This window comes from Haliotis cracherodii, unplaced genomic scaffold (assembly GCF_022045235.1).
Source record: "Haliotis cracherodii isolate W230 unplaced genomic scaffold, xgHalCrac1.p SCAF_1, whole genome shotgun sequence".
Lineage (NCBI taxonomy): Eukaryota > Metazoa > Mollusca > Gastropoda > Lepetellida > Haliotidae > Haliotis > Haliotis cracherodii.
In genome coordinates this window covers 87,030,885-87,319,242 of record NW_027266264.1, presented here as the reverse complement: position 1 = coordinate 87,319,242, position 288,358 = coordinate 87,030,885, and the positions used below count along the sequence as shown (strand labels likewise).

Here is a 288,358-nt window from a genome sequence, read left to right as displayed (position 1 = left end):
TTTTCTCCTTAGTTAAAGTTAAAGTGCAAACAATTTCAATACAGATTCAAATATCAGATTAAGTTTTTGAAATCGGCTAGGCTCTTACTCTATTATGGACAGGCAGACAGAGATATATTTCATTTTCGTCTCACCGCTTTACATCATAAAAAAGCATGCATAAAATAGTCGTTTATGCATAAAATTGATAATACAGCGCCACTCATATCAAGCAATGAGAGACAATACACAGAACCCGATGGTATATACAGATACAAACGTTTTACCCATATAGCAATAGTTTTCTGCGTAGTAATATTAAAAAGCAGGTGTTGGCAGTGACATATGTCTCATGTTTAACAAGGAAACACAATTTCTCATTGTTTGACAGATTTAAAAGGTTCGACATTTTAGCCGTCACACTCGTAAATAATGTAGATCTTGGATCATCGTATAGTGGACATTCGAATGAAACATGTTTTTCATCATCAAGATGATCATTACAATTAAAGCACACTCTGCCTTCAACCCTTAAAGATTATTACATGTCCTACACCCCACGCTTATACGCATCTAGTGCAGATCCACGATATCTGCGGGTTCCCAGTCGTCCCAAACAAATCAAACTCCCGGTTTCAAGGATTTCACTTTACTTTGTAGCCCCATAACTATTACCTCCCATAGACAATTGCTTTCAAAACATGATACATTACCCTACAATTTCCTGCTTTTATCTTCAATTATTACTTGTTGAGTATGTAAGCACTGAAATTATAAAATTCTGTATTCATTGTGAAAAATGATGAAATGGTTCCACGTAGTAACAGCGGTTGTAGAGGTATAAAAATTTAGGGAGCCTCGTTGCGGACGAAGATTATTCAGTGGAGACTGTATACGGTCTGTTTCCTACTTCTTCCTTATGACAACGTGATGTTGTGCTAAATTATTACACCGGCGAAAAATATGTATCTTCGTGCGATCAACCATTGATGGTCTCTGGCACACAAAATACGATTCGTTCAAATATCTTCAAGCCAATTTCACATGATTGAATTTTACAATACATTCAAGTTGAGTCTTTTGAAGTCGGTTAGGTTTTGCAAACACATTTTACTTTTTAGGGCAGATCACATCCCACATCTGCTAGTCGGGGCTATAAGGGACATGGAGTCTGTTTTTTAATATTTTTGATATTTCACTTACTGTTATAGTAACCTTTTAGAAATTAAACGATTTGTCATACTAATAATTATGTATATCTACATTTAGAAATTATCGCGTCTTACTTCAGGCGTAATAAGCAATGCGTATTTATATTGACTTACAATTGCAGTCACAGGTCATAATGTTGGTGTCGTGATGTAATGCTCTCTCTAGACATGAAAGTGGGCCTACCCCCTCAAGTATCATAACGGTTGCTTATTGGATCGTATGATCATTATTCGATATATTTAATGTATTGATTACATTATCATTCTATATGCCATGCATTGCTATTTTATCTCTTGTATTCTGACCATAACCACAACAACACTGATAGTAAATATGCTTGATTGTAAACGTTCCTCTTCTTCTTATTAGGTATAAACAAGTTCCCAAACATGGGTCAAAAGCATGATTATACTCAACATACAGAGGCACTTGTGATATAGTTCGGGTTCCTTTTGGTGGAGATTCCACTCCCTGCTCGCCCTGCTTATTGTTCTAAGTTTGGCAAAACCACAACACCATACCCTTGCTCGTGGGATGCACCAAGGTTGTAACGCACAAGGACTGCATCCCTTTGCGTTTTCCTCCCACGTCAAGCTGATACGCCGTGATGTAACTTACAAACACTCCACACACTCCATCATGTTACACTAGTATTTGGACAAGACTGAGTCTTCCAGAATGGTGTTGCTCTGCGGACCTATTCCATATCCATTTAGGCTTTTTAATCCTGACATCAACGGTTTGTTGTGACTGCATATTGGAGTCAGTATATCGACCATATCTACACGAGACTCCAAATGCGCAGCACACGCATACACACACTCATTCTCTCATTACCTGAATCTCGTTATGTACATTTCCACCATATTACCCGAATCTCGTTATGTACATTCCCACAATATTACCTTAATCTCGCTATGCACATTCCCATAATATTACCCGAATCTCGCTATGCACACTCCCACAATATTACCCGAATCTCGTTATGCACATTTCCACAATATTACCCGAATCTTGTTATGTACATTTCTGCAATATTACCTTAATCTCGCTATGCACATTTCCACAATATTACCTTAATCTCGCTATGCACACTCCCACAATATTACCTTAATCTCGTTATGTACATTCCCACAATATTACCTTAATCTCGTTATGTACATTCCCACAATATTACCTTAATCTCGTTATGTACATTCCCACAATATTACCCGAATCTCGTTATGTACATTCCCACAATATTACCCGAATCTCGCTATGTACATTCCCACAATATTACCCGAATCTCGTTATGTACATTCCCACAATGTTACCTGAATCTCGTTATGTACATTCCCACAATATTACCCGAATCTTGTTATTTACATTCACACAATGTTACCTTAATCTAGCAATGAACATTCCTACAATATTACCCGAATCTCGCTATGCACACCCCCACAATATTACCCGAATCTCGCTATGCACATTCCCACAATATTACCCGAGTCTCGTTATGCACATTTCCACAATATTACCCGAATCTCGCTATGCACATTCCCACAATATTACCCGAATCTCGTTATGCACATTTCCACAATATTACCCGAAACTCGTTATGTACATTTCCACAATATTACCTGAATCTCGTTATGTACATTTCCACAAAATTATCGAATCTCGCTATGTACATTTCCACAAAATTATCGAATCTCGCTATGTACATTTCCACAATATTACCCGATTCTCGCAATGTACATTCCCACAATGTTACCTGAATCTCGTTATGTACATTCCCACGATATTCCCCGAATCTGGTTATGTACATTCCCACAATATTACTTGAATCTCGATATGTACATTCCCGCAATATAACCCGAATCTCGTTATGTACATTCCCACAATATTACCCGATTCTACGCGTTTATATACCTGCACATATCCCTGTTTGACCAAAGCAGCCTTAAAACTGTACGTGTTTATAATCAAAATATGCATATTATTAAGAACCAAGACAAAGACTGCGTCCTGATGTGGTCAATATAACATTACAACTGGGAAGCGTTAAGTGGGTCCATCTGAGATGAACTATGATAAACTAATATATCTCTAATGCCCATGGCTCCAATAAGTGGATCTTTACTACCCGTGGTTCGAGCATCGCTTTGCAATCAGTGATCCATGTACTCTGCTGTATTATTTAAAGCAAAATGAAACAATATTTCAAATATACGAAAAATATTGGAAGATAATATAATAAAGTGATAACTGTAGTGTAGTGTGTAGTGTCGTGTGTATCGGGCTTTTTTCTATCTTTCAATATTTGATTGATAATTTAGAGACAGTTTTAGGTGTGTACTTGAAGTCACTATCACTCACTCACTCCCTCACCCACTCACACACCGGTACTTTAATTGCAAATACCAGTTGATGCGCAGTACTTTACCTCCTGTTGACTGACCGAAGGAAAACAAGGTTTGCCATTATTAAGTATGTTGTTCACACAAACGTGCTTATATCCTCAATGTTTGAATGTAAACACAATCAATTCACAACAGAATTTTGGCATATTTAAGTCTACATGCCTAGATTTATGTAATTTTTATAATGAAGAGGATCCTAACACACTGTTAGGGGTTTAGATCTTAAACTCTTCCCCGTTTACGGTTTAAACACAATATGCGTTGAGGCCTGAACGTGTCTGGCAAGTGTCTAAATACATCTTACAGTGTAATCATCTATAAATGATCTGAAAATGAAGAAAGTCTCTGGGCTCCTTTTTATTATATTTTATGACTATAAGTTAACAACTGTTTTTTTCTTTAAGATATGTTCATTTCAGAGACTAGATGTAAGTCTAGATATCAGTAGACGTTGGGGCTACAGTGAAGACATCAAAACTGCATCCGTGTGGTCGAGTCCACTTCTTCGTGATAATTGAAAGCTGACTACGCCGCTATTAATTGACCACCTTCTACAACATGAATAATTAGGACAATATGTTTGATCAATGCCGCCTATATCGTTATCTCATTCTCAAGGTTTCCAGACAATGGAGCCGAATGTCAACAACGTGCTCATCACATATAGAGTGTCAACTAGCAGCAACACGATTGTTGCAGGTATTTACAACCCCTGGAAATGGCAATACTTCTCAACAAGCAACGAAAGGCAAAATGACTTCTTTAGCAGTTGTTTGAAATAGGATATTTGTTTTGTTTAGCTTCTTCCGGTTTTGTAACGTAGGTGTTGGTGTCACATTAGCTAACGGAGTCACGATGGTCGTCGCTGTGCTGCATTTACAGACTGTGCTGCGCCTCTGTACAATTGCTCCCAGTGTGTAACAGCCAGACCATTATACCAGATACGGGGAGGCATTATAGCTCTAATGCAATACGTATCACGCATTCCCCATTGACAGACGGTCATGCCATTATACCAGATACGTCTTCAAGGGGAAGGTATTATCGCTGTTGAACCATACGTATAACCGCATTGATTTTTTCAGGAAAATGTAGCAGTATTACTCTAATGCAAATGAGGGCACGGCTGGCCCAGTCGTCTAAGGCGCCGGGATTCACTGTGCAGAGTTGCGTCCCTTGGGCACGCCAGAAACCCATGATTTGTGGGTTCGAATCCCGGTTCCCCCCAATTATGTTTCTAGGTTTGTCAGCAACATACCCGTGATCATGGGTTTCACCGAAGTGGTAAACGTCTAAGACCTGCATCACTTCGGGCTTTCCTCCCACATTAAGCTGACACGCCGTGACATGACTGGAATACTGTTAAAAGCGGCTTTAAACACAACTCACTCACTCACCCACTCTCATGCCAATGTGACTCCTAGTTGTTTGTACGCTGCATATCAACTCTTGTACATATTTGTATCACATTGTATATGGTTCGTATCTATATTCAGTATTAAACCATGACAGAAAATTAAAATATGTTCGGCTCAGGGACTGTCATACGAGTGTGAAAGGTAGAAAACATCTTTGATCAAAAGATATTAATCTATGATATTGAGGAGCATTTTCTTTTAATATCCTGACGTGTGTGGTTACTCACAAATACTGCATGTGTACACACAGGGCGGATGTCCGGGGGCTGTGTATTCCCAGTGGTATAATAAATTTATTCCATGACTCCCGCTATCCAGCACCAACTCATCATTGACCCTGCCGTCAAGCTCTGCGATAAACTGTCTTCAATACAGATAAAAGTCTTGGCTTCAAGCAACCAGAATAATTACGAATGAGCCCATGGCCGTTTCGGATGATAACATACACCTCTTAAAGCAGATAACTAATAAGCACTGGTCACTAATGTCTGCTTGATAGCCACCAGCGAGAAGACCATCCATAGCAAAGCGAACAACACGTACGCTGACCGAAGAAAAGATTAAAAGAGCCATAAGCGTGACAGTTTCTAAGGAGCATTGGTTTGCGTGAGATTGGCATAGATTAGCGAGCTGGATCCTAGTGGTAGATTGGCCGTGTGGATTCCGATAAGCAGTGGCTGTGATTGGAATTGGATTGACATAAGTCTGCAATCTGTGGGTGTTATCGCGAGGCGACTCGAGCACTGCTAAGAGGTCCTGTGACAAGAGAGTATAACGACCGGTGTATGTGCAGTCGGTTGTCACGTTATTGGACTACAAGCAGATACATGAGATGGAGATATGATTAAACCGTCCAGCAAATATGCACGATATGCTGGGGGAGGACCACGGTCACATCTAATCAAACAGACATCGTGCAAGTTACATGATATACAGTAACGACCATTTAATACCAGAATACTGTCTGTCTGTATAAGGAGCCCGATTTTCTTTTCCATATTTGTAAATGAATTAGCTTATGTTGTTCGCATGGTATACAGTCTGTCTCAGTACAGCTGTTTCTCTGACTCGTTCCTGGCGATGTTATACGTATTTCTGACTTACAAGATAAAGACACCAGAACAGTTTTGTATTGATTATCATTGAACTGGAATCCTCAAAATCAAACCCTGTTACTTTCATCATACGTGCATTGTATCTAAACAAGAAGAGTGTTCTTCAGAAGATAAAAACTTGAAATGTTCCATGCTACAAATATCTTGGAGATACCTTTTTGAGAGTATTGTCATGGCCGAATCGTATTGCAAGTTATTCACTTCAAATCAGTGAAGAAATGTATAGTATTTCTAAGTCACTGTAAATTCGAAAACCTATTGCAATAGATATATTTCAAAAAATGAAAAATGATAAAATTATTTGAGGTTTCAAAAATAAATTATATACAATTGCGTGTTTGACTTTGGGAGCAACAATTTGTAAACACAAACATCATTATTTTATCGGATAACTTGTATTTTGTGTGGAGACAATGTATGTGAAGGCCAATAGTTATACTCTTGATAAATTAACCTTTTTCTGGGATAGCCAATTACATGGAAATACTATTCGACAACCAAGAGAGCTGCGTGTGTGTGAATGATGTAGCAGCAACACTGCACCCTATGACTTGCAAAGCCATATGCCATTCGGTCAAACTATATTTGCTAAACCTTTATGTTTTCTGTCTTGCTCTGAGCCATGTACAAGTATACATCTTACAACTTACGTTTCTCATGCAATTTTTTGAGACAATATTAACTGATGTTTTTATGTATTACTCTATCACCAATATTATATATGTTCAACCCATTTGTGTCATGCTTCGAGGGCGTCCTCAAACGTCTTGAATAAACTCCTTGGAGAATACTGCTAAAGTTTAATTAAACGATTTCAGTCTCATAATTGTCATTCTTTTAGAATGAATTAGTTCAAATTTAACTTCGCATTTTGAAGGCGAAGGGAGGTTGTGTGAGGTGATAAAGTACAACCCTATTATATAATCGAGTGTATCGGTTATAAATGGGAATATAGGCGACAAAACCCGTTCGATATTCGTAAAAATATTTCTGACAAAAGCAGAGTCGATCGTATCATTCCGACCATATCATGAGCATATGCTTATGAATAACTTTCTCATGGTTACACAGCCAGACCGGTGGCATCCGACTCAAACACTTTGTCGGTAGTTTCCGCTGTTTCTTGACGGGCATGACAGCGGGTTGTTTCCATGAACTCCATGTTTTCTCCCCTAGTTGTCTCCCTTGGTTGTCTGCACTTAGCTCGCGATGGTAACTATTGTCGTGAGTCACTGGAAACAACCTCCACATGTTGAAGCGATCCGCTGAATGAAAGCGACAAATGCAAGAATAAATCGTTATAATGATAATTACAGAGCTTAAATGTCGAAACATTTATACGCCTTGGTTTAAAGGTAGTCATCGACCGCTCACTCCAGATTCTGCTTAATCTTCAAAAAGGCTCACATTGTCTCGTATGTTTAGTGTCCCTGAGTGTGTTTTGGTAGTTATGAATCAAGTGTATTGTGCAGAAAGGGCATGTTACTAGCATATATTAAGGTCACGTGCTACCTGAGACCTTATACAGCACAATGCCTTCCTTAAACAACGTATACCCTTGTCGATTCGTGAAGATCTGGGTTAGAATAGGTCTTAAGTATCCCATGCTTGCCGTAAAAGGTGTTTATGCTTGTCGAAAGAGGCGACCAAAGGGATCGGATGGACAGGCCCGCTGGCCTGGTTGATGCATATCATCGTTTCCCAATTGTGTGGATCTATGCTCATGCTGTCAATAATCACCCGATTATTTAAAGCGCGCAGTCGTATAGCTGGAATATTGCAGAGTGCGGCGTTAAACAACATACAACAAAACCTGTCAACAGATCACCATGCGTGTATAACGAGATAAAAAGTACGTATTAACACGTTAATCATTAGTTTGTCATATGGTGTACCCTTTTGTTTAGCAGACTAACATGCATTGCTTTTGAATATATATCGCCAACGATCTGCATAGAGAGAAAACACCGCCCGCTTCGTATACAGCCGGATTCAGGAGTTTATAAGTCCTTGTCAGAGAATGCCATCATGACTCATTGACACGCTCTTCTCGCCTGTAACGAAGTTGTCGATAGGATTTCCAAAATGGACATCCTAATTTTTCGGACAATGTAGAAAATTACGAGGCTGTCATAGGTCATTTGACTCTATTACATCGGAGGGAAATCAAATTTGTTGTCAATATTATTAACGACGTGGACAACGCCACATGTCGTGCCCCAGTCATGACTTCGGATGTGACGACAATTAAGGGTCACGGAGGGTCATCTAACTGAGAACATCTCAAGCACGGAAAACCCATACTAAAAGTGAGAGGTCAATCTCAAAGCATTGCAGTTCTTGTCAGTTTGTAAGATGAAAAGTGAATTTGCATTAGAGTGACGGATTAAAGTACGTGATGTAATTAAGTGTTATTCATATTTATTAAATGTTGATAGACCGCCACTGGGGCTTGTGTTATGTGATTTGCTTGTGATAAAAGGTGTCACAATCAATTACGTCTTCCATACTTTACATTGCACTGACATGAAGACAATTTTTTATTTGATATATTTAGCATTTAAATGGACTTTTGAAAACAAAATCATTTCCACTGTAAAGCATCAATTGCGTGTTGAATTTTGTGAAAAATTCATGCGATATGAAGAGATGGACGAAGACGAATGTCAAGAGAAAAATTAAAGAAGATACCCATAACATTAACGCGCATTGTCATAGGGCCGGCCTGACACCAACATAAGTTGTATCTCCGCCTAACGTTAAAGCTCCTGGTGATGACGCCCACCTGACGCCAACATAAGTTGTATCTCCGCCTAACATTAACGCCCATTGTCATGACGCCCGCCTGACGCCACATAAGTTGTAGCTCCGCCTAACGTTAACGCCCATTGTCATGACGCCCGCTTGACGCCACATAAATTGTATCTCTGCCTAACGTTAACGCCCTTTGTCATGAAGCCCGCCTGACACCAACTCAAGTTGTACCTCCGCCAATCTATTCACTTCTTACATTGAGCCACGGAGCGCTGGAAACAATGTGCATCCTTTCAAATTATCTGTTCTGTTCATCGCAAAGAAACAAGCTGCTCAAAGAGAAACACAGTACTTCTTTTAAAAGTCCTGAACTAGTACTTAAATGTACGTGTCATGTGAATTTTACTGGTATTGATGTAGTTTATGCTTTGTATTTTATTATCTCTGCATAATACAACATCGTTATTATTCCTAAATTATCCCTGCGTCTTCTGACAAAACGAGTGTTCAGTGACGCTTGGGGAAGTCAAGCGGGTAAACCTTCCTAAGATCGTCATTATGGATACAATACACCTGTCACATTCTTTGTGTCCAAAATCATTATATAACTGCAGTGATACTAATTGTGAAACCTCCCTTCTGTATTGCGCTGAGATCTTTTGTCACAGGAGCAAGTATCCCACACGCAGTTTTTAACAACCCTGAATTGAAACCAGTAGCAATGCTTTTGTTGCCCCAGGCAGAACGCTCGGTGCTTGAAACTTTCTAACGTCTTCAATTTACTCTGAACCCGTGTAAGGAGCCTCTCTCCTCAGCACGCGTCAAAGTGGGGTTTCCGAGACTTGTAAAGCCAACTTATGCACAATAAAAACGGAAATTTTGAGGCAAAAAGGATGAAATGCAGAGGTTGCGTCTGTGACTAATTTTGTTTTAATTGCACGAAAAAGGCTTCTAACTGCTGGGGAAGAGTAGCGTCTAATCGTAAGCATTTCGGAAATTAATGAGGGTTGCGTGCATGTGCGTTGGCCAACTACAGACACGAAGCGTATGCGCACCCCGGGTTTCCGCTTCCGGTTTGAGATTTCAGCATGTGGAGATTCTTGTTCATGTTCAAGGCTTGATCAATCATTGATGAATCACAAACAGTGCCACAGTGTGTGGACAACGTCCATTTCTCATCAGGTGGCAATTTCACTATTGACGTGCAGATGACTCTAACAGAGTAATTGGATTGGCTTTTGAAGAAAAGATCAGTTACACAAAGGCACGTGGAAAGGACAGGCGTCCGCTTCAACTGGCACACGTGGCTGTAGATTACACCAATTAAATACACAGCGCATGGGCGGTTTCATGTCGGGATAATGTAGCGGTTAGATTTATTACATAATTCTATCTGCCTCAATACTAAATTGCCAGATTCTAAACATTCAGCACATTTTTATTGATTCAAGTGGAGACGACTGCCCTCGTTGGGTCCCCCTTAGCAAGGATTAACGAGTGATGTACAAGGGAGAAGACATGAGAACAGTCTTCTTGTCTTGGTGAACACAAATGTTCTTTTATCAACCCAGTATATTGCGTGAGTTTACAAAGTGGTGTGGTGTATTTCAAATCATACTTTGTAAATGCTCTTGATGAACCCATTTTTATGCATTTAGTTTCAAGTTTATTCAGAGTAACTTCTAGCTAAGCTGCCTATCATTCTTAAAATAGTATAAGATATATTGAGAGAGGAATGACAATTTAGCTTTAGAGCATGTTCATTTGTATTAAATTATTTAACCTCAGCGTACAAACATATTCGGTAGTTTACGATATTATAGTGTTAAGCTGCTTTTAATAATATCCCTTTAATATCAAAGTAGTGGACAGTGAAAATGCAAATCTCCTGATCGAACGATTGAACAGCTGGATTATCCGCTCGCCTGTTGCTGCCGTAATGTACTTCGTTTGTTTGTTTGTTTGTTTGTTTGTTGTTTGTTGTTTAATGCCACACTCAGCAATATGACGGTGGTCTCTAAATAATCGAGTCGGAAGAGACAATCCAGTGATTAATATCATGAGCATCGATCCACACAATTGGGAAACGATGACGTGCATCAACCAAGTCAGTGAGCCTGACGAAATCCCATTCGTCGCCTCTTACGACAAACATTGTCGCCTTTTATTGCAAGAGTGGGTTGCTGAAGACCTATTTTATCCCGATTCTTCACGGGTCGAACATTGGAAAAAAACGGAATTTGAGCTGGTCGTAATGTACTTCGACTGTGTTCTAGGTTGTATATTCAGATTCTTCCTATCGGCAATTGAACACTACATAGCGTAAATAGTCTTTACGCACGGATTTTGTGAAATGTTTAAGAGGCTATTCTCTCTGTAAGGTAGTGGTATTCATCAAGTGGAGTAGTATATTTTCATGACCTTTGCGGACTGGAATTCCAGTGTCTAACTTTAGTCCTACACGACCCTAGATAAACATGTTGGTCAGCGAGACAGGAATAATGCAATTCGTGTTATTTATCACGTACTTGTCGTACAAGTGACGGAAACATGTTACTTTTAGTTCCGCGTACTAAACTGCCGGTGTGACGCAGTCCGAGGTCTCTTCACTCGATTTGACAAGTAGCGACCTCTCAGTTTAGCATCAATTTGCACAGATTGCATCTTTATTGGCTACTCACGTTGTCAGCTTCATGTCTTTCAGTGCAACCTGATACAGGATACCTTTTGACTGTAACATCCCCGTGAGAAAAACAAGTGTAAGGGTTTGGTATAGATTGTACGAACGCTTCAAGCGATATAGCGATCATACTGCTCAAGTCGAGTTTTTACATAATCCATTATATTTAGGGTCAGTAAGTTTTGTTCTTCAACGCTGCACTCAGCAATATTCCAGCTGTTTGACGATGGGCTTTAAACAAATCGAGCCTGGACCAGACACATATGTCCCTGAGATAAGATGACATGCATCAACCAAGTCAGCGAGCCTTACCACCCGATCCCGTTAGTCGCCTCTTACGACAAGCATAGTCGCCTTTTACGGCAAGCATGGGTTGCTGAAGACCTATTCGTCCCCGGATCTTCACGGTTTAGTGTCCATAAGTGAAGACACGAAGGACAAGTGATGAATTAACTTAGCCAATGTTAATAAAAAGCGCCAAATCTCCAACGATCCGACCACTGGATCCTGGCAATGACAATTTGACCAGTAGATCTTGGCAGTGACGACCCGACCAGTAGATCCAGACAGTGACGATTTGACCAGTAGATCTTGGCAGTGACGATCCTACCAGTGGGTCCAGTGGCTATCTGACCATGGGTTCCACTGGCGATCCGACCAGTGGATCCTGGCAGTGAAGATTTGATCAGTGCTTGGCAGTGACGATGCGACCGATGGATCTGGCAGTGACGATCATTCCAGTGGATCCAGACAGTGACGATTTGTCCAGTGGATCTTGGCAGTGACGATCCGATCATGGGTTCCAGTGGCGATCCGACCAGAGCATCCTGGCAGCGACGATTGGATCAGTGGATCTTGGCAGTGACGATGCGACCATTAGATCCTGGCATTGACGATTTGACCAGTAGATCTTGGCAGTGGCGATTCAACCAGAGGATCCTGTCACTGACGATTTGACCAGAGGATCCTGTCACTGACGATTTGACCAGTGGATTCTGGCAGTTACGATCCGTCCAGTGGATCCTGGCATTGACGATTCGACCAGTAGATCCTGGCAGTGACGATTCTACCAGTGGATCCTGGCAGTGGCGATTCAACCAGAGGATCCTGTCACTGACGATTTGACCAGAGGATCCTGTCACTGACGATTTGACCAGTGGATTCTGGCAGTTACGATCCGTCCAGTGGATCCTGGCATTGACGATTCGACCAGTAGATCCTGGCAGTGACGATTCTACCAGTGGATCCTGGCAGTGGCGATTCAACCAGAGGATCCTGTCACTGACGATTTGACCAGAGGATCCTGTCACTGACGATTTGACCAGTGGATTCTGGCAGTTACGATCCGTCCAGTGGATCCTGGCATTGACGATTCGACCAGTAGATCCTGACAGTGACGATTCGACCAGTGGATCCTGGCAGTGGCGATTCGACCAGTGGATCCTGGCAGTGACGATTCGACAAGTGGATCCTGGCAGTGACGATCCGACCAGTGGATCCTGGCAGTGACGATGCGACCAGTAGATCCTGGTAGTGACGATCCGACCAGTGGATCCTGGCAGTGACGATGCGACCATTAGATCCTGGCAGTGATGATTTATTTTTTTATTTTTAACAAATTAAACTTAAACTAGGAAATTCTAAAATTCGAAAGTCGCTGGACCAGTATTTCTCGTTTTTATCGCCACTGATCCATCATGCTGGCCGTTCCTTGGCAAGCTCATTCACGCAAACAGTTAATTACGTAACTATAGATAAAGTCGGCGCGTACGTCCGCCCTAGCCCTTGTTCTATTGATAATGTTTTGTTACCAGCTGGCGCAGGTTTTGACCATCATTTAAAACCTTAATTAAAATATACTCTTGTTAGGCAATACTGATACTATTCTATTACCACCTGCTTTTGTGTAGTCAACATTGCCAGCCCAGGGCAGATAACAGAGACCGAAATTACAAATTCCAAGTAATTGTTAATGTGATACGAGTAGAGATGTGGGGGTATATAACTCCTTGGGTGTTGGTCCTTGGCACACTTGCTTGAATAAACCCTAAGAACCTCACAGCTCTCTTCTCTCTTGTTTCAAGGTAAGAAACATTTAAATATTCCTATTTTATGACATAACTTCTTATTTCATTGTTATTATTGTCTAGAAAATGTTATAGTTAAGTTGAATCAGTACTGCCATATTGAAACTCTCAATCTACTGTGTACAAGTTCTAAATAACTGCTCAATGGATATTATTTACCATTTAAAACTCAGGCACTTTCCAGTGTTGTTTGAAGTGTTATGCTTCGTGGGCTCCTCCAGTTTATGTGTCATTAATATGCGGCACCAATAGTTCTCTCCTATATTTCGACATCCATAATTAAATTCCCCTTCTATGTCTAACATCGTCTGTTCAAAATGCAAGATGCATATACAGTTTATATTTCCGTGCAGTATAGCGTAGCGTACATGTAGGTTAGTCACAAAACGGTTCCTAGAGTTAACACAACTGTTTCAAGCAAGAATTATTTGATACATAGGTCGGTTATTCCATATGTTCAGACAGTCCATGGATCAAAGGTTATATGAGCAGCTTTACCTCCCGTGTGCGCTCACAGATTAGGCTATGACAACGCATTCCATATTTCTTAGGTTTTCATTAAGTAAGTATTTGCATATATTGTAAAGAGTCCCGTCCCTCATATAGTTGCATACGCTACAACACAGCCTATACCACGATTTCATTACCGTAGTCATTTAAATACAGTTATAGTCCTCCTTTATACTTCATAACAACGTACATTCAAACGCGCACCGTTTAAGTATACAATTACCGTATTCACCCCATTAGCTGTTATCGTCTAGCTCCGTATATATTTAGGAAATGCGCGTAGCCAATAGCAACACAGTCGCCGGGATTCATTACCGTAGTCACTAAAGTAATCACTACTCAAACGAATAATTACACTAACTAAAACCGAGCTATATCTTCTACTGCGTACATTCGTATCTTTATTTGGATCAAGTATTTACTTTACGTATTTGCCGAAATCATTATGTTGTGATAATTATTACTGAAACTACAAATATTAATGTTTACCGCCTTTTCACAAGTAAATGTCATGTTCCTCATCTGTAATGGTCAAAATGTTTAATTCTATTTTCTATCAATTATGATAGCTTAATTGGTTAAGGACGTATCAAATCTGGTTTTTAGAATTTCCACAAATTATGTATTATATATAACAACAGCAATATACAATATTAAATAATTGTTATGGTTAGGATGTTTATTTAATTTCCTGGGTTTGAATGTTATGTTTCATTTTTTGATGATGTGCCAATTTTACATCAATCTTAATAAGAAGGGAGATAACCACAGATTGGTGTGGTCATATCACCCTGTGCTTTAAGCAGCATGCATGATGAAGTCATGCTAGGAGCCAGTGAAGTCTAAAGTAATGGTAAGGCACATTTAGTCACTCATTTGAAAATTCATAAATAGGAATTTGTTTATAAATGCATCTTCTTAATTTCTACCATACACAGTATCTTAATTTTTCATAATTGAGGGTTTGTGGCTGGTTTAGACTTGGCTCATGGAAATACACCCTAGACTTCAACTTTGTTCATAAATATTCTCATTCCCTAAAGTTATAAAAGGTATATGAAATATTAAGCTTCCTGTTTATTTAGGGCAGTTAAGGCATTGTTTCTGTACATTTTATTGGACTATTATGTACTTATGTAGTGCAATTTCCAGGTTTGTGTTGTACACCTTATTGTTAAATGTTCATGCCTTTGTAAAGTAAACAAGCCCAACCTAGTATAATACTGCTGTATTATGATGTTAATGTGTAAATTTAGGAAATTCAAAAGCCATATACTCAATGAAATCCTTTCTATTTGTTACAGTTAATCTAATGTTTGTACATGAGAGTTGAGACACAAGAATAAGAAAGAATAAAGAATTGTTTGGAACTTCATGTTGTAATCAACATAGCATTAACATTACTAGACTTTGGAAATGGATCAGGAAAATAAGACAGAAGATAACGAAAAAGTAGGAAAAGAAACCAGACGAAAAAAGTTAACTGATAAGGGCATGTCTTATGCAATTGAAACAAAAGGTAAACAGCTACAAGGCATTTTCCGGCAACTTGAAAGAGACTTTGACCACATCAACCTAGTAATTGCTACGGGGGTTGTGACTAAAAGCACAATTAAGGATGTACGTCGAGAGTATGCATCTTGACTTTTCCTCTACAACACTCTATTTGATGTTAGAGAAGACTATAGACAACTGTTAAAAGAGCCTGAAATATACCACTTTGAAGAGGAGTGCATATCTCAAGATAAGGTTCTTTCAAATATTAAAACAGCAATTGAGCAGTTTTTTGTGAAGCATGCATCGGTCCAAAGCCAGAGTGAAGCTTCTTTACACCCCAGTCGTTCTAGTAAAAGGTCAGGATCATGTAGAACTGGCCTGTCACCAGGACGATAGGAACTCAGCTAGAAAATATATGACATTTAACGAGGGTAGTATTGATCAAAGCCTGAAGTCTGAAATGCATAGAGATCATGTCATAAGAGAGCACATACCACATATGCAAAAGTCTGAAGGGGCAAATCGTAATCCCAGAGCATCTCTATTTCCTTCCTATGCATATGAACAGCCATCTGACAACATGATTATATCAATAGTTCAACAACTTCGTAAACCAGTGCCAGACATCCAAAAGTTTAATGGAAATCCCTTAGAGTTTGAGTTCTGAAGATGAGCTTATGTGTTACCTTGAGCAGTTCACTGAGGGAGAGGCACATCAAGTTGTTACAAGTTTTAGCTATCTGGATGCAAGTAGTGGCTACAAAGCTGCTATGGTCGAGCTTGAAGATAGGTATGGCAATCAAGAGACAATTGCAAATGCCCTAATTAAAAGGGCTATGTGCTGGCCCAACATTAAAGCAGATAATGCGAAATCTTTGGACGAATATGCTGTGTTCCTGAATGAATGCCAGAATGCTGTGAAGAGTTTGTACTCGGTTAAGCTACTTGAGTACCCTGACAACATATGGAAGCTTGTAATGAAGTTACCATTTCACTGCCAGGAGAAGTGGAGAGGTATTGTTTTACAAATTCGTCTCTCTAGATCAACTGTAGAATTTTCTGACCTTGTTCAGTTTGTCCGAAAAAAAGCCCAAAAGGCTATGGATCCAATGCATGGAAAAGAAGCCATGCGACCAGATGACAAAAAACAGGTTAAAAAAAGAGTATGGGCTAATCCCAGCACTGTAAAGGTTCCAACCAAACTAACATTTGGTACTGATCTGGTAAAGGCAAACAAGATAGGAAAGTATTACAATAATCAACAGCCATCTAGGTTTGATACTAATGTCCAAAGGCCATGTGACTACTGTGGAAATGAGGGACATTTAATAGACTCGTGCAGGAAGTTAGCTTCAAAACCCCACATTGATCGTTTGAACTTTCTCAAATCCAAGGATCTATGTTTTCGTTGCATTGAGCAGGGTCATCGTAGCAAGGAATGTCATAAAATTGTCATATGTCAGTGCTGCAAAGGTAATCACTCGACAATGTTGCATATTGACTCCCAGACAAACCTGAAATGTTTAAGTGCATGTACAGGCCCAGCTAGTGAAGATATGGAGACCAGTGACAGCAGCGGTGAATGTACACTTGCTGTAATCCCTGTGAAAGTAACATTCAAAGATACATTGAAAGTGATATCGACATATGCATTCTTGGACCCCGGAAGTACCATCTCTTTCTGTTCAGAATCCCTGATGAATAAGCTAGGATGCAGTGGAAAGTCAAAGAAGGTTGAAATAACTATAGATACACTAGAGGAGCCTCATACATCCTTTGTGCATGCCATCTCTGGTCTGAAGGGTCATGATATGGATATGAAGAATACTGTTGTCCTTCCTACAGTATATTCTAGGAGCCATATCCCAGTAACAAACAGGCACATTCCAAATGATTCTGATGTCGCAGAGTGGTCTCACCTTGGTGGAATTCATTTACCTTCACTTGAATCTGGTGTCGATCTACTGATAGGTGCTAATGCCCCTGATGCTTACTCTCCATTTGAGGTCAAAGTTGGTCCATGGGGAAGCCCTCATGCAACCAGAACTCGATAAGGATGGATCCTATGGAACGTTGTCAGACCTTCAGGGGAAGAAGGAAAACAACATTTTCCATCTATGAGAGCAGACATTGTAAGTGTCAGAAATGTTGAGAAAATCAGTGAATTGAATAGTTTGGTTAGGAAGAGCATAAACTTTGACTTCCCTGAAAGCTCCATTGACGACAAAGCAGAAATGTCCCAAGAGGACAAGAAGTTTCTTGACAAGGTTAATGAGTCTGTCTCCTTACAAGAAGGTCATTATCATATTAGTCTACCTTTTAAGTGCTCCAATGTGCAGATGCCCAACAATAGTGTGCAAGCTCTAAAACGCCTGGACAGCTTGAAACGGAAGTTTATTAAGGAGCAAAAGTTTAGTGATGACTACAAAACATTCATGGACGACATACTGGCCAAGGGATATGCTGAGAAGGTACCTATTGAGGAGCTTGAGGGCCAAACATGAAAGGTATGGTACATTCCTCATCATGGGATATACCACCGAAGAAAGGCTTCGAAAATAAGAGTTGTGTTTGATTGTACAGCTAGTTATCAAGGAGTGTCCTTGAACAATATGCTCATACAAAGCCCAAACTTGACAAACAACTTACTTCGTATTCTTCTCAGGTTCCGCCAAGACTCTGTTGCGATAATGGGAGACAATGAGTCGATGTTTTATCGTGTCAAAGTGCCCAAAGAAGATCGTAATTACCTTCGCTTCTACTGGTGTATACAGAATGTGCGTCCATTTATTTGGGGCCATTTCTTCATCTAGTTGTGCCACATTCGCCTTACAACAAACTGCTGAGGACAACAAAGAAAGATATATTTCTGAAGTTGTTAGCATGGTTAAAGACAGCTTCTATGTTGATGACTGTTTAGCTTCTGTAGAAGATGAAGAAAGGGCAGTTTACCTAATCAATGAAGTATCAAAACTCTGCATGGATGGAGGGTTTCATCTGACAAAATGGGTCTCCAACAGCAAATCTGTAATGAAAGCTATACCTACTGAGGAGAGGGCCAAGGAGGTGAAAGAACTGAATCCGGAATGTGAATCTCTTCCCAGTGAGAGAGCTCTCGGCGTCTTTTGATTTGTTGATTCAGATACGCTAGGTTTCAAGATTTAAGGCAAGGAAAAGACAATCACCAGAAGAGGCATATTGTCTGTTGTATGTAGTGTATACGATCCACTGGGGTTTGTGTCACCTTACGTGTTGATCGCCAAGCCTCTTCTCCAATAATTATGTAAGAAAGATCTTGGATTGGATGAAGAAATAGATGAAGCTTCCTTGACAATTTGGCTTCAGTGGCTAAAGGACTTGCCAAGGTTGGATGAGATAGAAGTGGAACGGTGTTACAAACCACAAGGTTTTGGCAAAATTGCATCTTGTCAGATGCATCTGTTTTCTGATGCCAGTGAAGTTGGCTATGGCGTTGTAGCCTACCTTCGTCTAACAAATGAAGATAATGGTGTACACTGTGTCTTAGTAATAGCTAAGTCAAGAGTGGCACCTTTGAAGAAAATGACAATACCTCGCATGGAGCTAACAGCAGCTACTGTTGCAGTTCGCCTGGGTAAGCTATTGACCAGAGAGTTACAATACCAAATTGATGAGACTTTCTTTTGGACAGACAGTATGTCTGTGCTCAGGTATATCTCTAACAGCACATCAAGATTCAAAACCTTTGTAGCAAATCGGCTCACCACTATCCATGAAGGTTCTGGGGTCAAGCAGTGGAATTATGTCAACACAAAGTTCAACCCAGCAGACTTAGCATCAAGGGGAATGACCTACGACAAGTTCAAACATGCACATCAGTGGTTTGAAGGACCAGATTTTCTGTGGAGACTAAGAGTCAAATGGCCCATTTCTCCTTACTTATCTGTCACTGATGAGGACCCAGAGGTCAAGAACTCTGTAAGTTGTCTAGTAACTTGCCAGTACCAAAATATATTGGACAGACTATTGAATCACTATTCAAGCTGGCTACGGCTCCGAAAAGCAGTTGGTTGGATCATCTTGACTATCAGAGAGCTAAAAAGAAAGATGAAAGCAAGGCAATTGGAGTTAGAAGCAGTGGAGGACAGATCTGAAAAATTATCCCGGGCAAAACCTAAGCTGACAGTTTCAGTATTAAAGGATGCAGAAGTTGCACTTACTCCTTATGTGCAGGGTCAACACTTCATGAAAGAGATTGAATTTTTTAAAGGAAAAGAAAGCCAGATTAAGAAAGGAAGAGGGGTTAGTAAATCTAGTCCTTTGTACAAGTTAGATCCCTTCATTGAAGATGGAATCATACGAGTTGGTGGACGTCTCCAAAGAGCAGAGATTCCGCATGATTCAAAACATCCAGTTGTATTGCCTAAAACTTCTCCCTTGTCAAAGCTGCTGATCAAAGATGCTCACACGTCTGTAGGTCATATGGGTAAAAATGCTATACTTACCTACTTGAGGCAATGTTATTGGATCTTAGGAGCTGGAGCTGTCATCAAAAGTCTTGTTTCCAAGTGTGTCTTTTGTAAGAAGTATCAGTCACCAACTGGACAACAGCAGATGGCAGACCTTCCTGATGATCGTCTTCAACCTGATAAGCCACCTTTTTCACATGTAGGCATGGACTTTTTTTGGCCTTTTCTAGTTAGACGAGGTCGCGCAACTGTGAAAAGGTATGGCGTGGTCTTCTCATGTTTCACCATGCGAGCAGTGCATTTAGAACTAGCTTGTTCTCTTGATGCTGACAGTTGTATCAATGCCATACGGAGATTTATATGAAGACGAGGTCAACCAGAAGTGATCAGGTCAGACAATGGGACCAATCTCTCAAGCAGCGAACGTGAACTTAAAGAGGAAATCTTGAAGTTGAACCAGTCCAAGTTGCACTCATCACTGCTTGAGAAGGGAATTGATTGGCATTTTAACCCTCCAAAAGCATCTCATCATGGTGGGATTCGGGAGCGTATGACCCGTTCAATAAGGAAAGTTCTTAATGCTGTTGTCCAAGAACAAGCAATTAAGCTTGACGATTAAGGTCTGAGTACTCTCTTTTGTGAAGTTAAAATAATTCTCAATGGTAGACCTATCACTGATGTACCATATCATCCTCATGATCTAAACCCCCTCACGCCAAATCATCTTTTGCTTCTGCGATCGGGTCAAAAGATGCCACCAGGAATATTGTGTAAAGATGACATCTACTCTCGCAGACGATGGAAGCAAGTTCAGTATTTAGCTGATATCTTTTGGAAGCGGTGGATAAAGGAATACCTTACACTGCAGCAAGAAAGACAAAAATGGGTTACAAAGAAGCCCAACCTTGAAGTTGGAGACATTGTTCTTCTGGCAGACAGTTCTCCTCGTAATTCATGGTCACTAGGGCGTGTCATTGAGATCATGATGGACAAAAAAGGATCTGTACGTATCGTGCGTGTGAGGACAGCTTTTTACAGAGCTTGTCCGTCCTATAAACACATTGTGTGTCATTGTGCGTTGATCAAAATGAACACTTCTGAAAGTCTGAACTCTTATAAGGTTTATGTTATTTTCGACCCATGGGAAACCGGGTTGGAATTGGTCTTCAGCAACCCATGCTTGCCGTGGGATGCGACTATGCTTGTTGTAAGAGGCGACTGATGAGATCGGGTGGTCAGTCTCGCTGACTTGATTGATGCATGTCATCGTTTCACGATTGCGTGGATCAATGTTCATGATGTCAATCTCTGGATTGTCTGGACCAGACTCGATTTTTACAGACCTTATTGTTAAATGTTCATGCCCTTGTAAAGTAAACAAGCCCAACCTAGTATAATACTGCTGTATTATGAAGTTAATGTGTAAATTTAGGAAATTCAAAAGCCATATACTCAATGAAATCCTTTCTATTTGTTACAGTTAATCTAATGTTTGTACATGAGAGTTGAGACACAAGAATAAGGAAAAAAGAATAAAGAATCAAGATTGTTTGGAACTTCATGTTGTAATCAACATCATCTATGCAGTTTGCGCAGTCTACCGTACATGCTCCAATATTAAATACATTGCCTTTATTATGATGCCTTTATAAGATGGACACTGTGTTAGCATATTATTATCATTATTGTCATTGTACGTCACTGTTATATATCAACTGATGTAATTTGAATGATATGCCACTTGCTTGAATAAACCCTAAGGACCTCACATCTCTCCTCTCTCTTGTTTCAAGGCTAGCTCCCAATAGCTAATTCCCCAAATCGGCCAGTTATTTGAATCCCCCAACTGTCTTAATTTGACCAGTAGATCTTGGCAGTGGCGATCCAACCAGAGGACCTGGCAGTGGCGATGCGACCAGTGGATCTTTGTATCGCATCTACGCGTATTTGGAAACGTCAGACTGGAGTGAGAAAGTGGGTATGGTTCCATTCCGCTTTTAGCAATATTCCGGCAATATCACGGCAGAGGAAACCAGAAATGGGCTTCACACATTGTACCCATGTCTGAATCGAACCTTAATCTTAGGCGTAACCAGCAGACGCTTAATCCAGTAGGCTACCTGACCGCCCCACATCAGACTAGAAGCGAAGGAAGCATGGGTGTGTCTCTGCGTCACTGGTTCGGGTTTTTGTTACCCAAAGGTTTAACTACAACTATTATTTACAAGAGTAATAACCATGATTGATTCACATTTGTGTATTAAAAAAACAAAAGGTAGTTTATTTTCAAAAAAATGGACAGCATGAAATCTATATGCTATAAAAGTAGGGGTTCATGAAATATAAAGAACAAAGAAAAGTGTTGACGACAAACATTCTATGAAAGATCGTTTATTTCAGTGAAACGTAACACCAAACCATGGCCAAATCCCATTTTTTGCACGTGCCTACCGTGATTTTGACACTTTCAAGGAAGGTCGATTATTCTCTGTGGACAATTATTTCTGTCAATCTTGTTGGTTCTGCTTATAACGACACACATGTTATTTACTTGATTTCACGTGCGCGGAGCGTGTCTGGGCTATTGACATGCTGGAAACTGGCAGAAACTGGCCAATACGTTCAATGGTTTACGGTCTGTGATAAGCAGACTATGGAACTGGTACCAACAACACCAAAATGTTGACGATCGACACCGTTTAGTGTGTCCCAGGTCAACAAGAGTACAGGTTCGATTGATCCAAAACCAGGCTCCCGAAATAACCCCACTCCACATTGTGCAAGGAACGGGGGTCACTGGACAATACCCTGACACCCTTTGTTGTCCCGTTTGCCAGGTATGTGGGTCGACGTTTTGTCTTTCAGGACGACAACGCCAGTGGTTACCGCTCACGAATCGTCAATCTCCACCTCCAGCAGCACAACATCCATAGAATGCCATGGCCAGCAATGAGTGAGTTGGGTTTAACGCCGCTTTTAACAGTATTTCACGGCGTGTCAACTTAATGTGAGAGGGAAGCCCCAGGTTTCAGACGTTAACCACTTTGGTGAAAACCACGAGCACGGGTTTGGTGCGGACAAACCTAGAAACATAATTTGGGCGAACCGGGATTCGAACCCACAATCATAGGTTTCTGGCGTAGCCAAGGGACGCAACTCTGCACAGTGAATCGCGGCGCCTAAGACGACTGGGCCACCCGTGCCCGCTGGCCAGCAATGAATCCAAACCGTTCCCCAAATGAACACGTAACATGATCAGGAGACGTTTGCGTCAACGTATTAATACGCCAGACACGTTCCCTGAACTTGGCCAGGCTCTGCAAGAGGAGTGGGACAGACTCCCTCAGATCAGCATTGGAGTGAGTGAGTGAGTGAGTTGGGTTTAACGCCGCTTTTAACAGTATTCCAGTCATATCACGGCGTGTCAGCTTAATGTGGGAGGAAAGCCCCAAGTGATGCAGGTCTCAGACGTTTACCACTTCGGTGAAACCCACGAGCACGGGTATGGTGCTGACAAACCTAGAAACATAATCGGGGCGAACCGGGATTCGAACCCACAATCATAGGTTTCTGGCGTGCCAAGGGACGCAACTCTGCACAGCGAATCGCGGCGCCTCAGACGACTGGGCCACCCGTGCCCCCATCAGCATTGGAAGACTCATACGCAGCATGCCTCGTCGAGTGAATGAATGTTTGACAAGTAATGTCGTTATCACGCACTACTGATACCAAAACGTCCATTTTAACCTTTCCCAAATTACCCCTATCGTCCTTGAAGATCATTGGCGGTCATAACAACTGCCGATTGTAATGTGTTCCCAATTCGTTCACTGTTATCGTACAACTATTTTTAGAGATTAATATCTCATACAGTTTTGGAAATGTTACGTTATTTCCAAGTATCCCCCATTGTGTTAAAAGTATACATCAAAGTGTGTTAAACATATCTGGCGTCGTGGGATGACCTTCATTTATTTATACTATATCACGTGATTACCTCTGTCCATTATTGCGTCATCATGCATATATTTCAATTCTCAATCCCATAAAATGTCGCCAACTCCAAGACTGATCAGCCCGAAAGAGAAAAAAAATGTTTTTAAAGTGAAATCGTTCGTCGTAGAAATTGCTTGAAGACAAAGAGGTATAAAAAGACTTCAATCAGCTGAGCAAATGGTCTCGCTAAAAGAAGTCAGTAAAATAAGCCGGAATCTGTGACCTTTGGAGAAGTGACGAACTTGAGGAATGCGTAGTGGGCAAGTGACAGCATAAAAAGGGCTAACTCAAAATGCCATCTATGCGTATAACATAACAGAAAGATGCCCCGCCCGATGCCCCCCTAAGAAGGAGGGCAGACGACTTTAAGCGTGGCAGGGCGAGCACTGATGACACCTACCCTACCCCACCCCCAAAAGACAAAGATGAAGATATCTCTGAAATATATTGTATTATATATTGAAAGACCAATCAGAGTGCAATATTGCTATTCGATAGACATAATATTAGTCATTATAAGTCTGCATTTACTATTTTTCATCACCACGTGCACATGGTTAAAATCACAACATGGTTTGTTTTTTTAAAAGCAGAGATTCTCCAATTGTCAATAAACCAGGTATTACTTTGGTATACTGGGAGGGACATTCTCGCTTGAACACGAGAATGTCCTTTACAGTATTCCATACATCAAGTGCAGGAGGGAATTCGGGCCATGAGAACACGTACCAATATTTTACGAACGTTTTAATTGCTTTCACTGTAGCCCGAGTGTTCTCCCCTGGATTAATCAACGGCGTTGAGGACATGGTGACGGCTGTGGAGTGGATTGACGTTCCCTGCAGGAGACCGGACATCCACCGTGGTAATCTTCATGTTCAGTGAATGCATGACGAGATACGTGTTCAAACAGTTTAATGCTTTGTCTTCTATCACATTAACCACCAATACGGTTCGCGAAGCGTCTTTAACGAAGATTGATTGAGTTATTGAGTGTATACATACAAAATTAACACATATGGCGTGGTCGCAGCTTTTGTGGTTTACTCATGCATTTAAATTAAATTTATCTAAGTCAACAAGAGGGTAGTACGCGACCAGGCGGTGGAGATGGGATTGCCACAGCAATCTGCCGCTGATCCTTACCGGTTACAGTAAGTATGTCTAAGCAAGAGATACTAAATGTATGTCCTTACAACGTCGTCACAAGTTTGTTTGTGTTTCGACAATTCCAGCCGGAGAAAATGTAATTCTGTTCGCCGTTCTCTCTATAATTTCATTACACTTGATGACGCTAATTCATGTACAATCAATTGGTTTGGGTCAAATACAAGTAATTAGCTTCTTTCTCAAGAACTGCAACAAATTAATTTAGTTTCTGTAATAAAACACATCAAACACAGTGAATCGAGGAAAGCTATTTGTGATACACTGATTCGTCAGCTAATGATATTAAAAGGAATAAAAATGTGATGCGCGCAAATCAAACATGATAAAGAAGGCTAAGTGTATTGGCGCTCCTTCTTATACTTACCGCACTGCATAATTACATCGGGCCGTTTCTAGTGATCTACTTTGATCTAGAAATATCTCGCGTTTTGATCATACTGTACTGGGCAGTGTACTCGTGGAGGTACAGCTGTATCAAGCGTCAGACATCATACTGTACTGGGCAGAGTACTCGTGGAGGTACAGCTGTACCACGCGTCAGACATCATACTGTACTGGGCAGTGAACTCGATGATGTACAGCTGTACCAAGCGTCAGACTTCAGTCTGTACTTAGTGTACTCGTGGACATACAGCTGTATCAAGCGTCAGACATCATACTGTACTTAGTGTACTCGTGGAGGTACAGCTGCATCACGCGTCAGACATCATAATGTACTTAGTGTACTCGTGGACGTACAGCTGTATCACGCGTCAGACATCATACTGTACTTAGTATACTCATGGACGTACAGCTGTATCACGCGTCAGACATCATTCTGTACTTAGTGTACTCGTGAAGGTACAGCTGTATCACGCGTCAGACATCATAATGTACTTAGTGTACTCGTGTAGGTACAGCTGTATCACGCATCAGACATCATACTGTACTTAGTGTACTCGTGGAGGTACAGCTGCATCACGCGTCAGACATCATAATGTACTTAGTGTACTCGTGGACGTACAGCTGTATCACGCGTCAGACATCATACTGTACTTAGTATACTCATGGACGTACAGCTGTATCACGCGTCAGACATCATACTGTACTTAGTGTACTCGTGAAGGTACAGCTGTATCAAGCGTCAGGCTTCATTCTGTAATTAGTGTACTCGTGGACATACAGCTGTATCAAGCGTCAGACATCATACTGTACTTAGTGTACTCGTGGAGGTACAGCTGTATCACGCGTCAGACATCAAACTGTACTTAGTGTACTCGTGGACGTACAGCTGTATCACGCGTCAGACATCAAACTGTACTTAGTGTACTCGTGGACGTACAGCTGTATCACGCGTCAGACAGCAAACTGTACTTAGTACACTCATGGACGTACAGCTGTATCACGCGTCAGACATCATACTGTACTTAGTATACTCATGGACGTACAGCTGTATCATGCGTCAGACATCATACTGTACTTAGTATACTCATGGACGTACAGCTGTATCACGCGTCAGACATCATACTGTACTTAGTGTACTCGTGAAGGTACAGCTGTATCAAGCGTCAGGCTTCATTCTGTAATTAGTGTACTCGTGGACATACAGCTGTATCAAGCGTCAGACATCATACTGTACTTAGTGTACTCGTGGAGGTACAGCTGTATCACGCGTCAGACATCAAACTGTACTTAGTATACTCATGGACGTACAGCTGTATCACGCGTCAGACATCATTCTGTACTTAGTGTACTCGTGGACGTACAGCTGTACCAAGCGTCAGAAATTATACTGTACTTAGTGCACTCGTGTAGGTACAGCTGTATCACGCGTCACACATCATACTGTAATTAGTTTACTCGTGTAGGTACAGCTGTATCACGCGTCAGACATCATACTGTACTTAGTGTACTCGTGGAGGTACAGCTGCATCAAGCGTCAGACATCATAATGTACTTAGTGTACTCATGGACGTACAGCTGTATCAAGCGTCAGACATCAAACTGTACTTAGTATACTCATGGACGTACAGCTGTACCAAGCGTCAGAAATGATACTGTACTTAGTGCACTCGTGTAGGTACAGCTGTATCACGCGTCAGACATCATACTGTAATTAGTTTACTCCTGGAGGTACAGCTGTATCAAGCGTTAGACATCATACTGTACTTAGTGTACTCGTGAAGGTACAGCTGTATCACGCGTCAGACATCATACTGTAATTAGTTTACTCCTGGAGGTACAGCTGTATCAAGCGTTAGACATCATACTGTACTTAGTGTACACGTGGAGGTACAGCTGTATCAAGCGTCAGGCTTCATTCTGTACTTAGTGTACTCGTGGAGGTACAGCTGTATCAAGTGTCAGACATCATACTATGCTGGGCAGTGTAATCGTGTATGTACGGCTGTACCAAGCGTCAGAAATCATACTGTAATTAGTGTACTCGTGTAGGTACAGCTGTATCAAGCGTCAGAAATGATACTGTAATTAGTGTACTCGTGGAGGTACAGCTGTACCAAGCGTCAGACTTCATTCCGTACTTAGTGTACTCGTGGAGGTACAGCTGAATCAAGCGTCAGACATCACACTGTACTGGGCAGTGTACTCGTGTAGGTACAGCTGTACCAAGTGTCAGACATTATACTGTACTTAGTGCACTCGTGGGGGTACAGCTGTATCAAGTGTCAGACATCACACTGTACTGGGCAGTGTATTCGTGTAGGTACAGCTGTATCAAGCGTCAGACATTATATTGTAATTAGTGCACTCGTGGGGGTACAGCTGTATCAAGTGTCAGACATCATACTGTGCTGGGCAGTGTACTCGTGGAGGTACAGCTGTATCAAGCGTCAGACATCATACTGTACTTAGTGCACTCGTGGAGGTACAGCTGTACCAAGCGTCAGACATCATACTGTGCTGGGCAGTGTACTCGTGTTGGTACAGCTGTATCAAGCGTCATACATCATTCTGTACTGGGCAGTGTACTCGTGGGGGTACAGCTGTATCAAGCGCCAGACATCATACTGTACTGGGCAGTGTACTCGTGTAGATACAGCTGTATCAAGCGTCAGACATCATACCGTAGTTAATGTACTCGTGGAGGTACAGTATCTATTTTACAGTACGAGCTGATGTACCCGTGGTGATCTGGCAATATCAAGTGTTATACATATACTGAACTAGGTGATGTACTCCTGGTGATCTGGCAATATCAAGTGTTATACATATACTGAACTAGGTGATGTACTCGTGGTGATCTGTCAATATAAAATTTTATCCTTATGCAGTACTAAGTGGTGTAGTCGTGGTGATCTGGCAATATCAAGTGTTATCCATTATGCATGACCAGGTGATATACTAGTGGTGATCTGGCAATATCAAGTGATATACATATACTGAACTAGGTGGTGTACTCGTGGTGATCTGGCAATATCAAGTGTTATCTATTATTCTGAACTAGGTGATGTACTCGTGGTGATCTGGCAATATCAAGTGTTATCCATTATTCTGAACTAGGTAATGTACTCGTGGTGATCTGGCAATATCAAGTGTTATCCATTATTCTGAACTAGGTGATGTACTCGTGGTGATCTGGCAATATCAAGTGTTATACATATACTGAACTAGGTGATGTACTCCTGGTGATCTGGCAATATCAAGTGTTATATATATATACTGAACTAGGTAATGTACTCGTGGTGATCTGGCAATATCAAGTGTTATCCATTATTCTGAACTAGGTGATGTACTCGCGGTGATCTAGGATTATCAGTTGTTGTCAATTATATTGAACTTGGTGATGTACTCGTGGTGATCCGGCAATATTAAATGTTAACTATGCACTGAACTAGGTGGTGTACTCGTGGTGATCTGGCAATATTAAATGTTATCCATGCACTGAACTAGACGGTGTACTCGTGGTGATCTGGCAATGTTAAATGTTATCCATGCACTGAACTAGGTGATGTACTCGTGGTGATCTGGCAATATTAAATGTTATCCATGCACTGAACTAGGTGGTGTACTCGTGGTGATCTGTCAATGTTAAATGTTATCCATGCACTGAACTAGGTGATGTACTCGTGGTGATCTGGCAATGTTAAATGTTATCCTTGCACAGAACTAGGTGGTGTATCGTGGTGATCTGGCAATATTAAATGTTATCCATGCACTGAACTAGGTGGTGTATCGTGGTGATCTGGCAATATTAAATGTTATCCATGCACTGAACTAGGTGGTGTATCGTGGTGATCTGGCAATATTAAATTTTATCCATGCACTGAACTAGGTGGTGTATCGTGGTGATCTGGCAATATTAAATTTTATCCATGCACTGAACTAGGTGGTGTACTCGTGGTCCGGCAATATTAAATGTTATCCATGCACTGAACTAGGTGGTGTACTCGTGGTCCGGCAATATTAAATGTTATCCATGCACTGAACTAGGTGGTGTACTCGTGGTGATCTGGCAATATCAAGTGTTATCCATTATACCGGACTAGGTGATGTACTCCGAAAGACGTGTCAACCATCAACTACACAAGTCCTTTTCTCTTCAGTGCGTTTGTATGTTGTTGTTGTATTATTCACACCATGTCAAGGTCCATAATCACAGTGGATTAAAACTAATTGGGTTTGACAATGACAGGATGAGAGTGTGATTCCGTATTTCCGTCACACGCTGATGCATTGGAACAAAACGTGTGCTGTTTGCAACGACAAGCTGTAGTAGGAAGAACAATATCCACATTCCAGTTGAGAGTGGTTTATGTGTCATCGCGAGTTGTCATCAATGTTATATGTACACCAGCAGATACCGAGGACACCAGTGGAGGTGAGATAATTAGCCCTGCAGCAAGCTGAATACTTTGCAGCTTCTCAAACATCAAGTTCAAAACTCAGCAAGCTCAAAATAACTTCTGTAATTATCTTTCAGAATCCTGTCTCAAGCCAAGTGGCAGATATATTTTCTGATGGATCAGTTAGATACTTTTATACATAAAATAAATTTTATTGGACAAAATAATGCCTTTTGTTAACATTGTTACACATGAATATAAAAGTTATAAATATGTATCTGTCAATGCAAACACATTTGTTTGTATTCATTTAGAAATTTTCGTAATTTTACCAGACATTTGTAATAATAATGATAAAAATAATAAAAATAATAATATGCAGACCTCGCTTTCGAAATGTCACGCTTGCATCCCAAGTACCAAGTTGTCCGACTCCCCATTAGGTTTGGTACCTACCAATCTGTTGACTGACATCAGGAGAGTACCCGGATTTGCTACCAGGAATACAGTGCTTCTGACAATCTGGGTAATGCAGAAGGCTGCAGTGTTGGGGAGTCTTCACATTCTCCGAAAAGTTCTGGCTGTGCCAGGATCACACAAACCCTCTTTGCTGCATCCTTTATTTTACTCTGTAAATGATAACAACAACATGTCAATATATACGATTTTGTAAAAACCCACCGATCATTGATTACAATGATATGCCCATTGTGTTTAGTTTGTGTTTACCGTCCCATATTTGAAGCCATGATGTACGTGAAACGGGAGGAATTTGATATCCGAACAAATGCTCCCTGCCTCAAAGTAGTTGTGTTATGAGGATATTGATGTTTCGTATTCCTGTTTCATTTACTTTTAATGCGAATCCATTTCAGTTGAATGCACTCAAAATGATGAGATTTTAGTTTATGTTTCTGCATGATCACACTGTCTAGACCCTTTAATCATGAACATGGAAAGCCGAATCAGTCATTCATTGATAATTCATACGAGATACATTATGTGCATTCTCGGTAGGCAAGCCATGTAGCTGCACTGCTGCCAATTATACTCCGACATACACCAGCAGACCAAAACCACTTCACAGACCACGCGTCCACGGGTATGCAACCATAGTCTGTGTGCACAGCATTAAACCCATGGACAGTATGCACAGAGCATTACAGTCGTATCGTGTGTGTACACAGCATTACATACATAATCAGTGTTGACACTGCTTTACAACCACAGTCTGTATGTAATGTCATATGATAGTGCATTTGGTTGTTTGGCAGTGATTGTAGCAGTGTTGCATTGCTTCTGTTGGGATTAGGTAGAAGCTCATTGCGTTGTGTTTGGACAGTGATCAGTTACTATATCTAGATGATAGTCTGGTGTGTAAACTTCCGGTCCGGTACACCGCGGACGGTGATAGGATGTTATGGAAACTTCTTTAATGTTCTAGTACCGATGGACTGGTAAGGGCGCTGTGTGGAACTTTCCATTTGATGGGTAGTGTGTATTTAAGGGGACAATAGTGTGTTCCCATTTCTCTCACGCATTCCATGGCTTCGGAACCAGCTTTCGTGTGAGGATCAATCATGAGCCCTGATTCCCCGCCTAGCCAATCTCGGAAGCCACTGACTGAACATATATTATCATCACTGACTGTTGCTATCATTACTGTATTTGTGTATTTGATACTGACTACTGCAATCATATCATATACTGCCATGCAATATTGTACTACCACTCTATTGTGTACTGCCAGTATAATTGCTGTGCAGTAAATTGTATTGATTTTGTGAACATAGTTATTTTTTGTAATACATTTGTTGATTGTATACCTCATGTAGGTTGTTCTTTGGTTTCACACTAGATTCTTTTTTTACGTACATAATATTTCTGGGTTAACTTATTGTTTCAATTTAGGAATCAACACATTAGAACAACCATTTTCAGTATCAACACATCATTACAACCGTACTCAGCGTTTACACACCATTACAACCACCGCCAATGTGAACACACCACTACAACCACCGCCAGAGTGAACACACCATTACAACCACCGCCAGGTTGAACACACTATTACAACTACCGCCAGTGTGAACACACCATTACAACCACCGCAATGGTGAACACACCATTACAACCACCGCCAGTGTGAACACACCATTACAACCACTGCCAGTGTGAACACACCATTACAACCACCGCCAGGGTGAACACAGCTTTACAACCACCGCCAGTGTGAACACAGCTTTACAACCACCGCCAGTGTGAACACACCATTACAACCACAGCCAGTGTGTACACACCATTACAATTGAACTCAGCGTTTACACGATATGACAACCACAATGTGTGTACGCACCATTGCAATCACAGCCAGTCTGTACACACCATTACAACAACAACCGGTGTGTACACACCCTTATAATCACAGCCAGTGTGTACACACCATTACAACCAAAGCCAGTGTGTACAAACCCTTACAATCACAGCCAGTGTCTACACACCATTACAACCACAACCGGTGTGTACACACCATTTCAACCACAGCCAGTGTGTACACACCATTACAACCATAACCAGTGTGTACACACCATTACATCCACAGCCAGTGTGTACACACCATTACAACCACAGCCAGTGTGTACACACCAATGCAGCCAAAGCCAGTGTTAACACACCATTACAACTACAGCCAGTGGGAACACACCATTACATCCACAGCCAGTGTGTACACACCATTACAATTACAGCCAGTGTGAATACACCATTACATCCACAGCCAGTGTGTACACACCATTACAACCACAGTCAGTGTGAACACACCATTACAACCACGGACAGTGTGTACACACCATTACTACAATAGCAAGTGTCTACACACCTTTACAATTACAGTCAGTGTGAACACGCCATTACATCAACAATCAGTGGGTACACACCATTACAACCACAGCCAGTATGCACATGCCATTACAACCACAATTAGTGTGTACGTACCATCACAGAGATAGCCAGTGTGTACACACCACTGCAACCAAGACAGTGTGTACACACCATCACCACCACGGACAGTGTGTACACGCCATTACAACCATGGACAGTATTAAAACACTATTACAACCACAGCAAGGGTGTACACGTCATTACAACCACGGACAGTGTGTACACGCCATTACAACCACAGTCAGTGTGTACACGCCATTACAACCGTGTTCAGCGTTTATACACCATTACAACCACAGCCAGTGGGTACACACCATTACGACCACAGCAAGTGTGAACACCCGATTATAACCACAGACGGTATGTACACGCCATTACAACCACAGTCAGTTGGTACACACCATTACAACCATAGCAAGTGTGAACGAACACCCGATTACAACCACAGCCAGTATGCACACGCTATTACTTAGCGTTTGCACACCATTACAACCACAGCCAGTGTGAACACACCATTACAACAACAGCTTGTGTGTACACACCTTTACAATCACAGCCAGTGTGTACACGCCATTACAACCACAGCTTGTGTGTACACGCCATTACAACCACAGTCAGTGTGTACACGCCATTACAACTATAGCCAGTGTGTCCACGCCATTACAACCACAGCCAGTATGCACACAGCCTTACAACCACAGCCAGTGTGTACACACAATCACAACCACATCAAGTGTGTGACGCCATTACAACCGTCCTAAGCGTTTACACACCATTACACCCACAGCCAGTGTGTGCACGCCATTACCACCTTCTTAAGCGTTTACACACCATTACAACCACAGCCAGTGTGTACACACCATCACAACCACAGCCAGTGTGAACACACCATTACAACCTTCCTAAGCGTTTACACACCATTACAACTACAACCAGTGTGTACACGCCATTACACCCACAGCCAGAGTGAAAAACACCATTACAACCATTGCAAGTGTGAACAAACCATTACAACCATTCTCAGTGTGTACACACCATTTCAACCACATCCAGTGTGAACACACCATTACAACTACAGCCATTGTGTACACACCATTACAACCACAACCAGTGTGTACATACCATCACAACCACAACCAGTGTGTACACACCATTACAACCACAACCGGTGTGTACACACCATTTCAGCTATAGCCAGTGTGAACACACCATAACAACCACAGCCAATGTGAACACACAATTAGAACCACAACCAGTGCGTACACACCATTTCAACCATAGCCAGTGTGTACACACCATTACAACCACAGCCAGTGTGTATACGCCATTACAACCACAGCCAGTGTGAACACACCATTACATCCACAGCCAATGTGTACACACCATTACAACCACAGTCAGTGTGAACACACCATTACAACCACAGCCAGTGTGTACACACCATTATAACCACAGTCAGTGTTTATACACCATTACAACCACAGCCAGTGTGTACACACCATTACAACCACGGTCGGTGTTTACACACCATTACAACACAGCATCGAACACTGACAGCAGCTGAACACCTCAAACGGAAGATAAACGCAGTGTTTATTGGCAATCCATTTGTTCACATGTAAACACTGGTTTACAAACTGGGCATTTTGTTAGTGATCTGTGTTCGATCTCCTCTTTACCTCGATCAGACTGCACAACTAATCACAGTTGGTTAACGTTCACCCACATGAAGGACGCCTGCATACCTGGACGCTCATACCTTGTTGGTTTTGTCTGGATAACTATGGTTACAACACAGGAGCTATACACAGCCCTTATATTTGTTCACCCACATGTATTGTTTTGTTTGGCTGCAGCAAACAGCGAGGTACAATCCCGCATTCATCAACATATTTAGACAAACTTGATTTGTATCTTTCATCAACATCGCATTCCTCTCTGTTTCAGTGTACGGGATGTTGTGTGTTTAGAGAATGAAGACGTTGAGAAATATGTATCAATAACGACTATGGCTAGACAACGTATTACATATTTTCAGTTTTGAAGACTTATCTCAAGATTAATGAGGACACATTCAACTCCCCGTCGCAGGATGTGTTCATATAGCTGAAGGCAAATTTCATTCTGTCGTGTAATGAATAGCCTATATCGATTTAGAACAAACGATTGGCTAAACATTAACAACATTATTTAAGACTGTCAACACGCTATGAACAAAAGACCTTATTGTCGCAGACCCGTATTGAAAACCCTGTCTCTTTTACGTTTAATGCACTTCTCAAGACTCACCCCTTCTCTGGAAACTTGCCAGTCAGTGATTCGAGCACGCCGTAGTGCATGGAGACAAGCACTAGTCACATCGAGCACTTGTCACATCTAGCACTAGTCACATCTAGTCACATCTGGCACTAGTCATATCTAGTCACATCTAGCACTTGCCACATCTAGTCACATCTAGCACTAGTCACATCTGGCACTATTTAGATCTAGCACTTGCCACATCTAGCACTGGTCACATCTGGCACTATTCCTGTCTCTCATTCGTCCTGTCTATCACAAGTCACATCTAGCTATAATCACATCTATCACTAGTCACATCTATCACAAGTCACATCTAGCATTATTTACATCTAGCACTTGTCACACCATTTCAAATCGAGCACAAGTCACATCTAGCACATGTCAAACCTAGCACAGGTCACATCTAGTACCAATCACATTGAGCACTAGTCGCAACTAGCACTTTTCGCATCTTGCACTTATCACATCTAGCTCTCGTCACAATTAGCACTAAAGACAACCAGCCCAAAACTGGAAATGTCATCCACATGTTTGCCATAAATTGTTCAAACCTTTTTACATTACTAAGGCATTGAATGCAACAACCTTTAAGTTGCACGACCATCTTCGACATCTTCCAATAAAGGACATGCTCTAGTATACGTCAAAAGTTCTGAAATGTAAACCCTAGAGGCTGGAGCTGCTATTCTCTCTGACACATATATTCTTGTGGAGAATTTATGGTCACTTCATGTTCAGATATTATTTTGATGAGTTGGTTTGATAAGATCTGATTTAAAAGGTGAACGAATCTGAATTGTCAAATATCAATATCCTTGATGATCAGCGATGTTCGTAATAGGGTATATCTCATATATAAACGATTTAATCATTCAGCAATACAGGAAGTTGTCAGCGCAATAGATAATGTTATAGGGTATATCTAATATATAAACGATTTAATCATTCAGCAATACAGAAAGTTGTCAGCGCAATAGATAATGACCTAATAAAGGCTTAAAAGAGACATCAATATACTGCCTCTATAAAAGATTACATATCAGTCAATATGAGCAAACTGAAATAGTTCTGGACAGAACTAAAGGAATACACAACAAACATGTCGCAAAAGAAAAAAAGAAATATTTGAACAGAATATCAATTTTAATATTGAATTTTAGTTTGATGATATGAATATCCAAGATTTATTTATTAACATTAGATGCATAGGAGCGGTAGAGTAGCCTAGTGGTTAAAGCGTTCTCTCGTTACGCCGATTCCCGACATGGGTACTATGGGTACAATGGGTACATTTCTGTTATCCTCTGCCGTGTTATTGCTGGAATATTGCTAAAAGCGGCGTAAAACTATACAAACTCACTCACTCAAACTGTTATTCTTTATCTGCCTGTGCACTGTTTGTAGACTTAACAACATTTCATTTCGTTGTTAGAACTGCATTGAGGCATATTCATAAATATGTGGGTACTGCACCAAAGATGATAGTAGTGCTTGAGTATATTTATAGTGGCGTGAAGGAATAAGTTAAGGCTAGTACGAATTATTCGGAATGTTATGATTGTCGACATGGTTGCGTGATGTGTTCCAATTCTCAGTGTTTATCAATAAACTTGCAACACAAATAGAATCATCTACGTAAGCTACACTCTAATATCATACAGGAGGTTTTTTTTGTTTTTTGTTGTTGTTTTTTTGCAGATGCGATAGTCCTTGCCGATCCTCTCTATTGGCTGCAAACACGTATTGATATCTTAAAATCTTTTTCTGATAACTCCCTTTTATCAGTTTATCTAGACAAGACTAAAATTCAAAAAGGATCGTAATTGAGAAAGAGTAGACAAGTGGTATTTTAACGAACACAATTTTGTATCATTTTTTTTAAATATCTTGAAATATTTTGTACAAAATCGTTCTCATGGTCTAATCATGTTAATAACGCATCCGTTCAGGCAACAGATGTCTCTGTGGAATTGTAAAACCGTTAAACATGATGCAGCCTGTTCTTCATGATCTGTTGTTTTAAATATTTGATTCCAAAAACAACACAATTTTACTTATGGCGCTGAGAGATGGGGTGTTGATAAATAAGGGGAAACAGAAGTTGTACACATGTTTGCGTGCAAGAGATATATATTTTTGCAGTCGTCCTCAAATCATGTTGTTAGAGGAGAATGCGGACCAGACAATACTTTTCATTACCTAAAAAATACACGGGAACTGGAAACAGTCGACATTAATGCCACTAATTCAATAAAAGCGACTGAACTCTTTCCATATTCATCCGAAACCTTTTCCAAAAGCAGAGTCGATTGTATAATTGCGATTATATCACAATTGTGTTTATGAATCACTATCAAGTTGTGATGATGCCAGGTGTTCGCAAAGAGGTCAGTGCATCCTGCCCCATCGGTGGAACCTGTCACAAACACATGCAAAGGCAAGTCTCACCTGAAAAAACACACAAGGGAAAGTTTTGAATTGCACTGGACATCATTTTTGTCACCGATACGTCAAAAGTGGAAGTGTCCTCCACATGTCTATCAATAAAACCTTTAAACAGCTTTGCTCAGACTTGAAAAAAAGGTGACAGATTTTACGCGCGGCTAATTACTCATGTCACTTGTATCATGCCTATGGAAAATATTTGAAATACTAGTTTTTAGAAGAATGCGCCATAATTAATCAGTGGAAAATCCTTCACTTTCCAGTTGGTTGGAATATATCACCAAAAATGGAAATGTGGCGTCAATGGAAGCTTGTTATCTTGGTCCAGAATCTATATAAACCAAAATGGTGTCTTTGGATAATTTTTATCTAGATCCCGAAGCTACTTAACAGAAAGGGTGCAGAATGGACTACATATATATATATGCGCATGTGTGTGATGAGCCAAGGCTAGCCTTCTGTCCTGAAGGTCATTGTGTCAGTAAGCCAGTTCCACCGACGGCAACTGCCCTTATCTTCACATGCAGTTCGTCAACAACAGTGATGTGTTAGACACCACTTATTGAACTCATGTTTCATCAGTTCGCACACGCAATCCATTTAGTCTTAATATCAAATTAGTAAGCAAGTTCACTGTGTAGGACTACGAGGATATATCATCAATCGAAGTGTCTAGATCCGTTACGATAGACACATTTACAAGTACAGCATAGCGAAATAGCATAGCAATATTGATCTGTTAATGAAATTAAGATGTTCTTTTGATGGTATGTGGCTGCTGTTATTGTTTGCCAGACAAAGAAAATATTCAGCAGAATCAGTGTCAGCATGATGTCACATATTAATGTGCACATTACGATAACAGAAAGAAATGGCCATTTGAAATATGAAATGTCACCGGCACAGAATAACCAGTCTCAATTATTCGCCAATACATATTCCATTGGGCGTAAAGGCAGAATAGTAGTTAACATTATGTGAATTAATGGATCAATGTAAATCAGTGATCACACCGTGTGCACGTGAAAATGTTAATCTTGGTGACACCTCTCAGTTGTTAAACTTTTATCACGTTATATAGTTGTATCATGGGGGAATCAGCAGCAGCTAAAGGCGTTTTTTAAGGATTTCTTTTGCGGTGGATCAGATTTAGGCCGTGAACAACATACCAGCATCTTCACTCGATAGGTTCGTCAAGTCAGTCGCGGGTTACTACAGAAAATTTGTTGAAGGATTTGCCCATCCCTTGCACCTCCTACAGAAGGAAGTCCCCTTTCAAGTAGGCTGAGTCGTGCAATGCATCGTGCTGGAGATGAACGCTGCTCTCACCTTGCACCTCTTCTCGTCCCTTTAGTCTAACAGCTGACGCCAGTCGTACATGTATTAGCCTTTTATAGCCAAGCTGATGAATCTGGGCGAGAACAAGTCATGTGCTATGGTGGCCGTTCTCTTCACTGAGAGGAACGGAAATGGACTGTCGCTGACAAGGAATGCTTGGCAGCAGTTGAGGGTATTCGTGTTGGGAGGTCAGGAACCAGGGGTCTGTCACAGATAATGATTTAAGCAAGCATTGTTTTATTCAATATTGTAAATGTATATACATGTACACTGTAGACATGATATAACAAGTACAGATTCTAGTTTTTTGGATTGAGTCCCATCCGGGATTCGAACCAACACTCCCAGAACGTGGCACCTAATCGCCAGCTCACACGGTCAGCGATCTAACCCACTCAGACACCGAGGCTTCCCAAATATTGAAACTACGACAACTTGTCGTCTAGATCACGTACTTTGTGTACTCCTCTGACAAGTGTAAACTGAGGGGTGAAACAGGTGTCTTAGTCCAGCCAAGGTATTCTCGCTACTGGCAACCTCGTATGTGACATTATATTTGCTGTGCATTAAGACTAGGGAGAAAGGTCTGGCTTTCTGACCAGCATAAAACCTCTTTAAATGTTTCCTGCACTTGCCATTAACGCCAGATTCCAGCTTGCTCACCTTCTCAGTTTAAGTCCTACTTTTAGCTGCTGCTAATTCTGCCAATACTCAACTACCCGGCGAATATCAATTGTCCCATACATACGAAGTCAATTACCAAGGGGGTAAAATCATAACATTAATAAAAAGCATTTAAATGTCCCAGTGAACGTGCTGAAATCAAACACTCCGTAATTGGTTTCCAAAATAAACATATTTGGGGACGTAGATTAAAAGTACGGTGCAGTCGCTGCCTGACAACGGTTTTCATTGGTCTGATGTGCGATTCTCAGCAGCCATACATATACTGTTTCTGCAAATTCTGTTAATCCTACAAAAAACAACAACATTGTATACATTGTTGAATTTGTGAAACGACCATTGACCTTTGGTGAATAATTAGAATAACCATTAACAAACTGTAACTAACACTTTATCACTAACATCCAGTTGGATACCATTGAAGGCAACTTTTTACTTGTTCAGCAGCTGACCAAAGCTGTGTGTGTAGTGGACACATTTCTCCGTCACATCTCAATTACATGATTCACAGTCTAAAGTTGACACAGCATTGTGAACAATCGTTAAGTGATTCGCTTAAAGTTGTCTCTACTCAGACTCCATCTCATGGGGTGAGAATGAGAGTTTGTTTATTTATGTCTCACCTTTAGTACATACAATACACAACATTAGGTTATGAAAGACTGTGAAACATAATTAATATAAAAACTATATAGATAATATACATTCCTTACATATAGCATTCATCAATCACTTACATACTTTCAAAAAACACTATGTAACAATTTCAGCCAATTGAAAATTAAATATTAAAAAATGACACGTGGTAAAAATTCAAGATGATACTGATATCCTTAATGAAAGTTCTACACATAATAGAAGTAAACCCAGAGTTTATTATACATGATGATAGTTATCATATCGAATAGTATTTTAGGAGCAGTATCATTTATATCACCTATTGTACCCTTTTAGCACAGCAAATCACCCGCCGTGATATTGCTGGAATATTGCTAAAAGCGGCGTTAAACCAAACTCACTCACTCACTCACAGCAGATCAAAACAACAAACAAAACAAATTATTAAAAAGAAGATTAAAACAACATTAGTATTATTTATAATGAAACCGACAAAGCCCTTTTCATTTCCATGAAGAATCTCTGCCAAATACAGTCTATTAAAGAAACTCATCAGACAATACAGCACTGGTGGTTCTAACACTGCATGAGGAATACTAACTTTCCATTTGAAGATCATTTTGTAAAGTCATTTACATTTTCAATATTGTTTATAGGTTTCACCGAATGTCCTCACACATAGGTAGGTCTGTTTGGATGTGTATTTCATCTTATATTTCATTACAGACACTGCACTTCCTATCTGAAAGTGGTGCGACAGGTTTGGTGTAACGGACACTCAGAATTACTGATTGTAACGTTGCACATTGTCAAGATATGTACGCTTGTTTCTGGCCATGGTCTAGGTTTCGAAACTTCTTCTTGGAGGGCATCAATCTAACTGGATTGTGACCGCATGATTATCCTGCTCAAATAAGAGAACATCAAGGATTTGGTACAGACTAGGATGCCAACCACGCGAGATGATTTGTTGGTGTCGAGCTTCTGCTCAGTGACATATGTTTGTGCTTCATGACAAAGTCATCTTTGGTATTAAGGGTGGTCGGGCATCCTCTTTGGGATAATTTCCAATGAAAGGACATTTGACGTCCGGTTTTAATATTGAACTTGAACCCGTCAAAGAAACAAGTGACGACCCCCTCTTAGAAATGGGAATAAACTGTCTTTCATCCTGCACATTTGCCACAGTGGAATACTGTTTAATGTCTGTAATTCCATTTACTGCCCAAATCATACTAAATGACTGATTTGTTCACTCACTCGTTTATCTATATTTGTAAAGTTTTAACTCAGTACAGTGAATGTGAAAATAGAGACCAGTTGGTTGTGCCATTATATTGTTTTAGGTATATACCAAATAGTTGTGTCATGTGAGAGTTGTTGCTGTATTTCTTTTCTTGGTTTCTGTATGATATGTATGTTTATGAAAGGATTGTCCAGATTGAAGTCATTAATTATTCATCTGATTAGTTCTTCATTACTGCTGTTAAGAATCTGCATCCATGTATATTGCAGACACTGCAACGCGGTATCGATAAATGTATAATTTGTGTCCTAATTGCATCAAATAGAAAGAAGAATATCCTTTGATAACACGGGTCACAAGTTCAATCCATTTCCAACAAGCACTTGCTATGTTTCTTTGACGTTCCTCTCTTTCTCAAATACAGAGAATATATCTGATCCACGTTGTTCATAAAATGCTGTGACAGTTTACAGTAAAACATCAATCCTATGCTATATGAATGCAGATTTTCAGTATTTCCTTCTGTGGTAATGAGTATTTTATAGCTATTTCCTGTGGATGAAACTCAATCTATGGCACAATGAGCAAAGCAAGTTCCCTTTCATCGGATCACCCAGGAGAATATCTCAAGTAATACCAAGCTTAATCATAGACACGTTGCTAAAATTATTGATCTTGGGCCACGAATCTGATTTATATAAACCGTTTTTATTCCAGCCAGCCCGAGCTGATTGAGTTAAGGGATCTGTTAAATAATATGTATCGTCGTCTATTGTTCGACTACAAATACAGTCCCTAAGATTCACCCACTAATGTCAAGCGGGATTTCCATTTACTCAAATAGAGGTCGCACATTCTTTTAATAATCAGAGGATATTTCTTTTGTTGAGCTGTGTACAGTCTTTGATGACGTCATTTTGTCTATACCACATCGCCAGGTTTCAAAGAGATGCACAGATGAAATGGAACGATCGTCATTTATGTTCTTATTAACCTCAACTAAAACTATGCCCATTAGACGGACCGGGAACAGATTGCGACCAACATTAATGTAGATTATAGACGATTCAATTCATGTATGTGGGATACCTCTACGGTAATTTGAACATTTTGCTTAATTTGTTTCAAACTGGTTTCACGCACACATTATGGCAACAATTTGTGTTCCTCCATGCTTTAAAAGGATATCGATGCTAGTTTGTCAACTTGTTCCATCCTTTATATTACGCGATCGATATGTTATTGCCAACGGAATCCCATTTCATTTGGCATTTAAATCTACAAATGTTCGCACGCTTAAGGCCTCTGATAAAATAAACACATGTGAATGTATGAAAGTCCCCACTAAGAAGATACTGGTGGGCCATGCAATGGTAGAACCAGTAACAGCTTGGAAACAAAAGTTATTTGAATATCAATGTCTTCAAGGTATAATACTGTCTTATTAGGCACCACACATAACATTAAAAAAGTCACTGAAACACATCGATGCATGTCTGTACACATCTTTACAAGTGTGCAGTATCCCAAACCTGAAGCCTGTATTGGATATTACGTATTATTATAACATAGGCCCAGCTTGCCTCGTTGTAAGCTATGAACAATGTATGGTACAGTTTTTATTCTGTGGGTTATTTTTGGTATATTGCAGGGCTGCAATACGCCAGTGCTTGAGTTTTGTCTTTGAATATGAGTGAGTGAGTTAGGTTTAACGCCGCTTTTAACATTATTCCAGTTATATCACGGCGTGTCAGCTTAATGTGGGAGGAAAGCCCGAAGTGATGCAGGTCTCAGACGTTTACCACTTCGGTGAAACCCACGAGCACGGGTGTGGTGCTGACAAACATAGAAACATAATCGGGGTGAACCGGGATTCGAACCCACAATCATAGGTTTCTGGCGTGTCCAAGGGACGCAACCCTGCACAGCGAATCGCGGCGCCTTAGACGACTGGGCCACCCGTGGCCCCCTTTGAATATGGAGACATACATGTATTTAAAAGGTACAAGGAACCTACGAAATGATCTTTACGTCGATTATCTGAGCAAGAACAACACTGTAAACTGTTCAAAATTAGTTTATCAGACATAGAACGGTTGCACATCAAGAACAAGTTCCACAACATTAAGATTTGAATTCATTGGACGTTGATTTTGCTGTCATACATCACATTTTCATTTAATGTCGTATTCGCCTTGGTTATTACCATATCTATGTCAATACATGTGGTAAAGTCAGTGTTCACTGTGGTATGTCTTCCACTTTGGTGGATTTACTGAACATATTATATTGTCCGATTAAGTTTAAAATGTCCACGGTTATCCGTCTGTAAAATATTTCGTGCTACTGACATATATAAATGAATGCAATACGCACTTCGCGTTATTACTATTCCGTGGGATGTCTGTTTGTGACATAAATATTTTCGGTTATTACTCCAGGATAGATACTTTGGAATGAGGAGTCGTTTTGCACAACACGGTTCATGACGCCCAGTATAGCAGGAGAACAATGTTTTGCAGTGTACATCTTACGGGCAAACTAGTTTTTCATTTCGTGTTCAAATAAACACCATACTCACATCCTCACCCTCTCATCCCCACACCACACCCACACACCCTCACACCGACACTCATACCCACAACCTCTCACCCCCACACTCACACTCACACCCCCCTCACTCCCACCTCGTCACCCACATCCACACCCACACCATAAAACCAAAACCAAAACCTAAACGCACTTTAGCGACAACGCACACAGCCCACCGACGCACGCGCAAATGCATACGCACGCACACACACAAACACACACACACACACACACACACACACACACACACACACACACACACACACACACACACACACACATCCGAAACTCACCATGCAATGTACTCACGGCTAATTACAAGGTGTTGGATAAATCAAGAAACCTTGCACACTTTTTCTTCGTTTTTAGTGCTGAGGCGCAAACGTTTGGAGTCAAAACCTCATTAATGATTTTTTCAGGTATAGCTCTAAGTTCAATTGTGTCAAAAACGCGATGATCCCCATGTTAGGAATCCATAGTTTATCTATTACACTCAGACGAACAGCATGTGTTTTTGTAATAATTGCTTCTGTAAGACGCAGCCTGCATACGCATCATGCATGTGACAGGTGTGAGTGGGAACCGGACCGTGAAGTTTGGGTTCAACATCATTACCACCTTAATCAAGTCACAATCTCCAGACACCAACGTAGGTGTTGCTCTTTATGCCTTTGTGAGGGATCGATTCTCACATGGCTATCCTCAGCACAAGGCAATATGTCAGCTGTTTGGCTTAACAATTCTTGTCATTAGTTTGAAATTGGGCAGTTTGATAGAAGAACACTGCCATCTAACAGCATTTGGAAAATTGGAAGACATTACCTCTACAGATGATAAAGTCGACAGAAGTTCTCTGTCTCAACGCTGTTTCATGGTGAATTTGTCAATTCAAACTTAAATTTACAGCATACATCCATGGCATATGGGGTTTCAATACTCTCTTTAAAGTGTCTATTCTGTGTTGGTATTGTGACGTCAACATTGGTTTCAACGACTGCCATCATCTCCTAGACACCTACAGCAACATTGCAGTGATGTGGCTGACAGCCTGTCAGTTATGTTATTACATGTATCCTAGAGACCGCAATCTTCAAACACACGCAACTATGCCATTAGATGCCAACTTCTAACCTAACTTACAGAGAATCTAGTTGCCATTCTGGTTTTCTGCACAGTATTCTGTTTGGGGAACATGATATGATCATTTGTCTTCTTTTCCTCGGGGAAATTGTGTGTGAAAGAATCAGTTTGATTTTTTCTGAATGGAATTCTGGACATGGCTTAATTTTCAAACACAGACCAAAAAACAAAAACAAACCTATTCTTTCACACATAATTTCCCCCAGAATGAGTATCCTTGGCAACAATACGCATACTGTTTGAGGTCGCCCGAGTTTATTTGTATGGTGTAAGTGGAGATATTTGACATTTGTATTATCTTGGTCCACGTTCAAAAATATGCCTGTCCAAACACAAGTGGACTGTGCAAATTCATAGTTATACCAACATTCAATACGTATTGTACACTGTAGGAACATGGCCGTCTCTATTTGACTCTAGGACAGGAGATGCTTACCCTTCTCGCGAACACCTGTTGTCATTCACTGATTGTCAGTGTACATTGATATAATTTCCACAGATGTTTGCCCTTTGTGTCAAGTGGAATCTGTTTCGGCAGAAAAACGAAGCTGGTTATTCTCGTGCATTGACAATTATTAATATATATTTATATTTACATGGGTGTACGATATGATGACATGGCAAGAGGTATGATGCAAATCCCATGGACAGTGAGAAAGAGGAGTGTACAGTCATGGTGTGTGTGTCTGCAAACCCAGCGAGCAATTATGTCACATTTTCTTCAGTCAGAGTCTTTTCAGGGTGCGTGTGTCTACGAACCTCAAAACGAGTGACACAGAGATGTCTACAGCAAGGTGGGAAGGGAATCTACATTAAGATATAAGAGTCATCAGAAGATGACAAATACCCCCGTCCTCACAAATTCGAAAGAACAAATCATCTGACTGTTACTTTAAGTCCAACCTGATGAGATAATTTCTATCAAATCCGAATTGTCCGTATACAAGAGTCGTTATAAAACTTTCAAAACAATTCCATAGAAATGGGATCGGAACTTTGTATTTCTTTGTCACATACACACCAATATGAGCACAGCCAAAGTCAAACTATAATAAAACTTTTAAAACTTCCGAAATAACAAAAGATACCAGCTGAGATCCTGTCATTGTGTGCGCAAAGTTAGAATGAAGAATACCTGTTAGTTTTAGAAGTATGGTCCGGACAAACACGCTTATCAACCGAGTCAAAGTGATACATGTTGCAAGGACATAGTAAATAAATGTGTTTTTTAAATTCCTGAATAGCAAACGGCAGCACTTCATCCCCTGATTAATACATGTCCCAAGTTTTGATGAAAATCTTGAAGAGTTTCTTAGTTCGGCTGCAAAAACAACACCCGCCACTGTCAAATATCTGTCCAAAACAGAGTCCTTTGTACCGTTCCGTCTATATCACGAGCATGTGTTTATGAATCACTATCAAATAGTGATGACACCAGGTGTTCACAAAAAGATGAGCGAAAACTACCTCATCGTTGGCACCCGTCACAAACGCATGCAAAGGCAAGCCAATTCTTCACACGAGAAAACACGGGAACATGGTACACATCAAAATAGGGAATTGTTGCTACTGATGTCTCAGATTTGGAAATGTCCACATGACTTATCTAAAACTTATTGACACCTGAACTAAGACATTGAATGCTGTAAACTTGATCAAACACGTTCTGCACAATAGTTGTATGACGCTTTTTGAAATCTTGATAGAAAGAGCATGCTCGATTGTACTTCAAAAATGTACAGTGAACTGCAGACACCAAGGGCTGGTAGTGCAGGAACATTGCTCAACAAACAGGGAAAGTTGACTATTGGAAGAGTGAAATCCCTCTTGTCAAACAGTCTTGTGGAGAGTGTGTTGACATTCTGAATCTCTATGCATAGATCTAAATATGAGCAGTGACAATGAATAGTCTATAGTGAATGTGCCAGTCGTGTGTCAGTAAACCCCATGGCCAGCAGTGATGTAGATCTTTTGACGGGTTGGGTTTGTTTTACAAACCCCACATGGAGTTTGCTAAACTGAATCTATTTGTCAACCGGTATGACAAAAACGGCACAAACCCTCCATAATCACAGGAAATGCATTCTTTGTACGTTTCCCGCTATATCGTGACCATGTGGTTATGAATCACTATTACTATGCTGGAAGACCGGGATTTCACATATATTTGTGGTCAGTAAACTTCAGATGGCATTTGCTTTCATTTCTAGTTACAGGTTCAGTGACACATCTCCAACCGAACAAGCGATGAAGTTTCTTGCGTACGATTGTGGTGTACAAAGTTGAACATTGTTTTGACGTAATTGAAAATGGCTCTGTTCCGAGATTACAGAAATTCACGAAAATCCTTTTGAGTCATTAAGAATTCACAAGGTGTTAATTTCACTTGTGTCAAGTACATTCTCTGAATCTAAAATTGCCATTCCGAGATTGTGTTAAGGTTTGTATTGTATTGATGGTTAATCTTTTGATAAGACAGGGATTATGTTGTATATTTGCTGAAGCCATCAATGCATCTCTCACTATATTTTTATGTTTTAGAGTTAAGCCAAACCTTGATAGTACTGATCCGTGGTTTTGGCAGATTTATCACTCTAACTTTACATTTGGTATTATTTGCTATGTCACTTATAAGAATTATAAAAAATATAAGCAACAAAACCCTTTCCATAACTATGAGAAATCTCTGCCAAATACAGATCAGACAAAACACATCTGACAAGACAGGACTGGATGTTCGTACACTGCATGAGGAATACTAACTTTCCAACTGAAGATCATTTTGTAAAGTCATTTACATTTTCAATTTTGTTTATAGGTTACACCGAATGCCCTCATACATGGGGCAGTCTATTTGGATGTGTATTGCATCTTCTATTTCATTCCTGAAAGAGCACTTTCTATCTGAGAGTGGTGTAACAGGCTTGGTGAAACAGCCACTCCTCGTTCCACATAGTAGCTTTGCAAGATATGTAAGCTTGTTTCTTGGGCATGGGCATGTTCTAGGTTTCGAAACTTCTTGAAGGGCATCAAACTAACTGGATTTTGACCCCTGTATTATCCTGCTTAACCTACAGTACATCAAGGAATTTGTACAGACTAGCTATAGGATGCCAACCACGCGAGATGATTTGTTGGCGTCGACCTTCTGCTCAGTGACATGTTATTGTGCTTTGCGACAAGGTCATCTTTAGTGTTAATGGTGGTCGGGCATCCTCTTTGGGGTCATGTCCAATGAATTGAAGTTTGACGTCCGGTCTTAATGATGAACTTGCATCCGGCAAAGAAACAGCTGCCAACCCCCTCTTAGAATGGGAATAGACTGTCTTTCATCCTGCACATTTGCCACAGTGGAATACTGTTTCTTGTCTGTAATTCCATTTACTGCCCAAATCGTACTAATTGATTGATTAGTTCACTCACTCGTTTATATAATTTTTTGAAGTTTTCACTCAGTACAGTGAATGTGAATACAGAGGCCAGTTGGTTGTGTCATTTTATTGTTTTAGATATATACCAAATAGTTGTGTCATGTGTGAGATGTTGCTGTATTTCTTTTCTTGGTTTCTGTATAATATGTATGTTTATGAAAAGGATTGTCCAGATTGAAGTCATTATTTATTCATCTGATTAGTTCTTCATTACTGCTGTTAAGAATCTGCATCCATGTATATTGCAGACACTGTGACGCGGTATCGATAAATGTATAATTTGCGTCCTTATTATATCAAATAGAAAGAAGAATATCCTGTGATAACACGGGTCACAAGTTCAATCCATTTCCAACAAGCACTTGCTATGTTTCTTTGACGTTCCTCTCTTTCTCAAATACAGAGAATATATCTGATCCACGTTGTTCATAAAATGCTGTGACAGTTTACAGTAAAACATCAATCCTATGCTGTATGAATGCAGATTTTCAATATTTCCTTCTGTGGTAATGAGTATTTTATAGCCATTTCCTGTGGATGAAACTCAACCTATGGCACAATGAGCAAAGCAAGTTCCCTTTCATCGGATCACCCAGGAGAATGTCTTAAGTAATACCAAGCTTAATCATAGACACGTTGCTAAAATTATTGATCTTGGGCCACGAATCTGATTAATATCAACAATTTTTATTCCAGCCAGCCCAAGCTGAGGGAGTTAAGGGATCTGTTCAATCATATGTATCATCGTCTATTGTTCGACTACAAATACAGTCCCTAAGATTCACCAACTAATGTCAAGCGGGATTTCCATTTACCCAAATAGAGGTCGCACATTCTTTTGTTGAGCTGTGTACAGTCTTTGATGACGTCATTTTGTCTATACCACATCGCCTGGTTTCAAAGAGATGCACAGATGAAATGGAACGGTCGTTATTTATGTTCTTATTAACCTCAACTAAAACTATGCCCATTAGACGGACCGGGAACAGATCGCGACCAACATCAATGTAGATTATAGACGATTCAATTCATGTATGTGGGATACCTCTACGGTAATTTGAACATTTTGCTTAATTTGTTTCAAACTAGTTTCACGCACACATTATGGCAACAATTTGTGTTCCTCCATGCTTTAAAAGGATATCGATGCTAGTTTGTCAACTTGTTTCATCCTTTATATTACGCGATCGATGTGTTATTGCCAACGGAATCCCATTTCATTTGGCATATAAATCTACAAATGTTCGCACGCTTAAGGCCTCTGATAAAATAAACACATGTGAATGTGTGAAAGTCCCCACTAAGAAAATACTGGTGGGCCATGCAATGGTAGAACCAGTAACAGCTTGGAAACAAAAGTTATTTGAATATCAATGTCTTCAAGGTATAATATTGTCTTATTAGGCACCACACATAACATTAACAAAGTCACTGAAACACATCGATGCATGTCTGTACACATCTTTACAAGTGTGCAGTATCCCAAACCTGAAGCCTTTATTTAATATTACGTATTATTATAACATAGACGCAGCTTGCCTCGTTGTAAGCTATGAACAATGTATGGTACAGTTTTTATTCTGTGGGTTATTATTGGGATATTGCAGGGCTGCAATACGCCAGTGCTGAATATTGTCTTTGAATATGAAGCATGCATGTATTTAAAAGGTATATGGAACCTACAAAATGATCCTTACGTTGATTGTCTGAGCAAGAACAACATTGTAGACTGTACAAAAATATTTTATCAGAGAACGGTTGGACAGCAAGAACAAGTTCAACAACATTAAGATTTCAGTTCATAGCACGTTGACTACGCTGTCATACACCAAACTTTCATTTAATGTCGTATTCGCCTTGATTATTTCCACATCTATGTCAATACATGTGGTATAGTCAGTGTACACTGTGGTATGTCTTCCACTTTGGCGGATTTACTGAACATATTATATTGTTCGATTTAGTTTAAAATGTACACGGTTGTCCGTCTGTAAAAAATGTCGTACTCATGACATTTATAAATGAATAAAATTTATACTTCGCGTCACTACTATTCCGTGAAATGTCTGTTTGTGACATAAATATTTCCAGTCAATACTACAGGAGAGATACTTTGGAATGCAGAGTAGAACAGGGAATTTATTTGTTTTGCACGACACGGTTCATGGCGCCCAATATAGCAGGAGAACAATGTTTGGCAGTGTACATCTTAGGGGCAAACTAGTTTTTCATTTCACCCCCACACTCACACCCACACCCCTCACTCACACACCCTCAACCTCACCCACATCCACACCCACACCCACACCAACATCCACACCCACATCCACACCCTCACCCACACAATAAAACCAAAACCTAAACGCACACCAACGACGACGCACACGCACGCGCACATGCACGCGCACACGCACGCGCACACGCACGCGCACACGCACACGCACACACACACATATGCGTACTGTCACACGCAGACGCAAATGTACCCTAAACCACACCTTCCCTCTCCCCCTCCCTACGCATACACCCAACCCACCTCCTTGAGTATCAAATGGCCAGTAGTCCCTTGTCATGAGAAGATAACTGTTATAATACCTGGGAACCCAATGACGTTGGTCGTGATATATGATTTTTCCTCATATTGAAGAGACCCATTAAGGGCTACCCTCAACACGCAATGTACTCACGGCTAATTACAAGGTGTTGGATAAATCAAGAAACCTTGCACACTTTTTCTTCGTTTTTAGTGCTGAGGCGCAAACGTTTGGAGTCAAAACCTCATTAATGTTTTTTTTCAGGTATAGTTCTAAGTACAATTGTGTCAAAAACGCGATGATCCCCATGTTAGGAATCTATAGTTTATCTATTACACTCAGACGAACAGCATGTGTTTTTGTAATAATTGCTTCTGTAAGACGCAGCCTGCATACGCATCATGCATGTGACAGGTGTGAGTGGGAACCGGACCGTGAAGTTTGGGTTCAACATCATTACCACCTTAATCAAGTCACAATCTCCAAACACCAACATATGTGTTGCTCTGTATGCCTTTGTTAGGGATCGATTCTCACATGGCTATCCTCAGCACAAAGCAATATGTCAGATGTTTAGCTTAACAATTCTTGTCATTAATTTGAAATTGGGCAATTTGCTAGAAGAACACGGCCATCTGACTGCATTTCAACACTTGGAAGACATTACCTCTACAGATGATAACGTCGATAGAAGTTCTGTTTCATGTTGAATTGTCAATTCAAACTTAAATTTAAAGCATACATCCATAGCATATGGGGTTTCGATACTTTGTTTAAAGTGTCTACTCTGTGTTGGTATTGTGACGTCAACATTGGTTTCAACGACTGCCATCATCTTCTAGACACCTACAGCAACCTTGCAGCGATGTGGCTGACAGCTTGTCAGTTATGTTATAACATGTATCCTAGAGACCGCAATCTTCATACACACGGAACTATGCCATTAGATGCCAACTTCTAACCTAACTTACAGAGAATCTAGTTGCCATTCTGGTATTCTGCACAGTATTCTGTTTGGGGAACATGATATGATCATTTGTCTTCTTTTCCTCGGGGAAATTGTGTGTGAAAGAATCGGTTTGTTTTTTTTCTGAATGGAATTCTGGACATGGCTTAATTTTCAAACACAGACCAAAAAACAAAAACAAACCTATTCTTTCACACATAATTTCCCCCAGAATGAGTATCCTTGGCAACAATACGCATACTGTTTGAGGTCGCCCGAGTTCATTTGTATGGTGTAAGTGGAGATATTTGACATTTGTATTGTATTCGTCCACGTTTAATAATATGCCTTTCCAATCACAAGTGGACTGTGCAAATTCATAGTTAACATTCAATACGTGTTGTACACTGTAGGAACATGGCAGCCTTCTCTATGTGACTCCAGGACAGGACAAGCTTACCCTTCTCGCGGTTTGTCAGTGTCCATTTATATAATGTCCACAGATGTTTGCCCATTGCGCCAAGTGGAATCTGTTTCGGCAGAAAAACGAAGCTGGTTATTCTCTTGCATTGACAATTAATAATATATATTTATATACACATGGGTGTACGATATGATGACATGGCAAGAGGTATGATGCAAATCCCATGGACAGTAAGAGAGAGGTGTGTACAGTCATGGTGTGTGTGTCTGCAAACCCAGCGAGCAATTATGGCATATTTTCTTCAGCCAACTTGGGTGTCTACAAATCAGATGGTCATGATAACGTAGAGTCTTTTCAGGGTGCGTGTGTCCATGAACCCTATAACGAGTGACACAGTGATGTCTACAGCAAGGTGGGAAGGGTGTCTACAATAAAATACAAGAGTCATCAGAAGATCCTCACAAATTCGAAAGAACAAATCATCTGACTGTTACTTTAAGTCCAACCTGATGAGATAATTTCTATCACATCCGTATTGTTCGTATACAAGAGTCGTTATTTTAAGCTATCAAAACAATTCCATAGAAATGGGATCGGAACTTTGTATTTCTATGTCACATACACACCAATATGAGCACAGCTAAAGTCAAACTATAATAAAACTTTTAAAACTTCCTAAAAAACAAAAGGCACCAGCTAAGATCCTGTCATTGTGTGTGCAAATATTCAATGAAGAGTACCTGTTAGTTTTAGAAGTATGGTCCGGACAAACACGCTTATCAACAGAGTCAAGGTGATACATTTTGCAAGGACATAGTAAATAAAGCTTTTGATAAATTCCTGAATCCCCTGATTAATACATGTCCCAAGTTTTGATGAAAAATCTTGAAGAGTTTCTTAGTTTCGCTGCAGAAACAACTCCCAACGCTATCAAATAGCTGTCCAAAACAGAGTCCTTTGTACCGTTACGTCTCTATTACGAGCATGTGTTTATGAATCACTATCAAATAGTGATGATACCAGGTGTTCACAAAAAGGTGAGCGAAAACTACCTCATCGTTGGCACCCGTCACAAACACATGCAAAGGCTAGCCAATTCTTCACACGAGAAAACACGTGAACATGGTACAAATTAAAAAAGGGAATTCTTGTTACTGATGTCTCAGATTTGAAAATGTCCACATGACTTATCTAAAACTTATTGACACAAGAATTAAGACATTGAATGTTGTAACCTTAATCAAACACATTCTGCACAATAGTTGTATGGCGATTTTTTTTAAATCTTGGTAAAAAGAGCATGCTCGATTGTACTTCAAAAGCAGTGAAATGCTGACACCAAGGGCTGGTAGAGAAGGATAAGTGCTCGACAAACAGGGAAAGTTGACTATTGGAAGATTGAAATCCTTCTTGTCAAACAGTCTTGTGGAGAGTGTCTTGACATTCTGAATCTCTATGCATAGATCGAAGTATGAACAGTGACAATGAATAGTCACATGGCCAGCAGTGATGTAGATCTTTGCATTCTTTGTACGATGCCCGCTACATCGTGACCATGTGGTTATGAATCACTATTACTAGTGACTAATACTAGTTACTATTACTAATACCCTCATATATGGGGCAGTCTATTTGGATGTGTATTGCATCTTTTATGTCATAACTGAAAGGGCACTTTCTATCTGAAAGTTGTGTAACAGGCTTGGTGTAACAGCCACTCCTCGTTCCACATAGTAGCTTTTCAAGATATGTAAGCTTGTTTCTTGGGCATGGGCATGTTCTAAGTTTCGAAACTTCTTGGAGGGCATCAAACTAACTGGATTTTGACCCCTGTATTATCCTGCTTAACCTACAGTACATCAAGGAATTTGTACAGACTAGGATGCCAACCACGCGAGATGATTTGTTGGCGTCGACCTTCTGCTCAGTGACATGTTATTGTGCTTTGCGACAAGGTCATCTTTGGTGTTAATGGTGGTCGGGCATCCTCTTTGGGGTCATGTCCAATGAATTGAAGTTTGACGTCCGGTCTTAATGATGAACTTGCATCCGGCAAAGAAACAGCTGCCAACCCCCTCTTAGAATGGGAATAGACTGTCTTTCATCCTGCACATTTGCCATAATGGAATACTGTTTCTTGTCTGTAACTCCATTTACTGCCCAAATCGTACTAATTGATTGATTAGTTCACTCACTCGTTTATATAATTTTTTGAAGTTTTCACTCAGTACAGTGAATGTGAATACAGAGGCCAGTTGGTTGTGTCATTTTATTGTTTTAGATATATACCAAATAGTTGTGTCATGTTGTAGATGTTGCTGTATTTCTTTTCTTGGTTTCTGTATAATATGTATGTTTATGAAAAGGATTGTCCAGATTGAAGTCATTAATTATTCATCTGATTAGTTCTTCATTACTGCTGTTAAGAATCTGCATCCATGTATATTGCAGACACTGTGACGCGGTATCGATAAATGTATAATTTGCGTCCTAATTACAACAAATAGAAAGAAGAATATCCTTTGATAACACGGGTCACGAGTTCAATCCATTTCCAACAAGCACTTGCTATGTTTCTTTGACGTTCCTCTCTTTCTCAAATACAGAGAATATATCTGATCCACGTTGTTCATAAAATGCTGTGACAGTTTACAGTAAAACATCAATCCTATGCTGTATGAATGCAGATTTTCAATATTTCCTTCTGTGGCAATGAGTATTTTATAGCCATTTCCTGTGGATGAAACTCAACCTATGGCACAATGAGCAAAGCAAGTTCCCTTTCATCGGATCACCCAGGAGAATGTCTTAAGTAATACCAAGCTTAATCATAGACACGTTGCTAAAATTATTTATCTTGGGCCACGAATCTGATTAATATCAACCATTTTTATTCCAGCCAGCCCGAGCTGATTGAGTTAAGGGATCTGTTCAATCATATGTATCGTCGTCTATTGTTCGACTACAAATACAGCCCTGAAGATTCACCAACTAATGTCAAGCGGGAATTCCATTTACCCAAATAGACGTTGCACATTCTTTTAATAATCAGAGGATATTTTTTTTGTTGAGCTATGTCTTTGATGACGTCATTTTGTCTATACCACATCGCCAGGTTTCAAAGAGATGCACAAATGAAATGGAACGATCGTTATTTATGTTCTTATTAACCTCAACTAAAACTATGCGCATTAGACGGACCGGGAACAGATCGCGACCAACATTAATGTAGATTATGGACGATTCAATTCATTTATGTGGGATACCTCTACGGTAACTTGAACATTTTGCTTAATTTGTTTCAAACTGGTTTCACGCACACATTATGGCAACAATTTGTGTTCCTCCATGCTTTAAAAGGATATCGATGCTAGTTTGTCAACTTGTTTCATCCTTTATATTACGCGATCGATATGTTATTGCCAACGGAATCCCATTTCATTTGGCATTTAAATCTACAAATGTTCGCACGCTTAAGGCCTCTGATAAAATAAACACATGTGAATGTGTGAAAGTCCCCACTAAGAAAATACTGGTGGGCCATGCAATGGTAGAACCAGTAACAGCTTGGAAACAAAAGTTATTTGAATATCAATGTCTTCAAGGTATAATATTGTCTTATTAGGCACCACACATAACATTAACAAAGTCACTGAAACACATCGATGCATGTCTGTACACATCTTTACAAGTGTGCAGTATCCCAAACCTGAAGCCTTTATTTAATATTACGTATTATTATAACATAGACGCAGCTTGCCTCGTTGTAAGCTATGAACAATGTATGGTACAGTTTTTATTCTGTGGGTTATTATTGGGATATTGCAGGGCTGCAATACGCCAGTGCTTGAGCTTTGTCTTTGAATATGAAGATATACATGTATGTAAAAGGGATATGGAACCTACAAAATGATCTTTATGTAGGTTGTCTGTACAAGAATATTTAATGAGAAAACGATTAATTAGAAAAACAAGGCTATACAACATTAACATTAGAATTTGGGGGGCGTTAACACCACTGTCATACACCAAACTCTCAATTAATGTCGTATTCACCTTGATTATTACCATAGCTATGTTAACAATGTGGTATAGTCAGTGTACACTGTGATTTGTCTTCCACCTTGGCGGATTTACTGAACATATTATATGTACATGGTTGTTCGTCTGTCAAATCATCTGTGCTCATTACATATGTAAATGAATGAAATATACACTGCCCGTCATTTCTATTCCGTGGGAGTTCTGTTTGTGACATTGATAGTTTCGGTAATGGCTACGGTAATACAACTTTAAATGAGGAGTAGAACAGGGTGGTTTTTTTTAACAAGACAGTTCATGCACAGCCATAGATCAATGTTTGGTCACACCTGCACCCAAGTTCCCACACCTCCTCTCCACACGCACACACCTCACCTCCTTGAGTAGCAAATAGCCAGTAGTCCCTTGTCATGAGAAGATTACAGTTATAATTTCTTGGTACCAAATGACGTTGGTCGTTATGTATGCTTTGACGTAACGGCTATTTACAATTAGATGATATTGAAGAGACCCACCAAGGGCTACCCTTACCACGCAATGTACTCACGGTTAATTACAAAGTGTTGGATAAATCAAGAAACCTTGCACACGCTGTTCGTCTTTAATGCTGAGGCGCAAACGTTTGGAGTCAAAACCTCATTAATGTTTTTGTTCAGGTATAGTTCTAAGTTCAATTGTGTCAAAAACGCGATGATCCCCATGTTAGGAATCCATAGTTTATCTATTACACTCAGACGAACAGCATGTGTTTTTGTAATAATTGCTTCTGTAAGACGCAGCCTGCATACGCATCATGCATGTGACAGGTGTGGGTGGAAACCGGACCGTGAAGTTTGGGTTCAACATCATTACCACCTTAATCAAGTCACAATCTCCAAACACCAACGTAGGTGTTGCTCTGTATGCCTTTGTTAGGGATCGATTCTCACATGGCTATCCTCAGCACAAAGCAATATGTCAGATGTTTAGCTTAACAATTCTTGTCATTAATTTGAAATTGGGCAATTTGCTAGAAGAACACGGCCATCTGACTGCATTTCAACACTTGGAAGACATTACCTCTACAGATGATAACGTCGATAGAAGTTCTGTCTCAACGCTGTTTCATGTTGAATTTGTCAATTCAAACTTAAATTTACAGCATACATCCATAGCATATGGGGTTTCGATACTTTCTTTAAAGTGTCTACTCTGTGTTGGTATTGTGACGTCAACATTGGTTTCAACGACTGCCATCATCTTCTAGACACCTATGTGGCTGACAGCTTGTCAGTTATGTTATTACATGTATCCTAGAGACCGCAATCTTCAAACACACGGAACTATGCCATTAGATGCCAACTTCTAACCTAACTTACAGAGAATCTAGTTGCCATTCTGGTATTCTGCACAGTATTCTGTTTGGGGAACATGATATGATCATTTGTCTTCTTTTCCTCGGGGAAATTGTGTGTGAAAGAATCGGTTTGTTTTTTTCTGAATGGAATTCTGGACATGGCTTAATTTTCAAACACAGACCAAAAAACAAAAACAAACCTATTCTTTCACACATAATTTCCCCCAGAATGAGTATCCTTGGCAACAATACGCATACTGTTTGAGGTCGCCCGAGTTCATTTGTATGGTGTAAGTGGAGTTAGTGGATATTTGACATTTGTATTATATTCGTCCACGTTCAAAAATATGCCTGTCCAATCACAAGTTGACTGTGCAAATTCATAGTTATACCAACATTCAACACGTGTTGTACACTGTAGGAACATGGCCTTCTCTATTTGACTCTAGGACAGGACGTGCTTACCCTTCTTATGGCCAATGAACAAGTAGAGCCTGTAGTCAGCCGGGGCGTGTGTCTACGAACACCATACAGGGTGACAAAGGCGTGTCTTCATCCGGGGCGTGTGTGTCTGCGAACACCATACAGGGTGACAAAGGCTTGTCTACAGCCGGGGCGTGTGTGTCTGCGAACACCATACAGGGTGACAAAGGCGTGTCTTCATCCGGGGCGTGTGTGTCTGCGAACACCATACAGGGTGACAAAGGCGTGTCTACAGCCGGGGCGTGTGTGTCTGCGAACACCATACAGCGTGACAAAGGCGTGTCTACAGCCGGGGCGTGTGTGTCTACGAACACCATACAGCGTGACAAAGGCGTGTCTACAGCCGGGGCGTGTGTGTCTACGAACAGCATACAGAGTGGCAAAGGTGTGTCTACAGCCGGAGCGTGTGTGTCTACAAGAAAATACGGAAGATAACAAATCCCCGTCCTACCAAATTCGAAAGAAGAAATCATCTAACTGTTGCTTTAAGTCAAACTTGATGATTGAATTTGCATATGATCTGTCTGATAGTTATTAAGCTATCAGAACAATGCCATAGAATTAGGATCGATACTTTGTATTTCTTTGTTACTTAGGTACACACCAATATGAACAGAGTCAAAGTCATGTCAAAACATGAGTCAAAACATGTTACCATGGACACAGGAAATAATTATTTTTTAATTTTCTAAATAGCAAAAGGGACAACCTCGGCCCCTGCTTAATACATGTACCAAGTCAGGATAATATCTTGATAGTTTCTTAGTTCGGCTCCGGAAACGACACCTACCTCCGTTTCAGCTAACGTGTTTCTATGGAAACAGGGAAATATTAAATTTTGAAAAAGTATCCCAAAGCCAAAGCCACCACTTCAGACCCTGAATAATTCATATACCAAGTTTGGATGAAAAGTCCTTCACTGTTATGCTCCGGAAACGAAATACAGACGGGCGGACAGACAAACTTATCAGATGGTGACTATATCCCCGCTTTACATGCCAAGGGGACAAAAAGCGACAAACCCTATGGACGGCGACAAAAAGATTGCTGGGTGCGTCTACAAGCTCCACAAACAGTGACAAAGAATTTCACAGCCAGTGTGTCGGTAAACCCATGGCCAGCGGTTTTGTAGATTCTTTGACAGGTTGGACTTGTCTTACAAACCCAACGAGGAGTTTGCTAAACTGAATCTATTTGGCAACTGCTATAACAAAAACAGCACAGACCCTTCATAATCACTCGAAATGTCATTCGTTGTACGATGCCTGCTATATCGTGAGCAAGTGCTTACGAATCACTATCACCATGTTGTCAATGAGGGAGTCCGGGATTTCACATATGTTTCTTGTCAGTACACCTCAGATGACATTGCCTTCATTTGTAGTGACAGGTTTAGTGACATGGATCAACGAATGAAGTCTGTTGTGTGGGATGGTGGCATGCAAAGTTGAACAATGTTTTAACGTAATTGAAATTGGTTCTGTTCGGAGATTGCAGAAATTCAAGAAAATCCTTTTGAGTTATTGAAAATCCACACGGTATTAATTTCGCTCGTCTCAAGCACTTTCTGTGAATCTAAAATCGCCATTCCGAGATCGTATTAAGGAGTATGGTTAAAATTTTTAGAAGACGGGGATTAGGTGGTACATTTGCTGAAGGAAGCAATGCATCTCTCTCTCTTTTTTATGGAGCTTGTCATTGTGTTTTAGAGTCAAGCTAAACCTTGATAGTACTGATCCGTGGTTTGGGCAGATTTAACACACTAGCCTTATATTTCCCATTATTATATATGTCACTTGTACCAAGCTCTTAGGCCAACCAATTAAAGTAGTGATGCTCTGTAAATTGTGAGTCATACGCCTTAATTATTAATTTGCACCATTCATAAGGAGATGTAACGAAAACATGACCATGAACCATGAAACAATTTAAAAATATGATTCCGAAAGTAATGTGGAGATTTGTAATAAAAAGTGGTCTCAAATAGTTGACGTCTGTATGTATCTACATGTTCCAACACAATGTGAGCCATCCATCATCCTCACCACCCTTCCAAGTGTTGCAGTAGGAAGAAAACAACTACCGAATGGATACATCGTATAAAAAGCAACGTCGTAATAGTTTATGGAGGAACACCCTTCCTTCAAATTCAAAGCGAAGTGTTTGGGAGAGGTCCAGGTGAACGTATCCTTACCCACCTGTGGCACCAATCACAAACACACTCAAGGGAAAGTCAATTGTGCATCTGAAAAAATACACGGGAATATATAGTAAAGTAAAAAAGGGAATTATTTGCATCGAATTTTATTGTCACTGGTGCGTAAAAGAAAACGTCTAGTCTGTTCCTCGTCCAAAGGATACGACTACGAATGCCATTACGGTGTTGGTGATTTATTTCAATTTGCTTACTCAAGAAGATGATAAGTTTCTGCATTAAACTACACTCAATATAGCTCCTCAAGTAACTGTACTATAGTGGACCTCGATTTGTTGGAAGCAATATTTTAAATTGATCGCAAGTCAGTTTTTGTAGGACAGGAGCTGCAAGAGGTGAATCCTTCCATCGGCATTCCATCTTTTTAAGACAGTAGCGACAAAGTTCAACAAGCTTCAGTACCATCGTGTTATCACATCCTGCCTGGCAAATGATTTTTATATGAATTAGATGAATCAATCGTCAGAAAACCCTGCAAGATGTGAACCCGTCTTGGCATCATTACTGTTGGTAACAGACTACGGCGCTTCTGACAGAAAGTCAATGGCGTGAAGTGTTACAAATGGGCACAGATGAGTTGGAATCATGAATCAGCACTAGACACAAGGGTTATTGTCTAAAAACAGAAGGCTGGTTGTCTTTAAATCCATTAAGGGACCGTAAAGATAAATAATGTCTTGTTAAATTAAACTTTCGCAGGACATCAATCGAAATTGAATTCACTGACTTCAGGTTAACGCGAATGTTAGTGACAGCAACGTCAGCAGTGTTGTATTATTGAACTGAGTGTTCATCAAATTTTACTTCATTCGACATTACATCAATTGTTAGTTTGTGAATATTGTGTTATTGCATATCATCTACCACAACACCGATCTATTCATGTGCGACTACGTTATAACAAATGAATTGTCAAGTAATCAGTCACACGTGAAAAATAGTATCTCTATTGAATGGCACGTAGCCCCTCATGGAAATAACAAAATATTATTTTGAACGAAAACACACAAACTGAAGGTCTTCCAACCTTCACAACCACACATCTTTCGTCTATATTTCCTTAGCCGAAACTAGCAACTAAGTAAAATTGGAAAGTATTACTGCAGTTATTGGTGACTCTAGAAGGAAAAACATTTCATCAATTTTGATTGAATATATTTTCAGTCAGGGGTTTAAGACATGAATTTTTGTCTCTGAAAGGATGCGCCAAACAATTTACTGTTGCCCCAGGTCACATTACTGTTCACATCTTCAAACATGTGCAGTGAACAATAAAAAAAAAATGTTGGGATTACAAATTACAGATGTTGGGAGGACAAATACTGTATATGGAGGCTATTTCATGTGTCTGGTGAAGTATCATGTTTCTCGAATGAAGCCACTCGTAAAACCAACTCCTTTCACCCGTCACTCGATGAGAGAAACATAGCCACTCGTGAAAATATCTCCTTTTCCCCATCACTCGATGACAGAAACATGCTATTTCACGAGACACATGGAATATCCTATTTTTTGTATACTTAATCTAGTTAAAAATATTGCAATATATTTAAAAAGACATCTGTCTGAATAATGTATCATAAATATTGTATTGAGATAGTATAACAGTCCATGTGCAAAGATTTATCTCATGTATTGTACTCTTGGCCATGCGGCCTTTGATACCGAATAAATTTCTTCTTCTTCTTCTACTATTTAAGTTCACTAATTCTTTATCAAACATGTGGATATGATTATATGCAAAATCAAATTTAACCGCTGTTGGAAGCGAAGGAATACTCGCGGGTCAAGTAAAAGAAATGGCGCTTTGCGAAACGAACAGTCTAGATTGACGAGTTAAATGAGAAATTTACAGTTTATATCGAAACATTTTTAAGAGAATTACAAACGGCAAGAAACGACATTAACTCCATAAAAACCATGTGTCGTTGTTTTACCTTGTCCTGTCCTTATGGAACTAATGTAATCAGGAAGTCAATAGTTTATGTACGTGACAGACACTTACGATAAAGGGAGACAATGTGCGAGGAGGTACCGCTTATAAATGTTTATTGAATATATTGTTGTTTTAATTGCCAGAAGCCTGTAGACATTCTGTCACAACATGGTTCACACACCAGCAGCTATATTGCACTAACCTGTGTGCAATCAATTGTTATCATACTACATCCAAATTGTATAGATTCTTATTTGTTTGTTTTTTAATTTCATTGCGCGACGCACCGAACGTTATTTCTGACACTCAAAGCGACATGACACATACACGCTGTTTTGAATAGGTATTGAATCGTGATGGTACTGATTGAAACTGAAGCAGGGAATGACAATATTTCTACAATACTGTGTATATCCCATTTCATGATATTACAGTGTGGCACGTACCTGAGTACAGTGCATAGATGTTACATAGGGGACATTACACAAGATGGGAATGATAGAATGATATATGGTAATATGACTGTTAACCTTAAGTGCTTCACTTGGTTTGTATAATCTCAAGGGGGCTGAGAACGGAAATCACATGGACACTGATCCCTTGACCGAGGTAATAATAACGTTAAGTGTCTGTCAGCTGAGCTAACGTTCCAGTCATTTGTACACATTGCACTTAAACTAAGTATGTCACAAGTACGAGACTCATCGTGTTATTAGATAAATACAAGCGATAACAGCCATGTTTATAATTAAGAATACAGAGTCCATTGTACGATTCCGACTATATCCTGATCATGTCTTTATGAATCTTTATCACACGATAACAAACACCCTCCATGATGTACATGAGTTTGAGAAATGCGGCGAAATGCGAAGTATGGCTCGAAAGGGTTCCAACAGAATGTCGATTTTAACTTCACAAATGAGCACTATTTTGGAAACCGATTTCCGCGTTTACTTATTTTGGCCAAGCGCCTTCATGGCAACACTGTGGGAGATGGGTGGTGTATTATTGATGTTTGAGGACAACTGGTCTTTTTAGTATCCGCTAGTGTTGTAGACGGAACTGTGGAAGGCGGTGGTGCGACTCAGGAGAAAAACAGTACACAGCATCATTTAAGCAACTGCCACAGAAACCTACTTCATAGGAGCTAACACAATTACTTATAAACAGCACCATGACCGAATGAAGCATTTCAGCAGGATCATATCAGCGGTAGTCGTCAGCCTTGAGCTCCATCCCGTGCTCTATCATCCCCGCATCACCAGCCTCATAACACTAGCTCACATCACTTCTGTATGAATCATACACATGTAAATAAACATATTTTATGCTGCTTGTACACGGTAATGATGTTGAACAAGACACGAGACGTTGCAGTGGATACATAATAGGTTGCGGTTATCTTCAAGGTTACTTTAGCAATGCACTTGCATCACCCTAGTTTCAGAAGTTCTCGGTATGACAATCATATTGACATTCAAGGCCATTATCCACGGCCCTATGATCAATTACCATGGTCCACTAAGCAATTGCGGAGTTCATTTACAATGCCCAGTCAGCGTCGTATTTTGAAATGAAATCCTTACGATCGAAATATGAATATCGTGGCTCATAAAATGTGGGAATTGTCCGATTTCCGTATGCTGAGCTCAATGATTATTCAGGTGTGATCGAAACAGGTTTGTAATTCTGCCGCTGAGTCTGACTCCGTACCACGTAACTGTGAAGAAGTTGATGGTGTACCTACTGTTTCATGTCTTTAATAACTGCATTTCCAGACCGGTTAAGGTGAGATGCATTGCCAGATGGCATGCAATCATGCCAAAACCCAATCATACTACATAGCAACAGAAATATCAAAAGGCATGTAAGCAATATGTGTCTTGTCATTGTTGTAAATATAATCTTCCATGTTGTGTGTTGGTCTCGGCAAGTTAATACCACCTTCTAACGTGGACCTGAGTGACAGCACAGTTGCCAAATTGTCAAGCCTGCCGATGTGTAATACTGTTATGTGGAACACTTCACGTACTACATCATCCCACACCGACTGACAGGTTGGCTAGCAAGCTCGTATATGTCGACTTGTTTGGGAAAATAATACTGCACGTGAACGCACAACATCCGAGGGTTGAATCCTTTCTGTATGGTGTGTTGTCGAATTTGCAATATTTGACACTACCATTTTTATTCAGGGCGTGAAAGATAATACCATACTCAGCACTGCCCGGGTAAAGATGCACAATGGATATTGAAGTTCAGCTTAAGTTCTCAAGCTCTCTGATACGGATCAATATTGTGAGGCAATATCGGATTACTATGCAAATGATTGCGTCCATGAAGTTTAAATATTCAGAAGAGAATAATCAGGTTTTAAGACTTTTTTAAAAATAGCACGGAGTTATTTAGGTCTTTCGACTCATGAAAGGTTGTTGCACGGGATTACTGAGATTTCCCTCGCGTCAGGGAAGGTTGTTACACGGGATTATGGAGGTTGTCCCTCGCGTCAGGGAAGGTTGTTGCACGGGATTACTGATGCTGTCCCTCGCGTCAGGGAAGGTTGTTGCACGGGATTACTGATGCTGTCCCTCGCGTCAGGAAAGGTTTAAGCACGGGATTACTGATGCTGTCCCTCGCATCAGGAAAGGTTTAAGCACGGGATTACTGATGCTGTCCCTCGCGTCAGGGAAGGTTGTTGCACGGGATTACTGATGCTGTCTCTCGTGTCAGGAAAGGTTTAAGCACGGGATTACTGATGCTGTCCCTCGCGTCAGGGAAGGTTGTTGCACGGGATTACTGATGCTGTCCCTCGCGTCAGGGAAGGTTTAAGCACGGGATTACTGATGCTGTCCCTCGCGTCAGGAAAGCTTTAAGCACGGGATTACTGATGCTGTCCCTCGCGTCAGGAAAGGTTTAAGCACGGGATTACTGATGCTGTCCCTCGCGTCAGGGAAGGTTGTTGCACGGGATTACTGATGCTGTCTCTCGCGTCAGGAAAGGTTTAAGCACGGGATTACTGATGCTGTCCCTCGCGTCAGGGAAGGTTGTTGCACGGGATTACTGATGCTGTCTCTCGTGTCAGGAAAGGTTTAAGCACGGGATTTACTGAGGTTGTCTTGCGCATTGAGGAAGGTTGCAGAACGGGATTACGCAGGTTGTATCTCGCGTCAGGGAAGCAGGTGGTACGGGATTAAGAAGGTTGTTCTGCGTGTCAGGGAAGGTTGTAGCACTGAATTACTTAGATGCTCTTGCGCATTGTGGAAGGTTGTATCACGGGATTCTGCATCTCGCGTATCTCGCGCCAAGGAAGATTCTGGCACGGAATTACTAAGGTTGTCTTGCGCCTTAGAGAAGGTTGTAGCGCGTGATTACTAAGGTTGTCCTGCGTATCGCGACAAGTTATTGTCGGTAAACTGTAAATGAAGTAAACTACACGCCAGGGAAGGTTGCAGCATCAGGTTACTAATGTTATCCTAAGCGCCAGTGAAGGTTGTAAAATGTAACTTAGAACAAATCTTGAGGCTGCATGACATTTTGTTCCAAGCGGAACGAAACATGCGTATAGCCACAATAGGCAAAACGGACACTTATAGTTTGTTCTTTAAGATTCAATGATTTGTTAAATGAGATGAATTTGCTTAAGGATGATGAGTTGTGTTTTTGAATGCTGCAATACGAGGCACTGATACTGCTTCAATGTAAATGGGAGCGTACAAACAATATGAAATTGTTATAAAAACTTGTTGTAATACTATGTTAACGAATCGGATAATTTTCTGATAAGTACCATATTGCCTACTTGCTTCAGTTTTCTATGAGATGGAAGACGTTGCCGTGTTAAACAGACACATGATAAATATACCGTTTACGTTAATATGCCAGTCTGTCAAGTAACGTAGTTGTTTCTGCTTTCCAATGATTCAGAACTCCCCTCCCAGTGGTGTTACCGTGTACGCCCTTTGTCAGACATTCTTAAATAATACCGCGTATTTGTTTTTCTCCGTGGTAACAAAAATAGTCATTATATCAACAAACCCAATTTGTTTTTTGAAAAGTCTCATAAATATTGAATTCTTCTTGTTATGTTTGAAGAATGCTTGGTTTTTACTCTTGGCACTTAAAGCGTGGGCGCAGGATGAAAGACGGGATTTGAAATGACACGCGGGCTTTACGATTTGTTTGGTGCCAGTGCTGCATGCTAGGCACGCAGGTAGGGGATGTCGGTTTCTTCCGCTGCCACAGTATATCCTGCTTCAGCGACAGTCAGCATCCCGTCTTTCTGTCCAACGGTCAACCAACGTATACCCGATCCACACCGTTATTGTAACAACGTTACCCTGATAGATAGATTGTATCTTGGGTTATATGTTTGATAAATCCTGTGTACATTTTGAAAGGGTAATTTATCAAAGTGATTTCATGCATGTGGCTGGTGTGATTGCACCCCGTGGGGTACGAGTGGCTGAAATGCTCTTTGATCTCTTGGCGTTTGTGCTTGCAATACACCTGGGAAATGAGGATTCGATCTGTTTTAAGCGACGATGTTTTGGTGCTTGAACATCCTTTGGATACAATTGTATTTACGTGATTACCACGTGTGAATAACCAAGGACATTAGGGGCTGTTAGGCTGAATACGTTAACACTGACTAAAGTGTTTCACTGGAAAATGATCAAAACTATAGCTCCGGAAACTATGCAGTATTTTATCCAATAGGGCAACAACACGCGAAGCAGCGATTGATATTTTCATGTATAATCAATACTGCTCATTTGAGCAAAATGAAGTTTGCTGGCATCTTTAGACAGTTCGTACATCTTTATCAAACAGACGGTTTAATAATTGTAGTGACACGATAAGCTGATGTCACCTACACATGTCCCTACAGACACACGATGGCGTCGACCAAGAATTGAACAAAGTGGAGAGGAAGGTTTAACCGTTCGCACAGTAACTAAATCCAGGCAGTGGGAAGTCTTCCGTAATACCTTGTGTGTATTATAACTTACCCCCCACGCGTATGTAGTATCAGCCGTGACGTATCCTCCCCGATGGGCCCGTAATACCTTGTGTATTATAAGTTACCTAACACCCTTGTGGTGCATCAGCCGTGACGTATCCTCCCCGATGGGCCCGTAATACCTTGTGTATTATAAGTTACCTAACACCCTTGTGGTGCATCAGTCGTAACGTATCCTCCCCGATGGGCCCGTAATACCTTGTGTATTATAACTTACCTCTCACCCTTGTGGTGCATCACCCATGACGTATCCTCCCCGATGGGCCCGTAATACCTTCTGTATTATAAGTTACCTCACACTCTTGTGGTGCATCAGCCGTGACGTATCCTCCATGTTGGGCTCGTAATACCTTGTGTATCATAACTTCCGTCCAACCCTTTTCTAGTTTCAGCCGTGACGTATCCTCCCCGATGGGCCCGTAATAACTTGTGTATTATAACTTACCCCCCACCCTTAAGTAGTATCAGCCGTGACGTATCCTCCCCGATGGCCCGTAATACATCGTGTATTATAACTTACCTTCAACCCTTATGTAGAATCAGCCATGACGTATCCTCCCTGATAGGCCCGTAATAACTTGTGTATTATAACTTACCTTCCACCCTTATGTAGCATCCGCCGTGACGTATCCTCCCTGATGGTCCCGTAATAACTTGTGTATTATAACTTACCTTCCACCCTTATGTAGTATCAGCCATGACGTTTCCTCCATGATGGGCCCGTAATACCTTGAGTATTTTAACTTACCTCACACCCTTGTGGTGCATCAGCCGTGACGTATCCTCCATGGTGGGCTCGTAATACCTTGTGTATTATAACTTACGTCCATCCCTTTTCTAGTATCAGCCGTGACGTATCCTCCCCGATGGGCCTGTAATACATCGTGTATTATAACTTACCTCTCACCCTTATGTAGTATCAGCCGTGACGTATCCTCCATGATGGGCTCGTAATACCTTGTGTATTATCATTTCCGTCCAACCCTTTTCTAGTATCAGCCATGACGTATCCTCCCTGATGGGCCCGTAATAACTTGTGTATTATAACTTCCTTCCCAACCTTGTGGTGCATCAGCCGTGACGTATCCTCCCTGATGGGCCAGTAATACATTGTGTATTAAAACTTACCTCCCATCCTTATGTAGAATCAGCCGTGACGTATCCTCCCTAATGGGCCCGTAATACCTTGATTGTATAGGGGACAGCAAGGTTATATATTACCATCTTTCTAATCTTTGGAAACCACCACCAGAAGCGCGGTGCAGTACTAAGGATTTCTAGAAAGACGGTTTTCAGTTTGAAATAAGCGAAACATAGATTACTTTTTATTACGACAATTGTGACATTGGAGATAAATTGGAATTTGTATCTTCCACCTACCAATGTTTGACTTCCTTAGACATACACTGGGCCTCGGGGAGATACTTAGAACATTAGAGGTAGATGAAGTAGAGGAAATGTCGCAACTTTGGTTACATGGTACAGTGTATTGAATCAAACTGGAAGATCGTACCCGAGATGTTGCTAAACGCGGTAACAATGTTCATTGATAATGTCACAATGTTGTCCTCTCGTTGTTTTTACCCAAATTTCACAAACATGGGTTTATGAATACTTATCAAATGGTGATGATACCAGGTGTTAGCAAAAATATATCCTGCTCCATTGGTTGCACCCATCACAAACACTTGCAAAGGCAAGGCAATTGTTTGTTCACACGGAAACAATTGGTGAAGACATCAATCCGACTACGATTTGATCTTCCCGTGATATATATTGGCTATAATGGGATCAGAATATATATAAGAAATACTCGTTTAACACACTGTGGACTAGTTATAGATGCATATAATCAAGCTCAGGGTCTCTCGCGTCTGTCAGATACTATTTATCTTACAACTAGTCGTAGGATAAATAGCATCTGACAGCCACTTGTGTAGTACTTTCTATATACCACCATATATATGAGAAGAGCCCAGAGGTCCAGTTGAGGTTGGGATATATTTTCAGTCAGTGTATATCTTCAATCACTGATGAAAGACCTACATGTGTTTCCCTGAAAAGCTAACTATTTTCTTTTCTTTTCGTTCCTTATTCAGCATGTCCTGCAGACAACTCATTTTTTGTGTTTCTTACCTGTGAAGCAAAATAATGTTTATATATTTTATTACACCCGACAAAATGGCCCTTCCCAAAATAATTACACAATTAATCAAGGACTTATAACACGTCTACCAACATACGTGCATAACCAGACTGTGTAGTACTGTGTGTTTAGTGTTGTATTGGGGTCTTCGCTCACAGTATATGCCTCTACCTGTTGATAGCATTTAACTATAGACCCTAACCCGAGACTTACACCGCACTGTTTAGTTTAGTGTGTACCTCATGGACATCAGTGTTAATGATGACAAATATTGCTATAAATCTTTCACACCTTTCTTTCCCACCAGCTAACAATTCAAACCACAAAGCCTTGATGGCACCAAAAGACGAATAGAAGCAACAAACATACACCTTAAAGTTTATTTTCCCAACTCCACTGCAGCATAATGCAAGCGAATAAACAAACAGCACAACGCGTATAAGTACTTTAAACCACGTCTTTGATACGCTCTTTAAAATTGATGCCGACATGTTGAAGAGGAAGATTTTTCTGGACACACAAATGAACTAAAGTGTATTTATCGCGATGGTTCTTAGCCAGTAAACGGGACTCGGTCCAATTAACAACGGACAGTGATAGATGCACCGTTCTAAATAATAGCTCACAAAGCAACAACATTTTTATGTGATCGTCTTACCAAATGTAAGATGTAGGTGGAAGTCGTGATGGGTTAGCCAGGTATAGATCTTCTGTACAACTTGCACATGGTTGTGTCTACTATCTTGCGGTTTTGCACTGCACAAACACACTGGAGCTTCAGTGGGGTAGGAAATCACAGGGCTCATTAGTGGGAACAGTGTTGGGGTTTGGAAGAGAGTTGAGGGATGGTGCAGAGTTGGGATGGGGGCAGCCTTGGTATGGTTAGGGGTGTCGCAAGTATAATCGCGAGGATGTCACAATCGTTCTTTGAATGCAAGGATAATGGCTATATTAAGATCTACACGTACAACTGTTAGAGGCATCAGACTGCCTGAGAAGCACATACAGACCCTTGTTAATGAGAAATGCAGGGTGACAACCCACTCGTAGAGGCTGCTGTCTACAGCTTTCATTATATGTACGGACACACTTCCGAGGAGCAAAAAGTCACACTCCTCTCCCTCATGGAAACAAAGAGACTAGCAAGCTAAATTTGATTAGGTTTCAAATGCACTGGATTATTGACGTCTCTGAAAGCTGTTTTCGCATTTTGTCAAATTCCTCACTGAAAAACAGTCGAGGTATCCAGTTCTCCTTCTAATAAAAAAATCAAAATAACATAAAGAACAAGAAATATGTTCAGCAGCTGTTCGTTTTAATTTGTCTTTGATGGCGATGACAGTGTAGCTTAAAGGCGATGGATTGAAATTCAATTTGCACAGTATCGTGTCAGGAGATCCATAGCTGATATGCTATGTACCTATAATATCTCAAAACTGCTCCTGGCGACAGACTAATTTGTGCTAGGGTAGGAAGCTGTTATAAACACATTTAAAGATAAATTGATTAAATGCTCAAACGTTTATCCTATTGCAGTATCTGTAGTCTGTGAGAAAGGGAGTGAATATGGTTTTACGCCACTTTTAGCAATATTCCAGCAATATGACGATGGGGGACACCAAAAATGGGCTTCACACAGTGTACCCATGTCGGGATTCGAACCCGGGTCTTCGGTGTGACGAGCGAACGCTTCAACCACTAGGCTAATCGACACACCCACCACACCCACCCCACCCCCCTGTAATCTGTAATGTATAGCACCAAGCTGTGTTAAACGTGACGGTTTCGTTAATTTTGTCTATGATTATATGCGAAATATCAAAGGCAAGAATATGAAAAACATAATGATATGTAATATTGCGATCATAAGAATGCTAGTAAGGTGTAAGGTGGTAAATAGATATCGACAACAACACTTAACCTCTTTCAAACAGCAATTTGAAGTAATTCGATATCCACATTTTTATTGGAGTGTCTTCGAAAAATATCTTCCAACACTTCAATCATTCTACATTCCAGTCAAAGAATCTCTGAAAAACATCTTGGAAGTTCATTTTCTGCTCTACGTATGACGCACCGTTGGTAGCTGAGCCATATGGCAGTAATAAACAAATGGTATTTTCAGATATCCCAGCTATATAAATAACCCATAATTGTCCGACTTCCCAGCTAGACGACACTGTCACTGCACCACTTCCTCGGACAAACAATTTATAAAGATTATAATGCAAACAGACATGCTACCGGATAGCTTTAATTTGCCATGTTGGCTGTTTACCTATAAGGTACTTATGTTTTTGTTTCACGCATCCTGCTTATAAAGTATTTGAGTTTTTTCTGGTTAATTAAGCACGGCAAAGCACATCGGCAGTGGGAAAGCAGAACGCAAAATGGCAGTGACTTTAGAAATCGTTGAGAAAATATCTTTAACGGATCATTATGTATATTTACGTTAATCGCTGGGACTGTTTGAATATTCAACATTACGTGCCAAAACCTACTACGATTCGTACAACAAACCACCTCGGTGAAGACTTATAAGAAGATACTGGGCACTTTAGTTTTACATTAGGCTTTCTTATCATATTCATGCTTCCCATTCTAAAAGAGAATATGATCTGTTTGTGAGGTGAAGTAGACACAGAATGGGAGGAAGCTATAGCACATGTTCACCGTATCAGTTACTGAGGATTACTGTATGTGCAATCGTCGTATACGAGATGAGTGAGTTCGTTAGACCTTCCACCACATTTAGCAATAGTCCAGCAATATCAGTCTGGGGCTACCCAGCATGAGTTTTAAAGCACTCGGCCATCGAGCCGCTGTGTGCACCGTGTCAGTATAATAAGACAACGTGCCTTTGCCAATCAGTTGTTTGAGATTGATAGATGTAGTGAACCATTCTGGGATTTCATTGAGGTAACCCTTACGACAGTGGCGTCAAGCCTGACGTGACCTGATAAATGGTTACTATGTGTCTGATATTGGTTTGAAAGACGTTAACCCTCTTCTCGCGGAAACGGCATTTAATACCACGTGGCATTTCAGAGGCTGTGGTATCGATGAGATGACAAATAGATTCCAAGACAAAGAATATAAAAGTCGAAATCTATAAATTCACTCTTCTACCGTATGTGCAGTAACACCTTGCATAATACAGATATGTGGCAAAATAAAAGCTAAAGAAACGAAATAGCGGCGGCGAATTAAAATAAGATGTCTATCTTAACATTGGTCATTATCAGTACGGCCTCACAACTGGCCCGATCATCGTGCTGTCCAAAGGCTTCCATTGTTACCATGTTAATACAGCACTAAAATCTCCTCCAAGTGAGAGTCTCAGCCGAACATCCATTGAGCCTCTCTTCATTGATACAATCTGTTTCACGGCATGCGATTTCATTTGTCACCCTATGTAAATATGACAGTAATCTCCACAATGAAGTCGACCGCAAGAGATACACGCTATTACAAAGTTATTCATGACATTTGATGCAATCAGATCCCGGAGGAAGCTGTAAAGGGACGATTTATGACGATCAAAGGCGATCCAGGACTGATCGCTTTGCGGGAAGGCCTTTCAGGCACACGTTTCAGTACAGAGACGTCACCATGGGTGCCAACATCACTCTCCATGTCACATACTACATATACAGTTAAGTTAGTAACGCAACACCCCTATATTCTCAGACTGAGCAACTTTAATGAACTAGTGCATGAAATGTGTAAAAGATGTTCATGCAAAATAAATTATTTAGTGAAAAGAAAGGGTTGAGGAGGAACCTAGCCAAGATTACCATGAAATAATGTAGTTTCTTTTAGATGTTACAGATTTGGAAAATGACTTAATTTCATCCAAAAAATTACGAATGTCACTTTTGTTGCATAGTATTAACTATCAGTACCATGCACACTTCTGGTTCACGGAATTGAAGACTAATGTCCTGCAAGTCCAAATATTGACTTTCCGTCAGTATCTGGTGTAACCTCCTTGAACCCGAACAACTGCTTCAAGACGCCTCCCCATTCTTTGGATCAATTTCTGGATTTGATTCTGAGGAATTCTGTCCCATTCTATCCCATTTTAGGGACCCACCTGACCATATGCCCAATGAATTGACTGCTGCTTTGCATGGGAAATGGGAGGTTACACAAGATACTGATCGAAAGTCAGCATTTGGACTTTCAGGACATTGTTCTTTAATTACGTGAACCAGAAGTATGCATGGTACTGGCAGTCTAGCCTGTGCAACAAAAGTGACATTCGTCATTTTTTGGATAAAATTAAGTTATTTTCCAAATCTGTGACATCTCCAGAAAAAGGAAACAGTATTGAATGGTAATCTTGGCTATGCTCCTCTTTGACCCTTTCCTTTCATTAAATAATTTATTTGGTATGGAAATCGTTTGCACATTTCATTAAAGTTGCCCGCTCTGAGAATATACGGGTGTTGCTTAATTAATGTCCATGTGTATTGTACATTGTGCTGGAATTCATTTAAAATACACAACTTCGATCACAAGCTACAAGTGTATTTGAAATATGACTCGACAAGATTCATTCATTCTGGTTTTGTAGACTGAAAATACGTTAGTTCAATCACTAAGTGTAGATAAAATTGATGGGCTCTTGCAGTTTTTTGGTAACACTATTAACGGTACAGATAGACTCCTTAGTCTTTGTCGTCTCAGTCGATTCAAGGGTATATCCATGTGTAAACCTTCAATTCTCCGTTCACAGGCATGTTTAGGTTTGACATAAACATCATACATTTTCCACTTGTTTACATGTTTCATATTACGCCGTGCAGTGTTTTGTTCACCAATTAACTTTGTGCCAAGTGCGCTGAAAATCAAGTACTTTTGTGACAAGTGTGCTGTTAATCGAGTACCTTTGTGTCAACTGTGGTGTAAACTAAGTAACGTAATGTCAAGTCCTGTTTAAATAATCAAGTTTGTAACTCATTATTCATGATTTCTGCTGTCGTGTATGCATATGACTTTACGTTAATTATTTGAGATCGTCATACGCAAAAAGTACCTCTTTCTTGGCAAATTCAGTCAATAAGATTTGCCCCATGAGGTTCCTAAATGTGCCCAGTTGTACAGCCACAGGATACAGCAGTCATCACATGACACGTATATATTATTTTGGTCGAAAGTATAATCAAATAATGCATTCTGAGCGACCGGTTCCCATCACTACAGAATGAGTCAGTTGGATCTTACGCTGCTTTGGACAGTATTCCAGTTATATCACAGGGTGTCAGCTGATATTGCAGGAAAGCCCGAAATACGCATGCCTCAGACGTTTACCATTTTGGTAAAAGCCATGGACACGGGTATGGTGCTGACAAACCTGGAAACATAAACGGGAAGAACCGGGATTCGAACCCATAATCTCAGGTTTCTGGCGTGTCAAGAGAACGCACAGCGATTTGGGGCACAAAAGACAACTGGTCTAGCCTTGCCGAGCTCACACATCCCCGCTCCCCCTTCACAAACAGAAGTAACGGTGTCACTGTCCTTGTAGCTTCCTCGGGGTAGCCTTCTCAAAGCGTCGTGTGCACTGACAATGGTCGATAATATTCAATGAATCGGGCATCCCTGGGCAGCCATACAACGTCTTCATTGAAACTCACAGCAAAGTCAACGCCGACATGTGTCATGTGCACGCAACGTATCAAACGCAACTGACATGTTATTGAAATGCCATGCATTTCTTAAAGTGACTACCGGTTTCCTTGCGGTGTTTCATTTGACGCCAGGTACCACAACAAAACAAATCAATATATAACGTCAGCTACTCCATTAGCCGAAGGGACTCCCTTCACCTTCAATGTTCATACCGAAGTCGTAAATTAATTACATATTCATCATTAAATCTCGGTATTGACTATATTTAGCTCTGAGACAAATCAACTCTGCCAGGATGTTATCTGGGTCTGGTAAAATCGGGTATATTAGAGCAGTCAAAATTCATTGAAGAACTCAATTTAGATTCTATCCTCTAAATTTATTTGAACACTAATTACCATTACTGCTCGAAAATATACACTAATAGAATTCAATTAGTGTTTTGTAGACCTGCACACACAGTGGGATTGGAGGATTGTAAAATGTACGGTTATTTTCAGTCATCTCAAGCCATTTAGCTGTATTCATTAGCGAACACATAATTCCTATTATTTTATTATGAATATAAAGAGAATGGTTATACAGAAGTACATTTGTACGCGCTTTGATCGCGCACTGGCTGCACTTCTAGCGCCAAAACTCGGAGCCGAAATTGAGTTTTATGTTCAATAAGTCATCCACTAAAACTTCCAAACACAATTTGTCTTCCAGTCAAAGATCTCACCACTGGAGTACCGCGCATCCCACATCCCACTACCTGCCGTATGTTACAATATTGTTCATAAGCTCGACAATATGACGCATTATACAACACTGTGCATGTTCTCGTTAGTACGGCCAATGATACAACACTGTGCATATTCTCAGTAGTACAACGCATTATTCAACACTGCATGTTGTCGGTAGTACAACGCATTATTCAACACTGCATGTTGTCGGTAGTACGACGAGTTATTCAACACTCTGCATGCTCTCGGTAGTACGATTCATTATACAACCATGTAAATGTTCTCGGTAGTACGACTCAGTTTTCAACACCGTGCACGTTGTCGGTAGTACAACGCATTATTCAACACTATGCATGCTCTCGGTAGTACGACTCATTATACAACACTGTGCACGTCCTTGGTAGTAAGACTCGTTTTTCAACACTATGCATGTTCTCGGTAGTACGACTCATTATACAACACTGTGCACGTTCTCGGTAGTACGACTCATTATTCAACACTCTGCATGCTCTCGGTAGTACGAAGCATTATACAACCCTGTACATGTTTTCGGTAGTACGAAGCATTATTCAACTCTCTGCATGCTCTCGGTAGTACGAAGCATTATACAACCCTGTGCATGTTCTTGGTAGTACGACTCATTATTCAACACTGTACATGTTCTCGGTAGTACGACTCATTATTCAACACTGTGCATGTTTTCGGTTTGTACGACGCATTATTTAACACTCTGCATGCTCTCGGTAGTACGAAGCATTATACAACCGTGTACATGTTCTCGGTAGTACGACGCATTATTCAACACTCTACATGCTCTCGGTAGTACGAAGCAATATACAACCCTGTACATGGTCTCAGGTAGTACGACTCATTATTCAACACTGCACATGTTCTTGGTAGTATGAAGCATTATTCAACACTTTGCATGTTCTCGGTAGTACGACGCATTATTCAACACTCTGCATGCTCTCGGTGGTATAAAGCATTATTTAACTCTGTGCATGCCCTCCGTAGTACGACGCATTATACAACACTGATAACCTTCTCAATAGTATGGTGCTTTATACAAAACTGTTAACGCTCTCTCTAATACGGTGCATTACACAACACAGCGCACGTTCTCACAAATACAACGCATTAAACAACACTGATAACATCCTCAGTGGTACGTCGCCTCCTTTATACTGACATACTCCACACGTTCTTGATAGTATACCGTTCTCGGTAAAGTGGTACGTGACTGTAATACTGTTGTAAGTACTATACGCGTAATATCACACTGTGCACGTTCTCAGGAATACAGCTCATTATGCAACGCTGTTAAAGTTCTCTGTAATGAAGCACTCCAAACAATGCTGTAAGCGTTTTCACAAATACCACACATCGTACCAGTCTTCATTCGTTCCTAGCAATATGCGCATTCTGCAAGGCTCTACCAGGTTTCCGCAATGCAATGTTAATACTGGTGGTCACAGTCTAAGGAGAGAGATGTAAGCCTCCGACGGAATCGATAGCCATCTTACGATAATTTCCCTTGGGCAAATCCTACTTATTAATATTCTGATACAAAACCCCGTATTCATCCAGCAGAAAAATCTACAGATTTATCCCGTCACCTTTGCTTCCTATTTTGCAGATATAATTGATTGGTAGTTGTTTTACCTTCAACGACTGATCCTTGTGTGTTTCACTTTGGAAATCAGTCATTGTAGATGACAAAATAAATAAAAAATCTGACTATCAATAACTGAGCGCAGACATAAACAATTAGTGGCTATCAGGAGACTGGCGTGAGTATTATGTAATTGTAATGTTTTATGTGTTGTGCGGGGTGACGTGTCCTTGCAAGAACCCTGAACAAAATACTTCCAAGTCTGTTGAAAGCGTCATAAGCACATCTATGTCATGCAAAGCCTCACGCATTCGGTAATGAGATTGATGCCAATCACGCATCTTCCTAGTCTCCACCATCCGAACCAATTGACAAATGATGCTAAAAGATTAATTCCAAGAACCTATTGACGACATTCGAAAGTCTATCTCGGTGGGAGGAGTTACAACACCTATTATGTTTAACGAGATTTACCTGACACATCTTTGTATTGATCCACGTCATTGGCGGTGCTCTTGTGTCAGTGACATACTGCTCAGAGTGCAATATAATCAAGAAAAGAAATAAGGGAAAGGATAAAACCTATGATTTTTGTGTGTACCCCGAAGATTTCTAAATATTATTCGGAACCGTAGTGAGCACGTGAAATAATAACATTTAAAGCAGTTTTACTGAACGCACTAGAAAATGTTGAGTTACAATTGCTTTGTGTTTCTAGTGTATGCAATACACAACGTCAAAGCAAGAGAATAATCAGTCTCGATTATCTTCTATAACAGACTACATTGGGCGTAAAAGTTAAAAGTGGTGACAACGGTGTCAGCGGAAAGGGAAAGCATTCTCTGCTTCACTGGTAGCACCAGACACTCATGCAATGTGCAACACCCATGTCGATGCGCCTTGGCACATACACCACGAACACCATCGTTATGATAATGTGTTGTGAACTGATCCTGCTGCACAAATTCACCACGAATGACTCTCATTTTATGACCGCTCGATTATCTTTGAAGATAACAGTTCAGGCAATACAGACAAACACAGCTTAAGATCATAAGTATGCGAGACGTACGTACAACCAAAACATTAACACGATAACTGATCGCGAAGAAGTCATATAAAATCGTCTTTAACACGAAAGAAGAAGTGGTAGGCCAAGACAAATAGGTTAAATCCTACGTAAATAAATATTCTTTCAACATCACTGTTGATAGTCTCAATCCGAAGGCACGGAAGAGTTGCAACCGCCTGGTTTACAGATTATTCTTTCGCAGATGAAGATTGGGTCTTGGACGTCTATATATACCACTAGTACACTGTCGAGTCATACACCAATAGTTATTTACCCTGATATCCGCTGGAACTATCTTCAGAAGAGTCTAAAGTGGAAACAATGAGAAAGAATCCTAAATTGGTTCTTTGAGATGAATCAGTGTATTAAATGTCAAAAAATATATATAGTGTATAAAATATAAAAAAAACATATATGTTATATAACATATCTTTTGCAAAATCAACTTAAAAGTGTGTTTACTGTACATACAAAAGTTTGCAAGAAGAGGCGTAAAAACAAATAGCCTACGTAATGGCATTCCCTATCGTCATGAACATGGATGAGTTTATAACTCTTCATTAAGATCAGACTGATACATCAATTGATGTATAAACGGCCAAGTGTTATTTAAGCTTGACGGAAGCAGACGGAGCGCCTTGCCCCGAGAGCACCTGGACTTCATCATGTCGCAGATATTTCAGTCTGCCACTCGCTTCTTAGACGGCAACAGAGGAGGTCACTGTTTCTTATTATTTGTTTTATGTCTGGTCAAATATTTCTGTACGTATGTGACATTGAAATAAATACATTGTGAATTACGTATATATTTCTTTGTGATTGCAAAGGTAACGGTTGATATCATAAAAGAATACATGTATATTTTTAGTTGTAATCTTAAACTCGATAACCCATGTTGAATATACGGTATAGTTGTCTAGATTTGCATTATCGTGTCTTTGTCACAGAAACGCAAGTTATGTTTTTGTATTTAAGATAACGTTGTGATACCAGATTGTAAGATGTTTCCAATGCTTCAACGATAGATATTGTCTTTACCTAATAGAAGTAGAAGCTGAACCTTTTGTGACCATAACCCCTATCCCCGGTAGAAATGTGGAATATCATTGCAGATAGGATAGTTAGTGTGGAATGAAGGGAGCTCGGCTGATTAGTTTACAAAAGTGCAGAGTGTCATTAATTATTTTTTTTTATTCAAGTTGTTCACATAAATGGTACTGTTACTGTTGATAAACAGTAAATCTTTCTCACTAATCACTTACTGTCACACTCTGCAAACACCGATTCTATGAATCTTCAACAAAATAAAATATTGGAACTGGTCGTTGGTTTTCGATTTACTGTAACACACATTATGCAGACATTCTTATCCTGATCAGCCTCGAATAGCCGCAAGATTGCTGATACGCGGCGATAAGCAGCATCTACTCACTCACTCCTTTATGAAAAGCTAATACGTTAAATTTTATCTGACAGAATGCATATTTGGACATAGTCTTACAGTGGTTCTTTGTATTTGCTTTGCCAATGTACACATGTCATCAAAACATCGCACGCGTCTGTCTAAATGGCTGGAAGATGCATCATCACCTTGGAACCTCACTCATCAGATCCACATTTAAAGGAGTAGTCATTTCTCATGAATAAAACTACCAGCTAAGGGTGGATGGTGCTTTCAAATGAAACAAAAGAAAATACTTTACATTAACGAAACACTTGCTTTCATCCTAGGTTACAACGTTAACGGAACATATGCATGTTCTTTCGTCGCAAGTGCAGAGAAGGAGACAAAAGATTCATAACGGGGTAAAAGCTCCGCCAAATACTCGTCTCGGTCACCACTCGGCACAGACACAGAATGTCGATTTACTGGATAGTCATTATTATTGATCTGTCAACAGTCGATCCTCCTCGGAGTGCCTGCGTTTGGGACTGATTGCTGCATGCCCATCAAGCACTCTATCTTATTACCAGCCATATACAATTGAAATTGTTCGTGAAGTAATAAGGTCGAAATGTAGGGAGCAAGAGAGGAGCGTCAGTTGTGCCGCTTCTCTTCGTGTTCCTGCTCATTATGGATAGTGGCGATGACTCATGACGTCCAACTGTATATATTCAAACAACTGTATATTCAAGCAACTGTATATATTTAAACAGTCTGTCGTGCAGAAATCTGAAATCTGTACATAAAAGAACATTGTGTGAAACCAACAAACAACCAACAAATAAAGTTAACAAATCAATACAAATTACTGCACAGTAATTACTGGCAGTTAACAATAGAGTGTTGTACAATAGTCAATGACAACAAATAATATGATGGCAGTGGTCAGTATAAAATACAAAAATACAGATGTGATAGCAAAAGTCTGTGAGAATAATATATATTCCCCCAGTGGCGACAGTGGTCAAGCTGCCGAGATGGGCTCGGCAGGGAATCAGGGATGATGAGTGATCCTCAGATGAAAGCTGGTCTTGCTGAAAATGCGTGTAAGACGAATTGTGTGAGAGATTCCTAAACACGTTCTTGCCCCACTTAAAATTCAGCCTAACAAGCTACTGGAAATTTATATACCGTGCGGTCACCAGTCTAACGTTACAAGAACATGACAGAGTTTTGACCGGAAGTTTACAAGCTACACTAGCCAAGCTCCTCATAGCGATATCCCGTACGCGGAGCTCTCTAATACTATCGCTGCCACCAGTCACAACTCCCCACAGATGACCACAACCATGCTTGGAGTTGAACTCGCAACCGAATTACCGTTATGTTTCCTATAGGGTGACGACTGTCGTGACGCAGAATACACTTACCCCTGCTAAATTACTTTCTTTCTTTGTCAATTTGAATTTCTATTTCATTACAACTATCATGCAATTTATATAGTAAGAATTTAAGGGAGAAGTTGGTTGATTTTCCGTTAGTCTGCAATCTCGAACCAATCTGATTATACAAACAACCAAGTAAATTCATCTGGAAAACATGATCAATCGTAAACCTCTTTAAAATGAACTTATTCTTAGAATGGTCGCGCACACACTGGTGGCAGCGATGTTTTACCGACAATGTCACTAGCTTGGAAGGAAGGAGCTTGCACACAAGCATCTAAATATAGTAACTTCCTGACGACTGCTTACATTGCTTAAATACAATGCAATGAGCGTCTACCGAATCTCAACAGAGACAATGTAACACCGCTACAATCATTGTCAAACAATAAAATACACTGCCATATATCAGTTGACAAGACTAGATTACTGTTATTTCAGTATGAAGAGATTCCCTGAACTCTTTTTATTATATTTTATTAACATAATATAATAACTGTTTGTTAATATAAAATATGTTTACTTCAGAGGCCAGATGTTAATCTAGTGTTCAGAGCTTATCAAAGCCTATGTTTATCACTACTTGATCGAGCGACATCATCCGTTCACGACGACTTGCAATCAAGAATGTCATTGATCCTGACCACCGATTCCCTTTAGCCGGCTGTTATAATAAGCATCACATACAGAATGGCTAGTCTTCCGCGCAATCATCACATGGTGCCCTAAAGTCGACAACTTTCGCCCGCTTTCTGTAATTGTGTTCTTGAATTCACTGAAAACAAATTTCGACGACTGCGACATTCATTGTACCTACTTTATTCACTATTCAACTCACTCACTCACTATTTAGTGCGATAAAGATGCATATTGATACATGCATTGGATACGAAATCTTAAAGAAAAAACAAAATCATCAAAAGCACAATATCTGTCTATTCATCATTCTATTGATTTACCCGTTTTCATTTCAGCATTCTGTCCCACCATATATTTGTCACATGTTAAATCAACTAGACACAAAACGAGCATATCTGAAGCCCAGGCCTAGGAACTAAATAATATATATAGCACCCAACACGTAGTGCTCAACACCGTCATGTGTCAGTGTCTTTGATACGGCGCAAAGCTGCTGAAACATGTGTCACTTCTTGAGTACAGATCGATCTGTATGTCACAAAGAAGTGACGGTTGAAAAGATCATGTTTTTTTCTTCTTTTCTTGTATTCCATTCAGTCTAATTCGCCGAAAGTGCAATTAGCGTTGGTTTAAAGCTCTGTGTTACGTTTGACGCTTACGGTGTGTTTGTGATTCCTTTGAAGACTTTATGTTTCATTATCCCTAAGTTTCACACATGCAAAAACCACTGAAGAAAGCAGCATTCGAAAGTAGCGAAACTACTTTCATTGGTCTTTGTTCAGAGCTATTGGCAACATTAGAGTGACAACGCGGTTATTAAACCAAATGAACACATCAGTGTAGGAACGGAGACAAATTACTATTATCGCCATGACTCTGGCGTATTACAAAAGACACGCAAACAAGACCAGATATAATCAGCATCACTTAAACCTCGCAAATCATTCGTATAATCTTTATGGCCATTTCTGCTTCAACTGATGCAGCCTGCACGACGGCCCGTGGATTCCCCTCTTTGATACATTCCAATGAAACACTGTGTAGTCTAAATTAGATCACCCCAATGCTTATTGACTTTCATCTGTTCTTAACTGATGACGTGTTTGTAACTCGTCTAAATAATGATACAAAACCACCACTGTAATAAAACAGTGAGAGAAATCCCACCGCCACGTGAAATATAGTTTCATGCACGAATTTATTGCTTGAATCTTTTCTAAATGGGATGGTTCGTCCCAAGACGATATTACAGTATATAAACAGTATTAGCTTGTTGTCACCTCCCTCGGAGGGAAATATCAATATTAAAGTGTGTTTATCGGAAACGTTTGAAGAAGAGCTCTTAGTGACATTTAAAGCTACAACATTCGATCTTATACAAATACTGGACTTTGAGCAATGGGAATAAAACGTGTATTACAAATTGGAATTGCTGTCTTAATTGTCAACGTTGAATCTGCTACCGTCAGCACACCACGTCTACTGCAAACATTTGGTGCTCTCGAACGTCAACGTCAATCGCATATCAGAACAATTGTATTAATTCCCTCTGAACAACAAAAGAAACAATCCTCTCATGCCCCATGTGTGGTATTGTTTTGTGGCACTGCATATTGTAACTTTATTGTTTATGCAAGTAAGTGGCAAATTGATTGAGGCGCTCGTAAAATATTAGTGACCTTGACATAGAGTGGCCTCCCTTTGTTGTTATCGTCAAAACTCCACCCCAGCGCTGGCCACCCTCGTTGCCCTGTCGTTATATAGAGAGATCCGCTGTGATTATGATGAACTTATCTCTGCATTGTTGATAGTAGCAGGACGACATTATTCCATGCGCATCCAGGTAGAAATCCCTGGTAGGTTGGTTGTACCTTTAACAATGAGGGACCAGGCCGAATCGGGGCCTTTCTCTTTCGACCTGACCTGCGTCTATCTACTTGCACTGTGCGGACTGCCTGTTTCCTGCTTTCCGGACTAAAGAATGGCGCACGTGCCTTATTCAAGACATTGAACTGTGACAAATACTAGACCTTAATTCGTGAGTGTACTGACTTTTGTAAATTACAGCTGCAACGTGTTGTACCTATTGTACTTCCTGTTATGATTGTGAGGGTAATTCTGTGTATTGGACGATGATTTGTTGATTGATCATTGATCGTGTGGATATTTACAATTTCGTTATGTACGTACCTTGCTTTTCGGTATAGGAACACGTTACAATTTTTTCAAAATGATTACAATAGAGAGGAACACAGAGCATTGTCATTGTCGAAAGTTTTAAGATAGGCCTGTCTCTTTTCTTACCCGGAATAGTGTTGGAAGCTGACATGAATTCGATGTTTTCAGATAGGTATCCATTCTGCACTTGGCAAGTAGATAAGAAGTCAGTCAGTTCGAAAAGGCCTCGCCCTCGTGTCGTTCTTACATAGGAACAGCCAGCCTTCCAGACACTGTCACATCAAGAAAGATTGCCATATTTGTTTACAACAAGGGCGATCACTCTAATCATACTTCCTGTTTGAATCTGGGCTCTACAACACTCGACACTCGACATGCTGCCACTAACAATAAAATTCGCCTCAACTGCTCACATGACAAATGTGTGTCCCGTTGTTTGTTTGTTGTTTAACGCCACACTCAGCAATATTACACTTTATGGCGGGTGTCCCATAGAGTCACCAAGAATAGAACTGGATATACACCAGTTCTGACAAGCACTTCCTAACGTCATATGTGTCGTGTACTTGTCACATTGTTAGCTTGGTGCAATACGTTCCTACAGTGGCAGAAGCGAGACGCCCATTCAGAATGAGTGAATGAGTTTAGTGTAACGCTGCTTAGAACAGTTTTTTTCAGTGATGCAGGCGTTCTAAATGTTGAAACAGGTTTTGTGAATATACACGTGTGATCACAAAGACTGAATGACATTCAAGGAAAGCAACGATCTCCCAAGTCCTGGTTGGGTCCTGGATCCGCTCGGAGCAGTATTTAAGTCACTCAATGTCGTGTCAGCTTAACGTTCACCACTTTGGTGACACTTTCGAGATGGGCATGCTGCATACACACCTAGCAACATTATAAGAGCGAAAACGGGATTCGAACCCACGCACATAGGTCTCTGGCTCGCCTAAGGGAAGAAACTAACTGCGGCGCAAAAAGACGCCTTGGCTCGTCATTCTGAATGGAATGTGGGCTGATACTGTACGTTATTGATGTTATATCTCCGCTTTTTGATAGTATTTTCAAAGTATCAGAAGTGAAAAGGTAAACATATATTCTGAACTTAAGACCAGAAATGAACACAACAATTTCAAGTGGATACATTTTGATAGCAAAGCTTTGGTAATACGCGTTTGCATAACAGTTGCTGATGTTGGAATGTTGAAATACTGCCAAAATAGACCACTGAAAAGATTGTGATTCAATCTCAATCGGCATGCGTTGCAGAATGTAACTGGTGGTCGTCACAAACGTCAGTCGTCATCAATAAATAATGCTGTGAGTTGGACAGCATCTTGTTTTCACATTACATATGACCTGACTTATATTTTGCATGTTGTTTACTGTCTTTTTCCCAAACTATTTGGACATTATGAATTATCTTTCTCGGGATAATCTTGTGATCATATTTGTCACGTGAGTGAGTTTGGTTTTACGCTGCTTTTAGCAATATTCCCGCAATATCACGGCGGGGACACCGGAAGTGGGCTTCACACATTGTACGGATGTCGGGATTCGAACCCGGGTCTCGGGTGTACGAGCGAACGCTTTAACCACTAGGCTACCCGACCGCCCCGTGATTTCAGAAACAGTCATGTCAGATAAGATCATTTGAAAAATATTTAATATTGTAGTGGGTGTTTCTGTCAGCGCGGACGTGTCGGTTTCTGCATTATTGCAGATGATACGGTGTATCAGGACCCAACATCAGAGAGGTCCTACCAGCAGAATAACACACTACTTGTCAGTGCAGACGTGTGTAACAAGGATGCACAAAGAGCATGCACAACTTTTCATTTCAAAGACATGTTTGTGCATTTGTGTAAAGATAGGAACTCAGATTGCGGTGCATGTCATGATGCTAGGAAGAGCTGAACTGCTTTCCTTTAGCAATCGATCATACATTCTTGGTGTTTATTGAGGTCAGATCTTAATTAGTGTGTTCACAATGAAAACCCCTTTGTGAGTCGGGGCATTTGTGCGCATTTGTGCCGCATTTGTGCCTGAAACCTATGATCATGGGTTAGAATTACAGATTCAGATTCATGTCCGTGCTTACAGGTTTCAAAAATGTTTCGCCAACTTAAGGTAATACATATGAGCCGCGAAGCCCTTTTCAGTATCATAAAAAATCTCCATTGTACGATTCTGTATCACAAACAGGTGTCTACGAATAACTGTCCAATAGTGATGATACCAGGTGTTTGTAAAAAAGATCAGCGTATCCTGCTCCATCGGTGGCACCCATCACACACACCCAAATGCAATGGAATGGTTGTCAAGCACCATGGAAACATGATCCATGCGCGGCGAAGGAGCTCTGCTCAACGAGTTCCAATGCCTCAGGCGACTGTGCCATCATGTAATGGCCCTTTAAATGATCACGGAAACTGAACGTGGAACATGCCTCGATTCGATACGGAATCAGAGAATCAGTATGCATGCTTTTATGCGTTGTCAGCACTTTTGCAGCAATAACGCGGCATGGCCGTCAATAATGTTTCCCATGTGGGGTGCTGCCGGGGTCTTTCGAGTGACCCGTAAACGATATAAACAGTTTCGTCTGGCTGGTAATTTACGGTTCTGGGGATTCTGTGATATTCTCAAACACTTTGTTCACAATAATTACCATACTTGGCATATGCCATTGGAAGCGTGTACTAAGTCGCCTTTCATGAGTAAATACAATAAGCCAAATCAGCCCTGTGGCAAGAACTCAACGCTGGAATTCCCATTTGGCATGGCTCTTGTACAAGAGGTTGGTCACTCAATGTAGACGGGTACATACCGTGATGCAGAGAGGGTACTAACTTGTTGGCGTTCCTCTCTGTGGTGAATGTACTATTCTGTGTCAGCAGCCCTCTTTGCAGCCTATAGATGGCCAAATACTATTCAATATTAGTAGCCATTCAATATATAAAAAACTACATGACCTACATATTATGAATAATGAAAGGTAACATCAATCTATACCCGTCGCTTGACATTTCCATGAATGAAATAATTGGAAGTATAACACCAGCCACATCCTCATGAAACAGTAAAACAGGGACAGTGATATTTACTTTGCAAGATTACACGCCATAAATTACACTCTTGATAAGGCAATTCTGCTGTAGAATGATGAACCTCCACATATAACCAAATATGACCGCCGGAGTCGTTTAAATTCATTCTTTCCAGCAGCTAAACCTAAATTAAACCCTTATCAAAAACATTAAGAATCCTGAATATTGACCTACGGTTTAATTCCCTGGTGTGAACTCAATTAATACCTATCAAGCCAAGTCACACACAGTTTAATTGTTCTCTTGGTTTCATTTCCTCTCGTCCGGGCACTCCTCATGAATGTTGGGGCATGAGTTAAAAGCCGAGACCTAGCGAATTCATTGGTGAGAACTTGCTTTCCCCAGGGATATCCTCAGCTGAATTTCATCAAGCACTTCCATCTTACAGTTAACTTGTTGTCCGATAAATAAATACCCATAGCTAAATGGGATGTGGAAAACAGAGAAAACCAGATGTTTTGAGGTATTGTTCTATGTTGCTATACATGAAGATTTACGAATAAAATTTAAATTTATCATGTAGTCGTCGCGTGTATTAATTGAATTACTCGCTTACAGTATTATCATTCAGTATTCATGTGCAGTATTCGCGGGTAGTGTTTGCGTTCAGTATTCGCGTGTAGTATTCGCATGTAAATGTGCGAGTGGACTAATCATAGGCAAAGCGTTCATTCGACAAGCTGATGACCGATTTCAATTTCCAATTTCACGAGCATATGCGCGTGAATGTCTTCAAAGAAAAGTATTCGAATGTATATATTCGCTTAGGGAATCCGCATATAGCTGGGCGGGTGGATCAGTCATGTTAATCAAATTCCATTCGTCACCCGCTGTGACTTGATGAACTCGTAGTCGCTTACTCACATGCATCTTGCTATTCGCACGAACATTTCCTTCTTCAGGTATTCAGAATAGAACAACATGGCGAAGCATTAAGATTATCCTCCTTTCATTGCGAGATCTTTACTATGCACACGTTAACATTAACTATATTAAATATACATGCAATCGTTCTTCTCATTATTTATATTCCTGTTTGGATAACGGTCCTGACTCAAACACATCATTTCAAGGGCCATTACCTCTGTTGTAGTCCCATTGCAACAACACTCATCTCCCATCTTTGAAATCTTTTCGAGCAATCATCTAATGACTTTATCAGTTTAATCTCTACAAATAGAAGCATTGATTGAAGAGATAGGACTCCCAGAACGCGTTACTTACTGTTATGCCTGCATCAGCTGGAGGGAGACTACAACCATCAGTGCTTAATCACCAGATAATCTTATAACACCTGCAGAGGCTAACCACACTAACAGTTATTTACTGCTGGAATGAGAACTGATTAAACCTCCCTGCCCACGGAGACATCCGTGTGGCGAGGGAACTGACCAAAGCCTGTCACCAGAAGCTGTCTAGCCATGTTGGTCATCTTTCAGATTATATTATTTATATATTATTATACATGATAAATCTAGATATCGTAATATATCGTAGATATCGTAAACATTGCATACTTTCAAGACTAACCGTCTTTCGTCGTTATGACACTGCACAGAAACAGGAGTGGATGTTATAGCATAAAGAGAGTGCTCTTTGCACTTAAACAAAGAGTGTGGCTAATAGCATAAGGAAATGCAGATTTGCGTTAACAGAGTTGCCATCAGTGTGAGATGTGGAACAACTGAAGCCATTGTTATGAAAAACGATTACATGTTTTCCTGAAAGCCTTTGTGTCATATTTCTCAACATGAAGGCGTTTCGAAGTGAAGCAGAGACAGGCCATGATAAACCTCACATTGCCTCTATTCATCATGCTGAAAGATCATCCCGTCCTTATCTTCGGGCTCCACCCTACCCCTACTCTGTGTGAAGGACATGTCGGTATCCATATGAGTGCCGAATATCAACCATGTCAGAAATCATCTATGCTGAAATATCTAGCAAAATCATATCAATCATTTGACTTACAACGATTCAGAAAACAATGATAACGATGTGTTTCATAGTTTCTACGTACACGATACACCAAAATATTATGTTCGTGCGTGAGATCATGTGAACAGATGGGGTGGTAGATCTCCTTTTGCAATCACAGAGGGAGGTGTTAGATCTCCTTTTGATCTCACAGAGTGAGGTGTTAGATCTCCCTTTGCCCTCACAGATAGAGGTGTTAGATCTCCCTTTCCCCTCACAGGGGAGGTATTGGATCTCCTTTTGCCATCAAAGAGGGAGATGTGAGATCCCCTGTTGCAATCACAGAGGGAGATTTGATGTCTTCCCTTGACATCACAGATTTAAGATCGCCTTTCCCTATTGCAATCTTATTTTTTTACAACATTTTGCAAATCGTTCAGCTTTAAGTAAGCTAAGCACAAATCAAACAGGAAATCTACCTGTGAGTAACTGCGACCAACGGTGGAACGTAAGAGACTACTCCAGATTGGCATAGTCGCCAGCAACCTGAGACCTCCATTCTGAGACCACATGAAGATAATACTTCCCACAACACTCCTTCAACTTTTTGTATATGTTTGATTGTTTTTTATTTCACATAAGAGAAGCTATGCTGCTTGAATTACAGTCAAACTGTCAAAACATAAATGTGTAGCTTTGAGGATTTATGTTGTGCGTTACTGTCGCCTTTGAATTATGATTTATATTCAAACTTAAATTCAGGGCAATTTCAGTATGAGCCTTTCTTAATACGTGTTTGGTTGGTTGATTGCGTTTATACATGCCAATCTCATACACGTGGCTGTGGTATGGTGGAGGTTTCCCTGATGCTGACATTGCAGGCTTAACTTCAATATTACTCTTGTACAACTTGTGTGCATTGCGCTGTATGCTATTTACCTTTTTCTAATGGATTAAAATATTTTTGTATTTGTCAAAGTGTTGACAGTAAAGAAACTTTATATAAATTAATTCCAAGGAAGGCTAAGTTGCTTAGTTAGTCACAAATGGAGTCCTATATAATAAAGTAGTTTTAAATATCATACCTACATATCCATTAAAATTCATTAAAACCTGGAGCATATATAAAGGATATAAAACATGTCCGTTACTTTATTGTACTCGATTCCAAAGCTACATAAAACTTCAGCAAATCCTAGTCTCAAAGATTGACCATATTCCTTAATTCTGTCAAGAAACGACGTTCCCATTCACAGAAAACATTTGCGAGAAGTGGAATTAATATCATTTGGATTCTCAGAAACGTAAAGGGGCGGCTTTAATTTTTGCAATTTAAATTAAAACCACTGAACAGTATGTGAAATGTTTGACAGCCTCATTGATTCCATCTGCGTAATATTTGGGGGTAAGACATTCAGGCAAGAAACAATCGTCCCCATGGGCACCAGTTATGTTCCCTTCCGTGATGCTCTGTTTCTTTGAGTGGGTCGGAATACCTGCTCGGATTGGCACAATCAAAACAGGCATTCGGCCAGGAAGTTTAACTTAAGCTCCAGGTACATCGATAAACTGATATCGTTTAATAATGGTCATATAGCCAATTCCCTTCCAGTGTTTACAAATACAGTGTCTACAAATAAAAAGGAGCAGTGTGACCGCCTACTCTGTTTCATGTTCAGATGTAGCATATAGATTCAGAGAGAGAAACACACTCTGTAGATTCAGAGTGCTCCCCACAAGACTGAAGGACAAGAGAGATGACTTATATCAGACACGACACAACGCTTCCAAAAATAAATCAATGTTAGAGTATAGTGATGAGGGAAGTTAAGTATTGACATTGATAAAAACAAGATAGTTGTATTTAGTCCTTTGGCGACACTAGAAAGGTGGAATTGCAATTGGAGCCCAATCAAAGTAATTAGGTTGGTGTTTATTTCAATCATACATTAAATTTCAATAAGACAGCTATTGTAACTAATGTTATATTTGGGAGAGTAGAGTTGATTGTACACTTATGACTTGATCATGAACATGTATTTATGAATCACTATCAAATATAGATGACACCTGGTGTTCGCGAAACGGTGTGCATATCCTTCCCCACCGTTGGCACTTATCAATTGTTCACATACAAAGACGCGGGAACACATGGCTTCCACAAGTTTAGCATTCAACGTTTTGAAAGACTTAATGATGAATTAATTTTGATACCTGAACCAAAGAACCTTTGAGCAAGAGTCCTTTGACACCCATTGAAATCGCCGTAGAAAGAGCATGCTTATTAAAGATTTTGTCAAAAGGAGTACCTAATTCTTTGCAGCTTGTGTGTACAGCAAGAACCTCTGCATGGCATCTATCATTTCAATGAATGACTTTTCCATATAGATGTATATCATAGACTGCGCTCTTACGTTAATTTCTAGATATGCACGAACGAACGAGCGAAAGAACGGCAAAAAGAAAGAAGCCGTTCGGGTAAGATCATGTTTGTTTGTTTGTTTGTTTGTTGGTAAAAGCCTCAATCAGCAATATTCCAGCTATATGACGGCGGTCTGTAAATACTCGAATCTGGACCAGACAATCCAGTGCTTGACATCATGAGCATCGACCTACGCATCGACCTACGCATCGATCTACGCGAGCATGACCACCCGATCTCGTTAGTTGCCTCTTATGACAAGCATAGCCTCTTCCTCTCACGGCAAGCATGGGTTGCTAAAAACCTATTTTCGCCCCGGATCTACACGGATCGGATGATCATGACTGCACAGAATTCCTTTAAGGAACTATAAGCTCTTACTGCAATATAATATTCCCTTTGAACAGTTGGTTAATTGATTTATTTTATAGTTCATAACAGTGGCTCTCGTGGCCCATGGCGTCCGCAAGCTGAGAGTTTCTATTCCTCTACTGGTTTAGGCATTGTTGCAAAAGAAGCAGATTGCTGAACTGACAAGAGGTCACGAGGAATCCCTTTTCAAGCAGTTGTTCCTGTCTTTTCTGCAGGTTTCAGAATCGCAGAAAATGGGATAACAACACACACACGTTGTACTTATTTGTAAATGAAAGCTATAACATCCTCTCTGTAATAATAACCTTTGCACACACTTACTGTGAACGGTTTCTAATGTTACAAATGTTATTCTTGGGATACCACTTTCTTAGTAAAGTACATATTCTCGTATTTATTTCCTATTCGGGATTCGAACCAACACTGCCAGCGTGAGGCACCTAATCGCCAGTACACAAAGTCAGCGATCTAACCCACTCAGCCACCGAGGCTTCCACGAAAATGAAAGTGCAACAACAAGGAGTCTAGATCACGTACGTTGTGTACCCCTCTGACAAGTGTAAATTGGTACGGCCGTAATGGCCGAAAGCTATGAACACACAATGCCATTTGGGATATTTGGGATAACACTTGTGAATTGCCGTAGTTAGTGGTATTTCGTACAAGGGATACATGTTTCATTGGATTGGAACAAGGAACATGGTCTAATTTATTCCCTTCGATCTAGAAACATTGTTAATCTGTTCCCCAATACATGATCTTCTTGTTTCACACTGAACTGGTAACTTGGGCTAATTTATTCCCACTTATCTAAAAATATGGACTAATGTATTCTGAATTGTATAGTTTCCAATCGACCTGTAAACACGGTCTTAATTTTCTCTACTGGCCTTAATATATGATGTCATTTCCTGAGAGAGAAAAAGAAACAGCGTTTCTAACATGTACACATGGAATCACTAAATATACATGCTACAACTCACGAATAATAAATAAACACAATGCACCTTCTGATGTCACATCAAAATACAAGCTAATCATTAAATGCCGTTTTCTGATAGGATCCTGTCAACGTTCAAACATAAATCATAACGTAATGAATCTGCATTCAGACCATGATTCTCCAGCGCGGCAACAAGAATCCTTATCATCATAAAAACACTACATTCCGTTTATTTGTGTTATGGCTAGTGAGTGTAGTAGCTTCCCCGTGACGATCTGGTCTAACCTGACCTTCAGCAACCCATGCTTGTACCACACTCCTCTCCACTGCGATTATTTACTGAACACCATCATATAGTGGGAACAGTTCGGTGTGCGGCGTTAAACAACAACTTGTGTGTCTGTGTAATCACTTTAGTGATATAAACAACGTTAAATGACCTCAATGAGGTTGATTCTGTCATGGCCAATCAACATCTCGTGCGTCCTGATATCATGCGGACAAGGCAGCGTGGACGAAAATGGAACAACGTTACACACAGCTTTTCTGAAAGACTTTGGCATCCGCACATCAAGCTACTTGGTTTGTTTACCATGACAAATGATATAAAATCCTGCTTCTTTATCAAAGGCGAGCTGTAAACGCCCCGTTGCTGTTTTACACGAGAGGAGCTCTCAATCCTCCGCAGAGGTCCTCAATGCAACATTAAATGTCGACCTTTTTTTTGAAGAAGTAGAAGTAGGTAAGAGAACGAGAAGTGAAATCCTGCTCCCCACGTCTCTCATCAGCTTCATATCACTTTGATGTTGATTACAACAACTTACTCGAACACCAGAACTGGATTATTTCTGAGAATGCTGAGCGAATATTGCGAGTTAATTAGTATATTATCCTGACGCAAAACCACAATCACTGGGAACAGGCTTAGTGAACATCCTATTACAGCCCCATCCATCACTGTATTCGAGGACGTGCTAATTGTCCACGTTATACCAACCTCGTAGTTCTGCTTCAAGGCGGAACTAGGTCATATCAAGTCATGGGAAGTTAATTAACTCGTTACGAGGTGCATGAAGAGAGTCTACTTCAGACTATTCCTCATGAGCTGGTTGTGTGGCTGTTATAACAATACCCTCTAACTATGTCAGTTGTTATCATGTCTCGGACCGTACGCCACGCACACTTATCATGAAGAATACCCTATTGGCTTCCGAAACGTAATGATTTCGAACAGTTTGAATTATCTCTCACATGCGTGTTATTCCACAGCCAGATACCTAAGCATCTAGTACTGGAGACCAGTTTCTCTGATCTATACACCATACATGGGCGGAGTAGAAAACGTTCTTGAAGAAAAGATGACTTTGAGGTTTGTATTTACAGACACAAGAATGAATGCGTTTAAAGTTTAACGTTACTTGAACAACACTTTACTTTCAACATGGCGTATCAACTAACATGGAAGGACGCGGTAGACGTTCAGGGAAAACACTACAGTTTTGGAACTGACAGACGAAGGATTTATTCAAGGCGAATCTGGGATTTTAAATCCACGAGCAGATCTCAGCGAGAATAAGAGATTCAGCTCAATTGTCGTGGCCTGCCCTTGCGTGTGTTTGTGGCGGGTGCTGGCGGTGGGACGAGGAATGTTCGCCTTTTCGCGAATGTCTGGTGTCATCACTGTTTGAGAGTGATTTGTGGATGTGTGCTTGTTTTATAGTCGGAGTTGAACAGTGGACCTTGTCTTTGATTTTTTGTGGTTGTGAAGATGTTTTGTGTCACTTTTATTAACCAATTGAGTAACGTTCATCCCAATTCGTTGCTGACATCAAGACTCCAGTTACTACTTTTATGAAGGGTTATAGTTGTGTTCATTGACCGGAAGTGTGATGTGGTACCTTTTTCGTTAACAAAAACGAACAGACAGAATACAATATGAGTGAGTTATACGTGTAATGCATACTTATGTTCGAGTTGGTTCTATATAAAATGAATATTTGCTCCGGAACTTTTTCATAACCCAAGTTACGAAAGAGTGAGGTGTCCGTGCGACAGATTTCGCTTTCAGCATGTTGAGGTTGGGGGATTCACACAGTGAGGCTTAGATTTTCTGGAATATCCTACGTTTATCAAAACAATGTTCCTTCAACATTTTAGGTATAAGGTTCTTTGAGCGCTGTCTATCATTTAAATAAGTTAGATTAATCGGACCCTGGAGTCTCATTATTTAAATTGTTAGTTTTTAATCCTCAGCATTCCCTGCCTTGGGCTTAGCTATCCATTTCAACGATCCTGTATTAGGTGATGAAGAGAGGTTAAACGTCGCCTCCAGGATTATTGCTTTAATATAGCGTGATGAATATTGCTTTAATACAGCGCGCGCGCGTTTGTGTGTGTGTGTGTGTGTGTATGTGTGTGTGTGTGTGTGTGTGTGTGTGTGTGTGTGTGTGTGTGTCACAGTATACAGTCCTTGACAGGGTAGCAATTAGTACCATCTTTAAACGTCTTTTGGTATGACGCGGCCGGGGATGGAACCCAGGACCTTCTCCTCTCCGGCGGGAGCTCTAATACTACATTAAAGTTATCGGTATGTCTCTCTTTCTGGACGTCTTGGAATGTGCTCCGGAGAATGTGGTCTAGAGAATGTGGTCTATGTACACCTCTGTGATTGTACATAAGATGTACATACAATCAAAACACAATATCTTGATCTCAGTTACAAGCGTAATCACCATCCGTCTCCTTTTTTACACAAAACTCTTGTAGGTGTTGAGTAGGAACAAAATCTATTACTTTCGTCTTATCAACACATCCTCACATTACAGATGGATTAAGCCGTCGCTCACGATGGATAGTTCAACACCAATACCACGAATCCTTACGATACCCATGTGGACTTCTCCTGCTATCAAATCATTGGATTGGAACAAGGAACTCATACCGTTGCAGCCTTCTTCATTATCCCCACGTTTCCCCGGATGAAGAAGGCATCCCTAGATAAGCACCGACAGACAGCTGGTACCATCTGCCGGCCCACTCAGCTGTTTGATCTTCACCATGCAGGAGCAGGTTCACGTCAACCCAATCTGCATCCAGACCCGGTGATTGTGTTTCAGAAACGTTTCACAAGACCTTATGCTGTTTGATTTGTCTTTGATATGCGCCGTTACGCAACCTCTACGCAAAGTATTTTCGAATGGAAGGTTAGGGAGTAGCGCTGTTATTCCCTCGTTTAGGGCGGTGTGGGTCATGAGTGCTGTACCCACTGGACTCAACTGTCGGAGGCTGCAGGATGGAGTTAGTTCAAGAACTCGTTCGATGGTCATATACATTGTAGTTCATTGTAAAGTGTCACACGTTGGATAATGCGAAACTAAGGACGCGATGGACGCTTTGCATATGAAACTGGAAAACGGCTAGAAGTTGACTGGTTTAAAAAAAACTTTTCCCATGGTACTCAGGATTTTTAATGAGTGTGAGAATTTTGTTATGAAAAGAAATAGTTTCTTACTCATTCCAAAATGTGAAAAGGTGGCATTTGGCATGGATTATCTATTAATAAAATAGTGAGTTTGATTCGTATTATTTTTCTGTAGTTTGCTAACTGGAGGTTCTGTTGTCATGCCAGACTAATGTTGGAGGCAATGTTCACAGTGATATGCCTGAGACTCTAACGTTGAGGGGTCAGTGTTCGCCACTGCAGTGATAAATAACACAACGTTAGATGATGTCTATGACTTAAGTGACAACAAGCAGACCAGAAATCACCATACAAAATTGATATTCATTTTCCATAAATAAGAAACCATGCGTTCTTATCAGCGAAAAGTTGAGTCATCATCTCCCATTTAAGACAATTAAACAAGTGTGATGGATGAAGTCCTTCAAATTTAATAGATTTTGTGCCGCTTTGAATTTTCTACGCCTCAAATCTCTATAAATATCGACGTTGGTTTAATATAACTTTTATTATCAGGAGACATCTGTTGCAAATTAAACTGCACCCTGCAGTCATTGTTGCCTTTATACATTCCATCCTACTTTAAAACCCGATATTTACGGGGAGGATTCTACTGGTTGAACGGCAAGCGTGTGCAGCTGATTACAAGGGATCGATGGTTCAGACTGGAGATGATTGCTGGATGCCAAATATACATAACATTTCATAATAAATGTACTTTGTGCAGTAGGAAGCACATAAGACATCACACGAATTCATTCATTGGGTAATATGTTTCCCATAAACACAAATGATGACAGCGTGATGCGATATGATGGTTGTGTTCCTGTTGATGTTCGTGTCAAGCTTTTCATTAACCCTTCCACGAAGAAGTACCAGATCATGTGGAAATAAGAACATTTACAGGATTTGACAGCAGGTTGCACAGGCTCTTCTAAACAGAATCTCGAATCCAAGATTTGAAACTGGGATTGGTATCTCTAGGAATAACTGCTACTGTGAAATAACCACACTACCTAACCCGAGCTGTGACACCAGGTGGTCGTGTCGCCTGGAACACCTGATGACGAGCACCATGCCGGTGACTTTGGTCTTTAACACTATCAAACAAAGCAATCAGGTTTACCTATTGAAGCGCAATATCAGTTCCTTGGGCTTAACTTTGATCCTTTCAAGTCTCTGATCTGGAGATGGCTTGCACGGAAAACCAAGCAATCAGTCCAAGTAACGAATGAATGCTTCTCCACTACGAGTCCTTTATCTTTGTTACGAAAACGCAGTCTGTTTGAATGTCACACCATAATGCATGTATTGAGGGAGTGTTTTACTTCCCAACGTCCTGAATAAATTACAGAGGAGCTATTTGTGAAAATAACGGTACTTAATTCATTCCCTGGTGTGGACAGATGTGGCTACTTGATACACGAACAGTAGGAACACCAACCTGCCCTGCATAGTTTCAAATCTGTATACAATCTATCTCAATCCATCGTGAAAAATAATCTGTTTATGATGCGGGGATGTGTTGACAAGGGTGAAAGTAATTGATTAGAATGCTGCCGTTGATGGTTAAGAATTATATATCCAGTGGCCAACAGATTTAAGGCGCAAGAGTTATTTTCCTTCTCCGTACCAGGATACAGTTTATTTCGAATCGTTCTTATTATGATGTTCTCCTTCTTTACCATATTATTGTTTATGTTGTCATCAAAGTGACGACCACGATCAGCCTCACTGTCACGCACACACGCCGTGATCTAACATAATACCACAGTAACGCAAGTTCACTTCGTTAAACTCTGATCTTTCTAAATATAACAACTCATCACATTTAAAAAACAAACTCATATATCTGTCGCATTATCAATATGACAGACATGGTGCCAGTTAAACCCGTGATGGATTTAATCAAACTGCATATAAAAATAGCATAATATAATAGGAAATGCAATGATGACAAATATGTTCTCCAAATCGGGACAAGGGATTTCAAGCTCATTTCACCCAGCCCGTCATGCACGTATAATACAATGGAACAGAAGTATCCAAATAAAGACAAAGTATGTGTTTCTCATTAAAACTTTAGATATTGTCAACCCTCATTTGTCATTGTCTGTTTGTAAGTCGCCTTCAACAATATTCCAGCTATAAGAAGGCGACCTGTAATCGAATCTGGACCAGACAAACCAGTGATTGAGCAACATCCCATCTCGTCGGGGTAAGATGACACGCAATCAACCGCGCATGCCCTTTCGATCCATGACGTCGCCACTTGCCCCACATGTGTCTCCATAGGTGTCCCCACAGGTGGTCCAACAGGTGGCCCCACATGTGGCCCCACAGGTGTCCCATAGGTGTCCCCACTGGTGTCTCCACTGGTGTTCCCACAAGTGTCCCACAGCTATCCCACAGGTGTCTCCACTGGTGTCCCCACAGGTGCCCCACAGGTGTCCCCACAGGTGTCCCACAGGTGTCTCCACTGGTGTCTCCACTGGTGTCCCGACTGGTGTCTCCACAGGTGTCCCACAGGTGTCCCCACTGTTGTTTCCACTTGTGTCTCAACTGGTGTCTCCACTGGTGGCCCCACAGGTGTCTCCACTGTTGTCACCACAGGTGGCCCCACAGGTGTCCCACAGCTGTCCCACAGGTGTCCCCACTGGTGTCTCCACCGGTGTCTCCACTGGTGTCCAACAAATGTCCCACAGGTGTCCTCACTGGTGTCCCACAGGTGTCCCCACTTGTGTCTCACAGGTGTCCCACAGGAGTCCCACAGGTGTCCAGCAGGTGTCCCCACTGGTGTCCCAAAATGTCCCCACTGGTGTCCCCACAGGTGTCCCCACTGGTGTCCCAAAAATGTCCCCACTGGTGTCCCCACAGGTGTCCCACAGGTGTCTCCACAGGTGTCCCACAGGTGGCCCCACTGGTGGCCCCACAGGAGTGCCACAGGTGTCCCACAGGTGTCTCCACAGGTGTCCCACAGGTTGCCCCTATGGTGTGTCGTAGAAGTGAGTTTCTCACACGACAGGTGCAATCACATCACAGTTTGATCAATCCAACACGCGAACGATGCCTCCCTGCTTGGAACTCTGAGGTCACGTCAAGTGAACCTTCTAATCAATCAATCAGCGTCAAAGCTCCTAAGTTCTCGGTACGATTTGGTGAACATTCAGACTGTCATATGTCATTTCTGTTTCCCAAAAATGAATCTAATGTAAACGAATAAAAGCTGCACTATTACATTGCTATGGATATTTAATACGCCCTATCGTTTCTGAGCGCCATCAAACAAAAGAGTGTAATACATGTATTTGTATATTTGTTCTGTGACGGTTTTCTTAAGATCGACTTTTCCAAATCGAGGTGGAAACGAAAATATGCAAGTATGCATGGCTCTAACACCTGGGTCAAACACCTACGCATGTCTCAAACACCAGGGTCAAACACCTACACATAGATCAAACACCTGGTTCAAACACCTAGGCATAGCTCCAACATCTGGGCCAACCATCTGGTTCAAACACCTACGCATTGCTCAAACACCTGGTTCAAACACCTACACATAGATCAAACACCTGGATCAAACACCTACGCATGGCTCAAACACCTACGTGTGGATCAAACACCTACGCAGGGTTCAAAATCCTACGCGTGGATCGAACACCTGGCTCAAACACCTACTTGTGGTTCAAACACCTACGTATGGTTCAAACACCTACGTGTGGTTCAAACACCTACGCATGGTTCAAATACCTATGCATGAATCAAAAACCCGGCTCAAACACCTACGCATGGTTCAAAAACCTACGCATGAATCGAACACCCGGCTCAAACACCTACGCATGGTTCAAATACCTATGCATTGATCGAACACCCGGCTCAAATACCTACGCATAGCTCAAACACCTAGCTCAAACACCTACGCCCCCTGTATTTACATCGGAATGTCAAAGTTCACCTGAGGCGACCTCCTGTAAAGGTGTCCTCAGACCTCGACGAAGAAAGGTATCGTACTGGAGAAATATGCCTGATGAGATGGTTCTAGATTGTAACTGCTGTTTTACGGCAGGTCATGAAATATGTGACAGAGATGAGATATGAATGTGTCTACCCCATGACGCTGTAATGCCTCTCATGTCCACCTGCACCCTGAATAACGGGGTTTACACTTGTCAAATCAACAGCTCACAGCACGGGTGCTCTCGGGCAGATTGCAAGCTCACACAAGTCTCTGTCAGACAGAAGATTGTACTCTCTGAAATAGAACAGTCCTGAATAGCTATCTCTCTATCACTCTGAACAAGAAATGTGTAATAAGGATTTATGGTCATTTTTTTTAATCTCACCAAAACACACATTGCTTATATCACTGAGCGCTGTCAAGGTAATATCTTGAGTGGCCGCGAAACAACATGCATCCAAATTGTTTAGGGGAGAATGTCAAATGATGTGCGGCTGCAGCCTACTCTACTCTACGACATCCAGGATCCTAAAGGACGGCTTGGGTGATGAAAGATATCAAAATGATATATATGTACTATATCACATGAGCCTACGTGTTTAGCTGTCGCAAGAACAGTACTTTGAGAAAATGTTACCATGAAGATCCAAACGGATGTAAAGGTTCGATACTCTACCCCATTCCACGAACCAATCAAACGATATATTAAGATCCCAAACCCTGAGCTCTTTTATTCGACACCTTCATACAAGCCTCGGGGATATATATATATCCTTATATATGTTTTGCAGCCATAGATGGATTTTGTACAAATGACCATGTTTTAAAATACGGTTTCAATGGTCCCCCTTTTCAATGTTTAAATGCATATGCTTTGCAGTTAATGAGTGTTATGAATGTTTGAATCAATATAGAATATGTTCTAAAGATACGCACTTAACATCAACATATTGTGGAAACCGAACCATCTAAACAAATAGTTGCAGCACCTGAATTATCCAAACAACTAGTTGTAACGCATGAACCATCCAATCAATTGATAGTAACACCTGAGGCATCCAATGAATCCATACCAGATAGTAGCACCCGAGCCATCCAATCAATTGATAGTAACACCCGAGCCATCCAATCAATTGATAGTAACACCCGAGCCATTCAATCAATTGATAGTAACACCTGAGGCATCCAATAAATCCATACCAGATAGTGGCACCTGAGCCATCCAAGCAATTGATAGTAACACCCGAGCCATCCAAACAATTGATAGTAACACCTGAGCCATCCAATCAATTGATAGTAACACCCGAGCCATCCAATCAATTGATAGTAACACCCGATCCATCCAAGCAATTGATAGTAACACCCGAGCCATCCAAGCAATTGATAGTAACACCCGAGCCATCCAAACAATTGATAGTAACACCTGAGCCATCCAATCAATTGATAGTAACACCCGAGCCATCCAATCAATTGATAGTAACACCTGAGCCATCCAATCAATTGATAGTAACACCTGAGCCATCCAATCAATTGATAGTAACACCTGAGCCATCCAATCAATTGATAGTAACACCCGAGCCATCCAATCAATTGATAGTAACACCCGAGCCATCCAATCAATTGATAGTAACACCTGAGCCATCCTCAATAATAGTACATTACTTGTATATCCTTAATGATACCGTTCTTTAGCTTATGATCAACGCTTTATTTGGATACTTATATTTTAAGTTTAGATACAGTACTTACTCGTGTTTTCCCCATGTTTAGAGACACACACTGGCTTAGCACCCAGTCTTTTGTATTTCCCGAGGATCCAGGAGAGAGTGGAGAGTGTCCCCGCGCAGTTTATTTATATTTCTGTTAAATCTTAACCCCCTTCTCTCATTTTATTACTTTAATACAGTTACTAAGCTAAGTCGCTTGTGCTATTTACTCTGATTAAATTGATCAGCTATCTTTGTCAACGCAGATTGGGTTTATCTGATCTTTTATTGTCAACTATTAGTACAATTAGCTGTTACTAATAAAGCTGTGAAACTATTACCACGTTTTAGTTATTTCTTTATTCTTGTTTAGTGACACCCCTGGTCATTGGAGCACAGCTCCGTGACAACACCGTCTGAGTAACTGGTAGTAACAGCTGAACCATCTAATCCACAGGTCTGAATCATCCAGTTAGTTAGCAGTAATACCCGAACCTTCCCGGGGCGGCGGGGTAGCCTAGTGGTTAAAGCTTTCTCTCGTCACTCAGAAGACCGGGTTCGAATCCTCACATGAGTACAATGTATGTCTCCCGTCGTGATATTGCTGGGATATTGCTGAAAGAGGCGTAAAACCATACTCATTCGGTCACCTGCACCTTCCCATCAATTAGTAAAAGTACCTGTAAGTAGGCATTCCCTGAAGAGTGAAACCTGAACCATGCCGTGTAGCTTACAGAGCTACCACGTTCTGTCTATTTCAGTTCTCACTTTTCAAGCTGTAAACGCTTGTGTCATGAAAAAGTGGAAATCAATCTGTTTTCCCATAATTTGATATTTGAGCAATAATAATGACAATACCAAATGAACCAGACGATAGCCTTATGGCATTTGTTTAAATGAGAAATTATGATTGTTTGACATATATCGAATATCGCTCGTTTTCAAATAATTCACCGAACAAATCTCCCCTGGCACATAATCCCAATTTATTATTTTCTGTCCGTAAATGATCATGTACAAGTGGGGTTACACATATCCGATATAATATCAAATGAAAGTTGATACGAAGTTGATACGAAGCCAGACGCTATATAAACAGCAATGGGCGATCTTTATTTAATTTATCTTCCCTTCACTAACCCGCTGGGTGCACTGGCCTGGACGCTCCAACCTTAAACTGACAGCGCATGTGGTATGCGCGAGACTAGCGGTACATGTTATTATCACACCTATAGACAGTTAACCAGTATAACCTTCACCACTCTCGGCAACGATCACGCTGATGTGGTGTATGGACAATATATTTTTTCGCTTAAACAATGATCTATCTATTGTCCTGAAACATATGTTCCGTGATTCAATGATACAGCAGGGACTGTTTATACTGCAATAGTAAACCTCTTGATAAGCCATTCGAAACCAGGCGATTACATTTCAGTTATCATTTAAAAAGGTAGATATTAGGAGGGCATTTTAAAATAAATAAATATATAATATTAGAGAATAATATTAATTTCAGATACAGAAGATCCTATATATATATTTAAATGTGTATGTTTATTCATGGGTACTAATACCAACTGCAATATTTCAATCTCATTACCGTGTCAACAACATCCAGTTTACTTTCACATGATGAGTAATAGATATTGTAATAGATAAAACTCATTCTTAATTTCATCAGACCTTGCTTTTTATGTTTTATTTTCTCACATGATGTTCCAAATTCTCAAACAAACAAATGGATAATGTTATTTTTCTCTCTTTACATCAGTTGATATCTGCATTGCACAATTTTAGTATTTTATTTGATATGTTTGTATACTTGTGCATATGAACTAGTATTAAAATACACATGCATATTTTTTAGCAGTCATAATATACATATCAGTATAATCTGTTTTATGTAAAAACAAATAACATAAAATAATGCATTTAGATATCTAAATGGAATGATTGTGGGGTTAAAATTGCATTTATATCCTAAAATATTTGAATATAAACTTTTTTAAATCCCATTTGCTCTATGATACTTCATATAAATGGTTTAATACTCAGGATATAGCAACCGCTGGATAGTGCATGGGTTGAAAGGGAAATGACTTGTCAACATAATATTTATTGCCGAAACAAAAAGATAAAACTATTGTTTTTATCTATTTATGTATCCTACATATCTTGTGGGGTAGACAGGATGATGTGTTGTTTATTTGGACACACCTCTGTAACATACGACTTGTGTGCACGAGAATCAGAATTATGTAAGAAATGATGAATCAATGAATTAACACCTTTAATGACTCAAAGCACTAAATATAAATGACGGGGCATATTTTACAAAGGGCAGAATAATATGGGTATATTTCTTCTTCCAAACTACGATGACAGGTGTGTATATTGCAGTTGAGTAACTGATTGGTAGTTGAGGTCATGGTGGATTTTCATTTGGTATATTTCTAAACAATATAGTCAGAATTAAAAAAACACACATGAAATTAGATGTAAGCGGAAATGTTGATATAAAAACACTGAAATCATTTGTTTCATTTGGAACGTTATTTATTCTTTAATTATTAATAAATGCACAGATGTAAAATAATTAACGATCCGTACGCGTGGTAAAGGCCTGTCACCGATGGCCGTGTACTGCAAATGTAAGCGTGTCTCCAATTTTATTACATTGACGTCCGCGGTGATATGAAAAGTATTTGTTTTATTTGGATATTGCAGAAGTTAAGGACATATGGTGGGAAATAACACAAAGGTTGATAAATAGTTAATTTGCGTTATTTCAAAGATGCAATGTTACTGATAAAATGCTTCGCTGTTTTCTAAGATAGAAAATGCCGTGTCAATATACCGTTTCTAATAACGCTTTTCCGGCTGTCAGTTCGTGTTTTATATAAACAATAAACAACTGTTGATATTCTAAACTAGTAATCACTAAAAATATGTGCTAGTTAGAAATATTCAGTAGAAAATGACCGGAAGTGACAGGCTGGACCGTCGCTTATCATTTCAAAAGGAGACATATTGCCCTTTGGAACAAAAAGATCGCCCATTATCATAAGGTCTGTCGTAAATATGTAAACTCTATTAAATATAAATATAAACAATGTCTGAAACTGACTTCATTTCACAAACTACTGCTTGAATCTATTTCAATATAAATAATAAAACCCATAAACGTGGTTCCATTGTTCGCGTCTAGAACATTATCAAACTCCACCGGTTAATGAAACACAGAACATAGATCCGTACACGTTAACAAAAGAAGATTCATACAATCATTATTTTCGGCTGGGCAGATTAACTGGCTCGGTTGTCATAACCATCAACCCGGCGGACCCACTCTAAATAAAAGCCAAAGATACCAACAGAAGACGACGACGTTGATTGGTAAAAACGGAACGCTATTGCCCGTCTGCACAACCCACTCGACGCGGCACTCCACCCGTGCTTCTAAATTCACTGGGCCGTTAAGTTAAGTCAAACGCGCAAATGGTTTCATCCCTAATTCATTTCAATGATGAAGCACTTCTTGGAGCAAACAATCCAAGTGTACATTATATATAAGGGAAAGGAGGAGGCAAAATAAAGAATGTTGTGATATATCCATGCTGTTCATCCGCTTTCACCGCTAGCGCAGATATGATCGAGGTGACTACGGCTGTGCATACAGCTTGCGATGCACGCTAGGCTTCACATGTAGTATTAAACAGAACTCGACACAGGAGTTCCCTAACGCTAGTTCATTCAATCGTTCGATATTTCCACGATTAAGCCAACCCAGTGAAATAGCAATACATCTAGCATTGCGGATACCAGGGCTTCTGACTGAAGCAACCGCGTGTCTGCCTCGGAGCGAGCGTCAAGCACCTGTAAAGTCGGTAATACACTGCCAAACTCCTCCTCGCTGAACTGACGGAGCAGAGTGTAGTGTGGAAGACAATTGCATGGACCCGGGAGAAAGTGGTACTCACGTGTGGAGAGCACACGACGAGCAATGGAAGCGTTAATACATCGACACTGGATATATTCAACGATGCTTACATCGAGTGTGGATTTACCATAGTTTCCATGTTTTGAAAACGCACTCTTAACTAATGTTCAATATGTTTGAGGATTTGTACACCATTGTCCCGTTGTTTATTCTCGGAATGACTACAGGTAAGTGTGCAGGGTGACATTTTCGTCATCAGGAACCTTCGTCTTTTCCTATAAACATCTTGTTTTGTTTCGTGTTTCCTCATAAAAAATGTCATAACATGTTTGACAGTACTATCCTTTTTTCACAGGTTTAGTTGACTTGGTGACCATCTACATGCAGGCATACCAATACATGACCATAGGACACAACCTATCGTCGATCTATGCCTATATACTTGATTTTATCCTTGTCGTTTATCTTTGTTCGTCACGATAAACCACTATAAAACAACATACGTTTACCACCAGTGGATGTAACAGATAAACTTCATAAACCCCTTATATATTTTATACTGTTCAGACAGTACGACCACTACTTTCGTTAAATGGCTTTTTGTCATCATCAAGTCTGTATCTTCTTCTCGGTTCTTTGATTTGATAAAAAGACGTCATGATTCCTGTGAAGATTCAATTCAGGCGTTTCTGTTATGAATTATTGGTCCCTTGAGAAAAACAATTCGTTCAATATCAAATATGAATGCAGTTGTTACCGAATTAAGACGGTTTATTTGTTGTAAGGCTTCTGGTGTCCCATTTAAATAGTACATGGTTCACATTGAGGGCTTTGAACTAACTCGATTACCTGATAGAGTTCACTCGAACCTTTGGAATTTTCCTTTAAGCAATAGATTCGCGACTGGGGTCTGGAATATGAGCGGCATACTGTGAGTTACTTATCGACTTTTCCTGAGATATATCAATGCACATTCTCTGCTTAAAGGTACGGCATCGACCTATCTATTGTGTTCCATGATGTTGCACCAGTTTATTAACATTTTACACGTAACAGAAAAGGAACCCATTTAGGACAGGACTGTCTTTACGCCGTGTATTTAGGAGATTTCAAAGGAAACTGCGAGACCAGCCGACATTAGGCGGTGTTGATCACTCAAACCCTGCATTATTAAACATGTGAATTTACGCTACACAGTTGCACGAACAGGTTGTATGTTGTCGACCTTCTTATGACTGTTTCCCTCACAATTTGTCCTTGTCTGGCTGTCCTCAACTTCCACCTATTTTTCGCTTCAATGTCGCCTTGTCATTTGACTTTGGAAGGGTTCGTGATAATTTATGCTGATGTAATTATTTGCTTCTTGATATGGAATAGAAGCCTTGATTTCGGAATTGATTTCCTGGAATTGACAGGTTTCCTTAGCCGGTCACACGAATACCGATTCTTTCATACGGTGTGACTTCGCTGTTCTCAACAGTTTCATGTTTGTATACAAACACAAGATTTATACAAACCCTTAAACTTTTATGAATCTCACATCGCAGTTTTTGTCAACTGTAGGAATGTTATATTTATTTAGCTTTTCAAAAAATGTGTTCTGGTTGAATGTTTACAACGATATAGTGTACCAACGGAAATGATATTGGTTTAACGAGCAAGCTGCAATTTTTTAATATATATTTTTAGATATTATTATCTTCTAATTTAGCGCCAGTTACTCTAATGTATTACACATACACCGTGGGCCTTATTACACAAACCATCAAGATGAGAAAAACAAGCGGAAATTATCCGGCGAATTAGAGGCTTCCGAAATGTCATAGGAAAGTGTGTGTTGTAATCAACACCTCCCAGATCGTCGGTGAGATGGAAGTCAGTGTTCCGTGAATGGTACTTTCTAACGATGTCAATCATGTGTCACTTATCACATTTGTAACTAAGTGTTGTACCTTTCACCCCGGATGTGTGAATGACTCAACTATGTCCTGATCTGTGGTGTAGCTACACTATCAGATGACAACTCGAAAGGACATTTCGTACGTTGACATTGAATTTCGATAGATGACACCGAGGTACTGTTTCATAGATACGTTTCAACTTCGGCCCGATTATGGTTCATGGTTTGTCAGCACAATATCCGTGCTCATGGCTTTCACTAAACTGGTTAACGTCTATGTTCTTTCCTCTTTCACATCAATCTGACACGCCATGCAGCTGCAATATTGGACAAAGATGCGGTAAACGCAACTCATATGTACACGGATTCTCTTTGAATCCCCATACGATGGTGACTGACTTAAAGCTGTCCTTGAAACACATCCTGCTCAGAGGCGCCAGCTTGGCCTGTTTCTCCCTGCAAGATGACCCCTAGCGGTCAGCTAGCAGCTATAGTAGCCACCAGTTGCAATACATTCTTCATACAAATACGGTTCTATCTAACATACTCATTGTAGGGATCAGTTCACAGTACGGTAAACCCTTTGTTATGGTAATCCAGTAACAGATAGTTAGTACATATTCTAAAGGTTCATGGTCAGGTTGTAAGGTGTGACCGGCCGTGACAGGCATTATGCAAATGCCTTCATTTCATTCAGTAAACATTAAATAATGATACAGATGTCCGACGACAAATTGTACTTTGTAGACACTGTAGCCAGGAAGCACATTCATCGCGTAAGACAAAGTCATATGACAGTGAACAAGTCAAAGGGGCACACATTAATTCCTCGTCTTCCTTTAAATGGTTTCTGATGATTAGTGATTATCGCCGGCTTTACAATAAAGCTCTGAATCCCATCTCACGGGTTCGACTTGTCATATATGTCACCTATATTTTAGCTTACACAGTTCGTGGTGAATAACATAATTCGGATTGTTTCACACGATGAAACAGTACTGAGACACGAAGATGCACACAAGGGTATTCTCTCATAGCCTAGGTATAATGACGCTCGAGTGGTGTACATTGACAGGTGAGATATGACCTAGGTATAGGGACTACACTCTGACCAACTTTGATAGTGTAGATATAGCCTTGCCACAGCGGATCTACAGCGATGAACATTGATAGTTGAGATACGGTCTAGGTGATATTTACAGGGATGACCATTGATAGTTGAGATATAGCCTAGGTATATGGAATTTACAGGGATGGCCATTGATAGTTGAGATATAGACGAGGTATAGGTAATTTACAGTGATCTACATGAATAGTTGAGATATAGCCTAGGTATAGGGAATTTACAGTGATGAACGTTGATAACTGAGATATATCTAAGGTATAGGGAATGTACCGCGATCAAAATTGAAAGTTCAGACATAGTCTTGCCACAGGGGCTCCACAGCGATGTATATTGATAGTTGAGATACTGGGTTGATACCGTGCATCTACAGTGAATTCTTTGTGGAAGTAAAGACTTTTACGTATATACAGAGGCAGTGTATAGTATATGCCATAAAGATGTAGATAGTTCCGACATTTATACTGCACAGGAACGTCATCGACACTGCACAGGAACGTCATTTACACACTGTCCACACTAACTGCATCCTGCAATATATAATGTTGACGTATGAGCATAAACTAAACACACCTACGTGTAGTTAAGAAACAGTAGTATATACACACTGTCAGTATGTTACACTAATGAAAATTGGGAAAATTAAAACAGCGGTGTGTAACATTTTAGGCTTTTCTAAGTTTCTGAGGTTGTCAAAATGGCGACAGCCTTGCAATATACAGTCTAATTCAACATTTAACGATTTAAGTAGTCAGCCCCGTTATAAAATATAATATGTTGTTGGAACATAGTATATGAAATTATAGACAGTGAGGCTTAAGTCACCCATGTATACCAAGCCCGAGAACGCGCAACATGTAGCATCCATGTTGTGTACATGTAGAGAGATCAGCTCAATTGACATTTAAATACTTCCAACAATTACCCGGATGTCATTATTATCATCATACCACACTAAATACTAGGGCTACGATGTCTCTGATTGTCTCCGCGTGTTCTTGCATCTGGTGAGTGCCACTTCAGTCACGAATAACTAATGACACTGAAAGGCAGCATGTTGTGTGCCCGTCGAGGCTCCTTATATGGCGATCAATCGGTGACAGAGGAGCCATGGGACTGACAATTACGTTAACATCATTTCATTACACGTATTGCTTTGTCGACTAGCGTTGATTACCTCGACAACAGTGCTGTAGTAGGGAGATGCGTATGTGGAAACACACGTGTTTGTAAATGATATTTTAATCATACCTACTTTTGTCATTAATCGTGTTTGATTCACATTAATGGTTAGAAAAAAAGAATAGTCCATTAGAAGGAATATTTACAATATAACCATAAATGTTAGAAGACAATCAAGCTGTTATTGATTTCCTCTCGATGCAACAGAGTCTTCGTGTCGTCCGTTTTCATTAGATTTTACAATTAGCGATTGTGATCACCTTTCAAAGGACGGGCTCATAGAACCACGTGCTGACCAGAAACAGTTTCATGTTATATGCAAAGTGAAAGGACTGCTTTAAGAAGAAGAAGAAGTGGTGTCAGTTACATAATTGTTTTGTGCACTGTTGCACACATTTATATGTCTAATGATCCTCTTGTAAAGCATGTTAAGACTCATCATGAAAACAGGGCATTCTACAGTTTCGCCTGAAAAGTGAAACAGAAGACTTTCTGTTTGCTGCTCAGGACCAGTCACTTCTCACTCGAAACCGTCAATGTGTGATTTTGCATCAAAATCTAATTATGAACTGTAGATTATGCAATGAATTTAATGAGACTGTCAAACACATTGGCACAAACACAGTATCTTAAGCGACATGATAGTGTGGCTCGATCATTTTATTACCGTCTTCGCCATGCTTGTGGTTTTGACACAGAGGTCCATCCGTGGTACGACACGGAATATGTAGAGGGTGGAAAATGATAAATACAAAATCTTTTGGAATAGGCCCGTATACAGCCTTAGACATATCCAGGCCAACAAACCTGATCTTGTCCTTTTTGATAAATCCAATGAAATCATTTATATCATCTAATTTTCTGTCCGTTTTGACAGTAATGTGATTTACAAGATTGAGGAAAAACGTGGCAAATATGCAAACCTCGCTTTTGAAATGTCACGTTTGCATCCCAAGTACCAAGTTGTCCGACTCCCGACTGTTCTCGGTGCCTTAGGTTTGGTACCTCCCAATTTGTCGACTGACATTGGGAGAGTACCCGGGTTTGCTACCAGGAATACAGCCCTTCTGATAACTTGGGTAAGACACAAGGCTGCAGTGTTGGGGAAATGTTCTGGATGGGTTTAACAAGGCAGCGCTTTCTGGAAGAAGTCCCATTCGCTGTCTGGGCTGCGTGTAGAGGGGGCAAGGGCCCTGAGCTGATGATAAGCCTAACCAGCCTGACTGTGCCAGGATCACCCAAACCCTCTTTGCTGCATTTTTTATTTCAATCTGTAAATAATAAAAATAATAAATATGAAACATAAATTATGCAACAAATTTAATGAGACTGTCCAATACATTGTCAGTGGATGCCCAGTTTTGTCATAAGCACAGTATCTAAAGCGATATCATGGAGTTGTGCGATCATTTTGTGGTTTTGACACAGAGGTCCATCCATGGTATGTTGAGGGCGTCATGAAAAATTATGAATACTAAATTCTTTTGAATAGGCCCGTACACAGCCTCAGGCCTATCCAGGCCAACATACCTGATCTTGGCCTTCTTGATAAATCCAATGAAACTATTATATTATTATATTATACTATTATTATATTTCTGTCTCTTTTGACCCTTATGTGATTGACAAGATTCAGGAAAAACAGGTCAAATATGTAGATCCGCTTTCGAAATGTCACGCTTTTATCCCAAGCAGTGTTCGAAATAGACATCGCCCGATATGCCCAAGACCGATTTTTTCTCAGGCTGATGGTTTTAAATTTCAGCAGGCCCTTACAGCCTGCAGTTTATTTTAAATTGTAAAAATGGTAAATGAAAAATAACACTGAGATTGCTTTGTGAAACACAGTCCAGTTTCAAAGATTCCGCTCTTAATTTTTTCGAAAAACCGTAGCCACATCAAAATAATACATAGTTTCATTAACTTCCCTGTCATATCATTCATTTATTTATCTATCGCTTTTCACAAAGTCTGAAAATACGTATTTCATTTCAATTGATCATATCTTATCAGTGGATATTGAATTATTATCTATTTGCAAATACCATTGAAAAAACATAATCTGGGACACATGCGTCGACAACGGTTCCATAGGGAGCATGATCATGTCAAAGAGCACTATCAAGACGTTTCATTCAAATCGTAAATAATTTAACTAAATTTATACATAAAATCAACAAACATACTTCCAAAAATTGGCAACTCACATCTAAGTTACTATTTCCATTTTTCGCGCGACCGAGTAATGTTAGTCAAACGACATCTCAACATTTGCCGCCTCGATTTTTAAGCTCGGAAACGATGTCAAATTATATGAATGAGAAATCCTTGTCACAGGTCGTAACCCAGTACGATATGTCCACGACGTTCCATATTTTAAACACAGGTCGAGATATTCTACTTAAACTATTCAAAAATAACACGTCTAAATCTGAAAAATATCATACAGGAGGACGGTATCCATTACTGTAATTTGATTGGTTGCCTAAGGTCACGGGCTTGATTTTGACTAATCACGATCCTTATATTAGCTTACGGCAAAAGCGTCATTTGAAACCAATTCCTATCCTATAAAAGCGCATGTTACAAGAAGGGGTTACTGTAATATTATTGATGATCAGAACTTTCCAACGATACCAAATATCCCGACGAATCTTCGCACGTGTTTTTTATACAAAGCTTCGTAAACGAAGGTATTTCCTGGTATTTTATCATGTCACTGAACAGAAAGACACTTTTATCGGGAAATTTGTGCTGATAGATCGTACTTAAAATTCTTTTTGTCATCATTTCCCGATTACCCAAGCAATAAAAATAAAAGAATAGATGAGTTAGCGGATCGCTCTGTTGTGAAATCTTAAAATTGCGCGTATGACATGTAGTATCAAAGACGCTTTACAAGCTGATGATATCCTTGATAAATGTAGGCTACGCCTATCACCACAGAGTCTCTGGGAAATTGGTGTGATAGCCGAAAACGCTTCTGGTTGACTGGTTGTGTTTTGTAATTCATATTGCAAGAATATGTCTCTTAGCTTCAGCTAAAGTGTTTGGGCCTACCGCTTTGCCACTGGGCCTACAGTGTTTGAAATGTTCTGGCCCTCTGGGCTCTGAGTTAACTCTGCTGAGCTTCAGACACTGATCCCAAGTTGTTCTGGGTGACTTTAATGATGTTCTCGGTAAGGTTTGGTACCTCCCAATCTGTTGACTGACATTGGGAGAGTACCCAGGTTTGCTGCCAGAAATACAACCCTTCTGACAATCTAGGTAATGCACCAGGCTGCAGTGTTAGGTAGTCTTCACATTCTCCGGAAAGCGCTGAGTGGACTCGACAAGGCAGCGCGCCCTGGGAGTAGCCTTGAATGACGAGCCTAACCAGCCTGACTATGCCAGGATCACTCAAACCCTATTTGCTGCATTTCTTTAATAGCTACAAAATAATTATAACAGACATAGAACTGTTCACAACAGCCATTGGCTAGTTACAAACATCACTGTCTATATTGTCAGGATGGATTTTACCTGGCTCTTCTGGGTCGTCGTAAGAACGGGTGTCAACTAAATCCTCAGTGGTGTTGTTTAGGTTCAGTGTATCAAGGATATTTAGCAACTTACTAAACCTCTGATGTTTCCATATCGCAAAGGATGGATATTAACTGACTACATTGGTCCACTATCATTAATACTGCCGTAACCTGACCATAACTTCATGAATATCACGCTGGAACAGATGTGTTTAGGATATATGTGCAGTGTACTATGGCGTGATCAGTCATGTTATGGGAAGTGTGTGTGGCATACTGAATTAGTTGCGCTTGTATGTGGATATTTGTTTATGAACGTCAACAAATATTTTCGAAATATATTTCCTTTGACTTGGAATTACTTAATAGAAAATAAATAGTTTCGCACATAGATGTAGTTTAAATTAAAAAGCTACTCTATTGTAGAGTCGATCGTACGATTCTGACTATATCATGAGCATGTGTTTATGCATCACTATCATATTATGATGGTATCGGGTGTTGGCGAAAACTGTTCACCTGAAATGGGAATATATGGTCAAAATAGGGAATTGCATCGGACATCGGGTCAAATTTGGAAATTTCCTCTACATGTCTACCATAAAACGTTTAAAAATCTTTAGCGAGACCTTGAATTATACGCCATTAATTAAGTCCATTAAGTATTTTATACATGCAGTTTAATTATACAGCAAAATGCCACACCGTGCGTCTCGGTTGTCATGACGTTTATTAGAACCTTTACAGCAGGTCATCATGACCTTGTCCTGTTTCAAACGTTGCGCAAACAACAAGACTTTTCTTATAACTCTTAACCGCCGGTGGTATGCACTACAAATAGCGACATTTTTAGTTACGAATTGTTTTGTGTGCTGCTGGGAACTTCGGTGAATACATCAATAAATTACAGTTGACTTGAAACTTATACATGTACACACCGTCACTCATATAACATATATGTTGACAATTATATCCGTTGCATTTGTTTTCTTTGTGTTGAAATGTACATTATTACAGGTAGTCAAGCTCACCTGTTACTGGTAATTGATATCCCAACGATGCTTAACATAAGTATGGAATTTTTTTAAATTGAAAATTCATGCAAATTCCCCCCCCCCCCCCCCCACACACACACACACCCCGCGCAATCAATATGAGACACACTCTGTGTCGAGGTTTTGCGACACGAATTTACATAGTTATTAGCAATGTTTCTCAATTTCCAGACAATAGTATTACAAACGTATTCAGTTTTGCATATTAATAATACATGTTTGGTAAGTAATATTCTCTACGATCACCTTAATAGCTACTGGTTAGGACAAAATGATGTTCATCTTCTATGCCTAGTTTACATTCAGGAGATGTGCGTTGTGATAATTTTATTTTAAATCATCTTCCTTCAGTTTTTGCAGCCCGGCTCTGAGTCTAGTAATCATGATCACGACGTTTTTTGCAGTGTATATGAAAATTCTTACCGCCAAACGTTAATTAAAATAATTAATATTCCGTGTGCACGACCTTTTTATGTCTGACATTACAGATAGACACTTGAAAGGCTCTAATACAGTTTTGAACACTCTGTCTCACTCTGTACCTAGAACTATTGATGAAAAGTTCAAAGTGCATTTCGAAGACTGTAAAACGTATTTATTAGAACATCTTTAAATACCTTAAGGAAAGCTACTTTATCACCTGATACTGTCACCTAAACGGATTCAGATATCCACACATGGCAAAACTGGATCCTTGTGAACATATGATCGAATATATGACACATTATAAGATCCCGATTTATCACCATATAGAAGCATATTGAAGGTTTTTTCCGTATCCTACCATCATAAATATTTATTGATTTCAGCCAGTACTTAACGCTCGACAGAGAGCGATTTAATACTAAGAGTTATAACGACCACATTCACTATGGCAATAACATTCGGTCTCTGAAGTCCAACCTTTCTTATATCCAATTAAACGGAAATGGTCCGTCTTGTCATACAATTGTACACAAAAACCTTCAGATCCATCTGACAGAGTTGGCTGTATTTGTGGATCAAATAATATAAAAATACAGCAATGTCGACTAAGTCGACTAACTTCTATTCGAGCCCGCTTATCTCTTGAAGCTGATTCATCAAAGCATTTATTCGTTTTTAAAGTAGTAGTTAAAATAATTCCCAACATATCTATTCATTTACAGAAAACATTTGTTTATTCTCTTTCGGCCATTCGCGTCCACCTCCTTTGATATACGTACAGCGATATTTGTATTTTCTAAATTAACTGTTAATTAACCCCACATATCGGCGTATGAGTCAACACAGCGGATTAACCCTTTACAGAATATCCCATTATTGATGTATTCTGTAGCTTATCGAGACTACATTATGTGTGATGGATTTGCCCCGAGAGGTTTGGTGAAAGAAATGTTTACATTTTTATAGCTTGATTTGAAAGCTTCACAAATACACACCCACAAGTATAGTTATAATAATTTTTATCCTTTCTGTGATTTAACACAACCCAACCATACACCGACTACTGTTCGTTAAAACGTTACTTGATAGCTGCCTTCTCTTAGCAACAATGTAAAGTGTTTGCAGTTCTTTTCTCAGAGGCCAGTAAATCGTACCTGTGTGGTAGAGGTTCTAGACAAGCTTTCAAACACAGACATGTGTTCTGTGGGTGATGCAAGTGAAAGATTGAATGGAGGCAAAGACCGAATTCGCGCAAGCAGGGCATTGCTACAACGTCATCCGTTGATATATTGTGTATACATCTTCCTGATCGTAATTTATGCTTTGATATATTCTGTATACATATTCCTGTCTCCATTTTCTTTATTATATATACAAGACCGTGGACCTACTTATTGCGTTGATATATTCAATATGCATCTTCCTGATCGTACTTTGTGCGTTGATATATACCCAAGGCTGGTATTGCTACAACGCCATTCGTTGATATATTGTGTATACGTATTTCTGATCGTACGTACACTTTGTGAGTTTATATATTCTGTATTCATATTCCTGTGTCCATTTTCTATAGTATATATACATGACCACGGACCTACTTACTGCGTTGATATGTTCTTATGCATCTTTCTGATCGTACTTTATGTGTTGATATAAAGAGATTACTACACGAGTGTCTGTCAGATACCATTTATCTTATAACGAGTTGTTTCAAAACGTATCTGACGAGCGATAGCCATTTATCTTACAACAAGTTGTAACATAAATGGCACCACGAGTCCAGTAATATGTTCCGTGCAAGCCCTAAAATCGCACCTCTTTAGCACCGAATCGATGCATTTTGTCTATTGTCATGATCGCAGTGGCGAATTACTACATAACACAACGGTCATGAGTGACGTCACCTAACGGTCTGCCTACTTCTCATAAATAATGTGACCCTACACCAAAAGGTTTCCGCAATATCTGTGGATTATCAAGGCGATGATTATTATGCAAATGAGATTATCAAAGAACCCAATGGATGTTGAGTCAATAATATTTACCTCAAAGAAATCACCAAATATGTACAAATTTGTTTACTTCCGTATGACATCACTACCGGTGATCGACTTTTACAAATGACGCAAACACTAAGCGGGATTTTCAAAGGAGGATTTTCGTTGATCGAGGGATCGTATATACATAAATGCGCCATGTAAGTAATCAGAAATAATCTGACAATCTGCGAACTGTTATTTGTTTTTATGTTTTCACTGTAACCAAGAGAATTCGTCGGGAAATGCAGATAGCTACCGTCGTCGTTAAGCGTGATTTTACGTTAGTCATGGAGTCACACAGGACGGAGACTTTAACCTTTTTACATGATCATTGTCGTGTATATATTTTTATTTACATAACTCGTGATGTGATATCGGTCAATAACGGTCTATTTCCCTTCCACTCATTTACCCACCTGAACTAGAAATATAGGCGACCAGTGAAACCGCATCATGTGTTTCGTATCCAGACCTATACATAAAGATTCAGCGCGACAAAACACTCTCCACAAGGCTGTATGACAAGTGGGATGACTTGAACTTTCCGTTTATGTCGAGCAGTACTCTTGAATCGTACAATGGATTCATACCTTATGATTTTGGAATTGACTGCACCCAGCTACCGCTGTTGTCAAGTTATATTCTCCATGTTTCTACCTTTGTGTGCACTCAGCAATATTAAAGCTATGTCACGGCGACCGTTCCAGACAATCCAGTGATTGATATTATGAGCAACGCTACACGTCGTCGGGGTACGCACACAACCCAACCATCGAGCCTGACAACCGATGCATTTCCTCGCCTTTTACGATCAGTATAGATTACTGGGGACCAAGCCTAACCCATAACCTGCCCGAAACACACACACACGCACACACACGCACACACACACGCGCCCACACACACACAAACACACGCGCGCACACACACACACACACACGCGCGCCCTCACGCACGCACACACACAAACATGCACACACGCACGCACAAACACACATGCACACACACGCGCGCGCGCGCGCACACACATGCACACACGCGCACACACACACAGACACACGCGCGCACACGCGCACACACGCACACACAGGCATGTATGCACGTCGCTATATAAGCTTAACAATCTTGGACGCGACGTTAAGCCCCATTTCACCTCCCCTCACCAGTTACCACTCATGTTCTATGGGATTATTCCGCTCCTTTTCTCCACCTGCAATACAAAGCATTAAGTGGGTGAATATAATTTGAAATTTCATTTCCAGTTGCTTTATTCGAATTATGTCATAAATGCCGTAAGTCAAACTCCTGGAAGTCAGTGTTATATCTGGAAATGACCTGTTACATGCCTGATTGGAAACTTTCAAAAACCAATATATAAATTCGTATCTGTCAATAAATGTAGTTGAACTTATGTTGTAATATATCCGTCGTCATTCAAAGATAGCACGGGCACCTTTCATGTTACAGACATAGGTGTCCAAGGTGTATCTTATGGGATTAAGCATAGCGGATTGCAGGACACTTTCCGGATTCTTGACTGGAATATTTCCTGGTATTCCGGACGACTACCAGACTTTTGATGTGCGTAATTATCTGTTGGACTACTGGACTCGACGCGTGGCTATTCGGACTTTGTACAGAACCGTAAATCGTAATTTACTCTTATTATTTCTATAAAACAAATAATATTTAACTGCAATATGTAAAAGTAGTGATCGTGTGTCCCCGCAAAATACACAGACATAAAAGTGATGTATCGTGCGTTATATCCGTGAGGTCATTGCCATTGTATGTGGATATACTGTATAATTATCACACGTCCTTACATTGATCTTCCAGTGTCAGTTGTGGTTTCCAGCATTCCAGTATTGACAGCCATCTGATCATGTGTGTGCGAGTAGGACGATCCACGTCAGAGGTTATGTACACAGATTTAAGACTGAGTCTGTCCGATGGCCATGGTTCTCCGATATCTGAACACAGTGTGCATAGCTGATCATACAATGGTTCTGGATAACCTAACTGTGAAAACATCCAGAGCGTTTACAGAGGTCACACAGTGGGTTTCAGTCTCGCATAATTACATGAAACATTAAGATAATAAGTAGTACAGAAACGTATATCTTGGATAACAAAGATTTGTGATTTCGTTTCATTTTAATAGAAACGATGTCAAACCGAATAAACAAAATTTGAGTGAAGACGAGATACATTCAAAGTGACATTGTATAAAGGTTTATGTTTGGTATCATTATTTGGTTCTTGATACGTTTAACTTGTGTCACTTATGCAAACTATTTTAAGTCAAACTAAATCTACCATGACATTTAGTAAAGTTTCAATATACTCAGCGAACTTCAAGTTATGAATCAATTCGTTGAAACAGTATAATACAAGCAGAACAAATGTAGTCTGACCAGTCAGTTAAAAGACAGGATGGTCCCTAGTCTGTCCTTTAGCTACAAGAAATGACTTCTGTGAGCATATTGTCAGCGGAACAAATTGATCAATACATTTTTGTTGTGTGCCTAATACCTAATCCAACAAAAACAACCAATTTCAGCCTGGTTTCAGTAAAGTGGTAAGTGTCTCATGACTTGCTCACATAAAAACAGGAAGGTCTAAAGACACACTACAGGAATATGAATAACCCACGGCCTTGCTGTTTTTTATGAAAGTTTGTAATGCAGTGTTAACGATTCACGGCGTGGTAGTAGTCTAGTGCAACTCGGGGGAAAGCTGAACACCGAATACTGAATAATTTTTAACCTGTTTCCCTTAAAATTGTTGCTAAATTATGCATAGTCCATCTTCTGTTCGAGACAATTTAGAGTGAAGTACCAGTAGAAAGTGCTAAATTGGCAGAAACACTATTAATATTGATAGCACATAGTCTTTGTTCCACTATCATATTCAGTGGATGCGCTTATCCAATGCTGAGAGCTCGTCGTAAATAACAAGACTTTCTCGTTGAAGCATTGCATCAACGCTAGTTTTTGCATTTGTCACGTTCATAAAGTAAGGACATTTATCATATGACGCTAAACCCAAGTAGGCGTAGACATAAGACATACATCTTGCACGCACGATGACAAAAGCAGGTACATTCAGTACTGATGGATTGCAAGGCGTGGAGGCAATTACTGGAAAGGGACGGTTTGGAAGACTTGGTGAAAGTTCGCATCTGTATGACATGACACTTGACACCAAAGCGCGTATTCTTACCCTGAAACATACCTTTCCACCTGTGTGGCAGTATGACAGGAGTTGTCGTAGCATTGCTGTCGTGCTTGTCACTCGTCCACAGGAATGTGGGTCAATCGGAAGTGAGAAGGCAGCAACAGCTGGTGACAAAACGTCTTTTACAGATATGTCTGTCGGAAAAACAATATTCGTGTAATAAACATACTCCCAAATGGTATACTTATTCATGTTTATTCAGATAACAACGATTCACTGCACTGATGTAGGTTCTGGAAAAGTATGAGAAACGTTGGGATTATTGTTAGTGTTTCTTTCAGTGTAATGAATATTTAAACAATACTTGAAACTGTGATCAAATAAATTACATGTTATTAGCATTAGTATGATCCTAGCCTTAGAGAACAACACGGATATAATGTAATGCTGGTCAGCCATAGTTTCATGATCAGTACATACATTATCTTATGCTTGGCGTAAGAGGCGACAAACGGGATCGGGTGGTCAGCCTCGCTGACTTGGTTGATGCATGCCATCGGCCCCAATTGCACGGATCGATGATTATGACATCAATCACTGGATTGTCTGGTTCAGACTCGATTATTTACAGATTATTGCTGAGTGCGGCGTTAAACAATAAAAAACCAAAACATTCAGCATCTGTATGTTTTCACGAGAAACTGTATGAAAAGAATGTATACCCAGGTATGTGAATCTACACCCACAAGTCCCGGCAACTGTTGCGTATGCATCACTGTCACACGGGTATCTACATATGCTGGGGGCACGGGTGCCCCAGTCGTCTAAGGCGCCGCGATTCGCTGTGCAGAGTTGCGCCCTTTGGGCACACCAGAAACCTATGATTGTGGGTTCGAATCCCGGTTCGCCCCAATTATGTTTCTAGGTTTTTCAGCCCCATACCCGTGCTAGTGGGTTTCACCGAAGAGGTAAACGTCTGAGACCTGCATCATTTCGGGCTTTCCTGCCATATCAAGCTGACACGCCGTGATATAACTGGAATACTGTTAAAAGCGGCGTTAAACCAAACTCACTCACTCACTCTACATATGCTTCTTATGGTACAAGGGGCAAGACAACCACTTTCTTAAAGAGATCTGTTAAAAGAAATTCACACTGGTTATGCTTGATACTATGATAAAATGTACCGTGATTTCCCCAAATGTGTTTTGCTCCTTGTATCAAATCAGAATGTTCCTTGCATGACAAGGTGATGCGTGCTGATAGATATACTGCCACTGTAACTATCACACAGTCTATGCCCATGTCCGATCGGAAACATACCACTACAGACTATAATGAAACCAGGCAACCAGCTAGCAGTGACGAATACACACTCGTGTGTGTGTTGTTTTTTGTTGATAATGTTAAGTGGTAAGGTGTTATTTGTGAGTGAGGTGTGAAGGAGAATAGAGCTATAATTTCCTATGTTTAAACTGAACAACACAGGGTATAAGACGGACCCTGCCACCCACCCCTGTTTCACAACAGGTGAACATACAGGCACGCAAACATTCACTGTTTAATACATTATCTGATTTTATCTGTGAATTGTGTATTATAATCAAATTTCTCATTTGTCAATTATGCCTTGTTTTGGGACAAACTTAACTTATCTTTTCGAAAGATAAGATCGTGTCCAATGATGTTGACTACATATTTGTACGTTTAGCTTAATTATTATTTTGATGCAAATGCAGGGCAAACCCATTTCCTTTCTGTTCCTTACACCTCTGGCGGCAGTATTAACTATACTAGGAATGCTGAAAATGATAAATTGTTCGGACATTTGTAAAACATGTATTATCCATCAGCTTTAAAGGTCACATTCATCATAAGCATTCATCATAAGCACACCGCCATCCCCTACACCCAGCCCATTTAAACATGAAACTACGCTGTTTGATAAACTATTTATCATTCAGTTTTACAAAAGCACCTATATTTATATGTAAAGAATATGGATCTTACTTATTCAGTGGTGCCTGGGAATACATGAGTATCGTGACAGAAGCATCTATTTCCGATTCATTTGCTCAGCTGGTTTCTTACAAACGCGCAAGTAATCAATGATGTGTTAATAAATCTTGTAAATGAACATCATGGCCATTGACTATCTAATAAATGTTGTAGGGACACCGATCATATATCTTTCCCTGTACCAAAAAACATAGTAAATTATATTATAACGCTCTCCGTTGCACGTTATAGACCCGGGGGTAATGGATGTGTAGGCAGACTGCGGTGTGCCAGACAGCGTACAAACACAAGACCCCTAGCAGACAGTCCGGAGGGGCTTGCTCCAGGGAGGGGATACAATGGCGCACGCATGAACATTGGGCGACCAGTACTGTTCATTTGACCAACAAATATGCTCACTTAGTATGTAACGGAGATAAAAGATGGTCACACTGGCTGTTCAACTCCATTATTAACCTAATAGTATGTTCTACTTCTTCCATTTTAATGTAATTTCTATCCGACGAAAACCTGCCATTTCAATTGAAGTTACTCTGCATTGGGCCCACAGCGATGTTCTGTTGTGGAGACAGGCCACTGTTTGACAACATCCCATCTAAAGAAATGTATTTCACGTACAGGACGTTATATTTAATTCGTCCTTACTTATGCTCCTCGCTGGCGAAGCAGCTTGGTGCCATTTTGAAATGTTATTATGGTGGTAAATATTGACATGCGTTCAATTGTATCTTATCTTGACATTTCATTCTGTAAATCAATGTCCAGAAATATGAGGCACATGCCGATGTACATAAACCCTGATGTCGGAGGAAAGAAAGAACAGACGCATCTCGGCCATCACTTGCTGCTTCATATGTCGAACATGATAGTACACTGCAGTTTAAAATATAGATGATGAATGCTGTCATAGTGTTCAACGTTGAACTGATTCACACTCACGTCATGTATGATTCAATTCATTCGGATTCCGCCATACATTTTTAATTTGCTCCCCCATATATCCCCACATGTTCCTCTGAACATGTCCACCTAATCCTCTATACATCCCACCTCTTCCTCCATACATTCAACCTGCCCCTCCATACAGCGCGCCTGTTTCTTCAAGCATTTCCACCCCTTCCTCAATACCATTCCTCCTCTTCCTCAAATATTCCCACTTCGTCCTCAATACATTCCAAACCATTCCTCAATACGTACCTATCTGTTTATCCACACACCCCACCTCTTCCTCCCTATATTCCCTCTTCTCCCTCCCTACATTCGTACCGCTTCCTCCATAATTCAACCTCTTCCTCGATACATTCCAACATGTTCCTTTGAACATTCCAATATGTCCCTCAATACATTCCAACCTCTTCCGGACATTGTTCCTCCACACTCTCCACCTGCTTCTCAATACATCCCACCTGTGCCTCCATACAACCCACCTGTTCTTCAATACATCCTCAAACCTCCCTCGATAGACCCACCTCTTCCTCCATCCAACTCACCTGTTCTTCAATACACCCATCTTCGCCTCCATACATCCCTACTATTCCTCCATACACCCCACCTGCTCCTCCATACACCCCACCTGTTCTCCATACTCCAAACCTGCTCCTCCATACTCCCACCTGCTTCTAAATACACAAAACCTGCTCCTCAATACACCCCACCCGTTCCTCCATGCAACCACCTGTTCCTCCACACACCCCACCTGCTCTTCCATACACCCCACCCGTTCCTCCATACACCCCACCTGCTCCTCCATACACCCACCTGCACCTCCATACACCCCACCTGTTCTTCAATTTGTCCTCACCGCTCCCTCCATACACCCACCTGCTCCTCCATACACCCTTCTGTGCCTCTATACACCCCACCTGTTCTCCACTATATCCTCACTGCTCCCTCCATATACACCCACCTGTTCCTCTAAACAACTTACATGCTCATCCATACACCCACCTGTTCCTCCATACACCCTTCTGTTCCTCCATACAACCCACCTGTTCCTCCATGCATCCACCTGCTCCTCCATACAACCCACATGTTCCTCCATACACCCACCTGTTCCTCCATACAACCCACATGCTCCTCCATACAACCCACATGCTCCTCAATACACCCACCTGTTCCTCCATACAACCCACCTGTTCTTCAATACATCCTCACCGCTCCTTCTATACCCCCGCCTGCTCCTCAATACACCCACCTGTTCCTCCATACAACCCACATGCTCCTCCATACAACCCACATGCTCCTCCATACAACCCACATGCTCCTCAATACACCCACCTGTTCCTCCATACAACCCACCTGTTCCTCCATACAACCCACATGCTCCTCCATACAACCAACATGCTCCTCAATACACCCACCTGTTCCTCCATACAACCTCACCGCTCCCTCTATACCCCCGCCTGCTCCTCAATACACCCACCTGTTCCTCCAAACACCCCACCTGTCACTCCATACACCCCACCTGGTCTTTAATACATCCTCGACTCTCCCCCCATACACCCCAACTGTCCCTCCATACACCCTCACCTCTCCCTCCATACAACCCACCTGTCCTTCCATACATCCACCTGTTCCACCATATACCCACCTGTTCCTCCATACAACCCACCTGCTCCTCCATACACCCAACCTGTCCTTCCATACACCCACCTGTCCTTCCATACACCCACCTGTCCTTCCATACACCCACCTGTCCTTCCATACACCCACCCGTTCCGCCATACACCCACCTGTTCCTCCATACAACCCACATGCTCCTCCATACAACCCACATGCTCCTCAATACACCCACCTGTTCCTCCATACAACCCACCTGTTCTTCAATACACCCTCACCGCTCCCTCTATACCCCTGTCTGCTCCTCAATACACCCACCTGTTCCTCCAAAGACCCCACCACTCCCTCCATACACCCCACCTGTTCTTCAATGCAACCCACTTGCCCCACCATACACCCCACCTCTTCTTCAATACATCCTCACTGCTCTCTCCATACACCCCACATGCTCCTCCATGCACCCCACCTATTCCTCCATACACCCACCTGTTCCTCCATACACCCACCTGTCCTTCAATACATCCTCACAACTCCCGCATACACCCACCTGTTCCTCCATACACCCCACCTGCTCCTCCATACACCCACCTGCCCTTCGAGACAGCCCATCTGTTCCTCCATACACCCACCTGTTCTTCAATACATCCTCACAACTCCCCCATACACCCACCTGTTCCTCCATACACCCCACCTGCTCCTCCACACACCTCACCTGTTCTTCAATACATCCCCACCTGTTCTTCAATACAACCTCACAACTTCCCCCATACAACCCACCTGTTCCTCCATACACCCACCTGTCCCTCCATACACCCCACCCGCTCCTCCATACAACCCACCTGTTCCTCCATACACCCACCTGTTCCTGCATACATCCCCACCTCTTCCTCCAAACAATCCCACCTGTCCCTCAATGCATTCCATCCTCTTCCTCCATACACATTCCATCCTCTTCCTCGTAACATTTGTTCCTCCATCACATCCCCACCTGTTCTCCAATACATCCCCACCCATCCCGCCATACATTTCTATCTATTCCTCCATACATTCTCAGTTTCCTCACCCTCTCTTTTGTTCATCCATTCATTCCCCCATTAATTTACCTATACAAGTTTCATATCAGTGCATGTATATCTAACCTTACAGTAGTTTGGACACACGTTTGTACGTCACTTAATGTTCTTTTCCCCGCAAGGAAATTCCATTTCACGTCGTTTGTTTTCAACCCGTCTATTCTTCGCAATAATTGAAGCATTCGAACACAAACAGTTTTTGACTGACTTCGATAAATGTCACATCATGGTCATTATAACGCTATTCACTCTAGGGTATAACATCACAGGGCTCATTGCACATTCAGGTAAACACTCTGATAAGTCTTTGACAAGCGTGATGTTATATGTCATTCTCTATTTAGACACCGTAAACGAATTGTGTTTGTTGTGTCAAGATCACAACCCTTTCCGCCTTGAAATGAACGTTTTCAGTGATCGCCAACACTTCTGGACATGTGAGAATTGCCTTAATGCTTGAGGCACATTTTATTTGCATCGTGCTATTTGCATACAATGTGCATACAACGTTGAAACCTCTTGCTGTTCTTGCATTCTGATTTAGGCATGACGGCTCACACACGCCTCTTCCAATTTAGTTCCGAAGCATGAGTAAACTTACTATTACCATATTACTTGAGGGAAATCTATTACCTGGACAGTCGAATTACCATACACCATAAACATCATGACTTGTGTCCTTCTGCACATTTTGATGTACATGTTTGAGCTGTACTGAGCACATGTATGCCCTACAGTACATACAGAACAGAATATGTTTGTTCAGTGTATGTATAAACTATATAGCATAACCTATTCACAATACCTCTTCGATACATTACTATAATGAACCTACTGTATGTCTAAGGTGCTGTACATGTAGGTCACGTATTACCTGTTGTCATTATTTTGTTATTATTTGACCTATAAGCATGCGATAAAGCGTTTGTACACTTTACCTATTCGATCATTATGTAATTGTATGCAGTTACTCAACACCACTGCAATACCAAACACATCTGGTATTGTGCATTCTTCATGAGCAGAGTGTGTCTTTACACGTAGGTAAACTGGTTTGTGGCGGGATTGTCACTTCCTGCCGCTGTGGCCTTGACCCTTAGGGCGTCTCACAGTTTGTTTATAGGACTGTATCAGTGGAACACGAGGCGATCGTGTTAATGTACGTGTGGCGCTATAGCCATACTGGACGTTCTAATGGATATGCTTAAATACTTCTTGATGAGAATATCACCTTTATCCAACCCGAACTCTTCCTAATATAAAGGTACGACCACGCTGCTCACCAATGGCCAACCCAGAACAATGTTCTTATTGTCAGTAGACGGAAAAACACTGCATATCTATTGTCCAACCAGAACAATGTTCTTATTGTCAGTAGACAGAAAAACACTGCACATCTATTGTCCAACCAGAACAATGTTCTTATTGTCAGTAGACAGAAAAACACTGCACATCTATTGTCCAACCAGAACAATGTTCTTATTGTCAGTAGACAGAAAAACACTGCACATCTATTGTCCAACCAGAACAATGTTCTTATTGTCAGTAGACAGAAAAACACTGCACATCTATTGTCCAACCAGAACAATGTTCTTATTGTCAGTAGACAGAAAAACACTGCACATCTATTGTCCAACCAGAACAATACTAGTGTGGGCCCCACGTATAAAGACACTATCATACTGCTGTTAAAGCAGAACAATACTAGTGTGGGCCCCGCGTATAAAGACACTATCACACTGCTGTTAAATCAGAAAATACTAGTGTGGGCTCCACGTATAAAGACACTTCCACACTGCTGTTAAACCAGAACAATACTAGTGTGGGCTCCACGTATAAAGACACTATCACACTGCTGTTAAACCAGAACAATACTAGAGTGGGCCCCACGTATAAAGACACTATCATACTGCTGTTAAACCAGAACAATACTAGAGTGGGCTCCATGTATAAAGATACTATTACACTGCTGTTAAACCAGAACAATGCTAGTGTGGGCCCCACGTATAAAGACACTATCACACTGCTGTTAAACCAGAACAATGGCATTACGATAGTTGCCCAATAGTCCAGTAGCCCAGTAACCACGTAGTCCAGTAGCCCAGTAGATCTGTAGGAGTAGAAGCCAATGTAGCCATGGTCTACTGCAACTAGTTTTCACATAGTCGCAGTACCATGCATCACGTGCTGACAAATGGGAATACTTTCCTCTGCCCATCGAATGTAATGACGCCATGGGTTTGCAGAACGGATGAGCAAGTCTTTCCCGACCCGTAGCAGTCGTACTGAATCAGTGCTCAAAGATCTACAGAGTAAAAAAAATTGTTGATACCAATAAGAGTAACAAACGTACAATAATATTATCGTTGTATTCCCGAAAAATGTTGGGACAATGCTGGGAATGAGGCTTTAATCAATACAGAGAAAAGGGGGTATATTTAGAGTTGATACTTCTTTCTGTTCACGACCAGTGGGATTAGAATTATGTCCATGCTGGTGATCGAGTGTCTTGCTACTCTTGAAGACATTCCGTGTAAAACCTCGTGTTTTAATGTCTTGGGCCTGTTGCATAAAAACATTTCATCAAGAAGACAAAAATGCCAGAGTGAATTATTCAATACAGCATCACGCCTTGTACTTTTCAACTGCATTGTCAAAACACTGGGCTGTCGCCACTAGCTGAACCGAGCAGATTGTTTGTGGACATGTTCATTACAGCGACAGAGACGTCCGTACATTCAAAAGAAACCCTATCAAATAAAGCAAGTCTCCTGCTTTGGATAAAAATATCCAGAGCAATAGCGTCTCAGACACAGTTATAGACACGTATTCCTTTGGCACCTAGAACCTACGATATGCCTAATGTTAGACACTAGTTGGGAGAAGTAATTGCTTTTTTCTTCATATTCCGTCACAATCACGCCTCTGTTTGTTGCAGCACGTACCTCCAACTCACAAAGGGGTATTTCTTCTGGACGTTTCATATGATTGCATGTTCCAGTGAACTAGAAACCATCAGATGCTGTTGTGGCAGGCTTCTTGGCGATGACCTGGAAGTGGAGTTAAAAATATTGTTGCCGTAGTATTGTATTGATGTTTTGAGCCGTAAAATATTTTACTGTTGCCGGAGGTAGCATTGTGTTTTTTCTTGAGTGTTGAATGAACCCGTTAAACATATCCTGACTGTCACATTGTACCGATTCTTGGGCGTCAAATATATACGTGTTGTTACTGTGAGGCTGTGCCGATGGTTTGAGCCTGGACTATACAGGTAAAACATAATTACTATTGCCCTAACATTGTACTGCTACATACATGTGCACCCAGGTGTTGGAATGTCGTTTGGATTCCGAGTAAGGAAAGTACCCAGCAACCTATACACATCGTACGAGGCGACTAAATGGGTTGGGTGGGCAGGTTGGGTGGATTGGCCAACTGCATGTGATCATATGCCAATTAAATGGATCCCCTGGTCACGATGGCAATCACTGAATGGTCAAGTCTCGACTGTTTCACAGACGGTCGTCATATAGCTGGAATATTGCTGATTGAGCCGTTAAACAACAAATAAACACACTAATGACTATCAAACAATTTAACAGCACACAGAGTCTGGTAATTTGTCCCTGTACGTATGTGAAATACACTGACTGATACTGTTGCAAATAGGCAATGTTCTTGTAGTGATGTATGTAAATCGTTTGAAATTTCCTCTTTTCTGTTTCTACTTGACGTGATACATCTTCAGATGTTTCCATGACAGCAGCAATTCCAAACCGTTATTTTCCACACTCCTGTAGTAGGGCCATTCCCGTTTCAGTGATTCATTATCTAATAGGAAGATATCTGACATCCATCTATCCCTTGCTTGATGGTACGTACATGTAATTGTTCTCAGGAACGTTGCGCGATACCCTGATCAGACGAAGACAGTGGAATGTTGGTGCTAATTGTTCCCAGTAACAACAGGAGGCTTAAACCCTCAACGACGTAGGAAGGCGATGAAATATGGAGCCTTAATTGTCGTCCTGCTTTGTGGTACTACCTTTCTGCCATGTTGCAGAACTCTGTGTATATAGTAATCTCTTGAGCAACTGCTCTTCTTGTTTATGGCTCCAATGATTGCCACTTCTCCACTAAACCCGCGTACTGCCATTCACATGCGTCTGATAACATGAGTGCTAGTAGCTATGGGTATATTGGTATATGTCACGGTGGTTGAAAGCCTTTCCAACTGCGAATGTTTATCTCAATTTTTTCCCATGTTAGTTACGTTTGATGGGGTGAAGAATATCTACAAATCCCCTTGACACCATTACAGGACGCAGTCCGAGGTTTCTAAGCGTCCGTATATGTTGCGTCCCTATGCTTTACGACATGTGCTCTCAACGCAGCCAACTTCACGGCCTGGAAACAGACCTATTTCCCTAGTTGGTTCCCAGAAGCGTTTGTTACTTTCAAAAATATAAAACATCAACGTCAGTGTATAACTAGTCTCGATTATCCCACGAACAGATTCAATTGGAAAATAGGGATGAAAAGTATACAAATATATCACTGACAACCAGGGATGACACCAGGTGTTTGAGACAAGGGTAAGCTTGTAAGAGGGAAAGCATACAATTGCCATTGAGATTATTATTCAAAAACACAAACACGTATTCCATTCATTATTAGCTCTGTGTATTCTTCTTAATTTTAAACCTACTGACCACCAGTTATTCTGAAAAGCCAAACCCATGGAACCACTAAAAGACGTGCCGTGGTGATATTGGATTCCTTCTGTACAAGAATCTCCCTCAGCCCTTCCAGATTTCACTGATCGCTGGTTCCTCCAGATGCACCCAGACTATGGTCCACGATGGTAAAGGTCTGCGACCTGCTCCACTAAGGAGTTTCTCCCCTACATTACACTGACACAACGATAGATTACTGAAATGTTGAAAGACGTTAAACCTGAATCTCTCCGTCACTGGCATGCTCCCACGAAGGCAAACATTAGAGACGCAGTTCACTATCATCCCCCCATTTAAGTGATAGGGTAATGGTTGAAGTAATATGGAAATGCTTCATGGGGAATGTGATCTAATGGATTTTATCATGTATTCTGGAAAGTTAATTTCTGCAATGCAAAATTCATAACCGTTAACAAGATGTTACTCTACGCTTCAGCTCAGCCCATGTCACCATCGACGCCGACCATTACAGATCATGCTTTCAGTTTCTTTGAAGAATAAAACTCAAATTTGAATGTTGTAAGTGTGAAAAGACAGGAACACACTTATTTCTTACCTCCGTGATTACATATAACTCTTTCTATCGCCAGTGAAGTCTACCAACATTCATCTCAGATGTAACGTGTGACGTCAGTATTATTCACGCTTATGGCTCATTGAAGCAAGTAATTGAAGTAATTTGCAGGCTTGTTTTCTGATTTGAAAGCATTCTCCATGACGAAATCTGAAGTGAATACGCTTCAAGAACCGTGAATGTAACATCACGCTCACTGACTCAATGAAGCTATGAAGCCATTGACGCATCTCCCTTATTGGGGCTGTGTCGAGGGGAAGGCTGCTCCCTGTAAACAACCAGCCCTATCAGCACCGTGTGTATTAGGTTACACACAACCAAATGTTTTCCCTTAGACTTCTATAGTAACGTTATATATTTTTTTAAATAACTCAGCATTCAACAGCTATTACCTGTACGTGTGTGCACAGTTTGGCCTTAGAACAGCAATAAAAAAGTACTAGCTCAGCCGGCTCCTTTTCCGAGTACAGGAAGCTAAACACAAGACCCATGTTCCGCAACAAATGTCACTTTTTTAAAAGCATAAGTCATCATGTTGAAAAAACGGCACTAAATATAGAAAAACAGGGTCAGCTATAATTACTGGATGGATGTACATTTCAAAAACATAAAACTCTTACACAAAATCACCTAATCACAGTTGCAAGATGATTCAATCTGCATTGAAGGCTACGAAAACGGCTTGTTAAAAGACTGATTCCAGCTTGGTGTAGAAGAATCTAGAGGCCAGTTTCCAACGTCTGTTACTCCTGTGCAGCCCCGGATATTGTACGTGAATTATATCCCGACTCCATTAATAATTAGGGCAATGGTTATTGCATCCATTTGGACAAAGTATGAGTTCATTACGAAATAATTAATGGTTTTTGATTTATTCAATATCACTAAGCGAACCTAGAATCAATAACGTAAACGTAGATGAACATCATCATGGTAATAGACTCAATTACTTCTTACGTCTTCTTCCAATGTCCCTTTTTGCAATTTGCAAGACGGAAAAAAGCAATTATCCTCTACAAGATATCGAATATTAAATGAGTGACTATGACCTGAAATATAGCATTATTCCTCCAGCTCACGTCGTGGTTCATCACAAGAACAGGAGTTGCTGCTTTGGGCTTTATTAATGCTTCATTTAAAATCCGATACGGTCTCTGGACATTTTTCATATCATATGCGCAGCAACACGTTATTGTCTTTTTTGGTGAAAAGGACATACAATTGAAATTAGAGAATAACCATCTGAACAGAAAGTAGTTTGCCAGCGGGTACGAGATCCTACTCCTCGAACGTTATCACATGTATTCAGGGTTGCAATGTCTCTTTCCTAATGTTGGCATTCGCTATAATTCATAATTCACTCCCGATCCCAGAAACATCTTTCCTTTCGGCCTCTGACGTGATATTCGATGTAGTAGAGATAATAATAAGGTCCCGGTGGAATGATTGTCGTCATAGTATCCCACATAGAATATAATAATGACTTGATCTCAGTTGTTGTTTCGAAGCCCGACCTGATCCGGATCAGCACAGTTGATGTGTAAATGTGTGTTGTTCGTGCGTGGGTCAGGGTTCGAACAAGGTTCTAATGTTTGCGCAATAAACGCTCCTAGCACTGCATTGTAGGTGTGACTTTACTATGCGCATTTCATGTAGACAGTAATAGATTACAGAATGGCAGAATGTGAACTCATAAAATTGTCTGGGGCCAGAGAGGTGGTCTATTTCTAGAATGATATAATACCGCATACTGAACACAGCCATGACGATTCGACTGGTGTAAGAAAACCTGCTGACACAGACTATAGAAAACTGTGTTGATGAGACTGGTGTAACAACACCCGCCGACACAGACTATAGAAAACTGTGTTGATGAGACTTGTGTAACTATACCCGCTGACAAAGACTATAGAAAACTGTGTTGATGAGACTGGTGTAACTATACCCGCTGACAAAGACTATAGAAAATTGTGTTGATGAGACTGGTGTAACTATACCCGCTGACAAAGACTATAGAAAACTGTGTTGATGAGACTGGTGTAACTATACCCGCTGACAAAGACTATAGAAAACTGTGTTGATGAGACTGCTGTAGCTATACCCGCTGACAAAGACTATAGAAAACTGTGTTATGAGACTGGTGTAACAGCACCTGCCGACACAGACTATAGAAAACTGTGTTGATGAGACTGGTGTAACTATACCCGCCGACAAAGACTATAGAAAACTGTGTTGATGAGACTGGTGTAACTATACCCGCTGACAAAGACTATAGAAAACTGTGTTGATGAGACTGGTGTAACTATACCCGCTGACACAGACTATAGAAAACTGTGTTGATGAGACTGGTGTTACTATACCTACTGACACAGACTATAGAAAACTGTGTTGATGAGACTGGTTTTACTATACACACTGACAAAGACTATAGAAGACTGTGTTGATGAGATTGGTGTAACTATACCTGCTGACATAGACTATAGAAAACTGTGTTGATGAGACTTGTGTAACTATACCTGCTGACACAGACTATAGAAAACTGTGTTGAGTTCGTTGGTGTAACTATACCCGCTGACACAGACTATAGAATACTGTGTTGATGAGACTGGTGTAACTACACCCGCTGACAAAGACTATAGAAAACTGTGTTGATGAGACTTGTGTAACTATACCCGCTGACACAGACTATAGAAAACTGTGTTGATGAGACTTGTGTAACTATACCCGCTGACACAGACTATAGAAAACTGTGTTGAGTTCGTTGGTGTAATTATACCTACTGACACAGACTATAGAAAACTGTGTTGATGAGACTGGTGTAACAATACCCGCTGACACAGACTATAGAAAATTGTGTTGATAAGACTGGTGTTACTATACCTACTGACACAGACTATAGAAAACTGTGTTGATGAGACTGGTGTAACTATATCCGCTGACACAGACTATAGAAAACTGTGTTGATGAGACTGGTGTTACTATACCTACTGACACAGACTATAGAAAACTGTGTTGATGAGACTGGTTTTACTATACACACAGACAAAGACTATAGAAAACTGTGTTATGAGACTGGTGTAACAACACCCGCCGACACAGACTATAGAAAACTGTGTTGATGAGACTTGTGTTACTATACCTATTGACACAGACTATAGAAAACTGTGTTGAGTTCGTTGATGTAACTATATCCGCTGACAAAGACTATAGAAAACTGTGTTGATGAGACTTGTGTAACTATACCCGCTGACACAGACTATAGAAAACTGTGTTGAGTTCGTTGGTGTAATTATACCTACTGACACAGACTATAGAAAACTGTGTTGATGAGACTGGTGTAACTATACCCGCTGACACAGACTATAGAAAACTGTGTTGATAAGACTGGTGTTACTATACCTACTGACACAGACTATAGAAAACTGTGTTGATGAGACTGGTGTAACTATACCCGCTGACACAGACTATAGAAAACTGTGTTGATGAGACTGGTGTTACTATACCTACTGACACAGACTATAGAAAACTGTGTTGATGAGACTGGTTTTACTATACACACAGACAAAGACTATAGAAAACTGTGTTATGAGACTGGTGTAACAACACCCGCCGACACAGACTATAGAAAACTGTGTTGATGAGACTGGTGTAACTATACCCGCTGACACAGACTATAGAAAACTGTGTTGATGAGACTTGTGTTACTATACCTATTGACACAGACTATAGAAAACTGTGTTGATGAGACTGGTGTAACTATATCCGCTGACACAGACTATAGCTGGTTTTACTATACACACTGACAAAGACTATAGAAGACTGTGTTGAGTCCGTTGGTGTAACTATACCCGCTGACACAGACTATAGAAAACTGTGTTGATGAGACTGGTGTAACTATACACACTGACAAAGACTATAGAAGACTGTGTTGAGTCCGTTGGTGTAACTATACCCGCTGACAAAGACTATAGAAAACTGTGTTGATGAGACTGGTGTAACTATACCCGCTGACACAGACTATAGAAAACTGTGTTGATAAGACTGGTGTTACTATACCTACTGACACAGACTATAGAAAACTGTGTTGATGAGACTGGTGTTACTATACCTACTGACACAGACTATAGAAAACTGTGTTGATGAAACTGGTGTAACAACACCCGCTGACACAGACTATAGAAAACTGTGTTGATGAGACTGGTGTAACTATACCCGCTGACACAGACTATAGAAAACTGTGTTGATGAGACTGGTGTAACTATACCCCCTGACACAGACTTTAGAAAACTGTGTTGATGAGACTGGTGTAACTATACCTACTGACACAGACTATAGAAAACTGTGTTGATGAGACTGGTGTAACTATACCCGCTGACACAGACTATAGAAAACTGTGTTGATGAGACTGGTGTAACTATACCCACTGACAAAGACTATAGAAAACTGTGTTGATGACACAGACTATTGAAAACTGTATAGATTCCATTGGTGTAATTATACACGCTGACACAAATGCTCATGATATCAATAGCTGGATTGTCTTGTCCAGGCTGGATTATTTACAGACCGCCGTTATATAGCTGGAATATTGCTGATTGCGGAGCAAAAACAACAAACCAACCAACCAACTACAGAAGGCTGTGTTGATTCGATCGGTGTAACCCACACTCACCCAGCTTTTATGACTGCGCTCTGTAAATAATATCGAGTCTCGACCAGACAATCCAGTGATTGGCATCACGAGTAATTGGGATACGATGACATGCATCAACCAAGTAACCTGACCACCCGATACCGTTAGTCGCTTCTTACGACAAGCACAGTTGCCCCATACGGCACGTAGGGGTTGCTGAAGACCTATTCTACCCCGGAATTTTCACGGGACTGATGACGATTCCCTGCAGTGAAGAGTTAAATGTGTGTTACCACATGCTGTACTCAACTGAGGAGACCATTGACAATTATCTCTTCGTTCCCCGCGCTTTTCTTGCCGCGTCACTTCTCGATGACGCGAGTCATTTCAAACGATGACATTACTCTAGACACGTAATGGACGTCAGCTAAATGTCCCCATCCAGACGTCTACTTTTCCCAGTCTGTAGGATGATGTGGTGGTAGTGCACACCGTGTCAATACTTTTATTTATAACTTCATGTATCTAAAATACCTAATTGTTTGAATATGTTTCCCCCTTTATCTGTAATGTAAACAGCAAACAGTCGGCGTGTCCCCTCTAATCATAAGCCCCCTCCGGACAGGACCCTGAATCCCAGCGCTAACGAAAAATGTCAGTTAACACTTCCTCATGTCGCCGGATGTGACGTTTGTATATGTAGGTGTGTCACTGACCTTGCCCAACGTTACTAATTCCTCTATCTACAAAACCTGACTGACATGGTCAATCAAGGAGACGGACCCAGATCATCGACAGACGCGGACAGATTGTAGGGTTGGTCGTTGCGCGGGCCAAGGCCGTCCCCTCATCAACGACTATGTCGACCATGAAGAACCGCCGTCCGACTTCTGCCTGTCACGTGGTTACCATCATGTCCCTTTTCGACAGTGTTTTGTACTCCGTCATCACCCTGACCTTCCATTCGAGGGCGGGGGGTAATATTATCTAAAACCTCACCATAGATATGTTGTGTCAATTGGTTACGCCTTTTTTACTTAATTTTCATACTGAATTCAACTTTCAAAGTTAACACGTTGCGATATTAAATTTTAATCACGCGTTTAATACGCCCACCATATGACGCCGGACAAACTATGCGTCGGCCATAAAGGACCAGCTACACTAAAAGCAATGGGTCATGTTAACATTGCTGTAGATGCTATCACTGGAGACGCAAGTGATATGAGTGAGACCTATTAATGCACTCACCGCATCCAGTGCTTTTTTGTTGTTGTTTTTCTGGAGTTTATTACTGTGCCTATAGTTTCAGAGACAGCCTTGAGATTAAATCATTACTCTATTGATTTCGTGTGATTTTCTTTTGTTAGAGTGTTATCCAAAGATTTTTGTCAATGCAATTTTATTAGATAGCATCGTTTTACACATCCTGAAAACGTTTTACGTTTACTGTTAGATGTGCGATTAAGTATGCGTTGTTTGAATTACAAGACAACGGGCAATTTCTTCTAAGCACGATGTGTTAGCGAGTGTATCACTGACAAACATTGGTGATAAAAGAAACCGATCGTGGCACAGTTTATGACGTAGGGGGTTCGTTGTCAGCAGATCGCTGCTTGTCATCGTGGTGCATTCTGCCTGAAGAACAATGTGAGAAATGTGGGTATGCTGACTAAGGCATACCTGTCATATCAGAAGCGGAGGGCTCCGTACTGCAAATACACGTGTCTGAAGTATGTTTGTATTGAACACGTGTGTGTCCTATAAAGCTGCTCTGCATTGTCTATACACGTGTCTTCATCCAGAGAGGTATTGACCAATGTCTGTCCCACAGAGCTGTTCTGCGTTGTCTAAACACGTGTCCTTGTCCTAAGAAGATTCTATATATTAACCACGTGTCTGTCCCATAAAGCTGTTCTGCATTGTCCAAGCACGTGTCTGCATCCTAAGATGATTCTATGTATTAACCAAGTGTCTGTCCCACAAAGCTGTTCTGCATTGACAAGCACGTTTCTGCATCCTAAGATGATTCTAGATATTAACCACGTCGCTGTTCCACAAAGCTGTTCTGCATTGTCCCTGCACGTGTGTGCATCCTAAGATAATTCTATATATTAACCACGTGTCTGTCCCACAAAGCTGTTCTGCATTGTCCAAGCACGTGTCTGCATCCTAAGATGATTCTATATATTAACCATGTGTCTGTCCCATAAAGCTGTTCTGCATTGCCCAAGCACGTGTCTGCATCCTAAGATGATTCTATATAATAACCACGTGTCTGTCCCACAACATTGTTCTGCATTGTCCCAGCACGTGTCTGCATCCTAAGATGATTCTATATATTAACCACGTGTGTGTCCCATAAAGCTGTTCTTCATTGTCCCAGCACGTGTCTGCATTCAAAGATGATTCTATATATTAACCACGTGTCTGCCCCACAAAGCTGTTCTGCATTGTCCCAGCACGTGTCTGCATCCTAAGATGATTCTATATATTATTCAGGTGTCTGTCCCACAAAGCTGTTCTGCATTGTTCAAGCACGTGTCTGCATCCTGAGATGATTCTATATCTTAACCACGTGTGTGTCCCATAAAGCTGTTCTACATTGTGCAAACACGAGTCTGCATCCTAAGATGATTCTATGTATTGACCACATGTGTGTCCTACAAAGCTGTTCGGCATTGTCCAAGCACGTGTCTGCATCCAAAGATGATTCTATATATCAACCACGTGTCTGTCCCATAAAGCTGTTCTGCATTGTCCAAGCACGTGTCTGCATCCTAAAAGGTTCTATATATTAACCACGTGTCTGTCCCACAAAGCTGTTCTGCATTGTGCAAACACGTGTCTGCATCCTAAGATGATTCTATATATTAACCACGTGTGTGTCCTACAAAGCTGTTCTGCATTGTCCAAGCACGTGTCTGCATCCTAAGATGATTCTATATAATAACCACGTGTCTGCCCCACAAAGCTGTTCTGCATTGTCCCAGCACGTGTCTGCATCCTAAGATGATTCTATGTATTAACCACGTGTCTGTCCCATAAAGCTGTTCTGCATTGTCAAAGCACGTGTCTGCATCCTAAAAGGTTCTATATATTAACCACGTGTCTGTCCCACAAAGCTGTCCTGCATTGCCCAAACACGTGTCTGCATCCTAAGATGATTCTATATAATAACCACGTGTCTGTCCCACAACATTGTTCTGCATTGTCCCAGCACGTGTCTGCATCCTAAGATGATTCTATATATTAACCACGTGTGTGTCCCATAAAGTTGTTCTGCATTGTCCAAACACGTGTCTGCATCCTAAGATGATTCTATGTATTAACCACGTGTCTGTACCACAAAGCTGTTCTGCATTGTCCCAGCACGTGTCTGCATCCAAAGATGATTCTATATATTATTCAGGTGTCTGTCCCATAAAGCTGATTATGCACCCCATGTATTCCCCTGTACTGCCTCATCATGTTTATGCACCCCATGGTATTCCACTGTATTGCCTTATCATGTCAGTGCACCCCATGGTATTCCCCTGTACTGCCTCATCATGTTTAAGCACCCCATGGTATTACCCTGTATTGCCTCATCATGTTTATGCACCCCATGGTATCCCCTGAATTGCCTCATCATGTTTAAGCACCCCATGGTATTCCCCTGTATTGCCTCATCATGTTTTTGCACCCAATGGTATTCCCCTATATTGCCTTATCATGTTTATGCACCCCATGGTATTCCCCACCATTGCCTCATCATGTTAATGCACCCATGGTATTCCCCTATATTGCCTCATTATGTTTATACACCACATGGTATTCCCCTGTATTGCCTCATCATGTTAATGCATCCCATGGTATTCCCCTGCATTGCTTCATCGTGTTAATGCACCCCATGTATTCCCCTGTACTGCCTCATCATTTTTATGCACCCCATGGTATTCCCCTGTATTGCCTCGTCATATTTATTCACCCCATGGTATTCCCCACTATTGCCTCATCATGTTCATGCACCCATGGTATTCCCCTGTATTGCCTCATCATGTTTATGCACCCCATGGTATTCCCCTGTATTGCCTCATCATGTTTATACACCCCATGGTAGTCCCCTATATTGCCTCATCATGTTTATGCACCCCGTGGTAGTCCCCACCATTGCCTCATCATGTTTATACACCCCATGGTAGTCCCCTGTATTGCCTCATCATGTTTATGCACCCCGTGGTAGTCCCCTATATTGCCTCATCATGTTTATGCACCCCGTGGTAGTCCCCACCATTGCCTCATCATTTTTAGGCACCCCATGGTAATCCCCACCATTGCCTCATCATGTTTATACACCCCATGGTATTCCCCTGTATTGCCTCATCATGTTTGTGCCCCCCATGATAGTCCTCACCTTTGCCTCATCATGTTTATGCACCCCATGGTAGTCCCCACCATTGCCTCATCATGTTTATACACCCCATGGTATTCCCCTGTATTGCCTCATCATGTTTGTGCCCCCCATGGTAGTCCCCTATATTGCCTCATCATGTTTATGCACCCCGTGGTAGTCCCCACCATTGCCTCATCATGTTTATACACCCCATGGTAGTCCCCTGTATTGCCTCATCATGTTTATGCACCCCGTGGTAGTCCCCTATATTGCCTCATCATGTTTATGCACCCCGTGGTAGTCCCCACCATTGCCTCATCATTTTTAGGCACCCCATGGTAATCCCCACCATTGCCTCATCATGTTTGTGCCCCCCATGGTAGTCCCCTATATTGCCTCATCATGTTTATGCACCCCGTGGTAGTCCCCACCATTGCCTCATCATGTTTATACACCCCATGGTAGTCCCCTGTATTGCCTCATCATGTTTGTGCCCCCCATGGTAGTCCCCTATATTGCCTCATCATGTTTATGCACCCCGTGGTAGTCCCCACCATTGTCTCATCATGTTTATGCACCCAATGGTATTCCCTGTATTGCCTCATCATGTTTATGCACCCCATGGTAGTCCCCTGTATTGCCTCATCATGTTTATGCACCCCATGGTAGTCCCCTGTATTTCCTCATCATGTTTATGCACCCTATAGTAGTCCCCATCATTGCCTCATCATGTTTATGCACCCCATGGTAGTCCCCACCATTGCCTCATCATGTTTATACACCCCATGGTAGTCCCCTGTATTGCCTCATCATGTTTATGCACCCCATGGTAGTCCCCTGTATTTCCTCATCATGTTTATGCACCCTATAGTAGTCCCCATCATTGCCTCATCATGTTTATGCACCCCATGGTAGTCCCCACCATTGCCTCATCATGTTTTTTGCACCCCATGGTATTCCCCTATATTGTCTAAGCACGTTTGTACATCCCATGATGTGCCTCTGTATTGCCTCGTGTTGTAAAATATCCGTGCTTCATCAAGCCACGAGAATAGAACAACATGTTTTTTAATAAGTTCAGGAAATGATGCGTTGCCACAAAAACAGTTTTTAACATCAATGCCACGGTAGAATATACGTCAACAGGGCTAGAACGCAGAACACATTAACTTTGAAAACACAGCACGACTTCCCTAGGGGAGCGGTCAGGGCGGCATCAGAAGTGTGTATATCATTCTCCGGGGGTTTTCCAAGTACAGAATTACATACTGCCAGAGGAACCAGAAAATGCACTAATAGTCTGACCAGATTTGATTGTATAGGTTATGACCAGTGCAGAAGTGGTGCACAGCAATAATTGTGAGCAGCGATAGTGGGTGGTCTGTTATTGTGCATATAGTTGTTGTCTACTATAACGATACGATTGTTTCCTGTAGGGTGGGAAACTGTCCGCAAAGGGAAACGTTTGAACTTGCACCAAGTAACATATCTACGATGTGCCTTTCTTTTGCATTCTACAAAGTGCAATTATGTGGAAATATTGTAGTTTGTTTGCATTGAACATGCATTGCAGTAATATACTGGTGTGTGTGTATATACTGGTGTCCCGATTTCCGAAATCCTTTATTGAACGGAAATTAGTCATATGATGTACAGTATAAAGAGCTAATATCGTGCTCGCTGGCATAAAATCATAAAATAAGTAGCGCAAAGATTTTGAATGAAGACCATATAACTATAACTTGTGTGTCTGAATGCATCACCAAGCGGTAACTATCCGTGCCAAGATCTCGCTAACCTTCCATTACGCTGGCGCGGTCTGACACAATCTGCGACCTTTACAACATAACCCGTCTTGCTGGAGAGGCTCGTAAAGACAGTCCTCGTATTATGGGGATATCGTGGCCCCACTTATCAAGAGGGGAACTCGGGCGGCTTTAATTACCCAGCGTAAAGTATATTAGTGACATGCTTTATTTACAAGGATGTTATCTCGCGTCTGTCTTTTACCACCTGATCCAGCAGCCGTCCAGAGTTGGCGAGCTTCTAATGAAAGTGAACATGTTATCTTGTCATTGTCTGGTGTACTTCGAATGAGCTGTTTTAGTTTCTGCGTTATGTAATAGAGATCACCATGAATTCATCTAATTAGATATTTTATTTATCTGAACGTCACAGAGGATGTTCGGATGTAGAAGCTGAGGATACTGACACCTCCACCGTATCAACTGCCTGATGTGGTGATGCGATTGAGAGTAACCTTGCTTCGTGATGGACAGCTTGTATCATGTTTTTGACTATTGAGACCCGGGGCTTGCGGTATGAGAGATCTCTGCACAGATGATGGGCGGCAAATGTAACTCCTTATAAACAACCAGGCGAAGATAAGCAGTATGTAAACTTAGGGGTAAAAGAAGGTTTCGCGAGTTTGTTTTTCGTGTAATTGGAATTTGAAAGAACTGTTGTTAAATTTGATTGTCTTTATTTAACCATCACTTATTCCTGCATCAGTTTGTAAAAACTTCGTTGTGGCTGGGTAATGTTGTGTTAATATTCATTGGTTCGATGAAGAGTGTGGTAAAGAAGAAACCCCACGTGACTCCCAACTATGTTCGAAATGTAAATTTGTGCCGAAAAAACAAATTTATTGGTCTCAAAGATAAGATGTCTCAGCAGCCATCAGCAGTTGTGTATGAAGTGAATGTTTTGTATTTACTTTACTAAGTTTTATGTAAATTATATCTGAAATATAAAACCATGTAGGGGCATTATTGAGTGTAGTTCATGTTTTTATATGTCATAGCTAACATAAGATATTTTCAATTGATAAAATGATAAAATCAACTGAGAGGTATAGTTTCTTCTCAGTTCAGCATACTATATCGTATTCTGGTTGTGGTGGTTGTTGTGGTGGTGGTGGTGATATTTGCTGCTGTTGGGGATGACTTTTACTTATTTATTTACGTATGTATTATTATCCATTATCACTTGAAATCAGTGTCAGTTCCAGAAACTACTGGACCAGTAATATGATCTCAGGCACCAGTGAAAAAAACTAAATCGTTCACTGGGTATGCCGGGAATTCTGAAAAAAATATGTTGTCGGTCCACAAAAACTATCTGGTTCCAATATTTTCTTACTCCTATCATGTCGTAATACACGTCATGTTGCGTGATGAGGTAGCCTAGTTATACAAGTCTTCGTTCGTCACGTCCACATCGATTCCCCATATGGGTACAATGTTTTTAATAAGTTCCAACCCCACCTGTCGTGATAATGTTGGAATATGCTAAAAGCGTCTTAAAACTATATTGACACACCCACAAAATGAGTGAGTGATTATCACTTAACGCCACATCAGCATACCCGTGAAATATTCGATGATTTATATATTACTGGTTGGTGTCTAAAATTCCAATGCGTGTCGTAGGCTCCTTCATAGATCGAGTGGTAAGGACCGGTGACACGCTTGATTGCGTCTTCGTACCCCAACGGGCGATGCGGTAGCCCACTGGTTAAAGCGTTCGCTCGTCACATCAAAGACCCGGGTTCGATTTCCGACATGGGTACAATGTGTGAGGCCAATTTCTGGTGTTATATTGCTGGAATATTGCTAAAAGCGGCGTAAAACCAAACTCACTCACTCACTCACTCACTCGTACCCCGGCACTGTGGATCCTTGCTCACAATATCAATCACAAATTCTTGGGGCCATGCTCGATTATTTCTAGGCTGCCGTCATGCAGCAGGAATATTGTGGCCTGAGGTGTTAACAATCACCACAAGACAAACGATTTATTAACCATTATCTTTGAACGGATACGTTTACAGATAAAGCGACAAAAACCTTTCCACTACATAAGAAACTCTGATGAAAACAAAGTCGATTGTTGATTCCGACTGTATCAGGAGCATGTGTTTATGAATCACTATCACGACATCCTAACCTTCTAAATGACTCCAAAATATTTTCGTTACAAATTTAACTATAATGTCAATCCTTGGAGATGTTATCTTAACATTTAACATTTCATCTGTACAGAATGGTATGTCAGGTTATATAAACAGAAAACTATGTTTTATATAAATACATATTTGGTGATGGAAAACCATTTACATATTAATATTTCTCGTGAATCAGCCCCACTCCGATCATGCTTGGTGCGTTTGGGGATTAGATTGCAGTTACTGCAACATTTTGGAGTCATTTAGAAGGTTAGGATGTCGTGCCTCACCTTTTCGTGAACACCTGGTGTCATATTCTGATAGTGATTCATAAATACATGCTCCTGAAAAAGTAGGAATCAACACTCGACTTTGTTTCTTGCAGAGTTCCTTATGACGTGGAAAGGGTTTTGTCGCTTTTATTCATGTATATTGTGGATGAGTACGACTTTACCTGTAAACGTATTCGTTCAAAGTTAATTGTAAATTACCCATCACATACGTTGTTTCTCTTGTGGTGATTGTGAACACCGCAGGCAACAATGTTCCTGCTGCATGACAGCGGCCTGTAAATAATAGGACCAGAAAAGAAATATCATTTACTGTATAAACTAGGCTATGCACATACACACTGGCAGAGTTAATAAGGATGACAAAGGCTGGATGTGACAGGATCGGATTCACATCGGTTGTGAACATGCTGTAAAACCCCGCAGGGCGATTGTATTTATTTGAACACATGACGATAACAGTTACCAGTTAACCTATTCCAGACAGTTTAATTTGACAACAGTTGTTTTTCTGCGGTGACATTGTTAACAGGCACATATAAACAAACTATGAATTCCTTTGACCTGTGTATTCGGATGGCATGATTGCAATGGACATCTCCTGACTAAACATATACCACACCTTTGAAGTTGCTTCAGACACAGTTGCTAGTTGATAACAGTCTTTTTTGAAGACGCCAAGAATTATCGATAGCAAAAGTTTCATCTCATCGTCAGGTTTAATTGGTAACCATAATACACAGCGTTATGCAATGATAACTAAAACAGTTATCAAAACTGACCAAAATAGAACACAAATTGCTGTTATCATCACCTCGTTGAGCTCAGCTCATGAATTGAGACGTAATTGGTAAAGTATTACTGAAGCAAGGCCCATTGCTTGTAAGCGGCTGTCATTGATCAGGCATACAGAAATCTTTGCAAATTCCCCTAGCGAATCGATCTGTGTTAACTACACTGCTGTGGAGGAGGTTTCACACTTGAGACCAGACATGTCTTCAAAAGATGAAGTTGGTCTGCAGTCCGGCAGTGTGTTGGGACTTTAATGTATCAATATTGTGGAGATCAATGTAGTGGTGATGGGGCGAGGGGATGAGTGTGGTACTGAGCTACATCTGTGGAACTCGTGGTGATACAGGTGCCCCCTGGTCACTGATGCAAGGAGCAGCACGCTGTGACCGACTATGCCAACTTTGACTGACCCGGTGTCGTAGTGGGTAAGGAGGATATCCCACAACATCACCTGCAGCGCTGTGGCAGATCGGGGCGTAACTGTGTCTCGGATGTTCATGTTCCGTCACTTCAATATGTAGCCACTACAACTACCACGATCTGGCCAGCCAATGTGTCTCTATCCACATTTAAGACAACCCCTGCAACTTTGTATTAAAATCGGATCAAGAGCAAAAGTGTCAAAGGAATGTAACCATTGTAATTGACATTGCTATGACTATGATCGCCATATTTCTTTTGTACTGTGAAATGTTTATGCCTGACAGAAATCATTTCCTCTCATACCTGATTTATAAACTTGATGTAGATGTACATGTGAAAATATTTATGCTTGACGATGATGATATGCTTTCATTTTTTTCTCGGTGCAGATGTCCGTGACTTGACTAACGAACTTGATTACGATACTTGGCAAAGCATCATACTGTCTTTCTGCCACTTCATATGATATTTAAAGAAATACCGTATGTATATCTACTAAAAACCTTACTGCTCTCAAAATATACATTGTAAATTGTTTATTCATAGCAGTATATAACATGATTTTATTGTACATAGACAAGTAATTTCATTGATGTATTGTAAATAATGCATTTGCCTTTGTAAAATCTTCGGATTAAACTGTGGAGGAAATATAGAAAGTCATTCATTCATTCATTCATTCATTCATTCATTCATTTGGCCAGCTGTTTTCTCTTAACGAATTCGGGTAGTAATATAGAAGAAATGAGGTGAATAAAGACATTAATTAATCGATCAGCACGCCTGGCTGTAAATACTATTTGAATAATGTCACGAGAAGGACATACGTGTACAGCATGTCTCACAGCAAAAACTTCCTGTAACTTCAGCCAATGTTTTAAACTTTGAAGCGAAGGACTTGCATGACCTGTTCGTTTTTTAATGCCATTTAACATGATCTTTTATCTTTGATATCTCTTTTTGTCACTTACGTTATGAAATCCAATTAAGGAGTTAATTCTGAAGATAAAACAAGCTCTAGAATAAATAAAACATGTCATGGTGGAAAAAATAAAAGCAAATAAAACACTTTCCTCAACCTTGCAAAATCTATTAACGAGACCATTGTACGATTCTAGCATGAACCTCTTTTTATGCTTACCCTTTTTCACTGATTTTTAGTGATCCATTCATGTAACTTTCACTTTTCCGCACAATAGAAACTGGTAAGTTTCCGTCATTGACGTTAATTATTGTGAAACACACGGCAAGGGGAGAGAATATGAGAATCAAATTAGGAATCGATTTCAGTCTGGAATACAACATTATACAATACCTTGAACACAAAACGATACGACGTACGTCATGATTAATGATACGTACTAAATGACAAACCAGGCAAATGTACATCGGATGTATGAGTCATGATAATACATTATTGGTGATTATTGATGAAATGTACATCGGATGTATAAGTCATGATAGTACATTATTGGTGATTATTGATGAAATGTACATCGGATGTATGAGTCATGATAGTACATTATTGGTGATTATTGATGAAATAACATCGGATGTATGAGTCATGATAGTACATTATTGGTGATTATTGATGAAATGTTCATCGGATGTATGAGTCATGATAGTACATTTTTGGTGATTATTGATGAAATGTACATCGGATGTATGAGTCATGATAGTACATTATTGGTGATTATTGATGAAATGTACATCGGATGTATAAGTCAGGATAGTACATTATTGGTGATTATTGATGAAATGTACATCGGATGTATGAGTCATGATAGTACATTATTGGTGATTATTGATGAAATGTACATCGGATGTATAAGTCAGGATAGTACATTATTGGTGATTATTGATGAAATGTACATCGGATGTATAAGTCATGAAAGTACATCATTGGCGATTATTGATGAAATGTACATCGGATGTATGAGTCATGATAGTACATTATTGGTGATTATTGATGAAATGTACATCCTATGTATGAGTCATGATAGTACATCATTGGTGAATAGTGATGAACATTGGTGAAGGCCATGTTGATACATTACGGTATATCATCTATCACAACTCTGATTGTAGGCCGTCTTTAAGGTAGTCGTTTCGAAAATATCTATGTATGCAGACATAAATAGTCGAGGCCCGCTATATGAAATATTATATGAACTACACTAATCTAAAAACGATTAAATTTAACATATGATATATAATGACGTTACCAGTTAATATGTTGTATAAAAAATCATACGAATGCATCTCTTTTTCGTACATCTTATAAAAAAATATCCCCTGAAGTGTGATGTGTTCTATTCCTTAAGTTACTTATCGATTTTACACGTAGAATACACCATGTCTGGTCCTGAAACAGAGAGCAGCCACGAACCCTCGTGTTGAGTGCATGGTCTGGAGAAGGTGACCTCTGCCGTCGTTACATCTGTACCGCAACATGCACAGAAGTGGGTCCTAGCTCCAGTGGCGCTCGGGGTAACAGTGCCACGGCATGTGAATCAATGTAAAGTATAAGTTACATGCCAAAGTGCCCATTTAATCACAGCTCGGTGCTGCACTGTCGTCATATGCGAGGTTTCCGTGTTGACGGTAGGTTAAGCCTTGAAGCTCCCACTGCCGCCATCAGCCCATTACGTGGAGGAATCCCGCTGTGCCGGGATAACGACAACAATCACCAGCAGTTGATTGTCAGTCGACGAACGTATAGTGTCGTGCAGTGCCTACACGTGGCGAGTGGACTTAAGCACCTTCGGCGACCTGTTGACCGTACCACTGCCAACTTCAGAGCATAGCGATCCATCGCTCTGGTATAAATCCTCGACCTCGACTCCGTGTCATCGAGTCCCTGTCTGGAGACAGAGCATCCATCATCGGAACAAGCACTGAACTCAATGCTGCGTTTGTGAGGAGTCCTGTGGCATTTAGTCCAATTGATACGTCGTATTGATAGGAGTATTTAGCATTGTGTTTGTTTTTTGATTATATGATATCCGTCTGTAAATAATCGAGCCTGGACCAGGCAATCCAGTGATTGACATCATGAGCAATTGGGACACGATCGCATGCATCAACCAAGTCAGGCTCGCTGACCACAAGGTCTCGTTAGTCGCCTCTAACGACATGCAGCGTCGCCTTTTACCCCTGATCTTTTACGGGTAGACACGCACTGAACTAAATGATGCGCATGTGTGGAGTCGTGGTGTAGTCGTGGACGGGAACAACGTTTGACACAACGCAACCCTCTGTTTCCCTTCACCAGACAGGGAAGATTGGTCGTGGGTTCGAATCCTAGATTTTCACGGTTATAAGGCTATGTTGGCACAAAATACAGACGTTTTACTGTGTATATGCATTCACGCTTTACTTGATAAGTGTAAGCTTCAGAAACTTTGGTTTTTTTCTATTTTCTAAGGGTTAGACTGAGAGTTAGGCATGTTTCTTTAATTAGAAGCTGCTTAAAACTGGTCTAAGCTATATCGTTGATAACGCAGGGCAATGTATAAACAAGAGAAACTTCTACATTCAGTTACAAAAATCAAATATTACTCATATTCCAGATTAAGTACTTGTAGTATTGCCTGTTTCGAAAAAATGGTAAGTAAATTGATAGTTGAAGAAACAGAAATGAGCCAATAATCGTCCATAGATATACATCAAATTTCATCGCAATATGTTACATATTTTACACTCCGTGGACTCCTATTTGTCCTTTCATGGACATCAGCATGGCATCTCGCTTTGTTGGGGTGCAAGGTAGAAGACACAATGAACCAAACAATGCTGAACTAGTTAATTTCTTTTTTAACAATCTTGATTAAATAACTGTTTTTTAAATATATTGAAGTTGTACCGGCTGGATTCAAACACGAGTAACTCCCGAGATGTAATACACATTCAGCACCACTGTCTCTGTCTCAGTTTTTCACATGGCTGAATTTACATCCGTTACTCGTCAATATCATAGCTGCCAAAATACTTGATCACGGCGACACTGTTACGTACACTTTGCATTAAACCAGATCTGTTGTTATCCTGATATCAACCTGATGATTTACAGGTGAAAATGAGCCTTTTAGCACAGCCATTGCCGACGGAACCTCCCTCACTTTTGTGACACTGTGGTTAGTGTAAGTTTCTGTTTAATCGTGTGTGTTCTGATATAGATTTTATCTTGTGTAAGCTGTTGTAGCCAAGTGCTTCTGTCAGTGTACCAGTCAGTGACGAAACATCTTAAGACTTATAATCTTCCAATAACGAACGTATACAGCTCTAATCGACAGTACGTTATCAATAGATTGATAAAGACTTTTGTGTGAAAAGGCTTGTTAATTGTGATATATCTGATGGAATAATATACTTTACTTTACTTCAGCGTCGTGGCATAATTATTGTTGTCTCCGAGTAGAAGAAGAATACAATTGTGTTCGCGGGAGACCTGATAAATTATTTCCCCTGCGCTTTTGGTTATATTTTCATATCGAGCTTCTTAATGTGACTAGTTTGATCACTATTTTCAGTTCATTACATATCCTCCTAGTTATTACAAATCCGTGTAACAGACATGTCCGTATCTGCTACACACTGTTCTTGCTCTCAGGAAACCAGCTCGTCCACATGGCAGTCACTGTTCAGGTGACACATTATGGTCCAAGGGAGATTTGAATGAAGAAGCACCAGCCCCCCTATAATGTTCATGTATGTTGGGAGAGGCATGTACGTCACTGCACTAGTGGTTGTAGCTAGTAGAAGACTTACGTGCGTCATGCGGCACCCTCATTCCTCGTAATTAGTCAGCGATTCCGAGGTTCATTTCCTCTGCCTCTGAAACAGAATTGTCCAATTCATGGCAGTGAGAAGTCGTGAGATTTAAAATTGTATTTCTTGATTTATTGAAATTAGCATCCAGTTGAAATTTGACTTGTATTGATCAGATTCCATTGCAAAAACAATTTACGCTGAGATTACTTCGAAATTGTTTGAAAATGCAATATCATCCCATGCTAGATGGTATTCAAACATCTACTCTCAAGTTCACTTCGGGCTTTCCCCCACTTTTAACGGACACGGCGTTATACAATGGAAATACTGTTGGAAGTGGGGTTAAATCCCCAAGTTACTCACGAACTAATGTTTGCAACTCGTTACAGTAACAGTAGCTGTAGTTTCATTGAAGGCACGATTTACTTCATATCTCCAACATGCTGAAGGCGACCACCCATGCATCGTACACCCACTTACACTTATTTACACTTATGCTGTTGCATTAAAGCGTTTGTTTGCTAAAGACTATTGCTGATAATACGTGTTGTACAGTGATGTTGTGTCAGATAGACATATTGTACTGTGTCCTGTCAGTGATGTTGTTACCCGTGAAGATCCGGGGTAGAATAGGTCTTCAGCAGCCCATGCTTGCTGTAAAAGGCGATTATGCTGGTCGTAAGAGGCTACTAATGGGATCAGGTGGTCGAGCTCGCTGACTTGGTTGATGCATGTCATCGTATCCCAATTGCGTGGATCGATGCTTATGATGTTAATCACTGGGTTGTCTGGTCCAGACAGAATTATTTATAGATCGCCGTCAGAGAGCTGGAATATTGCAGTGTTTGGTGTTAGACAACGAAGAAACAGTAATGTTGTGTCACGTAAATATCTTGTAGTGTTTTCGTCAGTGATGTTGTGTCAGGTAAACATCTTGTAGTGTTTACGTCAGTGATGTGTCAGGAAGACAGGCTGTACAATGTCCTGCCAGTGATGTGTCAGGAAGACAGGTTGTACAATGTCCTGTCAGTGATGTGTCAGGAAGAAAGACTGTACAATGTCCTGTCAGTGATGTGTCAGAAAGACAGGCTGTACAATGTCCTGTCCGTGATGTGTCAGGAAGACAGACTGTACAATGTCCTGTAAGTGATGCTGTGTCGGTAGACAGGTAATTTTGTCTTTACTATTGAGATAATGGCATCAGATGTTTGCAAGCGAACATGTCTTCCGGCAGCACCCGTCGTGCGTGAATGACGAGGTCTCTCTATCTAGGTGCCCCAAGAAACATCTTTGACCATCAATCTGTTCAATATACAGTAAATTACGGTCGTAACAAACTCAAAGGGACCACTAGTTTTAGTTCGTAATAACCGTAGTTCGTTATAAGCACACACACACACATATATATACAACAAATGGCCGGGACTAAAATATGTGTTCATTATATTGGTCAGGTCGTTATAAACGTAGTTTACTGTACTCCATGTGGATCCCGCTGCATCGTTGATAAGAAAATGGAAATGAAAACGACACAACCCTCTGCATATACATCTCAGATATCTCTGGCAATAGCAGAGTAGATTGTGAGATTCCGACTATATCATGAGCATGTGTTTATGAATCACTGCAAGCAGCCACACACACACACATGCATTTCGCTGTATAAGCGCAATAATCTAGACCGCGCCGTGAATCGAAGGCAGCGTATATTCATTTATCCTCATGAGAAATACCTGTTCAAACGTTCATGATCAGGTTTTTATGACCCGCCACCGTGAAGCCACCACGCCTGTCGGTGATCGGTTCCCGATAAGACAGCCACAGAACTCAACCGATGAGGTAGTTTATCACAGAACAGTTCCATACTGAAACATTATAGAGCGGCGACATTGACATACCATTTCCCATCCTTCTCTCCACGGAGCTTCAGACGTTCCAGACATTTGAAGTTTGTAAGTGTCTATGTGTAAATGGTTTTTATAGCTAAAACACCGAAGAACAAAGCATGTCGTTATACTCTTTCAGGACCAATTTGGAGGTTGCCAGATGGTCAAGTGAAGCTGGAAAATGTTGGTTGACATGATGGGTGAGGGGGTCGTTAGTGGGAGCCCCTTACAGACTCAGACTGAAAAAATGTTTCATGGCCACATATTGAGTATTGAGTATTCCAATGAATGATTGGAAGTTGTTTTAGACAGACATTCCAGCGCAATATGTCTACAGCTGCTTTCTTGTGACAGTCTGAGGTTGTTCTCTGTCAATAGGAAGCCACCTCCAAGGGATACAATCTGCTGACAGATCACGATCTTGCCGTCAAAATGTATAAAAGTCTTTTCAGAAATTTAACAAAGCAGTATTGTACTTGACATACAGCTCACATATTGTGTGAAATTGTGTGTCTGCAATATTCTAGTATCCTCTATTGCGTAGCCACTCTAAAATCTGTGTTATAAGAACTGAGACATGTCCTTGGAATGATTTACTTCTGTCGAATACTGGCAGCGTGGTACCAGTTCATGTTTGATCGTTGCTAGGAGAGTTGCCAAATGTCTGTAAATCAAGGTACACGTCCTGACCTCATCAGTTTATAACGCTCATTCTATGGGTATTTTGAAGTTATCGAGCGAACATGAAAGCAGTCATATCTTTTTACATAATCCAGCAGGCGTACTCTGAAGAAATGAATGATCATTTCACAATGTCCGTCTCAATCCTGAAGGTGTATTTCATGTTGTTGTACGCGGCCTGAAACTACTCATAAACACGATGTTGTGTATCTTTACTCTTTTGTCTATAAAAAGTGAACCCAAGTTTCATCAAAAGTTTTGTATCACGTGTTATTGTGTATATTCCCTTTTATCATCTAGATGTTGATACGTTATGTAAAGTACAAAACATTTTTATGTTTTGGCAAAACAATGCAATGTGTCACCTTGCCTGTCAATATAGTCAGCCATGTGGGATAGGTTACACGCTTGGTCGACATACAAAATGTATCATTTTATCAATGTATCAATAGGCTACGAATATAATATATGAGTATGCTATATGCTTCAGCACACCTGCTTGTATTTTTATAACCGGCATATTCATTACTCGTAGGAATAACTGAATAGATCTAAACATCAAAATCATTGCCATTTTTATGCAGGTTCCATTACTGTAGGTATTTGTGTGCAGTGCCACTTTAAGACGGTATAGCATGCTCAGTTTGTCACAGATCTTGTAAACATGAGCGTGATATTATCAAGAAAAAAGCCACACACTGGAAATCGTCAACTTCAGAAGGCAATGTACGTAGTTTGACGGTACCTGAATCGGATCATATCCTAACGAGCCCGGGCCTGTGGAGTGAGCACAATGGGTGCTACCTTGTGTTTATTATTCATACACCGTCTGCTAATCGTGTTACTGTGGCTTGGTGGACCAGGGGAGCACGTCGTTCTTCTTACATGTATTCAATGAACCTACCTTTACCCCAAGAAGCCGTCAAAATATGTCAAATATGTTTACACGTAAAAATGTTTGCCACGATATGTTCTTTTCATTTCCAAGGAAAATATAAACAGGCTTGTTTTATCGTGAAGTGAAGTATACATGGTGTGGAGTGAGGTTGCAGGCAGAAACTAAAAACATACATTTCGTGTTGTCTTCTGCAGCTCCAAACTCGTCTTAGATTGTTGTTTGACGACATCCACACCAGTTCACTGCAATCTTTGGCTTTAACCAGAACTGTTCATATTTTTCTGAGTCATCATATTTATCCTCCTCTTTCTACAACTGTCGACGACGTGATGTTTATTGTAAGAAAGACTCCAATCAAAATTTAAACGCAGATCCAACTTGACATGTGGAAACTGACAGACGGGAATAGACAGGTAACATTGTATTAATTTTGCCCATTGAGACACCATGAGCTGACCAGGACTTTATTCTCTAAAAGTCAGGTAAGAACAATATAGGTTACGAAAGTGAGTGGTGACGAATTGGGAATGTAGTAACACACAAACCCGTCCTTGTGTTGGTTTTGTGCGCCTTAAGCCACCACGAAATCTGGCCTATGTGGACCAGTGGTTGGTGTGTGACTCAACCAAGTCTTTGAGATGTAATTTCATCCACCGGTTCCACCCATGTCTTTGAGATGTCTGACCGTAGTGCCAGCGGGGGTAACCTGTGTGTGAAAAGTAGACACTACAGGACCAAGGTTTTAATTTTTATAATAAAAGCGACAGAACCTATTTCCATTATTATGTAACCGATTTTAATAGGTGAAACCCTTCCATTTTTATATCAAGTAATGTCTGTCAATAGCAGCTTCGATTGAACGATTCCGGCCATATAACGTATGCATGAATCACTATCAAATAATGACGATACCAGATATAGAATAAACTGCCAGCGTGTCTTGCCCAGCCGGTCGCCGTCACAAACTCATTTGAAGGCATATCACATGTCTACCATGAAACGTTTAGAAATATTTATGGAAGCCTTGTATTAATGTATTAACCTTGATGAAACAAACATGTAAGCAAGAGTCGATGACGCTCTTTGACCCCTTCGTTGAAAGATCATGCTCGATTGTACCTCAACAGTTGTAGACACCAAATGCTGGAACTGCTGGAATATGGTTCAACATGAAGGGAAATGTGACTATTGGACAGTTGAAGTCACCCTGTTGTAATTCAGTCTTGTGGTGGTATAAAATAGAATATAGTTGACATAACTGAACTTGGGTAAAGATGTACAATTTGCAATGTACTAGAAAACAACTGGACACTCGAGGCACACATATCACTCATTAACTTTAATTATTATTTCCTTAATTTATGACATTGTTATTCAACGAATTAATAAAAATTGCAAATAGCATAGTTCAAATCGATAAAGCACCCTTTTAATAAACGCCACAACGCCACCATAGATGAGTAATCACATATTTCACAATTTCATCCTTGGTATCCAATTTTGTCTTTTGATGAGATTGGAGAACAGATCATGTGACATATGGCTCCATGCAGTGAAACATTAAAGACCACCGCGATAGCTTCATGAACACAGTTTTATGAGTTATACCTAATCTTGAATCTCATTATTGTACAAACTAGAATTATTCTTCAATATTAAATTTTCAATTTTATGTGATGGGTACCACAGGTTTAAGGTATCCGGTGGCTATGATGTTGTGTCAAGATACGGCATACAAAGTATGATTGAGGCCATGTGTCAAAGGTTTATTCTTGATCCTCGATTTATGGTTTTCTCTCTATTATAAATCCGCTATAGTGAGATGACCATAAAGAACGGTAAACAAAGGCGGCAATTGTTCACCGACTCCACTCACAGGAACGATTTGAGGTGACTTTTTAATACAGGCGTAGAAATATTCAAATCATTACAAACAAGACATATACTTTTCCTCACAAATATTGTTTCATTTTAACGTTTTATAATAATATTTTTATCCTCGATGGTTCACTGAAACCTGTTAAACGTAAATTGTTTTTCAAGGTATTAAACTAGCGGCAATACCCTTACGTCTCCTCAAAAGAAATTCTTCATTCGTTTTAATTACTGAAAGCACTTGTGACTGGTCGATCATAGAATCTCGCTATTCACTTCTAACGAGATGAAGGTACGAAACTGCGTGATTGCGAAATGTTTCTTATAAGGAAGCAAAATGAACGTTGATATATGACCAGCATATTGTGTTATTCTGAGTACAACTACAGATAGGCCTCAACGGTTGTGTCAGTTGACCTGACATCGCTAGACTGAATCCTCATCTCCTGTAATTTCGGACCAGCAGTTTAGTATGGAAAACTCCAGAAACTATTCTCGCTAGTCATAGTTGAGGCTTTGAGGCTTTCTTTTTCAGTTCTTTCCAGACTTGCAGTATTGTTTACAAACCATAAGGGATGGACATATTTACTTCGTAACATTAAGACACGAGTGTCCACTCTTTCCAATGATCAATTATCAGAACGATCTACACATTTAGCCAGGTAGTTGTTCGTATTTCGTATTGTGGCCGTATATATTTTAACAACACCCCAGTTTAATTGTAAAAAGCATGAAAGGGAAATTGTGTCGATATTAATGTATAGCACTGAAGCGTAGCACGTATGCTTATTAATTGGTATTTACATGTCCGCCCTATATACTCACACCGTGTCGTACGTACATACATGAAACACACCTGTGCCACATTAACAAAATGTTTCGTTCTCTATCGATATAGAAATTACTTTAGACCATGATGTTGCAAATGACCGTATCATAGCGACTATTGTTTTTAAATAGTTCTATGACGAACCCGATCAGTATGTCAGTACAAATACTGATTTTGCTCAATAAATATTTCGAAATGCCCCTGAAGTAGTTCCTGGAATATTCAAAGTATGACAACAGTATATTCTATACACAACATCGGGCTTCACTCCGACATTGAAATATGAGTTTCCGAAAGCAACCAATTCCATCGTCATTGATGCTACATTTGACTATTCAGGTGATTGAAAGTATTCAACCAATACTACAACCATTCCTACCTTCCCCTACTAACCGTATTAAACGGTTGATAATGTTCTCACATTGTAATTCTAGGCTCTCTTTCTATTTATTTTGTATAAACTTCACAACCTGACATTTCTGTACGAACTTATCACTTCCAAAACTGATACATGAGTAGACATAAGTGAAAGTTATTTGTGAAATAGAATATGTTATTCGAACAGAGACACAGAGTTCAGGTTTCAAAGTATCTATATTCAGACCAATGCAAGTAATAATCAATTGTTTCATAACCTTTGAACGTAACGCACCTGATCGACAGTTGTTAAGATGGAGTAAACATTTCGCAAGTTATCTATTCTGATCGTCCCTGACGATCAAAGTAGCTGGGCTCTCCTTACTGACAGGTGTTTACACAAAACATAAGAACCACTCGAGCTAATTCAAGACTAGCAAAACTATACCCCTCTACCAGGCGCTTAATCCATGAGAAAATCAAGATATCTATGTGCCATGTTGACACGATACTTAAATGATCATTGAAGAAATAACAAGGTCCACTAAAATCAGTGTCAGAAGCATTTACTATTTGACATCCGTCTGTGAGTGACTACATCAGATATCACAGCTCATTCTGCCTGATGGTCTAGTGATAGTGGATGCGTTTATGACTCACTGCGCTGAGTGGCCAACACTCTGCCCTCTCTCCGTGTATTAGACATTTGCAATAGCTGGTACTACACAGCTGTGAGCAAGAGATGCGGGATAGTTGATGTATTACCTACAGCCTGTACGGTTGATGCAATGTTCGCATTTACCTGATTGGTTGAAGAAATAATGTGCATGGTATTCTTCCGTTCTAGTGGGACGCCACAGCGGGAATAAATGAATTAAGTTCTTACGCATTGTCTTGTCTAAGTCATAAAATATGCAGTTATCACACTCATACGTAATTAATACCCCTGTCTGACATGAAACCAATATCATTCTTTAATAATGTATTGCTTGAGAAGGACGCATTCGATATATAATGCGAGATGTGCAAGTTATTGCGTCTATGGCCTTGGGTCATATGACAGAAGAAAGTCATGTATTACACCGAGTGGCAAATATTTCATGTCATTTCCTGGTCGTTTTATGGAAGAACGTGTGTGACATGAATCGACCTGCAACATATTGGATCACATATAACATTTTCCGTAATTAGAGGTATGTGTCTGTGATAAATTATTGCACGGACATTGTTTTGGGGGCGTTAAAACCACTCATCTTATATAACTATTATGTTGGTCTGCTTGGGGATGCATTGTACTCTACGGCGTTATAATCTCTGATTATTTTTGGCCTTGGCTACATCTGCAATGTTGAATGGCGATGTAGTAATTGCTACATCTGCAATGTTGAATGGCGATGTAGTAATTGCAACAGCGCATGGTACATTGCAATCGAGAAATAAATCCAAAAGTCGTGTTTATGACGTTATGAAAGAGCGAAGTGAATTGTTTTAAAACATAATGAGTTCAGTCTTTGAACAGAAAATGCGTTTCAAACAATACTTTTATATGCAATGTGTCTCCTTGTCGTAAATATAACGCGGCAACGCCAGAGAACAAACCTCGACTATCCGACGAAACCGATTCCATACTGGGCGTAGAAGGCAAGATACCGGTGAAAATTAACGTAGGTATGATCATGAATTAGCTACTTCATGTCCTACTTCCTTAGCACATAACACGAGTGACCTTTACATTTTCGTTTCTCTTGGAGAATATCCGTGATTTTAAATGCCTGTAATCTAATATGTTATATCTTCACTGAGTATTACAATTTTCTACAGGGTCGTAAACTTAAAGGTTATCTATAATATTTTGTGTTATAAGATATAATAATGACGTCATGTAATGCGGGGCGACTACTGATCATAGTGTCATTCTACATGTGTTCTAAGCTCATTTCCAAGACTGAAGACCGTTTATGTTGTGATAGGAAAAAGTAATACATGATGCTCATCGCGTTGTGATCGTATAATTTGTTAAAAAACGTGTTTTGTGCAGTAAGATAATGTTTTAAGACGGAAGTAGTAGTTTACCTTTTGTTACGTCTAGTGCTGTGTGGCAGGGCTGTAGTTTAAGTCCAAATCTCTTCCTATCATTTATAAGTAAGCATGTGAAAGATATACAAATTATCTGTCCAAGCTGTATATTTTATTCCCATTTGCAAAGTATATTTTCTAACAATTAAAGGTTACAACGAAATGTTCCGGAATCATATCGTGATAAACATATTAACATAAATATACACATACCGTTTTATTCAGAAACTGGGGCATTAATGCTAATACTGAAAAAGGGCCATTCAGAAACTGTTTTCAAATATCTTGTTCCAGAGGTAAAATTATACTCATTGTACTATTGACCATATGTCCATTTATAAATACTTAATAAACTGCTCGGAAGAAAAAAATAGTGGTCATTTTAGGATAGAAATGTTATTTTGAAAACTAGCTTCAACTCTTGTTAAGCTGTGTAATGGTGTGTCTGTGTAAAGTTATGTCATGTGTTTAAGTGGTGAGGTGAAGTGAAATTGGGTTTAACGTCGCGTCCAAGATTATTGCACTTATATAGCGACGTGCATGCACGTGTGTGTGTGTGTGGCTGCTTGTACTAGACCGGACTGATGCCGATTTATAGTGCTAGCCCACTGAGATACCATGCCGCAGTTTAACATGAATACCCCACTCAGACACAGTATACTGACTCCGAGCCGACCAGTCCTTGCTTTAACCCCTCAATGCCGAGCGCCAGACAGGGTAACAACATGTACCATCTTGTAACGTCTTTTGGTATGTCGCGGCCGGGGATTGAACCCCGGACCTTCCGCTCTCCGGGCGGACGCTCTATCACTAGACCAAGGAGGCGGTCATTTGTTTAAGAGGTTCTACTGTTTACAACTCCCTATTACGCACAGAAAACCGGAGGGGGGGGGGGGGGGGGAACACATGATTGTGGGTTCGAATCCGCTTCGCCCCGATTATGTTTCTAGGTTTGTCAGCACCATACCCGTGCTCGTGGGTTTCACCAAAGTGGAAAACGTCTGAGACCTGCACCACATCGGGCATTCCTCCCACATTAAGCTGACACGTCGTGATATAACTGGAATACTGTTTAAAGCGGCGCTAAACCCAACTCACTCACTTACACATACATGACATGACTGTATTTGTTCAAGAATATCAGCTACAGGTATACTGCCAAGGACTGGGCAATACATACAGCAAACAAGTTATGAACGACACTGACAGGAAGAAAGACACAGCAATGCGTTATGTAATTCGAAATGACACATGACATGTACACGATGCGCGCTGACAAGGATATTGACATGAACAAAAACAGTATTCTGGAGCTACCCTTTTACGCTCTCTCTTCAACGACACCGACAGTTTAACCGATGCTTTCTGAGTACCGAAGTCACTAACAGGCATCGTCAAGTGTGGATTCACTGGAAGTTTCTTTTGTTCACTTATGACATTTGACAAAAACCTCAACAATGTCTATGACAGGGGATATCGCAATATACAAACACATATCCTTTAACGATATTGCAAACGATGGGGATAATAATGGTAACAAGGCTTTTTTCGTGAGGTATAATTATCTCCAGGTATTGTTTTTCTCGGGAATTTCTAGAATAGCAAAACTTCCCCCCACCAAAATAAGATTGTGTTGCTGGATCGGATGTCTCTTTCGCGCAGGATCAACATACTTTCATTGTTTCCTAATTCCAGGATCCACTGTTGATTTAAGTTATCATTGTCTGAGCTAACATTCTCCTGTGTTGGTGGAACCCATCTAGGTAATGGAGACAAAATCTACCACTGTGAATACAAATAGTTAACGCTAAACGGAAAATGTATAAACGTGACAACGGGTAATTGAAAGCATTATGTTCACGTCGTGGGGCCATTGAGATATCTGGCCTTACTGCAGACCAATTTGTGCGACTGGTGACACCCTCGCAGACTCCCATCTGACATCCTGACGCTAAAGGATTTATTGTGTTTGGCTATGTCATGCACCGGCCATTGTGTTTAACTAAACTCTCCGTTGAGTACCAGTGATCTGATAAGCAGCGTGGTTCGGGTTTAGTCGAGGTTTTCTAGAGACGGTGTGCTTGCGCAGTGATTACTTCTGTATGCTGGGAAGTGCTGTTGGAAGAGCACTGACGACACAACCAGGTTTCAAGTGAAAAATGAGGTTCCGTCTACAGAAAAAAATTTAGAACGGTACAAGTTATTAGTACATTCTTCAGGATCATTGTACGGCTCCTACGGTGTTAGAGTCGGAATCTTGACGCAAAAGAATATTTAAGGTCTTGCACCAGTGACTGCCGAGGAAGATGACTCATATGAGGAAAGCATTTCCCATGCATAGGAATATATATATATCTTCCGAATGTAGGATTCTTTCGCGGCAGTTATCTCTTATTTTCAGTTTGTCACTGTTCGTGCATGAATAAAGAGGTGTCAATTTGTACGAAGTGAGTTAAAAAAAATAGTTTTTCACGAAACCGTGCACTATTAAAAACATGATGTTTAACGAATTACTCCAAGATGTTTGTGGGGAAGTATCAACAATATATGTCAGCTCCCTACACTGACAATACTGAAAGTATATTCTTTGCCACGGACGGATAATCTGGATGTTGACAAGTACTTACTTTTGAAATAACCGTTCGTTAAAATCTAGTCTGAAGATCAAAAGGGGTAGCGGCAAATTTCCGCAGCACGTTCACCTGATATAGTGTTTATGACGCTGCATGTCGAACTATCTCCAGCTAATGATCTTACCGTGTTGGCAAAGTCGGGATGGAGAACATGCTCCGGCATGTAGAGAAGTAATTAACGTCATTGCAGCGGTAAAACATAGCAGGGAACTGCAGCAAAGTTTGCATTGTGTGCCTCAGACGTATAATCAGGTAGAATTAGTCCTCTAGTGCATCACTAGTCATGTGCTATTACGCTTACCTTCCGGACTGGGATCTATTGGAGAAATTGCATTTCGCTCGTGTGTGCCTCAAGATAATCTCTGTTTTACTTAATAGAGTAGAAGTAATAGCAAGTGCTTGTGTGATAGGTAGCACCGACCGTGCCTCTTTATGTCTCGAAAACTATGGGCCCTTTGGGAATAATGCAGCTGTCTAGAATCGGTTATACAAATAGCTTTATGTTACCGTTTAATCAGGGACAAAGATTAAAGTGTTTTAAAAAATGTTTTCATGCCAACCTGTGGCATTGAAATAATATTTACATTAGCAAGTCCATGCTCAAGTTTCTTGGTTCCTGCGCATTTCGCTGGATGATAAATGGTATCTTACACATGATAGAATGATTATTGTAATAATCGCATTCAATATATATCTCCACCCATGTGTTTCGCCAACATTTGCGCAAGCGCAACCAGTTCTGTTAATGGGATAAACATACGTAAATTTCGTGCCACGAAATACAACCCTGTCCATATTCATAAGAAAGTCTGCTTAAAGCAGAGGCCACTGAACGATTGCGACTATATCAAATAGCCATGATGCCAGCCTGTCCCACAGGTGACACATGTTTTAAACACTTGCTGTGACAAGCCGATTGTTCACCTAACAAAACACACTGGAACATGTGGATTAAGTAAACAATGGGATACTGATGCGTCAAATTTGGAAATGTCCTCCACACGTCCACCATATTTTTTTTGAAAGAATGTTGTGACCTTGAACAAGAATCCTGTGACAATAAACGCACCAAAACTTTTGGTCATATCAATGTACAACACAGGCCCGAATGTAGCAGGTATCTTAGCCTTGGTCCAAGGCTGTACTGAAAGAAAAGTCAATGGATGTGCAATAATTCTGTCCTCCTAACAGGCTAGTCTAGATATGTGGACAGTCTAAGGTCTCCTATCTCTTATAGGGACAACTTCTTCTAACTATTTACATAAGCTAGAAATAATCATTTAAACTAATAATTATAGCCTTAGAGACTTATGCAAGTCTACAGGTGTCCCCCCAGGATACACAGCGCATATTATAGCACAACACAGCCTATAGCATACAGCTATTTAGCGTTACTGACAGGCTGTACCAGCTTGCTACTTTCTGTACTACTGAATTCGACAATATTCGTTACAGCCAGTGGGTGTGAGGTCATGTCCACACAGTACAGGAGTATCTACATATACAATCCAAAGAATTCCTTAGTGCTAATCCGTCTAAGTCGTATAATGATCTGCTAGATAAAGGGAATCCTCGATTACCCAAGGTACTTATCTCTATTCTATTATGATAAACACATTAAGCCAATCAGCCCAAAAAGCTTCGTTTTACTAACTTAGAACAGACTTTCCGTCGCTGATCTGTGTAATTTGATTGGACGGCTATTTGTAGAACCACGTCACGTGAAATGGGCTGTAGATGAAGCAATGGAAGCTTATCGGTCCAGGGTAACTATCACAATAGAGTGGAAATTTAATAATACACTGGTTAATCGAGGATGGATTAATCGTTGTTCAGTTTGCTAGGTAAATAACAATTAGATAAAGTCTATATGGAATGAATGTGTTTTAAACATACTTTATTTCCACAGTTTCCATGAAACCGGATCTGACAACGACCAAACTATGCTAAAACATGTCCACTATAATAATATGCATACTCAGTTTATAATAACTGTACTAAACTAAGGTTTACATTGAATCCCTACATATCCATTGTGTTTGTCACACAGCATATCGGTAACACCAAAACTAGACACTGCCGACAATTAAATCCCACACCCTACGTCAACAGTGAGTGAGTGAATATGGTTTTACAACGCTATTAGCAATAGTTCAGCAATATCACGACGGGGGACACCAATAGTGGGCTTCACACATTGTACCCATGTCGGGAATCGAACCCGGGTCTTCGGCGAGACGAGCGAACGGTTTAACCATTAGGCTACCCGACCGCCCCCACGTGTGTGTCATCTTCTACCTTTACTCACCGTATTTCTGTATGATTCATCCACTATCGAACCATACGTTGTTAATTTAGTTCCAATGCTTTAGGCTACCCGTGGCTTAGTAAAGTGGTTCTAGATATTGGTAAACGTATTTAGGAGAAGCAATGTAGAGACGCCGTCTCTGATTAATAGGTTTGATATTCCTGTGCATGTCATTCACAGCAGCTTGTCATTAGCGAATGTATGCCCATCGCCGCCATTAGCGTCACTGTGCAGGCAAAGTAAAGGCAAATTTACATTGATCATCGCTATTGTTGAAGAACTTGTTTTGCCTTTGGTGCTATGAAAGAATCAAGCTAATCGTGTCAATGTTTGTCTTTTGCAGAATACACCTTAATTTGTCTCCATAGATAGGAACAACGCGTTAGACCGTATTACAATATTGGGCACTGATACACATTTTTGCACTTTATACCAATATTTTCGGTAAATGCTGTGAAAACGGCTCTCATTTGCGCGAAGCCTTTCAGTGATGGTAAAATGCATGCAGTGTTTATGAATGAAGATCAAAGACATATTCGGACAAGTGAATGTACCTTTTTGTCGCAAGACGTTGTCCTTAAAATAGAATGATATGTGATCGGATCTATACCAGCGATGTATACTTTCTTTATGTGAGCGTGCAGCTGAGACATGGTACATGCATTGCGTCAGTATTGATTCTACTTTAATCTATCCTAACCATAAGTCCTGAAGACTGAGTTATCTGTAGTATAGAATACTGTATTGTCCATGTTCTTTAGATTGTCGTTCGACGCCTGGCAGCGCTACAGTTATATAGTGTAACTATCCTGTTTTCGTGATTGGTTGGACATAAATACACACAAAGTATGATCACAGCTATAACATATATTATACCCGTATGAGATAAAGTAGATAACCAACTATTATAATATTATTCCCACTAGAACCACTGAAATTCTTTTTGAAACTTTATCCCATTTGTGAGAACATGTTTCAGGCGAAAGTTTGATTTATGGCCATGTCCCATGGAGTTTGACTTTGCAGCTTCCTAGTAATGTATTTGCACCCAATGCTTTTGAACACTGGGGGTATATAGACTCCATATGTACTGTTCCCCATACGTGTAACATCGTGTGATCTTCCAACCAGGTTGTGCTTTTATCATTAACACCCAGGTAGGTCCGTGGAGGTTGGAAGTAGCTCATGATGTATTGGACAACAAGCCACTCCAGCTCATGATGTATTGGACAACAAGCCACTCCAGCTCATGATGTATTGGACAACAAGCCACTCCAGCTCATGATGTATTGGACAACAAGCCACTCCAGCTCATGATGTATTGGACAACAAGCCACTCCAGCTCATGATGTATTGGACAACAAGCCACTCCAGCTCATGATGTATTGGACAACAAGCCACTCCAGCTCATGATGTATTGGACAACAAGCCACTCCAGCTCATGATGTATTGGACAACAAGCCACTCCAGCTCATGATGTATTGGACAACAAGCCACTCCAGCTCATGATGTATTGGACAACAAGCCACTCCAGCTCATGATGTATTGGACAACGGTGAACAGCATGTTGTTGGACTAACAAGCACTGTTTGGACTCAGTTACTTATATCTTAAACATAGCGGAGTCACGTAATGAGTTTTGATGTTGGGTTTCTCCAGAATGTACAAAAGGTCAGTACCGCGGGGAACGTCATTCTCCTGACTCACATCAGTCAAACCAGCGTGGTGTGATAAACATATGTCTTTGTTTATGCATCGACCTAATGCAAACATTGGGGACATAATGTCAATCAAGCCAAGCATGTTGCGACCGGAGGAAATACGTTTTCCAAAGTGGAATCGAATTCCAGAAAGATATATCCCTGTCATGTGAAAACTGATTCTTGGACGAAAGGAAAGCAGCAAGTCTATACGGCTCGACCGAAAGTTAGTGCTTGAATACAACCTGCTAATTCCTCTGGTATTAAAACCTCAACATTTAACTTCAGATATATGGCACCACAATGAATAACATCATGACAATTGACGATAATAGCTGATGTTTAAACAAGGGGATACGTTGAAAACACTTTGAAATACAGTTGTGGAGATTACAAACTGCGTTTGCAGAGATAGCATTTACGCATTTTTTATTTGAACGGTAAAACGAAAGACGATCTGTTCAGCCTTATCTTCCCCTCAAACAGCACATTTACCTAACGAAAACCATGTGATCGCCATTAATGATCGTCATTTGAGAACAACTGAATTATTCTCATAGCACTGGCATTCAGCATGAACACTCTCATGATCTTGTTTCTCGTTGGGGACATGTAGATACGTTCGCCTGTGTAGTACTGCCAATAGGGAACGCGGTATCAAATCACCACTGATGAGGGTAGTTTCTACAGATATAAATAATGTGAATTCTTTACGAGCTGTAGTTTTCAGTAAGGTAATAGGGCGATTATACTACAGCTTCTCACGGGCTAATTTTTCTATCTGGTTTCTTTGTGTTCTGTAAAATAGTCTTCATCAAAGGAAGAGTAAACAACATCTGTCAGCACATCGGGGATTACATGCTGACGAGCTTTCTGCAGAGTTGATCTAAACCCTTCTTTTTTCTCCTCAATGAATGATACAGTGATTTAGGATTGACATTGTGCAATATATTGCCTCGGGTCGCTTCTGGCTTTCAGGGCGATTGCAAAAGAAAGGATGTGATCTTAAACCTTTGCTCAATATTACTTTGAAGTTATGCCTATGGAGACATTAGAAATTCTATGGGATTCTAGAAAACTGTGGTGTGCATTTATCAGGTTATTGTTGAGGGAATTGTGAAATACTATTTATTTAACCACTCGTCATATTTATACATCGGAACATCACTCCAGCGACGTAAAAGGTAAACTATTCATGTGCCCGACAAATCGCACTTCAGGAATTTTACAATGAGTTATCTTGTTTGGTGATCTTAAAGAAAATAGTGTGATATATTGCCAAAAAGAACATGATATTATAAGAATGTTTCACAGTTGGAAAAATGCGAAGACGGGGTTGACTGACCAGTGAGCCTCATGCAGTGCTGTGTGGTATAGCCAGCAGACACCTGCCTTAGAACAAGTTCTACTTGCCCTAGCCCTTATCCCGGACCATTCCCAGACCCTTAATATGGTTTCCATTCAAACGATTGGTCTCCAAATGCATCTATGCAAATTACGTCTGGTTAATAAAATATCTTGGGATGAGAAATGTGACGTGCAGTGACATTAATCAAATTTCAACTCTTCTGCAAACGGGAGGATAGCATGCGATGGAGGGGCTATGGCAGCAATCTGCTACTTTTTTATTTTATTACAGCACATGGCTCATAACTCTCCTCTTTCTATTACACCTTTCAACATTTCTTGAATATTGTTTTTAGTGTGACACGTTACAGCTGATGACAGAATTATTTCTTACTCACGTTGCAATTCCCTGTTCTCACTTATCCAAAATGTTCTCTTGTTTTTTCAGGTGAAAAATTGACTTACTTTTGAATGTTTTTTTTTTGTGACGGATGCTACCTGTGGGACAGGACAAGCTCACCTTTTCGCGAACACCTTGTATCATCACTACTGGATAGTGATTCCTAAACACATAAGCTCATGATATAGTCGGAATCGTACTATCGACTCTGCTTTATGCAGAAATTTCTATTGGGCACGGAAAGGGTTTAGTCGCTTATATACTAAAAGGACACGGCACGTTATTTAGCAAAAACCTTCATGTAAATTGTTCTTTTTCCGATAAAAACCTTTCCAACCATATAGAAAAACACAGAGTGTACAATATGTCTTATAAATATATACAAGGGCTGACACAAGCTTCTCTAGCAGGCCCAGGAGTTACATGTGTACATGCATATGTGTTTAAATGCCAGGTTGCATTCAATCCATCAACGACTGTCAAACTTTAAGTAGATTGGTTAAATTGCTTCCAAGTGATGGGAAATAAAGCCCAGTCTGTTTTACGATGTCACTCTGTGCCTGTTGGTGTGTACTTCACACGTCAGGAGTAGTGTTGATGATACGTGTATACCACGCACAGACAGAGGGATGGTATTACAAAATCTGCATTTCTCAATAAAATGTATGTCTTTCAGTAATTTGGGTTGTAACGTGCGAATAAAAACATGCTAATCGCTACTTAAATTGCAAGAACGTATGCTGCCTTTCTATGGGTATTTATAGATTCTCCTGAATGAACAGTTTTCACGATGGACAAACACAGAAGAGGTATCACTTGCTGTAAACCAATCATACATCTTCATCTACAGTATCTGTACGGTACATGTCAGCCGGGCGGTTAGTTAGTCAAAACATATTATATGTATATATGTGTTACTGTTTTTATCGCTTGAGCAGGTACGACCCTTAACACCGTATAATAAGGCTCTGGTGTATGGGTGTCTCTCGTCTCGACCTCAGTACGTGTGTGTATATGGGGCTCTAATGTATGGGTGTCTCTCGTCTCGACCTCAGTACGTGTATGTATATGGGGCTCTAATGTATGGGTGTCTCTCGTCTCGTCCTCAGTACGTGTGTGTATATGGGGCTCTAATGTATGGGTGTCTCTCGTCTCGACCTCAGTACGTGTATGTATATGGGGCTCTAATGTATGGGTGTCTCTCGTCTCGACTTCAGTACGTGTATGTATATGGGGCTCTAATGTATGGGTGTCTCTCGTCTCGACCTCAGTACGTGTGTGTATATGGGGCTCTAATGTATGGGTGTCTCTCGTCTCGACCTCAGTACGTGTGTGTATATGGGGCTCTAATGTATGGGTGTCTCGTCTCGTCCTCAGTACGTGTGTGTATATGGGGCTCTAATGTATGGGTGTCTCTCGTCTCGACCTCAGTACATGTGTGTATATGGGGCTCTAATGTATGGGTGTCTCTCGTCTCGACCTCAGTACGTGTGTGTATATGGGGCTCTAATGTATGGGTGTCTTTCGTCTCGACCTCACTACGTGTATGTATATGGGGCTCTGATGTATGGGTGTCTTAAATCTGGATCTCAATACGAACGTGTGTGCATATAGGGCTCTGATCTATGGGTGTGTCTATAGTTGATATACATCGGAACCACATTATTAATTTACTTTCGCAAGCTCCAACGTTCAAACAGTTTGGCCCTCACTCTGTGAAGGTTCACTCCAATGAACGCACCAAAAGTGAAAGTCATTTCTATGTCTTGTTATGCTCTTTTGTACCTCGAAGGATGGCGCACTAGATCTATATACAAGTATATTTAAAGTGGCATATGTGACTTCCTGTTTACAAAGACAGACAAACAATAACCAGCTGTTTCGCGGAATAAATAGTTCCTCAGAAAGTGAGCGTATGTTTTCTCAACTTGCTTGACAGAAACACCTATTTTAGTTTGTGTACAAGAAATGTGTTCAAATAATATCACCGCGAAAGGTCTTTTAAAACAACTTCAGTAAGTTAGTAACAATGCTAGCGCGTCGTAATAAATGTACATCATGAACAAGACGTCACGATACACGTGACGGGAGAGAAGTTGTTAATGAACCTGTGGCGGTTCCATGTGTTAGTCACCATTGATCAACTGGCCGATCATTGAAAGGCGAAATAGAAACTAAGGTAAATTCATAGCTTGCTGTAGACTGTCACTGTCAGTCCAGACACGGATCGACTCGATACTGCGATAGCTTTGAAGTGCATTTCTTCGTTAGGGTGGGTCGTAGCGGGGATATTCGTGAACGGGCTTGCAGCCTAACTCGTTTCTCAATGTATCAATGAGTCCAATGACTGACATCATAAGCATTGATCACGTGAACGCAAATGGGATAGTGAGTCTGACCACCCGATCCCGTCAGTTGCCTCTTACTGGTTGATGAAGACCTATTCTATTCTACAGCCTCGTTACAAACGCGTGAACGTCAAATTGTGTCGTTCATACACTTATGAGCCGACTTCTTCGTTCAATGAAAAAGCCGTATGTACATAATAACAACTATTAATACTAGAACATACATACTATGAATACAGTTCATGTAAAGTTACATTTTGAATCGGCACATATGAACAGACATTCCCAATGCGGACGTAAAGAAACTGAAGGAACATAAATACAACATAGGGTTACAAACGTCGGGCCACCTTCACTTCAAACTCTGACGGGGCTACAGTTTTTACAGTCAAACCCATATTCCCGAACACCCGGTATCATCGCAACTTTACATTGATCCATGAATACATGTTGAAGTCGTACTATGGGCCCTGTTTACGCAGACATGTCTTGCTATTATGGAAATGGTTTTGTTTGAATGCATAAATATCATTTGTTTCAAATCTTGAATTGACAATTCTTATAATTTTTTATCACAATTTCCTACCTCAAAGGATGTAGGCAAAGATCTAAACAAAATGTTATTTAGTACTCGTGACTTCATGTTTACACCGACAGCCATACAATAACCAGATATATCGCGGAGTAAAATAGTTCCTCAAAACGAGATGTGACATGAGCGAATGGATGCACAACTTGCTCTTCAGAAACATCCTACGCAGCACATGTGTTAAAATCATATTCTCATTAGATGTGAAAGGTCTCTTAAAAACTACCTCAATAAGTCAGTCACAATGACAGCGCGTCGTAATACATATACATCAAGTACAAGACGTCAACATGACACGACAACGCCGACACGATACGAAACGCGACGGGAGATATTTCCGAAGTTGTTAATGAACCTTCGGCGGTTACATTTGTTAGTCATCATTGATCAACTGGCCGATCATTGAAAGGTGAATAAATATGCGTCAAGGTAAATTCATAGATTGCTGGAGACGGTCAATGTCAGCCTAGACACGGATCGAGTCGATACTACGATAGTTCAGATGTGCATTTCTTCGTTTGTTCATTAGGATATGCCGTAGCGAGGATATTCGTGAACAATCATGCAATCAAGCTCTCTGACATTTCCCAATGTACACTAAAACGGTGAGACCAAGATTAAAGGGTCTAAATGATCAGAAATAACGCTTATGTATGTTTTCGTGCTAGGGGATTGGCAGGGGTTTCCCCAGGAATGTGGAAGTAGTCCGTCAGTGTTAACGTTATTTCAAGTACACGGTCTCGTTAGAAACGTATGAACGTCATGTGACCGACCTCTCGTCCAATGGAAAAGCCGCATATCGTGTAAACTTCAAATAAAAAAAATATTCCTAATTGTTGGTGCCTTAAACATGTCCTATGAATGTAAATACAGAATAGTATTCATCTAAAATGTATATATATATCTAAACATATATACCTATATGACCATTACTTCAAGACATGAACCGTGAAGATCCGGGGTAGAATAGGTCTTCAGCAACCCATGCTTGCCGTTAAAGGATACTATGCTTGTCGTAAGAGGCGACTAACGGGATCAGGTGGTCAGGCTCGTTGACATGGTTGATGTATGTCATCGTATCCCAATTGCATTGATCGATGCTCATGATGTCAATCACTTGATTGTCTGGTCCAGACTCGATTATTTACAGACTGTCGTCATATTGCTGAGTGAGGCTTTAAACAACAAACAAACAAATAACGACATATTACGCAGAAAATACTATTGTTAGTTATTTTTCCCTGTCGACAAGGTTACAGAATTCCGTCATACAAGTGTACAAACAGTTAAATGAAACCTGTAAAAATAGTCTTGGAGAAAGTTGCACTGAAAATACACAACCGCGAATTTTGGTAACGTTCCACGTTTTAGATACAGATGAATGTGTAGATTTGACTTGTATAAACAATAACATGCTTGAGTCAAAGCCTGCCAAAATTCAGTATAATGGCATCCCCGACCAGGAGACTGTGAGCAGCTATATCCATCTCAGGCACCCCGCGGTTTAAATATCCGAACGCTGTGACCTCACGCTTCTACACAATCACTCAATTAAAGTGTAGAATTAAAGTAAGTGATGGTGATTTGTTGTACATTCTCGAATGCAGTGATCTACGTCAGATTCCAGGATAGTGTGGATTATGAAGTATTCCGTGTTTCGCAATACTTGTACATGAGCACTGGTGTCTGTTCAGCCATGTATCAGCCGCAGGACATACGTGGACTGAACCAACACCTGTCATGTCAGCCTCCTTGTCCAGGAAGGACATACATGGACTGAACCAACACCTGTCATGTCAGTCTCCTTGTCCAGGCAGGGCAGACATGGACTGAATCAACACCTGTCATGTCAGCCTCCTTATATTGGCAGGACATACATGGACTGAACCATTACCTCTAGATCAAATGTCAGTCTCCTTGTCCAGGCAGGGCAGACATGGACTGAACCAACACCTCTCATGTCAGGCTCCTTGTCCAGGCAGGACATACATGGACTGAACCATTACTTCTAGATCTCATGTCAGTCACCTTGTCCAGGCAGGGCAGACATGGACTGAACCAACACCTGACATGTCAGCCTCCTTGTCCTGGCAGTACATACATGGACTGAACCATTACCTCTAGATCTCATGTCAGTCTCCTTGTCCAGGTAGGGCATACATGGACTGAACCAACACCTGTCATGTCAGCCTCCTTGTCCAGGCAGGACATACATGGACTGAACCAACACCTGTCATGTCAGCCTCCTTGTCCTGCCAGGACATACGTGGACTGAACCATTACCTCTCATGTCAGCCTCCTTGTCCAGGCAGGGCATACATGGACTGAATCATCACCTGTCATGTCATCGTCCTTGTCCAGGCAGGGCATACATGGACTGAACCATTACCTCTAGATCTCATGTCAGCCTCCTTGTCCAGGCAGGACATACATGGACTGAACCAACACCTGTCATGTCAGCCTCCTTGTCCAGGCAGGACATACATGGACTGAACCAACACCTGTCATGTCAGCCTCCTTGTCCAGGCAGGACATACATGGACTGAACCAACACCTGTCAGTTCTCGTGCAGCTTGATTTGACAGATATTTATTGTAGAACTCCAGTTGAATCGAGTTTGAATTCTTGTCGAGCTAAAACAAGTCTGTCCTTTCATCCAACCCGTTGGTTGTAGGATTTGTGATACACGCACAGACGAAGGTAATATACTGAACCAAATTAAAAACTTGTTAAAATTTTAACATTTTGACCAGTTATCATTGCGGGCCCTTATTGTGTATTTAAGCAGTAATGGCCACGTATTGTCTTCAGATAACACCCGTTTTTGTGCAGGTGAATCGATCAAAATCATGTGCACAGCACTATAGTGGCAAAAGTGTTTTTTTCACGTGCAACTGGTCACGTGGCCATAATACCGCACGTGTTTTCAGCCAAACTTGTTAGCAGTCATTAAAAAAACAAAAACACAAGAAAACAAAAGTCTTTACGGCCATTTGACATGCCACGCCTTTCAAATGTGCAACGTGAACTTGCCATCGGCATGTTGCAGACGGGAACGTCCGTAGCTGAAGTCGCAAGGACGATGGGTTGTAGTCGACGGACTGTTTATGATTTACAGACGCGTCTACAGCTAACGGGTACCACTGCTGATCGACTTCGGCCAGGTCGACCACGTGTGACGTCACATGCAGAGGATAGTCATATTGCCTTACGTCACCTCCGTAACCGATTTTTGACGGCTGCATCAACCAGAAATGAACTGTTTGGGGGTAGACTGAGTGCGCAAACTGTTCGAAACCGTCTGAGAACTGCTCACCTTCAAGCACGACGGCCATACTGCGGGTCGATTTACTGACTCAATAACACAGACGTCAACGTCAATTATGGGCACAGCGACACTTACGATGGACTCGAGGAATTGGAACCAAGTCGTCTTCAGTGATGAATCCCCATTTAATCTTAGATTTGCTGATGGTAGGGCGAGGGTGTGAAGGCGCTGTCATGAACGTTACGCCCAGTGTTGTGTACAGGAAGTAGACAGATTTCGAGGCGGAAGTGTCATGGTGTGGGGTGCTTTCTGTGGCAATGCACGTTCCAGGCTTCTTGTCATCAGTGGCAACCTCAACGCTGCTGCTTACCGCGACCAGGTACTGGCACCAGAACTTGTGCCTTTTATGGCAGCACATGGACCCGGTTTGATCTTCAAACAAAACAATGCCAGACCCCACACAGCACTTTTGACAAGGAATTCCCTTCAGAATGCGGGAGTCAACGTCATGGACTGGCCGTCAAGGTCTCCCGACCACAATCCTATCGAACACGTCTGGGATGCTCTTGGCAGAAGTCTGCGCACTCTCCAGAACCAACCACAGCATTTGCAAGATCTTGGCACCATTTTGCAGCAACAGTGGCGTCGTCTTCCCAATCATGTGTTCACAAGCATCACAAGGTCCATGCGGAGACGTTGTGTGGCAGTTGTCAACGCACATGGTGGCCATGTGCACATGGTGGCCGCTACTGAACTTGTGTGCCATCAGATTTTCGTGCTTGGGACTTATTATTTAAACTGTTGATGTTATTACCGAATACCGTAGGTGCTTGGAACAAATTATGGTTACAACCGTTAATTAAAATCCTTCTTTGGACATTAATGATTAAAAATGACCCTCTCTGATACATTTGTCCGTTGTATGTCATATATGGGATTACTTTTAAAAATGTGAAGTTTTTAATTTGACTTTGTATATTATGCATCCACGCATTTTGTTTGTATAACGGTTTAACTTCACATGCGAGTTCTTTGTCAGTCATACAAATAATGACGACAAAACCCTTTCCATAATCACAAGAAATGTATGCTGAAAGCAAAATTCATACGATGTAATAAGCATGTGTTTACGGATCTCTATCACATAGGGACGATAACAGATGTTCCTGGTGATATCACTGTTTAATAGTGATTTATGAGCACATGCTTATAATAAAGTCACCCCCTTCAAATATTTTCCACAATTCTCCGAATTTGTAGAATTAACATTAGTCAAGCATCCTGATTCAGCACAATCTATATGTTTGCCCTTTTTGTAATAGAATCCTTAATGCAGTTATTTATGGAATATTTCATTTGAATGTATCTCAGAATTTTCATTGAGCATTTGAAAGAGGATAAAATACACAAAAATATGCACATCATTGTGATGAATTTCAACCCATCTGAATGATCATTACATACATTCCTCCATGACTGAATTGCACACGTTATATATGAATTTTAATAATGGAAATACATGATATGAACTGACAGACTGGACAAAGACCTTTCTCTGTGAAAAAATAACCCTTTCTACCCATTTTATGTTGCTAATATGCATAATGAAATGCATGATATGCTAGAGTTATGGTTAATAGATCATAATTACTGTCCACAATATACCTAATTTTGCATATCTAAATTTTAGAAAGACTATTTGGGAATGCAGATACACAGGACAATCCAGTAATGTCCACAGCATGGAGCTCCAGGGACTGCTAAACAGAAATTATTGTAATATAATGAAAGGTTTTCATATCTAATTTCAGATTTCAAGTGACAGCTTGCATTTATCTGAAAATCAGTCGCTTTCATTTGGCTTTGATATCATCCGAGGATCCTGTTTCATACAATACTAATATATAGAAATACTACACTCTGTTCATAGTAATTCTTTTTGGTAGCACTTTTTATAATCTTGCCAGCTCCTGTAATTGAAAACGATCCACTGAATCAAATTCATGTCGTAAAATGCAGAACACTACAAAGGCGCAGCTGTTTCTCACATGATGCAAAGGTTACTGTCGTGTTCGCTTCGTTCTTCTATCTCCAGAAATCGCGTTCCAAGCATAATTATATTATTCGAGACATCTTGAAATGAGAGATACGATTCGATAAAAACTGAATGTAAAAGACGTTTAAATGCTGCCGTTTGTACTGTATGTCAACATGTTTGTAAGAAATAATTCTAAAACGTATGTTTTTGTCATGTATCTTAACAGACAAGGGAACCACTTCCAAGGACTTGGCACGCGCTGCTAAGATGCACCGTGTCTGTCAGATACATTCAGTTTTAGAGAGTTTAAATGGTTATAGTATCTTGAAATTCTTTCAGCATTGCCAGGATCCTGTATCGAGGGTTTTGTTCATCAGCACCATACCTGTGCTCACGGGTTTCACTGAGGTCGTCCCCTGGGAACGCCAGAAACCAAGGATTGTGGGTTCGAATCCTGGTTCGCCTCCATTGTTTCTAGGTTTGTCAGCACCATACCCGTGTTCGTGGGTTTCGCCAAAGTGGTAAACGTCTGAGACCTAAATCACTTCACGCTTTCCTCCCACATTAAGCTGACACGCCGTGCTAAAACTGGAATACAGTTGAAAGTGACGTTAAACCAAACTCATTCATACAAATTAAGGTAGTAAAGGTCTAAGATCTGTATCGTTTCGGGCTTCCAAACCTCCATAAATTATTCCATGATATAACCGCTTGTAAGGTTTAACCAATCACAAAAACATTATCGACATGACGTATCATTCTCACAACTAATAACTAAGATTTCTTCTGAGGTACAAGCGAGCATGCGCTTTCTGCGAAGATATCAAAGAACGTCGTGCGACTTTTCATCAAAAGTTGTTCGATTAGGTTACAACATTTAAGGTTTTCAAAATGCTACATGGTGCAAGTGGAAGACATGTTGTTCCCGTCATGTTTCATGTGAACAGTTTACCTGCCTTTGCATGTGTTTGTGACGGGTTCCAACGGTGGGACAGGATGCGCTCATCTTTTTCGCGAACACCTGTTATCATCACTATTCGATAGTGATTCATAAACGCATGCTCGTGATACAGTCGGAATCGACACAGCAGCGATTTCTTGTGGCCATGGAAAGGGTTTTTTCGCCTTTATTTAACGAATATTATTCATACTGCCTTTGCACCAATGCATAAATTGCATCTCATAATAACGGAATATAAAACGTCAACGCCAGGAAATAACCAGACTCGATCATCCGTCGAAACAGATTCCATTGGTCGCGAAAGGCAACATAACGGTAAACATTATATGAATAGATCACTGAAAATCCTTGCGGACCCCAGGTATTCGCGAAAAGGGTATGCATAAAATAATAAGTCTTTCAGTAGTGTACAAAAGACAACTTCAACTGATATTAAATATAACCATTTATATTCTTAAAACGAAATAACTTACACACCAATTAAGCAACACTCCTTAGGGAGATATGTCCCTTTGTAAAGGATGACTTGCTTAATTGAATGTCATCGTGGCAACACGGCGTGCGACGCCATGATGTCTGCCATTGGTTCTGCACAGGCCGCCGATAGACCTGGATAGGTGCTGACTTGCAATCAAACAAACCTTTGGGTCAGTGGTGGTTTTGTAGTAATCTAATTTACTCTATGGCAAGTGTGTTGTCATTTGGTTCGAACGGTGTTAGGTGATGCTACGCTGAATCCTTGCTTCAATTGTAATATAGAAGTTGGTCATCCACGCTATCTTGTTATCAGCCTCATATCAAAATCCACTCATTTTTTCAATATATATTGATATCATATTTATTCATAATTTTATGTTTTAAGTGTTCACTTCGAAAAATTCAAAGCATTAACATAGTGACATTTCGGATGATGATATATCTTCCACAACAGTAAAAGGTTAACGAGTTTCAAATGACGAGGACGACGACTGCATATAGTGTGTTTTTAATGGAATAGAAAACTGAATTTGAATCTTTGAAGAATGCGTTCACTAATCGCGTTTTGTTTTGACATTCACTGCATGAAGGAAATCGTTAAATAATTTACGTATCAGGTGATCCTTATGATGGTGATGATGATGATGATGATGATGATGATGATTTTATGTTTAGAGATTAATGCAGTCGCTTTTTACGAGGCATATACATAATATATTCAGGCAACACCAACCAGCACATTTTGTTGATTATACTCACGTGACCTTGTAGCCGTGGCAATAGGCACTGTGTTTACTGAGTTTGTAAAACTTTCATAATTACCCTTCTGCGCTTGCAAGGTGTTTGTGTATATAGTGAATATGCCGATATGTCCTGGTGATATGCCGTGGTGGTATGCAGTTATGCCGTGGTTTTATGCCGTGGTGATAAGACAATATGCCGTAGTGATAAGCCAATATGCTGTGATGATATGCCGATATGAAATCTGTGATATGCCCATATGTGGTGGTGATATGCCGATGTGTTCTGGTGATATGCTGATATGTGCTAGTGATATGCCGACGTGATATGTCTTGGTGATGAGACGATATGCCGTGGTGATTTGTCGATATGCCGTGGTGATATGCCAATATGCCGTGGTGATATGCCAATATGCCGTGATGATATGCCGCATGATATGCCGATATGAAATGGTGATATGATCATATGCGGTGGTGATATGCCGATATGGTGTGGTGATATGCTTATATGTCCTGGTGATATGCCGAGGTGATATGTCTTAGTTATATGCCGATGTGAAATGGTGATATGTCGATATGCCGTGGTGATATGCCAATATGCCGTGGTGATATGCCAATATGCCGTGATGATATGCCGCATGATATGCCGATATGAAATGGTGATATGATCATATGCGGTGGTGATATGCCGATATGGTGTGGTGATATGCTTATATGTCCTGGTGATATGCCGAGGTGATATGTCTTAGTTATATGCCGATGTGAAATGGTGATATGTCGATATGCCATGGTGATATGCCAATATGTTGTGGTGATATGTTGATATGTCCTGGTAATATGCCGAGGTGATATGCCGTGGTGATAAGACGATATGCCGTAGTGATAAACCAATATGCCGTGGTGATATGCCCTGGTGACATGCAGAGTGGGCTTTTTTCTTTGTGGAAGCTGTGCAAGGCCTTCCACAACCACTCAATGTTGCCTAATTTATCTGACTATACACCTTGTAGAGGTAGTTGTTGTAACCGCACATATTAAGTATTACATACTGATATAGCGGACACTGAACTATAATCTCTCGTTACGGTCCGAGCGGATCTATCAGGTTTTTTAGTGTTTCCGCACACCGGTGTCGACACCAAATTGCCGGGCTAACCTTATTCACGCTGAAGACTTTCCCGAGTTAGAATATCGCGATGAGGAGAAATGCGCTGCACGAGGTCAAGTGGAATAGCAGCACGGCGGCCAAAGGACGACAAAGATCTTTCGAATCTGCCACTTCTCGATTAAGACACGGAGCTGATGAATGCATCTGCATATTGACTGAATTGGCCAAGGAGGACACAAGGACGTACACCAATATCCCCTCCTGCCCGGACTGTCATCACAACCAGGCGTAATGGCTGTAAATACCCAATGATGAGAGATTACAATGTCGTTCTACCAAGCCACGAGTCTTAAGTGTTGTGAGTGATCACTTCATTACGATCGACGCTGTCGTCATCCCCCTGTAACTGGTACTTCTTGACGCAACGACTGTCATACTTCGAGAGCTAATGTGGCCCTCCTCGTGAGTGCTGCGCTGCATGTGGAAACGCAATTTCGCCAAGTATGCAGGTTTAGACGTATTCAATGTATAAGGCCATTTGACTAAGAAATATCTACTGGTGGATTATATGTACTTGAGGAGTCTTACAGATGTAATAACTACCACCATTTACAGACGGGTTCAGCATGTTAGCATGCAGTAGTTTGGCACAAGTGGTTTAATTCCAAATCGATTTTTATTTCGCGTTCTTCTGGGATATAAAAGCCGGTAGGTCCCGCAATATATAAAGATGAACATTAAAACCTCTCGAGTTTACACATCGAAGAGGAATTAAACGCGGGCGTGAATTCCCGTTTTATGACTTGCTTGGAATTTGTTGGGTTCGAGAGTTGGAAATTAAAAAAGGCTTTTATCCTTTTGGCTAGCAATAGAAATTACGTCTGGTGAAAGGCAAGTGAAAATAAAAACGACAACCTCAAAAAAAAGATTGAGAGGTATAGAGGCAGACAGAGAGATAGAGAAGCACTTATCATCCTACCAAATTATATCCCTCAATGACATTAAACTATACTTTTCATTCTGATCCGAAAGCCTGGCACGAATCTGTTGTCTCCATTCACGTTGAACCAATTACCTACCAGCTGTTTTAAACAACCTTTGTGTTCAGTTGACCTGACATGCACTAGCTAGTCTTGCGTCAATAGTGTTTTCCTCATTACTGGAGCCCGACATTTGGGTATCATATCCGACAACTGCAGGATTATTAACTAGACCGACACACTTTGGAGGCGCAATGTTTAGGGCACTCCTCTTTATCTTATTGTCACGTTGGTTATCACGTGACCTATACAAACATTCTCTATTGCCTACAATCAGTCAAGACAATTCTGTAAAAATCCCGACAACACTCTACCCCCGTGAAATAGGCGGGGCGGGGCTCGTCAGGCCGAATGCCCGTGTTCGATTCTCTACGTTTATGCAGTGTGTGAAGCCAACTGTGAACGCATAATTTTGTTAACACATTAAAACTGCTTCATAATTGCTAAAATGAAAAGTAAAATCATACTTACGTTAACGTATCGAGTGAATACATGCGTGACAGTGAATGGCGGAAACTACGGAACGAATTTCACATTGAAGTTTCCGAATTCCTTACAGTTTACATAGTGTCAATGTTCAATTTATCTAAATCAATACCAACCAATATTCCGTCCCAAACGTCATGAGAAGCATGACGTGTTGTGACGTGAAAACGATGATGATTCTACTTATACATAACGTAGTCTGTCAAATGAAAATTATAATTAGTCATGTTATTGAATGGATCCATGACGTGAAGGGTCAAAATCCCCCAATGACAATTACATTTGCCCAAACAGTTATAACTACACTTGAAGAAAATAAAGTATACTCTTAAAAATGCAAACGTTATCAAACGTTGCTGGGATGAAACACAGTGCCGAAAATCTCCATCTTAAGGTCCAAAACTATGGTACCCGTATCAAATGTATCCCCATCGAATAACCCTTTCTTGTTTGTTTCTTTTTTAGCCACCATCAAATATAGGTTTATCCTTTCTTTTTCTGGCAGTTTAGTAATTAATGTTACGAACATTGTTTCAATCCTTCATCACATTGATCCGCCAACTTTATTGAATCGCCGTTAGACTATGACATAGATCTTAACCACCATAGAAATTATCCTTTTAAACATTTTGTTCTTATCAACGTCCGATGGGGTGATTAACATGGTGATAGACCTCAATGTCACAAAGTTGCTGAATAATGGATAATGACTATTTTGAACAGAGTATCCAACGAAAAAGACTCAATGATTACTTAAAAAATCTGTATAATTATATATATTGTCACGACGGAATGCCATTAGGCACCCCGTCACGTACTGACAGCACTACTCCGTCACGTACTGACAAGAACTTCTCCGTCACGTCACGTACGGAGAGCACTACTCCGCACGTACTGATATCTCTACTCCCTCCACGTACTGACAGCACTAATCCGTCATATCACGTCACGTACTGACAGCACTAATCCGTCATATCACGTCATGTACTGACGACACTACCCCCTCACCCACTGACAGCGTTACTCCGCCACGTGCTGACCTCACTACCCCCTCACCCACTGACCTCACTACTCCGTCACGTACTGACCTCACTACTCCGTCACGTACTGACAGCACTACTCGTCACGCACTGACAGCGTAACAATGCCTTACGCCCTGCATCTACAACTTAACGATATCTTGTACTTCAGAGCTAAACTTTTGGTCAGATCGTTTTCTTTATGGTGGTCGTTTTAAATAAAGTTTACACAGGATATGCGCCAGATGGGTTTATAACTTCGTATTAACTCACAAGTGATTTAAGCGTCATGGTGAAATTTAGAGCCTGCGCAATAGTATATATATACTGAACAGTGGATGAAAGCCGATCGTCATTGGTCCGTGAATTCCATCATGCTCTATTATAGCAGAATGGAATTAAATCTACTGGAATTAATTTATAACCTTCTAAACCTATTATTTTTTTCTAATTCAAATTTAACTTGTATTGAATCTACGCTCGAAAGTTAAAATTGAAAATAACTATCGGTTTACCGCCAACGTTATGTCGTTTTTATTACCCTGATGCGTTAGACTCGTCTGGATGGTGAATATCATCACAAAGACCCTTTTCATTACATATTGTGCTGATCCCCAACTGCACACAATATGACAATCCATGTATTTATTACTGAATCAATCATCTGAGCGCAAGGGCATTTGACAGGCTTGAATGTGTAGTCAATTTGTAGTCAATGTTGTGTGGTTGAATGTCACGACTGAACACACTAACATGCGGCTAACGAACATGTGGTAACAAGATCCAGGTCAAATAATCACGATTCAGCTAATGACGAGTAATTTGGAATAACCTCGCATAAGTTTTAGAAGTATCTATAATCGCATATTGTGTCTGTATATTTGAAGATAGTTGAGATAATTATAGGTGACTAAGACGCTGAGCATGGCCCCTTTCTATAGAGGTGGCCTAGGTTTATGCGGCTGTCTGCACCGAAGAGTTGCTTCCCTTCTCGAGTCCAGGATCCGATGATGATGTTTTCGAAATGTGTGTTTCACCCACGTGGTAACCGTCACTACATGGACCCCTGGGATGTTTGTTGGACACGAAGCCGACACGCTTTGTAGGGGAAATACTGGGAGTTAGGCCCAACTCACTCACTCACTCAGTAAACCACGACTTGACACGTGATCACAGGCTGATAGATATGCGAGGGGAGACAGCAGATCAATCAACTACTCTTTTTAAAACATTTCTTAATTGATTTCATGAATTAGATAGAAAGCTAACACTCTCGGTAAAAAAACAAATCAATTGGGCATAGCTGTATCCGATCCTATAAAAAGTGCCTATCACAGATGCTACAGAATACTCGCACTGTAAACTGTATTTGTGAATACAGGCAACAATGCATCACCGTGTATCACGATCCATTCCATATCTAATATTTGTCACAAATTTAGAATCTCGGGTTAATTTATTGAACGTAATATGATATACAACGCATATATTTTTAACACATTGATACTAACTTTTAGATTTGCCCTTTTCCAATGATTAAAATGGGTAACATTAATTGATTGCAAGCCTTGCCACGGTTGATAATCAAAGCAGGATTCAAAGTGATCGTTACATTAATCTTTGATCTCACAATATTTTTCAGTTGATTGTCGTGGAAAGTAGTTCTGTTATTACAATGTCTAAATATAGTCCCCACGCTCCGAAAGCATGATCATGAATATTCAATACTTTATTGTCGTTATATGGGAGACTGTTCGATGTCACGTAGCTCAATACTCAGACAATCTCCGACAAACTTGATAGCCGAAATATGGTCATGATCATGACACCTGGGCGTGGGTTTGACCCGTCACTGTCACCTGATTACGGTGTTATAGCTCCAAATACTGGAATATTGTAATGATAATATTGTGTCTCCAAGTCACTAGTTTCTAAAAGTGGCAAGTTTGCTTGATCGATTGTTAATTTGTCGATGTTGATACTGACTACATCAATGTCGTCTACACCAGCACCTCATCTCAACGGAGAAATAATCGCCTTCAGCGTCAGCATCTACTGATGCTGTAACAATCTGGCGGGGAGACAGTTGTAGCATCTGTGATGCCGAGGGACGAGGACCCGCTGGCAATGAAGGATGAAGGCGTGTGGCGTAATGGATGCGTTTATTATGACATGGAAATCCGCCAATGAGGAACAAATGAGTATGGGCGCACAGTGATTATGTCACGTCACCGAGGAGTAGCAGATGTTGCAGTAGGCGTTGTGGTGTTGCAGTTGGTGGTCCTGTCTCTGTCACCCTGTACATGAGTGAGTGAGTGAGTGAATTCAACTCGGCGGCTAATTGAGTAAGGGTTTAACGCAGATATTACCCCCCGGCACCTGTGAGTGAGTGAGATAGTGAGTTCGGACATGAAATTTAACAATACATTCAGCAACTATGTGTTTATTGTATTGCTATTTTGTGCACATATCGAACTGGAGAGAAAGTCCGTGCCAGATTGTACTCCTCTCGGTGACGAAAGCTGAAATCTAATGACATAAAAGAGAGTCAAATCAAAGCGAATAACTGATAGTTGCTGCAACGCATGATGCAGAAGCATTAAGTGCTTAACATCATCAAATATTTTTTCCATTCATTTATGAGAGCGTTGCATCACTTGGACTAATCAAGCAGTATCACGGAAGAAGCTGCCGGTATCAGTCATGAGGCAGATCAAAAGTTAACATGCAAATAGCTTGCTGACATCGTGCAGCATCTTCTATCAATTTCTCTTCAAAGTTCAAAGAGTCTTGCAGAGTTGCTCGTGCGTCAATTGAATCAGCCTCGCAGAGAGGTTCTTTTGACCACCCCGATACATCAGAGGGTAAGAGTTGCAGACGCAGGCCAAATGAGACATGAATAAGGACTTACTCTTGGACTGATCGCGTTCTCCATTTTGTCATCTTTCTTTAATATAAACGATTTAGTTAGCACGCCCCAGTGCATCTTGAAGAAGCAGGACCTACGTTTAAGCAGCAGGGGGCGAGGAAGCAAGATCGACATAAATCAGAACGGCCAATATAGAGGATATTTGATTAAAGACCTCATGCCAGCGGTGTCCATAACGAAAGAGAGACCCCCCTTTCCATTGACAAACGTGATTAAATAATGCCCACTGACCAATATAACGTCCACTTAATCTCATAACCGTGATCATATCTCTGGCTTTTAGATCATATATGATAACGTAATAGACGTCCCACACGGTTGCCTGGGCCAGTAGACAATTTACGTGTACATTTTCCCTTACAAAGGCCAGATGTAATTGACGTTATTACTCCAGCTGAAACGCCCCAGGAAATAGCAATACTAGAATCAAATTTAATGTGTAAATTAGCTGAGTTTCCCTAGCTTAAAACGTCTCCGTGAATTTATTGCCAAATTGCTAATAGATTAATGGTCTGATTTTGCAATAAGCAGCCAGTTTTATTTGAAAGCATCAATTCCAGTGTTTCCTGCGAATGGCACATTGCATAGATGAAAAACGTTACAGTTGTATGCGTTGCTGGGGGCAATTCGATTTCCAGTTGAAATCTCACTTTGTCCGTTAGAAACGGAAAGAATGGTTTGTAGATATCCAATTGTGACCTTTATATTGAGCTGAGGGGTGAGTGGATTGATGGAAAATACCCAGGAGAAATGCGTAATGTGTTAGCATTGGGTATAAGATAGCGGTTTGTTAACAGTACAATGTTCAATGCGTTGATGTGGACTCGATTCATGTTTCACTATTCTACGTCATGATAGTTTCAGTATGCAGCAATTACATATATTGGTACGTTTTATCTACATTGACAATCGTGTACAGGTGCTAAGAATGTGCACTGGGAGCAACCCCGGTGCATTGCGAGACTGTAAATGGTACATTGCTCACATCCTTTTCACTCTTCAAAGTCATATACTGTCTTGCTGGTAACCGTCCGCCAACAGGGAGGGCGGTCGTCATCAGCGGGGTTTATCTCATGTCGTTGTATCGGAAAAACAAACAGGAGCTATCAAGTGTGTTCCGGGCAAAGTGAAAATTGAAAGACCTTTCAATATCTGGCTTTTGCGATATTTTTTCTCACAAGAATCAATATTCCTTGAGACTTGGCGCCCTACCTCCCGTGTCACAGTGGGAGGGTTTCATTCATTAGGCATTGATTCTGACATCAACCCATCCGCCCTGTGGAGGAGCAGGGCGCTTCTTTACACCGGGCTTCGCATAGTCTTTCCTTTATAAACGTCCGATCGAACAAGCGCGATCTGTTACCCGGAAAGCTACCACTCGACAGCCGACATTCTGGAATGAGGATCTGGTTGTACATAAGTACAAAACTGTCGTGATGTGATATGCAGTATGTTAAAATGCTTATGCGACTGACATATGTCTGTAGATGGCCCAGGCGACTGTATTGGGGATCGATTGGTCACGAACGCTACCCACGAGGGACCGACAATTTAATATATACTGAACCACAAAAGAAACGTAACCCCAAGTAACATTTCATGAAAAGTTGTCATTTAAATATCTGGGTTTTTTTTGTCAAAGTTTCGAAACGTTAACATCAGCTTGTCCGGAAAAATGAAACTTGACGAAAAAACAAAGCAGTTAATATGAAAACCAATCGCCCAAACGCATCATGGCAACGGCCATGGTAACCCGATGCACGTGAGTTCCGTGCACATTGAAATGCACATGCGTTCCCACATTTCTTGCCCTTTAAGAATCCACCCAGATCGGATAACATTCATTCGTTATTGAATTGCTTCCACATGCCAAGATTGACAAGAAATCAGCGACACCAAGCCCTTGGACGATTGCAAGCTGGACAATCTGACCGGCAAGTAGCCAATGCATTTCCAGTCCACGTAAGGATCATATACAGGCTCCAGCAACGGTACCAGACCACCAACACTACAGATGACCGACCATGTAGTGGAAGACCAAGGGTCAAAACCCGACGTCAGGATCGTCAGATTGTGCGACAGCATCTTCAAGATCGCTTTGTTACTGCTGAGGAAACTGCTCAACAGACCATGGGGACACACCAGCGACACATTAGTGCGGACACCGTGTGTCGACGATTGACGAGCAGACACCTCCACTGTCTCAGGCCACACCGAGGACCCATTCTGACACCACGTCATCGCCGGGACCGTCTTCAGTGGGCAACACAACACCAGCATTGGCGCCAACAACAGTGGAATAGAGTCCTCTTAGCTTAACAGACGAGAACCGTTACTGTAACAGCAGATGGCAGAGAGAGAAAGTCTGGGGACGCCGTGGGGAACGTTATTCGGATGTTTGTGTTGTTGAGAGAGACTCGTGTGGTGGTCCGAGCATCATAGTGTCGGGTGGAATTGGTCTTGCACAGAGGGTCGGCCCTGTGGTCGTCCAGAACATCGGTCCAGGGTGAGGCAATGGTGTCACAGCAGCTCGATACATTGATAAAGTCTTGAGGCCCCAAGCCATACCTCATTTACCACGTCGCCGCAACCACGAGTTGCAGCATGATAACGCCCGTGCCCACACTGCGAAAGCAGCAAGAGGCTTCCTCCAGCAGAGTGGCATCAGAACCCTCAGTCCCGATTTAAATCCCATTGAGATTCAAAGATGGCTGAATGACGTCCGACCAAGGCCGACAACTGAAGCTGAACTGCGTCAGGCGTTCCTCAGAGTGAGGGCTCAAGTGCCTATGCCCTTCATCAACCGCCTCATCCATTCCATTTACGGACGTTGCACGGCAGTCATCAATGCACATGGCGGACACACGAGATCCTAACTTGTGATGCCATTTTCTCAGAGACCAGTGTTGTGTTTCACTTTAAGAACATTTGACACTTTAATTTCAACCATGATGATCAGTTTTGCCAAGTTTTATCTTTATTAATATGTCTCAATGACGTGACGTTTCCTTTGCGCTTCAGTATATGCCAAACGAAAATTTTATGTTTTTTTGTTTTTGTGTTTTGTTGCGAGTGTGCGTGCGTGCGTGCGTGCGTGCGTGCGTGCGTGCGTGCGTGTGTGTGCGTGCGTGTGTCTGCTTCTAGACGTTCCATTGTGTTTTTTCTTTGAAATGGATTAGATGTTTATTGACGACACATTTTTGGCGGGTCGATCGAAGAGAAACATCCTCATCGCCTGGACTGTGACAAGCACTGGTTTGTCCATGTAACTGGATCGGAGTACACTCCCTGTCCGCTGTGCTGGATCTAGTGTCGGATGTTACGGTAATGACCCGTGAAGATCCAGGGTAGAGTAGGTCTTCAGCGACCATGCTTGCTGCAACAGGCAACTATGCTTGTCGTATGAGGCGACTAACGGGATCGGGTGGTCAGGTTCCCTGACTTGGTTGATGCATGTCATCGTATCCCAATTGCGTGGATCGATGCTCATGATGTCAATCACTGGACTATCTGGTCCAGACTCGATTATTTACAGCCAGCCGTCTAATAGCTGGAAGTTTGTCGCGTGTGTCGCGTTTAACAACAAACAAACAGTAACAGAGTTGTCACATATGTATATCGTGCGTATCTGTAGCCCCTGGTCCTCTGCTTGAGTACTGCTGTACCATGACCGATGACAGCGGCTGATTCTGTCATCGTAGCAATACCTTATTCGTGGGACCTTATTCATGCAATCATGGCGACAACTTCGATTACTTACAGGCCACCGTGGTTTAACTGCCCTATAAGTCTGTGGAGCTAACCAACAAAACAGCTGGTGATATGATATTCGAATGTTGTTGATAGTTTTGAGTCCCTCCTTCTCTGGTTTGACATATGTTTTACCGTCCGAGCCGTTGTGTACAAAAGTGTTTGTTTATTGTTCTGCACCCAGAAAACTTACAGTTACATGAAAATCTAACTAACCGAGTATATAATAAGCCAGACAAGCAGTGATTAACATGATTGCAACGTTCACAGACGGGTTAGATGCCACGCCATCAGCCAAGTCACCAAGCATGACCCAAAGCCTCGTACAACAAACATCAGGTTGCTAGAGACCTTTTTTGACACGGAGATCCACGGGGGTCGTAGACAAGACAGTTATATTGCATGAAATTGGGCTGGGATGTGTGTACTTTGATATATTGTACCTGTTCCCATAGAATACGCAGGCAGAAGTAGAATAAAGATGTTCAGATTTATGTCACAAAATGAATTTTCAGTATTGATTGTTTAATTGGTTTCGTTTTCTCTATTTAGGTAATTATAATGTATGCTGTATGCCGGTGTTGTTATCATGCCAATAAGGCCAACTATAGTTAAGATGAAAATGAACTAATAATGAACTAATGAGCTTATTGTTACCCTGCCTGGCGCTCGGCAATAAAGGGATGAAGGACTTGCCGTCCATGTACTGTCTGAGTGGAATACTCGTGTTAAACTGCGGCACGGTATCTCAGTTGACTGGAACTAAGTCCGGATTAGTACTAACAGCACACACACACACACACACACACACACACACACACACACACACACACACACACACACACACACACACACGCGCGCACGCATGAACGCACGCACACACACACACACACACATATCTCATTGTGTTGTGATGTGTTCACATATGGTGGAGTGGTAAAGTGTAGTTCTACTCTGTAAAAAGGGATCTGAGCCACCGATTGTTCCACGTGCTAGTTTTAGAAGTTGTTTTCCACGAAATACTTGTATCATAGATTTGTCAATAAATGTCCTGATGTTGCAAACGAAGGTTGCCTCGTACTGTTACGTGTGGTCAACTGGTCCCTCGCATCAGTTGTTTGTTGTAAACGCAGTGGTTATCTACACTCACGTGCAAACTGCAGACAAATGGGTTTTCAATGATCCAGATCTCTCAGATCAACTCTCAACTATCAATTATAATGTGTAAAACTTATCTTTTCTTCTAAACCGATTGCCATGTTTAAGTGACGAGTGACCTCGTGTGGCTTCAGTGATATTGAGCACCACCTGTTACATATTTGCAATTATAAACACAGACAATCATGTGTCTGTGTTATAAGGTTCAACGCGTTTATATAACCCCAATACTGAAGTATACACACTGACAATCATGTGCCAGTGTTATGAGGTTCGCTTCAACACGTTTATATAACCCCAGTACTGAAGTATACATACAGACAGTCATGTTCCAGTGTTATAAGGGTCGCTTCAACACGTTTATATAACTCCAGTACTGAAGTATACACACAGACAATCATGTGCCAGTGTTATAAGGGTCGCTTCAACACGTTTATATAACCCCAGTGCTGAAGTATACACACAGACAATCATGTGCCAGTGTTATAAGGGTCGCTTCAACACGTTTATATAACCCCAGTGCTGAAGTATACACACAGACAATCATGTGCCAGTGTTATAAGGGTCGCTTCAACACGTTTATATAACCCCAGTGCTGAAGTATACACACAGACAATCATGTGCCAGTGTTATAAGGGTCGCTTCAACACGTTTATATAACTCCAGTACTGAAGTATACACACAGACAATCATGTGCCAGTGTTATAAGGGTCGCTTCAACACGTTCATATAACCCCAGTGCTGAGGTATACACACAGACAATCATGTGCCAGTGTTATAAGGGTCGCTTCAACACGTTTATATAACTCCAGTACTGAAGTATACACACAGACAATCATGTGCCAGTGTTATAAGGGTCGCTTCAACACGTTTATATAACCCCAGTGCTGAAGTATACACACAGACAATCATGTGCCAGTGATATAAGGGTCGCTTCAACACGTTTATATAACCCCAGTGCTGAAGGGTGCCAGTGTTATAAGGGTCGCTTCAACACGTTTATATAACCCCAGTGCTGAAGTATACACACAGAAAATCATGTTCCAGTGTTACAAGGGTCGCTTCAACACGTTTATATAACCCCATTACTGAAGTATACACACAGACAATCATGTTCCAGTGTTATAAGGGTCGCTTCACTGGTTTATATAACCCCAGTGCTGAAGTATACACACAGACAATCATGTGCCAGTGTTATAAGGGTCGCTTCAACAGGTTTATATAACCCCAGTGCTGAAGTATACACACAGACAATCATGTTCCAGTGTTATAAGGGTCGCTTCAACACGTTTATATAACCCCAGTGCTGAGGTATACACACAGACAATCATGTGCCAGTGTTATAAGGGTCGCTTCAACACGTATATATAACCCCAGTGCTGAAGTATACACACAGACAATCATGTGCCAGTGTTATAAGGGTCGCTTCAACACGTTTATACAACCCCAGTACTGAAGTATACACACAGACAATCATGTGCCAGTGTTATAAAGGTCGCTTCAACACGTATATATAACCCCAGTGCTGAAGTATACACACAGACAATCATGTGCCAGTGTTATAAGGGTCGCTTCAACACGTATATATAACCCCAGTGCTGAAGTATACACACAGACAATCATGTGCCAGTGTTATAAGGGTCGCTTCAACACGTTTATATAACCCCAGTGCTGAAGTATACTCATCCAGAGTGCGTCCCCTTTATCACCACCTTCAGTTAATCAGTTAATGTCCACGAACCGGGTAATCGTGATATACTTCATACTGGGATTACAGTGGAGTGGATCGTTATGTAGCCTATTCAAGACGTATTGTTAATATCATTACAATAGTTTATATCAAAATCTATACAACAGGTAATGTTAAAACGCATCAAATATCTGCACCGAAACAGCTGTTGCCACGCTCTGTTGACTTACTCAACCCGGTTCAGCGCTCAGCAGCGTCCATGCGAACTATAAACATTTCTTTTTCGGTTATTCTGCAATATCGAACCACTGTAGCAATTAACGTATGTTATACCAGTCGTCGTTGTCACACACTATATGCTGGGGCGTCTGAACGGATCAATACATCACCAGATAAAGGCAGTGATGGGTATTTGAACGAACGGATATCGGCATAGAAAGTAGTATTGTGCGCATTCATTGATGCTGGCAAATGCACGTTGTGTGTGGCGTCCGCACTAGCATCTTGCAGTGGGAATGTGTGAAGGCATTCCTATCAAGACGGTATGAAAGTGTCACCATGTAATATCAAATCAGCCATGTTTAAATAGCAAACGTGTGATAAATGACACACATCCTACACTAGAAGAAAAATACAGATTGATGTTATTGAAACTCTCGTGTCAGATCATCATTTGATGTTTCCAAATGTTGTTACTTTATGTCATACTGTACGTTTAATGTATTTATGGATTGATTGATGGATGGATGGATATATATATATATATATATATATATATATATATATATATACGAGATCTTTATTAATACTCTAAACAACATTTCAAACCTCTGTTGCGTCTCTTTTTATAAAAAACAAACATACACCAAGTTTATAAACTATTTCTGAAAAGTGCAATTGATATTTATTCTGTTGAGAAATAGCTCGAGTGGAATGTTATCTGGGCTCTGTAAGGTCGAAACTGGCAGACATAATAGTACAATAGTACGACGTTGAATAACATGTTTTTGCTTCCGATTTTCGAGACAAGACACCTCAGTGAGTCTAGGCCATGGCCCAGGAGACACGGGCAGCGAGACGGGGACATTCAACAATCTGTGGTTTCCTGGGCCTTCTTCGCCCGAGATGCGTGTTACATTACAACTCATGAATCACGTTCCATGTAATGTCGGGAGCACATACAGAACAGTCTTTACCAGCCGTTACAAAAGTTGAGATTTTGAAACGATCATCGCCCGATTAAGACACATAAAAAGTCAGATTTTGGCAAAGAAAACTTTACTTGTTTTGCATCGCCATCTGTTTGTCGCAGAGTGTACACAAATTTCCCCGACACTTCGCTTATCAACAAAGGTGTTATCACGCAACAGTTCAACCATTGTTAGGATCTCGCCAATTATCCAATCGTGGTCACCGTTCCTTGAGATACGTCTGGTGTTTTATCAATACCCATGATGAGCAGAACTGGCGCCCTGCAAACAAAAGTATTAATTTAATATATTCTTAGAAGGCACAAACAGGTCCAGCAGCACGATTTCCCTGTGTCATGGCACATTTCGCTCTGCCCACTCTCAGCTCTTGGCCTCGACTCATACACAATACTCTTGATTTGACATTTGCAATGTAGAGGCGTCACTGGGATATTCATAATCGTGTATATGTCCGCCGCAAACAAGCATTTGTCCCCCAACACGAGCTGCGACATACGATGCCAGTGTGCTTCAACCACCTATTTATACAACTCTCACCATAGGAGATTTGCATAGTAATCTCATTCCCAGGGCTATTCATTCATTGTACACCTGATAGATTTCCGATGGTATCCAACCACCTACCACACAAGGAAGGCAATTAGGTTTCCTGTCACATGAGCTATCAATTAAGAGACCAGCCATTAAGTCTTCTTATGGACCGACAGTTTAGTTGAAGAAAGCATCTTGTCCCGGGGAAAAGTGTCCACTTTGTTTGTTCTATGGTAGCAAGGGTTGTAAATACATAAAAACTGTATGAAGAGTAAACGTTTCAAGAACAGAAGTAAATGAGTAATACGGAAACCTGTAAACTTTGACATGTTTTGGAAAAGTATCAACACAAACTGCCTTGAGCGAACTATAATCCCTACTGCTAGGTGCTTCATCCCTTAAATAACTCTCAAAAAAATGTAGGGGATCATGACAAAAATATGTTTTGATCAGTTTTGAAATATGCCAGAGATAAAACGGTAGCCAATATGTTGCCGACACAAAATGTTTATCGTCGGTCGCCACAGGGCGCCCTAGGTCAGCAACACAATCCCAAGATCGATTAATCAAAACCCAGGCTTAAAGATAGAGTCAAAAGTCGCTTTTCACTTGCGCCGGGCCACCGGAGTCCAAGCTACTGACCAGAAGATTAGAAATCGTCATGCAGCTATTTCTCATGCCCGGCGACCACGTGTTGTACCACCGTTAACAAAACGAGTTCTAGCCAGACGCCAATGGTGTGTGCTTATGGCGTAGAAACTGGGAAAATCGCCAGTTGTACCGTGTAATGTTTTCAGATTCACTGGATGGGCGTGAACGTGTCAGGGGAGGCCTTAACGAACGCCGTGCAAACGTCAACGTAGGGCAACGTGAGGCAACGTGACAGACTCGAGGGTGGGTTGGTAATAATATGGGGCTGGACCAATATGACTGCCAGTACGCCACTGTGTGTTGTCCATGGAAGGGTCACTGGACAGTACTACCGAAGACAACATACAGATGCCAACTTTTTTTTCGTTCTAGCCAGACGCCAATGATGTTTATGGCGTAGAAATTGGGACACGCGCCAACTGTACCGTGTAATGTTGTCAGATGAGTCCAGATTCACTGGATGGCCGTGAACGTGCCTGGGGGAACGTGTCAGATTTGATGTTTTGTTTGTTTGTTCTTTAACGCCACACTCAGCAATATTACATACACAATGGCGGTCTGTAAATGATCAAGTCTGGACCAGTCAACCCAGTGACTGACATCATGAGCATCGATCCACGCAATTGGGATACGATGACAAGTCAACGAGCCTGACCACCCGATCCCATCACTCGCCTCTTACGACAAGCGTAGTCGCTTTTTACGGCAAACATAGGTTGCTGAAGAGCTATTCTGACCCGGATCTTCACGGGTGACAGAATTGAGCGTGGGTTGGTAATAATATGGGGCTGGACATCTAAGGCAACCAGTACGCTACTGTATATTGTCCAAGGTAGGGTCACTTGACAGTACTACCGACACAACATACTAGAGCCATGCAGGTCCACGTGTTTTCTCTTTCAAGACGATATAGACCATGCCCACCGTGTATCTACCGTAACTGACTTCCACCAGCAGCAAGACAACTTCAGAATGCAATGGCCAGCCCCACCTTTACCCCATAAAGCGAACCTGGGACATGATCGTGAGACGTCAAAGGCCACTAACTGCGTTAACTAAACTGGGCCAGTCGCTTCAAGAGTAGTGGACGAATGTTTGACGAATCGTAGGGGCATGAACAGTTATTGATCTTGTCATCTCAAACGTTCAATTTGTGAGCCAAAATGTTCTGTTGATTGTCATGTTGATTTGATTGTCTAGTGCTTCTATTTTTCTATCCATCGATTACCATCACTCGATACCTTTTTGTTTTTCTGTAATCATCTACATTTTTTGAATGTATATCTTTGGACTTGATTATTATCAGAATTACCTTTCTCGTTTTCAGCTTTCCAAGACACCTACTTCGATGAAGACCCAAGTGACCCGCTGCCTCGTTTCCTGTCTAACCCCAGTAACTATACGTATCGTGTTGGACAAACTGCAGTGTTAAAGTGTGAAGTGGAGAACCTAGGGGAAAAGAAGGTGAGTCAGACACCCACCTTGCCGCGCCAATAATCTGTGTATACGTTATATAACGGGCCTCCCTCACAACAATGCATGTGCGAGCAGGTTCATGGTGTCCTCCCGTCTTGGGGTCGAATGTCCGGGATGTTTGTTTGTTTGTTTGCTTTTAACGCCGTACTCAGCAATATTCAAGCTATGTTACCTGCATATAATCGCGTCTGGACCAGACAATCCACTGATTGACATCTCGAGCATCGTTCCACGCGATTGGGATTCGATGACATGCATCAACCAAGTCAGCGAGCCTGACCACCCGATCCCGTTTTACGGCAAGCATTGGTAGCTGAAGACCTTTTCTACCCCTGATCTCCACGGGTCTGTCCAGGACGTACACAGCGTACGTTAATCCATGCCGAAAACAACAGTGCATTATATGAACTGATCATCACAAGAAGTAAAAGCGAACGATGCTGTGTATAGTAGCATGATCTTTGTTTATTTGTTTATTGTGTAACGCCGCAATCAGCAATAGTCCAGCTATATGACGGCGGTCTGTAAATAATCGAGTCTGAACCAGAGAATCCAGTGACACGCAATTGGGATACGATGACATGCATCAACCAAGCCAGCGAGCCTGACCACCCGATCCCGTTAGTCGCCTCTTACGACAAGCATGGTCGCCTTTTACGGCAATCATCGGTTGCTGAGGACCTATTCTATCCAGGATCTTCACGGGTCTATAGCATGTCGACGCATAACATAAACACACAGTACATACACAGCTTATTATACATTTTAGATAAATAGCAATTTCCATAACTCTCATCCCGTATTAGTTTTCTAAAAATCTACTGCATAAACACATGTTTACCGTTCATTAACGGATGAACTATTCCTCAAGTTGTAGGTAAATATTTAGTTGTTCATTTCATAACGGTTCTTCCATGTCAGAAGAATACAATAGTTGGCATCACATGCAAACTTGGTGGGTTCAAATCCTGCTGCAACTCACGTTGTTCTGTCATCAAGGAAAATAATAGGCAAAAACAACAAGTTCCCTATTTTGCCATGTGGTGTTTAAGTAACAATTCAGTCATGGTTTAAATCTATGAATTTATTATGCAACTGCCCCGGGGCAATAGGTGTTTGACGACCTGTTCAACTGCTTCCTCTGTGTTATCTACGTGGAGAAACCTACAGTGGTCTCTTAGAAGCTTTCGGTTGTATCTTAATCATTTAACAAAAGGTGATCAATACTTAGTATCTTTTGTCAATTTTTTCAAATTAAATATTGTAGTTGCATTAATCACCAACGAAATAATACCATGAAGCTGTCTGTTGGTAGTAATTCTACACACAAATGGTCTGAAAGATATGTTTGTATTTTTTAAATACTTTTTTTAAATTTGAAGTTGACACGATATACGGCTTTTCCATTGGATGATATGTTGGTCACGTGACCGTGAAACTGAAGTTCGTAACTGTATGCACGACACATTTTGACGCTCATACGTTTTTCATGAGACTGTATTCGTATGAAATGACGTAAACACTGATTTCGTATACATTCATGGAGAAAGCACAGGGAATTCCCTCGCACAGAAGCGTAGTTTCCCATCATTTAGACACCTTTAATCTTGAAATCATACATTGAGATAACTTCAAGAGTTTGATTGCATGCCCGTTCATGGAAAAGCACATCCAAACTATCATTGTATCGACTCGACCCATGTCTAGACTACAGTGACAGTCTACCAGCTATCTATGAATTTACCTTCGTATCAATTTGCCACATCTTTACAATCACCTTTCAATGATCGGCCAGTTGATGACTAACACTTGTAATAGCCACAGGTTCATGAACAAATTGGGAAATCTCTCCCGTCACGTTTGTCCTGTCGGCCATTTTGGCGTCTTGTACTTGTTGCAAACTCCGACGTTCATACAGTTCGGCCCTCACTCTGTGAAGGTTCATACTCCAATAACTCACTCAAAGTGAAAGTCAATTCTTAAATGAACCTCCTCATTGTGCGACGTTGATGTTATATGTCGGGAAATCAGAAGCAAACGTTATCCTCATTTAGTAAATATTTCATTATACATTAATAATCATATTCATAAAAACAATCCCCGTTAATAATCCTGTCTTTATATAGAGAGAATCTCACCGAGTGTCTTTTTATCTCAAATATACAACACAGGTCGCTTATAGTTTCAGAGGGGCGGTCGGGTAGCCTAGTGGTTAAAGCGTTCGCTCGTCACGCCGAAGACCCGGGTTCGAATCCCGACATGGGTACAATGTGTGAAGCCCATTTCTGGTGTCCCCCGCCGTAATATTGCTGGAATATTGCTAAAAGCGGCGTAAAACCAAACTCACTCACTCACACACTCACTATAGTTTCAGATTCCGAGACTTGCAGATGTGTTTTAAACTTGTAATGACCTGTGATGATATGTTTATATCGAAAGACTCCCAGCAGTCTGGAGTGTTAACGAATAACGAAGACCAAGCCATCAATGAATACGTAATTCAAAGGCTGGCTGTTTGTTGAACAATGTAATGTGCACGTGGCCCAACACACTGAAACTCACGTGGTGATGTTCGTGTGACATGTTTACATGTTTAGTTGAGAAGTACTTTTGAATAACGAAACACGAACCAGCGCCGGTTATTCAGTTTATTTCCAAATATTCTATGAAATATGAAATAGTTTATCTTCCAACAGCTGTTTCGTTACTCAGTACTTTTGAATAACGAAAACCAAGCAAGCACCGGGTTCGTTATTCAGACTTAGTATAACAAATAGAAGATATTTCCAGCGGGTTCGCTTTAAGTTATTTGTTTTTCCAAATGTATTTTTTGTAATCCCCGCTTGTCCTAACAATATAGAACATATTGTCACTTATAACACCAAATATGTACATGCATATTGAGTTTAACTTATATGTTGTGTTCTATAATGACTATTCAGCAAAGAATCAGAACAGGGTATACGTTGTCAAGTACCTTAAGCACTGTTTAGGATATATTCGTCTCAGCGTTAGTCATGATCAAGTTCATTGTTCCAAGAGAGGGGACATCCAAAGTGAAATAACAGTAACCGTTTTCCAGAACATTTTGTTTGTTTATTTGCTTGTGTGTCTGTTTGTTGTTTAACGCAGCTATAAAAATATTCCAGCGTTGGAAATATGGTATCTTATATTTGTTATACCAAGTCTGAATACCGAACCCGGTGCTAATTAGTGTTTCGTTATTCCAAAGTACTGATTAACTAAACAGCTTGTGGACGATGGTACACCTGTGAGATGGACGAACGTTACTGCGTGGGTTTCAGCGAATTTGACCACATTAATTTTATTGTTTAATATACAGCATTTGAATAACGAATCAGCAGCTGGCTTGTTTTTCGTGATTCGAAATACATTTCAAGTAGAGGGTTTATTAATAAAGTTTGTTGGATAAATAAATTCGTTTAGCATTTTTGAAAACTATTTCTAAAACCTAAAATGGGAGATTGCATTTTCGACTTCCAAGAAATATCATGTCCCACTGCTTTCAAAGAAATGACGTGGGGATTCCAAACAGTGCACAGAAGGTTGCAATGAAGTTAAACCAAATATCTGTTGATTAAGTTTAGGGGGTTGTTTATCAACTTCTTTTTGATAACTACATTGTATGTGTTTGAAAAATTCTTTTTTAAATTTTATTTTAGAAACTTTCATAATATTTGTTACATTTATAACAACCCCTTTTCGGAATGTTCTAGGATAGCGGGCCTTTGTGCCCTGTGAAGGTACGCATTGCAAGAGAGCACCATTTTATAAGCGTCCATGCCGTCATGCTCAATAGAGGTAAACCAACATATCCAAAGCATCTTCTCTACAGGGGGACATCAATTTCAAAATTGCCTGAGACTAAAATGTACTGCTAATCAGCTTGGTGGTTACCGATGACGTCACGATTGTCATCAAAGCATTGTGGTGGAGTTTCATTGCAGCCATGTCTTCATTCGTGACCAATGTGACCAATGTTATTCTGGGACAAGTCGAATGGCGAAGCGTGTCCCTCTCGTGGCCATTCTTACGACTTGGTTCCGTCTGAGCGCACACGGGCATAACTAAAAGAATTGTCAACTCGTTGCGTACTGATTCACGTATATATCCTCATATATCATATACATGTACTCGTATATCCCAGATGCTATTGAAAACACACCAGAACTTACGTTATTTCACAAATACGATTGAATACATTTAACAGGTATATTTTTAAATGCAAGGCATAAGTAATTTTGTTTAAAAACTCCTGCGGGATTCTTTGACGGAAGTATTTGAAGTTATATGTGCATTCTGATAGGTTTGTCGTATTTTTGTACATAACATTAATCGATAGGGGGACGAGTCTTCTTGCTGATTACGGAAAGGGGCGAGTGGTGACGAATGCGATGTCATCTGTTGATGTTAGTTTTGAATAATGAAATGTAACGTTGACAAAGAATATATTTATTTAAAAATAAGAAATTCTAAAACATCCCCGCACGATTATTTCTTTTCAAACAGCAACACAACATGGCAGCAGAGTGCCCCTTGGCAGTCGCAAACGCCTGTGACGTCATGACGTCAACGTCAACATCGAACGTACATCAACTTACAAGGAATGGACATGTCTGTAAACAGACTTCATGTAATCGCAAGATAACAAACTTCGAAGAGGTCTAAAATTGGAATAGCTTATTGCATGACAGAGAACATTAATATTTAACTGAGAAGCCAAATGTAAATATTAAGCCTATCAACATGGCTACAGGTATAAGTGTATTTTGAAGGAATGTTTATATGGGCGTTGAAGGATGTATTTCAGAGTCGTTCTGCAATGAACATAAGTATTTAGCAGGATGTAAATGTCAAACAAGAATATGAATCATTATACCAAGCGTTGAATGCACACACGATGTTACATAGGGTTGTGGTGATATAAAACTTTCACAAGTGAAAACGTGAAAACATTTTGACATTATGATGGAATTTAAAAATTGGCATCAGCGTTCATCAATCACGTTGGCTGCTTGGGCAAACACCCAAGCCAAGCTTCTCCAGATATCCTGCATTTATTTTCCGTTAAGGTTTGGGTGATTGACAGTGTATTGACTCGCCATTCCTCATCCTGTTTGTAGGCACCCATCGCAACGTCGCAACCCCTCCAGTCATCAGCAAGGACAACATTGACCCTGATAGCGGACAGGTTTATTGTGTTATAAATATTTACAGTGTCTGATTGGCAGCGAAAGATTAACGAAAAAGAGGTCATTATGTCTTGTTAGCAGGAAATAAAACCTCTCGGAGGTATCGGCTCGGGGATTATACCCCATCAACTATTAAATACCTGTAGGAAAGCTAATCGTTGTCTGAATCTTTTGCGATCGATTTACCATGTTACGCGGAGTACAAACTAAATGTACCGTCGAAGCTGTGACGTCATAGTGACCGAGGTCATGATGAGGTGGTTGTTTTGGAAGACTTAATTTGAGTGAGTAAAATTTAACGCCGAAATGACATAAATGGAGACATTTTGCGACGACTTGATAAAAAAAGCGGTCACAACCAGAAACGCTGTTTAACAGTCCCGCCTTGCGGTCATGTGACCACGTGATGGTGAGGTCATGAAGCACGGTCACGACATGGTTGACAGACCAAACAATGTGGCTTCTTGAATGTACTTGATCTTGCCCTGGTAAAACTTTCCAAGGAAGAAGCTGGCGTTAGCGCAACTCGGTAAGACATGCAGCTGAACAAAGGACGGATTGAGGCGGCTGTAATGGCATAAAATCGCACAGGAACTGTTTCGGAATTCAAATATTCCATAATGTTAACCATTGCAGCAAAAAACAGGTCATTTGTTCTGCCAGTTCCTCCCCTGGGCCTGGGTCAGAAAGGATTTGGGATCCGTGAAGATCCGGGGTAGAATAGGTCTTCAGGAACACATGCTTGTTGTAAAAGGCGCCGATGCTTGTCCTAAAAGCGACAAGCGGGATCGGGTGGTCAGCCTCGCTGACTTGGTAGATATATGTCATCGTATCACAATTGCATGTATCGATGCATGGATCGATGTTATCAATCACAGGATTGCCTGGTCCAGACTCGATTATTTACAGACCGCCGTTATTTAGATGAAATATTGCTGAGTTACACAAGAAACAAACAGAACAGGTTTAGAGCACAGGTCCCCGACATATAGCTGGTATATAGCTGCAGGCTGCAGTACAACAACCAAACACAAACTGAACTCCATGCTACGGCTGTTTTTTCCCATGAAGATGGATGTTAATATACATGAGATAGACGTTGCAAATATTAGCTGAAAATAAAATGAAACTATTTCAAAATGTCATTCCACTGGCACACGGTTGTGAATATGATACTCTTGTTGTTTATCACCTCGTTAACGAGATCTGGTGATGTAAATGAAGTAGCTATTTTGGTTAATTGTTACTTTGTGAAAATGAGGGGATGTGCTAGTATGTCTAGACTTAAAGGCGATGTTCCCAGGGCAATAAACACTGGGGACCAGACCTATTCATTTTATCTATCGGCGCAAAAATGCTATATTTCAAACAGGGTTTGTGTGAAGAGATGATTTTTAATCGCATAGTGCGAAAACATGCAGTTGCTGTAACGTCTTTTAACACCATGGTGTAGGTTTTAAGCATGGGAAAATGTGTTTGATTTATGTCTGATTCCTGCATCTGACATACGTTGTAAACATCTCATGGTGTCTCATTGTAACATGATTGTGAGAGAGAGCTGCAATCCGATTGGCTGAAAAGCGTTGCTGAATTGTACTGGTCTCGGAAACCTACCGGAATTTTCATTTGAATACTTTTCTTGATAAGATTCTTCTTTCCCAATCCCAAACTTAAAAAAAAACCCGTGCTTGGTGAAATGGATACCACGCTAATTAGATATCAAGTTTACGCCGTCGGTTCCAAGTGAAATATTCGGGCATCGAATTCTCAATAACACCCTCAGACCTGAAAATATATAATGCTTATCTGTTAAGTGTTACCATTGTAACTGATTATACGTAGAACATACAATGACTGTGACAATAATCGAATTAGGCATGCGAGGTACTTGCACATCTTCGCAGATTACCACATAATTACAAAAATCATTGCAGTGAAATTTCAATAAACTCAACATATCCTTACGACGAAATACGCTTATGGTCACGACAGACCCCTAATCTGCACTACTCTCATGGTGTAACTCCGTTTGTATCGAAATAGTGAAAACTATATATATGCCGATGGTGCCGAAGTTTTCGACTTTACATGTTCTAATTGTGAATCAATAAGACAAGGCTGCAGGCCCTTGTACTGCATATATCGTCCTATACGCTGTGTTGTGGTATTCCTCTCTTAATTCTGTGCTTGAATTCTTAACGGTGACCTTTTTCAACTCAATTTGCGACGCAAAATCACCCTAGAGTACATGTCGTCACAGAGGCGTCATCTGCAAGTTCACACACATCATACACCACTATAAATGTACACACTCTAATGAAATACATTCAGAATCATATTTAGATTGAACATCATGAGAAACACTAAGATGGTACTTGATTGATAAATGTTTTGAGAATTTATTTTTTTACCATAGTCACCTCATTGGCGCCGCGGGTACCATAACCTCCAGGTTGCTGCATGCATAAAGAAAAGATGATTTGTTTGGTTCCAGTCCTGATCATATTACAGATTATATGCATTGGCTTTGTTCCCGATACAATGTGCTCAACGCAGGCTTGTATAAGAATACAATGGCTGATATCAGCACGCATGTTGTCTGCACAATCCCCGTTGTTGTAGTTGGGTTAAGAGTTTCGACAACTTCAGGGGAAGACCGTCGCCACGTCACCGTTGCCACAAAGGCCAGATGGTACTTAGTCAGTATCCGAAAATTACCCATCCTCCGATCACAACCCTGTTCCTGACCGTTCAGTGGTCATACAATTACATGAAATCCGATTCCACGTATAAATTCAGATATTAAAAGTAATGTCTCTCAGACAGAAAACAATTTTCGTCTCGATTGATTTCTAATTGGTAGCCAGAACGGTCAAGGGAACGTGAATATAGCTTCATTCTCTGACCAGGGCCAATCAATACCACCATTACAGGGTCTTGGAGACACGTTCGGCTTCATAATGCTTATAACTTAAGTTAATTCGGTCCAGAAATCTGCCAGAGTTGACACGAGTAACGGCCAAGCCTTCACCAAACCGTAAAAGCTATTTCGTGTTGACCGGCATCCTTATATGACTAGAATCCAAAGTACGGTTTTATTTTGTCCCAAGAGGCCTAGCAGATATATTTGCCATTGTTTTTTGTTCCATTTCGGTGTGTATGTTAGCGACTTTTCCCTTCCGCTAATGTATAAGTAAAAGTTATTGCACGTCTAGAAGGCAAGAAGAAGCGACTGTCTCAGGATGTATTGATGGGCTTTTTGCGTTTCGATTAAGGGCTTAAGTAGCATCAAACGTCTTTCATTCTGGAGCATAGGGAAGTAATTTACCATAAAGATTTTTCACACTTGCTGTCAGTTATCTTTAAACCACTCAGCGGCAACTTGTGGGCTGCAGCTCTCAACATACACATTGCCGGAAAAAGATTTCACAAGTACAGATCTAATGTGTAGAGAGAAGATGGTTTGATGTGTCGTTTAACTAGCGAAATAGAATCAGCTCCCAGAAGGGTATATGCGCCATATGTGATGTAGTGTCGCAGAATAATTGGCGATGTCTTTTGGAGACTGCTCATATACACGATGAGCCAATAGTACGAGAGTCTGTAGAAGCTTTGTCATCCCTCACTACAGCCGATGATGAGGATAACCTCGGTTTCCAGAACAAACTATCTGATGGCAATAAACCGTTACTATGACCGACCTTCCTAGGCTTTTTACACACCTTTCTGTGGTCATTATGAGTATAAACTTCGATATTTCAATACAATTTACATAGCGTTTTGACCCAACATCACTGTGATGACCGACACTAGCACTTCAATACAATTCACACAGCGCATTTAACCTAACATCAGTGTTATGACCGGCAATAGTACTTCAACACTATTTACACAGCTTATTTGACCCAACATCAGTGTTATGACCGGCAGTAGTACTTCAACATTATTGACACAGCGTATTTGACCCAACATCAGAGTTATGACCGACACTAGTACTTCAACACTATTTACACAGCGTATTTGACCCAACATCAGTGTTATGACCAGCAATAGTACTTCAATACTATTTACACAGCGTATTTGACCCAACATCAGTGTTATGACCGACACTAGTACTTCAATACAATTCACACATCGTATTTGACCCAACATCAGTGTGCTGACCGACACTAGTACTTCAATACTATTCACACAGCGTATATGACCAAACATCAGTGTTATGACCGACACTAGTACTTCAACACTATTCACACATCGTTTTGCACCTTACATAAGTGTCATGAACGACGCACCAACTCTATTCAAACACCGGCTGTAACCAATATCAGTGTCATGAACGACGCACCAACTCTATTCACACACCGGCTGTAACCAATATCAGCACATCAATAATATAACCGACGTAAAAATAATATTCACGCCACGTAGTGTACCTAACATCAGTATCACACCTGACTCACCTACACTGTTCACACAATGTTTCGTAACCAACATCAGTAGTATAAACGACGCTCCAACACTATACACACAACGTTTCGTGATCAATATCAGCATTATAACTGACGCACCAACATTATTCACACACCGTATTACACCCAACATCAGCATTATAACCGACACTCCGGATCCTCACGTCATTGTGTCTACAGCTGTATGGGGAAGGGAGGTAAGCAGTGACTGGACTCAGAGTCCACTTCCCCATAACCCAACCCGACAGTGGCATCATGCGCGACAGCCTCCGCCGCTGACGTTACTATCGCTGCAGCTATGCCCGTCCAATAAATCTGTCGCTTCAACTGTGTAACATATCGTATGTTTCAAACAACAACTACCCGCATATATTATTCTTCCAGGTTTCCAAGAAATATTTAAAATCTCTTATTCACAATTTGTATAATGCGACCAAGATAAAATCCTTTATCGAAATGGGCATACATTTATGTAAATGATAATATATGTAAACATTTTTAATTCTGTCGATCTGCGGCTTCTCAGAGAGGTTAAACGGTTTTCAAGAAACCCATTGTAACATGCCTGAAAGTCGTTCAGAGCCTGGCAGGATAGCACACTGTTAGGAAACTATTTCCGCCGATATGTTAGTACACACAACATTTTCTCCAAGACACGCTTTGTCATAACCATAACTTTACTGTATGGGCGAACTTGAAACTGTCTAAAATATTATATCCTCAATACATGAGGATACATTTCTAGAAGCCACCCATGTTGGATGTTGGTACTTGGCACTGCGGGACGGGTGATGATCCCGATCGAAACATGGAGTGCTATCAGGAAGGGAAGCATTGTAGTCTAAGTGACAACACTTCAAAAACAATCCTCAGTTGGGTGCATGAATGTATATCTGAGAATTTCAATAAGTCAACATGTGCTTTAATTGATAAATGTACATACAAAAGCCATTACTTTTCAACAAAATGTGTGCCTTTCCTAATTTTCACAATTCCCTGTAGATGCCAATAATTTGTGGCAGCTCTCCATCTACAGGGTTGTTAGTGCTTAGCACCACTCCATCTACAGGGACCCTACTTTGTGGCATCTCTCCATCTACAGGGGCCCTACTTTGTGGCATCTCTCCATCTACAGGGACCCTACTTTGTGGCATCTCTCCATCTACAGGGACCCTGCTTTGTGGCATCTCTCCATCTACAGGGGCCCTACTTTGTGGCATCTCTCCATCTACAGGGGCCCTACTTTGTGGCATCTCTCCATCTACAGGGACCCTACTTTGTGGCATCTCTCCATCTACAGGGACCCTACTTTGTGGCATCTCTCCATCTACAGGGACCCTACTTTGTGGCATCTCTCCATCTACAGGGACCCTGCTTTGTGGCATCTCTCCATCTACAGGGGCGTTACTTTGTGGCATCTCTCCATCTACAGGGACCCTACTTTGTGGCATCTCTCCATCTACAGGGGCCCTACTTTGTGGCATCTCTCCATCTACAGGGGCCCTACTTTGTGGCATCTCTCCATCTACAGGGGCCCTACTTTGTGGCATCTCTCCATCTACAGGGGCGTTACTTTGTGGCATCTCTCCATCTACAGGGACCCTACTTTGTGGCATCTCTCCATCTACAGGGGCGTTACTCTGTGGCATCTCTCCATCTACAGGGGCCCTACTTTGTGGCATCTCTCCATCTACAGGGGCGTTACTCTGTGGCATCTCTCCATCTACAGGGGCCCTACTTTGTGGCATCTCTCCATCTACAGGGGCGTTACTCTGTGGCATCTCTCCATCTACAGGGGCCCTACTTTGTGGCATCTCTCCATCTACAGGGGCGTTACTTTGTGGCATCTCTCCATCTACAGGGACCCTACTTTGTAGCATCTCTCCATCTACAGGGGCCCTGCTTTGTGGCATCTCTCCATCTACAGGGGCGTTACTTTGTGGCATCTCTCCATCTACAGGGGCGTTACTTTGTGGCATCTCTCCATCTACAGGGGCGTTACTTTGTGGCATCTCTCCATCTACAGGGGCGTTACTTTGTGGCATCTCTCCATCTACAGGGACCCTACTCTGTGGCATCTCTCCATCTACAGGGGCGTTACTTTGTGGCATCTCTCCATCTACAGGGGCGTTACTTTGTGGCATCTCTCCATCTACAGGGGGTGTTACTTTGTGGCATCTCTCCATCTACAGGGGCCCTACTTTGTGGCATCTCTCCATCTACAGGGGCGTTACTTTGTGGCATCTCTCCATCTACAGGGGCCCTACTTTGTGGCATCTCTCCATCTACAGGGGCGTTACTTTGTGGCATCTCTCCATCTACAGGGACCCTACTTTGTGGCATCTCTCCATCTACAGGGGCGTTACTCTGTGGCATCTCTCCATCTACAGGGGCGTTACTTTGTGGCATCTCTCCATCTACAGGGACCCTACTTTGTGGCATCTCTCCATCTACAGGGGCCCTACTTTGTGGCATCTCTCCATCTACAGGGACCCTACTTTGTGGCATCTCTCCATCTACAGGGACCCTACTTTGTGGCATCTCTCCATCTACAGGGGCCCTACTTTGTGGCATCTCTCCATCTACAGGGACCCTACTTTGTGGCATCTCTCCATCTACAGGGACCCTACTTTGTGGCATCTCTCCATCTACAGGGGCCCTACTTTGTGGCATCTCTCCATCTACAGGGGCGTTACTTTGTGGCATCTCTCCATCTACAGGGGGTGTTACTTTGTGGCATCTCTCCATCTACAGGGGCGTTACTTTGTGGCATCTCTCCATCTACAGGGGTGTTAGTGCTTAACACCTCTCCATCTACAGGGGCGTTACTTTGTGGCACCTCTCCATCTACAGGGGAGTTACTTTCTCGCATCTCTCAATGTACAAGGGCGTTACGTTACTGTGTCGCATCTCTCCATCTAAAGGGGCTTTATTTTGTGGCATCTCTCCATCTACAAAGGGTGGTACTTTGTGGCATCCCGCAATCTACAGGGGGTCTACTTTGTTGCTTATCCCAATCTACAGGGGCGTTACTTTGTGGCATATCCCAATCTACAGGGGCGTTACTTTGTGGCATATCCCAATCTACAGGGGCGTTACTTTGTGGCATATCCCAATCTACAGGGGCGTTACTTTGTGGCATCTCTCCATCTACAGGGGCGTTACTCTGTGGCATCTCTCCATCTACAGGGGTGTTAGTGCTTAGCACCTCTCCATCTACAGGGGCGTTACTTTGTGGCACCTCTCCATCTACAGGGGCGTTACTTTGTTGCATCTCGCCGTCTACAGGGGCGTTACTTTGTCGCATCTCTCCATCTACAGGGGCGTTACTCTGTGGCATCTTTCCATCTACAGGGGCGTTACTTTGTGGCATCTCTCCATCTACTTGGGCGTTACTTTGTTCATCTCGCAATCTACAGGGGGTCTACTTTGTTGCATATCCCAATCTACAGGGGCTTTAATTTGTGGCATCTCTCCATCTACAGGGGCGTTACTTTGTGGCATATCCCAATCTACAGGGGCGCTACTTTGTGGCATCTCTCAATCTACAGGGGCGTTACTTTGTGGCATCTCTCAATCTACAGGGGCGTTACTTTGTGGCATCTCTCCATCTACAGGGGCTTTATTTTGTGGCATCTCTCCATCTACAAAGGGCGGTACTTTGTGGCATCCCGCAATCTACAGGGGCATTACTTTGTGGCATCTCTCCATCTACAGGGGCGTTACTCTGTGGCATCTCTCCATCTACAGGGGTGTTAGTGCTTAGCACCTCTCCATCTACAGGGGCGTTACTTTGTGGCACCTCTCCATCTACAGGGGCGTTACTTTGTTGCATCTCGCCACCTACAGGGGCGTTACTTTGTCGCATCTCTCCATCTACAGGGGCGTTACTCTGTGGCATCTTTCCATCTACAGGGGCGTTACTTTGTGGCATCTCTCCATCTACTTGGGCGTTACTTTGTTCATCTCGCAATCTACAGGGGGTCTACTTTGTTGCATATCCCAATCTACAGGGGCTTTAATTTGTGGCATCTCTCCATCTACAGGGGCGTTACTTTGTGGCATATCCCAAGCTACAGGGGCGCTACTTTGTGGCATCTCTCAATCTACAGGGGCGTTACTTTGTGGCATCTCTCAATCTACAGGGGCGTTACTTTGTGGCATCTCTCCATCTACAGGGGCTTTATTTTGTGGCATCTCTCCATCTACAAAGGGCGGTACTTTGTGGCATCCCGCAATCTACAGGGGCATTACTTTGTGGCATCTCTCCATCTACAGGGCCGTTACTGTGTGGCATCTCTCCATCTGCAGGGGCGTTACTTTGTGGCATCTCTCCATCTACAGGGGCGTTACTTTGTCGCATCTCTCCATCTACAGGGGCTTTATTTTGTGGCATCTCTCCATCTACAGGGGCTTTATTTTGTGGCATCTCTCCATCTACAGGGGCTTTATTTTGTGGCATCTCTCCATCTACAGGGGCTTTATTTTGTGGCATCTCTCCATCTACAAAGGGCGGTACTTTGTGGCATCCCGCAATCTACAAGGGCGTTACTTTGTGGCATCTCTCCATCTACAGGGGCGTTAAATTGTGGCATCTCTCCATCTACAGGGGCGTTACTTTGTGGCATCTCTCCATCTACAGGGGCTTTATTTTGTGGCATCTCTCCATCTACAGGGGCGTTACTTTGTGGCATCCCGCAATCTACAGGGGGTCTACTTTGTTGCATACCCCAATCTACAGGGGCTTTAATTTGTGGCATCTCTCCATCTACAGGGGCGTTACTTTGTGGCATCTCTCAATCTACAGGGGCGTTACTCTGTGGCATCTCTCAATCTACAGGGGCGCTACTTTGTGGCATCTCTCCATCTACAAGGGCGTTACTTTGTGGCATCTCTCCATCTACAGGGGCGTTACTTTGTGGCATCTCTCCATCTACAGGGGCGTTACTTTGTGGCATCTCTCCATCTACAGGGGCGTTACTTTGTGGCATCCCTCCATCTACAGGGGTGTTACTTTGTGGCATCTTTCCATCTACAGGGACGTTACTTTGTGGCATCTCTCCATATACAGGGGTGTTAGTGCTTAGCACCTCTCCATCTACAGGGTCTTTACTTTGTGGCATCCCGCAATCTACAAGGGCGTTACTTTGTGGCATCTCTCCATCTGCAGGGGCGTTAAATTGTGGCATCTCTCCATCTACAGGGGCGTTACTCTGTGGCATCTCTCCATCTACAGGGGCGTTACTTTGTGGCATCTATCCATCTTCAGGGGCGTTACTTTGTGGCACCTCTCCATCTACAGGGACGTTACTTTCTTGCATATCCCAATCTACAGGGGCGTTACTTTGTGTCATCTCTCCATCTAAAGGGGCTTTATTTTGTGGCATCTCTCCATCTACAAAGGGTGGTACTTTGTGGCATCTCGCAATCTACAAGGGCATTACTTTGTGGCATCTCTCCATCTACAGGGGCGTTAAATTGTGGCATCTCTCCATCTACAGGGGCTTTATTTTGTGGCATCTCTCCATCTACAGGGGCGTTACTTTGTGGCATCTCTCCATCTACAGGGGCGTTACTCTGTGGCATCTCTCCATCTACAGGGGTGTTAGTGCTTAGCACCTCTCCATCTACAGGGGCGTTACTTTGTGGCACCTCTCCATCTACAGGGGCGTTACTTTGTTGCATCTCGCCATCTACAGGGGCGTTACTTTGTGGCATCTCTCCATCTACAGGGTGTTACTTTGTGGCATCTCTTCATCTACAGGGGCGTTACTTTGTTCATCTCGCAATCTACAGGGGGTCTACTTTGTTGCTTATCCCAATCTACAGGGGCTTTAATTTGTGGCATCTCTCCATCTACAGGGGCGTTACTTTGTGGCATATCCCAATCTACAGGGGCGCTACTTTGTGGCATCTCTCCATCTACAGGGGCGTTACTTTGTGGCATCTCGACATCTACAGGGGCGTTACTTTGTCGCATCTCTCCATCTACAGGGGCGTTACTCTGTGGCATCTTTCCATCTACGGGGGCGTTACTTTGTGGCATCTCTCCATCTACAGGGGCGTTACTTTGTGGCATCTCTCCATCTACAGGGGCGTTACTTTGTGGCACCTCTCCATCTACAGGGGCGTTACTTTGTGACATCTCGCCATCTACAGGGGCGTTACTTTGTCGCATCTCTCCATCTACAGGGGCGTTACTCTGTGGCATCTTTCCATCTACAGGGGCGTTACTTTGTGGCATCTCTCCATCTACAGGGGCGTTACTTTGTTCATCTCGCAATCTACAGGGGGTCTACTTTGTTGCTTATCCCAATCTACAGGGGCTTTAATTTGTGGCATCTCTCCATCTACAGGGGCGTTACTTTGTGGCATATCCCAATCTACAGGGGCGCTACTTTGTGGCATCTCTCTATCTACAGGGGCGTTACTTTGTGGCATCTCTCCATCTACAGGGACGTTACTTTGTGGCATCTCTCCATCTACAGGGGCTTTATTTTGTGGCATCTCTCCATCTACAGGGGCGTTACTTTGTGGCATCCCGCAATCTACAAGGGCGTTACTTTGTGGCATCTCTCCATCTACAGGGGCGTTACTTTGTGACATCTCTCCATCTACAAGGGCGTTACTTTGTGGCATCTCTCCATCTACAGGGGCTTTATTTTGTGGCATCTCTCCATCTACAGGGGCGGTACTTTGTGTCATCTCTCCATCTACAGGGGCGTTACTTTGTGGCATCTCTCCATCTACAGGGGTGTTACTTTGTGGCATCTCTCCATCTACAGGGGCGTTACTTTGTGGCATCTCTCCATCTACAGGGGCGTTACTTTGTGGCATCTCTCCATCTACAGGGGGTCTACTTTGTGGCATATCCCAATCTACAGGGGCTTTAATTTGTGGCATCTCTCCATCTTTAGGGGCGTTACTTTGTGGCATGTCCATATCTACTTGGGCGCTACTTTGTGGCATCTATCAATCTACAGGGGCGTTACTTTGTGGCATCTCTCCATCTACAGGGGCGTTACTTTGTGGCATCTCTCCATCTACAGGGGCTTTATTTTGTGGCATCTCTCCATCTACAGGGGCGTTACTTTGTGGCATCTCGCAATCTACAGGGGGTCTACTTTGTGGCATATCCCAATCTACAGGGGCTTTAATTTGTGGCATCTCTCCATCTACAGGGGCGTTACTTTGTGGCATATCCCAATCTACAGGGGCGCTACTTTGTGGCATCTCTCAATCTACAGGGGCGTTACTCTGTGGCATCTCTCCATCTACAGGGGCGTTACTTTGTGGCATCTCTCCATCTACAGGGGCTTTATTTTGTGGCATCTCTCCATCTACAGGAGCGGTACTTTGTGGCATCCCGCAATCTACAAGGGCGTTACTTTGTGGCATCTCTCCATCTGCAGGGGCGTTACTTTGTTGCATCTCTCCATCTACAGGGGCGTTACTTTGTGGCATCTCTCCATATACAGGGGTGTTAGTGCTTAGCACCTCTCCATCTACAGGGTCTTTACTTTGTGGCATCCCGCAATCTACAAGGGCGTTACTTTGTGGCATCTCTCCATCTGCAGGGGCGTTAAATTGTGGCATCTCTCCATCTGCAGGGGCGTTACTTTGTGGCATCTTTCCATCTAAAGGGGCGGTACTTTGTCGCATCTCTCCATCTACAGGGGCGTTACTTTGTGGCATCTCTCCATCTGCACGGGCGTTACTTTGTGGCATCTCTCCATCTACAGGGGCGTTACTTTGTGGCATCTCTCCATCTACTTGGGTGTTACTCTGTTGCATCTTTCCATCTACAGGGGCGTTACTTTGTGGCATATCCCAATCTACAGGGGCGTTACTTTGAACTTTCGACGAACGCTCAACATGTGCACCCATGAAGGTGCGGTCCACGGATGGTTTGTGCCGTCAATTCTCAGACAATCACTTAGTCACTACAACTCACACACTCTCGCATGAGAAGTGAAAGCATTCTATGCAGTCGTTGATGTCTAACATGTGCAGTTTGTACCTGCAACCCAGTATAATGTAATACTTCCCCATGACCATATGACACGAGCACAAACAAATAATTGAGGCAAAGCCAGCATTATCCTTCAATACAATAAAATACAGAAGATATCGACTTCTACAGTTTCAAATTTCGAAGTCATTGATCCATCATGGTAAAATAGGTGCGCATCGTTTTACCAAATCTGTTTTAAAATTAGAAAGCAGAAAAGTAGAAAATACAAACGACTTCACAGAGTATGTTAATATAGTATGCATTTGCATAGAAATTCCTTCCATCGCATTTTGAACATTTCATTGATGTAGTGCCGTCAATAGAAATTACGTATGGAGTGAAATGTGGATATGAATATTGCTGCCAACCCGTTAACCTTATGTGACGTAGAAGTGTCAAAGAGTGGACTGTTCGATCACTCCGTGTGACGTTACCGTTATGTCGCCCGCTGAGTGAGTGACATGCACCAATCTTGAACTCTTTCTTAATTGTACTTTTTTTCAAATCACATCTAGTTACATTTGAATAACAATCTCAGACCATTTCATAGTTGGAATTTTTTTCAATGACATGTACATTCATTTGCATAACTAATCCGCAGAGACCGCGAACATAAGTAGTTATGTGTCCCTGGTCGAAACGACAATAGATCAAAGAATCTGTGCAGGTAGTGTACGTGTTCAACCGTAATGTTCCATATATGCAGCACTCGCCAATTGGAAATATGATTGTCGTTACAGTTGATTCCATCAATCGCATTCTTATGAATGAACTGGGCATAACAAAAGTTTGAGCACCAGGGTTCCAAGGCTTCTTCGGGCACTGGTGTTCCAGTCGTCTAAGGCGCCCCAATTCGCTGTTCAGAGTTGCGTACCTTGGGCGTGCCGGAAACGTATGATCGTTGGTTCGAATGTCGGTTAGCCCTGATTATGTTTCTTCTCGGGTTGTCAGCGCCATACCCGTGCATAAAGGTGTCACCAGAGTGGCACATGACTGAGACCTGCATCACTTTGGGCTTTCCTCTCACATTAAGCTGGCACGACGCTGTATATCTGGAATGCTGTTCAAAGCGGCGTTAAACCCACTCACTCCTCAGAAACGTTCTTAGGTCATAGTCTGTCATTTACGTCGTTTTGAAGCACAGCCTGCTGATTTTGTTCGGCGACATTCAAAGAAATGGCCACATCTGACATCTCCGAAGAAGGAGGCAGTCCGTTCAATCAACTGGAAGGTAATGGCTTCTGATTTCTGGCATTCCAAACGAATCCTAGTGGTGGACTACGTCCGAAAGGTCAGACCATTAATGGCCAGCACTATGCTAATCTACCTTGGCAACTGCGTGGGAATATCAAGGCTAAACGTCATGGAAAGCTCACCAAAAGTGTGCTGTTCATCCACGTCGATGTACTTGTGCTGTTGTCCCAACTGTATGACAGTTGCTTTGAACTCATCGAACATCCAACGTTGTAACCGATTTGTCGACGTCAGATTTCCACCTCTTCGCAAACTTGAAGAGAGAACTGGCAAGAATTTTACACCACCAAGACGACGCCTTTCACACCAGTGGAATCCAGGCACTCCAGCATCGTTGGCAGAAGTGTTGTCCTCAGAGGGGATTATGATTATGACAGTCCATCATAGTTAGACTGTTTTAGCCACACCACGTATCTATTTTTGCCCGTTGTTTACCAAATCGGTTCAGAAAGAAAACCTTACATCTTTGAATTTCAAATTGTTTCAGGAGGAAACGACTTCATTTCACACTTTGCCAAGTTGTCAGTACTAACGCATTTCTAGCATATTTTGAAACACGTATTTGATTAAAATGACATGGGTTAGTTAAGCTGTAAGAAATGGTTGTTCATGAGATGACAGACTTGATACAATCTGTGTATCCTGAGGAATTTCTAAATTATCAGTCTGTCTGATGTTCTAGATATATAAGATACCTCTCAAACATTCTTGGGATATTTTGAGATCTAGTCATGTCCTGCGGTTTAATACATTTTATACGTAGGTGTTCCATACGTGCAATGAACAAAATTGAATTCATTCTTTTATTAAATCCGCATTGACTTTGGTGAATACTAGTATTCGCTTTGATTGGACAATCTGAGGGTTCAGATCACAACAGCAGCTGTCTTTTAAACCCCCCAAATTCGCCGTGCAGAGTTACGCCCCTTAGGCGTGATTTCGTCTAGGCTTACCTTGGCTCTAAACCAAAGTGGTACACGTTCGAAACCTGCATTACTTCTCCCTCATTACCAACAACAGATTTAAATATATAAATAGATTTTCAAACATTATTTATCAAAATACTTTTAATGCTCTCATGTTTCTCTGTAGTTAGCTTTCTACAAAAACAAATTTGGCGCAGGAAGTAATATGGCATAGGATTTCAAAGATTTTCTCAAATATCCCTATCGAATGTCAGCTTCATAACACAGCAAACACTCTCCATGTAAACAGATCAAAGTAAAACATGTTCAGAGCGAGATAAAACACTATTCCATTATGTTTTCTACGCGGTAGTCATGATTTTGTGTCTGTATATGGTATTGCAAAATGGCGCCAGACTTGACGCATCAGTGACAATAATGCTATGATCATGATTTAATTGGAATCGTAAAATCAACTCCGCCTTCGGAAGACATTTCTTGTGAATATGGAAATGGTTTTGTCATTTTTATTTACAAAAGGGCCTTTTGGAGTGCTTTAGTTGCCTGATAGATACCATTAGGTGTTAGTTTTCCCTTCCAACTGTCCACTGTAGTCAGTAATGAAATTGATATATATCCAGTTAAAGCCAAACTTTAACAGGACGTTGTGATACTAGTTCCGTGTCTTGAGGTAAAATAGGGTTTAACGTCGCCTCAAAGTTATTGCACTTAAAGAGCGATGTGTGTGTGTGTGTGGGGGGGGGGGGGGGGGGGTGGAGGGGGGGGGTGGGGGGGTGGAGGGGGGGCTGCTTGTACTAGTCCGGACTGATGCCAATTTGTAGTGCTAGCTCACTGAGATACCATGTCGCAGTTAACATGAATACCCCACTGAGACACAGTGTACTGACTCCGAGCCGATCAATCCTTGCTTTAGCCCCTTAATGCCGTGCGCCAGACAGGGTAGCACCAAGTACCATCCTTTAACGTCTTTTGGCATGACGCAGCTGGGGATCGAACCCCGGACCTTCCGCTCTCTCTATCACTAGACCACGGAGGCGGTTCCATGCCTTGAGTATATCTTCTATTGGGCTGTACCACAGACGTTATTCTAGTGCTTTCGGTGTACGGTTAGGTTCCGAAATGGTCGCCGTCATTAGAATGTATGTGTTCCGTTAAGAGTATTTTGAAACACACAATCTACAAATGTGTCTCGCTAACGAGTCAGTTTATCTAAATGGCACAATAAAGCCCATGTTTGATATTGAATAGGTTGTAGAGATGATAGTTTCATTTCAGAAGCCAATTTGATGTCTTAAGGTACGTGTGATGTTTACTCCAAGGGGGGCTACTGATCTTGAGAGTCATCTTCAGATGATGACTTGTTTCTGTTTCTTAGTAGCAGACGCAAACAAGACAGAGAGTTTGGCAATCAACGATTCAAGCCTTCATATCAGTCCATTTAGAATCCGATGTCAATATGTTTAATATTTAGCGTGCTCAAATTTGAGGGTAACTCAAATTGGATTCACTAAATACAATAACAATGAAGTGTTGATTCCTGTACGATGAAGTGGGCAAATTAGGCGGGGTTATACTGTCATATAACAAGTATTGTTCCATGTGAGTATGCTTGGTGGCATCTTTGATGGTATGCCTGTTGCTATGTGTTTTGGAATGTTTGGTTGTATGCTTGATGGTATGCTTGATGGTATGCTTGGTGGTATGCTTCATGATATGCTTGGTTGTATGCTTCATGATGTGAATGGTGATATCCTTGATGTTATGCTTGGCTACATGCCTGATGGTATGCATGATGGTATGATTGGTGGTATGCCTGATTGCATGTCTGGTGGTATGCTTGATGGTATGCCTGATGGTATGCTTTGTGGTATGCTTAATGGTATGTTTGACGGTGTTAGCCTGATGGTATATGTGGTGGTATGCTTGATGATATGCTTGGTGGTATGCTTGTGGTATGCTTGATGGTATGCCTGGAAGTATGCTTGGTGGTATGCCTGTTGGTATGCTTAGTGATATGCCTGGAGGTACTCTTGTCGTTATCACATGAATAAAACGTGGATTTAGAAATAGTCAGGCACACTTATCATGCAGACTGATAACAAAATAGACAAATTCAATCAACCTTTGACTTGAAAATTAAGTGGGCAACAAAAAGACCCTGTAATTTCAGTAGGAAATTGCAGCCCGTCAGATTCATGTAGAATTTAGGTCAATCAATATGCGTTGTATATTTGCTTGCCTACACCGAGCCTTCTTTAAGACACATTTTATACTTACACATACACTTAATGTCTGGATTGTTTATGGTTTGGAAAACTTATACATATACAAACGTCTTTAGGGTTCCTTTCACTCCTTGCATTGGAGACTCATCAGAAAAAAACTATCTCCTTCCACAATGATCCAACCACTGTACATTCATTCACGTTTGCAGGCAGGCTTGGCTGCGCAAACACGCATCAAACAATCGCTTCAGTGATGCGTTCATATATATTTTGCCTTTTAAGCCCAATGTTTATAGAGACTGGTTATATTTACCTACATGTCCACACTTACATTTGTCATATAGTGTCTTAAATACTTGTCCACACTAACATGTCTCATACAGTGCCCTATATACATGTCCACACTTACATGTCTCATACAGTGTCCTATATACATGTCCACACTCACATGTCTCATATAGTGTCCTTAATACATGTCCACACTCACATGTCTCATACTGTGTCCTAAATACATGTCCACACTTACATGTCTCATATAGTGTCCTAAATACATGTCCACACTCACATGTCTCATATAGTGTCCTAAATACATGTCCACACTTACATGTCTCATACTGTGTCCTAAATACACGTCCACACTTACATGTCTCATACAGTGTCCTATATACATGTCCACACTCACATGTCTCATACTGTGTCCTAAATACATGTCCACACTTACATGTCTCATATACTGTCCTAAATACATGTCCACACTTACATGTTCCACACTGTCCTAAATACATGTCCACACTTACATGTCTCATATAATGTCCTAAATACATGTCTACACTTACATGTTTCACACTGTCCTAAATACATGTCCACACTTACATGTCTCATATAGTGTCCTAAATACATGTCCACACTTACATGTTTTACACTGTCCTAAATACATGTCCACACTTACTTACAATGTCCCATAAACCCGGTGTCGTACATGAATGTTTAGACCAGAAAATAATCAGTCTCGATTTTCCATTCAGAGTAAAAGCCAAAATTACGGTGACAATTATATGAATGGATCACTGAATATCGGTGCCGGCAGCACCCGCCACTCACACAATTTGCATAAGTACGTGGGTTTTGTTTGTTGCCTGACGCCGCACAGCAGTACCTCTGCCGTACGACGGGGCCTGTAAACAAACCAGACAAGTGATGGACCAGATGAGTGTCAACCAGGCGAAGACCATATAAATCGGCCCAGTTTTTCAAGGATAGGCTATCTGAACGGCCACAGCATCGAGTTCATGTGCAAGGTGTTGCGAAGTTCAGCAGCCCTGCAGAGTCCGCTGGCATGGAAAGTGAAACGGAAGGCTTTCTGTTTGCTACTCAGGACCAGTCACTTCCCAGTCGAAACCGTCAATGTGTGCATCAAAATGTAAATATGAAATGTAGATTATGTAATGAATCTAATGAGACTGTCCAACACATTGTCAGTGGATGCCCATCTTTGGCAAAAACACAGTATCTTAACCGACATGATTGTGTAGCTCGGTCATTTTATTACAGTCTTCGCCATGCTTGTGGTTTTGACACAGAGGTCCATCCATGGTACAATCACATTAAAAACAAATCTAAGTTCTTGCTGCCGCTAAACAAAGATCTGAGGACATCCCATTACGGGTCACGTCAGAGACACCTTTCGCGAACTTTTACCGACCACTGAAACGACCAAAAAGAAGTCGACATCAGCCAATTAGAAAGCAGCTTTCTACAGCTTTACGGCACTCGTTTCAACCTGGCGACTTCCATGTCAGACTACGCTTAAAAAATATGTTGACACAGTTCTCTGTTGATATTTTGAAAACTGGACAAACGAACATTCCGGAATGTCTCATATATGGTTGCGATTGTAAGGCAGTGCTTCCCACGCACTGTGCAACGCCTCCTCCGTTCAAATGTTTATCCCGCGGAAGCGAGCGATAGACGATAATTTTGACGGAATCAGTCGAATGGGCTGTAACTGTCGTTCGGAATACCCCGTGTTAACGTTTTCGAGGTTACATGATTAGAAAACACATTCCGACTGTCACTGTCATGATCTGGTAAGCGCCGCTTTGATTGGTCGGATGAAAGGTGGTTCTGACGTGACCCGTAATGGGATGTCCTCAGATCTTTGTTTAGCGATAGCGAGAACAAAGGTATGATTTTAATGAAGGTGTGTAGGAAAATGTTAAACACAACAGTCTTTGGAATAAGCCCATTTACAGCCTCAGACGTATCCACGCCAACAAACCTGATCTTGTCCTTTTTGATAAATCCAATGAAATCATGTATATCATTGAACTTTCTGTCCCATTTGACACTAATGTGATTGACCAGATTGAGGAAAAACATGACACATATGCGGACCTTGCTTTCGAAATGTCACGCATGCATCCCAAGTACCAAGTTGTCCGACTCCCCATTGTTCTCGGTGCCTTAGGTTTGGTACCTTCCAATCTGTTGACTGACATTGGGAGAGTACCCGGGTTTGCTACCAATCTGGGTAATGCAGAAGGCTTCAGTGTTGGGGAGTCTTCACATTCTCCGAAAAGTTCTTGGTGGGTTTGACTAGGCAGCGCTTCCTGGGAGAAGTCCCATTCGCTGCCTGGGCTGGGTGTAGAGGGGGCAAGGGCCCTGACTGTGCCAGGATCACCCAAACTCTCTTTGCTGCATTTTTGTTTTAATCTGTAAATAATAATAGTGATAATAATAATAATTAGTATTAAATCATGCGGTCTCACACATATGCTCTCACATTCGGTGCATACCTCTCTTGTGATGACAACAACAACATTCTGTCACACACATTTTCCATTAGGTTCTGACTCACTCATAGTCTAATGTTCATATTGGCTGATGCGTCAACAGATCGATAGTTAGTTCACTACATTTTCTGGGCGCCTGGTAAATTACTTCTTGAATCTGCCCCGAGATTATCCGTCATCCACCCATAAGCTTTAACATCGTCAACTTGTGAGTCGGGTAGTACAAAAGCGTGTGAATCCATACGCAAGTGGAAGTATGACGCACTATTACCATGACCCGTTACTGTTTATGAGCATGTTTCATGGATATACTTTTCAATAATCAATTTAATCGTCTGCGCCTAATCAGGACGTACTGTCGTTGACATTACTAGGGATCTGGTATGGTCGGGCGTTTTTTTCGAAAATCAGATCACACAATGGTAACGGTGTACAACTCCGAATCTGAAGTTTTTCAGAATCCTGTAATAAACTGTCTCAGAACCAACATTATCTGGTTAGGAATAACATGTGACTCGTGTAATTGAAACATCGTTGTAGATAATTTTCAAATGAAATAACTATTTCTATTGTATATTTTCCTACTCTCAAACCGAAGAGCATATCGACGCCTTCCTAAACCCCCCTCTGCTTTCACCCTAGTTTCCAGCTGCACTCCTTGGCGCCCCTTCAATAGGCACTCCTGCTGTGTCGATGAAGCAAATTGCTCTCCTTGTTATCGCAGAGCTCCAAAAAGAGGATTCTACAATCAGCCTGGTCAAAAATCAGTTTTGTCAACGGACTTAATCGATCCTAATATTGACATTTCCGTAAGTTGATATTTGCCCGCTAGTCATTATGTTCCGCTGTACTTAGTCCAGTTCGTTCGCCTTAACAAATTGCTAAACACGCAGTTTGGTCATGCACAAAGCCATATCACATTCTTTTCATAGTGTCTTCCGACCAAAAAATTATTTCTACATTACCAGCATACGCGCTCTTTCTTTCCTGCAAGTTTCGTAATTATTTTTGGTGACGCAATGTCAAACTTGCTGTTCTTCACGGAGTCGACAATCCCTGCAGGATATCTACTGCCGTCACTGATGATGACGTTCTCTGGAATCACAAGCCTCATTACACACGTATACTAGAAGTTGACACAACTCAAGTCAAGTGAGACTGAGATCTGAGAGTGCATCACCCTTTTCGCAAGCACCGATAAATTAAAACTTGTGTTGTGACATTATCATACGTTAAGACAAATTGAACGGCGTGTGGTGTTGTTATATCTTACGGCGGACTGTAAAAATGTGTCTGGACCAGACAACCCAGTGATTGATATCATGAGCATCAATCTACTCAATCGGGATATGATGACATGCATTAACCAAACCTGACCACCCGATTCCGTTACGACAAGCATAGTTGCCTTTTTCGGCAAGCATGGGTTGCTGCAGACCTATTCTACCCCGGATCGTCACGACAAGCATGGGTTGCTTAAGACCTATTCTACCCCGAATCTTCACGGGTCGGAAGTGGAACTGAGAAAACTTAGAAAAAGATTGACAACAAGCAACTGGCTTCCGCCATGGCTGCTTTGATTTATTTCACAGTTTTCTATGTTAGTTCCAGTTGTGTTCAAGCAAGTGGCGACGATATCGGACTAACACTTAGGATGTTCCACACACATTGTACCCGTATTGGGGAACGGACTGGAATAGAGCCCAAGTTTCAGGTGTGACGAATGAACGTTCTAGCCACTAGCCTACCTCGCCGCCGAGTTGATGCTAAACTGGTTCCACTGCTGATTCGCACAGCAAGATTAGCATTTTAAACCATCAGTCGGCGGCCACAACATGAGGTACAAATCAGTACCATATCCGGTTACAGTTGTGCATGCGCAGCGTCCTTCATTACGAACGTGAATAAACATGGAGACATGTCTACAATCGAAAGTTATACAAACTGTTCTGCTAATGTTTTTACTTCCTAAGTAAACTTCATGAATTTCGCTTTGTGTTTTCATTTGATGCCTTCATTTGATGCCTTCATTTGATGTCTTCATTTGATGCCTTCATTTGATGATTTTCAATGGCTGCAATGTTTAGTGTCGTCCAATCGGAGTCTTCGAGAAATCGACTACGGCCTATTTTCTAGTTTGGGTAGGCTGGACCCCATTCACACTTAATGCGAGTCATGTCTCTGGTTGACTTCGTAGCCTAACACTGATGCACCAGGGAGTCTGATTAACGCGTAGACGCCACGTGGTTAGTTTGTGACAAATGAGTTAGTTGTGACGTCATATAGAACGCAAAACAACCGTAGTTGGTAGTACATGTCGGGGAAATAGTACCATTTTGAATACGTAATTGCTAAGCTTGATGAGGGAGTGTAGACACGTTTATATGCGGGCCTGTTAATGTAAGATGTGACGAAAAGCATCGAGTAGAGTTCATCAGATTATTCTTGTAAAGCTAGAAGTACTAGTATTGTTTCCCGTTCTTAATTCATTAACTATTATTTTTATATATAGCTCTCTTCGTGTTTCTGCCCTTGGCAGACCGGCGTTTTAACTCGGCATAATTTACATTAGATCAGCCTGTTTCGTTTGAAAGTAATGAGTTTTGCGACATTTCCATTCGATTTCGATTTAGGCTGCCAACTAGCATGTGGTCTAATCAGACTCTCATTAAATCTACAGAAACTTTAATTTGGTGCTGTCCTACACTGTGTATTGATCAGGGCATCCACCACAGGCTCTACTATAGCGCCAGACCTTGCCTCAGTAAGCCACCTTGTGAAGCTCTACAGTCTTTGATGCATATTCACTCCTCATTTACCGCTACAAATATTTCATTCAGTCCGTCCTAAGCCATTACACTCTGCGTTTGTAGACGCCGACAAACTGTCCGAGAGTTTCTGTTTGATGTGAGATGTATTGCTGCGGACCTACACTGCCACAATAAACACCATAACACGCATTGTCGGATGTGTTTAGCTTGCAGATGCAGTCCAAATCGTCTGGAAATTAGGTCGAATGAAGAAAAACAATTGTATATTCAGTGAATTTAATAGAGATTTTTTTACATTTCATGTAAAGTCAATGCATGTTTTTTTCCACCCGCGATCCAATTGCTTCCCGCCATTGCAAAGCATCCTGGATCAATGCTGCAGGAACTTTGGTGCTTGCCTTCATCCGGAGTACGCCGCCATTGTAAACACTTCATAGACCTTTGGCTTGCACCGTGATGGCTATTATTGTTTTCAGCGACCTTTCAGATTCCTTTTAAAGGCGCAGACAATCACGCTGGGCAATTTTGACCGCCTACTGAAGGATATGGAAGACTATGTTTACTTACGGAGAACATATTATAGGATAGCTTCCGATCACGGTGCTTTCAGTCGACAATGTCAGTCGATGGTCTTTTCCCTACGTATGTAGGTCGGTGTGAGTCAGGACATTGGGGATGAGTGAAGTCGTTGTCGACTCAGTTGACCCGGATGTAATATATCAAGTAGACAAATTGCTGACGTGTATCGCTTTTTATAGAAAGATGAAATTATACAAATATATTGATAATTCAGTCCATAGATAAAATACAGTTATTGCAAAATCATTTTCAACAAACATTGTCCGATTTTCATTCTCTAACAGTTGAGGTAAAGACTCCCCGTCTCGATCCAGCTCCAGTGTATTGAGTTAGGTCATACTATATCATCACTTATATCAGAGATGCAGATGGACTTCTATGCAGTAGCCTTTTATTCATAAGTTCGACATAAGTCGTAAACAAATGAACCTATTCTATACGTCACAATATATGGGACATGGTGATATTAAAACATAGTTTACCAATGTCAGAAAAGCAACCATGTTCCAATCAAAGTATCCATGATGCCTATTTTGGTAAAATATTCCATTTAGTTTTGCTACGATGCACTTTGCCCAGATTTATCACATATGTTCACATGTTTTATTACTATATGGAGACGTGGCGTGATTTTGAAAGTCTTAACAACAGAATAATGGATATTGTGTTTGCTTGTGTTGGCTGGGGCCGTGCAACAATTCCTGGTATAATCTTTTTCTTCCCGCCCCCGGTGCCAAGTTGCTTGTTATGAACGTTGAACGCAGTTTGATAGCCCCTTCCTTCATGTGTATATTATTTTAAAAAACTCCCGAAGCCGGATTATCTATAATGGTAATTAGCCCTCGATATATATTAACAAACCTGTAAAGAATTAGTTATTTTTAATGTGCAACAAGGATATATGTAAGTGTTGGAACAGAGGCCAAATAGATGATGCATTATCTGTGGCGAGTCATTTCGCTTTGGCTAATCATGTGCAACATATACCCCCTCGCCCGTGCACAACATCGATTATAATGTTAAATTTAGCTTCTACAAGTTGGCTTCTATTTTTGTTTTACCCCCTGAAAATGATATTCATCACAATCTGTCTGACATACGTACCGAAGCTTCAAAATCTTGAAAAAGTGTTCCGTCACGCCTACGGGTAGTTGTGTCGCCTTCGCGTTTTCTTTCAATTAACGGTTTTTTTGTGTGAGTTTTTCACTTTCCTGTGTGTGGTGTTTGTTCCTTGTTGTTTGTTGGATGTATAGCTTGGGTAATATATTCACCTGGTTAAACAGATGGAAGGCGTCCAGTACGTGTGTGTACATACACAAAATGTGGGATACATTAGGAACAATACCGTTTTCTAAAGTTGATGTGTATATAGAAATACTTGTCTTTTAGATCCAAAACCTCTTTATATTTTGAAAGGCTTTAAACTTGAGTTTTCAACAGTGTTTGAATCAATTTATGTTGGCGCAAAGAGGTTTTGGGTTTATGGGGGTTAAAGTTTCCATTGCTGGAGTCATTAAAGTCTTATGACATGAGTGCACTACTCCAGGAGCCAACACAGAACGGCGTGTGAGAACAGCGCTGCTTTCATATGTACCTCAGGTTGTGAACATTTACCTCACTTAGTGGTGTCAGTATGACGAACTGATCGTGGGTTCAAATCCAAACTACCCCTCAGTCATACTCCGTGATTAGTAAGCACCTCTCGATGTCAGGCCACTATGCTTGTCGTAAATGGCGACTAACGGGATCAGGTGGTCAGGCTAGCTGACTTGGTCGATGCATGTAATCGTATCCCAATTGCATGGATCTATGTTCATGATGTCAATCACTGTATTGTCTGGTTCATACCCGAATATTTACGGACAGCCGTCATATTGCTGGAATATTGCTGAGTGTTGCGTTAAACAACAAATAAACAAACCTCCCCATGCCCGTTAGTCTTTGCCTGTGTGTAGTAATCTGGCTGTGTGAAGACTTGTTTAATCGATTGTTATATCGTCATAAAATCTTTCATGGATTGTTTTATATTCTCGAATTGCTCCGTGTTACCGTTAGTGGAAAAGATTGTAAGAAAGGTACGTCAAGAGAACAGCTGTATGTTTGAAGTTGTTCCGGCTTGGTCTTGCAGATCTGAATTATGTACGTAATTAAAAAGAAAATCACACGGCATCACTGAACGCTGATGTCATGATATGGCATAACGAAGTTTGACATTGAATGTAATCTCACGTGTCTGTGTAAGCCATTTACAAATTAATGATCCCCTGTTGTGCCTCGGTTTGGAAGCGTTCTGCTGACTACAATCGCATGTCAATACCCATTCCATTACGGATGCGGCGAAGCAACCTGGGACGTTCTGCAGGTATTCCAAGGAGCTATGCATTTTCCCAATTAAATCACACAATAATCTCGCGCGTTCGGAAAGTTACACGTTTTCACGAGTTGCGGATCAAAGTCAGATCCTGTAATTTCGGGAGATGTGAATGAAGTGTGACACGCTATTGACATTTAGCGTCAGTAATTCTCGAGTATTGTCGCTTCGTCTAGATCTCCGCGCACTAGAACGGGCCGTGTTCGCAATCCTGACAAGAGACGTCAAAATAGACGTGGAAAACCTATTTACTTTAAGTGGACAGAACTCTTCAAAACACGACGGCAATCATTTCATCCCTTTGGACACATTGACAGTGATAGACATATGGACATGCACCTCACATTCGACTTCCATGTAGACACACACGTGGTGTACGTATGTATGTACAAGGGAGGGGGGTGGGGTGGGGGAGGGGGGCTGACACGCGTCACCTTATGCTATGTACACACCCAGCATCCATACACGTTGTTACTTTATGTGATCTGTGTGTTGACTGAAGAACAAGAGGATCAGTGAGAGGATGCACAACTATGACGTCATCTCGGTAGTGGTGTTCTTTTCTTATACAGCCGAGTGCCGATAATGGAATCTATAAACAATTTAGAAAATTGAAATTCAAACCATGCCGACTTGATAAGTTTGGATACATCAGAGGTACATATTTCACCAAAGTTTCATCTTCTGAGGTTTTAATAAGTCTATGTTCATTTCGAGTTCGGATTCCAGATCCCCCGATCTCGATCCTTGATTTGTGGTCACGCGGCCGCTGTAGTTCGTACCACTATAGTTGCAGCCCTCCCAGTCTAGTCCCGTCTAGCTTACGGACTTAAGCCGACATTCGTGATATGGCTGAAATCTTATTGAAAGCCGAGTTCAACATCAAAGCACCAACATCCCATGTTATTTTGAACATTTCCATTATCATAGCTAAAGATAACTGAACATACGCTTTCCAGTTTCCTGTTCTGATACTTCGCTTATTAATAATGGATATTTATGTTATGTATTAGGATTCCAAAACAAAATTAATCTTATCTTGTGGATAACCAAGCAAAGGTGTGTTGTAACTTTTCCTGTTGGTGATTGTTCTCCGTGTCCCACTCCAAGTGGATATACGAATCTCAGTTCACAGTGTTGATGCTGTTTGTTTACATTGCTTCTGCTGTGTCTGTAAACAAAATGCGGTTGTGTTTAGAAACAAAGATAACAAAGATTAGGTGTTTGTCACACCCGGATTCTGGTACTGGTCGTAATTCAGCGTGATAAGAAAAGCAACTGCGGTCGATGGTAGACAGATAGGACGAAACCATCGCCGAATACACATAGGCTTGTAAGAAGTCACCGTGCATGTGTGCTTATTTATGATATTGTAGCTGTTTAAGCACAGTCCTTGTGCTTTCTTTAAACATTTAACTGTGTTACTGTTTAGCTTGGCCTCATAGCCGTTGATTTTGTAAAAGTCTTTCACTCTTTAAATCAACATACTGCCAAGCAATTTTCAGCAATATAGAAACATTTTGTGCTGGAAAAATCAGACATGATGTCATTCTAGTATTGTCAACAACCATTTCAGTGTACCCATAGCGCTGTTCAGAAGTTCTCCTATAGGCCCTGTGGCTGATGGGGGGGTTATTAAAAACTGTGGTGTATATGATAAATCATAGTATTTTAAAAATTGACACATTTATGTTAGAAATAGGCTGATGGGACAGTTGTTAAAACACTGTGGTGTATATGATAAATCTTATACTCCGACGTATATGACTTGAGTTGGGTATTCCTCCACTCGGTGCCAATTTAAACCTACTGATGACAAGTAATGGTGTAAGTGTGCAGGACCCAGACCGAAGAGACAGACCCTTATACAAAGGTGGCTGTAGGCTGTCTGCATCCCTTATGTTTCTGTCAGACCGGCCCAGATCTGTGTCGCCTCCTTCTGGTGCACGCTTCTACATTCATTGTGATTCCGGTGTTTATTTCTACAGAACATCGTTGGTAGTAAGGTGATGTTGTTCTAGACAGGTGAAACCTCGGAGTGGTTTAAACAATTGAATGCTAGCGTTCCTGACTTGTCTGGGGAATCTTTTTGAATACGAATCTATTCAGTATGCACTCCTCATCTGGAACATAACACGACGAATGTATATAGAGACATAGAGATCTGGGTTGTGAGGAACCTAAAGTTTTTTATGGATAATTATGCGCATGTGAATATGTTTTAGATGCATCCTGAAATCCTTTAAAACATCCCTTGCTCTTGCCATTAGGGGAAAGTTGACTATTGTAAAGTTGAAGACATTCCTCTTGTCATACAGTCTTCTGGGTATGTTTTTGTTTGAGTGAACATTTTGAGACGAATGCACGAAACATGGCACATGTTCCATAAGAACATGGCAAACATGATATGAGTGAACACAACCACAGCATTTTAAAACATGCATCATGTAACATAAGGGAAGATACCAACCAGGCAACATACACCATGGGCCATGGACGTGTGCCACTAAATCAATGTATAAGTGACCACTACTATTGAAATACGACGCACCTGAATCGGGCAAACTGCTGCTGGAATATCCAAACTATCCATCAGTTACCTCTACATGGTGCAAGAGAACTGAAGGCAACACTCCAATCTTATTGGTAACATGCATCAGGGAACATGCTACTTGGCTACTGAAACCATGCATGGGAGATCACGTTACTGGGGTAAACACAACAAACATCAGGGAACATGTATGTAGGGTAAACACAACATGTGTCAGGGATCACGTATGTAGGGTAAACACACCATGTGTCAGGGATCACGTATGTAGGGTAAACACACCATGTGTCAGGGAACACGTTACTAGGGTAAACACAACATGTATCAGGGATCACGTTACTAGGGTAAACACAACATGTGTCAGGGAACACGTTACTATGGTAAACACAACATGTATCAGGGAACACGTTACTAGGGTAAACACACCATGTGTCAGGGAACACGTTACTAGGGTAAACACAACATGTATCAGGGAACACGTTACTAGGGTAAACACAACATGCACCAGGGAACACGTTACTATGGTAAACACAACAAGCATCAGGGATCACGTTACTATGGTAAACACACCATGTGTCAGGGAACACGTTACTAGGGTAAACACAACAAGCATCAGGGATCACGTCACTAGGGTAAACACAACATGTGTCAGGGAACACGTTACTAGGGTAAACACAACATGTATCAGGGAACACGTTACTGGGGTAAACACAACAAGCATCAGGGAACACGTTACTATGGTAAACACAACAAGCATCAGGGATCACGTTACTAGGGTAAACACATCATGCACCAGGGAACACGTTACTATGGTAAACACAACATGCACCAGGGAACACGTTACTATGGTAAACACAACATGCATCAGTTATCACGTTACTAAGGTAAACAACAAGCATCAGGGATCACGTTACTAGGGTAAACACAACATGCACAAGGGAACAGGTTACTAGAGTTAACACAACATGCACCAGGGAACAAGTTACTAGGGTAAACACAGCAAGCATCAGGGATCACGTTACTAGGGTAAACACATCATGCACCAGGGAACACGTTACTAGGTTAAACACAATAAGCATCAGTTATCACATTAGTAGGGTAAACACAACAAGCATCAGGGATCACGTTACTAGGGTAAACACAACATGCACAAGGGAACATGTATGTAGGGTAAACACACTATGTGTCAGGGATCACGTTACTAGAGTTAACACAACATGCACCAGGGAACACGACGTTACTAGGGTAAGCACAACAAGTATCAGGGATCACGTTACTAGGGTAAACACATCATGCACCAGGGAACACGTTACTATGGTAAACACAATAATCATCAGGGATCACGTTACTATGGTAAACACAACAAGCATCAGGGATCACGTTACTAGGGTAAACACAACAAGCATCAGGAACACGTTTGTCGGGTAAACACAACACGTACCAGGAAACGGGTTACTTGGGTAAACACAACATGCACCAGGAACACGTTTCTTGGGTAAACACAACATTTCTTCCAATTGAAATCTCTACTACTTGTTTGGGGATGTCTAACTAATTCGTCGTGGAATATCAATATCAGCTGGGATCAACACGAAGCTGACCTTTTCAAGTTATTAGTTCGCTTGTTAAAAAGCATCAACATTCATCTGAATCGTATTAGATCTGATCTTTATGACTAATTAAAGGACATTGCGTCCTGACAGTATTAACAGATGTGTCTCAAAAGTAAACACGCATCCTTTTTATCAGCACATAATCCTCTAGTTATTAAATACGTTCATTCCTTTAACTTTCAATTAACGTATTGCTTTAACTGTAATCGGATTTGACTTAGACGCAGATAAAAGAAAATATACAAAATAACCTTATGATTTGTGACAGACTGTTAATCAAATTCGTCCTCGAAAAGACGTTTTAAAAGCTAGCTATCAAAAACCACCATGGACATCTTCTATCACCGTACAGCTCAATGCATCCTCCCTTTCAGTGCTGCCCTGTCATTTTGTGATGTAATCCCCACAGGGATTGAGATCAATGTGGTTTTTTTCTGTAGACATTTCTCCTTTTAACTGTGATGTGACCTAACAACCATGTAACATTTAGAAAACTTACTTATTTGACACGTTTGTCATGATCCGCGTTGTTCTCTAACACTAGGACACCAGGTGTTTCCTTACTTCCCTACCGACTGGCACTTTTCAACGTACATTGTGTGAGCGGCTTACCTTACCTGGTGTCTTCACAGGTTTTTGTTGATCTGCCAAAATAATATGCATCACTGTTTTGCCTGTACCGAGCGAAGGAGCCTGTTTCAGCAAATTCGAGAATTTACATCAACCAAGTCAGCGGGCCTGACCACCCGATCCCGTTAGTCGCCTTTCACGACAAGCATAGTTGCCTTTTACGGCAAGCATGGGTTGCTGAAGATCTATTCTACCCCGGATCTTCACGGGTCTTGAGGTACTGAATATGATTACGTTTACAAGCATCTATGGTGCATTCATGATAAATCGATCGTCTTTATCATGAACACATAATGACGTTTAGAAAGTGGTCAAATGTAACAAATGATATATTTGGGATAACACTTTCTTTGTCAAGTACAGATTCTCGTACCTTTTGGGGTTAAGTCGCGTCCGGGATTCGAACCCAAACTGCCAGAGTGAAGCACCTAATTGCCAGCACACAAAGTCAGCGATCTAACCCACTTAACCACTCTGTACGTAACAAAGAACGTGTTATCCCAATTATATATAATCTGTAACATTTGACCACTTTCTAAATGGCATAGTGTGATCATAGCTTTCGATCATGGGAGCCGTGCCAATTTACACTTGTTAGAGGGGTACACAAAGTACATGATCTATACTACCAGTTGTCGGGCTTTCATTTTTGTGGAAGCTTCGGTGGCTGAGTGGGTTAGATCTCTGACTTTGAGTGCTGGCGATTAGGTGCCTTACTCTGGTAGTGTGGGTTCGAATCCTGGACGGGACTCGATCCAAACAAGTACGAGAATCGGAAGTCCACAAAGAATGTGTTATCCCAAACAAAGCATTTGTTACGTCTTTAGCATGCTTTAATTTGTGTGGCGTTGAATATAAATTACGATGCAGGAATTTAGAAATCGATCTAAACACTTCACGCCTGACAATAAACACGTCCAATGTAAGTATGTAGGCGTCATGTTGTAACCCTGTGCAAACAACTTTTGACAAGAGTCTACGTGACGCCTTTTGAAATCTTCTTTGAAAGAGCATGCTCGGTTGTACCGCAAAAGTTGTAAAATGTAGGCGCCAAAGGCTGGAATATGGCTCAACATAAACTATACGAGTCACCACCTCTTTTGCCTCTTCGTCGAGTCTGCTAGTTTTTTAACACTTCCTAATGCCAGAAACTTTATGGAATCTATCTTCACTGTTTCCACGTATGTTGGACTCGTTTCATCCCTAGATGAAGAGGAAATATTTCCTTGTCCGTATAATACCCGTGGTATTTCTACTGTTCGTCCCATATCTCACCTATTATTCCAACATTCTTAACGTACTCCTGGCTTGCGGCAGGAGACAAATGCTTACGCCATACATTGCGGTGCGGAAGAGAAGCGTGTCAGAATATCAATGTGAATATAATCGTTTATGCAATGTACTGAAATATCTATATGGAATAATATATGAATTATGATATGCTTCCAGGACTGGCCACGAAACAGTTTATATATAAAGTTAATATATTGTTTGATGTACAAGTATATAACTAGTTCTTTATGTACATAGTGTCATTGAAGATCCGGGGTAGAATAGGTCTTCAGCAACCCATGCTTGCCGTAAAAGGCGACTATCGTTGTCGTAAGATGCGACTAACGGGATCGGGTTATGCATGTAATCGTATCCCAATTGCGTGGATTGATGCTCATGATGTCATGAATTTTCAGGTCCAGACTCGATTATTTACAGACCGCTGTCATATAGCTGGCATATTGCTGAGTGCGGCGTTAAACAACAAACAAACAAACAAACCATGAACGGCCACGTTAGTTCCACAACGCATGCTCATCACTCCTGTTTCATACGTAACTCTGTGGCAAAAGCGTCTAGGTAAAATTGTAAAAATCTTTAACTTTTCCGTCACGGTTGTTATTTATCGGTTTAAAATAACCAGTAAGCGTTTTGCTCAGCGACAAAAAAACACTGTTGACTAGACAGGATATCACGCGCTGTGGCAGCTGTAATGGAACATTTGGCATAAAAAATAATGAATTGCTTGTATATAATGAAGGCCGTTAAACCTGTTGAAATAAGCTGCTTGAAATAATCTTGTCTATTATTTCATCTCTTGCTCCCGACAATGATGCAATACAATAGCTCCTCTGATACGCACCAACGTTTTTTTCCCCTCGCTCCATCAGTAATGTGGAAACTGACACCCTAACCAGCCATAACAAACATAGCGACGTTATTACAATAAAGCTGAAATACATTATGTAAGCTTGTGAACTCAAATATCATAACGAAATGCATACATGCCATATTACCATGCTGTGCCCCAAACATTGGTTGACGGCGATAAAAAGTGAAGGATATTTGTTGTCTTTGGCCTTTGAAACATGTTTTCCTTCGATAAGGATCCAGAGGTGGAGGAATTAGGCTCTTCTGTCGGCAGTCAACTCAAAATAAATTCGAACAAGTGAAGAAATATTTGTCAGTTTATTTAGTTCAACGGGAGCTAACTCCGTCTCTGTAAATATGGATGGAGGTCTGATTTCAACCACAACTGCTGTGGCAGGTATCATTCATAAGCAGCTATCACCAGCATTACCAAGAACCAGCGAGAACGGCGAGCGTTGATTCAGGAATTAAGATCAAGTACACAACGCTCTTTGACATTTTTGCAGAATTTTCTGTAAGGTTGTGTTTCAACCTCAGTGGTTTCTGTATTTAATAATTGTATTAGACGGATGCTTTGCTTCATTCGTGTTTATGTTACCAACTCACTGGTTGCCATAATTTGTGAATGAAACAGTCTCATGCTATACGTGATTCTTATGCACCGTCCTACATTGATATATCTACACACTCAGATGTATGCAACCTTTTCCAATATGTACATTAATAAATTTATAGAAGTTATCTCGCGAGTGTGTTTGGGGATAGTAAATATCATATATCAGGAATAAACATTGCATTTAGCGAGCCGTGGCGAGCTACATACATCGTGTTTTTTCCCAAAACAGGATATTTACCACCCCCAAACACACAAGCCTGATATCCTCTTTATCATATAATGCCATTCTCCAATTTTGTGAAACATCTCTCCCAATCTCTCACATTCATCACCAGAACATGTCAAGCTTTCCTGGAATGTGCGCCGTAATATTTATAACGTTAGAAGGTAAGCTAGTGGTCTTGTTGAATTGTTTCGCAATCTCCAAAGTTGCCAAAACTTGTATAATTACTTAGCAACGTCACAATTAGTTATTGCTTTTAATATAATAGACTATTCTTTTGATAATCAGAGCAATTATCCCAGTAGTTTCCCCAGATTCCCAATTGTTAATTCTGACTCGATAACCGAATGACAAGGGCAACGCCATGTTTGTAAACACATAGTCCGCACTTGACCTTTGATATTTTCATCTATGTCCCTATGTTACCCCGATGGATATCGTTTTTCTCCGTTGCCTTTGTCCTGCCGAGAAACCTTACCCATTATATGACAATATAATTTACAATGTCAGTTTTATTACAGAAACAATAACTGCTTATACTATTTCCAAATATATTTTTTTTATTGGGAGAAATTTGTAAAAAATATCTATAACGTTTACAATTGTATTTCCCTTCGAAAGTTGATGTCAGTAATTACATTTGACAAGATAATAGAATTTAAGGTATCCTTTTCCAACATGTAGTTGTCCATATGGTTTAGCAGGATCCTTCTTCATCGACTTTTTTTCTGATGAGAACCAACAATTCCCAGTTCTTGGAAATATACACCAACTTGTTTAATTGCACCTGCGAAGGATTGTTTTCTGTGTAAACAGAAGCGGTAATGGTTTGTTTTCAGAGTGTAACATGTTGCTAATGTAACACATTTCACTGGCGTTTATTTCGCTCCTATGTGCATGCATCACAGGGCATCTCAACAGCTGGCAAATGTCGAAGGTGAGTAGGATTTCAAGTGTGGTCGTTCCCAGAGTGTATTGGTAGTATCGAGGCTGTCAGACGAGGTATATTCTGACATCAGTTGTTCACTTCTAATAGTTGTAACCTTAAGATCTGTGTTATATGTCTGTTTCAATATGAAGCGAAACAAGTATATCATATTCCTGATTATAACGTTAAACTTACCCACATGGATACAATGTGTGAATTTTACTGGTGTGCCCCGCGCTGATATTGTGGAATATTGCTAAAAGCGGCGTAGAACCATACTCACTCACTCATACACAATACAGTCATGCAGGTGCTTGTATATGTGTGATTATACACACAACTGTCATGTAGGTGCTTGTAAATGTGTGATTATACACCAAACTGTCATGCAAGTACTTGTATATGTGTGATTATACACACACCTGTCATGTAGGTGCTTGTATATGTGTGATTATACACACAACTGTTATGTAGGTGCTTGTATATGTGTGATTATACACACAACTGTCATGTAGGTGATTGTATATGTGTGATTATACACACAACTGTTATGTAGGTCCGTACACACAGGAGCGACCAAACCAAATTCATTCAGCCGATATGATTGACACGGATGCTATCAACGTTACCGGTCCACGCGTTGAGGGATACCATGATATAACAAACACGACATCCTAGCAGCCAACCTCTTGCTTATGTTGTCTTATGTCTCGTATTTATCACACGCTCGAAGCGTGATGTACCGAATATTCAAACTCTCCAAAGGCGTTTAAAAGACATCTTGTTCTGTCTCTGTCAAAACGTTTCTTTATGACGTGAAATCGTCAAACTAATTACAAAGCCAAAGGAACCCCCAAAAAACTCGTCATTCAAACGTTGAGGAAACGACTTTATACGTCTTAAAAACGACGACCACCTCATTTTTCATTTCTCCGATGAAATTGCCTTATTTCCGCTTCTCAATCTAGTAACTAGTTATATCGAAATAACACCCATTCGGTGTGGATAACTACAAGTCAGCGACGCTCTAGTGATGAGGGAACAAAGGCTCGTGACAAAAACTTACTGACAGTGTGCTAGCATCACAGACAAGAACTGTATTAGAACTAACAGAGTAACGCTGAAACACAAATTAACACAACTGAGTCCTAATGCTTCCCCCGAGACCCAGTGAAGCATGTTGCAAGGAGTTGGTAATGATCGCTTCACAATTCCACTGAATGCTGGTCAGACACGGTGCAGATCCTGCCGGAATTCCATTGAATGCCCCACTCGGGGAGGAAATGCCAAAACCTCCATGTGAGAGTGTTCCTTTTTGTATATGTAATGGCAGAACGTCTAACGCTGTAACATGTCTTCATCAAAAGGAGTTTTGTATGGCAATTGGATTTTTGTAAGACAATCCGGACTACGTATATACGAAAATTGGTTTGTAAGTCTATTAATTTACTCTTGGCACAATATGTATTACTGCAATATTCTCCAGAGATGGCCCGCCCTTCATGGAGAGAAATCCTGTTTTGTTAATTTGTGTAACATATCTGGATTTGGTACAAAGTTGTCTTTTACACGCTTGATTACTAGGTTTGCCTTAAAACAGACAGACAAGTTAAATAATAATCTGTATTTTGATCCTTGTCTTAGGAGAAGTGATCAAAGAAGTGCCAATTTACATTATTCAGTGTCAGTGATGCTAATGTGGTCTTACATGACTCACAGGGGATGTTGTTTGAGTAAGCCAGGGAACAGTTGAGATATGTTCATTCGGGCTCTGTAATCTCATCTTGTCTTTTCACATTGCCACCGTTCCGCATAGTGCTTCAAGATGCAGGGAATATAGAACAGAGGCAACATTAAAACAATGTCCATATTATTCTGCGGATTAGCACTACAGCCTTTCTTATAACCTTATAGGGAGTCGTATTATCATTGCCTGGAATAGCAGTAACTTCTTATAGTTATTACAGCGTAAGGTAACAAAGGTTAATAAGACTGGATCAGAATGGTCATAGTCCAGCCCCATCAATCTCTTCCTGATCTTCCTTCCTTGACGTCACGAGTGACGTCACGTGGCGTTCCATTGAATTGGAACGGTGACGTGCTTATACAGAATACACAGAGACAGATCAACCTACATTTTAAGATAAGGGTGTTTTGTTATGGTCGGATTCACGGCAGATTAATACCGCTGTGTATTGCCCCAAAAGAATATAGTCGAGAGAAATCTCTTGAAACAAAGTGACACTTTTGATGATCTGAAGGTGTTTAATAGGTCCAGCACTGACGTCACAACCAGAGATCGGGGGCAGTATATTAGGGGCATATCTTAGGTTATTTCTTAAGGGATGTTGTTATTATGTTTAAACTGATTTTAAGTTTCGAATAATAAACATATTACCGTTACCTGATTAGCAATAGACAATGAAGCCAAACAGTTGTGTTCCTCATAATAGAGAAGTTGACATCCATAAATTTCCCTCATTATATTGCCCTTATGTTATACAGTCTAGTCAAACATAGCTGGATATTTCTCATAACTAAAGAAACATAATTGTGTTGTATCCATGAGTGAATGGCTCTGGAATTGGCATTCTGTATTGTGTATTTGCCCGTATGCGTGTGTATATTAATGAATGATTCGTCACAAGGATCAGAAGCGCTTAACACCAGTATTAGATCAGAGTATTAACACAATAACCATATACATATAAACTTTGTTTGTTGCTTGACGCATCTTTCCATCTATGTGACGTACCCTGTAAATAATCGAGTCTCAACCAGACAATCCGTCGGGGTAGGATAACATGCAATGAACGAAGTCAACGAGTCTTACAATTCGTTCCATTTGGCCGCCTCTTACGAACAGCATTAGTTGGTGGGGACCGATTGTAACCCCGAGTCCCCCCAGGAATACAGGACTTTAGATAAGCAGACAAGACAGGTAGCATTATTACAACAACTGACTATCTATCATCATCATCATGTATATTGTATTTGTGTTTATTGTTCTTCAGGTTAGCTGGCGAAGAGCCTCTGAGTCCAGTCCTTTGACGGTGGGAACTCTGACGTTTATAGATGATAACAGATTTAGTATACGTCACCCTAAGGGGTCGACAAAATGGCATCTGGTCATTGACAAAGTTAATCTGGAAGATGCGGGTATTTACGAATGTCAGGTTCCATCAAAGGTTCGACATTTAAGATCACATATCTTACTGATTGTAAGAGGTGAGTATTTTATGGTACCGATTAAGAGGTACAGGTGGTTTCATGATTGCTAATTATTTGTTTTGGGGGATATATTTGTACTTTTTTAGATTGACACTTGTTTATGAAATATTTTTAACGAAATCCCAATTTTCAGTAATTACAACCGATTAACAAATTTAGCACAGTAACTTTTTTGAAAAGTAAGATGAAGATGGCTTCGTATTTATGTTTGTTGCTAAACAACACGCCTATTTCGTTAACGACGTTCAACACCTAAAATCTATGCCATCAAATTATTTTGCGGGTTCTAAACCAAGGACGTCTTGCATCGCTACTTAGTTCTATGCCCTGATGAATGATAATCTTTAACACCGAATATAATTAATGTTTCAGAGCGTCGTACGACAAAAACAGCGTTGGGTAAGTATTTCATGCATACCAGAACCGCATGACCTCGAAGTCACTTTCTCGTGTGCTGTCGGTAAAACGTGCTTTCTTTGTCAGTTGTGTTTAAAGGATAGTCGACATTTATCTCAGTATGATATGACTTGATGTTTTGCGGACCAACAAAGTACATACAACATCAAGACACGTTGCCGTGGCAGATTCAACTTCATCGTTGTGCATACTACACTGAGACACGTTGACGTAACAGTATCATCGTCAACATGGTATATACTACACTGAGACACGTTGTCGTAACAGAATCAACCTCAACATGGTATAACCTTCCCTGTAACACGTTGCCGTAACAGTATCATCGTCAACATGGTATATTCTATACTGTGAAACGTTGCAGTAGCGGTATCATCTTAAACATTATATATACAACAATAAGACACATTGCCACAACAGAATTAACTTCAACATCGTATATACTACACTGCGACACGTTGCCGTAACAGTATCATCGTCAACATGGTATATACTACACTAAGACACGCTGCCGTAACAGAATCAACTTCAACATGGTATATACTACACTGTGACACGTTGCCGTAACTGTATCATCGTCAACATTGTATATTCTATACTATGAAACGTTGCAGTAACGGTATGATCTTAAAAATTATATATACTACAATAAGACACGTTGCCGTTACAGAATCAACTTCAACATGGTATATACTACACTAAGGCACGTTGACGTAACAGTATCATCTTTAACAGTGTATACATTACACACAGACACGTTGCCGTAACGGTATCATCTTTAACAGTGTATACATTACACACAAACACGTTGCCGTAACAGTATCATTTTCAAAATGGTAATACTATATAATACACTACGACCCGTAGCCGTAACAGTATCATTTTAAAATGGTATATACTGCACTAAGACACGTTGCCGTAACAGTATCAACTTCAACATAGTATATGCTACACTAAGACACATTAACGTAACAGTATCATCCTCAACATAGTATATGCTACACACAGACACGTTGCCGTAACAGTATCATCTTCAACATGGTATATACTACACTGAGACACGTTGCCGTAACGGAATCATCTTCAACGATGTATACATTACACACAGACAGGTTGCCGTAACAGTATCATTTTCAACACGGTAATACTATATAATACACTATGACCCGTAGCCGTAACAGTATCATTTTAAAATGGTATATACTGCACTAAGACACGTTATCGTAACAGTATCATTTTCAACATGGTATATATTGCACTAAGACACGTTGCGCTCGCCGTATCATCTTTAACATGGTATATACTGCACTATGACACCTTGCCGTAAGAGCATCATTTCAAAATGGTGTAAACTAAAATAAGATACGTTGCCGTAACAGTACCAACTTCAACATAGGACATGCTAAACACAGACACGTTGCCGTAACAGTATCATCTTCAACATGGTATATAATACACTGCGACACGTTGCCGTTACTGTATCATCTTCAATATGGTATGTAGTACAGTGAGACACGTTGCCGTAACAGTAACATCTCCAACATGATATATAATACACTACGACACGTTACCTTAACAGTATCAACTTCAACATGGTATATAATACTCTACGACACGTTGCCGTAACTGTATCATCTTCAACATGGTATGTAGTACAGTGAGACACGTTGCAGTAACAGTATCAACTTCAACATGGTATATAATACTCAACGACACGTTGCCGTAACAGTATCAACTTCAACATGGTATATACTACAGTGAGACACGTTGCCGTAACAGTAACATCTCCAACATGGTATATAATACACTACGACACGTTACCTTAACAGTATCAACTTCAACATGGTATATAATACACTACGACACGTTACCTTAACAGTATCAACTCCAGCATGGTTTATAGTACACTACGGCACGTTGCCGCAACAGAATCAACTTCAACATGGCATACACTACACTAGGACACGTTGCCGTAGCAGTATCATCTTCAACAATGTCTCTGTTGGTGGTCAATGTCATGTTCTTCCTTTATTAGACTTCTTCACTCTTATCTCGGTTATCATATCTGCTTGGTTTCAAGGAATCGTCTATATTACTTTAGTTGTCAGTATGCATTCTCGAGGGTAGTGTGTTCTGAAATCTGTTATTCACAGTTCGTGAGTATATTTTATAACATGTTAAATGGTTTCTATTACTCACTGACTAAAATAACCACGTTAGCCATTACCAATGCATTCTGAAACCAACATTTACAGATCTGTCTGGAAGACCTGGCATAATTCTTGGTGATCTTTACGGTAATTCATCATTGTCGTCTTCAAGTTTCTCTTCTTGTGGCATGGCAATCGGCATTTACACCAAATTTTAATCATGTTTGCAATGAGTCGAACATAGTTTTCTTAACACGGGGAATAACATTCTCCCGTGGATCCCGTTCCTGCAGCTGCAGTGTATCATCATTGTACTGTACCGCGTTTCTGCAGAAGATGTCATCGTTGTGTGTGATTGCATTTTGTCGTTAGAGGCCCTCAACAATTTACATGTATTTAAAAACTGCAGAGAAACGTCATTAAACATTGTTTTCATTCCTACGTGTAGTTTGTGAATGGTAATTGTTTGATGGATTCTTACAGGCTGTCTTTCATATTTCCGTCTTTGGCTTAATGTGTTTGTCAGCGTAACAATACATCTATCATTTTGTTCTTATTTGTCACTGTGTCATGTCTTTATGTTAGACGGTTTAATAAGACAATAAGAGTATTTTTTTTCTTGTAATATGATAAATAATGCTTCGAGGGGTATCAAAATGTTTAGAGCCTAGAATACATGTCACTGATTGATTGTCGTGCATTTTGATTACATTTCAACACAGTCCCCTTTCAATTGTCTTTAAGTAAATTCCATATTATAACCTCTTCTTCTTTACTATAATGTAACTTAATGTTTTGTTTTTTTTAAATAGTTTAACAAAGAAAAACAACGTCATTAACTCATCCGTGTTTTATCTGTATATTTACTTTCAGATATACAAATTACAGGTAAACCTTTTGTAGAGAAGGGGGATACGATCCTCCTCATGTGCAATGCCACAGGCAAAGATCACCCACCCGACGATCTGGACTGGTTCAAAAATGGGAATAAACTTTTAACCCAATATGCAAATAAGGTGTACATAAGGAAGTTTGTTTCCTTGACAACCAAGACAATTGTCAGCATTCTTGAGATAAAGGATGCAACACTGGAAGATGCTGGGATGTACGTGTGCCGGACTTCTGATCTCCAGATTACAAGTGCGAGAGTCAACGTATTAAAAAGTATGTACTAACCTGCTTCTCTAGTTATATTATCAACAATGAAACATGTAAAGGAATGTTGCGGTTAAAGAACAGTTATTTCATGAAAAAAACCTTTTCATAAGCACAAGTCCAATGTACGACTGCGAATATATCACAAGCATGTGGTCATGGGTCACTGTTAAAGAGGGCTGCCGCAAGGTGTTTGCGAAAAGGTGAGCGCATCCTGCCCCATCGGTTAAAGCGGTGTTCAAACAAACGCTCTCTCAGCAACCACCGTCTCGTTTCTATTAACACTGAATTTATTCATTTTCAGCTGATACTTCCAACTGGAAAAGAGGTAGGATGCTTTAATACAGATTTGTTAGGCCCAGTAAAGTTCGTTTAGGGTTGGTAACTATAATTAGTGAAACTCGGGGCATGTGCTATATAAGACGAACGATTTATCTATGAGATGTGTCCTGAATGTTTATCAAATACTTTTTAAAGATATATTTCATTTGTATTTGTCATAATAGTAATTGTAAACGAGCAGTTATTGACTAAATATAACGCTAAGGTGTGTCCTGCAAATGTACATATGAACATGTTAGTGTGTGGAGGTGTTTCAATGGGTAATGTTTGTGTTTCAGGTACAGCTCCGAAAAATTCAACAAGTGGAGCAACTAGCTCTAACAACGGGACTTATTCTTCCCACAACTTTACATTTTTAATTCTCATGATTGTTTTGACAGTTTTAAAAATATGCGTCTGGTGTCCAAGGTGACGACCTCCTTTACGACACTACTCCGTCTTTCCTCACCGTCATTCTAAACTTTGTGTTTGTGATATTTTGAATGGATTAAACGGGATAACTCCGACAAGGATGTGCCGACATTTTGGATTACACCGAAAGAGAGCACGTGGGAGTGAGAGTATTCATCGATAACGGAAACATTCACCTGGATATATTTTCACATCATTGTACCTAGTATTTATTCATCCCCATCATCTCTCTCTCTATATATATATATATCAGCATTCGATACCTCATTTTCACTCATTCGTCGTTTAGCGACGTTAGGAACATTAATGGGACCAGAAGAACCGTTGTTGTCAGGATGTACCTTCAGTGTTTGGCTGTAGGGCTTGTTACATCATTAAACCAGCTGATTCTCCTCCATCAGTGTCGTGGATAGAACCCTGATGGAGGGGACATTGTACTCTTTCACACCATGAAGTGATACATTTAACCGTCTCAACGTCGACGAAGGACTTATTCTTGATACATCATCCCTCTCTGGTAGCGAAAACAGGCCGCGATACAGCATGTCCTGGTGTCGGGAAGTGAAACCTCCTCACATACCCGGGAAGTGAAACCTCGCCCTGATAACTCTTCTTGTATGTGGGAAGTTAAACCACGCAGTGATACAACATCCTTCCGTACTCGAGAAGTGAGGCCACGCCGAAATTCAACAACCTTCCATACTCGAGAAGTGAGGCCAAGCCGTACGTACTTCAATATACTTCTGTACTGGAAAAGTGAATCCATGCTGTGATACAACATCCTTCCCTACTCGAGAAGCGAGGCCACGCAGTGATACAACATCCTTTCAACTCGAGAAGTGAAACCACGCAGTGATACAACATCCTTCCCTACTCGAGAAGAGAGGCCACGCAGTGATACAACATCCTTTCGTACACGAGAAGTGAAACCACGCAGTGATACAACATCCTTCCCTACTCGAGAAGTGAAACCACGCAGTGATACAACATCCTTCTGTACACGAGAAGTGAAAACACGCAGTGATGCAACATCCTTCTGTACACGAGAAGTGAAACCACGCCCCAATACAACATCCTTCCATACTCGAAAAGTGAAACCATGCAGTGATACAACATCCTTCTGTACTGGAGAAGTGAAACCAAACTGTGATACCACATCCTTCCGTACTCGAGAAGTGAAATCATGCAGTGATACAACATCCTTCTGTACTCGAGAAGTGACGCCATGCCGTAATTCAACATCCTTCTGTACTCGAGAAGTGAAACAACGCATTGATACAACATCCTTCCGTACCCGAGCAGTGACATCACACCGTGTGAAACCTTCCTCACAAAGACCTCCTTCAGTGGACCACACAGTACTACACAACTTGTATCACTTCCCGTCATAGGTATGTCAGCTCATTTTGGTCTATATATATCTAGTACAGCAATCGTTCCTCTAAATAAATCTATTTTTACCTGTGTGCACGTGTATCTACTGGTAACTTTGTCTTAATTGTGTTGATAAGCCATTGGTGTGCACGTGTATCTGCTGATAATTTTGTCTTAAAGTGATGATAAGCCATTCGTGGTGTGCAAGTGTCTCGACTGTTAACTTTGTCTTAAAGTGATGATAAGCCATTGGTGGTGTGCACGTGTCTCGACTGTTAACTTTGTCTCAAAGTGATTATAATTCATTGGCGTGCACGTGTATCTGCTGATAACTTTGTCTTAATTGTGTTGATAAGCCAATAGTGTGCTCGTGTATCTACTGGTAACTTTGTCTTAAGGTGATGATAAGCCATTGGTATGCACGTGTATGTACTGGTAATTTTGTCTTAAGGTGCTGATAGGCCATTGGTATGCACGTGTATCTACTGGTAATTTTATCTTAAGGTGATGATAAGTCATCGGTATACACGTGTATCTACTAATAACTTTGTCTTAAAGTGATGATAAGCCATTGGTGTGCACGTGTATCTACTGGTAACTTTGTCTTAAGGTGCTGATAGGCCACTGGTGTGCACGTCTATCTAATGGTAAATTTGTCTTAAGGTGATGATAAGTCATCGGTATGCACGTGTATCTACTGATAACTTTGTCTTAAAGTGAACTCGTGAAAATGTCTCAGAAAATTATACTTTCTTCCTTATTTGACTCTCATTTCCAGACAGACCTCCCAAGAGCTACCACCACTCAACCGCTGAACCAGCCAGGGACGTCCACTTATAGGTATATATGTTTCACCAGTACTTGCATGGTATTGATATTGACCAATGTGTGCTTCTTCCCTGCACTATATGCTGGAACAGTGAAACCCCTGGAAACCAGACCCGGTCAATCAGGAGACTATCCTTCAAGACGATCATTTCCTGCCTGTAATAGTGTAAACATATTGTTGTTACTTTGGACAATAAAAGTGGAATTAAAGGCGGTCTACAGTATTCATCGTTGTTATACTAAAGGAAGGCAAAAATAATTATAGATAATGAATTTAATAATTTGACGTCATTTGTCAGTGCATTTTACTCCTTTATATTTTAAATAGAGTCATCACAGCATATGACCCCAGTGCAGCGTGTTTCCGTAGTGCTTGGTCCGGTATCATGTTTTAGAAAAGGTCTTCAGCAACCCATACTTTCCGTAAAAGGCGACTATGCTTGTCGTAAGAGGCGACTAACGGGATCAGGTTGTCAGGCATGCTGACTATGTTGATGCATGTCATCTTATCCCTATTGCGTGGATCGATGCTCATAATGTCATTCGGGGCGGTCGGGTAGCCTAGTGGGTAAAGCGTTCGCTCGTCACGCCGAAGACTCGAGTTCGATTCCCGACATGGGTACAATGTGTGAAGCCCATTTCTGGTGTCCCCCGCTGTGATATTGCTGGAATATTGCTAAAAGCGGCGTAAAACCATACTCACTCACTCACTCACTCATAATGTCATTCACTGGATTGTCTGGTTTAGACGCTATTATTTACAGACCGCCGACATGTAGACAGGAATAGTGCTGAGTGCGGCGTTAAACAACAAGCAAACAAATAAATGCAGTAATATGTGCCTATACTAAAACTCGTCACTTTGCTTGCAGCGTATCTCAGCGAGTAAGAGCTGTTCTTCCATGACTCCAAGTGGTGTCATCTATCTGCACGAAACATCAATCATACCAGTTCGATTCACCAAGGAATTCATTCGATGAAATCATCTTGTCTCTTGTGTGTCGGAGGAACAGTGACACACAGCCGTGGAAATACACACAGTGCTGCGGGGATACACACAAATGCATACTCTGTTAACAGAAATGTAATGCATATACAATATGGCAGTAATATGTACACTGTTACAGTAACACATACACTATATGTTACAGTGACAGAGACACAATGTAGTACAAACAATATGGCAGTAATATACATTGTTGCAAAATACATAAATTACATGTTATAGTAATACAAACATAATTTAGTACATATACATAATGGCAAAAGTATACACTGTTGCTGTGAAGCATACACTGCATGTTACGGTTATATTTTTCTAATTTATTTATTAATTTCTTTTAATATTGAACTTACCAAATTCTGTTAGTAAAAGTGCTGCCCTTGTAGAATGTGGAAGACAAAAGATGTTTATATCATGCCGCTAAAGTAATAAAGTATAAGATACAACTTTTCCTGTGAATTAAATTGCCAAAGCAAACGAATTTTATGCTATTTTGATAAGCTAAATTTGGTAGATCTGGGGTAACGTTTATATTTGGTTATGCATGGATTATTTAAGACTGCGGGGATTGTAATGTTAAGCAACGTATTAACGATTGCGGCCAACAAACCTGGCACGATAGTTTAACACAAAACTCGAAACTAGCAGCGTATTATACATATACATCTTTATTACGAACAGGAGCTTATCTTACTTTAGTTACAAATAATGCGTTTCGAATGGCACTTTTAAAATTTCGATGCAGCAACCACAATCTAGAACAGGAAAAGGGGAGAAAAACAGGGATAGATGTTGAAAACAGAATCTGTACTTATTTCGAACGTTATGGTTAATTATCTTGAAAATAAATTCCACTTTCTTCTCGTGTGCACTGCATACACCGAACTAACTTAGCTCCGATTTATCACAACAATCCCTGTCCAGAAAGGTTCGCATCTATCTTGTCTACTATAAAATGTAATACTAAATGTTTGTCAGAACTCTTCAAAGTATATTTTTGGCTTTTAAGCTTAGAACATTTCTAAATATTCGGACATACATGAACTCCACCTTGGTCAAATATAGTCATATTGTACATTTCAGCAAATAGGTTTTGCTATATGGGCAAGAGGAAATAAACAAACAAACATGTTACAGTAATACAAACATAATGTAGTACATATATAACATAGCAGTAACATACACTGTTGCTATAATACATACACTATATGTTACGGTAAAACAAACATAATGTAGTACATACACTGTTGCTATAATACTTACGCTCTATGTTACGGTAATACAAACATAATGTGGTACATACACTGTTGCTATAATACATACACTATATGTTACGGTAATACAAACATAATGTAGTACATACACTGTTGCTATAATACATACACTATATGTTACGGTAAAACAAACATAATGTAGTACATACACTGTTGCTATAATACATACACTATATGTTACGGTAATACAAACATAATGTAGTACATACACTGTTGCTATAATACTTACGCTCTATGTTACGGTAATACAAAGATAATGTAGTACATCCACTGTTGCTATAATACATACACTATATGTTACGGTAAAACAAACATAATGTAGTACATACACTGTTTCTATAATACATACACTATATGTTACGGTAAAACAAACATAATGTAGTACATACACTATTGCTATAATGCACCCGCTTTATGCTACGGTAATACAAACATAATGTAGTACTTACACTGTGGCAGTAACATATACTGTTTCTATAATACATACACTATATGTTACGGTAATACAAACATAATATAGTACATACACTGTTGCTATAATACATACACTATATGTTACGGTAATACAAACATAATATAGTACATACACTGTTGCTATAATGCATACACTATATGTTACGGTAATACAAAGATAATGTAATACATACACTGTTGCTATAATACTTACACTCTATGTTACGGTAATACAAAGATAATGTAGTACATCCACTGTTGCTATAATACTTACACTCTTTGTTACTGAAATACAAACATAATGTAATACATACACTGTTTCTATAATACATACACTATATGTTACGGTAATACAAACATAATATAGTACATACACTGCTGCTATAATACTTACACTCTATGTTACGGTAATACAAACATAATGTAGTAAAGACACTGTTGCTATAATACATACACTATATGTTACGGTAATACAAGGATAATGTAATAAATACACTGTTGCTATAATGCATACACTATATGTTACGGTAATACAAAGATAATGTAGTACATACACTGTTCCTATAATACATACACTCTATGATATGGTAATACAAACATTTTGTAGTACATACACTGCTGCTATAATACTTACACTCTATGTTACTGAAATACAAACATAATGTAGTACATACACTGTTGCTATAATACTTACGCTCTATGTTACGGTAATACAAACATAATGTAGTACATACACTGTTGCTATAATACATACACTATATGTTACGGTAATACAAACGTACTGTAGTACATACACTGTTGCTATAATACATACACTATATGTTACGGTAATACAAACGTACTGTAGTACATACACTGTTGCTATAATACATACACTATATGTTACGGTAATACAAACGTACTGTAGTACATACACTGTTGCTATAATACATACACTATATGCTACGGTAATACAAACATAATGTAGTACATACACTGTTGCTATAATACTTACGCTCTATGTTACGGTAATACAAACATAATTTAGTACAGACACTGTTGCTATAATGCATACACTATATGTTACGGTAATACAAACATAATGTAGTACAGACACTGTTGCTTTAATGCATACACTATATGCTACGGTAATACAAACATAATGTAGTACAGACACTGTTGCTTTAATGCATACACTATATGTTACGGTAATGCAAAGATAATGTAATACATACACTGTTGCTATAATGCATACACTATATGTTACGGTAATACAAAGATAATGTAATACATACACTGTTTCTATAATACATACACTCTATGATATGGTAATACAAACATTCTGTAGTACATACACTGCTGCTATAACGCATACACTGTTGCTATAATACATACACTAAATATTACGGTAATACAAACATAATGTAGTACATACACTGTGGCAGTAACGTACACTGTAGCCATAATACATACACTATATGTTACGGTAAAACAAACATAATGTGGTACATACACTGTGGCAGTAACGTACATGTACACTGTAGCCATAATACATACACTATATGTTAGGGTAATACAAACATAATGTAGTACATACACTGTTGTTATAATACATACACTATTGCTATGAAACATACACTAAATGTCACGGTAATACAAACATAATGTAGTACATACACTGTTGCTATAATACATACACTATATGTTAGGGTAATACAAACATAATGAAGTACATACACTGTGGCAGTAACATACACTGTTGCTATTATACATACACTCTATGTTAAGGTAAAACCAAACATAATGTGGTACAGACACTGTGGCAGTATCATGCACAGTTGCTGTAATACATACACTCTGTGTTAAGGTAATACTAACATAACGTGGTACATACACTGTTGCTATTATACATACACTCTATGTTAAGGTAAAACAAACATAATGTGGTACAGACACTGTGGCAGTAGCATACACTGTTGCTATTATACAAACACTCTGTGATAAGGTAAAACAAACATTATGTAGTACGGACACTGTGGCAGTAGCACACGCTGTTGCTGTAATACATACACTCTATGTTATGGTAATACAAACATTATGTAGTACAGACACTGTGGCAGAATCATACACTGTTGCTGTAATACATACACTCTATGTTATGGTAATACAAACATTATGTGGTACAGACACAGTGGCAGTAGCACACACTGTTACAATATAACGTAGACACAATAGAACGTCTGGGGCTTGTGCCCGCGTGGAACAATATCGATATGCTTAAATAATTTGACACCAAGAGCTCGCTGCAATCTTTCCTTGTCAAATTGGATGTATAACGTGACTTCTATAAATGTTCTTAAAAAAATGATTTGGGTTTTGAAATGTTTAAATGTAATTTGCTGCTATACGGAGACAGAAATGTCATTCTCCGATGACGAGAACGATCAAACGCAGGCTCCAAGTACACACCCAGCTCCATACAGGGGCTAACACTCTCTTCGTTGAATAATGCGCATATGTCCGTCAGTAAATGGTTGTACACGTGTCGGCCTAGAGATTTATTAAACACTTTTGAGTAAATGTGTATATATCACTGACAGTATAACGTGCCTTAAACATTTCCAAAACGCCAAATCCATTTCAGTACTGAAACTGCCCCTTCTTGCAGTGTCATGTTTCAACCACATGTACTAGTAATTGATATACATGGCATTACACTGTGAGGTATCTAATATGAACAGGCGTTCCGCCGTAACAACCGTAGCTCATGACGTCATCATTTGAATCCTATGTGTTCACTGTACAAACACACTTGTTCACTGTTGCATTACATTCATTTACACACTATTCATAATGACTTATTGATGGATGAAACATTTACGGAAATTGATTGAATGAACTGTCTACTTCACGAATATGTGCATTTAATTCAGGAGATAACAACGAATACAATGTTGCAGGACCGGAATACCATGTCTGCAGGATAGGAATACAATGTTTGCAGGATAGGAATAAAATGTCTGCAGGATAGGAATACCATGTCTGCAGAAATCCAAGATAGGAATACAATGTTGCAGGATATGAATACCATGTCTGCAGGATAGGAATACCATATCTGCAGGATAGGAATACCATGTCTGCAGAAATCCAGGATAGGAATACAATGTTGCAGGATATGAATACCATGTCTGCAGGACAGGGATACCATGTCTGCAGGATAGGAATGCCATGTCTGCGGGATAGGAATACAATGTTTGCAGGATAGGAATACAATGTTTCAGGACAGGGATACCATGTTTGCAGGATAGGAAAACAATGTTGCAGGATAGGAATTCAATGTTTGCAGGATAGGAATACAATGTTGCACGTTAGCAAAAGCCGCAAACCATTTAAATCCGGACGAAGGCATCAAGATTAACATGTCCCCGGATTAACGAATACTGTGTACGGGGTAATGCCATCTTCCGTTCAAACAGACTTTACGACGTTCCAAACGGTGTGATCTGGTGTTCCAGAGTCCAGTCTAACGGGGATTGACTGTAGCTGAGTTCCCTACTTTTTCTGTCCTAATATTCGATGCGTCACTCAGATTGCTGTACATACAACCTGGGACGATCAACCGTGTTTGTTTTATAAATAAACAGTTCAAAAAGCTAATTCTGCTTGTTGCCTTTTTCTCTGTCTCTGATGGCAGAAGCTGTGTCTTCAACTCTGAACTTCTCCTACTCAGCAGACAAAGGCATCTTTCAAACAAACAGTACGATATTATGATAGTGTGCTGAAACGAGAGGAGAATTATGTCACGATCTTTTCTCGTAATATTAACTGTTAACGTAATATTATCATAGTATCGGAAATCGGAATATACAAGAGCGTCTTCTTATTATAGATGTATGTGGAATGGACCTTGTTATGTTTTCTGGAATCTAATCAACAGGAGTTTCAGTGTGTTTTTTTATCTTAGACTACTTCGCTTCTTTACAGTAGCACCCTGTTTCAATCTTCAACACAATAACCTGTATTCAAATTCTCAATGAATAATTCGTTACCCTGACGGCATAATGAGACACAAGTATGTTCCCCTTGTAACAGGATCTATTGATAGAAGCACAATGTTAATTTAAACGTCACAGTATTTATTCTCAAGAAATTCAAGCCCTGCTTCAAAAGAGCACTCAATTTCCTTTGGTGGTTTTTGCAATGTTCAACATGTTCTGCGTAAACAATGAAGCTGCTTGTAGGACGCCATAAGCATAAACGTCCTCCTGTAGTCTAATGAACATTGTTGTATATTTTCAACCTTTAACTACACTGCGTGTTTCAAAACTTTAAAGCACACAACACTAGTCCAGCTTACACGTCCCGTCCCTTGTTTATGACTTTTATTTCCGTGTTAATTTCAAATCAACCCGTGCAATAGACACGCAAGTCATGCATTCCCTGTCCCACATCATACTAACTTTCATGACTTATGGGTCACACAGTGTGCACCATTTCTTGTAGTTTACTACGAAGTCGGAATGAGCTCGCCATTTCTATTGCAATATTGATCAGTCCGACTCCTCACGACGTCAGTCGGCTGTACAACAGCCTCATCTGCGCTGACGCCTTAACATGCCAACAACTCATATCTCATGGGAGAATAAAATCTTTAAATTGCTGAGCTAAAGAAATGAAAACAACAGGCTTGGATTTTAACAATATTGTGGCATTTATTAAATCTTTCCCTGGTAGTCTGGTCTATGTTCCTGTCATGAATGTCTATGGATTGCCAGGGGATTGATATTTATACAGCAGAGATGATTTCCATGTTACCTGGCCTGACGTTTTGACTTCCCCGACAAAGACCATATCCTGGGCTGGTGTGTGTCTGCAACATTGATATTGATAGGCGCTCCACACAACCAGAAGGACGGTATACAATTCAACTATTTACGCTCAATAAAAACACTTTAATCTTCACGATTGAGGTAATCAATAATAACAGTTTTGACGGAAATTAGTAAATAATTTTAATAAAGGGTTTCTGACAAATGGGCGTAACAAATTTTGTCAATTAAGGAATCCAGGGAGTATTGTCAGGTGTTTTCTCTGAGACATCAGCGTTGGCTAAAAATGTTGAACATGCTTTAGACGTACTCTTAAAATACCTAGCAGCATTTTAGCGTCACTTAGCAGCAAGAACATTACCATTACCATTAATTGCAGTCATATGCAAAGACATTGAGAGAGTGAGTTTAACAGTTTGTCAGCCAGAATGTGGAACTCGAACCCACGATCATGATTTCTGGTACGTCTAAGGGATGCCACTTGGGCGACTGGTCCACACTAGAAATACGATGTTTTGAGACTAGGGTCATACACTCTGCTCGTAATTATGTCATTGTTCTACAATACATGTTTACAAAAAAATGTCCATGTTATTTGATGTCTGCATAACCAAATAAGAAAGAAACGGTATGCAATAATTTAGAGGTAGTTCCTTGTTAAATGTTGTTGTGAAACTTTGTTGTGAAACTTTGTTGTGAAACGTTGTTGTGAAACACAAACGTTCATGTAATGAACAATTTTAGAGTAGTCATGTTCGATACCTATCTCAGCCCAACAAGATTCCTAGACAGGCATCCCCTCGAGGAAACCATGACCATTATTCTGTGTTAAGGAATCCCGTTTGCAAAACACTTCTGCAGTAATCATGGCACCATCCCTGTGGCTCACACAAAAAGCTGGAGTGGTTGCTGCTGCACCCCGGCCCGGTCCTATAATATTACACATTGACTGTCCGTAGATCACTTGTATACAGTTTACAAGATTGCTTGCCAGTCAGAGGGTTACAATTAGAGACTGATATATGACGCTATTTGGTGGTAAACTCTGACCACAGGGCAACATTGCCCTTTGCTTGATTTATGACAGACTTAGGAACTGCATAATTAGGTTTATAACAGCTCGAGTACGAAAACGCCAATGCCATAGACAACTATGATTTTGGAAGTGATATTTATCAGCTATCTTTATATAACGGTTTGGTCTCCTTTGATAAACATTGGGAGGACATTTTTATTTTACTTGTCAAATTAATGACTACAGATATTTAGTTATAGCGCATTGATGAATTGCATAATTTATGTGCTTGTGGTATAGATCTGTACACACACACACACACACACACACACATACACACACACATGTATGAGAAAGAAAGAGTGGAGGTTTTGCAATATTCCAGCAATATCATGTCGAGACACCAGAAATATAGACCAGCAGCCCAGAGCACTTTGGTCAAACGAACAAGGTACCAATATCCGAACACAGGAGCCATATTTTTTGCAATATTCCAGCAATATCATGTCGAGACATCAGAAATATAGACCAGCAGCCCAGAGCACTTTGGTCAAACGAACAAGGTACCAATATCCGAACACAAGGGGCCATTTAAGGGCTGGATCAAACATTGGAGGTACCACATGAAAGTAAGTGTAAATAAACTGGTACATCTAACAGAGTACATAATGGGCCACGCCAGACAAATCTTCCTCTGCAAAAGGCCTGCCAGACACCCCCAAAGAGGGTCCCCAAATTTGGGCTGGGTTAAACATTGGAGGTACCACATGAAATCAACATAAAATGAACTATTTCACTCTACTAAGAATAAAAAACCCATTGCCAGACAAATCGTCTGTTGCGAAAGGCCCGCCAGACACCCCCAAATGTTGACCCTTAATGGACTCAGTGAACACTCTGGTAAAATTTGACTAGAGTATACATTCAAAGTACCAGATGGAAGTAAGTTTAGATGAACAGGTACATGTTACTGAGTACAACACGGCCCATACCTGACAAATTTTCCTCTGCATAAGGTCCGCCAGACCCCCCAGAGAGGGTCCCAAAATTTCGGCTGGGTTAAACATTGGAGGTACCACATGAAATCAACATAAAACGAACAATTTCACTCTACTTATTGTACAATACCCATTGCCAGACAAATCATCTTCTGCATAAGGCCCGCCAGACACCCACAAAAAGTTGACCCTTCAGGTATACACGGGTAAAATTGGTGTGGAATATATATCGATTGTACCACATTAAGGTACGTTTGAATGAACAGGTTCATATCACAGAGTACAGAATGGGCCACACCAGACAAATCTTCCTCTGCATAAGGCTTAAACATTGGAGGTATCACATGGAACCAACATAAAATGAACTATTACACTCTACTTATTACAAAATACCCATTGCCAGACAAATCCTCTTCTGCATAAAGACCGCTAGACACACCCTCACCCCACCCCACACAGTTGACCCTCTGTAATCCCAGTGTGCATAATGAAACATTGGACATCAGCTCTGAGAGTCAACAGATGGTCAAATTTATGTTTTGTTCTTAAAGATGGAAGGTTTTTATTGAGATTAAAATCACGTATTTATGATATCAGGTCTTTGAATACTAGTATTGATATCATAGATTAGGCCTATCGTTGAAATGTAATGAAAATGGCATGAATCTGAATCTTGTGAATATATATCTGATCAGCTATGAAGTCCTCAAAGCCTGCTACAGCCTGATAGCTTGGCTATGGATTCCTACAAGCCAGATAGGCATATGATGCTATGTGCCATGATTTTTATATACTGAACAACAAAAGTTCCTGTGACATTGAATAAGATTTAATGCAAAGTTATGTTTTTACCAAATCTGAAACAATTTCGGCTTGCAACAGATAAAAGACTCCTGTAAGTGTTCAAATGGTTTCGGAAAATGCGTGATTTCATTAAAAAAAACATGAACATGCCAAAATGTCAATTTACAAATCAATAGCGAGTGTGTCCGCCTCTGGCTGCGATGCAAGCAACACATCTTCGTCTCATGGAATGGACCAGGCGTCGCACAAAGATCTGTGGGATATCTGTCCATATCTGCTGGAGCATGTTTCGAAGTTCCAGGAGTGTCTGTGGAACACGTGGTTGACGTCGAAGGCCCCGATCCATCTCATCCCACATGTGCTTGATTGCTGATAGATCAGGGGAGCAAGCCGGCCAGGGGATGACATTCACGGTGTTTTTGTTGAAGAGATCCTGAACAAGTCGAGCAATATGATGCCGGGCGTTGTCATGTTGAAAGGTAATACCTGGGCCATGACGACTCCAAAACGGTAGAACAACAGGTCCGATGATCTCGTCGCGGTAGCGCTGTCCATTGAGATTTACCTCTACCACTATCAAACGGGTCCTCTGTCTTGCTGTAATCTGACCCGATACCAAAACGCTGCCGCCCCAGAACCGATCTTCTTCCATGACACAATGAAGACAATCCCTGCACATCTGAGGCGGAGACGTACGGTTTGTGAAGATAATCGTCGAAGGCCAGGGATGCTTCTTGCAGTAACTGTTGCTGGATAGAATCGATTTTGTAGGTGTGCTCTTCGAATCCAGTTGTCTTGTCGATTATTGGTTACGCGTGGCCTGCCACTCCGAGGATGGTCTCTGACTGCATTCGTCTGTTGCCAACGTTGCCATAAACACCAAATGGTGTTTCTGTGGACGTTAAATTGTCTTGCAACATCACGTTGACTCAATCCTTCTTCAAGCACACCAATGGCTCGCAGACGCTCGTTTTCGGACAAGCGTGGCATTTCATAATGTTGAATAATTGCATAATTTTATTGTTTTTCTGAATGGTTGTTGTCAGCACGATGCTAAACAATGCATATGGAATCCCGTTAACGCACACGAAATGCATGGGGCTTGCATAAAAGTCAACATTTGCATGGAATGCATGCTTTTCTCTAGCATTTGAGTTTTTGTGACTTGATTCCATACATGTACTACAATAATGAAAACCAAACTTTACTTGTTTGAAAAATACACTATACACTTTTGTTGTTGAGTGTTGCTGAATGGATAATGATAGCCCCTAATGCCACTTGGAAATGTTTTAGGATGATAATCTGGAAATTCGGGGTGATAATTGTGTTTAATAACCTATGATCTCCATTTATTTAGCAAGTTTTATCATCTAAAAATCTGAATTCAGGCCAAATATATCTCCATATTTATCAATTTTACATTCAGATTTTTAGATGATAAAACTTGCTAAATAAACGGAGATCATAGGTTTTTAAACACAATTATCACCGAAAGATTTCCAAATGGTATCAGGGACTGTCATTTACAATTCTTATAGCAAGCTTTGAGGATTACCTAAGCATGTTTGGGTTTGTAGGAATCCATAGCCAAGCTATCAGGCTATAGCAGGCTTTGAGGACTTCATAGCTGATCAGATATATATTCACAAGAATCAGATTCATGCCTTTTTTTATTACATTTCAACGATAGGCCTAATCTATGATATCAATACTAGTATTCAAAGACCTGATTTTATAAATACGTGATTTTAATCTCAATAAAAACCTTCCATCTTTAAGAACAAAACATAAATTTGACCATCTGTTGACTCTCAGAGCTGATGTCCAATGTTTCATTATGCACACTGGGATTACAGAGGGTCAACTGTGTGGGGTGGGGTGAGGGTGTGTCTAGCGGTCTTTATGCAGAAGAGGATTTGTCTGGCAATGGGTATTTTGTAATAAGTAGAGTGTAATAGTTCATTTTATGTTGGTTCCATGTGATACCTCCAATGTTTAAGCCTTATGCAGAGGAAGATTTGTCTGGTGTGGCCCATTCTGTACTCTGTGATATGAACCTGTTCATTCAAACGTACCTTAATGTGGTACAATCGATATATATTCCACACCAATTTTACCCGTGTATACCTGAAGGGTCAACTTTTTGTGGGTGTCTGGCGGGCCTTATGCAGAAGATGATTTGTCTGGCAATGGGTATTGTGCAATAAGTAGAGTGAAATTGTTCGTTTTATGTTGATTTCATGTGGTACCTCCAATGTTTAACCCAGCCGAAATTTTGGGACCCTCTCTGGGGGGTCTGGCGGACCTTATGCAGAGGAAAATTTGTCAGGTCTGGGCCGTGTTGTACTCAGTAACATGTACCTGTTCATCTAAACTTACTTTCATCTGGTACTTTGAATGTATACTCTAGTCAAATTTTACCAGAGTGTTCACTGAGCCCATTAAGGGTCAACATTTGGGGGTGTCTGGCGGGCCTTTCGCAGCAGACGATTTGTCTGGCAATGGGTTTTTTATTCTTAGTAGAGTGAAATAGTTCATTTTATATTGATTTCATGTGGTACCTCCAATGTTTAACCCAGCCCAAATTTGGGGACCCTCTTTGGGGGAGTCTGGCAGGCCTTTTGCAGAGGAAGATTTGTCTGGCGTGGCCCATTCTGTACTCTGTGAGATGTACCGGTTCATTTACACTTACTTTCATGTGGTACCTCCAATGTTCGATCCAGCCCTTGAATGACCCCTTCCTTTGGGGGGCCAGGGGCCAGACGCAGCAGGGGCTCCCCGGCAGACATCCATATATGAATATGTTGGGTTACACAGTAAATGTTCCTGTGTTCGGATATTGGTACCTTGTTCGTTTGACCAAAGTGCTCTGGGCTGCCGGTCTAATAGGATTCACACCTTAGATGTATGGATACCTAGATTGTATACGCATACTTTGACACAAAGTTGACCGTTAGCCCCCAGTTAACTGGCATTACAGAGAGCTGGATTTGCAATTCAAGAACTAATATTTAAGAATAGAAAAATATGCCAACTTTGCCAAAACGTTCTAATAATTTTGAGACGCAGTAGTCACTATGTGCAACCGTATTCATTTGCCTAGTCTGAGATGTTTGAATGACGTCAACGGACAAATGTGTTTTCAGAAGAGCTTAACAACGAACACAAGTTGTGTAGTACTTGTTGTACACACACTTGCCAAGCATTCTAGAACAAACAATGATGGTAATTGGCAAGATATTGAACTTCAAATTCATGTAAAGTAAGATATGAAATATGTGAAACAAGGTTGTCAAATATTGCTTTCTAACGTAATGGCCAGACAACGACGAATGTGCTTTGAAGCTGCAGTGAAGTCAAGCAAGAACGCAGAGCCACACATTAAACTGATCCACTGGCCTTTTATATCCCCATGGCGGGTATACTGCTCGTAAATTGGCTCACTAGTTTGACTATTTAGAGGACAAAGGACACATGGTGGCAACATCATGACTTGTTTCCCAGTCATCAACATAGGGGATTTGCGATGCAAACTGTCCATTGATATAAAACGTCGGTCCTCAATTTGTTGAAATGATGTAATTTCAAACATGTAAAACAGTAGTAATCATCAACTTTGAAAAGACATCTCTTCTTTGTTTCCGCGAGTTGGACAATCAGTATAAAACTAACAGCAACTCATTCTGTTTTCAATAGACCTTTGGCTTCCTTGGCACTGGAAGAACGTGACAGTATACATCCACCGATGTTTGGAACATGTGTTATCAACAGATGTGTGTTGTAGAAGAAACTAGGATTACTGTAAGGAACAGGACTGAACACCCTTTCCATAATCTTAACAAGATTGTCTCGTTCTTCATTTTGGAAATACACGTTCCTAACCCCTGACTCCCCTTGTATGAGTATACGGACCCCTGGATTGTACATTGAGTTAATAGTTAATACATATGAATGAGGAATGGCCTTTGAACATGACATGAACCGTTGTGTGTAACGAATTAATCAAATCATCTCTGAACCTTTTTGAACATGTTTTGCGATTCTCTTTTCTATGAGGCTGACTCAAAACATTGCCCAGTTGTAAGACTGTTGATTGCAGTCATTGCCTGTGATGATAGCTGTTACTTTAGTTATAATATAACAAATATTGAACTTGATAGTTTCTCTTTGAAGTCTAAGACGTATCAAATCAAAGAGATATTTAGGCTATATTGCAGAATCAGATGGACCGAGAATAGATGTTCCTGTGAGGCAACACGTCCATGAAAGGAATGCCTCATAGATAAAAAGAAATCACCATTAACGACAGGAAATCAAGAACATAATAACATAACCATTTATATAACATAAAGTACCGAGGATACAGCGAGATATCGTTGGCCTTAATGACGTGTTCAAAGGCAATTTCTATCCTCGTTACAGGGGCTCGCAAGAGACAACCCGATGTTTGATGTAGACATTAAGTATGCAGAGGAACCACGACCGAGATGTAATGTATTGAAAACGCTCAGTGATAACGTTAATTCTCCCATTCATGTTATAACATACACAATTCACATTTCAGGAACTTTCGTGATTGTAAGGGACATTCACGTGTATCTCGTGTAGCAAATACTATGGCGCTAATATCATAAGTCAACAAATTACGAAAGTGACAAAACCCTTCAATGATCAAAGAAATCTAATTAGAGGTGAGGTGAAATGGGGATTATTACACTTATATAGCGACGTGATTACACGTGTATGTATGTGTGGCTGCTTGTACAAGTCCAGACTGATGCCGATTAATAGTGCTAGAACACTGAAAAAACATGCCGCAGTTTATCATGAATATCCCACTCAGACACAGTTTACTGACTCCGAGTCGACCAGTACTAGTCCTTGTTTAAGCCCCTTAATGCCGAGCGTCAGACAGGGTTACAACAAGTACCATCTTTTGGTATGACGCGGCTGGGGATCGAACCCCGGGACCTGTCTTACCAAACGCAGCAATGCCCGAGCAAATCTTTTAAAAAATGCATGTTCAGACCAGGCTAGGATGTCCAAAACAACATTTGGAAAATCCTAACGGAAAATCAATGGTAGTATTCCATTCTTAAATTACATAGTGAAGCTAGTGCCTCCTGGTCAGACGCTAAACCTAATTTTAATCACAGGCTTGTCAAAATACCGTCCTTGAATGTCAAGCATTTTGGGAATTAGCAAATGGCGAGTTCATATTCATTTTCTGGTCATATACCAAATCCAGCCGAAGTCAAAACGTAATGTAAAATTGTAATTAGAAAACTCACATGAATGTCTGCCATGGGAGCACGAGAGGTCAGAGACGTGATACCAATCTAGACTGGTTTCTAGGTCTAGCAGGAAAACCTTTCTCTCACTGATGAAGTGATAAACAAAGGGAAGATAAATGGTTGGAAAGGGAACCGAAGATTTGCAGGAAGACACATAAAGTATTAGTGTAGTGGCACCATATACATGGCGCTCCTCCTTCATGCAGTATTATAGGGGGAATTACTGATAGTTTCGCGAACGTTAAACACCGACCCTCCTCCATACTGTCTAATAGGACGTACCTAAAGAGCTCCTCTCACATTAACCCAGACAGCAGCCTTTTGACTGAAATAACACAGGCGGACACCCACATTAGTCAAACAAGGGAAAGTAGACGTTCTAAATGTCGTTCTGTATATCATAAACCACTGTAGTTTAATATTGATACTTGCCTATGTTGTGGGCTATACTGTACGCTTTAGGGTTAAAACCAGTTTTCCTAAATGCTCCACAATATTTCAATTTAAGGAGCCTTTCAATTTCCTATACCAACACGATGTCATCCAAATTGTTCAATTATAGGAACGAGTACGTGGACTTGGCAGCCATATGATTCCACTACTTGTGAACGCCAATACTCGTCACATTGCTTTAACCTATTGGTTATGATAACAGGTGACTTCCCTCTTGTTGACATTAACAACCTTTGTCAGTGATTCAAATATGGACCAACATATCGCGAGCAGCCCCCTACCAACTGGGATCACAACTTTAAACTCATTATGGATGTTGCCGCAGCCTATGCCAGATACATGGGTCAAAAGAGACGACGAATATGTTGAAAGCCTTTCAGAGTGATTTAAGTCAGTGCATAATGTTGTCATTTGGAAAATGCACGCACTGAAAAAGAGAAAACTGAATTCGATAAAATATATGCTACAAAACCCTTTCATATTCTTAAGAAATCTCCGCCAAAAGCATGGTCGATTGTACGATTCCAACTATATCATGAGCCAGAGGTTATGAGTCACTATAAAATAGTCATGATACCACCTGTTCGCAAAAAGATGAACGTATCCTGCCCCATCGATGGCACCCCTGGCAAACACATGCAAAGACAGGTCAACTGTTCAAGCGAAAACAAACACGGGAGCATATGATACGATTCAAAATAGAAAATTGCATCGGAAATCTTGTCAGCGATGCTTAAAATTCGGACATGTAAACCACATAAACCTACCATAAATCGTTTTCAAAGCTTTACGGAGGCCATGAATGTTGTAACTGTTGGTGTTATCAGTCTGTCCCAATCAAGCCTATTCTTTCCCATCCAGCAGCCATCTGCTCTCCATGAGAAGTTTGCAGCTTGAAAGGGTGTTTGTTCCCACTGATAACATATCCTTTAAACGTAAGCATCATTGAAATAATTGTTGACACTACGCTTTAGGCCAGCATGATAACAAAGGAAGAAATTTGGCAGACCTTAGCATCAGTACCATCAACTTTTGACTTTTGACCTAACAATATCTCCTTTGTACTGGATTACAAAGCTTAATAAAATCACCACAAAGAGATTACCCAAAACCCTTAATACAAACAAGGACGGGCTTTCTTACATTCACCTAAAGTATTTGAGACACATGGAATTAGTACCATTTGTATTTTCAAAAATTTAAAGAATTTGCCCGATTGTGTGCCATCTCCAAACCAGAGCCAAGTTTAATCATGTCAAAATATTTGACCACAGACTTTATTCCATGACTTATGGGTCATTTATTATCAAACATGGTGTAACATCTCTATATTCAGATGTTCGGGACAATTTGTCAAACATGGAAACAAATGTCTTCTGAAGTTTATTCTACTTCCATATCAATATGAAAATATCACAGCGAATTGCAGCGACCTATATCTATGATTCGATATCATTTAATTCCGGTCAAATAGTTAATTCTCTTCCCCTGATTTACCAACCTAAACTATCAATAAAGAAGACCAATGAGGCCGTCTTGTCTGTTTCATAGTTCGACACATACACACTCAGAGTGACAAGAAATTCTTCACAAGACTATATGACAAGACGGATGACTTCAATTGTCAGCTTAACCCTTTACATCGAGCAATATTCAAGCAGCTCCCTCCTTTGTCGACTATATTTTACACCTTTCCTGTACAGTTTGGGAGTACATGTACGCTCTTTCTATGTGGATTTTGGAGAACGTAATATGACGTTCGGCCAAAATTGTCAATCAGGTTGTAACATTCAAAGCCTAAGTAAAGCTTTCAAAATGTTTATGGCGGATTTGTTAAAGGCATTTTCAAATTTTAGGCCTCAGTGACTTGACTGACTCTTGCATGTGTTTTTGACGTGTGCCACCCGAGGGGTCAGGATGCGTTCACCTTTTCGCGAACATCTGGGAGCATAATATCACATGTTCATGATATAGTCGGAATCGTACAATGTGCTTTGGGTAGACATTTCTTATGATTATTGTGTCTTTTATTGATTGATCAGTTAAATGCAGAAAAACATATAACTGAAATAAAAAATCCAAGAGAACATTTTACCTATTTGAACGTTAAGTTGACTATTCGCAAGAGTCTGAATGGATATCATGAACAAATATTTATATTGGTAAATAATCATTTCTGTGATTTTAATGCTACGCAAGGGTACACAAATTAGAGAATCTTTAGACGAACCTAACTATTTTAGACGTATCTGTATAAGTAATAATACTATTGGAAAAATATTACAAAAACGCATTACCGACACCGACAGAAGCGCCAATTATCATATAATACCTAACACAATATATAGATATGACACACATGGAAGCACATTAATTATGACGCAACTGTTTGAATGTTAAACGTATGAATTACCGTACCACGTGAAACCATGTCAACACATAACAATGGGTGTTGTTTCCTCTCTACAACAGGTCATCAAGATACAAACTCATACGTCAATGTCATCTCTGTATCAATCGTTTACGTGAGAACTGACAGATACGTAACGATGTATGCGATAAGAGCTTGCCTTACTCCCAGCTCTTATACCCATGTAACGGCATATTCTGCGCTACACCTCAGTGAGATCGCTGTTCTGTACTCGTCATCCATTAGGCAAAAACTACTGATTTATAGACTTCAGCAGTTCTTACAAGTAAACCCAAGACTATTTGTAAATAGTAGATTGGCACTCTTGTTCTATTCCGGGACGGTACATTACTGCTGCCATGTTCTGCAAATCTCCATTATACTCTTGCCCTAGAGAGCATTGGAAAATATGCATTTCTTTGCACGGTAATTCTTGCATGTCTTTGCATACTGTGGCCGTGGTTCGTGGGTTCTTGAGCGTCTATTTGCAGCCACTTGAGTGCAGAAATGAGCATCCAATGTATTAACACTTCTGTAATCCATCATTTAATAGACTGCAGGCTGTAAGGAGAGGAACGTGTTTCATTATCCATCTTTCATCGGGACAGACCGACTGCATCCCATGGGACAAACAGTGATTTAACAAGCATCGTTCCTCTGTATTTTTGCTTGCCGATAACACTGCCTTTGGCCAAATAATTACAACCACTGTTGGTCGTTTGTGTTCACCTGTGAGGATATTATGTACTGAAGAGATGTTTTTTTCAGATTTCTAATTGACATAGAAATATATAGAGAAGTGATAACATAAAAGGGTTAGTAATTAAACGCTATACAGGCAAGAAAGATATGATTAAAGCTGCTGGTCAGTAATATATTAACTTTTAATAATATAATTATTGCATGAGGGTACTGTTACGGAGCAGCGTTACTGTGACCAGGCTGTCATAGGATAAGAATATAGAAAAAATACAAAACGAAGTAAAAGTTCACAATTTAGTTATTATCATCTAAAGGTAACTAAAGGGGTGCACTCTAAAGGATCAAGACCGGAATTGACCCCACCCCACCGCCAATCAATATATGATGCAAATATGTGTTAAACTGAGAATAACATTTACCAGCAACAAATTCTCCAACAATAGCCTAATAAGAATAAAGACCGCACAGCGGTGAGTTAAGAGACGCTACGGTCACTGGACAGTACTTATAACTGGGTTCATGCAAAGGGATCTGATTTCCTTCTGAACAATCAATTTATATGGTCCGTTTTACTATCAGACCAGTAAACACACCGGGGCCCACTTGTACAAAACAATCTTAGTACTACAATTATATTGTAATCTTCGGCTTAACCTACAGCCGCCATCCACAGTCGAGCACAGCAACAAAGCTACGATCGAAACTTACATTTGGTTTGGACCCATCTGAGTCAACTTGACAGAATGGCGCGCAAGAAACATACATAATCTGATTTGCTTTCAAACATTGCTGTTACATTTTGTTAAGCTGTGTGAATCGACACTTCCACAACACAAACAACGCATAAAAGATCAAGGTCAGAAATACTATTAATTGCGACAAGCAGCCAAAAGCTGAAAGTACCATTCCCACCCGACTCCTTGGTGAAAGAAGTGGGAAACAACATACCTTTTCGCTAATCAAGGGAAGAATAAAAACAAAAAGGTGTCTGGCTCAGTCTGCAAGCTTTTAATAATGACCGTAACCCTTTTGATAACTCAAGGGCAGCTAATCGTTGTAGTTCTCTAGAAAGGAGTGGTTCCCCCAGCAACTGTGCCATCGTCCGAAGAATACTTTCCCAATGTATTAATTTGTAAAATTGCCACAATGCAGAAGAAGTGTTTTCTCGAAATATTTATTTTTCTTATTTCCCACCCATGCATCCATCACAATCCCTTGGTTTCAGTATTTTGAAAAGGTAGTCACAGCTTCTTTTCTTTTTGCAGCAAAACTAGATCCAAGTAGGATTTCACGAAATAGAGGCGTTTTAAAGATTGATCTAATGACAACCATTGGCTGATCAGACATATTCGAGTTGTGTTATAGGAAAATATTATTATTGTTAATTTTATTAGAAGTTATGTCATTAAAAGTAGAGACAGTTTTATGGATCTGTTCATTTGTGAGGTGAGGTGAAATGGGGTTTAACGTCGCATCCAAGATTATTGCACTTCTATAGCGACGTGCATGTGCGTGTGTGTGTGTGTGTGTGTGTGTGTGTGGCTGCTTGTACTAGACCGGACTGATGCCGATTTATAGCGCAAGCACACTGAGATACCATGCCGCAGTCTAACATGAATACCCCACTCAGACACAGTATACTGACTCCGAGCCGACCAGTCCTTGTTTTAGCCCTTTAATGCCGAGCGCCAGACAGGGTAACAAGAGGTACTATATTTTGGTATGACGCGGCCTGGGATGGAACCCCGAACCTTCCGCTCTCCGGGCTGACGCTCTACCACTAGACCACGGAGACGGTGTGTTCATTCGTATTTCAGTATGTTCATATAACTCACTAGCAGTTAAAGAACACCCACCACTGCAAATCGTGTGTTCTTTAACTTATGTAAAGTAATATACACAGAGACAAGTACATGCTGATATGTTAGCTAACTTTCCTTCGCTCGGTCATCTAATGACAGACTAAATAACTTCACTAACATGGTCAACCCATTTGAAACTGTGATCTGGCTCTCTCAGTTGGTTCAGATATGTGCTCTGCAATGTGATGGTGGCCTGCGTTGATGTGGAAAACTTGCACTTGGCTCCTATCATCATATTTGATGAACAGCGTCATGTATATCTACAAGCTACTCTAACCTTTGCTATAGAACATTGGTAATGTTGGGGGGCGTCCACTTGCGTAAACAGTTCGTTTCATCTACAGTGTCATCAAACAACATTATGCACCAGTGTTTAGAATGGTAATAAGCTGACCCCTTTAGACCAGTCCGCGTCGGATAATATAAAGAAAAATACGAGAGAGTTGAATATACAATATATCTCATATCATAGTTTCGTCAACAAACAATATTCATTAAAATTCACACTAATTAGAGCTCTGTTTCTTTCAGCTTGTTCCTAGTTCTGTTGCACTCGGATACTCCCGACTTTTAGGCAATCCATCGGATAAGGGCACAGATATTGCGGTAAGCCCTCTGAACCGTCTTGTTGTTGACTGTCAGGTTTCATCAAACTGTTGCGATGTCAGTCGGGTATTACTTAGTCTGTATCTAATGCCACATAGAATTACCTGTCTCCCTTCTTGTTGGGACGCAACATACTCTACACATCTTCAGTAATAGTAAGTTACTAACAACACATTTCTTGATAAGTAATTGCCTCAGCAGTGGTTTTCTTAAATCCGTTAATCCTTGACTATGAACGCTTATATGAGTAAATGAATAATATTTTTGTTATCATCAGTAAGCCACCTCTTCGGCATGATTGTTTTTATTCCAAAATAACTGAAAGCTGATTGAGAGACTGCTCGGGAGAAGGGGCAGTGAAGTTTCTTAATGATTGTTGTTTCATTCAAAGAGTGTTTCCCATTATTTACTTCTAAGCTACCCCTGGGCAGGATATTTAAAATTACTCGGCTATATTTCAAGTTTAAATTGTATTAATTGTTTTCTCTAGTATTATTTAGCTTTGAACTGCCCGTTATCAGGTCAGGGATGGGATAAACTAATTGTAGTTGAAGCACCTCACCTTATCACAATAACTGTAAATTAGCTGACTGTTGTGTGTGGCAGCTTGCACAGGGTTTTAAAGTTCAAGCCCATTGAGGAATCATGCCCCATTCAGAAACAGTAGTCCGGGCCGACCAGTCCTTATTTTATTCCCCACTGCGGCCAGGCAGGGTACAAGTTCAAATGCTTTGGGTTTGACATGGCCAGGCATCGAACCACCAACCTCTGCTCTTTGGGGAGACGGTCTCTCAACTAGATCAGGGAGTCGGTTACATCAGGTGGTGATGACACTATAAGTAAGCTACACAGTGTCACCTTCCTTTCAGCTGGTCTTTTGTAGGTGCATGACATGAGTCAAGTGAAACCGTTCCTCGATGATCGTCTGGCTATTGGATCACAGGACGAATTTTCAGGGTTACATTCCAGACAGTAGAATGTAACTTACTCAATATATACCAGAACATCGATATCCTGTGAGCCAATTGTGTGTAACAGATTACGGTTTTCCCACTGGTTTTCATCAGAAACGTTCACTGCAAAACTATTGTTTGTTTAGTGAGTTAAATATAATCATTTCAAACATCAAGAACACTAAAACCGATTCTGCAACAGACCATTCTTCCTGCATCTTTGAAACGATTATGGCCATCTGGCTGTCAACTATGTTCCAATCCTCAAATGCATGCAGACTTTCATAATCCCCTCACACAAGACGCTGGGATGTCACCGTGACGTCAAAACCTTCCTCGCTCACAGCATTCACACCAATGTGGAAACTATAATTAAAGTGTACAGACACTTGTATATATATGCACTTTTTCTGTATACCAATAGAGATGTGGGTTGTGTCACGTGTCAGGTTACCATAGCATCAATTTGCATAACACAATATTGACACACATACTTTCTATATTAATAGGAACACGTACTTTTACATTTTGATGTCAAATGATAAGGATATGACTCATGGGAAGGGGATGTATGTTCGACACAAGTCAGCGTATACACACACCTTCCTGTCGATGGAATTGATAAAAGTGACATATGCATTTCTTATCTGATATTTCACAGACGGTTCCAGAAATTATTCCATTTGTATTGACTCGTCTTTGCGCGACAGACAGCCAACAACACCTATCTCTGCCAACAAAATTTGGACGTCAGGGAAAGTTCGTAAAGACACTGTTTCATAACAGTTCCTATCACAAGATATGTTGACCTGTCAATGTTGAAGGGAGCCGTATCGCTAGATGGCCTTTAATAATCTCTTCTATTATTGATTCCAGGGAAAAGTTTCAACAAGATCAAGCTTCTACAAAACATTGCCAAGGTTACAAATATCAAACGTCATCCTTCAACTGGATAGATGAGTAACAGCGTTGGTTGCCAGTGATGTATCCTCAGCGAAATGGCTTGCCATCAGTCCCATTGTTAAGTTGATAGATATGTAGATCAGTGTTGTCCTATTTGAAGAGAGGTGTGATGAATTATAACACGATGGTAATGTGAGGCAAATATACTTACTGAATGTTATAGTACTGAGATGGTGATCAACAAAGAAAGTTTTTTGAAAAAAATGCATAGCACTCAGGACATAGGCACCAGTGGCCCGGCAATCTAAGGTGCCACTATTTGAGTTGCGTCAACCAGGATCCGATGATGCTGGTTTGAAATCAGAATTGCTTGGATCAGAACACCGGTTTGTCAGCACCATTAAAGTACTCAAGGTGAAGCTTCTGCCTCCTGGTCAGACGCTAGACCTAATTATACTCACAGACTTGTCAAAATAGCGTCGTTGAATATCAAGCAGATTCAGGATTAACAAATGGCGAGTACCTATTTATATTCTGGTCATATACCAACCCAGCCGAAGTAAAAACAATGTAAAATTGTAATTAGAAAACAGGACGATAGGTCAGAGACTTGATACCAATCTAGACTGCTTTCTAGGTCTAGCAGGAAAACCTTTCTCTCACTGATGAAGTGATAAACAAAGGGAAGATAAATGGTTGGAAAGGGAACCGAAGATTTGCAGGAAGACACATAAAGTATTAGTGTAGTGGCACCATATACATGGCGCTCCTCCTTCATGCAGTATTATAGGGGGAATTACTGATAGTTTCGCGAACGTTAAACACCGACCCTCCTCCATACTGTCTAATAGGACGTACCTAAAGAGCTCCTCTCACATTAACCCAGACAGCAGCTTATTGACTGAAATATCACAGGCGGACACCCACATTAGTCAAACAAGGGAAAATAGACGTTCTAAATATCAGTCTATATCTAAACCACTGTAGTTTAATATTGATACTTGCCTATGTTGTAGGCTAAACAGTTCTCTTTAGAGTTAAAACCAGTTTTCCTAAATGCTCCACAATATTTCAAATTTTATGATCCACCAACACTTTCATTTTCCTATTCCAAAACAATTTCATCCAAATTGTTTAATTATTGGAACGAGTTGCAGTACAAGGACTTGGCAGCCATATGATTCCACTACTTGTGAACGCCAATACTCGTCACATTGCTTTAAACTAGTGGTTATGATAACAGGTGGCTTCTCTGTTGTGGACAATAACAACCTTTGTCAGTGATTCAAATATGGACCAACATATCGCGAGCAGCCCCCTACCAATTGGGAACACAACTTTAAACTCATTATGGATGTTGCCGCAGCCTATGCCAGATACATGGGTCAAAAAAGACGACGAATATGTTGAAAGCCTTTCAGAGTGATTTAAGTCAATGCATAATGTTGTCAATTGTAGAATGCACAAACTGAAAAAAGAGAAAACAGAATTAAAAGAAATAAAAGCTAGAAAACCCTTTCCATATTCTTAAGAAAGCTATGCCAAAAGGGTCGATTGTACGATTCCGACTATATCATGAGCTTGAAGTCAACTATTTAAGCGAAAAAAAAACATGTAAGATACGAGTCAAAAAAGAGAATTGCATAGGACATCAATCTTGTCAGCGATGCCTCAAATTAGGAAATGTTATCCACTTGTCTACCATAAAGCGTTTTCAAAGCTTTACGGAGGCCATGAATGTTGGAGGCCATTATCAGTCTGTCCCAATCAAAACCATTCTGTCCCATCCTGCGGCCTTCTGCTCTAAATGACAAGTTTACAGCTTCATACGGCGTTTGTTCCAACTGACTAGGCCTCAAATATCATATCCTTTAAACGTAAGCATCACTAAAATAATTGTTTCATCATGGAACTCGGTTTGAGTGACATATCGAATAACACTACGCTTTAGGCCAGCATGGTAACAAAGGAAGAAATTTGGCAATCCTTTGCATCAGTACCATCAACTTTTAACTTGTTTCTGAAACCCAAAGATATGTCCATTCCCCTTTTGTACAGGATTACAAAGCTTAATAAAATCCCTACAAAGAGGAATATATTGCTGAGTCCAGCAAATGTACCACCAAAACCCTGTCTCAAAGCTTAACCATAATCCTTAATATAACATAGGAAGCACTTTCCTTACATTCACCTAAAGTATTTGAGACACATGGAATTAGTACCATTTGTATTTTCAAAAATTCAAAGAATTTGCCCGATTGTTTGCCATCTCCAAACCAGAGCCAAGTTCAATTGTGTCAAAATATTTGACGACAGACTTCGTTCCATGACCCACTAAACATGGTGTAACATCTCTATGTTCAGATGTTTGGGACAATTTGTCAAACATGAAAGCAAATGTCATCTGAAGTTTATTGTACTTCTAAATCAATGTGAAAATATCACAGCGAATTGCAGCGACCTATATCTACGATTCGATATCATTTAATTCCGGTCAAATAGTTAATTCTCTTCCCCTGATTTACCAACCTAAACCATCAATAAAGGAGACCAGTGAGACCGTCTTGTCTGTTTCATAGTTCGACCTATGCACACATTCAGAGCGACAAGAAACTCTCCACAAGAGTATATGACAAGAGGGGTGATCATGACTTCAATTATTAACTTTCCCTTTACATCGAGCAATATTCCAGCGGCTCTAGCTTTTGGTGACAACATCTTACATCTTTTAGGCACAGTTTGGGAGTACACTTACGCTCTTTCTATGTAGATTTTAAAGAAAGGCACGTGACGTTTGTCTAAAATTGTCAATCAGGTTGAAAAAGAAGCAATAAAGCTTTCAAAACGTTTATGGTGGATTTGTGAGGGGCATTTTCAAATTTGAAGCGTTAGTGACTTGACTGGCCCTTGCATGTGTTTTTGACGTGTGCCAGCCGTAGGTCAGGATGCGTTCACCTTTTCGCGAACATCTGGTATCATATCACATGTTCATGATATAGGCGGAATCGTTCAATGTGCTTTGGGTAGACTTTTCTAATGATTATTGTCTATTTTTGTTGATTGATCAGTGAAATGCAAAAGAAAAATAACTGAAATAAAAAATCGAAAATAACATTTTCCATATGTAAACGTTAAGAGTCTGGATGGATATTATGAGCAAATATCTATGTCAGTAAAATAATTATTCCTGTGATTTTAATACTACGCAAGGGTATATAAATAAGAGAATCTAAAGACGAGCCAAACTATTTTAGATGTACCTACATTAGATATCATACTATTGAAAAATATTACAAAAACGCATTACCGACACCGACAGAAGCGCCGATTACCATACAATACCTAACACAATATATAGATATGAAAAACATGGAACATATTGCGACGCAACTGTTTGAATGTTAAACGTGTGCATTACAGTACCATCTGAAACCATGTCAACACATAACAATGGGTGTTGTTTCCTCTCTACAACAGGTCATCAAGATACAAACTCATACATCAATGTCATCTCCTCTGTATCAATCGCTCATATGAGGACTGACTGATACGTAACGATGTATGCGATAAGAGCTTGCCTTGCTCCCAGCTCTGATACCCATGTAACGGCATATTCAGCGCTACACCTCAGTGAGATCGCTGTTCTGTACAAAAACTACTGATTTATAGACTTCAGCAATTCTTACAAGTAAACCCAAGACTTGAAAATAGTAGATTGGCACTCTTGTTCTATTCCGGGACGGTACATTACTGCTGCCATGTTCTGCAAAACTCCATTATACTCTTGCCCTAGAGAGCATTGGAAAATATGCATTTCTTTGCACGGTAATTCTTGCATGTCTTTGCATACTGTGGCCGTGGTCGTGAGTTTTCTTGCGCGTCTATTTGCAGCCACTTGAGTGCAGAAATGAGCATTCAATGTATTAACACTTCTGTAATCCATCATTTAATAGACTGCAGGCTGTAAGGAGAGGAACGTGTTTCATTATCCATCTTTCATCGGGACAGACCGACTGCATCCCATGGGACAAACAGTGATTTAACAAGCATCGTTCCTCTGTATTATGTGCTTGCCGATAATACCGCCTTTGGCCCAACTCTTGGTCGTTTATGTTCATCTGTGAGGATATTATGTACTGAAGAGATGTTTGTCAGTTTTCTAATTGCCATGGATATATATAGAGAAGTGATAACATAAAAGGGTTAGAAATAAAACCCTATACAGAAAGCTAAGATATGATTAAAGCTGCTAGTCAGTAATAAATTAACTTTTTATTAAGTGTTTTAAGAATATGATTATTGCATGAAGGTACTGTAGCTGAGCTTTGTTTCTCTGACCAGTCTGTCATAAGATAAGAATATAGCAAAAATACAAAACGAAGTAAAAGTTCACAATTTTGTTATTATCATCTGAATATTACAAAAGAGGTGCACTCTAAAGGATCAAGTCCAGAATGGCCCCACCCAACCAGCCATTTAATACATGATAAAAATATGTGTTTAACCGTTAGAGAATAAAATTTACAGACAACAAATTCTCTAACAATAGCCTAATGTGCATAAAGGCGACACCGCGATGAGTTGAGAGACACTGCTGTCAGGGGACAGTGCATATGACTGGTTTATGCAAAGGGATCCTTCTAAACAATCATTTTATATGGTCCGTTTTACTATCAGACTAGTAAACACACCGGGGCCCACATGTACAAAACAATCTTAGTACTACAATTATATTGTAATCTTCGGCTTAACCCATCCACAGTCGAGCACAGCAACAAAGCTACGATTGAAACTTACATTTGGTTTGGACCCATCTGAGTCAACTTGACAGAATGGCGCGCAAGAAACATACATAATCTGATTTGCTTTCAAACATTGCCGTTACATTTTGTTAAGCTGTGTGAATCGACACTTCCACAACACGAACAACGCATAAAAGATCAAGGTCAGAAATACTGTTAATTGCGACAAGCAGTAAAAAGCTGAAAATAACATTCCCACCCGACTCTGTGGTAAAAGAAGTGTGAAACAACATACCTTTTTGCTAATCAAGGGAAGAATAAAAATACAAAGGTGTATGGCACTGTATGTAAACTGTTAATAATGGTCATAACCTTTTGGATAACTCAAGGGCAGCTAATCGTAGAACGTTCTCTAGATAGGAGTAGTTTCCCACGCAACTAGGCCATCGTCCGAAGAGTACTTTCCCAATGTATTAATTTGTTACATTGCCTAGCTTCGCCACTATTCCGTTTGGGTCATATTCGTGTTTTTAGCTTGTAATAAAGTGTAGATAGATACAAGTCTAAGTGCAAAGTCGTAGGGTTTCTTATCATTATTAAATCTAACATCGAGTGGGACGAGCGGTTTTATCATATGAATTTCAGAGATGTACATATATTTATCCAGCAAGGAAATGCACATGAAACATTTGAAATTCATGTTAAATATATAAATAGCAAAAGCAATTTTCATACTGTTTTATGCTAATTATCAAATGTAATAATTTAGATAACTAAACCCATGAAGAAGAAGTGTTTTCATTAAATATTATTTACATTTTCTTATTTCCCTCCCATGCATTTTCACAATCTCTGTCTTTCTGTGTTTTGAAAAGGTAGTCATAGCTTCTTTTCTTATAGTAGCAAAACTAGATCCAAGTAAGTTTTTTACTAAACGTTCTCCAGATTGGAGAAACGTTAAAGAATGATCTAATGACATTGGCTGATACATACATATTCGTGTTGTGCAATGGGAAAATGTTATTATTGTTAATTTCAATGTTAGTTATGTCATTAAAACGAGAGCCAATTATATTGATGTGTTCGTTCGTATTTCAATATGTTCAGATAGCATGGGTAATGTATTCCTTGTAAAATACTACTCACTAGAAGTTACGTTACTGACCATAGACGAAATGAACCTGTCTGTGGTGTGTTTGGCTGCTGGTACAAGACCGGACTAATGTCGGTTTTAAAGTGCAAGCCCACTGAGATGTCATGTCTCTCTCAGACACAGTACTCCGAACCTAAGAGTCATTGTCTTACCCCCTCAATGCTGCGCCAGGCAGGGAACAAGTTTCAACAGCTTTTGGTATGACACGGCCAGGCATCGAACCACCTATCTTCGCTCTGTGGGTACACGGTCTCTCAACTAGATCGGGGAGTCGGTCACATCAGATGGTGATGACACCATATATAAGCTATACGGTGTCACCTTCCTTTCAGCTGGTCTTCTGTAGGCGTATAACATGAGTCAAGTGAAACCGTTCCTCGGTGGTCTTTCTGGTAGCATTGAATGCAACTTACTCGATATATACCAGAACATCGATATCCTGTTAGCCAATTATGTGTAACAGATCGCGGTTTTGTCACTGATTTTAGTCAGAAAACTAAAACGTTTACTGCAAAAGATATTGTTTGTTTAGTGAGTATAATCATTTCAAACTGACTACCGGGAACAACACCAAAATAGATTCTGCAACAGAACACTCTTCCTGCATCTTTGTCAGAAGGACGAGGGTGGAGTTAGGAGGGTAGAAGGCCATTCACCTATTCGTGCACGGATTCGCTGATCATGTGTTTGAATCACGCATTTGAAACGATTACGACCATCTGGCTGTCAACCATGTTCCAATCCTCAAATACATACAGATTTCCATATCCCCCTCACACACGACGCTGGGATGTGACCGTGACGTCAATACCTTAAAAAAGCTTCCTTGCTCACAGCATTCACACCAATGTGGAAGCTATGATTCAAGTGTACAGACACTTGTATATATCAGCCCTCCATGTCCCGCGTTTCTGGGTACCAATAGAGATGTTGGTTGTGTCAAGTGTCAGGTTACTGTAGCAACAGTTAGCTCAACACAATATTGCCTCTCACGCATTCTATATTAATAGAAATACGTACTTTCACATATTGATCTCAAATGATAAAAATATGTCTCGTGGGAAGGGGATGTTCGACACAAGTCAGCGTATACACACACCTTCCTGTCGATGGAAATGATAAATGTGACATATGTATGTCTTGTTTAATATTTCACAGACGGTTCCAGAACTTATTCCATTTGTATTGACTCGTCTTCGCGCGACAGACAGCCAACAATCTCCATCTCTGCCAACAAGATTTAGACGTCCGGGAAAGTTCGTGAAGACACTGTTTCATAACAGTTCCTATCACAAGATATGTCGACCTGTCACTGTTGAAGGAGAGTCGTATCGCTAGATGGCCTTTAATAAAGTAATTCACTTCTATTATTGATTCCAGGGAATAGTTTCAACAAGATCAAGCTTCTACAAGACCTTGCGAAGGCAACAAATATCAAACGTCATCCTTCAACTAGATAGATGTGTAACGGCGTTGGTTGCCCGTGATGTATCCTCTGCGAAATGGCTCGCTGTCAGTCCCATACGTGTCCTGTGTATTGGTAAGAACTTCGGTAAGTTAATGGATATGTGGGTTCAGCGCTCTCCTATTTGAAGAGGGGTGTGATGAATGATATTACGCTGGTAATATCAGGCAAATATACATAATGAATGTCATAATGCTGATATGGTAATATATGGACAAAGAAAGCCTTTAATCACAGCACGGAGGCACCAGTGGTCCAGCGATCTGAGATGCTGCTATTTAATTCGCGTCGAACCAGGATCCGATGACTGTGGTTTGAAATCAGAATTGCTTTGATCAGAACATCAGTTTGCCAGCTCCATTTAAGTACTCGTGGGTTTTATTGAACTTCTAGACGTCTAAGGCCTTCCAGACCCGTGTAGATCCGGGATAGATTAAGTCTTCAGCAACACATGCTTGTCGTAAAAGACGACTATAATTGTCGAAAGAGGCGACTTACGGGATCGGATGGTCAGTCTCGCTGACTTGGTTGGTGCATGTCATCGTATCCCATTGGGTGGATCGATGCTCATGATGTCAATCTCTGGATTGTCTGGTCCAGACTCGATTATTTACAGACCGCCGTCATATAGCTGAAATATTGCTGAGTACGGCGTCAAACAACAAACAAAACTGCCCGTCCACAACAAGCTGCAGGTTAGGATGTAGCTGAAATGGTGTCCAAAGCAGAGTTTAAACCAAATCCACTCAATCAACTCGGTTATACTGCGTACATGTGTGCTGGGACCAAAACCTGTATGTAGACGCCATTTTATTTGTAGACTAATTGTTTTGTTGAGAAAGGGCATTTGCTATTTGTATTACTTATTTTTTGAATTTAGACAAATAAATTAGATTCTGACTACTTCTATTGTCGCCATTGTGACAACGAACACTGCTAAATCACTAAAAGTGAATTATATTTGAGTGATAACAATTGCCATGTGGTTTAACCTAACTGCATGTTTGTACACACTTTGGAACATACAGTTTCAGTATTACAATAAGTGGCTTAATGTTGCAGAATGCTGCACAATACGCCGATTTCCACGTGCACACGGCCGATCAATGTTTTAACACACGTTCTGTGTTTACATTCAACTTTTTAGGTTTTCCATTCACTCAGTTTGATTCGATTAATCTGATTCATTTATTGCGATTCACCAAGATACTTAATGTTCCTAAGCACGTGACAAAGGACATGTAATCATTACGAAAGGACCATTCTGTTACAAAGAATGGGTACGTAGTTGTATAGGAACTGAGTGTGATCCAGTGGACAACCAGTTCTCATGGAATGTCGTGTAATCTGTACATGTGTAGGGAGAGGACAGAACAGACCGACTTTCCCTATTTCCTCCAATAATTTTAGTATATATGAAAGTGGAATAGGTCAAATCATAAATGACTGTAATCAACCCAAAGCAGATAACTAACATATCAACATACAATGTCCTTTTATGTAGATGCTAGTGAACAGTAACGGTTATAACATGCATTGTTTGATAACCTGCGGAAAAAATGTACAAACGTTGAGACAACCAACAACAAAATCATGTAGTGTATAAAAACGGCCATTTTATAGCGGGGACACGAGTGGCCCAGTCGTCTAAGCCGCCGCGATTTGCTGTGCAAAGTTGCGTCCCTTGGGCACGCCAGAAACACCTTGGATTGTGGGTTCGAATCCCGGTTCGCCCCGATTATGTTTCTAGGTTTGTCAGCACCATACCCACTGTAAACGTCTGAGACCTTCGGGCTTTCATTAAGCTGTCACGCCGCGATATAACTGTAATACTGTGAAAGGCGGCGTGAAACCCAACTCACTCACGCACCATTGTATAGCATAGTGCAGTAAAACGGTACATCTATAGCGAGAGGATAGGTATCAGAGGCCGGATAGGTATCATGTAGTGCAGTAAAACGGTACATCTATAGCGAGAGGATAGGTATCAGAGGCCGGATAGGTATCATGTAGTGCTGTAAAACGGTACATCTATAGCGAGAGGAGAGGTATCGGTACCGGATAATGTTCTTGTAGTATCGTGTAATCTGTACACAAATAGCGATATGATAGGTATCTTTCAAATAACACCTGAGTGTTCAAATATACCGAATACAATGAGACGTGTAGGCAGACATGTAGGCCATGACACGTCTCTTTATACATGTAGAGGGAAACAAGGACCCGGGAATAAAAATAGACGTTAGCATCATAGTAAGCCACCAAGGATTTTATGGAAAAGACGTTTGAATTAATTAAATGACAGCTCCCTTGCTCCGAAACGTGAGGACGTAATTGTGAATGACCGGTCCCTTGTGGCGTCCTATGGAAAGTACATCGCATGTGTTCCAGCGTGATTGCTGTTGACTGATACAAAAACCGTTTGCGATAACAATATTATGGAAACATCCTCGGACTTGAATTCTCCATTTCTGTTGCATTTTAAAGTGTTTAAACTGTCCCTAGTTATATTTCTTAATGTTATGAATTGTGAAAAACTGGTATCATTTCAACTTGCCGTCAATGGTTATCGATTACTGCCTAAAACTGTCCAAATGTGTTAATACGTCGAGGATTAGATATTGATATTTTTTAAGAAACTCGAAAAGGGTTAATCTACCAGGAGGTGCCACATAGGAATGGGAACTAACGGTGACAGGCTCACTATCAAATAGAAATCATTTATAATACCTAAGCGACAAATCTGTGCAGATAGGTGACACGGGTGGCCCAGTCGTCTAAGGCGCCGCTATTCGCTGTGCTGATATGCGTCCCTTGGGCACGTCAGATTTTATGAATGTGGGTTCGGATCCCGGTTCGCTTTAATTGTATCTTGGTTTGTCTGCACCATACCCATGTTCGTGGGTTTCACCAAAGTGGTAAACGTCTGAGACATGCAGAACATTGCACTCAAAAGCTGTTCATCTCTTCGTCAGGCAGTTTGGTACGTTTTGTCTAATTGACCGAGACATAGCCAATCGAGATACGTCTCTAGATGTTCCGCGATTTTGTACCGAAATCACTCTATCCTATGATCCATGGTGATTTAGTAGCATATCTGCTCAAATGGGTTTATATATATATATATATATTCAGTGGTAATAAATACAAATCCACCGAAATAATCAGCTACTTAATAACTACAGATCCCCCAATATATCATAAGTTCCAGTTGTTTACAACTTGAACTAAAAGGGAAGTAATCATTTTTACATGGAGCTCTTGCAAGGAATTCCGATTTCTCGCAGTAGCCATTCCGACCAGGAATATTTGATCACATCACTGATTAGAGGAACTGGTGTAACCTCTCAGTAATTGGGGTTGAGCTGGGCCCCGACAGGGCCAATCCGACCGGAAGTAGTGGGGACTAGATATGGCCTCTCTATTGATTTCTGAGAGGAGATTACTCTGATGTTACAGCTGGGGCCATGTAAAAAAGTCATCACAAACCTATTCGATGCCCACATGTGAACCAGACCATGATGTATTCAATACGCAATTGATCAATGGAATAATGATAATCAAATTTACATTTTTCATTATGCAAGATATTGTGAAGGCATAAAAACCGAATAAGTGTTTAAATGGTTATCGAGGCGATAGGACTGGATCATATATTAGTCAGCGTTCCACACAGGTAACAATGCATGTTGCTGTGTTCGCCTCTTACAGTCGGGCCTGTCATTTCCATGGAACTATACCCCATTTGAATAATTGTCAGGCTCTCGCTCCATTAATCAAAGGGGAATGAATGGTGAAAACAGGAGTACTGTTCGGTTGTTATCGAGCCGCATTGATAACGAAAACTCATACATATTCAACTTGCATTTTTTACATGCTTTTAGACCGTGAACAACATATATTCAAAATGAGGTATTCGTGTCTGTAATACACACCGATATGCAATATTAACATCGTCTAAATGACAACATATTTCAATATCGCGGAGTGAGTAATGAATTTCAAAGCATCATCGCTCAACATTGGAAACAACACGCCGTGAGAGTGAGTGAGTCACGGTGACATGCTTGAAGAAAGGCAACACCATGTGTACGTGGTAACTAGAGTATGAGAGTGGTGTGGGATATGTAGAACCATTGTCGGGACCTTGTATTGTGTACATATACATGCCAGTCCCGTTTACCCGACATGGTTTGTTGTATATAATAATGCCGGATTAATGAGTATGTCGGATAAGCGAAATTACGTAGTATCAACGTTCGTGATGGAAAGTTGGTCTACTTCACGATAGATAACGATACAAACTAGTTGTACTAAAAGGATTACATTGTTAGCGGAATATGATTTTTAATCATGCCACCTCTGAAGCTTAACACAAAACAACTTTTCCGGACTGTATGACAGATTCAAAATACCTTAAAAAGCATAATCTGGAATGGAAGTCGCCAGTTTGAAACTGGGGCCGCAAAGCTCAAGAAGCTGTTTCACAATGGCTAATGTCGACTTCCTGTTAGTCATTTCATTGGTCGGTTATAGTTCGCGAAGGTAATTCTGACGTGACCTGTAATTGGATGTCTTCAGCGGTAGCGGGACCTTGCATCTGGTTTTAATGAGATTGAGTTAATCCAAGCATGTAAATGTTCCTGTTTTGTTTATTTAAAGCATTGATTGTTTATTGTTAGCAAGTTTATGTCTGCAGCTATTGTAATATGCGGCTACCAGCCGACTCGCCTCGCATCAAAACACGAGATGTGTACTCGCGGGCAGATGACTGTGTCGGATTAACGTGACTGATTAATGAGAGATTCCGGCAATATGTTACAAATTACGTGTGTCGTAGTCGGAGTGCGACACTGTCGATTAACGAGACATGACTGTATATTGGAATGTTATTGTGAACCGTTATTGTATGAATTTATATTGGGTGGTTGTGTGAACCATAATTGCATACACACATTTTCTACAGAATCGGAATGTCAGTGTGAACGTTTATTGTAAATACGTCTATTGGAATGTAAGTGTTAACCTGTCTTGTCTTCATTACTGCTATTGTAAGCCAATATTGCATATAACTCTTTTGATATGTATTGTAAAATGTAAGTGATTTTAATTAGGTAGAATGAATTAATAACTGAGCTTGTTAGTGACTGCACCTTCGAAGGGGGTAGAAGTATCGAAAAATAATTGTCCCCCACAGAGGGTACGCAAGTCCCATTGCGATCAAAGTACTATGTTCAGCTTTCCATTGTTTAAATCGTAGAATACTTTTTGGTTTTAATGATTTTGGCTTAACTATCTGACAAACGCCAGTAGCCAGAAAGATGGTATAAATATCCTGCTTGGGTACCATGTTGACGGTTTCTCTAAGAACCGTCCTTATAGCATACAGCCATGTTGATGGTTGCTCTAAGAACCGCCCGTATAGTATACAGTTATGTTGACGGTTTCTCCAAGAACCGCCCGTATAGTATACAGTTATGTTGACGGTTTCTCCAAGAACCGCCCGTATAGTATACAGTCATGTTGATGGTTGCTCTAAGAACCGCCCTTATAGCATACAGCCATGTTGATGGTTGCTCTAAGAACCGCCCGTATAGTATACAGTCATGTTGACGGTTTCTCCAAGAACCGCTCGTATAGTATACAGTCATGTTTATGGTTGCTCTAAGAACCGTCCTTATAGCATACAGTCATGTTGACGGTTTCTCTAAGAACCGCCCGTATAGTATACAGTCATGTTGACGGTTTCTCTAAGAACCGTCCTTATAGCATACAGCCATGTTGATGGTTGCTCTAAGAACCGCCCGTATAGCATACAGTTATGTTGACGGTTTCTCTAAGAACCGCTCGTATAGTATACAGTTATGTTGATGGTTGCTCTAAGAACCGCCCGTAAAGTATACAGTTATGTTCATGGTTTCTCTAAGAACCGCCTCTATAGTATACAGTCATGTTGACGGTTTCTCTAAGAACCGTCCTTATAGCATACAGCCATGTTGATGGTTGCTCTAAGAACCGCCGGTATAGTATACAGTTATGTTGACGGTTTCTCCAAGAACCGCCTGTATAGTATACAGTCATGTTGATGGTTTCTCCAAGAACCGCCCCTATAGTATACAGTCATGTTGATGGTTTCTCCAAGAACCGCCCTTATAGTATACAGTCATGTTTATGGTTGCTCTAAGAACCGCCCTTATGGTATACAGCCATGTTGATGGTTGCTCTAAGAACCGCCAGTATAGTATACAGTCATGTTGACAGTTTCTCCAAGAACCGCCCGTATAGTATACAGTCATGTTGACGGTTTCTCTAAGAACCGTCCTTATAGCATACAGCCATGTTGATGGTTGCTCTAAGAACCGCCCGTATAGTATACAGTTATGTTGACGGTTTCTCCAAGAACCGCCCGTATAGTATACAGTCATGTTGATGGTTTCTCTAAGAACCGCTCGTATAGTATACAGTCATGTTGATGGTTTCTCTAAGAAACGTCCTTATAGCATACAGCCATGTTGATGGTTGCTCTAAGAACCGCCCGTATAGTTTACAGTTATGTTGATGGTTGCTCTAAGAACCGCCCGTATAGTATACAGTCATGTTTATGGTTTCTCTAAGAACCGTCCTTATAGCATACAGCCATGTTGATGGTTGCTCTAAGAACCGCCCGTATAGTATACAGTTATGTTGACGGTTTCTCCAAGAACCGCCCGTATAGTATACAGTCATGTTGACGGTTTCTCTAAGAACCGTCCTTATAGCATACAGCCATGTTGATGGTTGCTCTAAGAACCGCCCGTATAGTATACAGTTATGTTGACGGTTTCTCCAAGAACCGCCCGTATAGTATACAGTTATGTTGACGGTTTCTCCAAGAACCGCCCGTATAGTATACAGTCATGTTGATGGTTGCTCTAAGAACCGCCCTTATAGCATACAGCCATGTTGATGGTTGCTCTAAGAACCGCCAGTATAGTATACAGTCATGTTGACGGTTTCTCCAAGAACCGCTCGTATAGTATACAGTCATGTTTATGGTTGCTCTAAGAACCGTCCTTATAGCATACAGTCATGTTGACGGTTTCTCTAAGAACCGCCCGTATAGTATACAGTCATGTTGACGGTTTCTCTAAGAACCGTCCTTATAGCATACAGCCATGTTGATGGTTGCTCTAAGAACCGCCCGTATAGCATACAGTTATGTTGACGGTTTCTCCAAGAACCGCTCGTATAGTATACAGTTATGTTGATGGTTGCTCTAAGAACCGCCCGTAAAGTATACAGTTATATTCATGGTTTCTCTAAGAACCGCCTCTATAGTATACAGTCATGTTGACGGTTTCTCTAAGAACCGTCCTTATAGCATACAGCCATGTTGATGGTTGCTCTAAGAACCGCCGGTATAGTATACAGTTATGTTGACGGTTTCTCCAAGAACCGCCTGTATAGTATACAGTCATGTTGATGGTTTCTCCAAGAACCGCCCCTATAGTATACAGTCATGTTGATGGTTTCTCCAAGAACCGCCCTTATAGTATACAGTCATGTTTATGGTTGCTCTAAGAACCGCCCTTATGGTATACAGCCATGTTGATGGTTGCTCTAAGAACCGCCAGTATAGTATACAGTCATGTTGACGGTTTCTCCAAGAACCGCCCGTATAGTATACAGTCATGTTGACGGTTTCTCTAAGAACCGTCCTTATAGCATACAGCCATGTTGATGGTTGCTCTAAGAACCGCCCGTATAGTATACAGTTATGTTGACGGTTTCTCCAAGAACCGCCCGTATAGTATACAGTCATGTTGATGGTTTCTCTAAGAACCGCTCGTATAGTATACAGTCATGTTGATGGTTTCTCTAAGAAACGTCCTTATAGCATACAGCCATGTTGATGGTTGCTCTAAGAACCGCCCGTATAGTTTACAGTTATGTTGATGGTTGCTCTAAGAACCGCCCGTATAGTATACAGTCATGTTTATGGTTTCTCTAAGAACCGTCCTTATAGCATACAGCCATGTTGATGGTTGCTCTAAGAACCGCCCGTATAGTATACAGTTATGTTGACGGTTTCTCCAAGAACCGCCCGTATAGTATACAGTCATGTTGACGGTTTCTCTAAGAACCGTCCTTATAGCATACAGCCATGTTGATGGTTGCTCTAAGAACCGCCCGTATAGTATACAGTTATGTTGACGGTTTCTCCAAGAACCGCCTGTATAGTATACAGTCATGTTGATGGTTTCTCTAAGAACCGCCCGTATAGTATACAGTCATGTTGATGGTTTCTCTAAGAACCGTCCTTATAGCATACAGCCATGTTGATGGTTGCTCTAAGAACCGCCCGTATAGTATACAGTTATGTTCATGGTTTCTCTAAGAACCGCCTCTATAGTATACAGTCATGTTGACGGTTTCTCTAAGAACCGTCCTTATAGCATACAGCCATGTTGATGGTTGCTCTAAGAACCGCCGGTATAGTATACAGTTATGTTGACGGTTTCTCCAAGAACCGCCTGTATAGTATACAGTCATGTTGATGGTTTCTCCAAGAACCGCCCCTATAGTATACAGTCATGTTGATGGTTTCTCCAAGAACCGCCCTTATAGTATACAGTCATGTTTATGGTTGCTCTAAGAACCGCCCTTATGGTATACAGCCATGTTTATGGTTGCTCTAAGAACCGCCAGTATAGTATACAGTCATGTTGACGGTTTCTCTAAGAACCGCCCGTATAGTATACAGTCATGTTGACGGTTTCTCTAAGAACCGTCCTTATAGCATACAGCCATGTTGATGGTTGCTCTAAGAACCGCCCGTATAGTATACAGTTATGCTGACGGTTTCTCCAAGAACCACCCGTATAGTATACAGTCATGTTGATGGTTTCTCTAAGAACCGCTCGTATAGTATACAGTCATGTTGATGGTTTCTCTAAGAAACGTCCTTATAGCATACAGCCATGTTGATGGTTGCTCTAAGAACCGCCCGTATAGTTTACAGTTATGTTCATGGTTGCTCTAAGAACCGCCCGTATAGTATACAGTCATGTTTATGGTTTCTCTAAGAACCGTCCTTATAGCATACAGCCATGTTGATGGTTGCTCTAAGAACCGCCCTTATAGTATACAGTTATGTTGACGGTTTCTCCAAGAACCGCCCGTATAGTATACAGTCATGTTGACGGTTTCTCTAAGAACCGTCCTTATAGCATACAGCCATGTTGATGGTTGCTCTAAGAACCGCCCGTATAGTATACAGTTATGTTGACGGTTTCTCCAAGAACCGCCTGTATAGTATACAGTCATGTTGATGGTTTCTCTAAGAACCGCCCGTATAGTATACAGTCATGTTGATGGTTTCTCTAAGAACCGTCCTTATAGCATACAGCCATGTTGATGGTTTCTCTAAGAACCGCCCGTATAGTATACAGTTATGTTCATGGTTTCTCTAAGAACCGCCTCTATAGTATACAGTCATGTTGACGGTTTCTCTAAGAACCGTCCTTATAGCATACAGCCATGTTGATGGTTGCTCTAAGAACCGCCCTTATAGTATACAGTTATGTTGACGGTTTCTCCAAGAACCGCCCGTATAGTATACAGTCATGTTGATGGTTTCTCTAAGAACCGTCCTTATAGCATACAGCCATGTTGATGGTTGCTCTAAGAACCGCCCGTATAGTATACAGTTATGTTGACGGTTTCTCCAAGAACCGCCCGTATAGTATACAGTCATGTTGATGGTTTCTCTAAGAACCGCTCGTATAGTATACAGTCATGTTGATGGTTTCTCTAAGAAACGTCCTTATAGCATACAGCCATGTTGATGGTTGCTCTAAGAACCGCCCGTATAGTTTACAGTTATGTTGATGGTTGCTCTAAGAACCGCCCGTATAGTATACAGTCATGTTTATGGTTTCTCTAAGAACCGTCCTTATAGCATACAGCCATGTTGATGGTTGCTCTAAGAACCGCCCTTATAGTATACAGTTATGTTGACGGTTTCTCCAAGAACCGCCCGTATAGTATACAGTCATGTTGACGGTTTCTCTAAGAACCGTCCTTATAGCATACAGCCATGTTGATGGTTGCTCTAAGAACCGCCCGTATAGTATACAGTTATGTTGACGGTTTCTCCAAGAACCGCCTGTATAGTATACAGTCATGTTGATGGTTTCTCTAAGAACCGCCCGTATAGTATACAGTCATGTTGATGGTTTCTCTAAGAACCGTCCTTATAGCATACAGCCATGTTGATGGTTGCTCTAAGAACCGCCCGTATAGTATACAGCCATGTTGATGGTTGCTCTAAGAACCGCCCGTATAGTATACAGCCATGTTGATGGTTTCTCTAAGAACCGCACCTATAGTATACAGTCATGTTTATGGTTGCTCTAAGAACCGCCAGTATAGTATACAGTCATGTTTATGGTTGCTCTAAGAACCGCCCTTATGGTATACAGCCATGTTTATGGTTGCTCTAAGAACCGCCCTTATAGTATACAGTTATGTTGACGGTTTCTCCAAGAACCGCCCGTATAGTATACAGTCATGTTGACGGTTTCTCTAAGAACCGTCCTTATAGCATACAGCCATGTTGATGGTTTCTCTAAGAACCGCCCGTATAGTATACAGTTATGTTGACGGTTTCTCCAAGAACCGCCCGTATAGTATACAGTCATGTTGATGGTTTCTCTAAGAACCTCCCGTATAGTATACAGTCATGTTGATGGTTTCTCTAAGAACCGTCCTTATAGCATACAGCCATGTTGATGGTTGCTCTAAGAACCGCCCGTATAGTATACAGTTATGTTGATGGTTGCTTTAAGAACCGCCCGTATAGTATACAGTCATGTTGACGGTTTTTCTAAGAACTGTCCTTATAGCATACAGCCATGTTGATGGTTGCTCTAAGAACCGCCGGTATAGTATACAGTTATGTTGACGGTTTCTCCAAGAACCGCCTCTATAGTATACAGTCATGTTGATGGTTGCTCTAAGAACCGTCCTTATAGTATACAGTCATGTTGATGGTTGCTCTATGAACTGCCCGTATAGTATACAGTCATGGTGATGGTCGCTCTATAAACCACCCTTATAGTATACAGTCATGGTGATGGTCGCTCAATAAACCACCCTTATAGTATACAGTCATGTTGATGGTCGCTCTATAAACCACCCTTATAGTATACAGTCATGTTGATGGTCGCTCTATGAACCACCCTTATAGTATAGAGTCATGTTGATGGTTTCTCTAAGAACCGCCCTTACAGTATACAGTCATGGTGATGGTCGCTCTATAAACCACCCTTATAGTATACAGTCATGGTGATGGTCGCTCTATGAACCACCTTTATAGTATAGAGTCATGTTGATGGTTTCTCTAAGAACCGCCCTTACAGTATACAGTCATGGTGATAGTTGCTCTATGAACCACCTTTATAGTATACAGCCATGGTGATGGTCGCTCTATAAACCACCCTTATAGTATACAGTCATGTTGATGGTTGCTCTTAGAACCGCCCGTATTATTATACAGTCATGGTGATGGTTGCTCTATGAACCACCTTTATAGTATACAGCCATGGTGATGGTCGCTCTATAAAGCACCCTTATAGTATACAGTCGCGTTGATGGTTTCTCTATTAACCACAATATAGTATACAGCCATGTTGATGGTTGCTCTATTAACCACCCTTATAGTAAATGGTCATGTTTATGGTTGCCCTAAGGACCACCCTTTTAGCATAGTCATGTTGCTGGTTGCCCTAAGAACCAAACTTATAGTAAACAATCACGTTGGTTGATGGTTGCCCTAAGAAACCACATTTAAAGCATAAAGTCAATGTGATGCAAACGGCCTTTTTCATAGTAAGTCAGCTATTATAACGTGCCATTCTGTTTCTCATTAAAGTGATTTCTTATCAGAGGAACTGTTGTTTTTGTTTATGTTACATACCTGTACGAACGAAACACGTGGCTGAATCGAGTGTGTTTTATGACACGTATCCTAGTAGATGTACACATGAACGCTCTGTTTGGGAGATGTTTGCCAATGTGTGTACGAGCACAACACACATTCTTAACTGAGACATGCACTTGCAACATACCTCGCACAACACACTGATTACACACGTGGCTGGGCTTGCTTATAATTACCGGTGACACTATCTACACATCTTCACATAAACAGTCTGGTATCCATATGCTACTGTCACATAAGTCAAGCACGACGCTGTGACTATGACAACAGATTGCAACTACTGGTGCCAACATCTCGATCCTGCTGTCTTCACACCTATATCCTGGCGGAAGCAGCATTTTAATCACCATTTCCCCAAGAGCAACATAATCAGCAAGCAGGAAGTTCACCAGGCCTCGCTATTCATGCTCAACAATTTCACGGGCAGCGCTGGAACGGATACAGTAACTACACTTGTTGACGGCGTTCATTAAATGAGCGCTCTCGTTGGTAAAGCCACCGTAAGGCACATCACTATGGCTAATCAGTAACACGTATAACGCATCCGCCGACCCTGAGTTTCAAAACTGTAAGAAGAAATTAAGATATCTTTTTTCACTTTCTACCGTCTGTAAATTCCATTTATTAATATAAAAATCTTCGAAGAAGATCAAAATGAGAGTGTTTGAACTCTTTTGACATATCAAATTTAAAGAAAGAAACTCTCTGAAACAGTAGATTTTCTTAATGTCATTTAAGTGCAACGTATTGAATTTAAATTTAAAAACAATGTGTTT

General features: G+C 40.7%; 1 protein-coding gene across 1 annotated transcript; it reads left to right on the top strand.

Annotated features, from left to right (window-relative positions):
* Nucleotides 1–106,179: 106,179 nt before the first annotated feature.
* On the top strand, nucleotides 106,180–247,240 carry LOC139470317 (zwei Ig domain protein zig-8-like). The gene is made up of 9 exons (XM_071252691.1): nucleotides 106,180–106,624; nucleotides 195,331–195,467; nucleotides 237,808–238,021; nucleotides 238,397–238,423; nucleotides 241,462–241,752; nucleotides 242,048–242,071; nucleotides 242,364–243,887; nucleotides 244,649–244,710; nucleotides 245,571–247,240. Exons 1-7 carry the CDS (start codon nucleotides 106,561–106,563, stop codon nucleotides 242,495–242,497), a joined length of 891 nt encoding a protein of 296 aa, XP_071108792.1. The 5' UTR covers nucleotides 106,180–106,560; the 3' UTR covers nucleotides 242,498–243,887; nucleotides 244,649–244,710; nucleotides 245,571–247,240.
* Nucleotides 247,241–288,358: the final 41,118 nt, after the last annotated feature.

What these genes read in the sequence shown, in the direction of transcription:
- LOC139470317 (XM_071252691.1), top strand. Translation starts at nt 106,561, where the DNA reads ATGTTCAATATGTTTGAGGATTTGTACACCATTGTCCCGTTGTTTATT. An exon ending in TATTCTCGGAATGACTACAG is followed by an intron (nt 106,625 to 195,330) that starts GTAAGTGTGCAG and finishes TCTCGTTTTCAG; the next exon opens with CTTTCCAAGACACCTACTTC. An exon ending in AGAACCTAGGGGAAAAGAAG is followed by an intron (nt 195,468 to 237,807) that starts GTGAGTCAGACA and finishes ATTGTTCTTCAG; the next exon opens with GTTAGCTGGCGAAGAGCCTC.